The sequence below is a fragment of the Anolis sagrei genome, chromosome X, assembly GCF_037176765.1.
Source record: "Anolis sagrei isolate rAnoSag1 chromosome X, rAnoSag1.mat, whole genome shotgun sequence".
Lineage (NCBI taxonomy): Eukaryota > Metazoa > Chordata > Lepidosauria > Squamata > Dactyloidae > Anolis > Anolis sagrei.
In genome coordinates this window covers 31,387,053-31,645,875 of record NC_090034.1, presented here as the reverse complement: position 1 = coordinate 31,645,875, position 258,823 = coordinate 31,387,053, and the positions used below count along the sequence as shown (strand labels likewise).

Genomic DNA, 258,823 nt, shown 5'->3' with positions numbered 1-258,823 from the left:
CCACCCTGTTAAAACAGTGGATGTGGTTCTTAATGAGACATGCCTCATTATCACAGGATGTCTACGCCCAACACCACTGGTGAAATTATACTGTTCAGCTAACATATATCAGATATCAGCCAACGCCTTAAATCAAGAAATAGCTTTCTAAGATCCACAGAAATACTCGCAGGAACACCTTAGCAAGCGAGAGTCCAAAAGTGGCAGGCTAAAACCCGAAACCTCAATCAGTGGCTGAGACTGGATGAGAAACTCCCCCCTAGGCGCACAGAAGACAGGGTGACTTGGTGCTGAACAGGCTGTGTTCTGGCACCATGAGATGCAGAGCCAGTCTTAAGAAATAAGGCTTCAAAGTGGAGTCCATGACATGCAAATGCAGAGAAGAGCAAACCACAGACCACTTACTACAATGTGATCTGAGCCCTGCCACATGCACAATGGAGGACCTTCTCACAGCGACACCAGAGGCACTCCAAATGGCCAGCTTCTGGTCAAAGGACCTTTAATATAATGCCAAGCTTTTAACTTTGTGGTTTTTATATACATTATATCTGTATTCTCAACTCGTTTGTGACACAATAAAAACTTGTGATTTTTAACATGCATTTTATCAGTGGATTATAATAATTTTATTCTTATATACTGCCACCAGCTCCCTGAAGTGACTCGGGTTGGCTTACAGACGGCACAAAGTGCCTAAAAACAAACATAAAAGTGAACAGAATATAAAATACAGTAAAATAAAACATGCACATATAAAAACATCTTTTTGTAATCTTTTTACCTGTATAATCTTCTTTTGAAAGAATTTTAACAAATCTCTCTTCCAGTAGGCCTACCCAGTCAGTCCATTTTTAACTACGAATTTTAAACTCATCTCCTGTGTTTAACCTTTCTACTATGTATTTTCAATATATATGTATTTTATATATTGTCTTTTATATGTTTTATAATATGTTTTTAACTGTATTGTGTCCTGCCTCAAGCCTAAAGGAGAGTCAGGTAAGAAAAATGATTATTTAATAGTGATTTATCTCACTGTTTTAACTGTGTTGTGCCCCGCCTTGAGCCTCATGGAGAGGCAAGTAAGAAATACCTTATTATTCAACATCAAGCTACAACTCCCAGGACCCCATCGCATTGAGTCAGGGCAGCTAAAGTGGTGCTCAACTGCACTGGTTTGACAGTGTAGATGCTCCCTATGTTGTGAGGCATGATCTTCTTAAAACAAGAAGATAAGGAATTAAATTAAAAATGACATTTTGTACATTTTTGATCGGGACCAACAATTGACTGCTTCATCTTTGTCAAAGCTATAAAGACATTCGCTTTGAAGGCGTTTTGCTCTCAATGTGTGTATGGTGCCGGGGTTTGAGTGCTGGACTTGTGGAGACCCGGGTTCAAATTCCCTTTGTCACAGAAAGCCCAAAGCCCCTCAACCAAAGAGGGAGAAGAGAGGCAAGAAATCACAAAGAGGCTAATGTTGGTACATCAAGGTAGGAACAATTATCAACTTCTTCTACATCATGTGGCTGCAGGGCTCATTGGCACCTGGCAAGTACTGCTTTCCACGGCCATACTTCGTACTAACCATCATGACCACCCAATTCTGGCAATGCCTATGTGTCTCCAGTGTATGAGGCTCTCCTTTTTGGCATTGTGGTGCAAAATAAAATGACCTAAAATGCACAAAGCGCAAGGACCATTGTTAGCCACAGCTGATTGCAGCCAAGACACTAGGTAGCTCTGCTTTTTTCTGACTTATGGCGGATTCTAGTTGTTGGGATGGGACTCATACAGCAGGGCTTAAACCGTGGGCAAACTGGGCAGGATGTGTAGCCACTGCTTTAAATAAAAGGCCCCACTGTGGTTCAATGTATTTGTGACCGCAGCTGGAGCCATGTCAGTGGATACTATAAGAATATACTACTTATGAGTAAATTCCACTGAAGTCCCTGGGCTTTAGTTCTTCATTTTGTACTTTTTCCATACTCTGCCTGCCTTTCCACAACCCCGTTCGCTGATTGTACATGAAAGCTGAAAACATAAACCTGACCTTCAGGTCTGCTGCTTTTCACTGTGTGAAAATTTTCACATTACTACATTGTGTTTTGAAAAGCATATTTTATGGACTGTTTCAAGAATGTAACTTGGGGAAGAAACAGTCCCAAAATGAAATCACAACAGGTTCAGGCTCTAAATACTGTTTAAAATAATGTATTATTATTGCTGCTGTTCTTGTTAACTGGCCTTTCCTAACGGCTCAGCATTCACAATTGCAGTGTTGCTTACAGAGAAGACACCACTCACTTCTACAAAACCCAAATACTCTCAAAAGACAGGTATCCCAAAAGAATCTTTGAACTTGAGGAAAAGACTGTACAAAGTTGGTGGGAGATTTAATATAAATTTCAGAACAACTGCACTAAAACTCACCAACACAGAGATGGGACTGATTTCATTCTTTGCTGCAGTTTATGTCGTAGTGAGTTGCTTGCTAATGTTAACATGAAATCCAAGTATGTCCTACAAAAGTAAGCTCTCAAGCACTGAGCATAAAACAATACTATGAGAAAAGAAAACATTTTTATTAACCAGGTTTGCTCTGCATTATGTACTCACTTGGCCCAGTCTGCTGGAGTTAACACTTACACATTATGTTTTTATGTTTCAAAAAGTTGAAAAGAACTGTACAGGATTAAAGTACAAAAGTACACAAGACGGTGGACACAAAATATCCATGGATGAGTTGACCTCTTACCTGTTCTGTCTCAAAAGCAGAGAATGACACGTGTCCTAGAGTTCTGTCAAGTATAATGGATGTGAGTATAACCCGATTACAACACAGAACAGCAGTTATCACTTATCTGATATTTACAATAAAATGTAATGTCAATAAATTAAAGTCGATGCAACACCCATGCAAGCTAGGAGGCTAGCTTTCGGTGACAAAGGTGACTCCAACAGCTGAGTCGAGGGTTTGATAAAGTCCCAGGATTTAAGCTCGTAATCGCTCAAACAGCATCCATCCCTCTCATTGAAGATGTAAAGCCCAATCCCATGCCTCTTTGGGTGTGCGTTTGTGACCTTGCCATTTCATACTGTGCATCTAGGTTTCTGAAAACTTCTTCCTGCTGCTTCAAAGTCTTATAGCTTTCTTCATCAACTGAACTACTGCCACTAGCTTCCTCTTCGCTCTAGAATAAAAACATTTCATACAAAAGGATAATTAATAGAGAACCCCCCTTATACTCCATTAGGGTGCAAATGCTAACATCATTAGGTTCAGGGATATGCATGAAGTGTAACATTTAAGTTTCAGGAAGAACCTTCATAACATTTCTCATTTAAAAATGAATATAATAATCACTACCCTGTCCCCCCCACCCCACCTGAAAATAAGACCTAATAATCAGACAATAACCCCTAGGACAGTGGTTCTCAACCTGGGGTCCCCAGATGTTTTTGGCCTACAACTCCCAGAAATCCCAGCCAGTTTATCAGCTGTTAGGATTTCTGGGAGTTGTAGGCCAAAAACATCTGGAGACCCCAGGTTGAGAACCACTGCCCTAGTATGACTTTTTAGGATATCAAATCCTGAAATATAAGCCCTACCCCCAAAGTAAGCCCCAGTTAAGATCGTTACATATTATAGCGTTCCAGAAGAAAATGACATGACTGTATTTGAAAAAATTCATATTGTTGTACATGAAAAAATAAATAAAGACATCCTCTGAAAATAAGCCCTAATGCCTCTTTTGGAGCAAAAATTAATATAAGACCTGGTCTTATTTTGGGAAAAATATAGTATTTGTATCCCGTTTCCTCTTTTAAAAAAAAGAGACTCAAAGCAGCTCACATAAAACCAATTCAATATAAGTTAAAACTTTATAAATACAAAACATGAAAACAGAATTAAACATTCAGTATTAAAAATAAACAATTAAAACAGATCTACAAATACAAGTTGCACCCAATGCAACAAAATCTGTTAGTGGGACTAACTAATTCCAGCCTGCCATTTCTCAGATCCACTCTGAGGCAATGGAAGAAGATTGGTACAGAGGAAAAAGAAGCAGAAGTTCCACCATATGAATTGGATTCTGGACTCCGATTTTTAGTAGGCGTATGTTAATCAATTGCTTTAACCATTGTTTTAATATTTTTAATGTACTGCTGATTGTTTTATGATGATGACACCGTATGGTGCTTTTGTGAGGCCGTCCTGAGTCCCCCCTCGGGGGTGAGAAGGGTGGGGTATAAATATAGGAAATAAATAATAACGCAAGCTGGATTACATGATTTTGGGTGTGTCCTGCCATTTTAAAGTAACAGTTCTGCTTTTCCCATTCAGTCAACCTGTAGTCTCCTTACTTCAATGCTATGACTTTGAAATCAGGTTGAACTATTGTTCATCATAGTGGACACCTATCTAATATGTAAAACTGGGATAAGCAACTCTCCAGATATGGGGTTGCAGTCCCCGCCAGCTAATAGTGAAGGCTGGTGGGGGTCACCATCCAACACTATCTGGAAGCCAACATTCTATATTCTTGCAGTAAACTGTTCTGAGCGCAGAGCCCAAGGTTACATACCAGTTTAAAGAAATCTCAGTGAACAATGTCTTGTCCATCATGCTGAACTACTTCTACAAACTTGCTTAACCAGAATTCACCAATTCAGCACGACTTTATATATATGCTTCAAACTCACATACCTTTATCCCCATTAGTTTTCTAAATTTGACATTTTGGTCCTTATTTCCAAAGTTCAGCTTCTCCCAGATCTCTGCAGATTGGGACTTATCCTAGGAAAATGAAAAACAAGTATAAATACAAACACATAAATAACTAAATTCAGGCTACAGGTTTGCTAAAGGCAGAGAGAACATACCAGCATGCACCAAGAGTGGAACCATGTCGAATCATGCACTCTATGAAGTCAACATCTTGCTCTTTTAACTCCAGCTCTCCTAAAACTTTATTTTATTTTACTTATTATGTTTATGTATACCCTACTTTTTCTCTCTAAAAAGAGACTTAATGTGTCTTTCAGTAAAACCAATACTACACCATTTAAAACCTAAGAATATACTAATGCTAAAATATAATTAAATATTAGCAACTCAGGGGCAGTTGTGGTTTTTAGTTTTTTAATGTTTTTATGGATTTTAACTGATTTTTTATTTTTAATGTTTGCATATTTTACATTGTATTGAAATGCTTTTAATGTAAGCTGCTTTGAGTCTTCTTGGAGTGGAGAGAAAAAGCAGAGTATAAATAAGCATAATAATAACAGTATTAAAAATAAACAGTTAAAACCCTTCACCCAGCCCCACCTCATCTTCTTATAGCAACACAATTTAGTGCTGATATTCAAAATTATTTACTTGCACGTCATCTTAGGAGCAAAAGTATGAGACAAATATGGTGAAATACCCCTTCTTTTTTGCCTTGCCACAGCATCTTCCGCTTCTTTTCCTGTTCAGCAAACTTCATGGGATTCACAGCTGCCGGATTGTAATAACTGGGTACTGCTATTCCTGTCTCGGCCAAGGTCTTTGCTTGCAGAGCTGCCATTTGAGCTGCCATCGCAATCTGAGGAGTGACTTGGGTCCCAGAAGCCAAAAGAGCTGCCACATTGATGACAGAGCCTCCAGTGGCAGCTGCCGCTGAAAAGAACAGTCCAGTGTTATGTATGTTTTCAGACCTTTTATGTTCTAAATAAACATAACAAGTACAATCTTTAATATATTCTTCATGAATAGTAGTAAAATCTAGTCAGAAGGAATAACTATTTCATCAGGCAACTTCTACATTCGTCTCTATTGACCTGTCTCTGGTGGAGGAACTATTTTTAGGTACCCAGTACAAAATTTTTTGAAACCAGAATAGAAAAAAAGTTGTACTGCTTTCCTGTTTAAAAGTTTGTCGCAGCTAAAATAAAACACATGACGCCGTTTTTACATTTTCTTTTTTAAGTCACACACTCAAAGCAATGAAAGCTTCTGGCTACTATTTATTCTGACACAGCAGTTTACGAAAATAGAATTACCCGCAGCCATTTCTTGTTGTTTCTGTTTTTCAACCAGCTCTTTCTCTCTCTGTTCTTGCAGTTTTTTAGCTCTTTCCAGCCTAGAAGTGATACAAGAGTGAGTTAAAAGTGATTTTCACTTTTCCTCACATAGCAGAGATTCTCTTTTCTTTTAAACAGCCAGAACATAATCTCTGAAGGATTTAAAATGCATCACTCCCAAGGGTTTTGTTTTCTGGAGTCTCCAGTGTTCATTATTACATTTGACTTCCTGGGTGCAAATGTAAATGGATTTGCTAGAAGAATGATTCCAGTAAGATATTATATTCAAGAATTTTTCTACACAAGTTTTACAGATATTCAAGTTGGTTGGGGGAATAAATTTATTATGACCCCCCTCCTTAAAGGCTGAACACAGTATTTCAAAGTTCCTAGCTTCTCTATACTTGAAAAAGAAGTCTAGCACCTTCTGGCCAACGCTTCCTGTGCATCCATTGCTGTATTTCGGCCCCTAAAAGGTGGGGGGCTCGGGGTTCTGCTATGACTTCTGCTGAATCTTCGGGGTTTCTCGGGTCTCTTCTTCCTCTCCCTGCAAGTGACCAAAGAATTCTCACATAATTATATTACGGATTATAAACTGACCTTAAATGCACATATTACTTAATTACTTAAATTGACATATTACTTTACCTGATTTTACTCGCCCTATCGTTAATACTTTATATAAAGAGAACGGGCTTGAACATACCTGCTTCTACTCCGTGTTCTGCTCCTGCTGCGGCTTCTATGCCTGTGTCTAGATCTTGATCTAGAACGCGATCTCACACGTCGCTTTTTCTCTCTGCTCCGGGATCGAGACTTTTTTCTCTCACGGCTTCTGCTGCGATGACGCCTGAAATCACATCCCAAATTCCTGGTAATATTCCCTAGCTTTTCTATATAATATCAAGCAACATACGAGGATAGCTATGCATTTTTACTATTTAAGAAAGCACAAGTATCCACAAGATCGGCTTTCAACTTGTATACAACCAATCTTCATCGAAAACACATTAGCAGCCTGAATGCTGCTCAAGAGGTTGAGTTCAGGGGATTCATGTTCAACCTAATTGAGAAATCATTCCTACCTTTATTTTCTAAATCTGTATTATTTAAGAACTGTCGATGGTGAAGGAGTCGCATCCACAGAAGGTTCCAGGGGGTGAGCTTTCACCTAGTCTCACCGAAGTTGCCTACTTTTGCTCAGCGAACAGCTAAGGCTAAGACTTGGGGGGGGGGGGGGGATCTGCAGAACCTGTGAGCCATATGAGATGTCACTGACTGTTGGAAATAGTGCCAGGGTTGAATGGCTCAACTGAAAAAGAATCTTGTATCTTGTCATTCCGATTGGAATGTAGGGTGTTAAACCCAATAATAGTGGATTGCTCCTTCAGCCATTCCAGAATTAACCTACATGCTACTCAATTTAAGAATCTAATAGGAGGGTTATAGTACAGGAAGTCTAAACTTGGGGGGTGGGAGAGAAGGGCCATGGTAATGCAGGCACTCTGCTCATCTGTAACAAAAAATACAATATTCCATTGCATAATAGTTGCCACTGTATAATAGTCACACCCTATTTTCGGGTGGCAAAACTGGCATCTTTCTGTTCCTTGCTTAATAGTCGCTATTTGGGGTTGGTTTCCCCTTCCTTCTTTCTCTGAAGGCAAAGCAGTCTAAAAACTATGAAATTGTGGTCTCTAAAACTCTGTTCTTCCCCCCTTCCTCCAAAGAGCTCCAGTTCAGATTTTGTAGACTGCTTTGCCTTCAGAGAAAGAAGGGAGGAATGAAGGGGGAATCTTTCCTCCTCCTTTCTTGGAGACAAGGCAGTCTACAAAAACAAACAGAAAGGGGGCTGTTTGTTGGAGGTTGAATCATTACTCCCTCCTGTCTCAGAGATAAGGCAGTTCACTTAAAAAAACAAACCAGAAACTGGAGATTCAAAGGCAGATGTGTTTTCACTGCGTAATAGTCGCCCCCCAAAAAAGGATCAAAAGTGTGACTATTATGCAACAAAATACAGAAGTTAAAGCATTTACCACAAGTATGGATAGCTACATCAAACCATTCAGAAGAGCATGCTGGTATTTCCCTGCTACTGCAGCAATGCTACAAGCAGATATACTAGAGCAAATATTTAGAATAAGTGTATATGTACACTGTCATATACACTCAAGACTGCTGATTTATGGCAACTCCATGAACTATATGCAGGTTTTTTTTTCCAGGAGCACGGCATTAAACACTCAAGAAGCACATTTTCTGAGTACCAAACAAAACCAGTTCCAACATTTTGCAAATGTGCAGCGCATATACTTTATGAGCAGCATAAATAGCTATGAGTATCCTGGGGTGTTTTTTTGTGGGTTTTTTTTTTTTTGAAGTGGCACTGATTTTTTAAAAACTGCAATACTCTACCTCTCACGAGACCGAGACCTTGAATGACTCCGTCCCCTTGAGGATTTCTTCTCCTTACGCTTATGGCGATCCTCTCCATTTTCAGAAGTGCTCAGGCTCTCTCTCCCTTTGTCAGAAGAGTGCTCTTTGTCATTATGGTCTTCTGATTTGTGCTTCTTGGACTTCTCTTTGGACCCATGTCTTCTTGCCTGTTTTAAGAAGAAGTTGGTTCTTTCAGGAAAATAGTGCAACAAAGAGAGTTAGTATGGGCATCAGCAGATAAAGAATGATATGTTGTGATGCAACATTAGTAACCTTAGAAAAGCGTGGCCCAGTCGGCTGTGATGGTTTTAACACCACCATCTACCCAATGTTGCAGAGACACACAATCATTCCTCCTCCCACCATTCCCTCCCCATTCAATGGACATTTCTTGGTACAAGGTAATAACATTTCATGCCACAAGCAATTTTACAGCACTAAAGAGAAGAATGGCCTTTCTAATATTTGGTTAACTCAAGCATAGTGACAAAAGCTTTGCACTGCAGATATCCATTATGAGATCTTGTTGGATCCTGTAGCAGTTTGATTTTTTCTTTTGGTCATTACAATTTTTACCAAAATGTTATTGGAAATTCTCTGTAGTTTCACTAAGCACTTGTATTTCTACATTAAAAACCTTAAAGAGCTTTACTCACTTGGGAGCAAAATCCCAAAGTAGTGCCCAGTTATATAAATAAGAAATAAAGTAAATCCAGGGAGTTTCATATAATAATCCATTTCTTCCAGGAATAGCTAATTGCATTAAAAGTCAATACTACATGTATTTACAACCTGTTAACTCACTGCTGAAGACAGCTGGGCTTGTAATGGTTGTGTCCCTTTCCTACTCTAAGATGAGCAAGTGTTGAGCTACTAGACAGACTAGTTGGATGAGTTTCGTATTCAAGTAGATTCTATCATCAAATAGATCCATTCTGACTTTTTCAAGCACTTCAATAACCACTGGAGAAAGATTATTAGAATGTCACTGTAAAATAAAGAGTGCAAAGTGTCTGCTCATTAGATATACAAAATGGGACAAATCCACAAACATGGAATGAACCCCCCTGCAAAGCAGAGATGATGAATGAAATAGCTGTGGTGGGTCCATCTCCACATTTGGGCAATGCCCAAATTCTCCTGCCCTTCTTCTTTTCAAGCACTATAAAATTAGGAGAATGGTCAAGAGCCAATACATCATTTAAACACAAAAACTGTTTATAAACACTACAGATTAAGAATCATAAAGACCCGTACTAAAGATTTTGCATCAAACATCCACCATAATTTATACTTAATACCATCAGTTACTCCCAATGAATTAAAACTCTAAAATAGGCAGACCTTGTTTCTATATTTCAGATGGAAAATACCCTTATGTAAACATAATGCAGTAGTCTTCTAAACATACACTTTGTATTAAAAACCACCATTACATCCCATAACTGATTTGCTTTTAAGGGAAATATGAGTTTGAAGGACTAATAGTTACCTTATCGTGAAGTAGGCTTATAATTTTGCTATCTGAGTCTGGAGCGTCTTCAGTTCAGTCTCTTCGCGCATTAGCACGCTGAGTATGATTTATTATAGAAATGTTATCATGTGATCTAAACAATATAGTCAATTTCACAAATACTCTCCTACGTTTTTAACAGAGCTTCCATCAGGAAAAGGGAAGAAAAGACCCTGGCCACAAGTTAAGAAATTTCTCTCTCATCTAAGGCTTTCTTTCCAACAGAACTTGGCTGACCTTCTGGCTTCTGCTGACGCTTGTCCGCTGGCATAACCATTATACTGGAGGCAACTGACTTACCTAGCAATGTTACCACTACTGCTGCCTCGTCTCCTTCCCCTTTCTTTGCTTTAAGACTACTTTCGCTCTTACGAAGTCTGCACTATCCCCCACAGGAAAACTTTTAAAAACTGAAAAAACACCTAAATAAGCTGAAGTAAGATAGGAAAAGAAAGTATGTAAACTCTTGAGAAGTTAACGGAAGCTCTGTGAAAATAAAATCTCTCAATCCTATTTTTCCAAAGAAATGTTTCCTGTGACTGTTTCCATATTTAATCTCTGAATGAAATAGTCATATTACCTTTTGGTCATATTGATGGCTTCAATCATGCTTCACACTCCAAGCACATTTTTTCTGAATTTACAATTTTGGTACTTACCCTTTAGATAATTACACATTAAGATTTATACATGCTATGACACATTTAAAAGTAAGTCTTGCACAATTACCCAAGCACTACAAAGTATTAATTACCTCTTTGCTTCTGCTCCGGCTTCTGTATTTTTTCCCATCGTTATCTAAGGAGAGAAACAGTCAAACATCAAAAAAGAGCTACACGAAAACTATTGTTTCTTCACATACGTTCCTGATTTAACTACTTAATTTTATATTTAAATTAAAAGCATGACTTGTAAGACCCTGATTGAGATCTTTCCCCATAACCTATTCCTTTTCCATTCACCTCTCAAATCTTTGACGTTGAAATATAATTTCCTGAGAGGTTCTGCATTTGAAAAAGCTGAGTTATCTGGAACATACAAATCTGAAGGTATCTGAGTTAATTCAAAGGCTCTTGTTTATTTGGATCTATACTGATTTACAGTGAGACTGACTACCAAGTAAACTGGCTACAGCATGAATTACTGAACTTCACAAAACTAAACATCAATCTAGTAAATACAGTATTCTTTAAAGGAAACTATTCACTATCAGAGACAGCCATACCTGACTTCCGCTTTCTTTCTCTTGATCGTGAACGTGACCTCGAATAATGTTTTGAAGGTCTAGGAGAACTGGATGCATCTGAGCGTTCTTTTTTCTTCTCTCTATCAGGGGATGATTTCTCAGGAGCTACTGTCTCTCGCTCTGAATCACTAGCCTATGTTAAACAAATCTGTTTTAATATTATGCAACAGAGCGGCTACTGATTTACTGAGTGCTGCCATGTAAGACATACCTGTTTCGACAGGCTTTTAATGTTTGATATTGTTGTTTTTAAATTGTTTTAAATTGCTTTTAAATTTTGTTAGATTTTAGCTATTCTTGTAAGCCGCTCCGAGCCCCAGGAGAGTAACAGCATATAAGTTTAAATAATAAATAAATAAAATGTTCTAATTATTCCCAGAGTATTTTGTTATTATAGCCCATAAAATTATTTCAAACAAAATGTGTTCATATATGGAGCGTTAAAACTATATATTCCAATAACACAGATATTTAAACAGTTATTCCACTAGCAGTGAGCCCTGCCCACAACCACAGAAAAACAGCATGCTATAATAACCTTGTTTCAACACTGTGACACTGTTTTCTATTGCAAAATAGTTGGACTAGCAATTGTTTCAGTCTCTGGATGTAGTGCCTTTACTTACAAGATCCTGAAAAAAGTACTTGTTACATTGCATTCATGAATTCCTAATTGGTTCAACAAGACATTAAAGAAATCCTTCTTTTTCTTCTAGAAATTTAGAGTCACTTCACTACAAAAACTTAAAACAGATAGACCTACCCTTGATCTGTTTTCCATCTGATCCCCCAAAAGTACTTCACACACAAATATCTGTACTGTTAAAGGCAGGTATCAATGTAACCTTCCCCAACTTGGTACCCGATGTGGTGTGGACCCAACTAGGCTGGGAATTAGACAAATGTTTGCTGGAGATGGTGAGAATTGTAGCAAAACATCTGGAGGACACCAGATTGGTAAGGCTGCTAATACATCACACATACATATTTTACAGCAGCCAAGATGAGAAGTTCAAACTGGAGAATTAAGGATTTTATTACATTCATAGTAACCGTTTAGCCTTCATTCATACCCATCCACCTTATCTTAACCATGTTTTCAGAAACTAGATTTCCTTCATCAATCGAACATATGAGGCTGTGTATACCACAACAATATAACTTTATGATAGTGATATGGTATATGCACCACCATAAGAAGTTTATGAACTATAAAGTATCATCAAGTTATGAAGTATAAGGTAACCTCTTAAAATTCCATGTGATCTCACATGACATCCTGCTGTTCCCACCTATGAAGTAGTTTAAGAAGCACTGCTCTAAAACACTGTAGGATTTGTGTCAGGTGCAATGGAGAGATGGAAAAATTGGTGACACTGACTTCTCCGTTATTCTTGGAAGCTGTGTTCCACACTTATCACTTTCAAGGTTACATGAAGAAAATTTTGTAATCCTGTATAAAAGTAGTTGTAATTTACACTTCAATGCAAAGAACTGAGCTGCAATTGTAAGAACTTTAAAAAAATCATTGGATTAGGACAAGCAAAGGGCCATGGGGAGGGTAACCAAATGGCCTTCAGATGTTTGACATCCTGTGCCACACCTACCCTTCTAACACTGGTTGTGTGTGGTTTATGTAAATTCATTTCAGAAATTTAAAATCAAAGCTGGTTATATTGCTGGGTAAAGCCTTTAGTATCATCTGAGTAAGAAAAACTTTGGGTGACTCTTGATCATGCTCACATCCACATCTTTTCAAAATGTTGCAGGCTGCACCTTAATATTTGTGAGACACAAAAACAAAAGTTTCATACAGAGTCACAGACAAAAATAAGGGATTGGATTAGATGGCTCTTGTGGTCTTTTCCAACTGTATAATTCTAATATAAGAAATGTGCACGATATTAAAGACTCATACTAAACTATTGCCATGAATGGTCAAAGGCTTCAGAAGCACCCCAAGACCCACCTCTGAAGCTGAATGCAAACAAGCTAACTTCAGAAATAGTTACTCAAAAGAAAGTCCCAAAGTGTTTACAGGATATGGAGTAATGGCATTTAAATGCTTAGCTTAGCAATATACTTCACTGAATGCAGTGGAATCCTGCTACTTACTAAACATGACAGCATCAAGATGTCAGTGCCGAACTACGCCATCAGACCTGTACAGATCTGAAGTGCGTACTTTTCATATTTTGAAACTGCTGTCTTCATTCCACTCCTCTAAAGTTAAAAGAAGACTTCCTGAAAAGTAGCAATAGAGCTACCTAGAAATGCAATTTTGGACTAGAATAGTCATTTGTAATATACTAACTCTTGAAACTGGAAATATTCATGGGAGGGGAGGAAGATTCTTTTCTTTCAGAGGATCTGTTTTGCAACTCTTATGAGAATGTTGAAAAAGAAGTCCTGTCAAGTATTTTCCCTTGTGCAGAACAAGGGAAACATGCAGCCTTCAGATGTTTATATAAGACAACATTTGGAAATAACTCCTGTAAATGCCGTCGCCATTTATAAATAAAAAAAATCCAAGATGCCTGCACTGTGATCCTAAGAGAAGCATAAAAGAGTTTAATTTTCATATTAATTTCTGCTGGCCTTCTAGTAAACTGTAATCTAACAGTTTTGAGTTTCCTTGTGTAGAAAAAAGTAGGGTATGAATAAACATAATAATAATTACAAGAATACTCCCTTGCTTGTAAAAGCCTAAGTTAACATCCACTGACCAACTGAAATTAATAGTTTACTACTAATAATCACACAGGGTCGCTTTTAAAGGTATTTATGCTTTTGTGCAAAAATGTTGTTGAGCTTCACCTCCCAGCTTTCCTCAACATTGCCTTAGGTGGCTTAGGCGGCTGCAAGTTGCAATTCAACAATACTCATAGGCTACCCAGCCCTGGTTTGAGTCAACATGAGAACGTTCGCTCTACAGTAAGATATCAAATAAAGGCATTGACTATACAAACTAAACTAGAAAATGAAGCTGCGCATTTTATGTTGGGACAAAAGTTCAGAACTCAGAAGCAAATGCTGAATCTATTCCCATTACCACTTCCGTAGGGTCTTCTCTCCCCACTTTCTCTCCAATTTTTCCAAAATATACATTTTATATCCATCCCTCAACATGTTATCTGCTTTCTTTATATTTTTAAATTATTTATTTAATTAACAAAGTTATGGTGTGCATGTCCAGGTAAAAATTCACGATTTGAAGTCACGATTCCCGGTTAAATTACACACAAAGAAATCCCACTGAATAAAAGAACATTATTCTTTGCACAAAGAACTGAATTATACTGGTGTCAAATTGAATTAAATGGCATCACAAGATTCTAGATTGATCTCTAAAGGTACTCTCCTCTTTCCATATTTATAGACTATTTAATAAAGTTATGGAGTGCAGGTATATGGAAGATTCCATAATTTTAAGTCATGATGCCTGGTTAAATTCCCCACAAACAAACCCCAACAAATAAAAGGACCTTATTCTTAGCAAGAAGAAATGAATTAAATGGATATAGTACTGAATTCAATAGCACCACAATGTTCTATATCCCATCTCACAAGGGATTCTCCCTTTCCCTTACTTAAAAAGTATTTAAATAAAGTCATAGCTTTCACATCAGTGGAAGATTCCACTATTTTAAATCACGTTTCCCTGTTGAATTTCCCACAAACAAATCCTGGCAAATAAAAGGGGACTTATTCTTAGCAAGAATCACAAATATTAGGGGGGGGGGGGAGAATACACAAAGAGCTTTTTAAAAGCCATTTCAAAACCACGGCTCAGGAGCTTCCTATCTAGGAAAAAAGTGTCAAAGAGGAAACACCTTCCAGGATCCTTCCAAACAGCCATATAACCCAGAATGTCAAGGCAGATAATCCACAACATTTGCTTTGAACAGGGACCCCTTTCACATAGCTGAATACAATCCCACACTGCCTGCTTTGAACTGGAATATATGGCTGCATGGACTAAGTTCAAAGCAGATATTGTGATGTTCTCTGACTTTATATTCTGGGTTATATGGCTGTGTGAAAGGACCCTGGGTTATCTGAGTCCACACTGCCATATAACCCAGTTCAAAACAGATGTGGGATTTTATACAGCTGTGTGGAAGGGGCCCAAGTTTACACTGTGGTATTTTAATTATTATTTCTTATCCGCCTCTTCTGGGGGCGGGGCAGGTCAACATAATGAAAAACACATCATAATAAGAAGCTTGCGGTAAAAAAGGGATGAGGACATTTCTGCAAAATGTTGCTGAACTTCACCTCTGAGGGCCCTTCCACACAGCCCTATATTCCAGAATATCAAGACAGAAAACCCCACGTTATCTGAGTGTGGATTTAGATAACCCAGTTCAAAGGCAGATATTGTGGGATTTTCTGCCTTGATATTCTGGAAAATAGGGCTGTGTGGAAGGGCCCTGAATCTTTGTTGGGTATCTGAACACATCATGCGTTTCAAGTGGGTGATGTGTTTTAACCGCGAGAGGTGGGGAACCAATAAAATGTATCATTATGGCTATGATATTCTATGATCAGCCCCCTCAAAAGGCAGCCTGAAGGGGGAAGATAGGGGGCCCTTTCACACAGCCATTTAACCCAGAATATCAAGGCTGAAATCCCATATGATCTGCTTTGAACTGGAGCCCCTTCCACACAGCTGATCAAAATCCCACATTATCTGCTTTGAACTGGAATATATGGCAGTGTAGATTCAGATAACCCTGTTCAAAGCAAATATTGTGGAATTTTCTGCCTTGATATTCTGGGTTATATGGCTGTGTGGAAGGGCCCTGGGTTATCCCAGTCCACACTGCCATATATTCCAGTTCAAAGCAGATAATATGCGTCTTTCTTCAGTTGTGTGGAAGGGGCCAGGGAGGGCATCAAAGGGCTACGAAGGAACCTGCCTTCCTTCCTCCCTCCGTTGAAACCTCTTTCCTCCCTGAGGGAGCCGACTAGGCCCAGAAGCCTTCCCTCAACGTTCCCTTTGGAGAAAATCAAAAGGCAAATTGACGGAAGAGGGGCTGCGAAACTTCCAGAAGGCGCCGCTTCTCTTCGCCGGGACCAACATGGCGCCTGAGGGGCGAAGGGAGGCGGGCGCCATCTTGCCTCGCGCCTTCACCCGAACCCCGTTCTTTTCAAAAATCCCCCAAAAAGCGCCCCCTTCCCGTTTGAAAAGGCTTAGGAGACGCTCACCGCCATGTCGAAGTGAATGGGAAAGGAGGCGGGGGGGCCGTGGTCCCTCCTCCGCCAACAGCACAGGCTTCGGAGGCTGGCGCGTCACCTCAGCGTCCTCACGGCTCCGGCTCTTGTCAGCGAGTGAGCAGCAACGCTGCCGCTCTCCCTCGCCAACTGAGGCGAGCGGCCAGCTGGGCCCCGCCCACCAAGTACCCGGATTACGATGGGGGGGGGGAGCGCACTGAACGCCGCCCTTGGGCTACAGTTGGGCTCGGAAGGGACTGCGGAACACAGAGCGGTGAAAAATAGAGTGATGCCAACTAATTGGGAGACGGAGAATGCGAGTTCATTCTAATGAGACTGGGCAACTTGGAAGGCGCTGAACAGACTGCGCTCTGACACCATGAGATGCAGAGCCAACCTTAAGAAATGGGGCTACAAAGTAGAGTCCACAACATACGAGTGTGGAGAAGAGCAAACCACAGACCACCTATTACAGTGCAGCTTGAGCCCTGCCACATGCACAATGGAGGACCTTCTTATAGCAACACTGGAGGCACTCCAAATGGCCAGCTACTGGTCAAAGGACATTTAATAGAATGCCAAGTTTTTAAACGTTGTGTTTTCTCAAATACATTGGTTCACTCCAGATACAAATAATAAATAAATATTCTAGTAAATTACTACTTGCGTATCTGAAATGCATTCTATTTATTTAATTATTTATTTAGGCTAATTTTTTAATCCTGTCTTTCCCCACTCAAGGACCCAAGGCAGCTAACAGCATTTATAACATCTAGGAGTGAGCATATGACACCTATCCTAAAGTCACTCCACTAGCTGCCAATAAGTTTCCAATCAAAATACAAGATATTGGTTTTGACCTTTAAAGCCCTACATGGTTTGGGTCCAGATTTCTCGTGTACTATCTGCCCAGCACACTTCAGTCTTCTGGGGGGCATCTGCTCCAACCAGCCAGAACCCGACTGGCAACCGCCATCCAGAGTGAAGACGAACTCACAGACCTCCGCCTTCAAGCTAATCTGAAATGCAGCAGGGAGTTTTGCAGTTCCTGAAAAGTATGGACTGGATGAAGACACAGGGACTGTAGCTCCAGCAGCAACCTTAACACAGGGACTTTCCTTTTTTCCTACTAAGCTCACAGTGTAACAACCCCCTCCCCCCATAAAAACTATCCTTCTTTCAACTTTCTCTCTCTCTGGAGTGATACTTTGTGTCCTTTACTGACTCTAACTTTTCTAGCCATATGAACCTTTCCTCTCCGGAACTGCAGAACTCTGCTGGCTCACCCAGGATGCTCCCGCAGTGTCCCGGGGAGGCCGAAACCGTGCCTTTGAACCACGGTTACGGAAACCCACCGGGTCCCCATATCCGCAGATCAACCGATCGACTCCAAACCAGTGCCATATTTTTCCTGGGCTAATTCTAAGACTAACTGCTATCTTACTTTCTGCTGAACAGACCCCTGCGCCCTGGGAACCCACCTTTTGTGTTAAAACCTCATGTGGGGACCAGCAGGCTTCTCTCCATGGCTCCACACAGCAATGATGTTCGCACCTCCATTTAATGCGCATTGCCTCCAACCTAGAAGCCTGTCAACCCCAGAGGAGTCCCTTGTGGTCACCCCCTGGGACCTCCGACCCCTGGCAGGCCAGTCTGACCCTTAATTAATCAGATCTCTAGTATTCCCCGTCTTTTGTGAATGGACCCCGGCCACTCAGTGCTCCCATAGATTCCCATAGAGGTGACGCGCCAGCCTCTGGTGGCGCAGTGGGTTATACCCCTGTGCCGGCAGGACTGGACTGAAGACCGACAGGTCGCAGGTTTGAATCCGGGGAGAGGTGGATGAGCTCCCTCTATCAGCTCCAGCTCCTCATGCGAGGACATGAGAGAAGCCTCCCACAAGGATGATAAAAATATCAAAAATCATCCAGGCGTCCCCTGGGCAACGTCCTTGCAGACGGCCAATTCTCTCAGACCAGGAGTCACTCCTGGCATGACCAAAAAAAAATAGATTCCCATAAGCCACTATGGACTCTTGGGAGTTCTTATGGACTTTTGTGAACTCAGGAACTTTTATAAACTTTTGCCAGATTTTATGAACTTTTTGAGGACTTTCACAAACATTTATGAACTTTGATGGACTTTGGAAAAGGCTGATATAGGACCCCTCTGACCCTGCATGATTCCCCAATTTCCTTCCTATTAACTCTGTGTATGCTCTCTTGCCCCATCCTTCATTCCCTATGTGTATATATGTCTATATAGGAAACATATGAAGGAAAGCAACCTTTTTCATGAACCAGCAACTCATGGCTCTTGGAGTTTCCAAACTTCCTGAGTCAATAATCGCTTAACAAAGGACTCAACCAGATCCATTTGCATGGACAATAAATAAATTATCTATCTGGACCTCAGAAGGCTGATAGCCAGGTCACCCAGGATAATGGGACCACCTAACACAAAGGACATTTCTTCATCTGTGAGGAACCGGGGATTTGTCACTACCTCCCTGCTGTGCCACACCTGGATCTCTGAAACTCATCTATGTTTCATCAATGAACTCCATATCGCAGGATAGTAAAAACAAGAGCCTGGCCTCTTGGGGGCAGACAAAGATGTTAATTCAAAGGACAGAACAATAACTTAGACCGGGCTTGAGAGCCTGAAGCTATCGCCAGGTCGTTTTAAAAACACCGGTCATCTTAATCCTATTATTTACTCATTCCATTAGTTGTTTCCTGCCTGGCCCACCTCCTGCCTCCTCATTGGCTGAGTGGCCAAAGCGGGACTAGTGCTCTGATTGGACAGAACACAGCCTCTCTGGACTGCTCCTCCCAGCCAGCTGATGCTCCAACCAATCAGCTTGAAGCTGGCTCAGGGGGCAGGCGTGGGAAATTTGAATTTGACAGTTCGGTATTTCTATAAATATTGTATTTCTCAGCCCAACGGGTCATGTCGGCTCCTGGGCAAATGTTTGCGGTCGTCATCCATTCCAGCTAGAATTTAATAAACATCTCGGTGGCTTTCCTTGAACTTGGTGAGACTTTATTTGGGAAAAAAAGGAAAAATCTTTTTGGGTTTTTGTGGTCTCACAAGGTTGTTCCAGATCCTCTTTTTGGGTCTGTTCAACCTCTGCCTCGGTAGGGCCTCCCAAATTCGTGTTCGACTTCAAGAGGACCTTTCATCAGCCACCCCAAGGCTGTGGAATTACCTGCCAAAACAGCTAGATCAGCTGTCAGTATTTAAGACACAAGCAAAGACCTGTCTCTTCCAGCAGGCCTACCCAGACAGTCTTTAAATATAAACATGAATTTCAATGTGTGTCCTTTGTTTAATCTGTGTTTTGTCTGTTTTAATATGTATTTCTTAGAGATACGTTTTGGTATGTAGCTTTTATGGAGGTACATTTTAGTGTGTGTATTTGTAGTGTTTCTGCTGTGTTTATATATTTTAGTTGTTTTGAAAATCTGCCTCGAGCCATGAGGAGGGGCAGGTAATAAATAAAATTATTATTTTACTGACACAAAAGCACAGTATGTCACAGCAAATGGGATATATATGCTGGATTTCGTATCACAAAATCACAAGTCGAACAGTTCCCAAGTGTCTAGGACTGTGTGATGTATTGTCAAATGATGCGTGCAGATCCAAGTAAGGTGGCCTTTTGCAGTTGACAGATCGTGATTTTGTCAATGTTATTATTATTATTATTATTATTATTATTATTATAAATTAGTCACAATACAAACATTAAAACAATACATTATTAATTATAAATCCAAATATTTAACTCTGCTGAAAAACATTCAAATCTGTGTATTAACAGAAAATTACAAATCCTAAAGCAAGAGTTTCTGAAAGCCACCTGAGTGCCATCATCTATTTATATCAGTAAATCCAATTAGCTGAAAGCTTTATTTAAAAATAATGTTTTTAGACTTTTTATGAACCCGAGCAGGATATGGGCAGATCTAATTCCACATTAGAGGTGCAGCCCCAGAGAAGGAGCCTTCACTTGAAAGCTTGAGGTGTTGTTAACTGTTGTTAAGAGGCTGTTGTTAACACCAGGATCTCTTCACTGGATCTAAGAGATCTCCCAGGGATGTAAGCGGGGGACACGCTGTCTCAGGTAGCCTGGACTGAGGCCGAGTAGGGCTTTAAAGGTCAAAACCAGCACAGTTAATTGGGCCCAGAAAGTAATGGGTAGCCAGTGAAGCTGTTTCAGCACCCGAGTAGTGTGGTTACTTACCTCCACTCCTGTTAACAGCCTGGTTGCCGTTCTCTGAACAAATTGGAGTTTCCAAACCATCTTCAAGGGCAGCCCCACTTAGAGCGCATTACAGTAATCCAATCAGGGTGTCTCTGACACATATACCACAGTGGCCAGGTCTAATTTCTCTAGAAATGGGCCCAGTTGGCACAAAAGTCAATTATGTCAAATTATGTGTCAATTGTGTGACACATACAAAGGCACTTACAAGCCTTAAGCAAAGATTCCCAGTGACCATGCTAACAAGCAGTGCTACACCTCTAAAAAAAGCTATATTTATTTATTTATTTATTTGCCATATTTGTATACCGCCTTTCTCAGCCCGAAGGTGACTCAAGGCAATTTACAGTTTGCAACAATACAATGCCCCAATATCATCAAATACAATTTAAAACATTTAGCATATAATATAAAAACCATACAGAACCAATAGAAACATATATCATCAGCATCTCCTTATTAAAATCATCATAATGTTTTTGATTGTTTGTTGTTGTGTTGCTTATATACATTGGTTTTGTATTTTAGGTTATTTTATTTTTGGATTTTCTGTTGTGTTTTTGTGTTATATTGTATTGATGGGCGTGGCCTCATGTAAGCCACCCTGAGTCCTCTTGGGGAGATGGTGGCGGGGTATAAATAAAGTTTTATTATTATTACTATTATTTTTATTATTATATATTGTCCAGTCACATCGTCCAGTCATTCCATTGTTATATATTTACCTATTACACTGTATTTGCAAATACCCGCTCAAAAAGCCAGGTTGTGACTTTTTAACGAAATGTTAAAAGGGAGGGGGGCAATCTGATGTTCCCTAGGGAAGAGGTACCACAGCCGAGGGGCCACCACAGAGAAGGCCCTGCCTCTCATCCCTGCCAGGCGCATCTGCGAAGAAGGCAGGATCGAGAGCAGGGCCTCCCCAGATGATCTTAAAGTCGTAGATGGTTCATAAGGAGAGATAACAGGTAAGTTGGGCCAGAACCGTTTAGGGCAGTGGTTCTCAACCTGGGGTCCCCAGATGTTTATGGCCTACAACACCCAGAAATCCCAGCCAGTTTACATGCTATTAGGATTTCTGGGAGTGGAAGGCCAAAAACATCTGAAGACCCCAGGTTGAGAACCACTGATTTAGGGCTTTATATGTTAAAGCCAGTACTTTGAATTCTGCCCAGTAGCAAACTGGCAGCCAGTGAAGCTGGCGCAACAGAGAAGTTGTGCGCTCCTTGAGCGCCTCTCCCACTAGCAACCTGGCTGCCGTCCATTGGACCATTTGAAGCTTCTGAACAGTCTTCAAAGGCAACCCCACATTGAGTGCATTGCAGTAGTCTATATGGGATGTAACCAGAGTGTGGACTACTGTGGCCAAGTCAGACCTCCCAAGGAACGGGTGCAGCTGGCGCAAAAGTTTTAACTGTGCCAATGCTCCCCTGGTCACTGCCGAAACCTAGGGATTCAGGCTCAGCTATGAGTCCAGGATCACATCCAAGCTGCGAACCTGCAACCCAAACCCTAACCCTCACCCTAATCCTAACCTTAACCCCATCCAACACAGGCTGTAACCCTATGCCCTGTTCGGCCTTACGACTGACCAGGAGTACCTTTGTCTTGTCTGGATTCAGTTTCAATTTCAGACCGTCACAGCGGCCAAGCACCAGTTTAAGAGCTGAACAGCCTCCTTATCAGCAAGTGGAAAGGAGTGACAGAGTTGGACGTCATCTGCGTACAGGTGACACCACACCCCGAAACTCCAGATGATCTCCCACAACGGCTTCATGTAGATGTTAAACAATGTGAGAGACAGTACTGAACCCTGAGGAACCCCACAAGACAATGGTTGTGGGGTTGAGCAGGTGTCTCCCAATAATACCTTCTGGGAGCAACCCTCTGGAAAGGACTGGAGCCACTGCAAGACAGTACCTCCAAGGCCCATTCCCACGAGGCGTCCCAGAAGAATACTGTGGTCAATGGTATCGAAGGCTGCTGAGAGGTCCAGCAGAACCAACAGGGACATACTCCTCCCGTCTAGATCCTGGCGTAGATCATCCACTAAGGCAGCCAAGGCTGTCTAGGTTCCATGTCCCAGCTTAAAGCCAGACTGTGCCGGATCCAGATAATCTGTGTCTTCAAAGAACACCTGGAGTTGTGAAGCCACCACATGTTCCAGGACTTTGACCAAAAAAGGGGAGATTGGAAACAGGCCGATAGTTGACTAATTTAGTGGGGTCCAGTGATGGTTTCTTCAACAGAGGTTTTATTACAGCTTGTTTTAAGCTTGCTGGAAGATTGTCTTCCCAAAGGGAGGCATTAACCACCACCTTCACCCACTCGGCCAATCCCCCTCTGGCTTCCTTTAAAAGCCAGGATGAGCAGGGGTCTAGCATGCATGTGGTCACCCTCACCTCTCCAAGTATCTTGTCCACATCCTTGCGTTTCACCAATTTAAATTAATCCATCAAAATCAGACAAGCAGGTGCTCGTGTTACATCCTCAAAGACTGCCGTTAACATGTGTCCAGGCCAGAATAGATCAAAGCGACTTTGTCTGCAAAGAACTGAGCAAATGCTTAACAGCGAGCTGTCGAGTTGTCAGGGCTCCTATCCTGAGAGCGGGATTTAAAAGGATTCTGACAACTCGGAACAGCTCAGCTGGACGGTTCCTTGTGAACACAATATAGCTGCCAGAAAAGATTTGTGTGCAGTTTTTATTGCTGTGGCATATGCCCATCTAGTCGTGTTTGATTTTACTCACTCAGATCCGAAAGCCACACACCCTCCAGTCTCCTCTTCCTTCGCTTCATCGCTGCCAGCTCCTCATTAAACAAAGGAGCTGGTTCAGCTCAGCTACTTGAGAGGGGACGTTCTAGAGCAATCATGTCTATTGCCCTAGTCATCTCCCCATTCCAGAGAGTGACCAGAGCATTAACAGGAGAACCTACCAAGGTGGCGGGAAACTCCCCAAGAGCCATCAGGAATCCATCTGGATCCATAAACCTCCTGGGGATCCATAAACCATCTTAATGGGTCCTCCACCCCTGTGAGGGTCAGGGGGTGTAGTAAGTCTAAACCTGATCAGGTGATGGTCGGTCCATGGCAATGGAGTGATGGTCAGTTCCTCCACACCACCACCTTCCTCCCATCACTGGCAGAAAACCAAATCTAGTGTGTGTCCTACACTGTGAGTAGGGACAGATACACGTTGAGACAGCCCCATGGTTGCCATGGAAGACATGAAGTCCTGAGTCGCTCCTGATAGGGCAGTCTCAGCATGGATGTTGAAGTCCCCCAGCACAATAAGCCATTGGGACTCCAATATGAGGCTCGAGAGCATCCCAGCTAGCTCAGGTAGGGAGAGTGTAGTGAAGCGGGATGGACAGTACACTAACAGAATCCCTATTCTGTTCTGGTCACCTACCCTCAGGTGGACATATTCAAAATTGGTTGACTGCAGCATGGGGCACCTGGTCAGGAAGATGGAATCCCTATAGACCACCTCAATCACACCTCCCCACCCTCCATCTTGGTTGGTGCTGCATGGAGAAACCTGGTGGACAAAGCTGGGTCAGATTTACACCTCCAGCCTCATCCAACAAGGTCTCCGTTATGCACGCCAGATCTGCCCGCTCATCCAGATTGAAGTCCTGGATGAAAGCTATTTTCCCGTTGACAGATCTGGCGTTCAACAGCACTACCCTTAATCTAGAGCAGGGGTCCTCAAACTAAGGCCCTAGCTCAGGGTCAACTTAAGTCTGAAACGACTTGAAAACACACAACAACAACAATCCTATCTCATTAGCCAAAAGCAGGCCCACACTTCTGACTGAAATACTAATAAGATTATATTTGTTGAAATTGTTCTTCATTTTAATTATTGTATTGTTTTTAAGTGTTTTTTTGCACTACAAATGAGATATGTGAGTGTGCATAGGAATTCATTCATGTTTTCTTCAAATTATAATCCGGCCCTCCAACAGTTTGAGTGACTGTGACCTAGCCCTCTGTTTAAAAAGTTTGAGGACCCCTGATCTAGAGGGACTGGCATCCTGGGCACTCCAAATTACCATGTCAGGAAACCATTTTAGAATTACTAGTATTCTTTTACGATCCCTAGGCCAAATTAATGGCCTCCCTTTCCTGTATCTCCCCCTCCCCGTTATTACTCCTATGGGACCCCCTCAACCAATTGAACTCCCCCCTCCCATATCATGCTTAACTCTCCTACCTTCAACCCATGGCTCGATGACAGATTTTTTACTTTATGGTATTTTATCTAGCACTAGCCCTCCCCACCATTAATTTTCCACTCCCGCCCTACCATTTCCGGACTTCTCCAGTCCACACAAGCCCTCTCCCCCCACCCCCCACAAAGTACAAGCACAGTTACTATGTACAAGGGATTAGGGAGCAGCATGGGAGATGGTTTTTGAGACAGATTTTGGCTTAGAGTCCATAAAGTGCAGGCAGGCAATCAGAGTCTATACAGTGTCTATAACAGTGGTTCTCAACCTTCGTAATGCCGCGACCCCTTAATACAGTGCCTCACGTTGTGGTGACCCCCAACCATAAAATTATTATTATTGCTACTTCCTAATTATAATTGTGTTACTGTTATGAATCATAATGTAAAAATCTGAAATGCAGGATGTATTTTCACTCACTGGACCAAATTTGGCACAAATACCCAAAAACAGCACTCCATGCCGTCATGTCAGCCACATGACCTTGGAGGTGTCTATGAACAACACTGGCTCTTTGGCCTAGAAATTGAGCACCAACTCCCAGAGTTGGACACGACTGGACTTAATGTCAGGGGAAAACTTTTACCTTATGTTATCCAATATGGTGGGGTTGGAGGGGTTGATTATGTCATTTGGGAGTTGTAGTTGCTGGGATTTATAGTTCACCTACAATTAAAGAGCATTTTGAACTCCACCAATGATGGAATTGGACCAAACTTGGCACACAGAACTCCCACAACCAACGAAAAATACTGGAAGGGTCTGGTGAGCACTGACCTTGAGTTTGGGAGATGTAGTTCACCTGCATCCAGAGAGCATTGCAGAATCACACAATGATGGATCTGGACCACACTTGGCACAGATACTCAATATGCCCCAATGTGAACACTGGTGGAGTTTGGGGAAAATAGACCTTGACATTTGGGATATGCAGTTGCTGGGATTTATAGTTCACCTGCAACGAAGAGCCCTCGCTTGCTCCGCACCCTTGCTCCAAAGGCCCTCGGCTGCTCCGCCCCCCGCCGGCCGGCGGGAGGGCGGAGCAGGCAAGGGCGCCTGGCACAAGGCCCTGCTCCAAAGGCCCCTGCCTGCTCCGCACCCCCGCCGGCCGGCGGGAGAGCAGAGCAGGCGAGGGGCGCCAAAGGAGCCACTCGCCCATCCCTCACCTCCTTCTGCCATCAGAAGAAAGCGAGGGAGGGGTGGATGGCTTCGCGCGTGGCCTAGCCGCCCGCGGAGCCGCTCGCCTGTCCCTCGCCTCCTTCTGCCATCAGAAGGAGATGAGGGACAGGCAGATGGCTTCGCGCGTGGGAATGCCAGTGGCGCAGGGGGTCGGCCGCCATTTTGGAGGGGGCGTGGCCAGCCAATTGGCTTCACGACCCCCAGAAAATGGCCAAACAACCCCCCGAGGGGTCGCGACCCCCAGGTTGAGAACCGCTGGTCTATAAAGTGCTGACAAAATATATAGGGTCTGTAAAATGCTGGTGGGAACTGCAGTTATCTAAAGTGGTCTTTATGGTCTTTTAATATACACATGTTAGTTAAAGTCCCGAATACATGCATTGTCCTGTTACTCATGGAAAAACATGGAAAGAAGAAACCACTGCACTTTGCATTCCCTGATTTTGAACAAGCATTTGATCGGGTTCCCCATGACCTGATCCAGCGAACACTACGGTCACATGGAAGACTAGAAGACAATGTAACATGGATTTATTTATTGTGTCAGAAATGAATTGATAATACAGTTATAATGTATTTTAAAAACACAGATAAAGTTAAAAACTTGGCATTGTACATTTCCTTTGATCAGAAGCTGGCGACTTGGAGTGCCTCTGGTGTCACTGTGAGAAGGTCCTTCATTATGCATGTGGCAGGGCTCAGATCGCATTGTAGTCAGTGGTCTGTGGTTTGCTCTCCTCCACACTCACACGTCGTGTACTCCACTTTGCAGCCCAATTTCTTAATATTGGCTCTGTGACCCCGAGAGCGGCGGAGGCCCCCGCCTTCAAGCTGGTTTGAACTGCAGCGGAGAGCAGCGGAAGCAAAGATTGGGACCAATTGATGAAATGTGCCCCAACAGACAGCTCAAAACTAGGACTGCATTCAGCCCTTTTCACTTTCCCCCAAGCCCTGACTTTGTAACTAATCCCTAATAAAAGTACTTGAAATTTGCAACTTTTTGACTTTTCTGCTTGATACTCTGCGTCCTTCACTGCCTAAGCCAGGGGTTCCCAAACTACGGCCCGCGGGCCACTTCCGGCCCGCCAAGGGCCCTGATCCGGCCCGCGGAAAAGGAGCGCCCCCCCCCACAGTGCCCCTGCATTGGCTGGCTCACGCTGTCCATGGGGCCCGATGGACAGCGTGAGCCAGCCAAGGGAGGCTGCTCCGCATGGTCTACTCGCGAGTAAAGCACCTCGCGAGGTGCTTTACTCACAAGTAGACCGCGCGGGCCTGCTCCTCCCTTGGCAGGCTCACACTATCTGTCAGGCCCAATGTACAGTGTGAGCCAGCCAAGGGAGGCTGCTCCGCATGGTCTACTTGTGAGTAAAGCACCTCGCGAGTTGCTTTACTCACAAGTAGGCCGCGCGAGCCAGCCAAAGGAGGCTGCTCCGCGTGGTCTACTCGCAAGTAGGCCGCGCGGGCCTGCTCCCCCTTTGGCAGGCTCATGCTATCCGTCAGGCCCGATGGACAGCGTGAGCCAGCCAAGGGAGGCTGCTCCGCGTGGTCTACTCACAAGTAGGCCGCGCAGGCCTGCTCCCCCCTTGGCAGGCTCACGCTATCCGTCAGGCCCGATGGACAGCGTGAGCCAGCCAAGGGAGGCTGCCCCGGCGCTACATGCAGTCATGCTGGCCACGTGACCTTGGAGGTGTCTATGGACAACGCCGGCTCTTCGACTTGGAAATGTAGATGAGCACCACAGTCAGACACAACCGGACTTCATGTCAGAGGAAAACCTTTAACCAGGAAAATTGTGGAAGATCCAGGGTGGGAGAAAGAACGCTTGTCTGTTGGAGGTAGGTATGAATGTTTCAATTGGCCACCTTGATTGCCATTTCATAGCCTGACAGTTTTTAGGGACAATCCTTTGTTGAGAGATGATTAGCTGGCCCTGATTGTTTCTTGTCTGGAGTTCCCCTGTGTTTGAGAGTTGTTCTTTATTTACAGTGTGAGCCAGCTATAATTTTAGAGTTTTTTAAATACTGGTAGCCAGATTTTTGGTCAGACTAGAAATAGGAAGATTTCCCATTCTCTGCTCCTGGAATTACTGCCTAAAGAGGGCTAGAAAGAACCCCCTCTAAGGGCCCTCCCACACAGCAAAATAAGATATGGAGAGGAATTTTTTAATTCAGAGGAATTTTTAATTGATTTTTTTTTTTAAAACTATAGTCCGGCCCTCCATCGGTCTGAGGGACAGTAAATCGGCCCCCGGTGTAAAAAGTTTGAGGACCCCTGGCCTAAGCTAACCAATGCATGAAAAAAACCTCTTTCCAGGCTCCGGGGAACCGTGAGCTTGCCTGGGATGCCTTTCTGGCATCCCGGGGAGGCCGGACCTACGTCAATTGGAACCGCAGATACGGAGATCTCCCTTTCGGATCCCCGTATCCGCTAAAATTTCAAAATGTCGGATCGGCTCCATTTTAATGCCATATTTTTCTATGCTTAATTCTTAACTAAACTGCTATCTTGCTTTTCTTATTTTGGATCCCTACGCCCAGGAAATAATCTTTTTGTTTTAAAGAATATAATTTGACAGAAAACAGCTGATTGTCAAAGTTCGCCAGTTCCAAGCAAACAGTCAATTTCCCCTCGTTGCTGCTCGCTCCTGCCTAGCTCCGCACCCGGGGACTTGCTGCGGTTGCCCCCAGGAGACCTCGGAGAGGGGTCCGGGCAGGAGGCCCAGTCCTTGGGAGGGAGTTATAGTTCCCCAAGGACCAAGCCGTGGATTTTGTCACCAATCGACTCAGAGACCATCCTGCTAATTCTTGCCAAGAAAAATAACTTTCTGTTGCTTGTTTTGGACTGCAAGCCATGTCCACTTCCACGAATTCTTTCAAAGAAGCTCCGAACTTTCAAATTAAAAAAGGATGATTTTTATTATTAAATATTTGGGAATTTTATATTGATTGAACATGTATGAAATATTTCTTGCCCCTTTGCCTTTCTCTTTGCCTTTTGCCTTGAAAAAAATACATTGCGACCAGAGATTGCTCACTGCCTGAGGGAGGACCACAGCCTCCCTCAAAACTTGCCTGATTATTCAACATCTGCATGGACAATAACAAATTGGGATTTCCTCTGCCCACTCTCTGAGTTTGTCTGGCGGGAAAGGAAGTTTCTTTGGACACTTTGATTGAATTACAAAGGGACAAGGATGACCCCCGGGGTCCCCTCATCCTGGCCCTGTTTGTTCCTTTTGCCAAAACCCATCAAGGACACTCCTTATCTGATCCGGGACAGGAAAACCTTTCTTAAAGAAATCACACTTTGCCGGCCAAAACAATGCCTCAAATTCCAGCTGGCCGGCTAGTGATAATCCCATCATTTCCCCCATTGTCAGCAATCGTCCTGCCTCCTCTCTCCTTATTCGTCCATCCTCGGAGGCGAGAGAAGAGCGCTGATTAGTTCCCCAGAGGCGGGAAGCCTGCTGATTGGCCCAGAGCAAGGCGGGCCGCCAAGCCTTCTCCCAGCTGTTCGGGCCGACAGCCAATCAGCGTGAAGCCGGGCAGAGAGGGGCGGGCGGGAAATTTGAAATGTTTTTCTGTATTTTACCTATTAAAATGCCTGTAAATCCTGTATTGGTATGCTTGTAGTGCAGTGGTTCTCAACCTGGGGTCCCCAGATGTTTTTGGCCTATAACTCCCAGAAATCCTAGCCAGTTTACCAGCTGTTTGGATTTCTGGGAGTTGAAGGCCAAAAACATCTGGGGACCCCAGGTTGAGAACCATTGTTGTAGTGGAAATATCCCTACAATTGCATCCGATCTCAGCTGAATCGCTAATAAAGAGCCTCGGTCGCCATCTTCTTCCACTTTGGTGAGGATTTATTTTTTAAAATATTTTCTGCTGCTGGAATTGGCTTTGCTGCCCTCACCAAGGTCCAAGGACCCTCTTTGGTGCGGTCCTCGGGATCTCCTCGGCTGGGGAGATCCTTCCAAAAAGCGGTCTCGATATCATTTGGATCTCATAGTGCAGTGTTTCTCAACCTGGGGGTCGGGACCCCTGGGGGGATCGCAAGGTGGTTTCAGAGGGGTCACCAAATTCAGTCAGAAAACTCAGTATTTTCTGTTGGTCATGGAGTTCTGTGTCCACAGTGCTCTCTGGATGTAGGTGAACTACAACTCCCAAACTCAAGGTCAATGCTCAGCAAACCCTTCCAGTATTTTCTGTTAGTCATGGGAGTTTGGTGTGCCAAGTTTGGTTCCATTCCATCGTTGGTGGAGTTCAGAAAGCTCTTTGATTGGAGGTGAACTACAAATCCCAGCAACTACAACTCCCAAATGTCAAGGTCTATTTTATCCAAACTCCACCAGTGTTCGCATTTGGGCATATTGGGTATTCACGCCAAGTTTAGCCCAGATCCATCATTGTTTGAGTCCATAGTGCTGTCTGGATGTAGGTGAACTACAACTCCCAAACTCAAGGTCAATGCTCAGCAAACCCTTCAAGTATTTTCTGTTGGTCATGGGAGTTCTGTGTGCTAAGTTTGGTTCAATTCCATCATTGGTGGAGTTCAGAAAGCTCTTTGATTGGAGGTGAACTATAAATCCCAGCACTTACAACTCCCAAATGTCAAGGTCTATTTTATCCGAACTCCACCAGTGTTCGCATTTGGGCATATTGGGTATTCATGCCAAGTTTAGCACAGATCCATCATTGTTTGAGTCCATAGTGCTGTCTGGATGTAGGTGAACTACAACTCCCAAACTCAAGGTCAATGCTCAGCAAAACCCTTCCAATATTTTCTGTTGGTCATGGGAGTTTTGTGTGCTAAGTTTGGTTCAATTCCATTGTTAGTGGAGTTGAGAAAGCCCTTTGATTGTAGATGAACTATAAATCCCAGCAACTACAACTCCCAAATGACAAAATCAATCCCCCCCCCCCCCAACCCCACCAGTATTTAAATGTGGGTGTCTTGGGTATTTGTGCCAAATTTGGTCCAGTGAATGAAAATCCACCCTCCATATCAGATACTGACATGATGATTCATAACAATAGCAAAATGACAGTTCAGAGTGCTCAGCAACTACAACTCCCAAGTGGCGAAATCAATGCCCATCTAACCCACCAGTATTCAAATTAGAGCTTAATACGTATTTGGTCCAGTGAATGAAAATACATCCTGCATATCAGATATTTACATTACGATTCATAACTGTAGCAAAATGACAGTTATGAAGTAATAACAAAAATAATGTTATGGTTGGGGGTCACCACAACAGGGGGAACTGTAATAAGGGGTCACGTCATTATGAAGGTTGAGAAACACTGTCATAGTGTTAGAGCGCAGTCTGTTCAGTGCCTTCCAAGTTGCCCAGTCTTCTGTGTGCCCAGGAGGGAGTCTCTCATTGGGTCTCAGCCACTGATTGAGGTTCCAGATTTCAACCTGCCATTTTTGGACTCTCACTTGCTAAGGTATTTCTGCGAGTATCTCTGTAGATCGTAGGATGCTGTTCCTTGATTTAAGGCATTGGCATGCAGATAATCAAAGCAGTTCAAAGCAGATAATCTCGATTCAGAAACCAGATTATATGGCAGTGTAGATGGGGGCTTGGTGCATTGTTGCAGTTTGAGGAGGCCCTGGCCCTGTTTGGCAGAGAAAACCTTGGGAAACTACAACTCCCAGGGTAACATTAGTTCAAGTAGTGTCAAATTGCGTTAATTAGACAGTGCGGATGCACTCCAAAATACCTAGAGGAGCCAAGGCTATAAACCCTTGTTGCTATATCAATCTTAGGGCTCTTCCACACAGCCATATAACCCATAATATCTAGGGAGAAAGTCCCACAATATCTGTTTTGAACTGGGATATCCGAGGGTCCTTCCACACAGCCCTATATTTCAGAATATCAAGGCAGAAAATCCCACAATATCTGCTTTGAACTGGGTTATCTGGTCCACATTCAGATGATGTGGGATTTTCTGCCTTGATATTCTGGGCTATAGGGCTGTGTGGAAGTGCCCTTAGTCCGCACTAACATATATTCCAGTTCAAAGCAAATAATATGGGGTTTCATTCAGCTGTGTGGAAGGGGGCTAAAAGGCTCTAAGTTTTTCTATCTCTAGGGGCGTGTCCTTGTACAATGGTTTTGCGTTTTGCTTTTCTGCGGACATTTGAACCTTATCGCGACTTGTAGCTGGCGTTTTGAAAAGAGACGCTCATTCCCGCCCATTCAAATGGTCTTCTGAGGCGGTGAGTTGTTTATATGTGGGAAAGTGGGTCTTTTGAGAGGGGGGTGGGGGGCTTTTCCTTCTTCTACATCTTCGCCCCATTTCTTTCCCTGTGGCATCCCAGGCCCCTTTTACACAGTTGAATAAAATCCCATATTATCTGCTTTGAACTGGGATATGTGGCAGTGTAGACTCAGATAACGCAGCTCAAAGCAGATTTTGTGGGATTTCCTGCCTAGATATTTTGGGTTATTTGGCTGTCTGGAAGGGCCCCGAGGCCCCTTCTACACTGCCATATGATTCAGATTATCTGATTTGAACCGGATTATCGTAGAGCCTTCCACACAGCCATATAACCCATAATATCAAGGCAGAATAGCCCACAATGTATTGTCGAATGCTTTCATGGCCGGAATCACTGGGTTGTTGTAGGTTTTTTCGGGCTGTATGGCCATGGTCTAGAGGCATTAATATCTGTTTTGAACTGGGTTATAAAAATCCACACTGCCATATATCCCAATTGAAAGCAGATAATGTGGGATTTTATTTAGCTGCGTGGAAGGGGCCTGAGTCTATACTGCCATATAATCCAGTTCAAAGCAGATAATCTGGATTTTATATGGCAGTGTAGAAGGGGGCCCAGTTTATGGCAACCACAAAAATAAAGTTTCTGGAGTAAAAGCACTGTTTTCAATGTAAGGACTGCACAATTAAACAGGAAATTACACTTTCAAACCAGGAACATTTTTATTTGTCAAATTGTGTTACATAGTGTTATTATTCTCTTTTGTTGCAAACACTTAAAAGATTCATTTGCAGCACCTTGGTTGATTTGACACATTCTCTCTCTCCCCCCCCCCCCCCCAGGGCATCAAGATGTGGGATCTAGCCAATTTTTTGCTAAGTGAGGACACAAGAAGTGGGCCAGTCAATCTTCATTCCAGAGAAGAAAATCTGTATCAGCTACATGCACTCCTTAAAGTTGCCTCATCTGAAAAGGTAGATTGTCCTTGTGTTGTCGAAGGGTTTATGACTGGAATCACTGGGTTGTTGTGAGTTTTATGGGCTATCTGGCTATGTTCCAGAAGCATTATCTCCTGACATTTCGCCCATATCTATGGCAAGCATCCTCAGAGGTTGTGAGGTCTGCTGGAAACTAAGCAAGTGGGATTTATAAATCTGGAATACCCAGGGTAGCAGAAATAATTACTGTTTGTCTGAGACAAGTATGAATGTTGCCATTGCCCAGCTTGATTAGTATTGAATGGCCTTGCAGCTTCAAAGCATAGCATATTATTTGAGAACACAAATGCTGGACCACTCTAACAACCACCATGTCAGACTATACAGAGAAGCCATTGAAATCCATAAATATGTGGACAATTTCAACAAAAAGGAGAAAACCATGAACATGAGCAAAATCTGGTTACCAGTATTAAAAAAAACCTCTAGAATAACAACAGTGAATAAAGAACAACACTCAGAAAACTGGGCACATCTGTCAGGAAACAAACAGGACTAGCTAACACCTCCCAACAAAAGATTACCCCAGACAGGAAACAGCCAGGCTTTGAAGCTGCAAGGCCATTCAATGCTAATCAGGCCAAGTACAACATTCCCACTTGCCTCAAACAGACAAGAGTTTTTTCTCCCACCCTGGACATCATTCCATGGATATATAACCCTCACTTGCCTAGTTTCCAACAGACCTCACAACCTCTGAGGATGCCTGCCATAGATGTGGGCGAAACGTCAGAAGAGAATGCTTCTGGAATATGGCCAGACAGCCTGGAAAACTCACAACAACCCAGACTGTCCTTGACTTGTGTTTTGAGAGCGTAACAAGTGGATAATGTTCAGTTCCATATAACAACTATTCCGCTAACTTTGAATAATTCTTACCAAATAATACTTAATTCTTTGAATGGTTCAGTTGCCTGCTCTTGAAAGTAAACTGTATTGTCTTGTCAGGTGTAATGGGGAGACTAATTTCAACATGAGATTAGCTGTGGATTTGTGTTTGACTGTAGCAAAGGGTTGGTGAAGATAGCTATTCAGAAGCTGTCTAAAACCCAGGATGTAAGCACCTGTGTTTTGTTTGCAGATCATGGGTGCATCTACACTGTAGACTTAATGCAGTTTGGCACCACTATGATTGCCATGTCTCAATGCTGTGGAATTTTGGAAATTGCCATTTGATGAGGCCGCAGCACTCTTGAGCAAAGAAGTGAAAAAGATTGTAAAACTACAACTATGATTCCATAACACTGAGCCATGGCAGGCTGGATCTACACTGCCATATAATCCACTTTCAGAATGTAAATTAACTGCATTTAACTGGATCATATGGCAATGTAAACCCATGTAATCCAGTTCAATGCAGTTAATCAGCATTCTGAAATTGAATTATATGGCAGTGTAGATCCAGCCATACGTAAAGAGGTGTCAAACTGCATTAAATATACAGTGTAGTTCAGTGGTTCTCAACCTTAATGCCATGACCCTTAATAAAGTTCCTCATGTTGTGGTGATCACCAACCATAAAATTATTTTTGTGCTTAGTTGCTACTTCATAACTAATTTTGTTACTGTTATGAATCGTCGTGTAAATATCTTATATGCAGGATGTATTTTCATTCACTGGACCAAATTTGGTGCAAATACCCGATACATCCAAATTTGAATGCTGGTGTGGTTGGGGTGCGATTGATTTTGTCATTTGGGAGCTGTAGTTACTGGGATGTATAGTTAACATACAATCAAAGAGCATCCTGAACTCCACCAACAATGGAATTGAACCAAGCTTGGCACACAGAACTCCCATCACCAAGAGAAAATAATGGATGGGTTTGGTGGGCATTGACCTTGAGTTTTGGAGTTGTAGTTCACCTACATCCAGAGAGCACTGTGGATTCATCAATGATGGATCTGAACCAAACTTGGCACGAATCCTCAGTATGCCCGAATCTGAACACTAGTGGAGTTTGAAGAAAATAGACCTTGACATTTGGGAGTTGTAGTTACTTAGATTTATAGTTCACCTACAATCAAAGAGCATTCTGAATCCCACCAATGATAGAATTGGCCAAACTTCCCACACAGAACCCCCATGACCAACAGAAAACACTGTGTTTTCTGATGGTCTTTGGAAACCTCTCTGACACCCACCTTTGTGACCGCTCAGGGGGTGCCGATCCCCAGGTTGAGAAACGCTGGTGTAAATGCTTCACTGTTTTGAGTCCCATCCATGGGAGAAAAGCGGGATAAAAGTAAATAAATAATAATAATCCCAAGAAGGTGTTACTTGGAAGTGGAACCTGACCATCTGCTAGAAATTGCACTGAGGCCCCTTCTACACTGCCATATGAAATCCAGATTTTCTGCTTTAAACTGGATTATATCACAGTGTAGACTCATAATCTAATTCAAAACCGATCATGTGGATTATCTGCTTTGATAATCTGGATTATATGACAGTGTAGAAGGGGCCTAAAAAGGCTATGCTTTGGTTCAGTGTTATACAACCAACAATGATTTGCTGCTTGACTCCACTGAATAAATTACAAGACAAATTTAATCTTTAGTGATTGTGTTTTGAAAAAAATGTTGCTTAGTCTTTGTCCTGTCGCTTGTCAGGTTTCATCTAACCCAGAGTTGTATTCCTGCAAATTGAGGGATGGCTGCCTGTTTGTTGCTGACAGAGCAGTGCTTCTGCTTGACGATATTTGTCAGTCGCTTCGGCTGTTTCTTCAGTTTGGTGAGTTTACAGATGGGATAAGGAACTTGGGGTCTTTGAGATGTCAATATAATATCTATCACTCTGAACCACTGACCATGCTGGCCGGGACTGGTGTGAGTCCGAATCCAAATCCGGCTGGAGAATTATGGTGCCTCTGTCCCTGGTTTACATGTTTGTTTGTTTGTTTTTTTTCATGTTATTTGAATGAAAATGAAACAATTACTGTTGGAACTCAGATACCTTTAAAGAGCCAGACACAGTATTGTTAACAATCAACAGTTTATTAAATCAAAGAAAACAGAGCTCAGAGACACTTCCTTCAGTGCCTCTGGCTAAAACTCAAAGTTTGCAGCAATTTGCAGCTTAAAAACCAAAACAAACAAATAAATGGATTATACTGGCAAAAAAATCCAGGTTAAACAAGAGTTCAAGCAAAATGCACCAAAATAACACAGTTCAAAGATAAGGCCAAAACAAAACACTGTGAAGAGAAGCCGTGGTCCAAAATCAGTCCAAGGTCGAAGAAGTCCCAGTAGAAGATAACAGAGTCCAAAAGCAGCGTCAGCGTCAGTAAACAGTCCGTGGTCAAGGAGAGGGGACACTTACGAGAGTCCAAGCCGGTCAGCACACAAAGAATACAGCAACCTGCAGTTCCAGGACCCAAGCCCAACAAGAGAAGCGACAGCAGCAAAACCCAAGGCACGTAACCAACACTTTGCCTACTGCAAAGTTCTAAACTTTCAGTGCCTTCATTTATCCTACAACTCATCATCCGTTGATGAACTGTCCTCTGCTCTTTCTTCATCGCTATCAGCCGTCTTACCCATTACAGCTGAGCGCCAACACCCATCTCTCCAACTCTTCCAGCTCCTGTCAAGACTTAAGTCTCCCCATGAATCCCTGGTATCTCCACTGCCAATCCCCAGAAAAACCATCAAACGTATCACTGGATGTGGGTTGCATGCACACATTCCTGACTTCTTGTACTTGAGTCCAATCTAATGGCTCTTCTTCATCCTCACTGCTTCCAGACCCATTACTTCTAGTAAAGCCCATGAAATCCTCATTTTCAGTGGGAGCACTAAGTATGTCCCAGATCCTTTTCCTCTGACGTTCTTCGTCAGACTCCTGCTCACGAGTAATCCATTTGACACCTCTACTCCCATCTCCCTCGTCCTCCTCACACATTTCACTCTCTGAAAAGCCTTCAAAAGAGTCTTAATCTGTAGGAAACATAAGTATCTCCCGGATACGCTTCCTTTGTTGCTCTTCCTCAAGCACCTGAGCACCTCTTTTGCCTCCTCTACTACTCCCACTAGTAGTAGTATCGTTGCCAGCAGACTCTACTACAACAATTACTTTATTAAACACAAATTCAGAACTGTCAATGTAATGTGCTTCACGTTGCGTTGAGACAGTCTGGGGTATTTAACGACTTACGTGATCTTTTCTTGACATTTCAGAGACCGAGGTGGATGTTGTTGGCTTGTGTCAAGAAGGGCAGTTCCTTGTGATTGGGGAGAGAAGCGGCAAACTGCATCTTATTCACATATCATCAGAGCAAACCTTATTAACGAACGTATGTCCAATTTCTAATTTTTCTCATTTGTGAGATCTAACCTTTCAGAAATGTGGCTGCATTTGGATGTAAGAGTAAAGCACGTTTTAGCACAATGGGAGCAACCTTTGGGCTCACTCAGTTTATTTCCCCATCATTCCTCTCCCAACGCAGCTGGAAGGCTGGAAACTCTCATTTTCAACTAACCAAAGTTATTTAATCTGAATCAAGAAATGTAGTATTAAAGCAGAGCTTTCCAAACTCTGTTGTGACCCGTCACCTGCAGTGTGTAGGTGTGTCATGCAAAGGTGCCAATTTTTATTTGTCGTGTCAGGATAACCAGTCAAATTATTTTACATTTCTAACAGAACAAAGTAAACAAACAGACAAAATACAACATGTGTGAGTTTGGTAGTTGGTTAAATGTCCTTTGACCAGTATCTGGCCACTTGGTGTGCTTCTGGTGTTGCTGCAAGAAGGTCCTCCATTGTGCATGTGGCAGGGCTCAGGTTGCATTGCAGCAGGTGGTCAGTGGTTTGCTCTTCTCCACACTCGCATGTCGAGGATTCCACTTTGTAGCCCCATTTCTGAAGGTTGGCTCTGCATCTCGTGGTGCCAGAGCGCAGTCTGTTCAGCGCCTTCCAAGTCGCCCAGTCTTCTGTGTGCCCGGGGGGAGTTTCTCATTTGGTATCAGCCATTGGTTGAGGTTCTGGGTTTGAGCCTGCCACTTTTGGATTCTCGCTTGCTGAGGTGTTCCAGCGAGTGTCTCTGTAGATCTTAGAAAACTATTTCTAGATTTAAGTCGTTGACGTGCTGGCTGATACCCAAACAGGGGATGAGCTGGAGATGTCTCTGCCTTGGTCCTTTCACTATTGGCTGCTACTTCCCTGCGGATGTCAGGTGGCGCAATACCGGCTAAACAGTGTAATTTCTCCAGTGATGTAGGGCGCAGAAACCCCGTGATAATGCGGCATGTCTCATTAAGAGCCACATCCACTGTTTTAGTGTGGTGAGATGTGTTCCACACTGGGCACACCAATGAGTACCCTAATGAATACACTGCAACAACCACACTTCACACGGGCGTAAGGGAGAGCCAGTTGAATTTATCCTCAAAGGGGAAATCAGTCTATATTATTTAGAGTCATATGTATGTTCTTTAACAGTTTCTTTCCCCCTTCCCTTTGTTTCTTGCTTTTGTGGTTTCCCTTGTTTGCTCTGGTAGTCATGTGCCTGGAATAGCTCAATGGAACAGAGTTTCAATACTACCTTTTGGTCCAAATGCTTTTCTTTCTAATTGTAATTCATTTTGTATTCAATCCTGCTTATATTTTTGTCTTCTAATCCATTTTCTAGTCTTTTAAAAATGCTTCCTTGGCCTTGTTTTCTTTCTTTGGGTCCTGTTTACCATGTGCCCTGCAGTAGCTTTGCAGGAGAGAGTACTTTTGAAGATCTGATGGTTTGACACTAGCCTTCTATACACAGTTTACTTTTAATTTGTTTATTAACTAGCTTGGGGACCCGGCGCTGCCCGGGTTATTTGAAAAAGGAATTGTCTATCAAGGTTGGTCTTTATCAGTTATTTATATGGCTCACAGTGGTCTCAGAAGTGCCAAGTTTGGTCTTTATTGGTCATTGCATGAAGTTTGCAGTGGTCTCAGCAAGTGAGTGAAGGTACTGCAAATCCCATCATCCATGGCTCCCCCCTCCCCCTTAGAACTGCACCAGGATGTAGAGTGGGCCATGAGTGCTCTGTGTGCCAAGTTTGTTCCTAATCTGTGATTTGTAGGGACCACAGTGGTCTGTGGGAAGTGAATTGGGTGAAGGTACTGCAAATCCCATCGTCCGTGGACCATCCTGTCCTAAACTGCACTAGGTTGTAAAGTGGGCCATTGGGCCTTGGTTTGTCAAGTTTGGTCCTGATCCGTCATTGGTGTGGGTCACAGTGCTGGTAGGAAGTGAGTGAAAGTACTGCAAGTCCCATCATCCATGGTGAATCCTTATTCAAACCACAACAGGATGTGGAGTGGGTCATTGTGGTTCTGTGTGTCAAATTTGGATTTTATCGGTCATTGGATGAGGTTTGAAGTGGTCTCGGGAAGTGAGTGAAGGTACTTCACGTCCCATAATCCATGGTCCATCCTCCTCCAAACTGCACCAGAATGTCTAGTGAACCATGGGGGCTCTGTGTGCCAAGTTTGATCCTGATCCATCAGTGGTGTATGTCACAGTGGTCTCAGGAAGTGAGTGAATGTACTGCAAGTCCCATCGTCCATGGTGCATCCTCCCCAAACCACAACAGGATGTAGAGTGGGTCATGGGGGCTCTATGTGCCAAGTTTGGTTTTTATCAGTCTTTGTTGGGGGCCACAGTGTTCTGTGGAAACTGAAGGGTTGGAAAGTACTACACATCCCATAATCCATTGTCTGTCCTCCCCCAAACCTCACCAGGAACTAAAGGGGGTCATGGGGGTTATGTGTGCCAAGTTTGGTCTTGATCAGTCATCGGATGTGGGTCGCAGCGGTCTCGGGAAGTGGGTGGAGGTACTTGAAATGGTCCGGCCTCCTCCAATCCGCAGCAGGAAGTAGATTGGGTCATGGTGGCTCTGTGTGCCAAGTTTGGTCTTTATCGGTCTTTGTTGGGGGCCACAGTGATCTGTGGGAGCCAAAGGGGTTGAAAATACTACAAATCCATCATCCTTTGTCCGTCCTTCCTCATACCTCACCAGGACGTACAGGGCATCATAGGGGTTATGTGTGCAAAGTTTGGTCCAGGTCCGTCGCTCGTGCAAGTCTCTGTGGCCTGTGAAAGTGAGAGCCAATCAGAAAGCTGCCACATACACTTCCGCCCTCCTCATACATACATACATACATACAAACACTCTCTTTTATTATATACTAGCTTGGGGATCCGGCGTTGCCCGGGATATTTGAGAAAGGACTATTGTATCCAGTTTGGCCTTTATCAGTTATTTATGTGGCTAGCAGTGGTCTCAGGAAGTTAGTGAAGGTACTGCGAGTCCCAGCATCTGTGGTCCATCCTCCTCCAAACTGCACCAGGATGTAGAGTAGGTCATGGGAGCTCTGTGTGCCAAGTTTGGTCTTGATCAGTTATTGCATGAGTGTCGCTGTGGTCTCAGGAAGTGAGTGAAAGTACTGCAAGTCCCATACTTCCCTTTTCCCGTACCCCTACGCATTCCCCTCTCCATTTCAAAGCTGTTTTTATTGTCAATGAAAAATTATGAATAAAAATGATTTAAAATAAAAATAAGGTACTGCAAGTCCCATTATCCATCGTCCGTCCTCCTCCAAACAGCATCGGGATGTAGAGTGGCTCATGGGGGCTCTGTGTGCCAAGTTTGGTCTTGATCAGTCATTAGATGAGGGTTATAGTACTCTTGGGAAGTGAGTGGAGGTACTTGAAGTCCCATCATGCATGGCCTGTCCTCCTCAAAAGTGCACCAGGACGTAGAGTGTGTCATGGGGGCTCCGTGTGCCAAGTTTGGTCTTGATCAGTCATTGGCGAGGGTCTCAGTAGTCTCGGGAAGTGAGTGAAGTGACTGCAAGTCCCATCATCCATTTCCAAATTCTTCCAAACCGCACCAGGATGTAGAGTGGGTCATGTGGGCTCTCTGTGTGAATTGTGGTCTTGATCCATCATTGTTGGCAGTTGTAATGGTCTCAGGAATTGAGTGCAGGTATTGCAAGTCCCATTGTCCATGGTGCATCCTTCTCCAAACCGCAGCAGGATGTTGAGTGCGTCATGGAGTCTCAGTGTGCCAAGTTTGGTCTTTATTGGTAATTGGATGAGGGTTGCAGAGGTCTCAAAAATTGAGCAAGGGTACTGCAAGTCCCATAATCCATGGTCCATCCCCGGTCAAACCACACCAGGGCGTAAAGTGGGTCATGAGAGGTCTACATTGGAAGAAGAGGAAAGGTGGCTACCTCTTTTGGGGCCTAGTTGGGAGAAGGCAACCTAGAAGGCCTGCAAGGATTTGGCAGAAGGGTCAAAGGAGGCCGGGGTGAGGGGGCTTTGGTGGCCAGAAATGTTCAGAAGCATAAAAAGGCATCATTAAAAATATAATAATTGTTTTTCTCTGCTTTCATTGGAATAATGTAGTGCCTTGCCTTGTAGAAGGACAATGCTTTTTCAGAGAAACTGAGTAATGGCGGTTCTCTATGCCAAGTTTGGTCTTTATTGGTCATTGGATGACGGTTGCGTTGTTTTCAGGAAGTGAGTGAAGGTACTTGAAGTCCCATCATCCATGGTCCACCCTCCTCCAAACAGCAGCAGGATATAGAGTGGGTTATGGGGGCTCTGTGTGCCAAGTTTGGTCTTTATCAGTCATTGGATGTGGGTGGCAGTGGTTTCAGTAAGTGAGTGAAGGTACTGCAAGTCCCATCCTCCTAAGCCCATCCTCCTTCAAACTGCAGCAGGATGCAGAGTGGGTCATGGGGGCTCTGTGTGCTAAGTTTGGTCTTGATCAGTCATTGGATTAGGGTCTCAGTGGTTTCAGTAAGTGAGTAAAGATACGGCAAGTCCCATCATCCATGGTCAACCCTCCTCCAAACTGCTGCAAGATGTAGAGTGGGTCATGGGGGCTCTGTGTGCCAATTTGGTCTTGATTGGTCATTGGATGAGTGTTGCAGAAGTCTTGGGAAGTGAGTGGAGGTACTTGAAGTCCCATCATACATAGTCTGTTCTCCCCCAAACCTCCCCAGAGAGTTGAGTTGGCCAAGGGGGCTCTCTGTGCCAAGTTTGGTCTTTCTTGCTATTTGGATAAGTGTTGCTGTGGTTTCAGGAAGTGAGTGAAGCTCCTGGAAGTCCCATCATCCATCGTCTGTCCTCCTCCAAACAGCATTGGGATGTAGAGTGGGTCATAGGGGCTCTGTGTGCCAAGTTTGGTCTTGATCGGACATTAAATGAGGGTTGCAGCAGTCTTGGGAAGGGAGTGGAGGTACTTGAAGTCCCATCATCCATGGTCTGTCCTCCTCGAAAGTGCACCAGGATGTAGAGTGGGTCATGGGGACTCTGTGTGCCAAGTTTGGTCTTGATCAGTCATTGGCGAGGGTCTCGGTGGTCTCAGGAAGTGAGTGAAGTGACTGCAAGTCCCATCATCCATTTCTAAATTTTTCCAAACTGCACCAGGATGTAGAGTGGGTCATGTGGGCTCTCTGTGCGAATTGTGATCCTGATCCATCACTGTTGGCAGTTGTAATGGTCTTAGGAAGGGAGTGCAGGTATTGCAAGTCCCATCGTCCATGGTGCATCCTCCCCCAAACCGCACCAGGATGTAGAGTGCGTCATGGAGACTCAGTGTGCCAAGTTTGGTCTTTATCGGTAATTGGATGTGGGTTGCAGTGGTCTCCAGAACTGAGCAAAGGTACTGCAAGTACCATAATCCATGGTCCATCCCCGGCCAAACCACACCAGGACGTAAAGTGGGTCATGAGAGGTCTATGTGCCAAGTTTGGTCCTGATCGGTCATTGAATGAGGTTAACAGCAATCTCAGAATGTGAGTGGTGGTACTGCAAGTCCCATCATCCATGGTTCATCCTCCTCCAAACTGCAGTAGGCTGTAGAGTGGGTGTTGTGGGCTCTGTGTGCCAACTTTGGTCTGTATTGGTAATTTTCTGACACAGGTAAGACCTTTTTCTCTGCTCTCTTATCACCTCAGAATCTTGGAACTTTCAGGCTGGCCAATCAGAGACCATATGCAAATTTCCTTCCCTGCTGTCCCTGTTTCTCTCATGAGCCCTCTTCACCACCAGGGGGTCCCGTTGAGGTTGGCCAATCAGAGACCATATTCGAATAGCACCACAGTGGCAGCCAATCAGAAAGCTGGCACATACACTTCTGCCCTTCCGCCCTCTGCACTTCCGTCCTCCGCACACAAACGAACACTCTCTTTTATTATATACTAGCTTGGGGACCCGGCGTTGCCCGGGTTATTAGAAAAGGAATTGTGTATCAAGATTGGTCTTTATCAGTTTTTTATATGGCTCGCAGTGGTCTCAGGAAGTTAGTGAAGGTACTGCGAATTCCGTCATCTGTGGTCCATCCTCCTCCAAATTGCATCAGAATGGAGAGTGGGTCATGGGGGCTCTGTGTGCCAAGTTTTGTTCTTGATCAATCATTGTATGAGGGTCACAGTGGTCTCAGAAAGTGAGTTTAGGTACTGCAAGTCCCATCATCCATAGTCTGTTCTCCTCCAAACCAGAATGTTGAGTTGGCCAAGGGGGCTCTCTGTGCCAAGTTTGGTCTTTCTTGGTATTTGGATAAGTGTCGCTGTGGTTTCAGGAAGTAAGTGAAGGTACTGGAAGTCCCATCATCCATGGCCCATCCTCCTCCAAACAGCATCGGGATGTAGAGTGGGTCATGGGGGCTCTGTGTGCCAAGTTTGGTCTTGATCAGACATTAGATGAGAGTTGCAGCCATCTTGGGAAGTGAGTGGAGGTACTTGAAGTCCCATCATCCATGGTCTGTCCTCCTCAAAAGTGCATGGGGTCTTAGGAACGGAGTGCAGGTATTGCAAGTCCCATCATCCATGGTTCATCCTCCTCCAATCTGTAGTAGGATGTAGAGTGGGTTATGGGGGTTCTGTGTGCCAAGTTTCGTCTGAATTGGTAATATTCTGACCCAGCCCCCCCTGGCCTTTTCCTTTCCTCTCTTTGTCATCTCGGAATCTTGGAATTGAGGTTGGCCAATCAGACCCTATGCAAATTTCCTTCAGTCATGTCCCCGTTTCTGTCATGAACCCTTTTGTCCACCAGGGGCTCCTGTTGAAGCAGGCCAATCAGAGACCATATGCAAATAGCACCACAGTGGAAGCCAATCAGAAAGCTGCCACTAACTCCTCTTCCCTACGTCCTCCCTCTGCCCTACGTCCTCCCTCTGTCCTCCCACACATACAAACTTTGACTTTTATTATATACTAGCTTGGGGACCCGGCGTTGCCCGGGTTATTAGAGAAAGTGGGTATTGGTGGTTCTGTATGCCAAGTTTGCTCTTTATTGGTCTTTGGATAACGGCTGCATTATTTTCAGGAAGTGAGTGAAGGAGTGGGTCATGGGGGCTCTGTGTGCCAAATTTGGTCTTTATCAGTCATTGGATGAGGGTCGCAGTGGTTTCAGTAAGTGAGTGAAGGTACTGCAAGTCCCATCATCCAAAGTCCATCCTCTTTCAAACAGCAGCAGAATGTAGAGTTTGGTCATTAGAAGAGGGTTGTTTGGTCATTAGAAGAGGGTTGCAGCAATCTTTGGAAGGGAGTGGAGGTACTTGAAGTCCCATAATCCATGGTCTGTCCTCCTCCAAACTGCACCAGGATGTAGAGTGGGTCATTGGAGCTCCATGTGCCAAGTTTAGTCTTGATTAGTCATTGGCGAGGGTCTCAGTGGTCTCAAGAAGTGAGTGAAGTGACTGCAAGTCCCATCATCAATTGTCAAATTCTTCCAAACCGCACCAGGATGTAGAGTGGGTCATGCTGGGTCTCTGTGTATGGTCTTAGGAAGGGAGTGCAGGTATTGCAAGTCCCATCATCCATGGTGCACCCTCCTCCAATCTGTAGTAGGATGTAGAGTGGGTTATGGGGGTTCTGTGTGCCAAATGTGGTTTTGATTGGTCATTAGAAGAGGGTTGCAGCAATCTTTGGAAGGGAGTGGAGGTACTTGAAGTCCCATCATCCATGGCCTGTCCTCCTCCAAACTGTACAAGGATGTAGAGTGGGTCATTGGAGCTCCATGTGCCAAGTTTAGTCTTGATTAGTCATTGGCGAGGGTCTCAGTGGTCTCAGGAAGTGAGCAAAGGTACTGCAAGTCCCATCATCCATCTCCAAATTTTTCCAAACAACACCAGGACGTAACGTGGGTCATGAGAGGTCTATGTGCCAAGTTTGGTCTTGATCCGTCATTGGATGAGGTTTGCAGAGGTCTCAGAAAGTGAGTGAAGGTACTGGAAGTTCCATCATCCATGGTCCACCCTTCTCCAAAACTGCAGCAGGATGTAGAGTGGGTCATGGGGGCTCTGTGTGCCAAGTTTGGTCTTGATTGGTCATTAGATGAGTTTTGCAGCAGTCTTGGGGAGTGGAGGTACTTGAAATCCCATCATCCATGGTCTGTCGTCCTTCAAACTGCTCCAGGATGTAGAGTGGATCATTGAAGCTCCATGTGCCAAGTGTAGTCTTGATTAGTCATTGGCGGGGGTCTCAGTGGTCTCAGGAAGTGAGTGAATTGACTGCAAGTCCCATCATCCATTGTTAAAATCTTCCAAACCACACCAGGATGTAGAGTGGGTTATGCGGGCTCTCTGTGTAAATTGTGGTCCTGATCCATCATTGCTGGCAGTTATAATGGTCTTAGGAAGGGTCATGGGGGTTCTGTGTGCCAAGTTTCGTCTGTATTGGTAGTGTTCTGACCCAGCCCCCTCTGGCCTTTTCCTTTCCTCTCTTTGTCATCTCGGAATGTTGGATTTGAGGCTGGCCAATCAGAGAGCATATGCAAATTTCCTTCTGTCATGCCCCGTTTCTGCCATGAACCCTCTTCTGCACCAGGGGCTCCTATTGAAGCTGGCCAATCAGAGACCATATGCAAATAGCACCACAGCGGCAGCCAATCAGAACACCTTCTGCCCTTCTTCCGCCCTTCCTCTGTCCTATACAAATACTCTCTTTTATTATATACTAGCTTGGGGACCCGGCGCTGCCCGAGTTATTTGAGAAAGAAATCGTGTATCAAAGTTGTTCTTTATCAGTTATTTATATGGCTCGCAGTGGTCTCAGGAAGTTAGTGAAGGTACTGCGAGTCCCATCATCTATGGTCCAACGTCCTTCAAACTACACCAGGATGTAGAGTGGGTAATGGGGGCTCTGTGTGCCAAGTTTGGTCTTGATCGGTCATTGGCTGAGGGTCACAGTGGTCTCAGAAAGTGAGTTAAGGTACTTAAAGTCCCATCATGCATAGTCTGTTCTCCCCCAAACCTCACCAGAATGTTGAGTTGGCCATGGGGGCTCTCTGTGTCAAGTTTGGTCTTTATTGGTATTTGGATGAGGGTGGCTGTGGTTTCAAGAAGTGAGTGAAGGTACTGCAAGTCCCATCATCCATCATCCATCCTCCTCCAAACAGGACCGGGATGTAGTGTGGCTCATGGGGGCTCTGTGTGCCAAGTTTGGTCTTTATCGGTCATTAGATGAGGGTTACAGTACTCTTGGGAAGTGAGTGGAGGTACTTGAAGTCCCATCATCCATGGCCTGTCCTCCTCAAAAGTGCACCAGGATGGGACTTCCGGTCGGCGGTGATGGCGGCAGGACGCAGGTAGCTCGAGCTCCAGGTCGGCTATCTGCAACTCATAGTGTGTTACTGGGTTGAGCTTGCTCCCCTCCCTCTGTGGATGGATACAGAGGGGTACGCTAGAGCCCGGTGGGTCCCAGGGACTGTGGGTGTGCGAGTGACCACATGAGAAACGGACCATTAGGTCCGTACTAACTGCCAACTGCCAAACACCGCAATATCTTCAAAAGAAATTGAAAGGAGGGAAAGAAATCGGAGCGAAGGCTCCAAAGGAGGACGTTTGTTTCCTTATCAGACAGGAAAAGGGGCACCCCCGGGGGCCTGAGGGCCTGAAAGAACAGAACCGGGACGCAAGCAAGCAACAAAGTCACAAGCAACAAAGAAACAACCGAAACGCTGGGGTTACCACAGCATAGCGACGTAAAAGAGATGGCTTGCGAAGAGCAGCGCTCGAGATCCTAAAGGGTTGAGTGAATGAATAAGAAGGAGAAAACGCTCAGAAAATCTGAGCCATTCTCACCCGCCAGTTGCTTTTTGCTTTTTTGATCTTTCTGACCTTAGTATTTTTGTATGGTAACAGCAGCAGCAGCAGCAACAGAAACAGAAGGATAATAATCTAGCCTGCGTTTTGGATACCAAAGACTTAAAACTTACGAATCAAGACCCAAGAGATGGACCTGACAGGGGACAGCTGAGCAATATCTGGGTAACATTTGTATTATTTGCTCAAATATTTGGGTAACAATTGTAATATTTGCTCAAATATTTGACTAACCAGCTGAACAATTAAGGAAAACATTGAAAGACAAGACCTTGAAGGACGCGGAGAGACGCGGATCCGCATCGCGGAGGAGGCGGCCACGCGAGGAGACCCCCCCGAGCCCTCCTCGACCCGCGAGGAGACCAGCAAGGACCCCTGCGGGGGAGGGAGGAGCAACGCGGAGGAAGCAGCCAAACGAGGAGACCCCCCCGAGCCCTCCTCGACCCGCGAGGAGACCAGCAAGGATCCCTGCAGGGGGAGGGAGGAGCCAAGGAGGAGCCAAACTCCAACGTCATCGGAGCCAAGGGTGGAAGAAGGAAGAAGGATAGAGGCGGCGGAAGCCGAGCAGAGACACGTGTCACGGGCCACGCAGCTACGCAGGGACGCAGAAACGTAAGGCGTAGTTGACGCGACCTAATTGGCGCAGCGCGATGTAATCGACGCATGCGCAGGTCGCAAGGAGAGAAACAGGAAGAAGGGCACGACGAAGGAGAGGAGAGAAGAGGAGCAAAGAACAGAAAAGCAGGGAAACTAAGGACTGAATCAGGACCAAACCAAAGACAAGGGCAGAGAGCCAACGGCTGAAGAAGAAGGAAGAAGAAGGAAGTACACGGAAGACACCATAGACTCTGCCAAGACTCTGCCGAGGACGTTAGAAGGGAGACAAGTGGACCAGCGGAACGGGAGGAGACAGCGCGGAAGAGCGGCAATTGGTAACCAAACTGACTGACTTTTATTTTAATAATATTATAAGGGGACCAGAAGGGACAAATTCCGGAAGGAGCAGAAAAGGAAGGGCTTGGAGGTTTGGGTCTGGAGGTATGAGAGGACAGACAAAGTAGAGGAAAAGAAACGAAAATATAGAGCCCAAAGAGGACAAGAAGATAAGAACTAGACGTCTGGGAACAGGAAAGAGGAGGTAAAGGGGGGTCAAAGAGATACCAGGATTTTCCTCCAGGGCCCAATGATCTAAGGGGGGAAGGAAAATCCTATAAGGGAACAGGAGAAACGACTACAAAGAGCAGGGGATATCCATCCCGACACTCAACAGAGCAGGGAAAGAACAAGAGTGTCCTGAAAAAAGGAAGATAGAGGGGAAACAACAAACAGCTAAGAGGGAAAGTAACAAACAGCTAAGAGCTTAAAAGCTAAAAAGGGACAAATAGAAGGCTGTAAACCAAAATAATGACCTCACAAAAAGCAAAGATGGAGAAAGAAATAAAAGAATTGAAGGATTTAAAAAGCACAGGAAGAAGGGGTTCAGGACAGGAAGAAGTAAACATGAAAGATATATGGAAAGAGCTACAGAAAATCACAGAGAAAATTACAGAGAATCAAGAAGCGAACCAAAAAGAACTAAAGACAATAACAGAGAGACAAATAAAACATCAAACACAATTGGATATGATAAGGAAAGAACTTAAAGAAGATATAGGCCAAATGAAAAAAGACCTAGTGGAAGCTTGCAGTGAAATCAAAGCTTTAAAAATAGAAAATAATACACTAGGGAAAACACAAAAAAAAAAAATCCAAAGTAGCATAAAAGCCATATCCTGCCAGAATGAAAAATTGGAAAAGGAACTTGAGAGAATACAGCAAAATGAGTTAGAAAACTATCTCAGATTCAGAAATCTACAAGAAGAAACAGAAGAGGACTTAAGATCAAAAATGACCAGTATCCTGGCGAAACTATTAAACACACAAGAAGAGACGATGGGGAAAGAAGTGGACCGAATCCATAGGGTTCAATCCACCTACGCTAAACAAAATAAATTATCTAGGGATATAATAGTGTGTTTCACGCGAAAATGCACAAGAGACGAGGTCCTTAGACAGGCAAACAAGACACCAATAATACTAGAAGGGAAGAAGATCATTGTACTAAAGGAAATCCCGCAATCAATATTAAATCGTAGAAAGAAATATCTATTCCTGACCCAAGAATTAACAAAACTAAAAATAAGATTCAGATGGGAGAAGATAGAAGGCCTGATGGCCACCTACAAAGAGAGAAAACACTGGATTAAAAGTGAGGATCAAGCTAAAGAATTTTATGACAGGATCAGAAAGGAACAAGGGAGGGAACACCAAGAAATCTTAGGAAAAAAAGGTAAAGCAAACAAAAGAGCGAGACCACCATCCACAGATGACGAGGAACATAGACCGACTCAGACTACAATACAAGGGGAAGGTAGAGGGATAGGAGAACTTGAGGAGGAGGATAGAGATATAGAAAACAACAATGATGATGTATAACCAAGACTTAAAAATATATTCTTTAAATGTAAATGGCCTCAACTGTCCTAATAAAAGAAGGAAACTTTTTTACCAAATAAATAAAGAAAATTGCAAAATAGTAGCCTTACAAGAGACTCATATCTCGCACAAACACGTAGCGCTTCTAGTCCAGAAAAAAATGGGTAAAGAATATTACTCATCATATGAGACAAGAAAAAGGGGGGTAGTAATATACGTTAAGGGGGATATCGCAGCAGAACTCACATTTAAAGATAAGGAAGGAAGAGTCGTCGCAATAACGATAGACATAGAGGGGAAAAAAACACTGCTCTGCAATATCTATGCCCCTAATGGGCCTAAAACCAAATTCATAGAATACCTAAAAGAAAATATCCAAAAAACCGAACACGATAACTTAATAATTGTGGGGGACTACAATGGTATATTGGACAAAGAATTAGATAAAACCAAGAGTAAAAGAACACACAACCCTCTTCTCCCTAAAACCTTCCTAAACATTAAAACAGAATTTGACCTACAAGATGCCTGGAGACACTGCTACCCAAAAGACAAGGAATACACATTTTACTCTGCGCGCCACAAAACTTGGAGCAGAATTGACATGATCTGACTCTCGAACACATTAATCACAAAAATACAAAAGATTAAAATTATAGCAAGAGACGTTTCGGATCATTGCCCAATAACACTACTATTATCTCAGAAATCAGGCCACAGAAGGCGGCGGCTAAATGATAACTTGCTAAAAACTGAGGAAGATATCAACATGAACAAAGAGCTGATTAAAGACTTTCTCGCGATCAACGACACGGAAGACGTTACCCCACAAACAATATGGGACACAATGAAGGCGGTTATGAGAGGCAATCTAATAAAACAAAATGCTTTCAGAAATAAACAAAGAAATAGAGAATTAAAGGAAATTGAACACATGAAAGAAGAAAACGAAAAGGACCTCAAGAAAAACCCGAAGGACCAAACTCCCCCCCAAAAATTGAAAATACTGAAAAGTAGAAAACACCAATTGGAACTGGAACAAATAGCCAAAAAATACAAATACATCAGACAAAAAGAATTCGAAGAAGCAAACAAGCCGGGAAAATGGATGGCCAGGTTGATAAGGAAAAAGAAACAGAATCAATGCATAACAAAAATCAAAAAAGGAGAAACCTACCTTACTACAGACAAGGAAATTCAAGAAGAATTCAAAAAATACTATGAAAAAATATACACGAAGGAAGATATACCGGAAGAAAAAATCACCCAGTACATAACCAGACTAAAACTGGAAAAAATAACTGAAACCCAAAGAGAACATCTTAACAGAGAGATAACATCACAGGAAATATGGGACGCAATTGCAAGCCTAAACTCGAGTAAAGCACCAGGCCCGGATGGGTACTCCGCTGCCTTTTACAAAACAATGAAAGAAGAACTCACCCCCTTCCTAAGAAAAATAATGAATCAAGCATTACAGGATGGTAAAATACCAGATACATGGAAAGAGGCGGATATAGTATTAATCGGCAAAGAAAACTCGGACTTAAGAGAAATGAACAACTACAGACCAATTTCTTTACTGAACACTGATTATAAAATCTACACAAACATCTTAGCCAAAAGATTTAAAAGTTTCTTAAAGGACTGGATCGGGGACGACCAAGCAGGTTTTTTACCGCAGAGAGGAGTAAAGGACAATATAAGATCAGTCATAAACTCCATAGAGTATTATGACATACACACCCAGAGAGAAGTTGCCTGGCTATCTTTAGACGCGGAGAAAGCCTTCGATAGGCTGCACTGGGACTTCTTCAAAATACTACTACAAGAACTAGATATAGGTTTTCTTTTCAAAAATGCAATCCATGCAATATATACGGAACAAACAGCAAGACTACAAATCAATAACCAAAGGACCGAAAGATTCTCCATCACTAAGGGCTCCAGACAGGGATGCCCACTCTCCCCACTCCTGTTCATTCTATCGTTAGAAACTCTACTGAGATCGATAAGGGGGGACAAGGACCTGATAGGGCTGAAGGTGGCAAACCAAGAATACAAGACAAAAGCGTTTGCGGACGATGTCATTTGCATAATAGAGGATCCCATCAAGAATGTGCAAAAATGGCTAAACAAAATAGAAGAGTTCGGAGCAGTGGCGGGCTTTAAACTAAATAAGAATAAAACAACGTTACTAACGAAGAACATGTCCAGGCGTAAACAAGAAGAGTTAAGCAAAATCACCGGATTCAAAATCTGTAATAAAATTAAATACCTCGGCATCTGGTTAACAGCAAAAAATGCACAGTTATATAAAAACAACTATGACGCAGCATGGTCCAAAATAAAGAAAGATCTACTAAATTGGAAATACTTAAAGCTCTCCCTGCTAGGGAGAATATCTTTAATAAAAATGAGCGTCCTACCTAGGCTTTTATATTTATTTCAAAATCTCCCCATTATCAGGAACGCAAGAGTCTTCGTACAGTGGAACAAGGAAATTGGGAAATTCCTGTGGAACGGAAAGAAACCAAGATTGAAACATAAGATCATGGTAGACAAAATAGATAGAGGGGGATTTGGACTCCCAGACCTTAAATCCTACTTTGAGGCATGCGCACTGGTCTGGATTAGGGAATGGGCTCTACTGAAAAACGAAAGAACATTAACACTAGAGGGCTTCAACCTGAGAGTAGGTTGGCACTATTATATGTGGTATGGGAAGTCCGATGTGGAAAAAAACTTTAGAAACCACTTTGTAAGATCAGCGTTGATAAAGGTCTGGGACAAATACAAAAAATATTTCCACACGAAAACACCATTATGGCTCTCGCCAATCGAAGCCAAACAAAGAAGACTTTTGGGGTGGAACAAATGGCCGAGATATAAAGACCTCCTCGAGAAAAATAACATCAACAACACCTGGTCTCTGAAACCACAGGAAAGCCTATCAAGAGAATTCAGTAACCTCACATGGCTTCAATACTATCAGATAGGTGAGAGTTACAAACAAGATCAAAGAAACGGTTTCGAAGAAAAGGAAACAACATGGGACAAGATCCTAAAATTAGACAAGAAAATCATAGCCAAAACCTATAACCAACTGTTGGAATGGGGCACTGAGACGGAGGAAGTTAAACACTGTATGATCCTATGGGCTTGAAATCTAGGCAGACAGATAAAAATACAAGAGTGGCAACGTATTTGGAAGAAGAAACTAAAGTACACCTACTCGATTACACTCAAGGAAAATTGGCTCAAAACTTTCCATAGATGGTACCTGACGCCATCCAAGCTGAGCCTAATGTACAAAAATTACCAGAATACTTGCTGGAAATGTAAAAAGTCAACGGGCACCTATTTCCATCAATGGTGGTCCTGCCCAGTTACACAGAAATTTTGGAAAAACATACAAGAAGAGTCCCAGAAAATTATAAAAAAGAACATCCCGTGCAAGCCCGACTACTTCCTACTAGGACTCACTGACGAAGACCTAAAGTTGGATGACAACGAAGACATAATTTTTACGTATATAATTACAGCGGCTCGCATGGTCTTCGCGAAAAAATGGAAAGAGGAAGATACCCCAACAGTGGAACAATGGCTAGACAAACTAATGGATATCAGAGATATGGACAGACTAACCTACCACTTAAAATGTAACTCTGGCAAATCAATGAAACAAACGGAATGGTCAGAAGTAGACGAATACGAGAGCTGAAGGGAGCTCTGCTCAGGGAAAAGAAAGAAAAAAATAATTGATCAAAGAGACATTCAGTACACAAATAACTAGGCCAATGAATCTATACCTCGACACGAGGAATAATAGGACAGGCAACACTATAGGTAACTATTCTGTAAGGAAACAAATTGGAAGTCGTTTTAACTGTGTACGTTTTCTACGTTTGTACGTTTCTACTTTCTGTGCATTGTCTGTCAATTGTATGTATGAAGGGGGGGCATAGATGTTAGGAGGGGGGTACGTTCGTTGGGGGGGGGGGAGGGGGATGTATGTTGTGGGGGGGAAGGAGGGGGGAAGGGATACCCGGCCACCATCATCTGATGACTGTATCAATCACCCAGATCACTGAAGATTAAGGAATTTGTAATTTATACCTACTGACATCGGGGGTTTATATGTTTATATGTATATGTATATGTATATGTCTATAAATTTGTAAAACCAAATAAAGATTAGATATAAAAAAAAAAGTGCACCAGGATGTAGAGTGTGTCATGGGGGCTCAGTGTGCCAAGTTTGGTCTTGATCAGTCATTGGCGAGGGTCTCAGTAGTCTCGGGAAGTGAGTGAAGTGACTGCAAGTCCCATCATCCATTTCCAAATTCTTCCAAACCGCACCAGGATGTAGAGTGGGTCATGCGGGCTCTCTGTGTGAATTGTGGTCTTGATCCATCATTGTTGGCAGTTGTAATGGTCTCAGGAAGGGAGTGCAGGTATTGTAAGTCCCATCGTCCATGGTGCATCCTCCTCCAAACCACAGCAGGATGTTGAGTGCGTCATGGAGACTCAGTGTGCCAAGTTTGGTCTTTATTGGTAATTGGATGAGGGTTGCAGAGGTCTCAGGAGTGGAGCGAAGGTACTGCAAGTCCCATAATCCATAGTCCATCCCCGGTCAAACCACACCAGGGCGTAAAGTGGGTCATGAGAGGTGTACATTGGAAGAAGAGGGAAGGCGGCTACCTGTTTTGGGGCCTAGCTGGGAGAAGGCAACCTAGAAGGGCCTGCAAGGATTTGGCAGAAGGGTCAAAGGAGGCCGGGGTGAGGGGGCTTTGGTGGCCAGAAATGTTCAGAAGCATAAAAAGGCATCATTAAAAATATAATAATTGTTTTTCTCTGCTTTCATTGGAATAATGTAGTGCCTTACCTTGTAGAAGGACAGTGCTTTTTCAAATCACCCAGTCAGAAGCTGCCTTCTTTGGCACAATGTAGAAGAGGGAAGATGGCTGCCTCTTTTGGGGCCTAGCTGGGAGAAGGCAACCTAGAAGGCCTGCAAGGACTTAGCAGAAGGCCAATCAGAAACCATATGCAAATTTCCCTCTCTCGTGTCCCTGCTTCTGTCATTAACCCTCTTTGCCACCAGGGGGCCCTGTTGAGGTTGGCCAATCAGAAACCATATGCAAATTTCCTTTCCCCTCTCAGCCACTTGAGAATCTTGGAACTTTCAGGCTGGCCAATCAGAGACTATATGCAAATTGCACCACAGTGGCAGCCAATCAGAAAGCTGCCACAAATTCCTCCACCCTACATCCTACGTCCGTCCTACGGCACATACAAACTTTGACTTTTATTATATACTAGCTTGGGGACCCGGCGTTGCCCGGGTTATTAGAGAAAGTGGGTAATGACGGTTCTGTATGCCAAGTTTGGTCTTTATTGGTCTTTGGATAACGGCTGCATTATTTTCAGGAGGTGAGTGAAGGTACTTGAAGTCCCATCATCCATGGGCCATCCTCCTACAAACAGCAGCAGGATATAGAGTGGGTCATGGGGGCTCTGTGTGCCAAGTTTGGTCTTTATCAGTCATTAGATGAGGGTGGCAGTGGTGTCAGTAAGTGAGTGAAGGTATTGCAAGTCCCATCATCCAAAGTCCATCCCCTTTCAAATTGCAGCAGGATGTAGAGTGGATCATGGGGGCTCTGTGTGCCAAGTGTGGTCTTGATTGGTCATTAGAAGAGGGTTGCAGCAATCTTTGGAAGGGAGTGGAGGTACTTGAAGTCCCATCATCCATGGTCTGTCCTCCTCCAAACTGCACCAGGATGTAGAGTGGGTCATTGGAGATCCATGTGGCAAGTTTAGTCTTGATTAGTCATTGGCGAGGGTCTCAGTGGTCTCAGGAAGTGAGCAAAGGTACTGCAAGTCCCATCATCCATCTCCAAAGTTTTCCAAATAACACCAGGACGTAAAGTGGGTCATGAGAGGTCTATGTGCCAAGTTTGGTGTTGATCCGTCATTGGATGAGGTTTGCAGAGGTCTCAGAATGTGAGTGAAGGTACTGGAAGTTCCATCATCCATGGTCCACCCTTCTCCAAAACTGCAGCAGGATGTAGAGTGGGTCATGGGGGCTCTGTGTGCCAACTTTGGTCTTGATTGGTCATTAGATGAGTTTTGCAGCAGTCTTGGGTAGTGTAGGTACTTGAAGTCCCATCATCCATGGTCTGTCGTCCTCCAAACTGCTCCAGGATGTAGAGTGGGTCATTGAAGCTCCATGTGCCAAGTTTAGTCTTGATGAGTCATTGGTGTGGGTCTCAGTGGTCTCAGGAAGTGAGTGAAGTGACTGCAAGTCCCATCATCCATTGTCAAATTCTTCCAAACCGCACCAGGATGTAGAGTGAGTTATGCGGACTCTCTGTGTAAATTGTGGTCCTGATCCATCATTGTTGGCAGTTATAATGGTCTTAGGAAGGGAGTGCAGGTTTTGCAAGTCCCATCGTCCATGGTGCATCCTCCTTCAAACTGCACCTGGATGTAGAATGCGTCATGGAGACTCAGTGTGCCAAGTTTGGTATTTTTTGGTAATTGGATGAGGGTTGCAGTGGTCTGAAGAATGAGCAATGGTACTGCAAGTCCCATAATCCACTGTCCATCCCCAGCCAAACCACACCAGGACGTAAAGTGGGTCATGAGAGGTCTCTGTGCGAAGTTTGGTCCTGATCAGTCATTGGATAAGGTTAACAGCGGTCTCAGAATGTAAGTGGTGTTACTGCAAGTCCCATCATCCATAGTTCATAGTCCTCCAAACTGCAGTAGGATGTAGAGTGGGTATGGGGGCTCTGTGTGCCAAGTCTGTTCTGTATTGGTAGTGTTCTGACCCAGCCCCCGGCCTTTCCTTTCCTCTCTTTCTCATCTCGGAATGTTGGATTTGAGGCTGGCCAATCAGAGACCATATGCAAATTTCCTTCTGTCATGCCCCGTTTCTGTCATGAACCCTCTTCTCCACCAGGGGCTCCTATTGAAGCTGCCCAATCAGAGACCATATGCAAATAGCACCACAGCAGCAGCCAATCAGAACGCTGCCACATACACCGCCCTCCACAATTCCGATACAAACACTCTTCTTTATTATATATATAGATATAGATATAGATATAGATATAGATATAGATATAGATAGATAGAGATAGAGATAGAGATAGAGATAGAGATAGAGATAGAGATAGAGATATAAATATAAATATAAATATAAATATAAATATAAATATAAATATAAATATAAATATAAATATAAATATAGATTAGAATAGATATAGATATAGAAATATAGATATAGATATAGATATAGATATAGATATAGATATAGATATAGATATAGATTGGATGAGGGTTGCAGTGGTCTCATGAACTGAGCAAAGGTACTGCAAGTCCCATAATCCATGGTCCATCCCTGGCCAAACCACACCAGGACGTAAAGTGGGTCATGAGAGGTCTATGTGCCACGTTTGGTCCTGATCAGTCATTGGATGAGGTTAACAGCGGTTTCAGAATGTGAGTGATGGTACTGCAAGTCCCATCATCCATGGTTACAGTAGGATGTCGAGTTGGTCTTGCAGGCTCTGTGTGCCAAGTGTAGTCTGTATTGGTAATTGTCTGACTCAGCCCCCTCTGGCCTTTTCCTTTCCTCTCTTTGTCATCTCGGAATCTTGGAATTGAGACTGGCCAATCAGAGACCATATGCAAATTTCCTTCTCATGTCCCCGTTTCTGCCATGAACTCTTTTCTCCACCAGGGGCTCCTATTGAAGCTGGCCAATCAGAGACCATATGCAAATAGCACCACTGCGGCAGCCAATCCGAATGTTGGAACTTTCAGGCTGGCCAATCAGAATGCTGGCTCATACTCCTCCCGTCGCACCGCCACACTTTTGCCCTCCGCATACAAACTTTCACCTTTATTATATGTATAGATAGACATAGATATAGATATAGATATAGATAGATAGATATAGATATAGATAGATATAGAGATAGAGATGTAGATGAATCCTACTGCCATTTTCATTTCAAGTCACCTGTTGTAGTCTGTTATTTTAACCCTTGTTAGTTAATTTAAGGACCCTTCCACAGAGCCCTATAACCCCACTCAAAGCAGATATGTGGGATTTTCTGCCTTAACATTCTGGGATATAGGGTTGTGTGGAAGTCATTTGATTTCCCTTGACTAAGGGCCCTTCCACACAGTCATATAACACAGAATATCAAGGCAGAAAATCCTACAAAATCTGCTTTGAACTGAGTTATCTGCGTCCACACTGCCATATATTGCAGTTCAAAGCAGAAAATGTTGGATTTTGTTCAGCTGTGTGGAAGGGGCTTAACTTGAGTGCATTCGGGTTTGTTGTGTCCTCAATACATTTCATCTTTATAATTTCAGTATCTGTCCGTATCTCTAATAAGGGGCTAGTTTCATCATCATTGGTAAGCAATCTATATCTATCTTCTATCTATCTATCTATCTATCTATCTATCTATCTATACACATAATAAAAGTGAAAGTGTATGTGGCAGGGGTGTTCACTTACACAGACAGAGTCCCATCTCCACAAACACGCTATAGTTCCCACTACGCAGGAGACACCCGTAGTCCTCCCTCCACTGATATTGCAGGTTATGGCGAGTGCCACATCCCAGGGTTTCTTTCTCTCTCAATTGCTATGGAATTTGCATGACCCCACCCACTGCCTCTACCTTAACCCTTTCCTACCCTTTCCTATGGCACACAGCAAAGAGAGGAATTGATCAGCAACTGAACAGACTGGAGGGGGTTGGGGGACTGACTCAACAAGATGGAAGTTGTAGTTCACCTTGCATCAAGACACAACAGTGACAATGGACCTGGACCGCATTTGGCACACACAACCCCCATGGCCAGGTTTGGGGGGAATTGACCTTGATGTATAGGAGTTGTAGTTCACCCTCATCCAAAGAGCATCGTGAACCCAACCAACGATGAATCTGGACCAAACTTGCCACGGATGATGAGATTTGCAATACCTTCACTCTGAGAGTCCACTGCAAACCACACAATAATAATAATAATAATAATAATAATAATAATAACAACAACACTTTATTTGTACCCCGCTACCATCTCCCCAAGGGACTCGGTGCGGCTTACATGAGGCCAAGCCCGCAATACATCAATAAACAAAACATCAATAAAAGAAAACATCAATAAACAATCAATACAATATAAATCAGACAATAAGCAATCAACAGTAACATATAAGCATCTAAAAACCAATGGCCGGGCCAAATCTGATAGATTAAAATTAAAAAAATAATGCTGATGTGAACAAGGTAGGATATAATTGGGATAGGATTTTCAGAGAGAATGAGGGAACGCAGTCAATCCTAAAGCAGTAGTAAAGTGCATTTTGAGGACATAATGCTGAGAGTTTTCCTTATGACAGACCTGGTCCAAACTTGGCACACAGAACCCCCATGACCCACCTCACGTCCTGGTGAAGTTTGGGGGAGGATGGACCTTGGGTGATGGGATTTGCAGTACTTTCAATTGCTTCGACTCCCACAGATCATTGAGAACCCCACCAATGACAGATCAAGACCAAACTTCGCACACAGAGCCCCCATGACCCACTTTATGTCCTGGTACAGTTTGGAGGAGGATGAATAATGGATGATGGGTCTTGCAGTACCTTCACTCACTTCCTGAGACCACTGCAACCCCCGCAAATGACGGACCTGGACCAAATTTGGCACACAAACCCCCCATGGCCCACCTCACACCCTGGTGAAGTTTGGAGGAGGATGGACCATGGATGATGGAATTTGCAGGACCTTCAGCCGATTAGGCTCCCACAGATCATTGCAACCCCTACAAATGACGGACCTGTACCAAACTTGGCACACATACTCCCTATGACCAACAGAACATACTGGAGAAGGTAGGGGAAAATTGACCTTGATTTATGGAAGTTATAGTTCACCTCCATCCAGAGAAACTGTGACCCCCACTGACAATGGACCAGTACAAAACTTAGCACAGAGAAGCGCCATGGCCACTTGAACATTCTGCAGGGGTTTGTGGGAATGGATCTTGGGTTTTGGAGTTGTTGTTCGCCTGCCCAGCCAACAATGGATCTCAACCAAACGCAGACCCAACATGGCTAACTGTGCATACAGGCGGGGTTTAGGGGTTAGTGACCTTGGCATGTGGAAGTTGTAGTTCACCCTTATCCAGAGAGCACTGAATCCAGTCGACAAATCCAGTCATCAAATGCCCTTTCCATTTACCCCGGGCATTGCTGGGTCCCCAAGCTAGTATAATAAAGTGGAGATAAACGTTGAAGAAATGTACCTTTTGCATGATTAGTTGGTTTGAACTGCCATCATATATTCAGATCAACATTATATTATATGGAGCCAAGAGAAAAATCTCCTTCATAGCATAAAATAAAGTGTGTATTTGGGAACTATATAATTATATAAACAAGTTTTTACATGGAACAGAACTAAGCAGAGAGCTAGCTGAGAGAGTCCTGCACTGTTTTGACTACATTCAATCTCAACACTACACCCGAATCAACAAAGAGGCGTGGAAGGGGGAAATAATATAATGGGGAACAATTATTGTAGGCATTGTTCAGAAGTGTTTGTATTTATATATATGTGTGTGTGTTGATATGACTGATGGGCTAATCAATAAAACATACTCTACTGCAGGGGTCCTCAAACTAAGGCCCAAGGATGCGGCCCTCCAAGGTCATTTATTCAGCCTCGGCCCTCACTCAGAGTCAACCTAAGTCTGAAACAACTTGAATGCACACAACAACAACAACAACAACAACATCCCTATCTCATCAGCCAAGAGGAGGCCCACACTTCCCATTGAAATATGATTAAGTTTATATTTGTTTAAATGTTCTTAATTTCAATTATTGTATTGTTTTAAAGTGTTTTCTGCACTACAAATAAGATATATGCAGTGCGCATAGGAATTCATTCATGTTTTTTTTTTCAAATTATAATCCGGCCCTCCAACAGTTTGAAGGACTGTGACCTGGCCCTCTGTTTAAAAAGTTTGAGGACCCCTGCTTTACTGTATATGTATATGTGTAGATTTGTGGGGCAGGAGGAAGCAATCATACTATTTGCTCTTGATTGTATTTTCTCTTGATTGAAAATGTAATTTCTGCAAAATGACTGTAAAAATAATTGGGGAAGAAACTTTGAAATTTCAAACAGTCAAAAGACATATGGACCGGTTTGGCAATATAGAATTTTAAAACCATGTTTTGGAGAAGCTGATTCGGGCCCAAAGGTTTTTTTAGAGTTGGTGGCCAAATGGAACCAGTGTTGGCATCAATTGGACTTCCATAAGGGAAACGTCCCATACACAGGGATGCCACTGCAGATATGACTCTCACTTATGGCCTCACACAATGGATTGCTCCCATCTGTCAGACACAGATCATGGAGCACATGCATAACTGCCACGTGCTCACCCTTTTACCTGTGTATTTTATAACTCCTGTTTCTTCTTCAAGGGTTCTGGAGGTGGCCTACCAATAGAGAATACTCATTCTTGCTCAGATTTTACAATATCTTTGATTAGATGACCAGCTGTTAATGCAGTAACCAGCAGAGTCCTAATCCAGGGAGCAAAACAACAGCAGCCATATGGGATTAGAGGCCAAACACAATTCTCGTTTTGGGCACCTTTCATGTTGCACAATTAGAGCGCAACATGCCACTTGAACTGCCATGGCAACTTCTTTTGTCCTCATCCCCCCATTGCTTTTAATTTTATTAAAACTGCCAGCAACAATAACAGGAAAAGGGGGATTACAGGTAGGCGAAAAGACTGATAACATCAACCACTGATTCTCCAAAATTGGATGATAATAAGCAATTGCAATTAATGTACAGTTTGCTATCTCCTTATGGCAATGTTCTTTGTCGTTTCCTGTTACATGTCAACTAGATCCGTTATGTAACCAACGGAGAACTAATCAAGCTAATTGAACTTCCCTGGTAGAGTTTCATGCTGTTTTTCTTCTTGATGCTCAGGACTGAATTTAGGTACTTGGGGATTTTATGTCTTTATTCCAAAATTGGAAAAAGTTGTTTTTGGACTACAATTTCTGGGTGTTCTGGTTGCTCAACTCTGAAAGTAACTTTTCTCAAGATGTGAACTGAACTTTAGCTATGGCATGTGAATGCACTTCTATTGTCACTTTTATAATTACATAAATGTAATATAATGTGGAGAATACATATCCTAAAGGCATTTGATCTCATTGGGTCTTGGAATCTAAGCAGGGTCGGCTCTGGTTAGTACTTGGATGGGAGACTGTCAGTGAATACCAGGGTGGAGGTTCTATTTCAGTGGAAGTGACAGACAGAACCACCTCTGAGTATGTTTTGCTTGAAAAAAACCTTTGACTTGCCTATGTGACTTGAGGACACATGAACACAACAAATATACAATGTGTAATATAATTTATACACGGAATTTATAAAACCTAGGGTTAAAATAATGTACAATATCTTCAAATTAAATTTCTCTTTTTGTAAACAGATTTTTGTCTCCTGTGAACTTCTGTTTAGGTATTAGTTCAAGGATCATCAAATAGCAGGACATATTTCAATCTTATTCTGGAGGAAGATGTTTCTGATGGAGGTGAGATATTTTACAAGTAACTAAAAAACCTGTATTTTTGTCTTGCAAGCTAGACATTGCTGGCTGTTTCAGTGCCCTGAAACTTTGCCTTAGGGAGGTGTTCCACATTTTTGCTGTTTTGATAATGTGTGTGTGTGTTTTTTAAAAAAAACAAAGTTTAAAAACTTGGCATTATACTAGAGTTGTTTTTTTTTTTTTACCAGAAGCTAGCCACTTGGAGTGCCTCTAGAGTCACTGTAGGGAGGTCCTCCATTGTGCATGTGGCAGGGCTCAGGTTGCAGTAATTGGTCTGTGGTTTGCACTTTGCCACACTTGCATGTTGCAGACTCCACTTTGTGACCCCATTTGTTAAGATTGGTTCTGTATCTCATGGTGCCAGAACGCAGTCTGTTTAGTGCCTTCCAAGTTGCCCAGTTTTCTGTGTCTCCAGGAGAGAGTCCCTCATCTTGTCTCAACCACTGATTGAGGTTCTGGGTTTTTGTCTGCCACTTTGGGACTCTCACTTGCTGAGGTGTTCCTGCGAGTATCTCTGCAGATTTTAGGAATCTGTTCCTCAATTTAAGGTACTGGCATGCTGGCTGATATGTGAACAGAGGATGGCCCAGATATGTCACTGTCTTGGTCCTTTCATATTTTTTTTGTGTGTCAGGAGCTACTTGAGAAACTGCAAGTTGCTTCTGGTGTGGGAGAATTGGTCGTCTGCAAGGATGTTGCCTAGGGGACGCCTGGATGTTTTAGCATCCTGTGGGAAGCTTCTCTCATGACTCTGTATGAGAAGCTGGAACTGACAGATGGGAGCTCATCCCCCTCCCTAGAGTCGAACCGCTGACCTTTCAATCAACGGTTCTGCTAGCACAAGGGTTTAACCCATTGTGCCACCGTAGGCTCCTGGTCCTTTCATTACAGGCTGCTACTTCCCGATGGATGTCAGGTCGTGCAATATTGGGTAAACAGTATAATTTCTCCAGTGTTGTTGGGTGTAGACATCCTGTGATAGTGCAGCATGTCTCATTAAGAGCCACATCCACTGTTTTAATGTGGAAGGATGTATTCCATACTGGGCATGTGTACTCAGCAATCCAACGTAACCAAAACAGGGAATGCCAGAAACATTCAGGGCCAGCTAACACCTCCCAACAAAGATTCCCCCAGGCAGGAAGCACCCAGGCTTTGAATTTGCAAGGCCATTCAGTGCTAAACAAGCTGACCAAGGGCAACATTCACACTTGCCTCCAAAAGAGAGGAGTTCTTTCTTCCACCCTGGACATCATTTCACAGGTATATAAATCCCACTTGCCTAGTTTCCAACGGACCTCCCAACCTCTGAGGATGCCTGCCGTAGATGTGGGCGAAATGTCAGGAGAGAATGCTTCTGGAACATGGCCAGACAGCCCGGAAAACTCACAGCAACTCAGTGATTCCGGCCATGAAAGCCTTTGACAACACAATAAAATTCTTCTTCTTATCAAATATCATAGATAGTGGACTTTATAACAATTTTCCCGTAAAACTCACCATGTCTTTCCAAGCTCTTTCCCATTAGTCAGTGTTAATTTTTAGACTGGCCCAATACTCTATCATGCAGGCATGGCCTCTTTGACATCAATTGAGGACCTCTTTGAGCCCTCATTGTCAGAGAAAAGGCAGAGTATAATAATAATAATTACAGCAACAACAAGAAGTCACCTCTTTTGGGAAGACTGCTGACATCTGAGGCCTTATTTTTTATAGGTACTTACCATGCGTTTATTCTCACAAACAGTGGATTCTTCTGTGTTATGCACCTCCCACTTGCCAAAACCCAGGAAGGTAAGAGAACATGGTTTTGAGCTAAAACATAGTCTCTGGTTATTCTGTGGGTTGTGGGAAGGCATTTTCTGTTATCTTTTCTGAGTGTTTTTCCTCAACTTTTTAATAGTGCCATTGTTTTTCAGTATCACATTGGTGACAATTATGTGAATTATTCCGGATTTATATAGTTTGAATACTATTCATATGATAGAGTTATTTCTCTCACTTTGTTGTACTGAGGTCTATGTGGCTATAGAGTCTTTCTGTTTTAATTATATGCAATGCCAGAAAGGTGTCATTTTTGAAAACAAGCATTAAAAGAAATCCTGTGAGCTCTTTAAAGGCAAATTGGGACAACTTTTGTCCCTTCAGATCTTTTAGGCTTCAAATTTCCCAGAGATCCAATCTAACATAAACAAACTGTTTAGTGAATGTATGGCCACTAGAGAACATACAGAGTATATATTTAAAATCAGTGTCTAGAAGTGTAAAATAGAAAAAAATACCCGAATGCTTTGTTGAAAAAATACAAAACTCTCATGACTCTTTTTGACTTTGCACAGCAATTGGCAAGATGGACATCAATGCTGCAAAAAAGGTAAGCACGAGTTCTTTCCATGTCTTATAGTTTGCGCTTTGATTTTAATGCAGTTTGCTATGGAGTCTCTGTATCCTTTTGGTGCAATTTTTTGTTGCTACTGTGTTGGTTTTCATTTCCCGGATCTATATCATATTATTCTGCCTCTTAGGAAGATATTAGCCACAGTGGTAGCTCTTCCCACTTGCTCTTGAGGCAGGCCTAAGCAAATCATCTGGTCTTCACTCCTTTTCCTAAAATTCTGCAAAGAAAATTCAATGTTGCGAATGAATGAATGTCTTCTTTTGCAGCTCCAAGGCCAGGTGAAAACGTGTTTTATCCCAACAGAAACATATCATACCATGGGCTGCCTTACTGCTCTGATGATACGTTCAGCGGACAAATTCATGCTGATAATTGGGGTAAATACGAGCATCATTTGAATGGTTTTGACCAGGGGTTAATTCCAGTTGGTTTTAAGCTGTTGCGAAAGGGTTTTGTTATGTGCCTTTGAGTCCTTTCTGACTTATGGCAGCCCTTAGACAAACCTATAGGGTTCTCTGCTGTAGGGTGAGCTTTGAATGACATTTTAGGGTAAACCTGTAACTTTCACCAGAGACGGTAGGCCTATACCCCTCTGTATAAGTCTCGTTCGTGCATTACAACTATAAAACATTGGCACCGTCTCAGTTGCCATGGGACTGTGAGATTTGTAGTTTCATGCTATATTTAGAACTAGCATGGGTAACCGGTGTTGCTTGGGTTATTTGATAAACTCTAATTTTTAATTGTACAAAGTGCATAAGATTGTGGGTGAACTACAACAAACAAAGCCAGCGGACCTGATGGGATCCCTGCTGAATTTTTTAAAGAGGGGAGGACCTGAGCTGACACAACAACTCTACCAGCTCATAGAAAAAGTGTGGGTGACCGAGAAAATCCCAGCAGATTTCAAGGATGCCACCATCATTGCCCTCTTCAAAAAAGGGGAAAGAACAGACTGCGGAAATTATTGAGTTATCTCCCTTCTAACCTCTGCTGGGAAAAGCATCACAAGAATCCTTGCAAACTGCCTTCTACCCCTCTCAGAAGACACCCTCCCAGAATCCCAGAATGGCTTCCGCCCCTCCAGAGGAACAGTGGACATGATCTTCACTGCACGACAGCTCCAAGAAAAATGCAGGGAACAAAATCAACCTCTGTACATGGCATTCATTGACCTTGCAAAGGCATTCGACACAGTGAATCGCAGCGCTCTCTGGACCATCCTCCAAAAAATCGGGTGCCCTAATAAATTTGTGAACATCCTGCGGCTCCTCCGTGATGACATGATGGCAACAGTCTTGGAGAAAACCAAAGTGGTCTTCCAGTAGTCACCAGCCGATCCCTCTCCAATGCCAAAAATACAGCTTAATGGTGTAACATTAGAAAATGTTGACCATTTCCTCTATCTTAGCAGCCACCTCTCCACAAAAATCAACACTGACACTGAAATACAACACCACCTGAGCTCTGCGAGTTCACCATTTTTACGAATGAAGCACAGAGTGTTTGAGGACTGGGACATCTGCAGGGATACCAAGGTGATTGTTTATAAAGCTATTGTCCTCCCAACCCTGCTATATGCCTGCGAAATGTGGACTGTCTACAGATGTCACATGCAACTCCTAGAACGATTCCATCAGTGTTGCCTCTGAAAAATCCTGCAAATCTCTTGGGAAGACAGGTGGACAAATGTCAGTGTGCTAGAAGAAGCAAAGACCACCAGCATTGAAGCAATGGTCCTCCGCCATCAACTCCGCTCGAATGCCCAACCACCATCTCCCAGGAAAAGAGATTTAAAGATGGACTCAAAGCCAACCTTAAAAACCCTGAAATAGACACCGAGAACTGGGAAACCCTGGCCCTTGAGCACTCCAGCTGGAGGTCAGCTGTGACCAGCAGTGCTGTAGAATTTGAAGAGGCATGAATGGAGGGCAAAAGAGAAACGTGCCAAGAGGAAGGCATGTCAAACCAACCCGACCGGGACTGCCTTCCACCTGGAAATCAATACCCTCACTGCAGGAGAACATGCAGGTCAAGAATAGGGCTCCACAGTCACCTATGTACTCACCGCCAGTACACCAATCCTGGAAGGCAATCCTACTCGGACAACAAGGGATTGCCTAAGTAAGTAAGGGTGAACTACAACTCACTACAACTCACATCATGCCAGGTTAACCCTGAGAAACTCCATCAGTACTTAGAAGTTTGTCATGTTAGGCAAATTTGTTCTAGATGCATCTTCGGTGGGGTTCAGTGTGCTCTCTGGCTTCAGGGTAATCTACAATTACCACTATTGTGTCCTAAGTTTGGTCCAGATCTCCCAGAAAAAAAAGGTCAGTTCTCCCCAAACTCCTCCAGTAATCAAATTTCAATATATCAGGTATGTGAGCCTAGTTTGGTCCAGATCCATCAGTATTTGAGTGTACAGTGCTCTCTGGATGTAGGTGAACCCCCCCAATCAAGGTGAATTTTCCCTAAAGACCTCCAGTATCTTTTGCTGGTCATGAGGGCTCAGTGTTCCAAGTTTGGTCCAATTCCATTTTTGGTGGAGTTCAGAGTGCTCATAGATTGCAGGTGAACTATAAATCCCAGGACGTTTACCTCCAAAATGCCCAGGCCAATTCCCTTCAAAACCCACCAGTATTCAAATTTGGGCATATTGGGTATGCATTCCAATTTTGGTCTGGATCCATCTTTGTTTGTGTTCATAGTGCACCCTTGATGTAGGTGAACTACAACTCCTATAAATCCCTCCAAAGACCTCCAGTATGTTTGTTGGTCATGGGGGTTCTGTGTGCCAAGTTGGTTCCAGGTCCATCGTTGATGGAGTTCAGAGTGCAGTTCTTAGATTGTAGGTGAACTATACATCCCAGGACCTACAACTCCTATAAATCAAGGTGAATTCTCCCCAAACCTATTTAGTATGTTCAGTTGCTGATCAATTCCTCTGTTTGCTGTGTGCTACAGAAAATAATCAGAAAGTGTTAAGGGAGAGGAAGTGGGTGGGGTCATGCAAGTTTCACACTAATGCAGAGAGTAAGAAGCACTGGGATGCCAGTGGTGGAGGAAAAACAGAAAATCTAGGATGAAATTGTTCCTGTATGAAAGCCTTCACTTGCGTGGTGGACAGTGTGGTGTTTGTGGAGGGCATTGGAACGGCTCTGGTTGCATTTTAACTATGTTTTAATATGTGACTTTATAGATGTATTTAGCTAAGTTGTGCCCTACATAGAGTCATAAGGAGAGGGGGTTAATAAATCAAATAATGTATTGTCGAAGGCTTTCATGGCTGGAATCACTAGGTTCTTGTGGGTTTTTTCGGGCTATAGGGCCATGTTCTAGAGGCATTTCCCCTGACGTTTCGCCTGCATCTATGGCAAGCATCCTCAGAGGTAGTGAGGTCTGTTGGAAATAGGACAATGGGTTTATATATCTGTGGAATGGCTGGGGTGAGGCAAAGAGCTCTTCTCTGCTGGAGCTAGGTGTGAATGTTTCAGCTGACCACCTTCATTAGCATTTGAAGGCCTGCCTGAGCCTGGGAAAACCTTTTGTTGAGAGGTGTTAAGATGTGCCTGGTTGTTTCCTCTCTGCTGTTTTGCTGTTGTAATTTTAGAGTTTTTTAATACTGGTAGCCAGATTTTGTTCATTTTCATGGTCTCTTCCTTTCTGTTGAAATTGTCCACATGCTTGTGGATTTCAATGGCTTCTCTGTGTAGTCTGACATGGTGGTTGTTGGTGTGGTCCAGCATTTCTGTGTTCTCAAATAATATGCTGTGTCCAGGCTGGTTCATCAGGTGCTCTGCTATGGCTGACTTCTCTGGTTGAAGTAGTCTGCAGTGCCTTTCATGTTCCTTGATTCGTGTTTGGGCAATGCTGCGTTTGGTGGTCCCTATGTAGACTTGTCCACAGCTGCATGGTAATACGGTAGACTCCTGCAGAGGTGAGAGGATCCCTCTTGTCCTTTGCTGAACGTAGCATTTGTTGGATTTTCTTGGTGGGTTTTGTAGATTGTTTGTATGTTGTGTTTCCTCATCAGCTTCCCTATGCGGTCAGTGGTTCCCTTGATGTATGGCAGGAACACTTTTCCTTTGGGTGGATCTTCATCTTTACTCTCGTGGCTTGTTCTTGGTCTTGCAGCTCTTCTGATGTCTGAGGTGGAGTATCCATTGGCCTGGAGAGCCCAGTTGAGGTGGTTCAGTTCATCTTGGAGGAGGTGGGGTTCGCAGATTCTTTTTGCACGGTCTGCCAAGGCTTTAATGGTGCTTCTTTTTTGACTTGGGTGATGGTTGGAGTTTTTATGTAGATATCTATCTGTGTGTGTGGGTTTTCTGTAGATGGTGTGACCCAATTGTTGATCTGGTTTGCGGATGACTAGGACATCTAGAAAAGGCAGTCTTCCTTCATTTTCTTTTTCCACAGTGAACTGGATGTTTGGGTGGATGCTGTTAAGATGGTCCAGGAACCTGTTGAGTTCTTCTTCTCCATGGCTCCAAATGGTGAAGGTGTCATCCACATATCTGAACCACATCGTGGGCTTTTTTGTTGCTGTTTCCAGGGCTTGTTTTTCAAAGTGTTCCATGTAGAAGTTAGCTATGACCGGGCTGAGAGGGCTCCCCATAGCTACTCCATCTTTCTGTTCGTAGAATTCATTGTCCCATTGAAAGTAGCTGTTGGTGAGGCAATGGTAAAACAGAGCCGTGATGTCTTCTGGGAACCTCTGGTTGATGAGTGCCATGGTGTCTGCTACCGGGACCATGGTGAATAGAGATACCACATCGAAGCTGATCAGTTTGACCAACAACAGCCTTCAAATGCTAATGAAGGTGGTCAGCTGAAACATTCACACCTAGCTCCAGCAGAGAAGAGCTCTTTGCCTCACCCCAGCCATTCCACAGATATATAAACCCATTGTCCTATTTCCAACAGACCTCACTACCTCTGAGGATGCTTGCCATAGATGCAGGCGAAACGTCAGGAGAAATGCCTCTAGAACATGGCCCTATAGCCCGAAAAAACCCACAAGAACCTAAATCAAATAATGTTATTATTAGTGTTGTTATTCTTCTCATCAAAGTGTATAATTGTCTAATTTGAAAGAAGCAATCGGCCATGATTTGAAGTGTGTTTGCACCACTAGAGGGCAGTCGTGTTCATTTTAATCAGGATGAAATGCCTTGTTATTCAACCACCTTCCTTTTTAATACTGCTTTGTGTTTTATCTTACTAGGAAGATATACAAAGTGACATGTAAGAACTGTAATAAATCTATCAAAATAAGCATCTTGGAGATCATAACTTCAAGAAGTAACTTACTATACTTGGGACTAAGGGCCCTCCCAGACAGGCCCTATATCCCAGGATGTGATCTCAGGCTTTTTGCTTTAAAATAGATTATATGAGTCCGCACTTCCAGATAATCTGGGATAAACAGAAAACCTGGGATCAGATCCTGGGATATAGGGCCTGTCTGGAAGGACCCTAAGTCTCAGTGAACTGTAAAGATTGTCTGAATTAGGATTTCTTTGAAACCTTTGTGTGTTTCTGATGCACTTTGTTTCTTAAAGGGCACGGGTGACTGTGTGATGTCTGTCTGGGAAGTGAATCCTAAAAGCAATCAGATGTCCCTTGAAAACGTCGTTGATTCAGCCATAATTAAAGGTATGTTCTCCTAGGCCAATGGTTCTCAACCTGTGGGTCCCCAGATGTTTTGGGCTTCAACTCCCAGAAATCCTAACAGCTGGTAAACTGGCTGGGATTTCTGGGAGTTGTAGGCCAAAACACCTGGGGACCCACAGGTTGAGAACCACTGTCCTAGGCACACACATCAGGAATGACTCCCAGGAATTGAGTTTTTCTTCGATAAAGGGACAGAATAAACAGGGTGTCTTAAGGAAGTGAGGGGGACCTATTTTGAAGAAGGAAAACCAATTAATTCCAATCATTATGTCTTCATCTATCCATTTATGAAGATCCCTTGAACTTCATGGACGTTTCTGTTGTAGATCAGCCAGAGGCTGATGGTTTCACTGATGATTTAGAGAGGATTGTGGGCTTTCCTGTAGCACAAAGTGACGAGGGCTCAAGTCTGGGAAATTTAAGTCTGGGAAATAATGTTTCTCTTTGTGAGAAAACCGGCTCAGAAAGTACAAGGCCTCAAGGTCAGTTTGAAGAGCCAGAAATAGTAACAGCAGATAAGGAATCAAGTGAAGAGTTGAGTGATAAGGAGGGTTCCCAGGAGAAACCACAGGTAGCTACAGAGATTAACAAAAGTCTTCATTTACAAATCAGAGCTGAAAATAGATCACACCAGACTGAGAGATTACGTGGGAAAGTTGTGGAGAAAGTTCACATGAGACCTAATGCTTTCATGGGTGGCTATTAAACAAAAAGTTGTTTACCTTGAGGTCAGTTCAGGCAATACTGCGTTTAGAGTGAGAAGCTAAGTTCTCTTGTTCTTGGTTCAGGTAAAGCCTTGGTTTTGGATTTTAATCCTAGAAGATTTCCATGTTCCTTTTCATGTACTCTTGATCAAGTTTTACTAGTTATAACTTTTTGCTTATGGACTTTGCTGTACCTATAATTTCTGGCTGTTCCTGAACCTTGTCACCTCTGGAAATTTATGAGACATTTGGATTATTGTTTAGTTATCAACTGTTGCAAAATCTTTTTGGATTATATATCTTCCTTTCTTATTTCTGCTTTTTGATATGCTTTTTATGTGATTTACAATAAACTGTTTGCTTATATTCCTGGACTCTTGTGTGGTGCAGTGGTCATACAGTAAGTGTTTCCAGGCCTGGAGTTTCCTAAGCAAGGAAGGCTCTGGGGTGACGTTTCCAGTACCTTCCTCTGAGCTATAGTTTTTCTTTGAGAGATTCATATTGTTTTCTTCCAGAAAAAAATGGTTTTGAAACTTGGAACGACTCCTGCTTAATGGGAGATTCCTGGCACCTTAATCCTTCGTTCCTAACTACTATTTTCTAGTCAGGAAATAAAATAATATGAGACCATGACTCAGCATTTTGTATGTGGTTTATAATCTGTTTAATAGATTGGTATGCATTTTAATTGCTTATATGCTTAAATTGTTTAGATTGCTATTCTGAGTCCCTCTTCGGAGGTTGAGATAGGACGGGATATAAAAGCCCGAAATAAATAAATAATAAAAAATAAATATTCCTGCCCAGCTTACCTGTCCGAACATATCTCCTCCTGTGAACCATCTAGGAGCTTAAGATAGTCAGAGGAGGCCCTGCTCTCCATCCTGCCTGCCTCGCAAGTGCGATTGGCAGAGACGAAGGACAGGGCCTTCTCAGAGGTGCCCCCCCCCCCCCGGCTATGGAACTCCCTCCCCAGGGATATTAGATCGGCCCCCTCCCTCCTGACTTTTTGAAAAAAAGTAAAGACATGGCTCTTTGAGCAAGTTTTTGAGAATGCAGCAGAATAGATAACACAGAACTATGAATGATGAACATGGAATGGCCAGACAATGTTACTGGATAATGTTTTTAACAGGATGAAACCGATGATTATATGCTTTAACAGTTTTTATATATGTTTTATATTGTAATGTTGATTGTTTTTAATGGCACTTTTATGAATGCCTGACATTGAACTGTGCCAATCTGTAAACTTTCTTGAGTCGCCGTATGGCTGAGAAAGGCAGGCTATAAATACCATAAATAAATAAATAAATATTTTTATGAGATGTGTTTTATTGTTATCTGCGCAGCATTGAATTTTTGCTGGATTTGTAAGCCTCCTTGAGTCCCCTCTCGTGTCGAGAAAGGCAGGGTAGAAATGAAGTAAATAAGAAATAAATAAATAAATGTTTGTGTTTTATCATGCTTTTATTTTAATCTGTCTATATGATTTTCTTCTTGGCAATTGAATGTTTTGCCTTATATGTTGCAAACCTGCCTGAGTCCCTTTGGGGAGATAAGGTGGTATACAAATAAAGTTTTATTATTATATTATTATTTAATTTGAACCAATTTTTGTTTTGCAGCTGTCAAAAGGCTACAAGTTGTCGGCAGCTTTTTGTTTGTCTTGGACAATGAGGCAAGTCTGTTTTGACCATATTAATTTTGTTATCTCAATAGTATAAATAGCTTTTGCTTAAAGTTAACATCACATTGGTTCAATAGAACTTTTTGTACACATTGCACAGAGCCCCTTGTGTCAAGCCATCATCAATCCACAGTGTTTGTAACCATGGTTCCCCATTTTGTGTGGAACTGGAATCCATGATTAACAGTTGGAGAACAAGCTGGGATTTTAAAGCTACGTGAATTAATGATTTCCTACTATCTTGGCTAGCTGCATAATCCTAGTTTCCTAGTTCAGGCAATAAAAGAACCAGGTTGCTCAAAGGCTTCCTGGTTTGGATTTTATACTTATTTACAGAAACATTTATATCTTAGTCATGTGTACCTCTTCTGCAGAGACAGTGAAGCCATGTCCATTGGCATGGATGTCTCGGTTGTAGGAATGGTTGTTTCAAAATGTGTCATTCTCCTTTAAAGTTGGACAGATATTTCCCCTTATTCACCCTAATCAGTTTGCCATGTATTTGCAACTGATCGATGATTACTTGATTCGCCGATAGAAAAATTTCAGTAATGCAGATGTATCTTCTTCACTATCCTAAGGTGAAGAGCAGACTGATATTTGTCTTTTTTCTCCTGGTAGAACGTTCTGTCGTTGTGGGACATTCGCTTGACGATGATTTGGGATGGCCTTTTAGTGGACACCGAAGAATTCCTGCTGACTTCAGAATCTGATTTCTCAGCAGTTGCTAGGTAAAGTGGATGACTGAAATGATAACTTCTGAGAATTATTCAAGTGTGTGCCACAGCTTCCCAGGGGCAGTATTATCTTGCAATCTTGCCTGTCGTGACTATTTAATGGTCTAGGCTATTTGGTTGATCACATCTTCTTGTATAAACTTGCCCAGGCCCTGAGATTCTCAGGAGAAACCCTTCTCTTGGGTCTACCTCCATCGCAAACTGGTTAAGAGAGAGCTGGGTTGCAGAGGAGAAACAGGTGATGTCCTGCTATATCTCAGAGGGTGATGTGGTCCCTGGGTAGCAGGAGACAGGCGAGTTTTCAAGCCCTTGGTGCCAAAAAACACAAATCTAGCATCTGGAGGAGGGCCACATCAAATGACATGGTGGGCTGAATTTGGCTCGTTGACACATGCAACCTGGAGTGTAGGTGCTGGGTTGCTGTGAGTTTTCCGGGCTGTCTGGCCATGTTCCAGAAGCATTATCTCCTGACGTTTCGCCCACATCTGTGGCAGACATCCTCAGAGGTTGTGAGGTCTGTTGGAAACTAGGCAAGTGGGGTTTATCTGTGGAATAATGTCTAGGGTGGGAGAAAAAAACTCTTGTCTGTTGGAGGCAAATGTGAATGTTGCCATTGGCCAGCTTGATTAGCATTGAATGGCCTTGCAGCTTCAAAGCCTGGCTGCTTCCTGCCTGGGGAAACCTTTGTTGGGTGGTGTTCGCTGGCCCTGATTGTTTCCTGTCTGGATTTCCCCTGTTTCTTTAGTATTGTTCTTTATTTATTTTTAAATACTGGTTACCAGATTTTGCTCATTTCCATAGTTTCCTCCTTTCTCTTGAAATTGTCCACATGCTTGGAACGCACTCCCGAATGAGATAAGATCGATCCCATCCTTCCTGGCCTTTAGGAAGAAATTAAAATTGTGGTTTTGGGACCAGGCTTTTGGACAACAGACATAAGGAGCACTTTAGCTGGATATCGACTGGAATGATGTCACGGCTGATGATATTGCGATACTGTTTTATGGTTTTAATTAATGCTGTAGTCGCTGTTTTTAATTATTGCTGTATGTATTTTAATTGTGATTTACTATTGTAATTTTATGTAGCGGCATTGTGTTGTTACTAAATGTAAGCCGTCCTGAATCCCCCTTCGGGGGTTGAGAAGAGACAGGATAAAAATACCAGAAATAAATAAATAAATACATTTCAGTGGCATCTCTGTGTAGTCTGACATGGTGGTTGTTAGAGTGGTCCAGCATTTCTGTGTTTCCAGATAATATGCTGTGTCTAGGTTGGTTCATAAAGTGCTCTGCTATGACTGACTTCTCTGGTTGACTTAGTCTGCAGTGCCTTTCATGTTCCTTGATTTGTGTTTGGGCAGTGCTGCTGTGTTTGGGGGCTGCTATGTCGACTTGTCCACAGCTGCATGGTATATGGCAAACTTCTGCAGAGGTGAGGGTTCCCTCTTGTCCTTTGCTGAACGTAGCATTTGTTGATTAGGTATTCAACGCTAATCAAGGTGGCCAATGGTAACATTCACACTTGCCTCCACCAGACAAGAGTTCTTTCTCTCTCCCTGGACATTCCACAGATATATAAACCCCACTTGCCTAGTTTCCAACAGACCTCATAATGTCTGAGGACACCTGCCATAGATGTGGGCGAAACGTCAGGAGAGAATGCCTCTGGAACATGGCCAGACAGCCCGGAAAACTCACAGCAACCCAGTGATTCCTGCCATGAAAGCCTGTGACAACACATTGCTATCAGAGGTGACCTATGCACACCATCCAACTAGAACTTGAATCTGGAGTTGGATCACAACTCCAGAGACCCTTTAGCCATTCTAGATGGGGCTTTGTGATTCCGTTACTCCCAAAGTAACTCATTCAAGCTCTGCCTTCCAGGGGTCTTTGGGAAATACAGGCCCTTTCTCTGCATACCTTTCAAAGTGAGGGTCATTTCGCTGCTACTAGAATCATTTTAAATTCTGGCAGCTCACTTACTACTTCAGTTGACACCTTTTTTTTTGTTCAGACAAGGGATTGCCGAGCTCAAGCTGGTTGTTTTGACAAAACCTGATGATGACAAACAGGTATTGCCTTTTTGCTTTTATTGGACTCCCCTCCAATCTCTTTATTTGATTATATTATCATATATATATATATACACACACACACATATATATATTTATACACACATATATTCATTTAAATAAGATAATATATTTATTTCATAATAACAAAAAAGTGACTTGAAATTTATGAATCTGCCTGACATAACTTAATGGTATTTCACTGCATGATTTTAGGAATTGTTCTGTTTTTTGCAGATGAGAGAGAAACAAAAATCTAGTTATCTTTGTTGAAATTCCTGATAGACTTATTTAAAACCATTTTGAAATTTAATTTAATCCGATTTTTCCAAACATATTATTTAAGTTTTAAGTGCTTAAATATATATTTAGCTAACTATTAACAGGATAGGGATTTGCCTTTATTGTGTCTTTGTATACTTGTCTTTTGTCTTTTACTCTTGATGCTTACTCCATTCATGTTTAATAAGTTTCATCTATGCTGACGATCGTGCCATCACCGCTCAAGCAAGGAGCTTTGAAATGGTTGAACATAAGCTCTTTGAAGCTTTAGATGCTCTTACTGCCTATTACAGGGAAAATCAGCTGGTTCCTAATCCATCTAAAATGCAGACGTGTGCTTTTCATCTTAAGAACAGACACGCATCTCGAGCTCTGAGGATTACCTGGCAAGGAACCCCACTGAAACATTGCAGCACACCAAAATACCTGGTAGTTACTGTGGACCGTGCTCTAACTTACAGGAAACACTGCTTGAATACCAAGCAAAGAGTGGGTGCTAGAATTAATATCATATGAAAGCCTTTGCACTTTGCTACTCTGCTGCTGGATATGCATGCCCAGTGTGGAATACATCTCACCACGTTAAAACAGTGGATGTGGCTCTTAATGAGACATGCCGCATTATCACAGGATGTCTATGTTCCACACTGCTGGAGAAATTATATTGTTTCGCAGGTATTGCACCACCTGACATCCGTAGGGAAGTAGCAGCCAGCAATGAAAGGACCAAGGCATGGACATCTCCGGCCCATTCTCTGTACAGATATCAGCCAGCACGCCAACACCTTAAATCAAGAAATAGCTTCCTAAGCTCTACAGAGATACTTGCAGGAGCACCTCAGCAAGTGAGAGTCCATGACGAACTCCAACTTTTAGCACAACACCACAAATATGATATCATAGGCATCACTGAAACCTGGTGGGATGACTGCTATCGCTGGAATGTAGACATCGAGGGCTATAACCTCTTTCAGAGAAACCGAACAAAGGGGAGAGGAGGCGGAGTAGCCTTATATGTCAAAAACTCTTATGCTGTAGAAGAAATGCATGACAGCAATCCGGGAAACCAGCTTGAAAGCATCTGGATAAGAATCAAGGGAACTGGGACTCAAAACGATCATGTTGTAGGAGTCTACTACAGACCTCCAAGCCAGGAGGAAGAACTTGATGAAGTCTTCTGCCAACAGTTGACCAAACAGGCACAGAGAAGAGATGTAGTAGTCATGGGCAATTTCAACTATCCCGATATTTGCTGGAAAACAAACTCGGCCAAGAGTACAAAGTCCAACAAATTCCTCGCTTGCCTTGCAGACAATTTAATGGTCCAGAAGGTAGAAGAGGCAACAAGGGGATAGGCTACTCTTGATCTCATCCTAACAAATGCGGAGGACCTGATCGATGCGGTTGAAGTGGTAGGATCCTTAGGGGCAAGTGACCATGTGCTCCTGCAATTTGAGGTACAAAGGAAGGCCGAAACTAAGACAAGTCAAACCCGCATTTTGGACTTTAGGAGAGCTGATTTCCAAAAAATGAAGGAAACACTGAGCAGCATTCCGTGGACACAGATACTAAAAGACAAGGGAGTTACGGATGGATGGGAGTTTCTCAAGAGTGAAATACACAAGGCGCAGTTGCAAACCGTGCCAACAAAAAGAAAAAATAGGACAAGTGCAAAGAAGCCAGAATGGATGTCCAAAGAACTTCTGACTGTGCTAAGACACAAAAGAGACATGCACAAGAACTGGAAAAAGGGAGAAATCACCAAAGAAGAATTCAAACAAATAGCCAACACCTGTAGGGAAAAGGTCCGCAAGGCTAAAGCACAAAACGAGCTCAGGCTTGCCAGGGACATTAAAAACAATAAAAAGGGATTCTTTTCTTATGTCAGTAGAAAAAGGAAAAACAAGGAGGCGATAGAGCCTCTTCGAGGAGAAGATGGGGCAATGCTGACAGGGGATAGGGAAAAGGCAGAACTACTTAATACCTTCTTTGCCTCGGTCTTCTCACAAAAAGAAAGTCATCTTCAACCTCAGCAAAATTGAGTGGATGAGGGATTTGAGGACATCCAACTCCAAATTGGGAAACAAGTCATACAGGAATACCTGGCCGCTCTAAATGAGTTCAAGTCCCCAGGGCCAGATCAATTACACCCAAGAGTATTGAAGAAACTAGTGGAAGTCATTTCGGAACCATTGGCAACCATCTTTGAGAGTTCTTGGAGAACAGGAAAAGTTCCAGCAGATTGGAGGAGGGCCAATGTGGTCCCAATCTTCAAGAAGGGAAAAAAGGATGACTCAAACAACTACCGTCCGGTTAGCCTCACGTCAATACCAGGCAAGATTCTGGAAAAGATTGTTTAGGAAGTGGTCTGCAAACACTTAGAAACAAATGCGGTCATTGCTACTAGTCAACATGGATTTATCAAAAACAAGTCATGCCAGACTAATCTGATCTCTTTTTTCGATAGAGTTACAAGCTGGGTAGATGCGGGAAATGCCGTGGATGTAGCGTACCTGGATTTCAGTAAGGCCTTCGACAAGGTCCCCCAAGACCTTCTGGCAAGGAAACTAGTCCAATGTGGGCTAGGCAAAACTACGGTGAGGTGGATCTGTAATTGGTTAAATGGACGAACCCAGGGGGTGCTCACCAATGCTTCCTCTTCATCCTGGAAAGAAGTGACGAGCGGAGTGCCGCAGGGTTCCGTCCTGGGCCCGGTCCTGTTCAACATCTTTATTAATAACTTAGATGAAGGGTTAGAAGGCAGGATCATCAGGTTTGCAGATGACACCAAATTGGGAGGGATAGCCAATACTCCAGAGGACAGGAGCAGGATTCAAAACGATCTTGACAGATTAGAGAGATGGGCCAAAACTAACAAAATGAAGTTCAACAGTGACAAATGCAAGATACTCCACTTTGGCATGAAAAACAAAATGCAAAGATACAGAATGGGGGATGCCTGGCTCGAGAGCAGTACGTGTGAAAAAGATCTTGGAGTCCTCGTGGACAACAAGTTAAACATGAGCCAACAATGTGATGTGGCGGCAAAAAAAGCCAATGGGATTTTGGCCTGCATCAATAGGAGCATAGTGTCTAGATCTAGGGAAGTAATGCTACCCCTCTATTCTGTTTTGGTTAGACCACATCTGGAATATTGTGTCCAATTCTGGGCACCACAATTCAAGAGAGATATTGACAAGCTGGAATGTGTCCAGAGGAGAGCGACTAAAATGATAAAAGGTCTGGAGAACAAGCCCTATGAGGAGTGGCTTAAGGAGCTGGGCATGTTTAGCCTGAAGAAGAGAAGGCTGGGAGGGGATATGATAGCCATGTATAAATATGTGAGACGAAGCCACAGGGAGGAGGGAGCAAGTTTGTTTTCTGCTTCCCTGGAGACTTGGACGCGGAACAATGGCTTCAAACTACAAGAGAGGAGATTCCATCTGAACATGAGGAAGAACTTCCTGACTGTGAGAGCCGTTCAGCAGTGGAACTCTCTGCCCCGGAGTGTGGTGGAGGCTCCTTCTTTGGAAGCTTTTAAACAGAGGCTGGATGGCCATCTGTCAGGGGTGATTTGAATGCAATATTCCTGCTTCTTGGCAGGGGGTTGGACTGGATGGCCCATGAGGTCTCTTCCAACTCTTTGATTCTATGATTCTATGATTCTATGAAAAGTGGCATGCTAAAACCTGGAACCTCAATCAGTGGCTGAGACTGGATGAGAAACTCCCTCCCGAGCACACAGAAGACTGGGCGACTTGGAAGGCACTGAATAGGCTGCTCTCTGGCAGCATGAGATGCAGAGCTAGCCTTAAGGAATGGGGCTACTAAGTGGAGTCCACGATATGTGAGTGTGGAGAAGATCAAACTACAGACCATTGACTGCAATGCAGTCTGAGCCCCAACAAATGCACAATGGAGGACCTTCTTACCGCGACACCAGAGGCCCTCCAAGTGGCCAGCTTCTGGTCAAAGGAAATTTAGTACAATGCCAGGCTTTTAACTTTGTTTGTGGTTGTGGTTTCTGTATGCATTATAACTGTGTTCTCAATTTGCTTCTGACACAATAAATAAATGAATACTGTTGATATGGTCAGATGAGTAATCAATAAACAAATCTGTTTTGCAGACGAGGCGGATTGTCATTTTTTCGTTGCCGACTCTGCGTCAACTCTACTCTTTGAAAGTGGCTCATGTGTCTTCACTGGTTCAAAGTGGAATAAATACTGTAAGTAAATGGGGGAAATCACAGGAAAGGTGGAAGGAAAAAAAGACAGCATGAAAAGCAAACTCTCAGCTGAGTTTTCAAGGGACACATCCATAATTCCTTGCCATTCACTATGCAGATGGGGCTGCAAGTCAAAACATCTGAAGAGCCAGAGGCTTCTCTTTTTGGAAAGGGAGCTTGAAACATTGCTGTCACAAAGGACAATATTTGGGGGAGTCAGTCATGTTAGTGATGCTGACCAGGACCATAATACTTTCACAATTTCTATCTAAATATTATGCAATTATTTGGGATTTCTTCCCCCTCACCCTAAATATTGCCTCTCTTACAGGATACAATATACTTTTTGGAAGGAGTGTGTGAAGATGAACAAGAGTAAGCTTGGACTCACATTGACAGTTCACGTATCGCTTTCTGTCCAGTGGCTTCATTCGCTTTTTTAACCAAGAATTGCTTTTTAGGTCTCCTGACGTTTCATTTCTGGTAATGAGATGCTTAACAGAAGCCTTACCTGAGAACAGGTAAGGGTGTTTGTGTGTGTGTGTGTGTAGACATAGATATACAAATGTTTGCTGTTCTAGTTAGGTGCAAGCATTATTTATTTATTTATTTAAACCCTGCCTTTCTCCCCGAGGGGACTCAAGGCGACTAACAACCACACATTTTGATCACTTTAAAACAAAGCAAATACGAAAATTAAAAAGCATTTAAATAGGAATGTTTGTCTATAAAATGAAGAGTTAAAACCAATTCAGAAAAGACTTTCAATTGGAGATCATTAGGTAACTCTGCTCTCTATTGTCTCTTTCCTTAGACTGAGCCGTTTACTTCACAAGCGCAGGTTTGCCGAAGCGGAGAGTTTTGCCATTCAGTTTGGACTGGACCCAGAGGTATTCAATCTGCAGATCAGAACTTTCTTGCCGCTGCAGTGTTTGCGATGGTGGTTTTCTTGCATTTCTTCTTATTCTAACACATTTATGAATAAATCAGAGATTCTAGAGCAGGGGTCCTCAAACTAAGGCCCAGGGGCCAGATATGGCCCTCCAAGGTCATTTACCTGGCCCTCACTCAGGGTCAACCTAAGTCTGAAACAACTTGAAAGCACACAATAACAACAACAACAACAATCCTATCTCATCAGCCAAAAGCATGCCCACACTTCCCATTGAAATACTAATAAGTTTATATTTGTTAAAATTGTTCTTCATTTTAATTATTGTATTGTTTTAAAGTGTTTTTTTTTTTTTGCACTACAAATAAGATATGTGCAGTGTGCATAGGAATTTATTTGTGTTTTTTCAAATTATAGTCCGGCCCTCCAACAGTTTGAGAGACTGTGACCTGGCCCTCTGTTTAAAAAGTTTGAGAACCCCTGTTCTAGAGAGTCCTTTTTATGTCCTGAATGAGCTGCAGGATAGGAATGCAGCCCTTTTATCCCTACTTTGCTCTCCCTGCTGTTGCAACTGCTAGATAAATCAGAAGCGACTTGTTTCTCATTTCTCAAACACCGTCCCGGATGGTTGTTACCTTTACATGCCAGGATGGTAAACCAAGGTTTATTATATTACAGATCCTGGCTTTTGGGGTAAGGAAAAAGTAGGCATCTCCTTTCAGATGACAGGAGAGGATGGGTAACAACAACAACAACAATACATTTTATTTATTATAAATAAACCATTCTTTATTAGATCAGTTGACATAGTAGCAGGAAGGCGCAAATGGAAACAGACTGTATATACTAGTACTCATGAATAATAACCCTATTTCTCTGAACATAAGACCTAACTAGAAAATAAGCACTAGTCTGATTTTTCTTCAGGATGCTTGTAATATAAGCCCTACCCCAAAAAGGAGCCCCAAGTACTATTTATTTATTTATTTACTACATTTATACCTCACTCTATTTCATCCCGAAGGGGACTCAGAGTGGCTTCCAAATTAGCAACAATTAAATGCTATTCAAGCAAATATACAAATACAATAAACACATACCTTAAAATCCATAATAATTTAAAAATCAACATCAGTATATTCAAATCAAGTATTAAAACCACACATAATCAAAATCATAGTCCAAGAGTCATTCCAGTCGTGTTGCACTTATTACATATCTGCCTATTGCACTGATTAATCTCCAAGAGCTTGATCCCATGGCCAGATTTTTAATTTCTTTCTAAGGGTCAGGAGGGAGGCAGCTGATCTGATTTTGCTGGGGAAGGAGTTCCATTGCCGAGGTGCCACCACTGAGAAGGCCCTGTTTCATCCCCGCCAAATGCACCTGCAAAGAAGGTGGGACCGAGAACAGGGCCTCCCCAGAAGATTTTAACTTTTGAGGTGGTTCATAGGGGGAGATACGTTCTGGCAGGTAAGCTGGGCCGGAACCGTTTAGGGCTTTATAGGCTAAACCCAGCATTTTGAATTGTGCTTGATAGCAGACTGGCAGCCAGTGGAGCTGACATAACAGGGAAGTTGTGTGCTCCCTGTACCCCGCTTCGGTGAGGAACCTGGCTGCCACCCATTGGATCACTTGAAGCTTTTGAACAGTCTTCAAAAGTAACCCCATGTAGACTGTGTTGCAGTGGTCTATTTGAGCTGTAACAAGAGCCTGGACCACCATGGCCAAGTCTGGATTCCCAAACAATGGATGCAACTAATGCACAAGTTTTAATTGTGCAAAAGCTCCCCTGGCCACTGCCGAGACCTGGGGTTCCAGGCTCAATGATGAGTCCAGAACTCCTAAGCTTCAAATATGTGTCTTTCAGGGGGAATGTGGCCCCATCCAACACTGGCTGTAACCCTATATCCTGTTCGATCTTGTGACTGTCCAAGAGTACCTCTGTTTTGTCTGGATTCAATTTCAATTTGTTCACCCTCATCCAGACCGTCATAGTTTCCAAGCACCAGTTCAGGATCTGAACATCCTCCTTAACAACAGATGGAAAGGAATGATAGAGTTGAATGTCATCTACATAAAGATGGCATCAAACTCCAAAACTCCGGATGATCTCCCCCAGCAGCTTCATTTAGCTGTTAATTAAAATGAGGGAGAGTACTGAACCCTGTGGGACCCCACAGAACACAGGCTGTGGGGCCAAGCAGGTGTCCCCCAACAACACCTCCTGAGAGCGACCCTCCAGGAAGGACTGGATCCACTGCAAAATAGTGCCTCTGAGCCCCATTTCCATGAGGTCTCAGAAGGATACTGTGGTCTTTGGTATCGAAGGCCACTGAGCGGTCCAAGAGAACGAACAGCGACAAACTCTCCCATCCAGTTCCCTACGTAGATAATCCACTAAGGCAGCGTTTCTCAACCTCGGGCCGGATTGAAGGCCCAAGAAACGCAAAGCCACCCTTCCCGACGGTCTCAAGTGCGGGTCCCCCTCAAGGGGATCAGCCAGAAGACCCAGACTAGGGGAGGCACAGGAGCAGCAGATCGAGATAGAGGTATCCACTCCAGGGACCTGGGGATTGGAACAACAGCCGACCGAATGCCACTTTTAAAGAGCGGTGGAGTGAGTGAACTTACGGGTGAGTAGACAAACCACCCCCAAAACGCCCCATAGCGAACGACAGAGGGGAAGAAGTAAGAATAAATAAGAATACTAGAATATTTGAGATAAAGAAGAGAAAGAGGAGAAATAACTCAATAGAAGGATCTGTAATTGGTTAAGTGGACGAACACAGAGAGTGCTCACCAATGCTTCCTCTTCATCTTGGAAAGAAGTGACAAGTGGAGTGCCGCAGGGTTCCATCCTGGGCCCGGTCCTGTTCAACATCTTTATTAACGACTTAGATGAAGGGCTAGAAGGCATGATCATCAAGTTTGCAGATGACACCAAATTGGGAGGGATAGCCAATAGTCCAGAGGACAGGAGCAGAATTCAAAACGATCTTGACAGATTAGAGAGATGGGCCAAAACTAACAAAATGAAGTTCAACAGTAACAAATGCAAGATACTCCACTTTGGCAGAAAAAATGAAATGCAAAGATACAGAATGGGGGACGCCTGGCTCAAGAGCAGTACGTGTGAAAAAGATCTTGGAATCCTCGTGGACAGCAAGTTAAACATGAGCCAACAATGTGATGTGGCGGCAAAAAAAGCCAATGGGATTTTGGCCTGCATCAATAGGAGCATAGTGTCTAGATCTAGGGAAGTAATGCTACCCCTCTATTCTGCTTTGGTTAGACCACAACTGGAATATTGTGTCCAATTCTGGGCACCACAATTCAAGAGAGATATTGACAAGCTGGAATGTGTCCGGAGGAGGGCGACTAAAATGATCAAGGGTCTGGAGAACAAGCCCTATGAGGAGCGGCTTAGGGAACTGGGCATGTTTAGCCTGAAGAAGAGAAGGCTGAGAGGAGATATGATAGCCATGTATAAATATGTGAGAGGAAGCCACAGAGAGGAGGGAGCAAGCTTGTTTTCTGCTTCCTTGGAGACTAGGACGCGGAACAATGGCTTCAAACTACAAGAGAGGAGATTCCATCTGAACATGAGGAAGAACTTCCTGACTGTGAGAGCCGTTCAGCAGTGGAACTCTCTGCCCCGGAGTGTGGTGGAGGCTCCTTCTTTGGAAGCTTTTAAGCAGAGGCTGGATGGCCATTTGTCAGGGGTGATTTGAATGCAATATTCCTGCTTCTTGGCAGGGGGTTGGACTGGATGGCCCATGAGGTCTCTTCCAACTCTTTGATTCTATGATTCTATGATTCTATGAAGAGGAAAGGAGGACGGGAGGACGGGAACACTAAGCAAACACAAAGCAAAGAGTAATACAGAGCACAATAGAACAGAGGGAACCGGATTGGACCGGAGGAAAAACAGTCATCGGGAAAGAATAAAAGGATAAAAAAATAAAGGAAGAAAGGGAAAAGTGAAGTGCCTTGGAAAACAAGCGCCAAAGGCAAAAAAAAAATAAGCCAAAACGTGAGCGAAAGCAAATTAAATTAAAATAGAATAGAATAAAACCAAGGAAGAAAGACAAGACAAGGAATTTTTATACGATAGAAAACATCAAGAAATAATAACAAAAAGAAAGAAAGGAAATTGGATATAAAAAGAAACGAACCTGAGAGATAAGATAAGACCGTCTCTTGCCATATTGGCCTTGAAAACGCTAGGGACTCCCTAGGCAAATCACTAGCCAGGCAGAACTTATTTATTATTTATTTATTTATTTACTGCATTTGTAGACCGCCGTTCTCAGCCCTAGGGCGACTCACGGCGGTGTACAACATATAAAACAATTTACAATAAAGGCAATATCACAAACAACAATAACAACATGACTATCAATAATACAATTACACTAAATCATCCGCAACGTCTCATCGTAGAATCACAATCCAGTCTCGTTATCCATATTCTGTTCCAATCATCATTGCCAATTGTTGTAGCACTTAGTCAAACGCCTTCTCAAACAACCACGTCTTTAGTCTCTTGCGGAATGTCATAAGGGAGGGCGCCTGTCTGATGTCTACAGGGAGGATGTTCCACTGGCTACAGTCCATGAGGCGCCCTCCCACCCGGAAACAATGCAAGCTAACCAACCGGTAGAGAAGATAGTCTTGCAAAGCATTCTGGAGCAGGGGAGAAGGCGGAAGTGGAAAGAAGAGCAACAAGAGGGAGTAAAGAAATCCTAGAGAGGAAGGAAGCAAGGGACGCAGCCAAAAAAGAAATAAAGACAATAACAAAAATAAGGAAATAAGCAATAAAAATAGAGACTCAAACCAATAATAATCGGAAAATAATTGAAAGGAAACTTAAGAAGGAGGCAAGAAATAAGAAGTTAGAAGCAAGAAGGACTCTCATAAGGAACAATTGGCAAAATTACAAGAGGACTAAGGAACACAGAAGATATAAAATAGAAGAAAGAATATACACGGAGACATCGAGAAGGTAATTAATGTAATCAATGTATTCAGTGTAATGAATGTAAAAACTTAATTTTTACCAATTCATTAAGATCAACTTCTATCAATTTATCAAGATTAAGTATTCCTAGATTAAATGTAAACTGATCCAGATTAAATGAAAGACTGAATTTTAATAACTGATTAACTAGAAATAAGAATACGAAAGTGTAAGCAATATAGAATAATTGCACTAACTATTTGGAACTATTATAAGCCCAGACAACTACCATAAAGACAATCTAGACAATTCAGAAGGAAACGGTGTATTGGGGAGTCAACTCAAGGAGGAAATTAGAAGACAGAAGAGGCCAGAGAAGAAGAGCAGAAAGAAGAGAAGTAGAACAGACACCACAACGGCTATAAAAGTCAACATAGGAAAAATCTTTAAGAACTGGACAAAAAAAATCTAAAAATAATACAGAACAAAGGAGGGGTTCACTGTCAGAAAACCCAACTGCATAGGAAATCTTGAAAGATGTACAAAAAATGCTAGAAAACCAAGAAGCGTATCAAGAAAAACAGGATGCTTACCAAAAAATAGCGGAGGACCAAAGGATGAGCATAAGGAATGACTTAACCGAGGAAATGATAAAGATGAAGAAAGAGATCACAAACGAACTAGGAGAAATGAAAAAAGAGATACTCTATGAAACAAGAAATGAAGAAGAATCAGATGGATATATCAAAATTCGAAAAGGTGCAGGAAAAAATAAATGAGAAGCTAGAGGACATGGAACTGAAGGAAGCTAAAATTGAAGCAAGACTAGATCAACAAGAACAGAAAGAACTATAATATTATTTAAGATTTCGTAACATACAGGAAGAACCACAAGAAAACCTGAGGCAGATAATTAAACTAATGGTATCAGAAATACTAGAAATCCCATAAGATGACGCTGAAACAAATATTGATCAAGCATACAGAATCTCGACAAATTATGCCCAAAAGCATAAAGTAGACAGGGATGTTATTGTACAATTCAGTAGAAAACACGTTCGAGATGAAATTCTCAAGAGAAGCTACAAAAACCCACCCTACTACAAAAAAAAAAAATCATCTTAAAGGAGTATCCACAATCGACAATACAAAAAAGAAGGAAATACAAGACATTAGCAGACGAACTCAAGAAACAACAGATTAAATTCCGATGGGCAAAAGGAGGATTAATGGCCACGTACAACAACGAGAAGATATGGATCACATCCGAAGAGAAAGCAAATGATTTCGTGAAAACAATAACAAGAGATAAAGAAGAACAGGACTTCCAATACATACCAGGAAAAAAGATGCAAGTCAAAAGATTTAGAACAGAATCACTGGAAAAAACTGAAGAGACCCCTGGCACATCAGTATCAAAACTCGACATAATTACAGAGAAAAAGGAAGAACATGGAAAGAACAATTAAATGCTACTCTCAAAATGTAAACGGATTGAATTCACCAGAAAAAATGAAGAAGGATACTAAATAGAATTGGACAAAGTAAATATGACTTGGTAGCATTTCAAGAAACCCATATAGCCCAGAGACATTCTGCACATCTAACTAAAAAAAAATTAGGTAGAGAATTTTATTCATCGGCAGTGGAAAAGAAGAGAGTAGTGCTATATGTAAACCCCCAACTAGAACCACAGTTAGCATTCAGAGATGAAGAAGGGAGAATAGTAGGGGTGACATTAACAATAGACAATCAGAAGACCTTGGTCTGCAACATTTATGCGCGCAATGGACCGAAATCAAAATTCACACAAAAATTGAAAAGAATGATCCAACAAGAAGAATACGACCACTTAATAGTAATGGGTGACTTTAACGGTATAATCAATAGTCAATGGGACAGGAAAGCAGAAACAAAGGGGAAAAATAACACACAGAAACCTGCTGCCCAAAACCTTAACGAACCTCCTTGAAGAGCTGAATCTACAAGATATTTGGAGAACCCATCATGCCCGCGAAAGAGACTACACACACTTCTCATCAAGACACAGGAGCTGGTCCAGAATAGATATGGTCTGGGCGACGCACTCTCTCTCATCTAAAATTGACAAGATTTAGATATTCATGACTCTGATCATAGCCCCATCGAGGTCATTTACAACCAAAAAAGAAGACATGGCGTCTTAATGATAATTTATTAAGAGATCCAACAATACAACAAACGATCAAAACACAATTACAGAACTACTTTGAATATAATGAAACAGAAGACGTGGACATCCAAACAATTTGGGATGCTGGGAAAGCAGTACTTTGAGGAATTTGTATCCAGCAATCTGCGATAAGAAATAAGAAGAAAAGGGAACAGAAACAAATAATAATGACTAAATTAGATGAAATAGAAAGGAAATTGAAGCATGAGCCAAAAAATACCAACTTAATACAAGAGGTAGAGACATTGCACAGACAAAGGATAAAATTAGAAACTGAACAAATGGCAAGAAAGTTAAAATATGCAAAACAGACACATTTCCATAATGCAAACAAGGTGGGAACATGGTTAGTGAGAAGAATAGGGAAAATGAGACAGAATCAATTTATCACTAAAATAATCACAGATAACACAGAATATACTAAAGAAAAAAGATATAATCAATCAGTTTAACATATACTATAAGGCACTTTATGCAAAAGAACAAATTCAGACAGAAAAAGTATGCAATTCCTGGGACAACAGAAACTGGAAAAGATCTCAGAGGAACAAAGAGCAAGTTTAAACAAAGAAATAACGGAACAAGGGATTCATAATGCCATTCTTAAACTAGATGCAAGCAAAACACCAAGACCTGACGGATTCACAGCCACTTTCTACAAAGTCTACGAACAGGAATTAATACCAAAACTGAAAATGCTGATGAAACAAGCACGGGAAATGCAAAGAATACCAAACACTTGGAAGAATAACGATGATTCATAAAGAAGGCACAGATAAAATGGACGTTAAGAATTATCGACCTATTTCTTTATTAAATATTGATTACAAAATATATGCAAGTATTCTAGCTGAAAGATTAAAGGGGTTCTTAAAAATATGGATTAAAGAAGAGCAAGCAGGATTCCTCCCACAGCGTCATATCAAGGACGACGTAAGAATAATTGTGAATATTATAGAATATTACGAGAAGAACTGTGATAAAGAATGTGCCTTGTTGTTGCTGGATGCCGAAAAGGCATTTGATAAAATAAACTGGGAATATTTCTTAGCCTTAATGCAGGAAATGGACATGGGGTACTACTTCATAAACTCGATAAAAGCAATTTACAATACACAGGAAGCGGGAATATGTATCAACGGACAAACAACGGAGAGCATAAATATACAGAAGGGAACACGGCAAGGCTGCCCGTTGTCCCCACTCTTATTTATAATGTCATTAAAAACACTACTAAATAATATAAGGAAAGATGTTACACTCAAAGGAACAAAGATTAGAAAACATTCATACAAATTCAGGGCCTATGCAGATGATGTGATCTGTATGGTCGAAGATCCGATAGACAACCTGGAAAAGTGGATCAGCAAAATCGAAGACTTTGGCTTTGTAGCAGGTTTCAACTTAAACAAGAACAAAACAAAAATACTGGCTAAAAACATATCAAAAGAAAGGCAAAAATTACTAGAGGAAAAGAATGGGATACAAGTAGTGGAGAAAATCAAATACCTAGGCATAACCCTAACAGCAAAAAACTCTCATCTTCTTAAAAATAATTACGAAACTAAATGGAAGGAGATCAGCAAGGAAATGACCAAATGGAATTTTTTAAATCTATCATTATTAGGCAGGATATCAGCCATTAAAATGATGGTCCTGCCAAAGCTTCTCTTCTTATTTCAAGCAATTCCAATAATTAGGAACAGACAGACATTCAAAAACTGGAACAAAGAAATCACAAAATTTATATGGGCAGGAAGAAACCCCGAATAAAATATACGAATTTGATTGACCTTAAGGAAAGAGGCGGCCTAGGACTACCCGATTTTCAAACATACCACGACGCATGCGGATTAATCTGGATAAAGGATTGGGCAAACATCAGCAGAATAAAAGATCTCGCGTTGGAAGGACATGACTTACGAAGTGGCTGGCACGCGTATATATGGTACGCGAAAAGAAAAATAGAAAAGAATTTTGGCAATCATTTTGTCCGGTCTTCACTGATTAGAATCTGGGAAAAATACATATCAAAATTCCATCAAAAAGTGCCTCTATGGGTCTCCCCCTTAGAGGCTACACAAAGGAGAGAACTGGGATGGGAAAATTGGCCTAGATACAAAGATATCTTGAAAAAAGAAAGAGAGGGTTACAGAATTAAGACCCTGGAAGAAATTAGGACATCGTATGGAGAAATTACGTGGTTTCAATATAGACAGATGAATGAGGCTTTCAACAAAGACAAAAGAGTTGGTTTTGAATCAGGAGAAAAGCAATGGGAGAAGATAATGACATCTGAGAAAAAAGGAATCACCAAATTATACAGGATTTTACTAGACTGGCAGACGGGAAAAAATGAAACAAAGAGCTGTATCTCAAAATGGACGGCAAACCTAGGACGCACAATCGGTACTACGGATGGGAAAAAATCTGGAAGACCAAACTAAAATGTATCAATTCTTACGACCTACGAGATAATTGGACTAAAATGATGTACCAGTGGTACATGACGCCCAGTAAATTAGCTAAATGTTACAAAAATGTTTCTGAAACATGTTGGAAGTGTGAAAGGAGGAAAGGTACTTTCTTCCACCTTTGGTGGACTTGTGAGAAAGTCCAGAAATTCTGGAGAGAGATTCATAGGCTTGTGAATAAAATACTGTACTTAAAGTACGAGATGAAAGCGGAATACTATTTACTGGGAATACTTGATTTTGATATTGAAAGGAACAAAGACAAACTTCTGTTCCACATGGCAACAGCGGCAAGACTGGTGATTGCAAGAAAGTTTGAAAATAAAGAACCACCCACGAAAGAAGAGTGGAAATTAAAACTAATGGATATAATGAATATGGATGCATTAACACAATGCATGGCAACCAAACAGAGGACGGGTGTAAGCAAGACTGACTGGACTCCAGTGGAGAGATACCTCAAAGATAACCAATAATCGACTATAATCGATAATAATCGACACATAAAAAAGAAGTCAAGAAGATAACCCCAATTGAAGATAATACTAACAATGCTATTCGGGACTAATCAGTAATTAAGTGAATTAACACTCCCCGTCACACTTTTCAATCTCTTACACACCCTGCCCCACCCCCCTCGGTTTTTTTTCTTTCTTTTTTCTTTCCCCCTATCCTCTTCCATCTCTCTCTTCCTTTTTATTTTAAGATAAATAGTTGATATTTGATATGTCGATGATTACCACTCTCTCGATGTACACTTGAACAAAACTGTCAATAAAAATTATTTTTAAAAAAAATCTGGTTTTGTTTTCGGGGACATACAGAATCTGAAAGAATGTTGAGTTTACTGAATGTACAAATACACCAATGCCCTATAGTGGTAGGTACTCTCTATCGTACAGTTTGGTTTTCTAAACTATATTTCAGGGATAAAAACACAAATGTTGCAGAGTGCATTCTGAAGATAACAAATACCTCCTACTCTATTCTAGAGTAAAATTTCTGTTTTAGATGAGAAATAATTACTTTCTTATGGGTATTGTGTCTTTAAAAAAAACCAAACAGCTTGTCTACAAAGTGAAATGGAGCTCCGTTGTGGAGGGCTTGGCTATTGAATCTGCTGGGGATGTCAAACCATTGACCTATTTGACGCTTTTGGCTCAAGCTAAAGAAACCCTCAATAAGATAAAGGTAGGCATCTATTATGGATTTGCTTGGCTTATGAGTTTGACCAACTTATTTTGAAGATTAAACTCCTCCCCCCCCCCCATTTTACCTTTCCTCTGAATAGGATAGCCGCTTTGTGGTGGAGAGTTGCATCCATACCCCGTGGTCGACCTATGAGATTGCTCAGGAAATGTTGGATTATGCGCAAAGCAGGGTAGGTTTCAATGTACGCTTTAGTCTGATTCAGAGCTTAAACTAGTTCGACTCCATCTATGTGTCTAGTTTTCACGCAACCTGCTAGTAAAGATGCTTGTGTTGTATTCTTTGAGACCATAGACATTACAATGCCCGCTGGACTGAAAATTAAAGTAGTATTTTTTAAATTAAATTAAATTAAATATTTTAAAATTCCAAAATATTTAAAAATTATACAATTGTCTTATCCCATCATTTATACCCCCCAACCCTTCCATTACTTACATAGCTTTATAAAAATACAGCACTGCCAATTCTATTCCTTTTTTATTATATTTTCCTGTAATATGCTTATCTGTACCAATCGCTACCAAGGCCATTAATTGGCCTTGATTTTTATTTTTAATTTGTACCATTTGAATAGCTTTTTCTGATGACAATAAGTTGTTCCTTGTATCAATCTTTCCCCTTTCACCCTTTAAATTGACTCAATTTTTCTTTGTTTTAAAAGAAGTGCTCTAAAATGGACAAAGGGCTGTCTAGTTCTTTTATTATATACTAGCTTGGGTACCCAGTGTTGCCCTGGTTATTTGAAAAAGTCATTTTTTAAATTGTACAACTCACATCATGGCAGGTTAACCCCGAAAAACCCCATGAGTACTCAAAGTTTGTTATGTTGGGCAATTTTGCTGTAGATGCATCATCAGTTGGGTTCAATGTGTGCTCTGGCTGTAGGGTAAACTACAACTCCCACTATGGTGAGTCAGTCCCCTGAAACTCCTCCAGTAGGTTGAGTTAGTAATGGGGGTACTGTGCCAATTTTGGTCCAGTTCTATCATTGTTGGAAGTCATAGTTCCTCTGGTGAACTACAACACCCAGAAAAGAAGGTCGGTTCCCCCCAAACCCCTCCAGTAATCAAATTTTGGCACATCAGGTATATGTGCCAAATTTGGTCGAGATCCATCGGTGTTTGGGCTCACAGTGCTTTCTGGATGTAGGTGAAGTACAACTCCCTCAAATCAAGGTGAATTTTCTCCAAAAACCTCCAGCATTTTTTGCTGGTCATGGACGCTCTGTGTGCCAAGTTTGGTCCAATTCCATCTTCGATGAAGTTCAGAGTGCTCATGGTTTGCAGGTGAACTATAATTCCCAGTACCAACAACTCCAAAATTTTCAGGCCAACTCAAAACCCACCAGTATTCACATTTGTGCATATTGGGTATGCACACCAAGTTTAGTCCAGATCCATCATTGTTTGGGTTCATAGTGCACTCTGGATGTAGGTGAACTACAACTCCTATAAATCCCGCCAAAGACTTACAGTATGTTTTGTTGGTCATGGGAGTTCTGTGTGCCAAGTTGGTTCCAGGGCCATCATTAGTGGAGTTCAGAGTGCTCTTAGATTGCAGGTCAACTATACATCGCAGGACTATACACCTATAAATCATGGTGAATTCTCCCCAAACCTCTCTAGTATGTTCAGTTGCTGATCAATTCCTTTGTTTGCTGTGTGCCATAGAAAAGAATAGGAAAAGGTGACGGGAGAGGTAGTGGGCAGGTTCATGCAAATTCCACACCAGTGGGGAGAATGAGAAACACTGGGTTCTAATGGGTTCTAATTCAAGTGGCATTTCATGTCCTCGTTTCAGACCTTGAAGAGAGATGATGCAAGTCCTGCCCTGCTTTTGATGGAGGATTCGCAGCTTGACACAGGGGTAACAACACTAAACTGATGCTGACCTTCATATTATGGGATCTGGCTAAGAAAGGAGAAGTCAGGTCTTGCCTTTCCCTGGTCTCTGGCTATGTACAGAGTGAAGTACATGTTTTATTTATTTGTCTCACACGTAATGGATAACATCAGGGAGACATCTGAAGATTAAGCTTCTGCAGAGATAGCAAGGGGAAATGCATAGTAATTTTTTTAAAAAATCAAGGCCCCAGTCAAGGTTGTAAGAGAAGGGGAAGAATTCTCTAGGGAGAGATGCCCAGAAATTTGGTGCTGCCAGAGTTCGGAAAACTATTTTCCTTAAGACCTGGCACCAACCCTCCTGATGATATGCAACAAGGACAGGTAGTGATTCAGAAAAAAAAGCTAGCTTCTTGGTTTACTTTTCATCTGGATTTAACATTTGCAGATTTGTCTTGTAAAATAGGTCTTTATGTCCTTCTGTAGGTACTACGGGCACAAACAAAGCTGGTGACATTTTGTGGTGCGTTTGGGTCTGAGAAATTCAGGTTGGCCTTGTTCTTTTTTTAATATGCGTGTGCATACATGCATAAATGACAACTTTCTCAAACAATTGCTTCTTCTTCTTCTTCTTCGTCTTCTTCTTGTTATTGTTACTACCTTGGGTACCCGGCGTTGCCTGGGCTATTTGAAAAAGTCATTTTTAAAATTCTACAAAATGCATAAGGTTGTGGATTAGGTACAACTGACGTAATGCCAAGTTAACCTCGAGAAACTTCATCAGTACTTAAATTTTTTTCATGTTGAGCAAGTTTGTTGTAGTTGTGTCATCGGTCAGGTTCAGTGTGCTCTCTGGCTGTAAGGTAAACTACAACTCCCACTATGGTGAGTCAGTCATGAGGGTTCTGTTTGCCGAGTTTGGTCCAGGTCCATCATCGGTGGGAGTCACAGTTTCTCTGGTTGTGGCTCAACTACAACTCCCAGAAAAAAGATCAGCTCCCTCCCAAATCCCTCCAGTAATCAAACTTCAACATATCAGGTATGTGTGCCTAGTTTGGTCCAGGTCAGGTATGTGTGCCTAGTTTGGGTTTACAGTTCTCTCTGGATGCAGGTGAACTACAACATCCCCAAATCAAGGAGAATTTTCCCCAAAGACCTCCAGTATCTTTTGCTGGTCATGGGGGCTAAATGTGCCAACTTTGGTCCAATTCCATCTTTGGTGGAGTTCAGAGTGCTCATGGATTGCAGGTGAACTGTAAATCCCAGTACCTACAACTCCAAAATGTCCAGGCCAATTCCCCTCAAAATCCAACAGTATTCAGATTTGGGCATTTTGGATATGCGTGCCAAGTTTGGTCCAGATCCATCCGTGGTTGGGTTCATAGTGTGCTCTGGATGTAGGTGACTACAACTCCTCTAAATCTCTCCAAAGACCTCCAGTATTTTTTCTTGGTCATTGTGGTTTTGCGTTCCAAGTAAGTTCCAAGGCCATTGTTGGTAGAGTTCAGAGTGCAGTTCTTAGGTTGCAAGTGAACTATGTATCCCAATGCCTACAACTCTTACAAATCATGGTGAATTCTCCTCAAACTTCTCTAGTATGTTCAGTTGCTGATCAAATCCTCTGTTTGCCGTGTGCCATAGAAAAGAATAGGAAAGGGTTAAGGGAGAGGCACTGGGCAGGGTTATGCAAATTCCACACTAATGGAGAGAGTCAGAAATACTGGGATGTCTGTTGTGGAGAAAACACATAAAATCTAGGATGAAATGGTCCTTATATGATTGCCTTCACTTGGGTGGTGGGCAGTATGGTGTTCAGGAGGATAGTGGCAAGGCTCTTGTACATGTTCATGGCACTCATGATAACCTGCAGAGTGTCATTGGAGGCAGGGCAATTGGTGTCTCCTGAATGATGGGAGCTATAGCTGTTTGTGGAGGCAGGAGCCAGCCACACAAATATATACAGATTTTAACTTTTATTATGTGTATAGATTATTATTAATAGTAATAAGAATAGGAATAGAATTCAGATTCTGCCGACAACACTTTACAAGGCAGTGCTTCTGTAAAGGTACAAATAAGGATTTGACATGCGGACTGGGAGGCGGGGGGGGGGGGGGTGGCTGTGCTCGCCCTAGAAAGTTTTTCTCTTAGGGCAGTTCCTGTGCTGAGCATCTCTGGCATTGAAAGTGTTGGCCTGGTGTGGGATTCCTGTGAGAGCATAGCCTTTCTGCTTGTGTACCGTGCGCCTAGCGCACCAGCAGACAGCCTATCCCAACTGCTTGAGACTGTGTCTTAGTGGTCCTTGAGGTTCCCCAGACTTATCGTCTTGGGGGATTTCAATGTCCACGCTGATGCAGACTCTTGTTCATTAGCGGCTGTGGACCTAGTGTCTACCATGGAGATACTAGGACTCTCGTTTTGTAGTACTGGGCCCACGCATCGGGCGGGACACACGTTAGATTTGATTCTCAGCGCAGGAATTCAAGTGACCCAAGCCTCCACAATAGAGGTTCCATGGTCGGATCACTGCGCCCTGAGAGTCCGGTTGGAGCATGCCTACCCACGCTGCAAGGGCGCCGAGCCAATTTGGGCTCGCCCAAGGAGACTTATGGAACCCAGTAGGTTCCGGAATGCTCTGAGGGATCTGGAGCCTGCCAGCGACTCGATCGATGTGCAGGTGGACACATGGAACATCAGGCTATCCAATGCACTCGACGAGATCGCCCCTAGATGCCCTCTCAGACCCCGCCGAAATCGGTCTCCTTGGTTCACCGAGGGACTTCTACTGATGAAGCAAGAAAAGAGACGGCTGGAGGGCGTGTGGCGAGAACTCTGTGACAGAGCATCGAGATCAGCTTATGAGGCATTTAGGGAGTCCTATGAGCATGCTATCACCGAGGCAAAGCTAGTATTTTATGCTTCTTTGATAACGTCTGCTAGCTCATGCCCGGCAAAATTGTTCAAAATAATTTGATCTCTAACGACGGTTCCTACTGTCCCAAACAGTGGTGATCAGGCCCCTTCAGCCGAGGTTTTTCAGAGCTACTTTGCAGACAAGATCTCGCTACTTCGCCGGGACCTCCCTGCCACAATTGATACAGTGAGAGAACTTGAGACTCCGTGGCCACTTGCTGGGCCCATCCTTGACCGGTTCATCCCGCTAGACGCAGGGGCTGTCGATAGGCTCATAGCTGCAGCTAGACCGACCACTTGCTCCTCTTGGTTGGTGAAATCCTGCTTGGAGGGATTACGCGACCCTCTGTTGAAGATTTTAAACAGCTCCCTTGAGCAAGGAGTTTTTCCAGAGGGTTTAAAAGAGGTGGTGGTCTCTCCCCTGCTGAAGAAACCAGACTTAGATTGTTCGGTTCCCTCCAGTTACCGCCCAGTTTCGAATCTCTCATTCCTGGGCAAGGTGATTGAGAGGGCAGCAGCAGAGCAGTTGCAGCAATTCCTAGACGACACAGCTGGACTACATCCCTTCCAGTCCGGCTTCCGTGCGGGGCATGGGACAGAGACTGTGCTGGTCTCCATCACGGATCACCTTCGATGCCAGCTTGACCAGGGCGGGTCAGCACTGCTTGTGTTATTGGATCTCACAGCAGCATTTGACACAGTCGATTACAATCTTTTGACCCACCGCCTTGCTGTTGCTGGAGTCAGGGGGACAGCTTTAAACTGGCTGTCCTCCTTTCTTCACAACCGTGGACAGCGAGTGGAGAGGGGAGGCCTGGTCTCTGAGAGGTCCCCTCTATCTTGTGGGGTTCCTCAGGGGGCCATTCTCTCCCCTCTGTTATTTAACATCTATATGTGACCACTTGCTCAGCTGGTTCGAGGTTTTGGGCTTGAGTGTTATCAGTACACCGATGACACTCAGCTGGTGCTGAAGATGGAAGGCTGACCGGACTCTGTACCCGATTGTTTCCATCAGTGCCTCGAGGCCGTTACAGGATGGCTGCGTGCCAGCAGGTTGAGGGTGAATCCAGCAAAGACGGAGATCCTATGGCTGGGTCAACTGGGCAGTGGGGACATCCAGCTGCTTACGCTGGATGGCGAGGCGCTACGCCCGTCATCATTGGTAAAGAGTCTGGGAATCCTTTTGGACCATCTGCTGACGATGGATGCCCAGGTCTCCGCTGTTAGCAGAACCGCCTTCTTTCATCTGCGGCAGGCTAGACGGCTGGCCCCCTACCTGTCCAGGGACGACCTAGCTACGGTGATCCAGGCCACGGTCATCTCTAGACTGGACTACTGTAACGCCCTCTACATTGGCCTTCCTCTGTCGGTGATCCGGAAGCTCAAGTTGGTACAAAATGCAGCTGCTCGGCTTCTTGCAGGAATTCCGATGAGATGCCACATAACCCCAATCTTACTACAGCTGCATTGGTTACCAATTGAGCACCGGATCACTTTCAAAGTGATGGTACTCACCTTTAAGGCCTTGCATGGTCTGGGGCCGATGTATCTGAGGGACTGCCTCACCCCCTACCAACCCCAGAGATCCCTCCGTTCTGAGGACCAAGATCTATTGGAAGTCCCCAGTGTCAAGACTTTGTGTCTAACAGCAACCAGACGCAGAGCCTTCACAGCAGTGGCACCATCACTCTGGAATACTCTGCCACCTGAAGTCCATGCCTTGCGGGACTTACCAGCTTTCCGCAGGGCATGTAAGACATACCTGTTTCAACAGGCTTTTAATGTTTGATATTGTTGTTTTTAAATTGTTTTAAATTGCTTTTAAATTTTGTTAGATTTTGGCTATTCTTGTAAGCCGCTCTGAGCCCCAGGGGAGTGGCGGCATATAAGTTTAAATAATAAATAAATAAATAAATTTTCGCCCTTCCTATGAAAATGAAAGGTGCTATGCAGCAATGTCTAGACGGTGAGGTTTATTGAAATAACAATTTGGATAAGTGGCTTTTGTATTCATTGAAATCTATTTGATTCATACACGACCCTCTTTCATATGTCTTCATTAGCAGTGAAGCCTCACCTAAAGATTGCAATGCCAGGAATTGCATTACCAATATCAGCCTTGTTTCCAGTGCTTTTCAAAGACACCCCCTACTATTCAGTGCCTTGTTTTCATGTCTGGAATGTCTGTCTCCCAATCCCAAACCCTTGTGCTTCTAGTGGAATGTCTTGGCTGGAGTTTCTGCACAATGAGGACATATTCAAGGATGTCCTTCTGCAGCTAAAAGAAGGCAACCTCTACTCTGCACAGTACATCTGGCTACGACACCAGGTAACGCACTTGAGATATCTTCTCTTTGAACAGCTCCTCTTGTTGTACCTTGCAACGCTGCCCCTGATGCTTCTTTCTTCTGAAATATCTAGAATATGATACACTTCTAACAGAAGGTCCATGCATCCAGGGACCTATTATGATACTTCTCCCAGTACTGATTGTGACCTGCATCTCTCTCCCAAAACCTGTGGATTTCTCTCCTTTTCCTAAACCTTTAGAGAAGAAAGTTCCTTTCTTTTTTATAATTTAAACATATTTTTCTGATTTATTTATTTAAAATGTAATACAATTGTTGTATCCCACTTCAGTTCCTTCTACGTTGTTCTCCTTCTATCTGCTACGTATCATCATTTATTTATTTATTTATTTATTTTCTGTATTTGTATACCGCCTTTCTCAACCAATTGGCGACTCAAGGTGGTTTCCAACAAATCAGTATACATAAAACATAATAGATAAAAAACATTAAACAATATAGGACATCACAAAGGCAATAAAAGCAACATCATCAGCATCTCGTTATTCTCAAGCATTGTCCAATTCCATTGTCAGGTCATTCGATTTCCTATATTAGCTACTCTGTATTTGTAAACGCTTGCTCGAATAGCCACGTTTTAACTTGCCTCTGAAACATCAAGAGGGAGGGAGCAGATCTGATCTCCCTAGAGAAGGCATTCCATAGCCGAGGGGCCATCACTAAGAAGGCCCTGTCTCTTGTCCCCGCCAAACATGCTTGTGACGAAGGCGGGACCGAGAGCAGGGCCTCCCCAGATGATCTTAAAGTGCTCAGTGGTTCGTAAAGGGAGATACGTTCGGACGGGTAAGTTGGGCCGGTACTGTTTAGGGCTTTATAAGCCATTGTAATGTGCTCATTGATTTCTCAACCACAATCTTTCTTGGACAACAAAACTCTTATTTTACAGATCAGAGTAGAAAATAGGCATTGTAGGTCAGAGCACTTGTGTGGGAAAGTTGGGGAGAGAATTTGTGGGGAAACGGCATGACTCCATGTGTGCCTGTTAATGAGCGAGTTGTTTACATAAGAGTTAGTTTAGGCAATGTAGCGTTCAAGTGAGAAACTAGGCCTGAGTTCTCTGGTTCTTGTTTCAAGTTAAGCCTTGGTTTGGGATTCAAGTATTCTGGGAGTTTCTGTGTTCTTGGGTTTTCTGTTCAAGTTTTACTAAGTATACCTTTTGCTTGTGGACTTAAGCTGTTCTTGTGACTTTGGGATATTCCTGAACTGTATTACCTTTGAATCTTTAAAAAACATTTGGATTCCTGTTGGATTATCACTTATTGCTAAACCTTTTTGGGTTATACATCTACTTTCGTTATTCCTGATTTTTTCCTATACTCTGCATGTTTCTACAATAAGCTGTTTTCTTATATTGGACTAGTGTGGTGCTGTGGTCATAGGTGTTCTCAGATCTGGAGTGCAATACTTTATAAGTTAACTTTTCCAATAGCACTATCACCCTTAACCTGTTTAATCCCATCTTTATTTTCAGAGTCTCAAACTTTTTCCAGGTTTTCATTGTTTTGAGTCTTGCAGCACATAACACGAGTAATACAAGATTTTGATTTACCAGATCCTTATTCTCACTTTTGAATACAGAAATCATTAATGGAGCTCCCATGAAGTTAATTGATTCCCCCACTATTTGGCTTATACATGATATTCCTTTTTCAAACCCATTTTTTTTCTATTCGCTTGGAAGAGAAAGGAAGGGCACAAAAAACTGTGGGATGGCATGTTGGCCCATTGTTACTCATCCCTTGATTATACAAATATCTCCTTCCTCCTTTCCAGGCTGACTTTGAGAAAAGTTTGGATGAGAAAATGCTAGATCAACTACTAAGCACCATCTCCGCTATGGCTTCCCACAAAGAGCTGTGGTTGTGGCTTGGGAATGTTGTCATTCCTTTCGTGAGGCGGTTTTTGCCTCAAGGAGAGGTAAAATCTCGTGGGTGATTAATGTGTGTGTGAGAATCTCTTTTTCATGTTGTGGTGTATTCAGAAATAATCTACTGCACATGTGTCAAAATCATTTCAATTGATTTTCACATTTGAGGGGCCACAGTAGCACAGTGGTTGAAACCGCTAGCTGCAGGAAAAGCTTCTGAATGGAGGGTTAGCAGTTCGAAGCTGCAAGTCGGGGCGAGCTCCCAACAGTCAGGCCTAGCTTCTGCCTGCCTAACAGTTTGAGTAGATCGGTGTAGACCTTCCCGCCTCCGTGGAAAGGTAAAAGGGCTCCTTATGCAGACATGCCGGCAAAAAGATCTCAGAAGTCTACAGAAAGCAGGTTCCTTGGCATGGAAAATGGAACAAGAGCACCTCCCCATGGCTGGAGCTGAGCATCGCCTCCAGATACCGGAGATGAAAAGGGGAAGGCCTTTACCTTATCTGTGTATTCTATGTCGTTTGTTGTGTAAAAGGCATTGAAAGTTTGCCTTATATACTACAATCTGCTCTGAGTCCCTCCGGGGAGATAAAGCAAAATATAAATAAAGTGGATGATGATGATGATTATTATTATTATCTCTCTTATGGGTGCCTTTAAAGGGCCGTTGAATTCATGGACGGAGAATCCGTGGATATAGAGAGAGGGCCAACTATAATTTCTTTCACATAGTGGTCAGTACTCTTAAGTTTTTACCCAGTTTGGGTCCCCAGATGTTTTTGAAGGATGACTCCCATCACTTTGGATGATCCACCATGTGGACTGGGGATTGTGGGAATTGCAACTCAACGGCACTTGTGGCTCTTGAGTTGTTGAAAGATTAAATAACATTTTGAAGTCAGACATGATACCCTAAGCCTTGTATCTACATTTAAAGCCCACTCTCCTTACTCAACAGAAAAAACAGCAGCCTCCCAAGGTGTTACTGTATTCCAACTTCCATCAGCTCCAGTCATATCTGTTGAGGAATACAGGAACTATAGCCCAGCATCTGGAGGGCCAATCAAAGGACATGGCAGGTCGCATTTCGCCCATGGGCCTTGAGGTTGACACAGATTATCTCGAGAGGCCACTCTGAGTGCTACAGTAATGTTCACACCAGCGTAGATTTTGACTGGGAATGATTTTCTTTATATCCTGCTCTTTCCCCCAGAATTGGGACTCAGGCTGATTGGGTTTGGGAATGAGCACCATGCTTGTTTAAAATATAAACTAGTTTGTATTGTCGAAGGCTTTCATGGCTGGAATCACTAGGTTCTTGTAGGTTTTTTCGGGCTATAGGGCCATGTTCTAGAGGCATTTCTCCTGACGTTTCGCCTGCATCTATGGCAAGCATCCTCAGATATATATAAACTAGTTTGATATTTCCCTTTTCAAACTATATAAACTAGTTTGATATTTCCCTTCTAGAGAAGAATCGCAAAGTGGCTGGAGCAAGGCGCACGGAACCTTGAGTTAACTGATAAGGTAAAGCAGAGTCATTCTCTTGAAAAAAAAAAAAGAATATCATTTAGGTTGATATCTCTAGAAATATCATACATGTGTCCTTTTTTCCCAAACAGGCCAATTGGCCAGAAAATGGGCTTGAAATGGCACAAGTGTTTTTTACCAGTCAATGGCAAGGGGAAGTTGGATTGGCATCCTCCTGGCACTCAGTTCCTTTGGTAAGGATTCTGCTACACTTGGGGGCATAGAAAAGTAGAAGAGAACAGAGCACCTATTTAGACTCCTGTGAAAACATGCACATTTTTCATTTGTATCTCATTTTTTACAGTACGTATTTTAATGTTTCTTAACAGAAGAAAGATAGAAATAAACAAACAACAATATGTTTGCATACATGAAATCACAGACATACCTAACAATTACATATCAAACTACACAACATGGCTCTCTACACTAATTACATAGAATTCTAAACTGCAACACACACATATATACATTAATTGTAAACGTGGATTTCTTGCTTCCCTGTTTTTCAATTTCTCTATAATTTAGTATTTTTCTTTCACTTTATGTCCCACAAACACTTTACTTATGTTTATCTCAATCTAAAATAAATGTCCTAACAGTTTATATTTCCAGCCGCAAGGAAATATAATGACTGTTTGTGATATTACTGTTGGAAACCGGCCTGATTCCCTCGATGGAGGTGAGAAGAGTAATGAATTTATTATTATTATTATTATTATTATTATTATTATTATTTTACTGACACAAAAACACAGTATGTCACAGCAAGCAAGATATATATGCTGGCTTTCGTATCTCAAAATCATAAGTCGAACACTTCCCAAGTGTATTATTATTATTATTATTATTATTATTATTATTCCAAACCTATATATAAAGTCTTCCCCTTTCTCTCAGATGTATAGTGATAAAAGGGTTTCCATTCTGAAAATGTGTCCAGTGATTTATCCCTCAACAAGATTATTAATTTGTCATTTCATTTCATGAGTGTAAAATGTTACAAGTCTACAGTATCACTAAACCTGGAAGTTCACATTCCTCTCCTGTCCCCCTCTTTGCTTTCCTTGATCCACAAAGTGCTGCATGAGACTGTTGACTCAAGAAACATCATCCCTGGTTTGTATTTCAGGATGAAATCAAGAGCCTGTCAGACTTGGTTGCTGCTCTTCAGGGCTTACTGGACCTCTACCGGAAGTACAACTGTCGGCTAGCCCTCTGCGACTTTGAAAAGGTGAGGGAAATTGCAGTGCTAAAGCATGACATGTGCCAATATTCTCAGAGAAGCAGAGAGGTGGACTCAGATTGAAGATCTCAGGTCTAAATGCTTTCTGAGAGTTTGTTGTTATGCGTCTGCAAGTTGATGTCAACTAACAGTGACCCTGTTTTAGTTTTTCTTGGCAAGACCCTCTCCGAGGACATCATCTGCAGTGTTTTCCTCGTTGAGCCAAAATTTGAACCTTGGTCTCCTAGTCCTAATCTGACACTCAGAAACACTGCATCATGCTGATCAAGTTTGCAGATGGCACCAAATTGGGAGGGAGAGTTAATACTCCAGAGGACAGGATCAGGATTAGGAGCTCTTTGTGTTGGCCATCGGGGCCTCCCAGTGTGTGGCGGCTGCTGCGGGCCTGCAACGCGCGGTTCTGACCGCCATTCCATTCAGTCTGTGGGTTTGTTAGTTTGTGAAGCTGCTCTTTTACTATCTGTATCTGTATCCAGTTGTCAGTCGCCAGCTGACACCATAGACGTCCTCGGCTTGCCAAGGGTCAGTCATCCTTCCATCCATTCAACAGGAAGTCTGTTTTGACTAAGGAGTTTAGACCTACCCAACTCATTGGACTTGCTTTTTTCCTTCTTTGTGTGGAGTGATTAACTGAGTGTGGAGTGATTAACTTGCAGTACTATTGTGTTCCATCCTGGGCAGTGGATTTAACAGGGCTTATTGTGTGTTGTGGTGCTACTGATCCATCTATGCTCAGAGAAGATTGCCAACAGCTGCAGATTGACTGAAGGTCATCAGCAGAGGAATTATACGGTTCCCTCCTGGAACCCAAGGTCAAGCTGCGAGTACCTCTCAAGCTATTGTGACTTGCACTTTACACTTTCCCTTTGTCCCTACCCAGTGTTAATTTAGTACTGCCAATTGCCAATTTCTTGCCAACAATAATTGCACTGTGAATAAATGCCATTGTAATTTAATTCCTCATTATATTGCTGTGATAGATGACTTGCTAGCATTTTAATTAACGGATAGGTATCTGTTGGTTATTAATTCCAATGCTGCTATTGAACTGTCACTTTAAGTCTGCATTTGCACTTTACATTGTGCACTTTATAATCATCTTCAATAATGGTCGAATGGCAGGGGAGAATTGGAGATGGTTATATGAAGCGGAGGAACTGAACTATAAGAATGGTGGAAATGATGGTTTTCAACTGGCTGGGTTACTGATGTATATGGCTGGGTTACTGATGATCATATAACAACTGGCTGGGTTACTGATGATCATATAACAGTGCAATATTGAACTATCAAGATGTGGAGAACGAAAGGGGATGGAGGGAGGGGGGGAATTCCAGTCCTCAGGGGGTGGGGCCCATAGAGGTGATGATGGGGAGGGGGAGATATGGGAAAAGGAGAGTTAAAAAACCAATTCGTGAGCAAACCTTGAAGAAAATTCCAAAATGTTCTCCCGACATGGTAAATTTGGGTACCAAGGTAGACGGCCCTCCCGGATTAAAGGTGGTGCTGTTGAACGCCAGGTCTGTCAATGGTAAAACATCAACCATTCAGGATCTAATCCTTGATGAAAAAGCAGATCTGGCGTGCATCACGGAGACCTGATGGACACAGCTGGAGAGGTTAATCTCACCCAGCTTTGCCCACCAGGTTATGCTGTGCAGCACCAACCAAGATCTGAGGGGCGGGGAGGCTGGTGCAATAGCCTATAAAGATTCCATCTCCTTGATCAGGTGCCCTGCCCTACAGCCGACCTTGTTTGAATGTGTCCACCTGAGGTTAGGAGACCGGGACAGAATAGGGATGCTGTTGGTGTACCGACCACCCCGCTGCACCACAGCCACCCTACCTGAGCTTGCAGAGTTGGTCTCGGGCCTGGCATTGGAGTCCCAGCGGCTTATAGTGCTGGGGGACTTCAATGTCCACGCAGAGACCACTCTTTCGGGGGCAGCTCAAGACTTCATGGCCACCATGGCAACTATGGGGCTGTTCCAGCTACTATCTGACCCTACCCACTGTGCTGGACACACACTTGACTTGGTCTTCTGTCAGGGTTGGGAAGAAGGTGGCGGTGTGGAGGAGTTGTCAATCACGCCTTTGCCATGGACCGACCACCACCTGATCAGGTTTAGACTCTCTGCAACTTCTAACCTTCTCAGGGGTGGTGGACCCATTAAGATGGTCCGCCCCAGGAGGCTTATGGATCCAGAGGGATTCCTGACAGCTCTTGGGGATTTTTCCGTCGCCTCGGTTGGTGATGCTGTTGATGCCCTGGTCTCCCACTGGAACAGTGAGTTGACTAGGGCAATAGACACGATTGCTCCGGAGCGCCCCCTCTTAAGTAGCCGAACTAAACCATCTCCTTGGTTCAACGAGGAGTTGGTGGAGATGAAGCGAACTAAGAGGTGACTAGAGAGCGTGTGGTGGAAAGAACCTAGCGAGTCAAACCGAACACGCCTGCGCCTTTACCTAAGGGCGTACGGCGTGGCAATAGAGGCCGCACAAAATTCCTTCTATTCGGCTAATATTGCGTCCGCAAGGAACCGTCCGGCAGAGCTGTTTCGAGTAGTCAGAGGGTTGTTGAACCCCACCTCTCAGGATGGGTCCCCTGACGACTTGGCAGCTTGCTGTGAAGCTTTTGCTCAGTCCTTTGCAGACAAAGTCGCTTTGATCCGTTCGGGCTTTGACACCACCTTAACGGCAGTCTCTGAGGATGTAACACAAGCATCTGCTTGTCCAGTTTTGATGGATTCGTTTCGATCTGTTCAACTCGAAGATGTCATCAGGGTTCTTGGAGAGGCGAGGCCTACCACATGCATCCTAGACCCCTGCCCATCCTGACTGGTAAAGGAAGCCAGAGGGGGGTTGGCAGAGCGGGTAAAGGTGGTGGTCAATGCCTCCCTTCGGGAAGGCAACATTCCAGCCAGCTTAAAACAAGCTGTTATAAAACCGCTGTTGAAAAAACCATCACTGGACCCCACTCAATTTGTCAACTTTCGGCCAGTTTCCAATCTACCCTACTTGGGCAAAGTCCTGGAACGTGTGGTGGCCTCGCAGCTCCAGGAGTTCCTGGTAGACACGGATTATCTAGATCCGGCGCAGTCTGGCTTTAGGCCGGGACATGGTACCGAGACAGCCTTGGTCGCCTTAGTGGATGATCTTCGCCGGGAACTAGACAGGGGGAGTGTGTCCCTGTTGGTTCTGCTGGACCTCTCATTGGCCTTCGATACCATCGACCACGGTATCCTTCTGGGACGCCTCGCGGGAATGGGCCTTGGGGGTACTGCTTTGCAGTGGCTCTAGTCCTTCCTTGAGGGTTGATCCCAGAAGGTGTCGTTAGGGGACTCCTGCTCGACCCCACGGCCATTGTACTGTGGAGTCCCACAGGGTTCAGTATTGTCCCCTATGTTGTTTAACATATACATGAAGCCGTTGGGAGAGATCATCCAGAGTTTCGGGGTGTGGTGTCATCTGTACGCAGATGATGTCCAACTCTGTTACTCCTTTCCACCTGCTACTAAGGAGGCTATTCAAGTCCTGAACCGGTGCTTGGCTGCTGTAACAGACTGTATGAGGGACAACAGATTGAAACTAAATCCAGACAAGACAGAGGTACTCCTGGTCAGTCGAAAGGCCGAACAGCGCATAGGGATACAGCCTGTGCTTGATGGGGTTACACTCCCCCTGAAGGCGCAGGTTCGCAGCTTGGGAGTGATCCTGGACTCATCACTGAGCCTGGAGCCCCAGGTTTCAGCGGTGGTCAGGGGAGCTTTTGCACAATTAAAACTTGTGCGCCAGCTGCGCCCGTACCTTGGGAAGTCTGACTTGGCCACGGTGGTCCACGCTTTGGTTACATCCTGTTTAGATTACTGCAAAGCTCTCTACATGGGGTTGCCTCTGAAGACTGCCCGGAAGCTCCAACTAGTCCAACGAGCGGCAGCCAGAATACTAACACGAGTGGGGTACAGGGAGCATACTACTCCTCTGTTGCACCAGCTCCACTGGCTGCCAATTAGCTTCCAAGCACAATTCAACCTATAAAGCCCTAAACGACTCCCCTATGAACCATCAAGATTGTTAAGATCGTCCGGAGGGGCCCTGCTCTCGGTCCCACCAGCCTCACAAGCGCGTCTGGTGGGGACGAGGGACAGGGCCTTCTCGGTGGTGGCTCCTTGGCTCTGGAACTCTCTCCCACTGGAGATCAGAACTGCCCCTTCTATCTTGACGTTCAGAAAACAGGTGAAAACTTGGCTCTGGAAATTGGCATTCAACGAGTGAGTCAATATTCTGTTATATGGATGGATGATGACGAACAACGATTTTATTGTGACGACTGACCATTGTAATCATATGACTGCATTTTGCTATTTTAATGTTTTTAGTCTAATATATAATATGATGTTTTTAATGACTGTTTGTGATATTACTGTTGGAAACCGGCCTGATTCCCTCGATGGAGGTGAGAAGACAAACTGCTAAATAAATAAATAAATAAATAAATAAATAAATAAATACAAAACTGATTAATAAATAAATAAATAAATCCAAAAGGACTATAACACATTAGAGAGCTGATTGGCAAAACTAACAAAATGAATGTCAACATAGAGAAATATAAGATACTTCACTTAGCCAGAAAAAAAATGAAATGCACAGATACAGGATGAGGGACCCCTGGTTTGACAACAGAACATAGGAAAAAGATCTTGGTGCCAGGCTTTAGCACAGCAGGTTAACCACCAACTGCAATAAATCTTGCCCATCAAAAGGTTGGCATTTTGAAGGCTGAGTCGGGGGGTGAGCACCCAACCTTCAGCCCTGCTCACTGATCAGCTAACAAATCAAAAACAGCTGTGAGTAGATAAATCGGTATCGCTTAAAAGCAGGGAGATATTTTAATTGCACCATAAGGAAATCCCAGAAAAATACCTACGATTCAATCAAAAGCAGGAAGTCTGTGAACAGGGCTCTTCGGCATGGTGGATGGAGCGACAGCACCCCCATGAATCAAGTACAACCTCCAAGACACAAAAGATGAGGAAATCCTATATATCCCTCTTTATGTACTGTGTCTGTCCTGCCAGTGTATAATGGCATTGAATGTTTGCCGTATATGTGTTCTGTGATCCTCCCTGAGTCCCCTTTGGGGTGAGAAGGGTGGAATATAAATACTGTAAATAAAATAAATAATAAATTAGTAGACCACATGTTGAGCATGAGTCAAAAGTGTGATACAGCAGCTAAAAAGCCAGTGTGATTTTAGGTTGCATCAAAAGGAGTGTCGTGTCTAGATCAACAAAGTTGTGGTGCCCTTCTCTTCTACTTTGGTCAGACCGCACCTGGAATAATAATCCAGTTCTGGGCAAAGCAATTCAAGTTGAAAGGTGTCTAGAGGAGGGCAACCAAAATGATCAAAGGTATGTAGATATGAATCAAGAGCTGGGTCTGCTTAGTTGCAGAAGAGAAGGTTGAGAGGAGACATGATAGCAATGTATAAATATCCAAAAGGCTGTCCTAAGGAATAGGGAGAGGCTTCCTTTCTGCTGCCCTGGAGACTAGGACTCAATAGATCCATGGGTTCAATGGAAAGGAGGTTCCACCTGAATATTAGGGAGAACTAGAGCTGTTCAACCCTGGTGCTCTCTGCCTCAGAGTCCAGTGGAATCTCCTTATATGGAGGCTTTTAAACAGGCTGGATTATCATTTGTCAGGGGTGCTTGATTGTACTTTTGTTTCCTGGCAGAAAGGGGTTGGACTGAATAGCCCCTGGGCCCCTTCCAATTCTATGATTATGTGCTAGCTCTCATGAATGGGACTTGTTTGTCACCGATTCCCAAATCTCATTGAATTCAACGTGTCTGCTCTACTTGGGACTACAATTGGATTTGACCTTGGCTTGAAACCCTTGCTTGTCAAGAAATCCAGTGGTTTGCTTTAACACAGCCATACTTTTTCAGCCAAAACTACGTTGTAGGATGTTGGGAGGCTCAAGTGGTGTAAACCCTCTTCCATGTGCCATTCTGACATCCTCCAGATATTGCAAAATCCAAGAATATGTAGAGAGCCACCTACCCTTAGGAAGAAAGTCGGGGTATATATGTAATAAATTGGTTTCTGTATGTGTTTGTGTGTGTGAGAGAAAGATGGGCAAAACAAATCTTTGGTACAGAAGAATGAAGGTTTTTCACCAAATCCAAATTGGTGTTGGTGGATACAGTGACTTTTGTGCGAACATAATACTGGAAATCAATGACCTAAACACCTTGGCTGCGTGGACTTACCTTTTGCAACAACTGTTTTTCCATTGTTGTTTGTTTGTTTTCTGCCTCCTAGGGAGATGCAAATACAATAGTATTTCGTATGTTTGATAAAGTTCCAGCAGCAGAACTTATCCCAGTCACGTTGGAGAAATACATTGGACCGTACATCTGTCATCGTCACCTACAAAAGGACGAAATCCTCTTGCAGTACATAAAGGTACCTTTCCCCCTTCTCAACTGAAAGGAAAACTTTACTGTGTCTTGAAATAACTTATCTGACTAAATCAGCTGTCATCATGTAAGACACAGCTGAAGACCTATCTCTTCCAACAAGCCTACCCAGTCAATTTTCACTTGTGAATATTAACTTGCATTTTGGTGAATTTTAAACTGCATTCTAACTCTGTGTATATTGTTATATGTACTTTAATAGTCTTGTGTTTTAGCCGTTGCACATTGCCTCAAGCCTCTTTTTTTCTGCTTCTCCCTCTTCTGCTGTTGCTTCCTCTTCTTCTTCCTCATTTTACATGCCCAGAGTCAGTGTAATAGAGAACTAAGTCTCCCAAATGGGTGCTTGAGTGGGACATTAATAGAACCTGGCACAATTTGAAGTCCCATCATCCATGGTGCATCCTCCTACAAACAGCAGCAGGATATAGAGTGGGTCATGGGGGCTCTGTGTGCCAAGTTTGGTCTTTATCGGTAATTGGATGAGGGTTGCAGTGGTCTCAAGAATTGAGCAAAGGTACTGCAAGTCCCATAATCCATGGTCCATCCCCGGCCAAACCACACCAGGACGTAAAGTGGGTCATGAGAGGTCTATGTGTCAAGTTTGGTACTGATTAGTCATTGGATGAGGTTAACAGCGGTCTCAGAATGTGAGTGATGGTACTGCAAGTCCCATCATCCATGGTTCATCCTCCTCCAAACTGCAGTAGGAAGTCGAGTGTGGTCTGTATTGGTAATTGTCTGACTCAGCCCCCTCTGGCCTTTTCCATTCCTCTCTTTGTCATCTTGGAATCTTGGAATTGAGGCTGGCCAATCAGAGACCATATGCAAATTTCCTTCTCATGTCTCCGTTTCTGCCATGAACTCTTTTCTCCACCAGGGGCTCCTATTGAAGCTGGCCAATCGGAGACCATATGCAAATAGCATCACTGCGGCAGCCAATCAGAATGTTGGAACTTTCAGGCTGGCCAATCAAAACGCTGGCACATACTCCTCCTGTCGCACCGCCACACTTTTGTCCGCCGCATACAAACTTTAACCTTTATTATATACTAGCTTGGGGACTCGGCGTTGCCCGGGTTATTAGAGAAAGTGGGTAATGGCGGTTCTGTATGCCAAGTTTGGTCTTTATTGGCCTTTGGATAACGGCAGCATTATTTTCAGGAAGTGAGTGAAGGTACTTGAAGTCCCATCATCCATGGCCCATCCTCCTACAAACAGCAGCAGGATATAGAGTGGGTCATGGGGGCTCTGTGTGCCAAGTTTGGTCTTTATCAGTCATTAGATGAGGGTGGCAGTGGTGGCAGTAAGTGAGTGAAGGTACTGCAAGTCCCATCATCCAAAGTCCATCCCCTTTCAAACTGCAGCAGGATGTAGAGTGGATCATGGGGGCTCTGTGTGCCAAGTGTGGTCTTGATTGGTCATTAGAAGAGGGTTGCAGCAATCTTCGGAAGGGAGTGGAGGTACTTGTAGTCCCATCATCCATGGTCTGTCCTCCTCCAAACTGTAGCAGGATGTAGAGTGGGTAATTGGAGCTCCATGTGCCAAGTTTAGTCTTGATTAGTCATTGGCGAGGGTCTCAGTGGTCTCAGGAAGTGAGCAAAGGTACTGCAAGTCCCATCATCCATCTCCAAAGTTTTCCAAACAACACCAGGACGTAATGTGGGTCATGAGAGGTCTATGTGGCAAGTTTGGTCTTGATCCGTCATTGGATGAGGTTTGCAATGGTCTCAGAATGTGAGTGAAGGTACTGGAAGTTCCATCATCCATGGTCCACCCTTCTCCAAAGCTGCAGCAGGATGTAGAGTGGGTCTTGGGGGCTCTGTGTGCTAACTTTGGTCTTGATTGGTCATTAGATGAGTTTTGCAGCAGTCTTGGGGAGTGGAGGTACTTGAAGTCCCATCATCCATGGTCTGTCGTCCTCCAAACTGCACCAGGATGTAGTGTGGGTCATTGGAGCTCCATGTGCCAAGTTTAGTCTTGATTAGTCATTGGCGAGGGTCTCAGTGGTCTCAGGAAGTGAGTGAAGTGACTGCAAGTCCCATCATCCATTGTTAAATTCTTCCAAACTGCATCAGGATGTAGATTGGGTCATGCTGGGTCTCTGTGTGAATTGTGGTCCTGATCCATCATCGTTGGCATTTGTAATGGTCTTAGGAAGGGAGTGCAGGTATTGCAAGTCCCATCGTCCATGGTGCATCCTCCTTCAAACTGCACCTGGATGTAGAGTACGTCATGGAGACTCAGTGTGCCAAGTTTGGTATTTATTGGTAATTGGATGAGGGTTGCAGTGGTCTGAAGAATTGAGCAATGGTACTGCAAGTCCCATAATCCACGGTCCATCCCCGGCCAAACCACACCAGGACGTAAAGTGGGTCATGAGAGGTCTATGTGCGAAGTTTGGTCCTGTTCAGTCATTGGATAAGGTTAACAGCGGTCTCAGAATGTGAGTGGTGGTACTGCAAGTCCCATCATCCATGGTTCACACTCCTCCAACCTGCAGTAGGATGTAGAGTGGGTGATGGGGGCTCTGTGTGCCAAGTGTGGTCTGTATTGGTAATTGTCTGACTCAGCCCCCTCTGGCCTTTTCTTTTCCTCTCTTTGTCATCTCGGAATGTTGGAAATGAGGCTGGCCAATCAGAGACCATATGCAAATTTCCTTCTGTCATGCCCCGTTTCTGCCATGAACCCTCTTCTCCACCAGGGGCTCCTATTGAAGCTGGCCAATCAGAGACCATATGCAAATAGCACCACAGCGGCAGCCAATCAGAACGCTGGCACATACACCTTCCGCCCTCCACCCTTCCGCCCTCCGCCCTTCCTCTGTCCGATACAAACACTCTTCTTTATTATATACTAGCTTGGGGACCCGGCGTTGCCCGGGTTATTAGAGAAAGTGGGTAATGTTGGTTCTGTATGCCAAGTTTGGTCTTTATTGGTCTTTGGATAACGGCTGCATTATTTTCAGGAAGTGAGTGAAGGTATTTGAAGTCCCATCATCCATGGGCCATCCTCCTACAAACAGCAGCAGGATATAGAGTGAGTCATGGGGGCTCTGTGTACCAAGTTTGGTCTTTATCAGTCATTAGATGAGAGTGGCAGTGGTGTCAGTAAGTGAGTGAAGGTACTGCAAGTCCCATCATCCAAAGTCCATCCTCTTTCAAACTGCAGCAGAATGTAGAGTGGATCATGGGGGCTCTATGTGCCAAGTTTGGTCTTCATTGGTCATTAGAGGAGGGTTGTAGCCATCTTTGGAAGGGAGTGGAAGTACTTGAAGTCCCATCATCCATGGTCTGTCCTCCTCCAAACTGTAGCAGGATGTAGAGTGGGTAATTGGAGCTCCATGTGCCAAGTTTAGTCTTGATTAGTCATTGGCGAGGGTCTCAGTGGTCTCAGGAAGTGAGCAAAGGTACTGCAAGTCCCATCATCCATCTCCAAATTTTTCCAAACAACACCAGGACGTAAAGTGGGTCATGAGAGGTCTATGTGGCAAGTTTGGTCTTGATCCGTCATTGGATGAGGTTTGCAGAAGTCTCAGAATGTGAGTGAAGGTACTGGAAGTTCCATCATCCATGGTCCACACTTCTCCAAAACTGCAGCAGGATGTAGAGTGGGTCATGGGGGCTCTGTGTGCCAACTTTGGTCTTGATTGGTCATTAGATGAGTTTTGCAGCAGTCTTGGGGAGTGGAGGTACTTGAAGTCCCATCATCCATGGTCTGTCGTCCTCCAAACTGCACCAGGATGTAGTGTGGGTCATTGGAGCTCCATGTGCCAAGTTTAGTCTTGATTAGTCATTGGCGAGGGTCTCAGTGGTCTCAGGAAGTGAGTGAAGTGACTGCAAGTCCCATCATCCATTGTCAAATTCTTCCAAACCGCACCAGGATGTAGAGTGGGTCATGCTGGGTCTCTGTGTATGGTCTTAGGAAGGGAGTGCAGGTATTGCAAGTCCCATCATCCATGGTGCACCCTCCTTCAAACTGCACCTGGATGTAGAGTGCGTCATGGAGACTCAGTGTGCCAAGTTTGGTCTTTATCGGTAATTGGATGAGCGTTGCAGTGGTCTCAGGAATTGCGCAAAAGTACTGCAAGTCCCATAATCCATGGTCTATCCCCAGCCAAACACACACCAGGACGTAAAGTAGGTCATGAGAGTTCTATGTGGCAAGTTTGGTCCTGATCAGACATTGGATGAGGTTAACAGTGGTCTCAGAATGTGAGTGATGGACTGTAAGTCCCATCATCCAAAGTCGATTCTCCTTCAAACTGCAGCAGGATGCAGAGTGGGTCATGGGGGCTCTGTGTGCCAAGTTTGGTCTTTATCGGTAATTGGATGAGCGTTGCAGTGGTCTCAGGAATTGCGCAAAAGTACTGCAAGTCCCATAATCCATGGTCTATCCCCAGCCAAACACACACCAGGACGTAAAGTAGGTCATGAGAGTTCTATGTGGCAAGTTTGGTCCTGTTCAGTCATTGGATAAGGTTAACAGCGGTCTCAGAATGTGAGTGGTGGTACTGCAAGTCCCATCATCCATGGTTCACACTCCTCCAACCTGCAGTAGGATGTAGAGTGGGTGATGGGGGCTCTGTGTGCCAAGTGTGGTCTGTATTGGTAATTGTCTGACTCAGCCCCCTCTGGCCTTTTCTTTTCCTCTCTTTGTCATCTCGGAATGTTGGAAATGAGGCTGGCCAATCAGAGACCATATGCAAATTTCCTTCTGTCATGCCCCGTTTCTGCCATGAACCCTCTTCTCCACCAGGGGCTCCTATTGAAGCTGGCCAATCAGAGACCATATGCAAATAGCACCACAGCGGCAGCCAATCAGAACGCTGGCACATACACCTTCCGCCCTCCACGCTTCCGCCCTCCGCCCTTCCTCTGTCCGATACAAACACTCTTCTTTATTATATACTAGCTTGGGGACCCGGCGTTGCCCGGGTTATTAGAGAAAGTGGGTAATGTTGGTTCTGTATGCCAAGTTTGGTCTTTATTGGCCTTTGGATAACGGCAGCATTATTTTCAGGAAGTGAGTGAAGGTACTTGAAGTCCCATCATCCATGGCCCATCCTCCTACAAACAGCAGCAGGATATAGAGTGGGTCATGGACGCTCTGTGTGCCAGTTTGGTCTTTATCAGTCATTAGATGAGGGTGGCAGTGGTGTCAGTAAGTGAGTGAAGGTACTGCAAGTCCCATCATCCAAAGTCCATCCTCTTTCAAACTGCAGCAGAATGTAGAGTGGATCATGGGGGCTCTATGTGCCAAGTTTGGTCTTCATTGGTCATTAGAGGAGGGTTGTAGCCATCTTTGGAAGGGAGTGGAAGTACTTGAAGTCCCATCATCCATGGTCTGTCCTCCTCCAAACTGTAGCAGGATGTAGAGTGGGTAATTGGAGCTCCATGTGCCAAGTTTAGTCTTGATTAGTCATTGGCGAGGGTCTCAGTGGTCTCAGGAAGTGAGCAAAGGTACTGCAAGTCCCATCATCCATCTCCAAATTTTTCCAAACAACACCAGGACGTAAAGTGGGTCATGAGAGGTCTATGTGGCAAGTTTGGTCTTGATCCGTCATTGGATGAGGTTTGCAGAAGTCTCAGAATGTGAGTGAAGGTACTGGAAGTTCCATCATCCATGGTCCACACTTCTCCAAAACTGCAGCAGGATGTAGAGTGGGTCATGGGGGCTCTGTGTGCCAACTTTGGTCTTGATTGGTCATTAGATGAGTTTTGCAGCAGTCTTGGGGAGTGGAGGTACTTGAAGTCCCATCATCCATGGTCTGTCGTCCTCCAAACTGCACCAGGATGTAGTGTGGGTCATTGGAGCTCCATGTGCCAAGTTTAGTCTTGATTAGTCATTGGCGAGGGTCTCAGTGGTCTCAGGAAGTGAGTGAAGTGACTGCAAGTCCCATCATCCATTGTCAAATTCTTCCAAACCGCACCAGGATGTAGAGTGGGTCATGCTGGGTCTCTGTGTATGGTCTTAGGAAGGGAGTGCAGGTATTGCAAGTCCCATCATCCATGGTGCACCCTCCTTCAAACTGCACCTGGATGTAGAGTGCGTCAGGAGACTCAGTGTGCCAAGTTTGGTCTTTATCGGTAATTGGATGAGCGTTGCAGTGGTCTCAGGAATTGCGCAAAAGTACTGCAAGTCCCATAATCCATGGTCTATCCCCAGCCAAACACACACCAGGACGTAAAGTAGGTCATGAGAGGTCTATGTGGCAAGTTTGGTCCTGATCAGACATTGAATGAGGTTAACAGTGGTCTCAGAATGTGAGTGATGGTACTGTAAGTCCCATCATCCAAAGTCGATTCTCCTTCAAACTGCAGCAGGATGCAGAGTGGGTCATGGGGGCTCTGTGTGCCAAGTTTGGTCTTTATCGGTAATTGGATGAGGGTTGCAGTGGTCTGAAGAATTGAGCAATGGTACTGCAAGTACCATAATCCATGGTCCATCCCCGACCAAACCGCACCAGAAGGTAAAGTGGGTCATGAGAGGTCTATGTGCCAAGTTTGGTCCTGATCAGTCATGGGATGAGGTTAACAGCGGTCTCAGAATGTGAGTGATGGTACTGCAAGTCCCATCATCCATGGTTCATACTCCTCCAAACTGCAGTAGGATGTAGAGTGGGTGATGGGGGCTCTGTGTACCAAGTCTGTTCTGTATTGGTAGTGTTCTGACCCAGCCCCCGGCCTTTCCTATCCTCTCTTTCTTCTCGGAATGTTGGATTTGAGGCTGGCCAATCAGAGCCCATATGCAAATTTCCTTCTGTCATGCCCCGTTTCTGCCATGAACCCTCTTCTCCACCAGGGGTTCCTATTGAAGCTGGCCAATCAGAGACCATATGGAAATAGCACCACAGCGGCAGCCAATCAGAATGTTGGAACTTTCAGGCTGGCCAATCAGAATGCTGGCACATACACTTCCGCCCTCCGCACTTCCCTCCTCTGTCCGTCGCATAAAAACTTTGACTTTTATTATATACTAGCTTGTGGACCCGGCGCTGCCCGGGTTATTAGAGAAAGTGGGTAATGGCGGTTCTGTATGCCAAGTTTGGTCTTTATTGGTCATTGGATAATGGCTGCATTGTTTTCAGGAAGTGAGTGAAGGTCCATGGTCCACCCTTCTCCAAACAGCAGCAGGATATAGAGTGGGTCATGGGGGCTCTGTGTGCCAAGTTTGGTCTTGATCAGTCATTGGTGAGGGTCTCACTGGTCTCAGGAAGTGAGTGCAGTGACTGCAAGTCCCATCATCCGTTGACAAATTCTTCCAAACCGCACCAGGATGTAGAATGGGTCATGCAGGCTCTCTGTGTAAATTGTGGTTCTGACCCATCATTGTTGGCAGTTGTAATGGTCGTAGGAAGGGAGTGCAGGTATTGCAAGCCTCATAGTCCATGGTGCATCCTCCTCCAAACTGCACCAGGATGTAGAGTGGGTCATGGAGACTCAGTGTGCCAAGTTTGGTCTTTATCGGTAATTGGATGAGGGTTGCAGTGGTCTCAAGAATTGAGCACAGGTACTGCAAGTCCCATAATCCATGGTCCATCCTCAGCCAAACCACACCAGGACGTAAAGTGGGTCATGAGAGGTCTATGTGCCAAGTTTGGTCCTGATCAGTCATTGGATGAGGTTAACAGCAGTCTCAGAATGTGAGTGATGGTACTGCAAGTCCCATCATCCATGGTTCATCCTCCTCCAAACTGCAGTAGGATGTCGAGTGGGTCTTGTGTGCTCTGTTTGCCAAGTGTGGTCTGTATTGGTAATTTTCTGACAGAGCCCCTGGCCTTTCCTTTCCTCTCTTTGTCATCTCGGAATCTTGGAATTGAGGCTGGCCAATCAGAGACCATATGCAAATTTCCTTCTGTCATGTCCCTGTTTCTGTCATGAACCCTTTTCTCCACCAGGGGCTCCCGTTGAAGCAGGCCAATCAGGGATCATATGCAAATAGCACCACAGCAGCAGCCAGTCAGAATCTTGGAACTTTCAGGCTGGCCAATCAGAAAGCCGGCACATACACCGCCACACATCCGCCGCATACAAGTTTTGACTTTTATTATATACTAGCTTGGGGACCCGGCGCTGCCCGGGTTATTAGAGAAAGTGGGTAATGGTGGTTCTCTATGCCAAGTTTGGTCTTTATTGGTCATTGGATGATGGTTGCATTGTTTTGAGGAAGTGAGTGAAGGTACTTGAAGTGCTATCATCCATGGTCCACCCTTCTCCAAACAGCAGCAGGATATAGAGTGGGTCATGGGGGCTCTGTATGCCAAGTTTGGTCTTTATCAGCCATTGGATGAGGGTGGTAGTGGTGTCAGTAAGTGAGTGAAGGTAATGCAAGTCCCATCATCCAAAGTCCATCCTCCTTCAAACTGCAGCAGGATGTAGAGTGGGTCATGGGTGCTCCGTGTGCTAAGTTTGGTCTAGATTGGTCTATGGATGAGGGTTGCAGCGATCTTGGGAAGGAAGTGGAGGTACTTGAAGTCCCATCATCCATGGTCTGTCCTCCTCCAAACTGCACCAAGATGTAGAGTGGGTCATGGAGACTCTGTGTGCCAAGTTTGGTCTTGATCAGTGATTGGCGAGGGTCTCAGTGGTCCCAGGAAGTGAGTGCAGTGACTGCAAGTCCCATCATGCATTGACAAATTATTCCAAACTGCACCAGGATGTAGAATGGGTCATGCAGGCTCTCTGTGTAAATTGTGGTCCTGACCCATCATTGTTGGCAGTTGTAATGGTCGTAGGAAGGGAGTGCAGGTATTGCAAGCCCCATAGTCCATTGTGCCTCCTCCTCCAACCTGCACCAGGATGTAGAGTGCGTCATGGAGACTCAGTGTGCCAAGTTTGGTCTTTATCGCTAATTGGATGAGGGTTGCAGTGGTCTCAAGAATTGAGCAAAGGTACTGCAAGTCCCATAATCCATGGTCCATCCCCAGCCAAACCACACCAGGACGTAAAGTGGGTCATGAGAGGTCTATGTGCCAAGTTTGGTCCTGATCAGTCATTGGATGAGGTTAATAGCGGTCTCAGAATGTGAGTGATGGTACTGCAAGTCCCATCATCCATGGTTCATCCTCCTCCAAACTGCAGTAGGATGTAGAGTGGGTCTTGTGTGCTCTGTTTGCAAAGTGTGGTCTGTATTGGTAATTTTCTGACAGAGCCCCTGGCCTTTCCTTTCCTCTCTTTGTCATCTCGGAATCTTGGAATTGAGGCTGGCCAATCAGAGACCATATGCAAATTTCCTTCTGTCATGTCCCTGTTTCTGTCATGAACCCTTTTCTCCACCAGGGGCTCCTGTTGAAGCAGGCCAATCAGGGATCTTATGCAAATAGCACCACAGCAGCAGCCAGTCAGAATCTTGGAACTTTCAGGCTGGCCAATCAGAAAGCCGGCACATACACCGCCACACATCCGCCGCATACAAGTTTTGACTTTTATTATATACTAGCTTGGGGACCCGGCGCTGCCCGGGTTATTAGAGAAAGTGGGTAATGGTGGTTCTCTATGCCAAGTTTGGTCTTTATTGGTCATTGGATGATGGTTGCATTGTTTTCAGGAAGTGAGTGAAGGTACTTGAAGTGCCATCATCCATGGTCCACCCTTCTCCAAACAGCAGCAGGATATAGAGTGGGTCATGGGGGCTCTGTGTGCCAAGTTTGGTCTTTATCAGCCATTGGATGAGGGTGGTAGTGGTTTCAGTAAGTGAGTGAAGGTAATGCAAGTCCCATCATCCAAAGTCCATCCTCCTTCAAACTGCAGGAGGATGTAGAGTGGGTCATGGGGGCTCTGTGTGCCAAGTTTGGTCTTTATCAGCCATTGGATGAGGGTGGTAGTGGTTTCAGTAAGTGAGTGAAGGTAATGCAAGTCCCATCATCCAAAGTCCATCCTCCTTCAAACTGCAGGAGGATGTAGAGTGGGTCATGGGGGCTCTGTGTGCTAAGTTTGGTCTAGATTGGTCTATGGATGAGGGTTGCAGCAATCTTGGGAAGGAAGTGGAGGTACTTGAAGTCCCATCATCCATGGTCTGTCCTCCTCCAAACTGCACCAAGATGTAGAGTGGGACATGGAGACTCTGTGTGCCAAGTTTGGTCTTGATCAGTGATTGGCGAGGGTCTCAGTGGTCCCAGGAAGTGAGTGCAGTGACTGCAAGTCCCATCATGCATTGACAAATTATTCCAAACCGCACCAGGATGTAGAATGGGTCATGCAGGCTCTCTGTGTAAATTGTGGTCCTGACCCATCATTGTTGGCAGTTGTAATGGTCGTAGGAAGGGAGTGCAGGTATTGCAAGCCCCATCGTCCATGGTGCATCCTCCTCCAAACTGCACCAGGATGTAGAGTGCATCATGGAGACTCAGTGTGCCAAGTTTGGTCTTTATCGCTAATTGGATGAGGGTTGCAGTGGTCTCAAGAATTGAGCAAAGGTACTGCAAGTCCCATAATCCATGGTCCATCCCCAGCCAAAACACACCAGGACGTAAAGTGGGTCATGAGAGGTCTATGTGCCAAGTTTGGTCCTGATCAGTCATTGGATGAGGTTAACAGCGGTCTCAGAATGTGAGTGATGGTACTGCAAGTCCCATCATCCATGGTTCATCCTCCTCCAAACTGCAGTAGGATGTCGAATGGGTCTTGTGTGCTCTGTTTGCAAAGTGTGGTCTGTATTGGTAATTTTCTGACAGAGCCCCTGGCCTTTCCTTTCCTCTCTTTGTCATCTCGGAATCTTGGAATTGAGGCTGGCCAATCAGAGACCATATGCAAATTTCCTTCTGTCATGTCCCTGTTTCTGTCATGAACCCTTTTCTCCACCAGGGGCTCCTGTTGAAGCAGGCCAATCAGGGATCATATGCAAATAGCACCACAGCAGAAGCCAGTCAGAATCTTGGAACTTTCAGGCTGGCCAATCAGAAAGCCGGCACATACACCGCCACACATCCGCCGCATACAAGTTTTGACTTTTATTATATACTAGCTTGGGGACCCGGCGCTGCCCGGGTTATTAGAGAAAGTGGGTAATGGCGGTTCTGTATGCCAAATTTGGTCTTTATTGGTCATTGTTTTCAGGAAGTGAGTGAAGGAACTTGAAGTCCCATCATCCATGGTCCGTCCTCCAAACAGCATCGGGATGTAGAGTGGGTCAACGTGGCTCTGTGTGCCAAGTTTGGTCTTGATCGGACATTAGTAAGGGTTGCAGCAGTCTTGGGAAGGGAGTGGAGGTACTTGAAGTCCCATCATCCATGGTCTGTCCTCCTCGAAAGTGCACCAGGATGTAGAGTGGGTCATGGGGACTCTGTGTGCCAAGTTTGGTCTTGATCAGTCATTGGCGAGGGTCTCAGTGGTCTCAGTAAGTGAGTGAAGTGACTGCAAGTCCCATCATCCATTGTCAAATTCTTCCAATCCGTACCAGGATATAGAGTGGGTCATGTGGGCTCTCTGTGTAAATTGTGGTCCTGATCCATCATTGTTGGCAGTTGTGATGGTCTTAGGAAGGGAGTGCAGGTATTGCAAGTCCCATCGTCCATGGTGCATCCTCCTCCAAACTGCACCAGGATGTAGAGTGTGTCATGGAGACTCAGTATGCCAAGTTTGGGTTTTTTTGGTAATTGGATGAGGGTTGCAGTGGTCTCAAGAATTGAGCAAAGGTACTGCAAGTTCCATAATCCATGGTCCATCCCCGGCCAAACCACACCAGACGTAAAATGGGTCATGAGAGGTCTATGTTCCAAGTTTGGTCCTGATCAGTCATTGGATGAGGTTAACAGCGGTCTCAGAATGTGAGTGATGGTACTGCAAGTCCCATCATCCATGGTTGCAGTAGGATGTCGAGTCGGTCTTGCAGGCTCTGTGTGCCAAGTGTGGTCTGTATTGGTAATTCTCTGACTCAGCCCCCTCTGTCCCTTTCCTTTCCTCTCTTTGTCATCTCGGAATCTTGGAATTGAGGCTGGCCAATCCGAGACCATATGCAAATTTCCTTCTCATGTCCCCGTTTCTTCCATGAACTCTTTTCTCCACCAGGGGCACCTATTGAAGCTGGCCAATCAGAGACCATATGCAAATAGCACCACTGCGGCAGCCAATCAGAATGTTGGAACTTTCAGGCTGGCCAATCAAAACGCTGCCACAAACTCCTCTGCCCTACGTCCTCCCTTTGCCCTACGTCCGTCGCATACAAACTTTGACTTTTATTATATACTAGCTTGGGGACCCGGCGTTGCCCGGGTTATTAGAGAAAGTGGGTAATGGTGGTTCTGTATGCCAAGTTTGGTCTTTATTGGTCTTTGGATAATGGCAGCATTATTTTCAGGAAGTGAGTGAAGGTACTTGAAGTCCCATCATCCATGGCCCATCCTCCTACAAACAGCAGCAGGATGTAGAGTGGGTCATGGGGGCTCTGTGTGCCAACTTTGGTCTTGATTGGTCATTAGATGAGTTTTGCAGCATTCTTGGGGAGTGGAGGTACTTGAAGTCCCATCATCCATGGTCTGTCGTCCTCCAAACTGCTCCAGGATGTAGAGTGGGTCATTGAAGATCCATGTGCCAAGTTTAGTCTTGATGAGTCATTGGCGAGGGTCTCAGTGGTCTCAGGAAGTGAGTGAAGTGACTGCAAGTCCCATCATCCATTGTTAAATTCTTCCAAACTGCACCAGAATGTTGAGTGGGTCATGCTGGGTCTCTGTGTAAATTGTGTTCCTGATCCATCATCGTTGGCAGTTGTAATGGTCTGAGGAAGGGAGTGCAGGTATTGCAAGTCCCATCGTCCATGGTGCATCCTCCTTCAAACTGCACCTGGATGTAGAGTGCATCATGGAGACTCAGTGTGCCAAGTTTGGTATTTATTGGTAATTGGATGAGGGTTGCAGTGGTTGTGAAGAATTGAGCAATGGTACTGCAAGTCCCATAATCCACGGTCCATCCCCGGCCAAACCACACCAGGACGTAAAGTGGGTCATGAGAGGTCTATGTGCGAAGTTTGGTCCTGATCAGTCATTGGATAAGGTTAACAGCGGTCTCAGAATGTGAGTGGTGGTACTGCAAGTCCCATCATCCATGGTTCATCGTCCTCCAAACTGCAGTAGGATGTAGAGTGGTTGATGGGGGTTCTGTGTGCCTATTTCGGTATGTATTGGGAGTGTTCTGACCCCTCCCCCGGCCTTTCCTTTCCTCTCTTTCTCATCTCGGAATCTTGCATTTGAGGCTGGCCAATCAGAGACCATATGCAAATTTCCTTCTGTCATGCCCCGTTTCTGCCATGAACCCTTTTCTCCACCAGGGGCTCCTATTGAAGCTGGCCAATCAGAGACCATATGCAAATAGCACCACAGCGGCAGCCAATCAGAAAGCTGTCAAACACGTCCGCCCTACATCCTACCTACCTCTGCCCTACGTCGCATACAAACACTCTTCTTTATTATATATATAGATATAGACTAGCTTGGGGACCCGGCGTTGCCCGGGTTATTAGAGAAAGTGGGTAATGGTGGTTCTGTATGCCAAGTTTGGTCTTTATTGGTCTTTGGATAACGGCTGCATTATTTTCAGGAAGTGAGTGAAGGTACTTGAAGTCCCATCATCCATGGCCCATCCTCCTACAAACAGCAGCAGGATATAGAGTGGGTCATGGGGGCTCTGTGTGCCAAGTTTGGTCTTTATCAGTCATTAGATGAGGGTGGCAGTGGTGTCAGTGAGTGAAGGTAGTGCAAGTCCCATCATCCAAAGTCCATCCCCTTTCAAACTGCAGCAGGATGTAGAGTGGATCATGGGGGCTCTGTGTGCCAAGTTTGGTCTTGGTCGGTCATTAGAAGAGGGTTGCAGCAATGTTTTGAAGGGATTGGAGGTACTTGAAGTCCCATCATCCATCGTCTGTCCTCCTCCAAACTGTAGCAGGATGTAGAGTGGGTCATTGGAGCTCCATGTGCCAAGTTTAGTCTTGATTAGTCATTGGCGAGGGTCTCAGTGGTCTCAGGAACTGAGCAAAGGTACTGCAAGTCCCATCATCCATCTCCAAATTTTTCCAAACAACACCAGGATGTAAAGTGGGTCATGAGAGGTCTATGTGCCAAGTTTGGTCTTGATCCGTCATTGGATGAGGTTTGCAGAGGTCTCAGAATGTGAGTGAAAGTACTGGAAGTTCCATCATCCATGGTCCACCCTTCTCCAAAACTGCAGCAGGATGTAGAGTGAGTCATGGGAGCTCCGTGTGCCAACTTTGGTCTTGATTGGTCATTAGATGAGTTTTGCAGCAGTCTTGGGGAGTGGAGGTACTTGAAGTCCCATCATCCATGGTCTGTCATCCTCCAAACTGCTCCAGGATGTAGAGTGGGTCATTGAAGCTCCATGTGCCAAGTGCAGTCTTGATTAGTCATTGGCGAGGGTCTCAGTGGTCTCAGGAAGTGAGTGAAGTGACTGCAAGTCCCATCATCCATTGTCAAATTCTTCCAAACTGCACCAGGATGTAGAGTGGGTCATGCTGGGTCTCTGTGTAAATTGTGGTCCTGATCCATCATCGTTGGCAGTTGTAATGGTCTTAGGAAGGGAGTGCAGGTATTGCAGGTCCCATCGTCCATGGTGCATCCTCCTTCAAACTGCACCTGGATGTAGAGTGCGTCATGGAGACTCAGTGTGCCAAGTTTGATATTTATTGGTAATTGGATGAGGGTTGAAGTGGTCTGAAGAATTGAGCAATGGTAGTGCAAGTCCCATAATCCACGGTCCATCCCCGGCCAAACCACACCAGGACGTAAAGTGGGTCATGAGAGGTCTATGTGCGAAGTTTGGTCCTGATCAGTCATTGGATAAGGTTAACAGCGGTCTCAGAATGTGAGTGGTGGTACTGCAAGTCCCATCATCCATGGTTCATCCTCCTCCAAACTGCAGTAGGATGTAGAGTGGGTGATGGGGGCTCTGAGTGCCTATTTCGGTCTGTATTGGGAGTGTTCTGACCCAGCCCCCGGCCTTTCTTTTCCTCTCTTTGTCATCTCGGAATGTTGGATTTGAGGCTGGCCAATCAGAGAACATATGCAAATTTCCTTCTGTCATGCCCTGTTTCTGCCATGAACCCTCTTCTCCACCAGGGGCTCCTATTGAAGCTGGCCAATCAGAGACCATATGCAAATAGCACCACAGCGGCAGCCAATCAGAACGCTGCCACATATCCCTCCGCCCTACGTCCGCCGCACTTCTGTCCGTCGCATACAAACTTTGACTTTTATTATACTGTATATATAGATATAGATATATAGATAGATATAGATATAGATATAGATAGATAGATTGGATGAGGGTTGCAGTGGTCTGAAGAATTGAGCAATGGTACTGCAAGTCCCATAATCCACGGTCCATCCCTGGCCAAACCACACCAGGACGTAAAGTGGGTCATGAGAGGTCTATGTGCGAAGTTTGGTCCTGTTCAGTCATTGGATAAGGTTAACAGCGGTCTCAGAATGTGAGTGGTGGTACTGCAAGTCCCATCATCCATGGTTCATAGTCCTCCAAACTGCAGTAGGATGTAGAGTGGGTGATGGGGGCTCTGTGTGCCTATTTGGGTCTGTATTGGGAGTGTTCTGACCCAGCCCCCGGCCTTTCCTTTCCTCTCTTTGTCATCTCGGAATGTTGGATTTGAGGCTGGCCAATCAGAGACCATATGCAAATTTCCTTCTGTCATGCCCCGTTTCTGCTATGAACCCTCTTCTCCACCAGGGGCTCCTATTGAAGCTGGCCAATCAGAGACCATATGCAAATAGCACCACAGCGGCAGCCAATCAGAATGCTGGCACATACCCCTTCCGCCCTCCGCCCTTCCGCCCTCCGCCCTTCCTCTGTCCGATACAAACAAACACTCTTCTTTATTATATATATAGATATAGATATAGATATAGACTAGCTTGAGGACCCGGCGCTGCCCAGGTTATTAGAGAAAGTGGGTAATGGCGCTTCTGTATGCCAAGTTTGGTCTTTATTGGTCATTGGATGACAGTGGCATTGTTTTCAGGAAGTGAGTGAAGGTACTTGAAGTCCCATCATCCATGGGGGCTCTGTGTGCTAAGTTTGGTCTTTATCAGTCATTGGAATAGGGTCGCAAATAGCACCACAGCAGCAGCCAGTCAGAATCTTGGAACTTTCAGGCTGGCCAATCAGAAAGCCGGCACATACACCGCCACACATCCGCCGCATACAAGTTTTGACTTTTATTATATATATAGATATAGATATAGATAGATATAGATATCTCCAGCAAAGGATCACCGCCTTGTCGGGGCGCTGGAGCTTGAGCACCTCAATGATGTCATGAGCGAAACCGTGAAGGGACACCCAAGACGGGACGGTTGTGGCAGAGAGGTCAGACCAAGCGTGATCCCTGGGGAAGGCAATGGCAAACCACTCCAGTATCCTTGCCAAGAAAACTAAATGGACCAGTACAACCAGAGATATGTCGGTATGCCATTGGAAGATGGGACTCCCCGGTCGGAAGATGGCCAAAATGCTACTGGGGAGGAGCAGAGGATAAGTTCAACTAGCCCCAGATGTGATGACGCAGCTAGCTCAAAGCCGAAAGGAAGGCTAGCGGCCGACGGTACTGGAGGTGAACGACGAATCCGATGCTCTAAAGATCAACACACCATAGGAACCTGGAATGTAAGATCTATGAGCCAGGGCAAATTGGATGTTGTTATTGGTGAGATGTCAAGACTAAAGATAGACATTCTGGGGGTCAGCGAACTGAAATGGACTGGAATGGGCCACTTCACATCAGATGACCACCAGATCTACTACTGCGGACAAGAGGAACATCGAAGAAATGGAGTAGCCTTCATAATTAATAAGAAATTCGCTAAAGCGGTGCTTGGATACAACCCAAAAAATGACAGAATGATCTCAATTCGAGTGCAAGGAAAGCCTTTCAACATTACAGTGATCCAAATATACGCCCCAACCACAGCTGCTGAAGAAGCAGAAGTAGATCAGTTCTATGAGGATCTGCAGGACCTACTGGATAATACACCAAAAAGAGACATTATTTTCATTACAGGAGACTGGAATGCCAAGGTGGGAAGTCAAATGACAACTGGGATCACAGGCAAGCATGGTCTGGGAGAACAAAATGAAGCGGGACGCAGGCTGATAGAATTTTGCCAGGAAAACTCGCTGTGTATAACGAATACTCTCTTCCAACAACCTAAAAGACGGCTTTATACATGGACCTCGCCAGATGGTCAACACCGAAATCAGATTGACTACATCCTTTGCAGCCAAAGGTGGCGGACATCCATCCAGTCGGTGAAAACAAGACCTGGGGCTGACTGTAGCTCAGATCACGAACTTCTTATTGCCCAATTTAGAATAAAACTAAAGAGATCAGGGAAAATACACAGACCAGTTAGATATGATCTCACTAACATTCCTAGCGAATATACAGTGGAAGTGAAGAACAGATTTGAAGGACTAGATTTAGTAAACAGAGTCCCAGAAGAACTATGGACAGAAGTCCGAGACATTGTTCAGGAGGCGGCAACAAAGTACGTTCCAAAGAAAAAGAAAACCAAGAAGGCAAAATGGTTGTCTGCTGAGACACTGGAAGTAGCCCAAGAAAGGAGGAAAGCAAAAGGAAACAGGGATAAGGGGAGATATGCCCAGTTAAATACGCAATTCCAGAGGTTAGCCAGAAGAGATAAGGAACTATTTTTAAATAAGCAATGCATGGAAGTGGAAGAAGACAACAGAATAGGAAGGACAAGAGACCTCTTCCAGAAAATTAGAAACATTGGAGGTAAATTTCAGACAAAAATTGGTATGATAAGAAACAAAGATGGCAGGGACCTAACAGAAGCTGAAGAGATCAAGAGAAGGTGGCGAGACTATACAGAAGATCTGTATAGGAAGGATAATAATATTGAGGATAGTTTTGACGGTGTGGTGAATGAATTAGAACCAGACATCCTGAGGAGTGAGGTGGAATGGGCCTTAAGAAGCATTGCTAACAACAAGGCAGCAGGAGACGACGGGATCCCAGCTGAACTGTTTAAAATCTTAAAAGATGATGCTGTCAAGGTGATGCATGCCATTTGCCAGCAAATATGGAAAACACAAGAATGGCCATCAGACTGGAAAAAATCAACTTATATCCCCATACCAAAAAAGGGAAATGCAAAAGACTGCTCCAACTTCCGTACAGTGGCCCTTATTTCTCATGCCAGTAAGGTAATGCTCAAGATCCTGCAAGGAAGACTCCAGCAATACATGGAGCGAGAGTTGCCAGATGTTCAGGCTGGGTTTAGAAAAGGTAGAGGAACGAGAGACCAAATTGCCAATATCCGCTGGATAATGGAGAAAAGCAGGGAGTTTCAGAAAAACATCTACTTCTGCTTCATTGACTATTCTAAAGCCTTTGACTGTGTGGATCATAATAAATTGTGGCAAGTTCTTAGTGGGATGGGCATCCCAAGCCACCTTGTCTCTCTCCTGAGGAATCTGTACAAGGACCAAGTAGCAACAGTCAGAACTGACCACGGAACAACAGACTGGTTCAAGATTGGGAAAGGCGTACGGCAAGGCTGCATCCTCTCACCCAACCTTTTTAACTTGTATGCAGAACACATCATGCGATGTGCGGGGCTGGATGAATGCAAAGCTGGGGTGAAAATTGCTGGAAGAAACATTAACAACCTCAGATATGCAGATGACACCACTCTGATGGCCAAAAGTGAGGAGGAGCTGAGGAACCTTCTAATCAAGGTGAAAGAAGAAAGCGCAAAAGCCGGGTTGCAGCTAAACGTCAAAAAAACCAAGATTATGGCAACAAGAATGATTGACAACTGGGAAATAGAGGGAGAAACCGTGGAGGCCGTGACAGACTTTGTATTTCTAGGTGCAAAGATTACTGCAGATGCAGACTGTGGCCAGGAAATCAGAAGACGCTTACTTCTTGGGAGGAGAGCAATGTCCAATCTCGATAAAATAGTAAAGAGTAGAGACATCAGACTGGCAACAAAGATCCGCCTAGTCAAAGCCATGGTATTCCCTGTAGTCACCTACGGATGTGAGAGCTGGACCTTAGGGAAGGCTGAGCGAAGGAAGATCGATGCTTTTGAACTGTGGTGCTGGAGGAAAGTTCTGAGAGTGCCTTGGACTGCGAGAAGATCCAACCAGTCCATCCTCCAGGAAATAAAGCCCGACTGCTCACTGGAGGGAAAGATACTAGAGACAAAGTTGAAGTACTTTGGCCACATCATGAGGAGACAGGAAAGCCTAGAGAACACAATTATGCTGGGGAAAGTGGAAGGCAAAAGGAAGAGGGGCCGCCCAAGGGCAAGATGGATGGATGGCATCCTTGAAGTGACTGGACTGACCTTGAGAGAGCTGAGGGTGGTAACGGCCGACAGGGAGCTCTGGCGTGGGCTGGTCCATGAGGTCACGAAGAGTCGGAGACGACTGAACGAATGAACAACAACAGATATAGATATAGATATAGATATAGATATAGATATAGATATAGATTATTGTTGTTGTTTTTTTGGAATTCAGCAACATTTATCCTAAAAAGTGCAAGATGATGACAATTTTATTACCTGTCTCCCTTGCTGCTTGAGGCGGGGTAGTAAAGCAATAATATATTATTAATTAATTAATTTACCATACTTGTACCCCGTCCTTCTCACTCCGAAGGAGACCCAGAGTGGCCTTGCGTAGGCAACAATTCGATGCCACCCATATACATATTGATAAATAAACAACAGATTAAAATCCAAAACAAGTAAAATCATCATCATGAAAACATCAGTTAAAATCACACAATCCAAGTCATACTCTAGGGGTGTTCCATTTGTTATTGTATTATTTCGTAATCTCTTATTGCACTGCTCAAAGGCTTGGTCCCAAAGCCACGTTTTTCGTTTTTTCCGGAAGGTCAGGAGGGAGGGGGCTGATCTTGCTGGAGAGGGAGTTTCATAGACAAGGGGTCAGCACTTAGAAGGCCCTGTCTCTCGTCTCCACCAACCTCACCTGAGAAGGAGGTGGGACCGAGAGCAAGGCCTCCCCTGACGATCTTAGCCTCTGAGGTGAATCATAGGGGGAGATACGTTCGGACAGGTAAGATGGATCAGAATTCTTTAGGGCTTTATAGGCTAAAGCCAGTATTTTTAATTGTGCTCGGTGGCAGACTGGCAGCTAGTGGAGCTGGCATAACAGGGAGTTGTATGCTCCCTGTACGCTGCTCTGGTGAGCAACCTGGCTGCTGCCCATTGGAACATTTGAAGTTTCCAAACAGTCTTCAAAGGCAACTTCACATAGCGTGTGCTGCAGTAGTTTATCCGAGATATAACAAGAGCATGGATTAACATGGCCAAGTCTGACTCTGACTTTACTTTAATATATGCAATATTTCTATTCATTTCTTTGTAATAATCTTTTTGAAAACACTGCTTAGGACCTGCTACAGCGGTACTCTAAACGGTCAGCCTCTCTCTTTCACACGATGTGGGAAGCAAAGGCCATTGTTGTCTTGGGCTGCATGTCAGACATCGATGTGAGTATGATGGACTCTAACCGTCAAATATCCCCTTCACAGTCAGGAGGGCAAATGTCTGGGACAATGGTGGAAGCCGTTCTAGCACTGCGTCCTTTCCTTCTCCTTTGTAGCTGATCTTTGAAGGAGTGCTTGCCATCATGCATGGTGCTGTGATTCCTTGGAGCCCCAGGATGAAGCTGCTGGTGGAGAAATACCTTCACATGGATCATGCCAAGTAAGCGGACAGATACATGTTCCTAAGTTGTACCAGGTGACTCAAGGGATTTTTTTTCTTGATACTTCGAGTTAAATGTATTAAAATTTGAAGTTGGAAGACCAGAAATTGAGAAACACTACTCCTTGGACTCAAGTGTCCCAAATCTCCCAACCAGCATGACTCCAAAAGTATCGCTTGAACTACTGATCTGTATTGCAGAGTGAAACTGGTGCAGGAAGGCTACCAGCTGATGGAAATGAAGACACTTTTGCGGAGCTATGGCATCCGAGACACCAATCTCTTAAATGACAAGCAGATGATATGGGTGAGTGACCAGATTGCCCTTTCAGTGACAAAAAAAAATCCCATGCATTGCTGATGATTGTAACTACCTTATATGTTGATTGTGTATCAATAGTGATGTTTTATTATAACATCTGATAAAAGTGTACATCTAAGACACAGTTCTGTTTTCCAGATGTTAGTAAGGTACATTCTGAAGCAAGATAGTCCGTCTTGTTTGGAGGATGCTTTGAAAATCACAAATACTTACATGCTGACTACCTCAAAAGTCTATCTTTGGAGGATTATTAACCTCATCGACAAAGAAAAGGTGCGCATTAACAAATAAATATTGAAAGGCTGTGGCTTCAATTGTATTGGCCACTCTGCATGTTCGACTGTGTTCAGTTGTGTTGAAAATGGCAATACCGACAGTTTTCTAGGGCTGAAATCCAATTGAGTTGAGAGGGGTGAAATTACACAGAAGTGGAAATTAGCGAATTTGGAAACAGATCTAGTGTAGTTCCATTCCTGCAGGACTCTTCTATCAATTGTGTCCTTGATCCTGAAGTTTTTCTGTAAAATATGCTTTCTTTTTTTTTGTAACAGTTCTTACAATGATTCATACCCTGGGACAGACATGGAGAACTGGCCATACCTTTTCTAAGGAGAGGAAAACCAAGAGCTTTGAAAAAGGAGGAAGGAAGCAAAGCTTGTGGCCAGTTTCCTATCAGTTCCTCAGGATAGGGCTTCTCAAACTTTTTCAGCTTGTGATCCCCTTTTGCCCAAGACATTTTTATGTGACCCCATGTATACAAATCAAAACCTTGGGTTGCTGTGAATTTTCTGGGCTGCCTGGCCATCTTCCAGAAGCATTCTCTCCTGATGTTTCACCCACATCTATGGCAGTCATCCTCCAAGGATGTGAGGGCTGTTGGAAACTAGGCAAGACTGATTTATTAATATACCTGTGGAATAATGTCCAGGGTGGGAGAAAGAACTCTTGTCGGTTTGAGGCAAGTGTGAATGTTGCAATTTGCCACCTTTATTAGCATTGAATAGCCTTGCAGCTTCGAATTTTGGCTGCTTTCTTCCTGGGGGGATCCTTTGTTGGGAGGTGTTAGCTGGCCCCGATTGTTTCCTGTCTGGAATTCCCCTGTTTTCTGAGTGTTGTTCTTTGTTTACTGTCCTGATTTTAGAGTTTTTAAATACTGGTAGCCAGATTTTGTTCAACCCGGGCACAGAATGTTATTTGAGAACTCAGAAATGCTGGACCACTCTAACAACCACCGTGTTAGACTACACAGAGAAGCCACTGAAATCCACAAGCATGTGGACCATTTCAACAGAAAGGAAGAAACAATGAAAATGAACAAAATCAGGCTAACAGTATTTAAAAACTCTAAAACTCTAGTTCAAAAGCATCAGGAGGGCTGCGTAATTCCTACCTTGATCTATCTGGCAGTCTTTTTGTCTCTCTCGTTCTCTCTCACACGATTGGAACACACTTGTAGTCAGGTGACTCTTTAAGATCAAGTCAGGGGGTGCTGTCGTTTTGGCTATGAATAGGTTTTTAATTAGTTTTAAGGGTTTTTAAGTGTTTATTTTTAATTCCATTAATATTTAATTCTATTTTATTGTCTGTATATTTTTAGGTTTTAAATGATATTGTATTGGTTTTATTGTAAGCTGCTTTGAAAGAGAAAAAGGAGGGCAGTAATAATAATACACTGGTGTTTCAATCTTAAACTGGGATAAGTGGGTGACAGTGAGGTTGGACTCTCTCAGTTCCTCTCTGGTATCTGTATTTCCTTTCTCGATCTCTGCCGCATTCGTTTTTTATTATTTGTCAATAATATTATTTGTTGCCTGAAGCAAAGCCAGACGTCTCTCCAACACCCATTTTAGCATTGGATGAAGGGAGCTTTATTCCAAAGGTTATGGGCTCTATCCAGAGTGACACTACTTTCCATGCTCTTGCAGAGAGATGATGTTATCAACTTATTAAGGTCTCTTCCTGCTGCCGAAGCTATGGAGATTGCAGATAGGACAGTGACGTGGGGAAGACTGGAACTGGAGGCAGAAATGTTTGACAGTGAAGAAGAGGTAACAACTATAAAACCAATTTACTTTACTAAGGCAATCCCTCATTGTCCAAGTATGATGGCCCTCCAAGTGTAGTGTATTGGCGTTGGGTCCGTAGGTGGCTGTGGAGTCCTGTTCTTGACCTGCATGTTCTTCCACAGTGAGGATATCAGTTTCTAGGTGAAAGGCTGTCTTGATCAAGATTGGCTTGGCACATTTCTCCCTTTCTTCCTCCATTCATGCCTCTTCATATACCACAGCACTGCTGGTCATAGCTAACCTCAGTTAGAGTGCTCAAGGGCCAGGGCTTCACCGTTTTCTATGTCTATGTCACCGTTTTGAAGGTTGGCTTTGAGCCCATCTTTAAATCTCTTTTCCTGTCCAGCAACATTCCATTTTCCATTCTTGAGTTGAGAGTACTTCTTTGGAAGACAGTGATCTTTGGGCATTCGGGCAATGTGGCCGGTCCAGCAGAGTTGATGACGGAGGACCATAGCTTCAATGCTGGTAGTCTTTGCTTCTTCCAGCTCGCTGACATTTGCTCACCTGTCTTCCTAAGAGATTTGCAGGATTTTTCAGAGGCAACGCTGATGGAATCGTTCCAGGAGTGTGATATCTGTAGACGGGCCATGTTTCGCAGGCATATAGCAGGATTGGGAGGACAATAGCTTTATAAACAAGCACCTTGATATCCCTACAGATGTCCCGATCCTCAAACATGCTCTGATTCATTCGGAAAAATGCTGCTCTCGCAGAGCTCAGGCGGTGTTGTATTTCAGTGACAATGTTGACTTTTGTGGAGAAGTGGCTGCCACGGTAGCAGAAATGGACAACATTTCCTAATGTTACACCATCAAGCTGTATTTCTGGCATTGGAGAGGGATTGGCTGGTGGAAGACCACTTTGGTTTTCTCGATGTTCAATGAGAGGCTGAGCTTCTCTTATGCTTTTGCAAAGGTGTTTAGAATGGCTTGTAGGGTGCACAGACTACGTTATCATCACCATATTGGAGTTCTGTAGCAGATGTTGTGACTTGGTTTTGGCTTTTGTCTGCTGAGGTTAAATAACTTGCCATCTGTCCGACAGTAGATTGCCAATACTCAATCTGAAACAAGATGCAACAGTGTAATATCCCTCCCTCTCATTTTTGGTCTCAGTTTTGAAAGTAAAACATTGCTCTTGGTACAGCTAGAGTTGTTAACAGAGTTTTTGTCATTCTTTCTCTTCCCATCTCTTCTACTTTTCTAGCGGAATAGGCAGCTATATTTAAAAAATATCCTGGTGGAGGTCCTCAAGTTCCTGCTTAGTCACCAGAAAGGTAAACCTTGCATTGTTTCTGCTACTCTTTTACTTCATTGCCATAAGCCGTGCAATAACCACTCTTCTTTCCCTCCACTTCTTTTGGACGATAGGAAATCTTGGGAAGACAGAAGAGTATGAAGCTGACTTAAAATGCTTTAAAATGCTTAAAGCCTTGCAGGTAAGTTTTGTGTCGCATTCAAAAACATATAAAGGGATTTATTTGTGCAGTGGAGGGAATGTAAATATATTTTGTTTGGAAGGTAATTGCTGTGTCTAAGAATGCTAATTCTCATTTGGGACAGTTTTTCCCCCTTTCCGGGGGTTCAGGAATCCAGAAGTGGCCTCTGGAAGATGTCTGTGGTTCATGCCCTGGCTGTGCCTATTTTAAAGGATCTCTGGCTGCAGAGAATGCTGAAATTTTATATTTTTATTTTCTACAGTATTTAGATTCCTTTCTTGTTTGGAAGGTAATTGCTGTGTCTAAGAATGCTAATTCTCATTTGGGACAGTTTCCCCCCCTTTCTGGGACTTCAGGAATCCAAAAGTGGCCTCTGGAAGATGCCTGTGGTTCGTGCCCTGGCTGTGCCTATTTTAAAGGATCTCTGGCTGCAGAGAATGCTGACATTTTATATATTTATTTTTATTTTCTACAGTATTTATATTCCTCCCTTCTCGCCCCAAAGGGGACTCAGAGCAGATCACAGAACACATATACAGCAAACATTCAATGCCATTATACACTGACAGGACAGACAACTGTACATAGAAAGAAGTATATATAGCCTTTCTCATCTTCGGCATCTTGGAGGCTGTGCTTGGTTCCGGCCATTGAGAATCATTGCCAGAAGTTGTAGGGACCCTTCCAATTCTCAACAGAGAATGTATTTCATTGCATAATAATTACACCTTCTTTTTGCGGTGGCAGAATTGGCATTTCTGTGTTCTTCGCATAATAGTCATAGAGCCTTTTGGGCTGATTCCCTCCTTCCTTCTCCAAAGGACAGTTTAAAAACTATGAAATGGAGGTTTCTGGAGCTCCACTCTCCCCTCCTTCCTACAATGAGATCAATTTCAGATTTTGTAAACTGCGTTGCCTTCAGAGAAAGAGTCATCCTTCCTCCTTTCTCTGAAGCAAGGCGGTTTAAACAAACAAACATAACATAACATAAATCGAGCTGTCTGTCGGAGGCTGGATCCTTCCTTTTCCTCCTCCTGTCTGGGAGGTAAGGCGGGGTAGTTTTTTTAAAAACAAGCCAAAGAATCATTGGCATACACAGTATTTTTTGATCATGTAATAGTTGCACCTCCTTTTTTCTATCGAAATAGGAAAAAATGTGATTGTTTTGTGATGAAATACAGTAGCTTCCATGTTCCAATTAAGCCTTGCTCAGGTCCACTATTCCTCACCCTCATGTTTTTTCTTCCATCTACTTTTTGTTCAGGGTAATTTTGACATCTACGTATCTCCCAAAGATTATGAGAATCTGCCACTGATGACTCGCCTCCTCCAAGAGAAGATAGAGACCTATAATGCCAAGAGGTTTAAAAAAACAGAAGAAAAGACCAGCTTGGAGAACAGTGGGGTGAAGAGGCAAGAGCTGGCTCGATGTGGGCTTTACAGACTGGCGGGTCTTCTGCAAAGGACGGAGCATGAGATGGGAACAGAGCTGGCCCTGAGAGTGCTGGATGCAGGAAACGTCGAAGAAGCACTCAACATTTGCAGGTTAGGAAACAAAGTCATGACTGGCCTTAATGTCTTTTTTTCTGCTTTGCCATTATCTTTCAAGATACAGACTGGCAATGTGTTGGCGTTTGTTTTGATAAAACCTCTTTTCTCATTAGGGATCTTACTGAACATCACCACAACGAACAAACAGGGAAGTTGTTGTTCTTGGCATGCCGAAAGCTCTGTCACATATTGGCTTCTGGTGGTCCACTCGTTGTGCCCAAAGGATTGAATCTTTCTGCAGCAATCCATGAAATGGCCATTCAGGCGGTGATGGTCTGCAGTCCCGGTAATTCATTCTAATTATTAACTGATCATTTATAATAGTCTGATTGGGGAAATGGCCTCTAAAAGAGCAGGTTGGAGAAAACTTCTCAGAGAATGAGAGACCGAGGCTCTGTGCTTGAAATGAGTGAAGGTTTTGGGATGCAGAATTGAAAAAGGGATAAAATCAACATGAGGAAGGGGAACCGAAAAAATGGCTATTTTCAGTGAGTGTTGTGGTTCAACCAGAGGCTGAAGACTAGGGGATTGTTCAGTTAGAGGTTGTGAGGAATAATGGGCTTTCCAGTGTGGGAAATGAGGGGATTTTGGATCATTATTCTGTCTGGGAGGATGGGTCTGTGTCTGGTCAGAAAGAAACGGCTTCAGAGCAGGGAGGAGATGGAGATATCTGGGCACTGGCAGATAGGGAAGACATTTCCCCTGGTTGTTCCTTGGTAACAGAAGATAAGGAGCTGGAAGAGAAAGATCTTTCCCCTGGGAAAACACCTGAGGTCAGTAGGAGTTTGAGACTCAACCTCTGGGAGGAGGGAGTCAGATTACGGAGGTCACAGAGACTCCATGAGAAACAGACCAGATGTCAAAGGCACGACTTCAAGGCTTGTCAACCTTAAATTAAATTGTTGTTTACTGAACAGGTTAGAACAGGCAACACTGTGTTACCGTGTACACCTCGGATCTTGTTTTTGCTCTACGTTCAAGTCTATGTCTAAGATTTTTATCCTTCCCAAAGATGCTCATGTTCATGGATTCATGTTTTATGCTTATGTTCATGGATTCATGCTTTGGAAGAAGTTCCTGGTTATGGATTTATGTCTGTGTTTTTATTCCTGGTTTTTTTCCATGTACCTTGTCACTTTTGGACTGAACTTTGGTGTTTTGACTATTGCATTTTGAAAGCCTTTTTCCTATTGCTTTTTGGACATTGCTTTTTACATTGCTTTTTGCCTTTTACATTTGTTTTCTTCAATAAACTGTTTAGTTAGTAATACTGGACTCTTGTGTGGTGCTGAGTGCAAAGGTGACTTCAGGCCAGAGTGCATCAGTGACATAACTACATGGATAGGTTTTGAATTGGTTTCAGGGGTTTAACTTTATTTTTAATATTGTTCATGTTTAATTCTATGTTAATGTTAGTATATTTTTAGGTGATACATTATATTGCATTGGTTTTAATGCGAGCCACTTGGAGTTCTTTTTTAGAGAGATAAAGTAGGAGACAAATAATAATAATAATAATAATAATAATAATAATAATAATAACTAATGAACTTGAACCAAGTCTCATAGAATTTAGACTGGTCCAGTTTAGCCTTTTCACTTTATTCTCCTTCGGCCTAATATAGTTTTTTAATTGTATGGTATTGGTTGCTTTGAATTTCTTTTTTAGAGAGATAAAACAGGAGACAATGATAACAATAACAACAACTAATTAACTTGAATTTAGACAAGTCTAGTTTTACTTTTTCACTTCATTCTCCTTCTGTGCAATATGTTCCAAACTCTTATATATCCATTGAACAACAACAATTATTATTATCATCCTAACAAATGTGGAGGACCTGATCGATGCAGTTGAGGTGGTAGGATCCTTAGGGGCAAGTGACCATGTGCTCCTGCAATTTGAGGTACAAAGGAAGACCGAAACTAAGACAAGTCAAACCCGCATTTTGGACTTTAGGAGAGCTGATTTCCAAAAAATGAAGGAAACACTGAGCAGCATTCCATGGACACAGATACTAAAACACAAGGGAGTTACGGATGGATGGGAGTTTCTCAAGAGTGAAATACTCAAGGCGCAGTTGCAAACCGTGCCAACAAAAAGAAAAAATAGGACAAGTACAAAGAAACCAGAATGGATGTCCAAAGAACTTCTAACTGTGCTGAGACACAAAAGAGACATGCACAAGAACTGGAAAAAGGGAGAAATCACCAAAGAAGAATTCAAACAAATAGCCAACACCTGTAGGGAAAAGGTCCGCAAGGCTAAAGCACAAAACGAGCTCAGACTTGCCAGGGACATTAAAAACAATAAAAAGGGATTCTTTTCTTATATCAGTAGAAAAAGGAAAAACAAAGAGGCGATAGGGCCTCTTCGAGGAGAAGATGGGGCAATGCTGACAGGGGATAGGGAAAAGGCAGAACTACTCAATACCTTCTTTGCCTCAGTCTTCTCATAAAAAGAAAGTCATCTTCAACCTCAGCAAGACGGAGTGGATGAGGGATTTGAGGACATCCAACTCCAAATTGGGAAACAAGTCATACAGGAATACCTGGCCGCTCTAAATGAGTTCAAGTCCCCAGGGCCAGATCAACTACACCCAAGAGTATTGAAGGAACTAGCGGAAGTCATTTCGGAACCATTGTTCACCATCTTTGACAGTTCTTGGAGAACAGGAGAAGTTTCAGCAGATTGGAGGAGGGCCAATGTGGTCCCAATCTTCAAGAAGGGAAAAAAGGATGACCCAAACAACTACCGTCCGGTCAGCCTCACGTCAATACCAGGCGAGATTCTGGAAAAGATTGTTAAGGAAGTGGTCTGCAAACACTTAGAAACAAATGCGGTCATTGCTAATAGTCAACATGGATTTATCAAAAACAAGTCATGCCAGACTAATCTGATCTCTTTTTTCGATAGAGTTACAAGCTGGGTAGATGCGGGGAATGCCGTGGATGTAGCGTATCTGGATTTCAGTAAGGCCTTTGACAAGGTCCCCCATGACCTTCTGGCAAGGAAACTAGTCCAATGTGGGCTAGGCAAAACTACGGTGAGGTGGATCTGTAATTGGTTAAATGGACGAACCCAGAGGGTGCTCACCAATGCTTCCTCTTCATCCTGGAAAGAAGTGACGAGCGGAGTGCCACAGGGTTCCGTCCTGGGCCTGGTCCTGTTCAACATCTTTATTGATGACTTAGATGAAGGGTTAGAAGGCATGATCATCAAGTTTGCAGACGACACCAAATTGGGAGGGATAGCCAATACTCCAGAAGACAGGAGCAGGATTCAAAACGATCTTGACAGATTAGAGAGATGGGCCAAAACTAACAAAATGAAGTTTAACAGTGACAAATGCAAGATACTCCACTTCGGCAGGAAAAACGAAATGCAAAGATACAGAATGGGGGATGCCTGGCTCGAGAGCAGTACGTGTGAAAAAGATCTTGGAGTCCTCATGGACAACAAGTTAAACATGAGCCAACAATGTGATGTGGCAGCAAAAAAAGCCAATGGGATTTTGGCCTGCATCGACAGGAGCATAGTGTCTAGATCTAGGGAAGTAATGCTACCCCTCTATTCTGTTTTGGTTAGACCACATCTGGAATGTTGTGTCCAATTCTGGGCACCACAATTCAAGAGAGATATTGACAAGCTGAAATGTGTCCAGAGGAGAGCGACTAAAATGATAAAAGGTCTGGAGAACAAGCCCTATGAGGAGCGGCTTAAGGAGCTGGGCATGTTTAGCCTGAAGAAGAGAAGGCTGCGAGGGGACATGATAGCCATGTACAAATATGTGAGAGCAAGTCACAGGGAGGAGGGAGCAAGCTTGTTTTCTGCTTCCCTGGAGACTAGGACGCGGAACAATGGCTTCAAATTACAAGAGAGGAGATTCCATCTGAACATGAGGAAGAACTTCCTGACTGTGAGAGCCGTTCAGCAGTGGAACTCTCTGCCCCGGAGTGTGGTGGAGGCTCCTTCTTTGGAAGCTTTTAAACAGAGGCTGGATGGCCGTCTGTCAGGGGTGATTTGAATGCAATATTCCTGCTTCTTGGCAGGGGGTTGGACTGGATGGCCCATGAGGTCTCTTCCAACTCTTTGATTCTATGATTCTATTTATATTCCACCATTATTTACCAGAAGGACTCTGGGTGGCTTACAGAAGTACATGTGCCATAACATATAAGAGAAGAGGTAAAACTACATCACATATTAAACAATGACAACAACAGTTTAAATAAAGACAACACAATGCAAAAGTCCAATTTAAAAATCAATAAAACACAGTACTAATTACCATTAAATCAAATAATATAGCACCCCAGCTGTAGCCCAATTAAACCATTAAAGTGCTAGTGACAATATTAGATTGTTTGGTGCTTAGAGTAGCAGATGTCTTAATCATTTCTAAAGGCCTGTCTGAAGTGCCATGTTTTTAGCTCCTTGCAAAAACATTGTAATGTGAGGGCTTGCCTGATTTCCCTGGAGAGGGCATTCCAAAGACAGAGGATCACCACCAAAAAGGCCCTTTCTCTCATTCTCACCAGCCGCACTTGAGATGGAGGTAAGACCGTGAGAGGACCTCTCTAACAGATCTTAATGCCTGCATAGGTTAATTTGGGGGGGGGGGGGTGCTGTCAAAAAGATAGGCTGGACCCAAACAATGTAGGGCTTTGTAGGTGATAGCCTGCACTTTGAATTGGGATGGGAAACTTGTTGTCAGCCAGTGGAGCTGCTTCAGTAGCGGCATGGTATGCTCCTATAGCTAGCCCCCGTTAGTAGTCTGTTTGCTGACCTTTGCACTAATTGCAGTTTCTGAGCCATCTTGAAAGGCAGCCCCACATAGAGTTCATTGCAGTAGTCTATTCTTGATGTAACTAAGGTGTGGACCACCGTGGCCAAGTCTGGGTCTTCGAGGTACACAAACTTTAACTTTGCGAAGGTCCTCCCAGCCACTGCTGACACATGAGCTTCAAGCGTCAGCACTGAGTCTAGGAGGACCCCCAGATGGTGGACCTGTCAAGCACAGATTGCCACCCTAGACCTCGACTGGTCTTGTGACTGACCAGTTGAGGTCGGTCTTGTCTGGATTTAGCCTCAGCTTGTTAGCCCTCATCCAGTTCTTCACAGCAGCCAGGCATTGTTCCAGGATCCGGGGAGTTTCCTTGGATTGTGGTGGAAAAGAGTAGTAGCGTTGTGTGTCATCTGCATAGAGACAGCCTTTGCAGATGGCAGCCTTTCCAATTGCATGTAGTAAATATGCTGCCAAACATAAATATGCAACCAATTCTTTATCCGACGAAAGCATGATAAAATGTATATATAATATTTCCAGTTCTAGGAAGCATATCCAAGGATTGGTCATGCAGCAAAATAAAATCCAGAAAACAGCAATGCCTTTGTTGCGCCTACTCAACTGCACAAAATGCAAGCAAAAATGTTTAAACTCTTAAAGGAGAAGACAGTAAAAGTAACTGCAATGGGAAGCATACGCACAGTAGAATTTCTCCTCAGTATTTACAGTGTATGTTTCTTCTGTAGAAATTTTTGAAATGATTGCTTTTTCTTACAGATCTTCTCTTTGATGCCATGGAACTTTCCAAATATACCTTGTTGGCCCATGAACTTTTGGAAAAATGCCAGATTGAAGACACTGGATTTATACTGAAGGTAACACAGGGCTCATTTTTTACTCAGATATAAGCCTTGCTGGTTTTAGTTGTGCTTCTAGAGAAAGACATAGGACTGTAACCTTCCTCTTCCATTTTGAAGCTCAGAATGCTAGAGGACTCCCTGGTCTCCAGCCCATGGAGCAAAAGCAGGTTGCTGGATATTATCATTTTTTATAGTTCCCATTTTTAAAAAAATCTATACAGTGGATCTGTTCCAGATTATTTTCAGGCTATTTGGCATGATTTAATAACTGTTTTTAAATTGTGTTGTTTATCGGTGGGTTTTAGTATAAATGCTATTATATTATTGATGTTTAATTTTTTATGCTTTGCGTCTAAATGTTCTTTTAGGTTTATGTTTTAATTTGGTTAGGTTAATTTATAGTTATATGTTATTGTCTGGGTAATATCTTTTGGTTTTCACATGTATGTACAGCATTGAATTTTGCCTTTATAATGTTGGAAACAGTATATAAATGTAGTAAATAAATAATAAATAAATAATAAATAATTTTTGACGCCTGCTTTTGTAATAATGATGATGATGATGTATTTACTGCCTGATACTCCTTGTGGCTCGAGGCAGAGTACAATAGGGTCAAAACACAGCGCTGTTAAAGTACATATAAGAAAACATATATACGAGACCACATCAACAAAACGTAACATTTCATTCCTGCCCTTGAGTGAGTTTCTTTTTAATTCTGAGATCTATCAGAACTAAAAACAAGGGTAATACTAAAGTATACTAGTTCCCCCACCCAAAGCTTGGGGGCAAATTATTAATTATTATTATAATCAATAATAATAATAATAATAATAATAATAATAATAATAATGCAGCCTTCCTCCCCATTCTACAGGGGAAACACTCCTATAAAAATCCTCTGCCATTCAGTATAAACATTTGAAATCTAATTAAGGCATGCTAGTCCATCATTGTCCAAAGTTTCTTAAATGTGGGGTGGATAGGTATATATACAGAATGTATATATACAGAATCAACTACCTAGATCAGTCACAGTCTGATTTCAGGCCTGGGCACGGCACCGAGACAGCCTTGGTCGCCTTGGTGGATGACCTCCGTAGAGAGCTGGACAGGGGGAGTGTGACCTTGTTGGTTCTCTTGGACATCTTAGCAGCTTTCGATACCATCAATCATGGTATCTTTCTGGGACGACTCTCTGGGATGGGTCTCGGGGGCACGGTTTTGTCGTGGCTCCGATCCTTCCTGGAGGGTCGATCCCAGATGGTGAAGCTGGGAGACGCCTGCTCGGACCCCTGGCCTTTGACCTGTGGGGTCCCGCAAGGCTCCATTCTGTCTCCCATGCTTTTTAACATCTACATGAAACCGCTGGGAGAGGTCATCCGGAGTTTTGGAGTTAGGTGCCACCTCTATGCAGATGACACACAACTCTATTACTCATTTCCACCTAATTCCAAGGAGGCCTCTCGGGTGCTGGACGAGTGCCTGGCCGCCGTGTCTATCTGGATGAGGAGGAACAAGCTGAAGATAAATCCCGACAAGACAGAGGTCCTTCTGGTCGATCGTAAACCTGACCGGGGTATAGGGTGGCAACCTGTGCTGGACGGGGTTACACTCCCCCTGAAGCCACAGGTCCGCAGTTTGGGAGTCCTCTTGGATTCATCGCTTACGGTTGAGGCTCAGGCGTCAGTAGTGTCTGGGAGGGCTTTTGCACAATTGAGACTCGTGCGCCAACTGCGACCGTACCTTGCGAAGGCTGATTTGGCCGGGGTGGTCCATGCCTTGGTCACCTCCAGATTGGACTACTGCAATGCGCTCTACGTGGGGCTGCCCTTGAAAACGGCTCGGAAGTTCCAGCTGGTCCACCCTCCTGTTCAAGGAGCTCCACTGGCTGCCGTTTATTTTCCGAGCCCAGTTTAAGGTGCAGGTGCTTACCTACAAAGCCCTGAACGGTTTGGGACCATCCTATCTGCGTGACCGCATCTCCATCTACAAACCCATGCGTTCACTTCAGTCATCTGGAGAGGCCTTGCTCGTGATCCCGCCTGCGTCGCAAGCGCGCTTGGTGGGGACACGAGACAGGACCTTTTCTGTGGTGGCCCCCCGACTCTGGAACACCCTCCCCAAAGATCTTAGACAGGCCCCTACATTGGCAGTCTTCAGAAAGAACCTGAAGACCTGGCTGTTCCGATGTGCCTTCCCAGATTAGGAAATCTCCAATATCAAGTCCCATAAGCACTTTACTAGTATTAAGATTGCTGCACGCTGCACACTGCACTTGCCCTATAATGCCTTATATACCACCTGTCACATCAGCACTTTTAATCTTGTACCCATTACTCCGGCCCGGACCAGTTTTATTTTGTCTTAGTGTATTGTTATTGCCTGTTGTTTATATTGCTTTAATTGTTTTAATTTGCTTTAGGTTTTGTATTGTATATTGTGTGTTGAGGCCTTGGCCTTTGTAAGCCGCATCAAGTCCTTCGGGAGATGCTAGCGGGGTACAAATAAAGCTTAATAATAATAATAATAATAATAATAATGTATATATGGGCAGTATTCATATTTTTGGTCTTTTTTGTGTCCTCAAAGGTTTGCCCATAGTCAATGTATAGATAAGAGATACCATCTTCCATATTGTACAGGGAATGGCCAGGGAGCAGTCCAAACCAGTTGGGTTCCTTCTTGACTCTTCTGCCTTCCCTAGAAGAAGAAACAAGCAAGAAGCAGAGTTCCTTGGCTGCTGAGGACCTGGCAAGATGAGCCATTCCTTCTTTGACTCTTTCTCCCATTTTTACAAAAATGATTTTCTCCTGTCTTTAGGAAACCTCTTTGGGAGCTAACAAAGACCCTTTCACAGAGTGGACCTTCGATGAGTTTTTCACCGAAGATGGGGCTGTGCTGGACCCATTAACCGTGCTCCCGCCTTTATATGAAACTACTTCTACCATCTTGACAAGTAACTTTTTTCTTGTTTTCACACTCCTTCTCCATTTTTAATATGCCTGTTTTTTCTTACTAGTAAAATTGTAGAACAGAGTCTCTTTCATTGGCAGTTTACCCTTTTTGTCTTTCTTTGGCAGAATCGAAAATGCATCCTCTGGAATCTACCCGTTCGACAGTTAGCCCCTTTGAACAAGGTACAGCACGAGCAAACCATTATCTCTATGGCAAGAAAAATACACCTTTTCAGTCCAAAGCCACTAACTCAGGGAGAGTGTTTCTCAGTGCTTTAAATTCACAGGGGTAATAGTACGGAATGGTGAATTAATCAAAAATCCCCAAATTTAATTTGCATTGCAGTTTGTGAAGAAATTTTCGAAATTGCTAATTCCGTTGACAGGTTTATTATTTAGTTCTGAAAGAAATTCTAGGAGAATATTTATTTATTTATTTATTTATTTATCATGTCAGAAGTGAATTGAGGGTACAGTTATGATGTATTTAAAAAACACGAAGGTAAAAAATTGGCATTATACTAAATGTCCTTTGACCAGAAGCTGGCCACTTGGAGTGCTCCTGGTGTCACTGTGAGAAGGTCCTCCATTGTGCATGTGGCTGGGTTCAGACCACATGTAAGTGGTCTGTGGTTTGCTCTTCTCCATACTCCATACTTTGTAGCCCCATTTCTTAAGATTGGCTCTGCATCTCGTGGTGCCAGAGTGCAGCCTGTTCAGCTTCTTACAAGTTGCCCAGTCTTTTGTGTGCCCAGGAGGGAGTTTCTCATCCTGTCTCAGCCACTGATTGAGGTTCTGGGTTTTAAACTGTCACTTTTGGACTCTTGCTTGCTGAAGTGTTCTTACAAGTATCTCTGTGGAACTTTGGAAGCTATTTCTTAATTTAAGGCGTTGGCTTGCTGGCTGATATCCAAACAGAGGATGGGCTGGAGATGTACATACCTTGGTCCTTTCATTACTGGTTGCTACTTCCTGACTGATGTCAGGTGGTGCAATACCAGCTAAACAGTATAATTTCTCTAGTGGTGTTGAGCATAGACATCCTGTGATAATGCGGCATGTCTCATTAAGAGGCACATCCACTGTGTTAACATCCACAGTTTCAATGTTGTGAGATGTATTCTACACTGGGCATGCATACACAGCAGCAGAGTAGCAAAGCACAAGGGCAGATGTCTTCACTGTATCTGGTTGTGATCCCCAGGTTGTGCCGGTCAGCTATCGTATGATATTTCTAGCATCTACTTTTTGCTTGATATTAAAGCAGTGCTTCTTGTAAGTCAGAGAACGGTTCCCAGGTAATTCTCAGAGCTTGAGATGCTTGTCTGTTCTTAAGGTGAAAAGCACACGTCTGCATTTCAGATGGATTAAGAGTCAGCTGGTTTTCCCTATAATAGGCAGTAAGAGCACCTAAAGCAGCGTTTCTCAACCTGGGGGTCGGCGAGGCAATTTTCGAGGGGTCGCAATATGGCCTCCTTAGGCCCCGCCCCCTCCACCTCCCTGGAATGGCTGCCGGGGCCCCTCTGCCAGTTTGGATCTGAACCGAACTACCAAACTGAGCCCAAAAAGCAGCACGGGGGGAGGGGGGAGGAGGGAGCAAAGAGGTCCACCGCTGCACTCCCCCTGCCTTCCCTGCAGGCTGTGGGGCAGTCCAAGCTTCTGGCACGAAAACTCAGTGCGGGGTGGGGGGAGTGAAGGGCCCGCTGCTCCTCCCCACAGGCCGCGGGAACTGGAGCCACGTGCAGCAATGGAGGGTCTCCCTAGGAGGAGGAGGAGGGAGAGAATGAAGGTGTTGATGCTCAGTCTGTTTCCCAGATGGGTATGTTTTGGGGGGCGGGGGGTGTGTGTGCAGGGTTTGGGCAAAGTTTTCTTTGGAACATTGTCCTCACTTAGTTACCAATTCCCCCCCCCCCCTTCCGACAACAAATGCCCTTTTTTGTTTTCTCCCAGGGCGCAGGATTTACTTCCTCCCTCCCTCCCTGGCTGCCTGCCTTCCTTTTTTCCCTTCCCTCATTCAATTCCTTCCCTTTCTTCTTCCCCTCTCCTTTCTCCTTCATTCCTTTTTCTTCCTTGCTTCCTCCTTTCTTCCATCTTTTCGCCATTCCCTCCCCTCCCCAATCCAAACTGCCTAAACACGTCCCATTTCCCAGGTTTACAACCCCGGTGTTTGCAGCCAGCCAGCCGTCCGTGTGTTGGAGGAAGGGAGCAAAAGGAGGGAGGAAGGAAGGCTGCTGCTCAGCCTTTGGCTGACCCTCAGTGCTGCTGGGGAGCTGGACCCGGTGGCATTAGTGGAGTCAAGCAGCACCCGGCATGCACGGAGGATGCACTGGCTGCAGGGGATGCCAGCTGCTTCGCTGCCTCCTTTTCCTCCTCTGTGTTGTGTTGTGTTTTTTTTTTGGGAGGGAGGGAGGGAGGAGGAGGGGGTGCCTCTCCGGGTGACCTTAGCTCAGGCATGGGCAAACTTGGGCCCTCCAGGTGTTTTGAACTTCAACTCCCACAATTCCTGACAGCTGGTAGGCAGTTAGGAATTGTGGGAATTGAAGTCCAAAATACCTGGAGGGCCCAAGTTTGCCCATGCCTGCCTTTGTCACAAATATGCAGTGAGAACCTCTTTGATTGTAGGTGAACTATAAATCTAATCAACTCCAACTCCCAAATGTCACAGTCTTTTTTCCCCAAACCCCACCAGTGTTCAAATTTGGGCATATTGCATATTCGTGCCAAGTTTGGTCCAGATCCATAGCTGTTTGGGGTCACAGTACTCTCCAGATGTAGGCAAACTACATCTCCCCTAAATCACTGTCAATTCTTCCCAAACCACTCCAGTATATTCTGTTCGTCATGGCAGTTCTGTGTGCCAAGTTTGGTCCAGTTCTGTAATTCCTGGGGGTCTCGGTGGTCTGTGGAAGTCAGAGCAGAATTGGTTGAAGGTACTGCAAATCGCATCAACCATTGCCCATACTCCCCCAAACATATTGTTTTTGTGATTCATTGCTATGCTTTAATTATATTCAATTTGTAACAATGAAAATACATCCTACATATCAGATATTTATATTACTGGGTTGCTGTGAGTTTTCCGGGCTGTATGGACATGTTCCAGAAGCATTCTCTCCTGACGTTCAGCCCACATCTATGGCAGGCATCCTCAGAGATTGTTGGGATCTGTTGGAAACTAGGCAAGGGAGGTTTATATATCGGTGGAATGTCCAGGATGGGAGAAATAATGATTGTCTGTTGGAGGCAACTGTGAATGTTGGAACTAATCACCTTGATTAGCATTGCAAAGCTTTGCAGCTTCAAGGTGTGGAAGATTCCTGCCTGGAGTAATTCTTTGTTGGGAGATGCTAGCTGGCCCTGATTGTTTCATGCCTGGAATTCCCCAGTTCAGAGTGTTGTTCTTTATTTACTGTCCTGATTTTAGAGTTTTTAATACTGGTAGCCAGATATTGTTCATTTTCATGGTTTCCTCCTTTCTGTTGAAATTGTCCATGTACTTCATGTGGATTTCAGTGGCTTCTCTGTGTAGTCTGACATGGTGGCTGTTAGAGTAGCCGAGCATTTATGTGTTTTCAAATAATATGCTGTGTCCAGGTTGGTTCATCAAGTGCTCTGCTATGCCTGACTTCTCTGGTTGAAGTAATCTGCAGTGCCTTTCATGTTCCTTGATTCAGGTTTGGGTGCAGCGTTTTGGGGGTCCCTATTGAGACTTGTCCACAGCTATAGGGTATCCGGTAGACTCCTGCAGAAGTGAGAGGACCTGCAGGACTTCTGCAGGAGTCTACCATATAGCATGTACAGGGACCGCCAAACGCAGCATTTCCCAAAACACGAATTAAGGAACACTGCAGACTGATTCAACCAGAGAAGTCAACCATAGCAGGGCACTTGATGAATAATTGAATTTAATATTAAATAATTAAATAATAAGTAGTAAAATAAGTAGGAACGAAAATCATTTTATGGTTAGGGGTCACCACAACACGAGGAACTGTATTTAGGGGTCACGGCATTAGAAAGGTTGAGAACCACTGACCTAAAGCTTGGGATAGCTTCTGTTCAACCATTTCAAAGCTCCCTGCTTGAGTGGTGGTGGCACTATTTTCAGCATAAATGAAACTCTCTGCCCCTTCTGGCAGTGGCTGATCATTTGTATAAAATGTAAATTCTAGGAGAAGATCTCCCACGTGCATATGTTTGGATCCCATGCTTTTTGTTTGATTTTACATTGCTTTCCTCAGACTGGTAGTTTCCAGATGCCTTTGGCTGCAATCCTCAGAATTCAACCTCTACCTGTAAATGGCAGGAAATATCTTGTAAATGCCACATTGGGACATGTTTCTCTAAAGCATGGTGGACTACAATCACAAACGTGTTTTATCACTGATTTTGTATTTCCTTTCCCATCTACCAGCCTGGCAACATGTATCTCAGGCTAAATCTCCATTGTCATATAATACAGTCTCAGAATTCATCTGAACTTTATTGAACCGGATTATAATCCGGTTCAATATAATCCAGTTCATTGCAGTCAAGTTGTATTCTGAAACTGCATGATTTGACAGTGTAGATGCAGGCTTAGTATCTCACCCATCAAACATGGATTGTCAGCTTGCATTAGAGAACATTAGTAAGGAATCAGAGTTTTAATAGCTGGGTGCATAATTCACTGAATCCTTGATGTTTCTTAGTCTTAGTTACTAAGCCAATGCTATCTTGCTTTGCATCATCTTCCTGGGCATTTTTGGTGTCTGAGTCATATTCCTAAGGCAAAGGTGAATTTGTAGTCTTCATTCTCCCACAGAGGCTTGTTAGCAGATATTTTCTTCTTAATTTTCAAGGTTAAAAAAAACATCTTCAGCATCACAACATCCTGTCACCTTTATCTCCTTCTGTAGGAAGGAACCTTTGTGTTTCCTGTATGCACCCCATCTCTGTTTTGCTCAGTAAGCTCCAGGAAGGCAGTCAATGTGAGTTTGCTTTGAAACTAGCCATCATCTCTTCGGGGTCCTTGTTCCAGAACATAACTGCAAGCGACATGGATACAAGCCTGGGTGCAAAGGTATGGGATAAAACATGAGACTCACTACTGTATTTTAATATATGTGGATTGAGATGGTGTCTTTTAATGTCTGTATTTTATAGTATGTATGTTATGGTGATGTATTTTAATTCTGTTGTTCCCTGCTTTGAGCCATGAGAAGAGTCAGGTAACATTAACTTATTATTATTATTATTATTATTATTACTACTACTACTACCCGACAGGTCGCAGGTTCGAATCCAGGGAGAGGCGAATCCCTCTATCAGTTCCAGCTACTCATGCAGGGACATGAGAGAAGCCTCCCACAAGGATGATAAAAACATCAAATCATCCGGGCGTCCCCTGGGCAACGCCCTTGCAGACGGCCAATTCTCTCACACCAGAAGCGACTTGCAGTTTCTCAAGTCGCTCCTGACACGACAAAAAAAACCCCAAAACCTACTACAGTATTTCATCGCATAACAGTCACACTTTTAATCCTTTTTAATTGAAAAAGGGGATGTGACTATTACATGATAAAAAAAATCTGCCTTTGATTCTCTGATTTCTGAGAATCAGCTCCAAATAGCTTTCCGACTATTATGTGAGGAACACAGAAATACCAATATTGCCAGCCTGAAAAAGGAACTGCAGCCATTATTGGCGGTAACTATTATGTGATGAAATATGGGTATTATTACTGCAACAAGGTGTGCTTTAGGTTTGTCTTGGGACCAAAGTAACAAAGAGAAAAGGCCTTTCAGCTCCCCAGCAAATACTTTAGATGCCCTACTTCTAAGAGGCCAGTTTACTTTGGGCCCGGGGGGGGGGGGGGGGGTGAATCCTTATAATGTCCTGTAAGCCAATTTCAGAACCATAGGATCAGATGGTGGGAGCAGCACTGGGCATTTGAAATAAATACATGAAAGCATTTATGCTAGTGGAAGGATTGTCTTTGCATTGCCAAACTTTTCTCAAGGGAGTGGATGACATGAACATGCAGAAGGCTTTTTTTGCACAGGCGCCAATGCATTTTTCTATGTCCCTCAGGTGTGTGAACAAGAGGCACAAGATGCTGAGCACAAAGCCTTTCTCTACCAAATGTTGCAGAGATCGACATCAGTGACCAAAGGCATTGTGATAGACCTGTTGCACAAGGTGACTCCAGACTATACTGTGCTGTAGAGGAGAGAAAGGAGTATTGCAATGGCTGTAGAGGACCTCCAATCTCGCCCTTTTTCCTAATGGCATGGTCTTGGGTTGGCTGGGTTTATTATTTTGGACCTCTTTCATAATTCTAGTAGTTTTCGCCTCTGCTTCTCTTATAGCTTGGGTTCTGTTGCTGGCTCTCTGTCCTTGGCTAAATAAGAAGCCAAGTATTAAGTCTGTTTTTAATTCATGCGGTCCATGCTTCACTGAGGTAGCACCAATCGTTAGCCTGTGCTTGGATGTCTCTTCATACGAGAATGAACATAGTGCTTCTCTCTTGTTTTCTTTGTCTATAGGTTTTCAATAGTCATCCCATAGATCACAAACTTGCTCTTGGTTATTGCACTGTGTTGCCAAAAGAAATGAGATTTCAAATGCTTTGGGATATTGTGAATAAGACGTCACAAAATTACAGCAAAATCCAGGTAGGTCTTGGATCCTCTTTTTCATTATGTGAATTTGTCAAACAACGTTTGGTATTTCGTGGCCTTCTGGATTCTGATTCCCATCACCAGTCATGATGATGGTCCACCAATGACCTTAGCTTCATTGTAGTCCCCAAAATAATAGATTTGTGGGTTAAATGGAATTTAACTAAGTGTTGGCAAGTTTCTAATGACTCTACTCTATTTACAAATGACAATTGGATGTAAATATACTCTTGGCTCCTTCTGGTATTGCATTTGGGGCAATCTGTAGAAGCCTTGAAGGATCCCAAGGGCAGAAATGGACTCCTGACCTGCCACCACAGTGGTCCATTCTAAGTTTCATCCGACATAAGATCTGGACTAGTCTTAGGTAGTTTCCCTTTATGACAAGCGGGGAAAGAGTTTTCCTCTCAGGGACCTCTCCAGTAGATATGGGGTACATTTCACAGGTCTGGATCTCGTCTTGCTTTCCTTTGCTATATTTTGGGTGTCCCACGGTGGGCGCTTTAAATGGGGGTATCTCCTTTGCAACCAATATTTCCCACTGACCTCAATTTACCAAGAAAATTCCCTGCTTTAGAGGCATAGTGCTAAAGAAACATTGCATTGCATCTGTACAAAAACCACAAAATATTAATAGAAAATTAGAAATGAAAGGTAGAAATGATGTGCGAGGCAGAGAAAGTGGATACCGGAGTGGAGGATAGGGGATAGGTGTTGAGTTTGGGAAGCCACAGCTGCTGAGATAAGAGAGTAACATGCTGATTGGGGAGGTGCTAAAATCTGCTACAACCAGCAACAAAGGTCAAAACTCCAGTAATTCTGCTCCAGCTGGTTGGAGCAGCTGCAACCACCATAGTGTGTGAAATCTCCAAACAACATGCCCCCATATTTTCAGGACTTTTTGAGCAGCCAGAGGGTCCTTAAAGTGGAGTAGGCCTTGAAATAGGTAGCGAGAAGTGTGAATGCACTTCAAAAGGGCTCTCCACACTGAAGGGATCCTTGAGTATTTGAAGTGAGAGAAAAAGAACAAAAGAGCCGAAGGGTGGGGTTCTTCAAGAGAACCTAGCACTTGTGTCTTTTAACAGTTGTTTCTCTCTTCCTTGAATAGGCTGTCGGTGTTGTTGGAGTGCAGCTCAGCCTTCTCAGCAACATGACGAAGGAGCAGAAAGAGTTTGAAGACTTGATCACAGATGCCGAATGGGGCCTAGAGCTTGGGAAACTTGGTGTGAGTGCTGCTTCTTCTTCCGATGTCGGAATAATAATAATAATAATAATAATAATAATAATAATAATATTACTTGAGTCTCACTGTGGCTTGCAGCAGGATGCAACATTATTGAAACAAGAGATTTATTTATTTATCGTGTCAGAAGCAAATTGAGGGTACAGATATAATGTATAAAAAACACAAAGTTAAACACTTGGCATTATACTAAATGTCCTTTGACCAGAAGCTGTTCACTTGGAGTGCCGTTATGTCGTTGTAAGAAGATCCTCCATTGTGCATTTGGCAGGCTTAGACCACATTGTAGTATATGGTCTGTGGTTTGCTCTTCTCCACACTTGCATGTTGTGGAGAAGAGCCCCATTGTAGCCCATTGTAGCCCCTTTTTTGAAGATTGGCTCTGCACCTCGTTGTGCCAGAGTGCAGTCTGTTCAGCACCTGCCAAGTCACCATATCTTCTGTGTGCCCAGGAGGGAGTCTATCATCCGGTTTGACAGTCAAGCAGTGCTTCTTCTAAGTCAGAGCATGGTCCAGAATAACTCCAAGGTATTTGGGTGTGCTGCAATGCTCCAGTGGGATTCCCTCCCAGGTCATCCTCAGAGCTCGAGATGCTTAAGGTGAAAAGCACACGTCTGCATTTTAGATGGATTAGGAATCAGCTGGTTTCCCCTTTTTTTGTCGTGTCAGGAGCAACCGCTCCTGTTGTGAGAGAATTGGCCGTCTGCAAGGACATTGCCCAGGGGACGCCTGGATGATTTTTGATGTTTTATCATTCTTGTGGGAGGCTTCTCTCATGTCCCCGCATGAGGAGCTGGAGCTAATAGAGGGAGCTCATCCGCCTCTCCCTGGATTCGAACCTGCGACCTGTTGGTCTTCAGTCCTGCCGGCACAGTGCTTTAACCCACTGCGCCACCAGGGGCTCCTCTGTAATAGGCAGTAAGATCACCTGAAGCTTCGGAGAGCTTCTGTTCAACCATTTCAAAGCTCCCTGCTTGAGCAGTGATGGCACAATCATCAGCATAGATGAAGCTCTCTGTCCCTCCTGGCAATGGCTGATCTCTTGAAACAAGAGATAAAGCACTATTAAAAGACACACAGAGTTAAAATACAAGTTAAAATCCATGGATTAGATGCAGATTAAAACTCACAACTTAAATTGACTGGGAACCTGGCAAGCATGGCTGGTTGGGAGGTTTCTGGGTAGCTGAGTTCCAGAGTCCCCCCTTTGATGATAAACCTTTTAAAATTTGCACTGGGCAGAGAGAAGACTTGACTATGATATCTGAAATTGTCTGGGCTCAGTGTTATTCAACATAGGAACATGTGCCGTGTTTAATTTGATGCTGTGTTTGTCTGTAGATTTCTTTCCAGAGTGTCTTCAGAATGCCATCAGTGAGGAAGGAGAAATTTCTGACGACGTTGGTCAAGCATCCAAATGTGGAGACAGAACTCATCAGGAAATATTGCAGGTGAGAAAGCGAAATTATTTTCGAAAGGCAATTTTCTCACATAAATAGAAACTGTTCGATTAAAATCCTGAGGACGGCCCTTGGTCCAAAGGTAAAGTCAAATGTTCCACTCTCTTTTCCTCCCTTTAGTGCTTACCAAGTGGATACGGATGTGGTTCTGCAGCTTTACATCAAAACGCACATCCAAAACATCAGCACGACTGGTGTTGAAGGAGATGCTTTGGGGGACGCTGGGAAATCCCCAAAAGATGCCTTAGTATTAAGTAAGGCTTTGGAAACCATGCCTCTTCTGAACAGCACCACCAGCTTGGTTGCCAATCTCAGTGCAACACTGCACAAGGTAAAAGAAATGGCAAAGCATGGATTCTGTGTTTAATAGGCTTGTGCATAACTTTGTTTTTAAATTGTATTTAGTTAAAAATTGTAAAATTCGTTCATGCATATTTATTTATTTATTTTATTTACAGTTCTTATATTCCGCCCTTCTCACCCCGCAGGGGACTCAGGGCGGATTACAGTAAACACATATATGGCAAACATTCAATGCCAGTTTGACAAACAACATTTAACAGACAAAGGCTATTTAACTTTTTTTCTGGCCGCCAGGGGAGCTGCTGCTTTTCATCGTCCATCAACGACACTGATGAAGTTCTTCCGCATTCCACATTCCCTGGAGTCTTCTTTCTTTATGGCCTCATAAATTAGTTAAATTTAGCCTCCCACACAAGGTGGTACCTTATTTTCCTACTTGACAGCTGCAACTGTCTTTCGGGTTGCAAAGGTCGACAACGGGCTACACAATGGCTGGAGACCCACTCCAGCCCGGGCTGGCTTCGAACTCATGACCTTTTGGTCAGAGTGATCTTAATGCAGCTGACACTCAGCCAGCTGCGCCACAATCCCGGTGAAGGGATATTCAAAAGATGCAGGAATAGTGGGGAGGGGATTTAGAAATTGAAACACTCACAACAATTTTTGTTAAGATTCTGTAACATTCGGATGTCTCCCAAGGTCAGTTTAATTTCCAGTATAACCACTGAGCAACTTTGGTAAAACCAAGAGAACATAAAGTGCTTAAAAACCAGTTCTTTTACTTTGGAGTTTCGCCCCAATGTCACTATAAGGAAGCTGCTGTGGGCGGGACTAAACTTAATGGAGATTGAGAACACAGCTATCTTACATGTAGTTTTGGAAAGCTTGGCCCCTGGTGGCAGAGAATGCAAAAGGCCCCACTGTAAACTACATTTCTCAGAATGCAATGCTGCTCAGGACCCAAATGAGGGCTGAAGGACCCAAATGATAGCTGGCGGCAGCAGTCGCCATTTAGAGTTAGTCTAATAATTATTTTTTTAAAAAATGAATCTGCAAAGAGGACTAAAGTAAGCCACCATTAAGCAACTTTGGTAAAGCCATGAGAACATAAAGTGCTTTAATAAAAATAATTCCTTTTACTTTGGACTATTGCCATAAGGAAGGTCAGTGTAATGCTAAATAAAATTATTGAATCTGCAAAGAGGACTAGAGTAAGTAAGTAATAGCATAAATCTGTACTAAGTTGAAGTTATGTGGTCGTGTGTCATAAAGACAGACAGACATTCAAGGGGATTGCTGTTGTCGCTTTTTGGGGGATAAATTGTTTTCGTCTAAACTTTTAAAAATTCCCAAAAATCTGTAGATTGGTGCCCTGGTTATCTTGTGCATTGTAGATAAAATTCAAGTCTTGTGCATTGTAGATAAAATTCCAGCTCTTGTAGTTGTTTTAAAAAAATGTTGTTTATAAAATCTTTGAAAATTCACCGAAAATCAGTGGATAAGTGAAACGTTATGAAACTTGATGGGCAAAGATTGGTAAATGTGTGCTACTATTGTAGCAAATTTCACCCCAATAGCTTTTAAAATGAGGGAGATAAGAGCCCCTGAAGTTTTCCCAATAGTAGTAATTATTGCATTAATGTGCATGTACAATTGCTGTATTGAAATAGTAATGAAATTTTGTTAGTCTCATTATAGTGACTAGTTTTTTAACTAAGTATACTTTAGAAATGAAGCTCCAGGAGCTCCGGTTTTATAAGTACTTTTGAACCATTTTTAATTGATTGCATATGCCTAGTGTTTAAGGGCAAACCACTTCCACTTTCCCAGGTAGAATGCTGCAAATTAGATGGATATGACTGTCAATACTATCAAGCCAAATTTGTCAGTTGCAAGACCTCTTCAGAACAATTTATTCTTTCAAGAATATTGCCCACCAAGCCCCTCAAAAGCTCTTTCTGAATTCCCATTCACTGCCTTACAACTGAATCGTGACTTCCTTCTGTCCTCATTAGCAAAAAAGGAGCCATTCATTGCCTTTAAGTGCCTTCCTGGCAGCTCCTGCTTCCAACCATCTACCATCCAATTTGAATCTTTCATCACAATTAACATATACTAATATTAATTAATTGTAATATACGAGCCTGGATGTAAATAGAATTAGAATGGTTAGTGCTTCTCTTAGTTCCATTTAAATGGGTTGAATCTGATTAGCAAACCCTGGTTCTAGATAATCTGTTTTGCTGTCACCATGGAGAAGAGCAATGGTGGTTTGTGCTTTCAACATGGAGAGCAAACGCTGCCGTCTTTCTCATTCTTTGTCAATCCTGAAGAGTGCCTGGTCATTAATGTTGCAATTGGGAGTGATCCATTAACGTTGTTTGTGGTTTTTCCTCTTTTGTTTTCCACCTGCAAAACAGCTGGATCCATATGACTATGAGACTATTGAAGCCCTTCTCTTGCTTATAGAAAGGGCTGGTGTTGAAGCCGCAAGTGTCCCATTGAATTTGGTAAGACAATGGAAGGCTTCTTTATTTAAAGAATTGCAGGTTGGCACATAAAGGGTTTCCATTCGCTGGAGTATCAATTCTTCTTCTTCTTTGTGTGTGTGTGTGTGTGTTTTGTGTTTTTGCCTTTTTCCCATTTTGCTTTTTGTGTGAGTATTTTTGTAGAATGTGTTTTATCTTTATCTCTTCTTTTTCCCCCTCACTTTTCTATACTTTTATTGTTCTCACTCTTTCGTTGTATTCTTTATAAAATCTAATAAAATTCTTTAAAAAATAATAATCATGATGATTATTATTTATTTATCACCTACCTCTCCTTGTGGCCCAAGGTGGGGGTATAACATGATTTATTTATTTACAGTATTTATATTCCACCCTTCTCACCCCGAAGGGGACTCAGGGTGGGTCACAGAACACACATACGCCAAATATTCAATGCTGTTTATACATTGACAACAGACAATTGTACATAGATAGAAGTATATATAAGCTTTTCTTGTCTTTGGCATCTTGGATGCTAGAGCTCCCGCCATCTTCCCTGCCGAAGAGCTTTGTTTCCTGTCGTAGTCACTGTGAATCGTACATTTGATATCTCTGCGCCTGCGCAGTACAACTTACGGAACCTTCTAGAAAGCAAAAGAAGGGACTTCCGGTCGGCGTCCAAAGAGGTAGGACGTGGTTAGCGGAGCTCTTGAGGCTCGGCTACCAACTCGCTTGGTGTGCCGTTGGGTAGAGCCTCCTGCTCCCCTCCCCTGGCAGACAGGACCCAGGGGGTACGCTAGAGCCCAGCTGGCTCTCCAGACGGAGATGCCCGGGCACGCGAACGGCCCCACGAGAAACAGCCTTTTGGGCTGTACCTACTACCTCTCGACACCGGCACAAACTTAAACACTTAAAGACCAACAAAGTTTTTTTTTAGAGGGCCAACAACAACCCTCTACGGGAAAATTTGGTTACCAGCGATGGACGGTTGAAAGCGTCCGCAAGAGGCACTCCAACCAGAAGCAAAGGCTCGGCAGCCAAAAGAACAAGAAGCACCAAATTCCTTTTCTGGAAAGACGTCTCTTCGGAAGAGCAAGAGAGCAGAAAGAATATGTAAAATACTAATTGCATTTCAAGCATGAGCACGAGCACAGGTGTATCCATGTAAGCCCCATTGGATCTATCTGGCAAACGAACTGTACATAAGCCGTGAGTAAACGCTGAGTAAGCGATTTCCTCTTAACTCTCCTTCCGCGTTCCCGCTCCCCAACGTCCCTCCGCCATCCGAGCTTACCCAATCTGTCGGGTGGGCTGAACGCTCAGCCGCCGCCTGGGAGGCATCTGGAGGCTCGGCGGTAGTCCTTGGGTCCGCTGAGGAGGCTGAGGCCCCGGATAATCCAGAGACCTCGCAGCCTAGTGGTTCCGGCGACGAGAAGAGACCCGGGAGGGGTCGGACCAAAAGGAAGGTTGCGCACGGCCACACGGAAGCGGAAGAGACAGACGGAGGCCGGCAGGAGACCTCTCGGAAACTTTCGGGGAACCGAGCAGTCTTGCACTGCATTTTTACGCCCCCGCTTGACGGAAAGACCCAAGAGGACACTAAAGATCCCAACACTTCAGGGCTGTTCAGGGGGTTCACAAGAACACGGCGTCCCACTCCTCTGGCGAGTCCCTGCAACGGCCTGGAGCCCCGGAGAGCTAGAGGTCGACAGGTCAGAGGCTGGAGACGATAGCCAGGAGCCTGAAGCCTAACGTGAGTAACGGGTGAAAAAGAGACAGTAAACTAATAAACTCAAGAGAAGTAAGCTCCATAGAAACTGATGAGACTTTACTCCCTTCTCTACCTCCCAGTCCGGGTCTCTCAACCTTCTTTGTTAACTTATCTCAACTCATTATTTTGCCTCCCCCCACCCCCTTTCGATAAACCCAGTCCAGTGTGAGAAACAAGACGGAGAGAAGGGTGGGGAGAGGCCTTATTAATTCCAACTTAAAGACAGGGAAAGCTGGAGGTCACAATGAACACTCCAAAAGTTAAGCTAGACAAGGAGCTTAAAGACATAAAAGAGATAAAGGACTTAAAGGACCCCAAAAACCCTGGGAGAAAAGGTTCAGGTCAAGAGGAGGTGAACATGAAAGATATTTGGAAAGAGCTGCAAAAGATTACAGAAAAAATTACTGAAAACCAGGAAGAGAACAATAAGAAGTTAGAGAATATAAAAGAGAACCAAATCAAACAGCAGGCCCAATTAGAATTAATCAGAAAGGAATTTAAAGAGGACATTAACACCATTAAAAAGGACATAACGAAGGCATTCACTGAAATAAATGATATCAAGATGGAAAACAGCAAAATAGGGAAAGTACAAGGGAAAATACAAAAAGAACTGGATGAAGTATCATCCAGAAATGATAGGCTGGCAAAAGAATTGGAACGAAGCCAACAGGGGGAACTTGAGCACCTACTGAGACTTAGAAATCTGCAAGAAGAAGCCCAAGAGAACTTAAGGCTGAAAATTGCACATTTGCTAGCAAACCATATGGGCTGGACAGCAGAAAACCTAGAGAAAGAGATAGACCGTGTATATCGTGTCCAATCCGATTTTGCAAAGCAGAATAAGTTAACAAGAGACGTGATGGTGCGCTTTACGCGCAAGTATACCAGAGATGAAGTGCTCAGACATGCTAATAAAAACCCTTTAATAAACGAAGGACACAAAATTATAGTACTCAAAGAAATTCCAAAACCAATTCTTGATCGTCGTAAGAAGTATTCCTTCTTAACACAAGAATTAAAGAGGCTAAACATAAAGTTCAGGTGGGACAAATCTGAAGGCCTGATGGCCACATTTAAAGACCGCAGACACTGGATAAAAAGCGTAGAAAAAGCTAAAGATTTTTTGCATCTGATCAAAAGAGACAGCGGTGCATCAGTGCCAGAGTACTCACCGTCCCAAAGGAATACAAGAAAACGACCACGACCAGACACTCCCGTAAAAGAAGAGGACAAATTGGGCCAGGCTAGGGCCCTAACCACGGACAGAGAAGAGGACAGCACCGAAACAGGGATTTTAGAGGACATTAATAAACACAATCATGTATAATCAACAAATAAAATGTTATTCTTTAAACGTCAATGGGCTCAATTCTCCCTGTAAAAGGAGCGGGTTATTTAAGCGAATCATCAAAGGTAACTACCATATAGTAACACTTCAAGAGACACATATCATCCACAGACATGTGGCCCACCTGACCCAGAAAAAACTAGGTAAGGGGTTTTACTCAGCATATGAATCTAAAAGAAGGGGAGTGGTAACTTATGTAAGAGAGGACATTCCAGCAGAGCTAATGTTCAAGGACCAGGAAGGCAGAGTAGTTGCAGTTAAAATTAAACTGGGAAATGAGAGCATCTTAATCTGCAACATATACGCCCCCAACGGCCCTAAAACCAAATTCCTTCAATATCTGGAAACAAACATTCGTATGGTAGAATTTGACAGCCTGATGATCCTAGGCGATTTTAACGGGATATTAGACAAAAAACTAGATAAATGGCCTAGCAACACAAAGGATAACTGTAAATCCATTCTCCCCAAACAATTCACCTCGTTTATGGAGGAATTTGATCTCCATGATATTTGGAGACACTGCCATCCAGACGAAAAGGACTTTACGTTCTATTCGTCGCGCCACAAATCGTGGAGCAGAATAGACATGATTTGGGCAACAAAATCTCTTTTGACTAAGATTCATAGCACCCAAATAGAACCCAGAGATCGATCGGACCACTGCGCCTTAGTACTAACCCTCCACAAGAAAGAGGCCAATAGGAGATGGAGACTAAATGATAATCTCCTTAAAACGGAATCCGACATCCGGAAAAACAAAGAATTAATTAGGGAATACTTTAAGATAAATGACTCTGGCGAAGTGTCTTCCCAGATCGTATGGGACGCCCTCAAGGCGGTGGCGAGGGGTTATCTTATTCAGCAGAATGCGGCCAAAAACAGAAAGAAGAATGCAGAGATAAAAATATTGGACAAGGAAATAGCCGAAAAAGAACTAGAACTAAAGAGGAATCCGGATAAACGAGCATTAGAACATAAACTCCGCAGATTAAAGAGCAGAAAACATCACTTGGAGGTGGAATCCCTAGAGAAGATGTACAAATATATAAAACAACAGGAATTCGAAAACGCCAATAAGCCTGGCAAATGGATGCTGAGGAAAATAAGAAAGAAAAAACAGTCACAACAAATAATAAGAATTAAAAAAGGAGATAAATATCTAATAAAGGATAACGAAATTATGGAAGAATTTAAGGAATTCTACACAGCACTGTACAACAGAGATGAGACTCAAGAATCGGACATAACACACTACCTAGCTAAACTTAAATTAGATAAAATCTCAGATAAACAGCGAGAGGCGCTGAATAGGGAAATTACGGAACAGGAAATTGCGGAGGCTATTACCAACTTGCCCGCCAATAAAGCACCAGGCCCTGACGGCTTCACCGCCTGTTTTTACAAAACCATGAAGGAAGAACTCTTATTGCCCCTCCTCAATCTGATGAACTTAGCTTTATCCACAGGTAAGATTCCGGACTCGTGGAAAGAGGCGGAGATTGTACTCATTAAAAAAGCAAATGCAACAGGAGAAGAAAAACAGAACTATAGGCCGATATCGCTGCTGAACACCGATTACAAAATCTTCACCACCATCTTAGCAAAAAGACTAAAAGGTTTTCTATCAGAGTGGATAGGTGAGGAACAAGCAGGCTTCCTCCCTGGCAGAAGCACCAAAGACAACTTGAGAGCAGTTATAGATACTATTGAGTACTATGACATTAATATACAGAAAGAATTAGCTCTGTTATCCCTAGATGCCGAGAAGGCCTTTGACTGCCTGAGTTGGAAGTTTATGAAGTTACTCTTAGCAGAGATAGATATAGGCTACTCATTTCGAAATGCTATATCAGCTATCTATTCGAACCAATCGGCGAAAATATCAATAAATTCACATCTATCGGGAGAAATCAAGATCACGAATGGAACCAGACAAGGCTGCCCTATTTCACCTCTTCTTTTTATTATGGCCCTGGAAACCCTCCTCAAGACAATCAGGGAAGATGACAACATCAAAGGAATGAAGATTGCAAAGTTGGATTATAAACTAAGAGCGTACGCTGATGATATCATTTGTACTATCGAAGACCCCATAAGCAATATTCAGAACTGGACAGATGCCCTTGAAGAATATGGTAAGGTCTCAGGTTTCAGAATCAACAAAAGCAAGACGATGATACTAACTAAAAACATGAATTCGAGTAAGCAAAAAACATTGGAAGATCTAACGGGATTCACGATTAAGAAGAAAATAAAATATCTAGGGATTTGGCTTACGGCCAAAAATACGCAGTTATTTAAAAATAATTATGAAAACACCTGGAAGAAGGTGAAATCGGATCTAGCAAGTTGGAAATTTCTGAATCTATCTCTTCTCGGAAGAATCAGCCTGATAAAAATGAGTGTCTTACCAAGACTACTTTACCTTTTTCAAAACCTCCCTATTATAAGGAACAACAGAATTTACCAACACTGGAACAAAGATATAGAGAGATTTATTTGGAAAGGGAAGAAGCCCAGAATGAAACACCAAACTATGATCGATAAGACAGAAAGAGGAGGCTTCGGACTCCCGAGCTTGAAAATCTATGCCGAAGCCTGTGCCCTTTGTTGGGTAAAGGAATGGGCTACCCTCAGGAATGAAAAAACTCTAACACTAGAGGGATTCAATTTAAGAGTAGGCTGGCACGCGTACCTTTGGTACGATAGATCTAAATTGGAGAGAGGTTTCAACAACCACTTTGTCAGATCTACCTTACTTAAAGTCTGGATTAAATACAGAAGACACTTCTATTCTAAAACCCCTCTCTGGCTCTCCCCGACAGAGGCAACACACAGACGCCTCCTAGGTTGGCAACAGTGGCCTATTTATAAAAACATACTGGTGAAAAATAAAGAAAATAACTCATGGATGCTGAAACCCCAAGAAGAACTGACCCGGATATACAAAAAACTAACATGGTTGCAATATTTTCAGCTACGGGAATCACTAAAACAGGATGGCAGGGAGGGGTTTGAAGAAAAAGATTCCATGTGGGACATAGTTTTAAAAACGGAAAAAAAAATTATCACCAGGCTTTACAACCAACTGTTGAGTTGGGAGACAGAGACGGAGGAAATTAAAACCTGCATGATCCGCTGGGCCCAGAACATCGGGCGCCCAATAAAGATCCAAGAATGGCAGACCCTATGGCGGAAAAAATTAAAATACACGTACTCGACGGCATTAAAAGAGAACTGGTTGAAGACATTCCATCGATGGTACCTAACACCGTACAAATTGAGCCAGATGTATAAAAACCTTAATAACTCCTGTTGGAAATGCAAAGCACACCCAGGCACTTATTTCCACATGTGGTGGACATGTGCAGTGGTGAAAAAGTTCTGGCAAGAGGTACAAGAACAAGCCCAATTAATTTTCAGGGCAAAATTTCCTAGAAAGCCAGAATACTTCCTGCTAGGGCTGACTGATGACGATTTCAAACTTAATAGCAATGAGGATATATTATGGATGTATATATCAACAGCAGCACGCATAACCCTAGCAAGGCATTGGAAGAAGGATAGTGTTCCGGAAACCACAGAATGGCTTGGTAAACTGGCGGAAATACGAGACATGGATAAACTGACTTACCTGTTAAGACGCAGCTCTGGGAGAGCTGTTAGACAGACGGACTGGGCTTGTTTTGATGATTATGAAAAAATGAAATTGGAATTACACAAAGACTAAGACCGAAATAGAAGAGACTCAGATAGCAAGACGTTTCTATACAGTTAGACGCAGAGGTTCGAAAGGGGACCCTTCAAGAAATCCCCAAAGATTAGTCGAGGATTCTTCGTCTGGAAACCAAATGGAAGTCACTTTTGCCCATCCCCACTTGCAAGGCGGGATCTGGGTACATAGTTTTGTCTGTTTTTGTCTCCCCTTCCCCGATCAGACCTCTCCCTTGCCCTTCGGCTTCGTCGCTCCCCCCCTCCCCCCCCCCCACTTCCTTCCCTATCCCCCCCTTTCCTCATGTACCGTAGTCCAGCCATATTCACGATGTTGTTTTTACTATTTCGCATTCTGTATTTTGTATTGTGTATTCGTATGTATACTTAAAATCAATAAATATTTAATAAAAAAAAATAGAAAGCAAAAGAACACTTTAGCCCTCAGCTAGGCCCGCCCATTTTCCCCCCGAGTATAAATAGCCCATGGGTGGGACTAGCCGACAGTTCTCTTTTTCCGCTCGCATGTGAGACAACTGGAGAATCTTCTGTGCTTTGTGTTTCTATCATCCATTTGATTGCTTGGTTTTCGACTTTTGGACTGTGTACCTGACAATTCTCTGCTAAGCCCTCTTGCTTCGATCTGGTTTGGACTGACTTTGAGGTATTTTGACTTTGGACTGAATTCGACCACTCTTCTCCCACGCCCTCGATTATGGCTACCACTTCATTCAAGAAGTGCTCCAAGTGCCCAAACATCCTCCCGGATACAGACGGGCACTCTCTTTGCCTCACCTGCCTGGGGAGGCCCATCTGACCCAAGCCTGCGCTATATGCCTGTCATTTACACCGCAGACGAGAAAAAATAGGGTCTCCAGGCTCCGGGCGGCGCTTTATGAGAGGGCCCTCCTGCCGCCTCCCGCCCCGGGGCAAGCCGCCGAACGCCCAAACTTACCTCTTTCGGCCTCCTCCATCGACCCAGCCAAAAAGAAGGCCAAAAAGTCTAAAAATTGTGGGGCACAAGATGGCCGCCAAGCCTCTGTTCAAAAGAAAACTCCTGAGGAAAGAGCGGGAAGAGCTCTTGAGGTCCATCGCGCCGATGCGCCTATGGCGGCCCCAAGCATCCAGGCCGAGGCGATGCTGCCCCTGCAGGCAGCTGATATATCGCTGGCAGCGCCCTCGACTTCGACTCCTCTGCCCGCGAGCTCGCTTTGGGGCCGGCCTGCCTGATGTCGCCCACTGCGGCGCTGCCTCTCTTCTCTCCCTCACCCCTGCAAAGGGTTCGGGAATCTCCAAGGCTTCCAGTCGCGGCGAGCTCGGCCGCCATGCCAATGCACCCCCGATGCTGATCCTCTCATCTGAGGAAGCCTCCGCCGCCCCGCCCCCATCGGGGGGGAGGAATGCGAAAGTTGGCGCTGCCGGCCGCGCGCCGCAAGAAGATGGGGACTGCCGCGAGGGAGGAGTGCCCGCTACCGATAGAGCTCCTCCTGTCTTGGTACTGGCCTCGCCGGCCCAGCCCTGGCCGCAGCGCCCTCAGAGCCGGCGCAGCAGGAGACCGAAGCGCTCGAGATCCCCCTCCCGAAGGAGTGGAAGATTGCATTGCCGCCGACGCTGGGCGGCGTTGGGACGCACCCGATCCTCCTCCTCTTCTTCCTCGTCTTCCTCCTCCTCCTCTTCGACCTCCGGACGGAGCAGACGCTCCAGGACAGCAAGATCTTCCCGGCGACACCGTAGGCTTATGGCTCCCCCTCCTTGCCCAGGCTTCTGGCAGATGGGCCCCTCGGGCCAGATGCTGTTTGTGCAGGACCCGCTTCCAACCATGCCTGTGCCTGCCTTCCCAGCGATAGCAACGACAGGGACCCTGACTACTCCTGCGACCTGCCCCCAAACCTTGAGTGACAGGCCTTCCACATCTTCTCAGAATACCTCAGAAAGGGCATCTGTGTGTGGCCCTCCTTTTGTGCTGACCTTTACCGTTATGAACCCAGGTAACTCTACTTCTGTGCTGACCTCGGCTCAGCCTTCGATGAATCAGACTGCCTGCATTCAAAACAACCTACCAGGGGACAACCCCCCCACTCTGGCTACTTCTCAAATACAATTACAAGGTGACTCTACCCCCACGGGACAGTCGAGGGGTCTTTTGCCTGGGGTTTCTGTACAGGACGCTGCTGGGGTAGAGAGTTCTGACTCTGATCAGGAACTCCCTGATGCTACCCAACAGGGAGAGGGCGAGAACACCACATTCATGCACCCTGCTGATGTAAATAAATTCGCAGCTTTAATTGACAGAATTATTAAGGCATTAGATATTCCCGCCCCAAAACCCCCCGAGCACGTGGAGGACCCCATGTTCCCTTCAGAGGAACAGGTCATAACCCACGCCTCTCCTTTACCTGTGCTGCCGTACCTTTTAAAGCTAGCAAAGGTGTCCGATATGTCCCCCTCCTTGGTCCCTGCGATCCCGCGTCGCCTGGATCTGCTATATAAGATTGATGTGTCAACGGTAAAGTGGGTTGCGGCGCCACCCAAGCCAAACACTGTGGTGGCAGAGGTGGCGAAGACCAAACGCCCCAAAAATTCACTAACTGCCCCCCCAATAGAGAGGGAAAGAAAATTGACACCTTTGGGAAAAAGGCCCATTTTGCTGCAGGCATATTCACTAGGATGGCCCATTATGCCACCTATGCTAGTGGACACCAGACCTTCCTCTGGGGAAAGATCCTGCCATACATCGATATGTTACCACCTGACCAACAACTGTTCCCTAGGGCACTGCAGGCAGAGGCATTGGCCCTATCTAAAATGCAGAAAGATTTTGCCAAACATTTGGCCAAGACCTCTGGCAATTTATTCTCCACCGCAACCTCCATTAGGAGGCACGCGTTTCTGCGTGCCTCCAACTTGTCTGAGGAAGGAAAAGCCCTTGCAGAGGACCTTCCCTTTCATGAGGAGGGTCTCTTTAACCCACAGACAGATGAAAGGCTAAAGCAAAAGCAGGACGTGAGGCAGGCAGCGGGTAAATTTGGCTACGCGTGGCAGCCGTACCCTCAACAACGCCAAAGATGGAACCTCCCCTCCTCTGGCTTCCGTAGAAATTACGGCAATTCTTATGGAGGCTCCTTTAGAAATAGAAACAATAACTCCTCCAGATTCCAAGGGGGGTGAAGGAGCCCTTACTAACCAGGCTTTTGGGAACAAGTCCAAAACCCGGGGGGGGGGGGGAGGCAAAGAAGCGTCTTTGACGCACTTACCACTGGTTTGACTCACAAAACGTGTGAAGTGTCGCTGCCTGTTGCAGCTGTTTCAATTCCTGTTGTTCAAAATTGTGCTCCTGTGATTTCTCCTCAATTCGGAGACAGGCTTTCCTGGTTCTACCTGGCTTGGTCCAGTATTACCACCGATAGATGGGTACTTTCAATTGTTGCCCAGGAATATGTGATTGAGTTCTGTGATCTGCCAAGGGTGGGCCATGTCCGACGCATGTTACCGTCGGGGCCCTTGCTGGATGAAGTTGAGATGTTATTGAATAAAGGGGCAATATCCCCGTTGGATCCTTCCATGTTTCCTTATTGTTTCTTTTCTCGTTACTTTCTGGTTACTAAACGCGGGGGGCGGTCTACGCCCCTTCCTCGATCTCCGACACCTTAATAAATATATCCGGCCAAAGAAATTTAGGATGGTCACCCTCTCTTCCATTCTACCATTGTTGTCTAAGGGCGTGTGGTTTGCCACTATTGACCTAAAAGATGCATATTTCCATTTATCAATTGCCCATCACCACCGTAGGTTCCTTGCCTTCATGGTGGGTAGCAAGGCATACTGTTTCAACGTCCTTCCTTTTGGGTTGTCCACAGCCCCCCGGGTGTTCACCAAGTGTATGTCCGTAGTGGCAGCCCATCTACGCACAAGAGGGGTGACGGTATACCCTTACATTGACGATTGGTTGATCGTTTCGATGTCGCGGGACCATCTTCAAACCCAAATATCTTTTGTTCTGTCCCTTCTCCAGTCTCTCGGGCTCGTGGTGAACCTCGACAAGTCGTCCCTGTCCCCTTCTCAGAGGATCCCCTTCATCGGTACGCTGCTGGATTCTGTCGCTCAGAGAGCCTTCCTCCCAGCAGACCGACTTGCCAACCTGAGAGAGCTGGTACTGCAGACCATGGCCTCCCCCTTTGTGACAGCCAAGCAGGTGCAGGTTCTACTGGGACACATGGCGTCCACGATGGCCGTAACACCATATGCCAGACTACGCATGCGGCCCCTCCAGTCGTGGTTTGTTTCAACATTCAGCCCTATTATGGACAACCCTTCTGTCCGGCTCATACTACCTGCAGATGTTCGCCGATCCCTCCAGTGCTGGCAGGATGCACGATGGGTGGGGGCGGGACTGCCTTTTCACCTGCCCCTTCCTACTCGAATGATTACTACAGATTCTTCTCTTCTGGGCTGGGGGGCTCACACACAGGGTCTCATCACCCAAGGCGTTTGGGTAGGAGAAGAAAACACCTTTCACATAAATCTGTTGGAGTTACTCGCAGTGCAAAGGGCTCTCATGTCATTCGAAAGGGTCGTAAGAGGACAAATAGTACACGTACTCACCGACAACACCACGGTGATGTACTATCTCAACAAGCAGGGAGGCACTCATTCCCTCCCCCTGCTGAACCTGACCATTCAAATTTGGGACTGGTGCTTGGACCGGGGCATACATCTGGTGACGCATCTCCCGGGGGAACAGAACCTGCTGGCAGACTTCCTCAGCAGGAGTCCGTTGACACACCACGAATGGTCGCTCAACCAGTGGGAGACTCTACGACTTTTTCGGGCATGGGGCACTCCGGAGGTGGATCTGTTCGCGACCCGGGCCAATACGAAGTGCGCCCTGTTTTGTGCTCGGGCTCGAGCCTCGGCCGAGATAGGCTGCCTGGAGGACGCCTTCTTACAAGACTGGTCGATCCACCCCTCGTACGCCTTTCCACCCTTCCCTCTACTCCTGAGGGTGGTGGCCAAAATCCAAAGAGAGGGCGCACGGTGCATTTTGATAACACCTTGGTGGCCGCGACAGCCATGCTTTTCCCCACTACAATTGATGGCGAAGGGGGTGTTCGTTTGACTTCCGGACAGAGTAGATCTTCTAACGTCACAGGGGGATTGGGTTCTGTATCCGGAAGTGCACAAGCTGAGACTGACGGTGTGGAGAATCAACCCACTTCGCTAGTCCCATTTGACACTCTGTCCTCTCCTGTGTTAGAGATTATTGAAGCTGCACACAGACCTTCGACGAGACGCTCTTACCTTTACAAATGGTCGAAGTTCAGCTCATTCGCTCGTCTTAAGGGATTGGATCCAGTTACTGTTCCTACTCCTGTTGTTTTGGACTTTTTAGTATCTTTATCGGAGAAGGGGTTATCATATTCTTCACTTAAGTGCTATTTAGCCGCCATTTCATGGTTTAGAAGGAAGTCTGGGTTGCCGTCTTGTTTTACCGATCCATTAGTTAAAATGTCTTTAAGGGGTTTTGCTAATACTAGACCTTCAGTGGCCCCTATCGCCCCGGCGTGGAGTTTAGAATTGGTGTTATCCTGTCTCTCTAAACCTCCCTTTGAACCTTTAGCCAGGATTGATCTTTCCTTTTTGTCATGGAAAACTGCCTTTTTGGTGGCGATAACGGCAGCCAGGCTCTCCAGCGAGCTCTGCGCCCTACGAGTGGATCCTCCCTATCTTAAGTTTCATAGGGATAGGGCAGTTTTACGAACCGATTTAGCCTTCTTGCCTAAAGCCTCTTCTCAGTTCCATATGTCACAGGAACTAGTGTTACCTGGTTTCTTTCAGAACCCTTCCACATCTGCTGAACGTTCCTTACACTTATTGGATGTGCGCAGGGCTCTCGCCTTCTATGTAGAGAGGACGGCATCGGTCAGGAAAACCCCCAGATTGTTCATTAAGTATCGAAGAGATACTTTGGGCCTTCCTGTTTCGTCTCAGAGGTTTTCTTGGATAGTTTCTGTTATTTGTTTATGTTATCGCCTGGTAGGCAAGGAATTACCATCACAGATTAGAGGCCATTCTACTAGGTCAATGGCTACGTCGACGGCCTTCCTAAAGGGAGTGTCGCTCGATGCCATCTGCCGGGCGGCTATTTGGACATCCCCGTTGACATTTGTGTCACATTATAAAGTGGATGCAGTTTCTGATAGGGATATGGAGTTTGGAAGAGCGGTGCTTTCTTCGGCGGTGGCATGATCCCGCCAGCCGATCCTTATAGCTCGCTAATCTATCAAATGTACGATTCACAGTGACTATGACAGGAAATTATAAGTTGCTTACCTGTAGTTAGTCACCTGTGAATTCGTACATGCCCGCCTGTCCTCCCCTCGAGTATCATGCCACGCCTTCCAGCTGCTTTGCAGCGGAAGAGAACTGTCGGCTAGTCCCACCCATGGGCTATATATACTCGGGGGGGGGGGGAAATGGGCGTGCCTAGCTGAGGGCTAAAGTGTTCTTTTACTTTCTAGAAGGTTCCGTAAGTTGTACTGCGCAGGCACAGAGATATCAAATGTACGAATTCACAGGTGACTACTCAGGAAACTACAGTTACAGGTAAGCAACTTATAATTCGTAAACTTCCTCCTTGATTGAATCGTCTATTTATCTACTCACATTTTCCTTTCGAACTGCTAGGTAGGCAAAAGCTGGGCTAAAGGCCAGAAGCTCACGCCAACCTGGGCTTTGAACTGTCAGCCTTTCGATTGGCAAGATTTACTGCACCTGGTGGTTAACCTGCTGTGCTAAAGCCCGGCCCATGCAACATACATGCTCTAGAGAAATGCTAGAAACACCCAGATGGCTCATGTACTATTTTGGGAGAGTATTTCCAAATCATACATACTTCCCAAACTGCTTGTCCATATCTTTCTTTTCAAAAATATGCATTTGACAGACATTACTGCATGTAACTTCATCCAGCAACTTTGACGACACTATTTATATCCATGCTTCATGAAAGTGTTCAGCTACAAGTTGACTTCCTTTTTAAAACCGGCTTGGAGGTTGAGTGGAGGAAATGAGTGTTGGTTTTTTTTCCTTGTCGGTTCCTCTAGGCCCAAGCGCTGATGCTCCTAAAACACCTGAAATCATACAAAAGAACGTCCGTTCCTGGAGCTCTGGAACACGAGTATCTCTTAGGACAGGGTATCTCTCTCTCGCCAACTGCTCAGACCCGGCTTCCCTTCCATCTGATCTTCTTTGGAGCATCAAACAATTTCTTCAAAATCATTAGTGAGTGTGCAAAGGCAACTTTTTAAATCTTTGTCTTGAAGCTGGCAAGTGAATAGGATGGGTAACACCTGTCTTGGTCAAGATGACCCTTGACTTTGAAGATTCCACCAGCATTATTATTATTATTATTATTATTATTATTATTATTATTATTTACTAGCTTGGATACCCGGTGTTCCCTAGGTTATTTGAAAAAGTCATTTTTTTTAAAAAATGTACAAAATGAATAAGATTGTGGGTGAACTACAACTCACGACATGCCAGGTTAACCCTGAAAAACTCCATCAGTATTTGAAGTTTGGTATATTGGGCAAGTTCGCTCTGCATCATTGGTGGGGTTCAGTGTGCTCTCTGGCTGTAGGGTAATCTACAGCTCCCACTATGGTGAGTCACTCCCCTGAAACCCCTCCAGTAGGTTGAGTTAGTCATGGGAGTTCTGTGTGCCAAGTTTGGTCCAGGTCCATCATCAGTGGAGGTCACAGTTTCTCTGGTGGTGGGTGAACTACAACTCCCAGAAAGGAAAGTCAGTGTGTCCCGTCCCCCCCAACCCCTCCAGTAATGAAATTTCAGCATATCAGGTATGCTTGCATAGTTTGATCTAGATCCATGAGTGTTTGGGTTCACAGTGCTCTCTGGATGTAGGTGAACTACAACTCTACCAAATCGAGGTGAATTTTCCCCAAAGGCCTTCAGATTTTTTTGCTGATCATGTGACTAGTTTGGACATCTTTGTGCCAAGTTTGGTCCAATTCTGTCTTTGGTGGAGTTCAGAGTGCTCATGGATTGCAGGTGAACTATAAATCCCAGTACCTACAACTCCAAAATGCCCAGGCCAATTCCCCTCAAAACCTACTAGTATTCAAATTTGGGTATATCGGGTATGCACACTAAGTTTGGTCCATACGAATCCTTGTTTGGGTTCATAGTGCACCCTGATGTAGGTGAACTACAACTCCTCTAAATCTCTCCAAAGACCTCCAGTATTTTTTGTTGATCATGGGCGTTCTGTGTGCCAAGTTAGTTCCAGGTCCATCGTTGGTGGAGTTCAGAGTTCTCTTAGTTTGCAGGTGAACTATGCATCCCAGGACCTACAAGTCCTATAAATAAAGGTGAATTCTCCCCAAACCTCTTTAGTAAGTTCAGTTGCTTATCAATTCCTCTGTTTGCTGTGTGGCACAGAAAAGAATAGGAGAGGGTTAAGGGAGAGGCAGTGGGTGAGGTCATGCAAATTCCACACCAATGGGGAGAGTCAGAAACACTGGAATGTCTGTGGTGGAGGAAACACATAAAACGTAGAATGGAATTGTCCCTGTATGGAAACCTTCATGTGGGTGGTGAGCAGTGTCGTATTTGTGGAGAACATTGGCAGGGCTCTTGGACATGTTCATGGCGCTCACTATAACCCGCAATGTCATTAGAGGGAGCGCCATTGGTGTCTTCTGAGTAGTGGAAGCCAGGCCCGTAGCGAGGGGGGGGGGTTAGGGGTTCAACCCCCCCCCCAAATGTTTCAGATTTTTTTTAAAAAACCTGGTTTACTCATGAATTTTAACTGGTTAACCAAATCCCCATGCTAAGTCTATGAGATGCAAAAAATCAAGAGTTCCTCCAGAACTGCAAGCACGATCTCAAGCAAATATTAGCAATTTATTCACACTGTCATTACTTGCAGCAATAGCCGATGTAGTTGTTCTGGTACAGCTGTACCAGGAGCTCCAACTTTATTTGTTTTGTATTAAATGTTTGCTTGCAGTCCTAGGTTTCAGGGACTCTGCAGATAGGTGGCTTCTTTGGTTGCAGTCATAGGCAAGTCACCTGTCCATCATTGTTAAGTTTTGGTCCCGCCCCTTGCTCAGGGCAATTGGGAAGGGAGGTGAACCATTTTTAGTTAGTCTCAACAAGGTAAGCTTATGTATAGAATGTGTGCAAGTTTCTCCTGTACAAAAGCGTCAACCCGGGGGAGAAAGGTCTTAAGAGTTTCCAAAGAATTTCCAGGAAAACAGCCCTAAAGACCAAAGAACTCCAGCTGGAGAACATCTACTGCCTTGCTGGTAGGTCCACTCGGCGTTCGAGATGCAGTTCGACCCGGTAGCGGAGCCCACATCAGTAAGGGTTAGATTACAGTCAGCCTGGGAGAAGTTAAAACGGGGATTTTCCTTTAAAGAAGAAGTTATTGAAGACAGTTGCCTGTCCTTCGTGGGCAAGATTAGGAATTCACCAGTTGCCTAAAAGCTTGGAATCATTTGTTTAACTTTACTGAAGACAAGAGAAGTTTGTGTTTGATTGTTCATTAATAAAAGACTTTGTTGTACTTCTCAAGCCATCTAAAGACTGTTTGTGGTGGAAACCTGTGAGAACTTCTCTTTAGGCCCCCTGGCTTCCCGCTGGGCAAAGGTTGCACATCCTGTTCTAAAGACAATTATTTACAGGCCCAGCGCGTGACAGAACAGTATTGAAGCAACCAAGTTGGGGGGGGGGGGGTGTTGAATGCTCTCATTAAGGAGGCCAGACTTGTTGGAGGTGGTTGACAAGGGCGGAGCTGCAGGCTATTCAAGGCTGCTCTGCCCCCTGCTGTGCTCTTTCCTTCAGCGTGAGCTAGGAGGCAGGTTTCAACCCCCCCTGCGAAATATTCAAGCCCCCCCCCCCCCCGAAAATTTCAACCCCTCCCGAATTTTTTTTCTGGCTACGGCCCTGGTGGAAGCTATAGCTGTTTGTGAAGGCAGGAGCTTGTCTGTGTAAGTGGACACCCCAGCCACACACACACACATTCATTTTATTATGTGTATATATTACTTGCACGGCCAGTTATTACAAACTCTGGGAGTCAAAATCCAACGGCATCTAGGAATTCGCAAGTAGCCCGTTTTCATACTCTTTCAATAATTCATTCTGGGCTTCTCTTTGATTATAGCTGCAGAGCTAAGTGAGGACTCATTCCCCAAACTACTTCTGATGTCCAAACTCATGAAGGTAAGGATGCACCAGCTTTTGATTCTGACTTAACTTTATCAGAACTTGATCTTTTGCTTGTCTTGAAATCTTATCAGAGTCCTAGTATTCTCCCACTCGGATGAAACCCTTGTTGGCATGGAGAGTCCTGAAAGAGGGAAGGGCTGAACAAAGAGCAGTTTGATCTCAGTCGTGCACAGAAGTTGAAGCAGCAGAAAGTCTTCATTGAGTCTGTTGCCTTTTTCTTTCTCCCAAGGTCTCTTTGAATACCCTCTACATGTTAGCAGCCAATCATTTGTTCCAACAAAAGCTGAAGCCCAAGATCTTGGACGCAACAAGGAGTGACTGTTGGATAGTGGTTGACAAGGAAACTGCTAAAATGATGCAGACCATTACGTCGTATTTGCACTTTATAACAAACCCCAAATGGGCCACAGGGATTGCCTACAAAATGGCCGAAGAACTTCCTCCAGGTATGAAGTTCATCAGAGATTATTCTCTCCTTTAAATCTGTTTTAATCTGGGTCTAAGAAATTGGTTGTCTGTGTCATGCTGTTGGCCATGCCTTTTCTTCTCTGTTTCCAGGGCCTATGAAAGTCCAGGCCTGGGAGTACTGCATCAGTTTGTCTGGACAATGGCTGACATCCACGACGCTAACGGTATGGACTCTTGCATCACTGTTCTCTGCAAAGGTTATGATAAAGTTTTAAATGACATGGGATTTTCCATTCCAGTGGATCCAAAAAACAGAATCTGGGTGTGGGGTTATGAAGATGAAGGGGTATTTATTTATTTATTTCAAACAATTGTACCCCGTCCTTCTCAACCCCCAAGGGGGGACTCAGGGCGGCTTACAATGGCAACAATTCAGTGCCAACACATACAAAAAAACACAATACAACATGACATAACAGAGTAGGTAACAGCGTTAGGTTAGGGTAGAACGACAAATAAGCAGGTTGAATGATAAAGAATTATTCAGAAATTCATTAGGGACAGAGAATAGATATACTTCCTTCTTGCTTATTTGTATGGGAGAGGTCAAGCATGACAGTGAGGCTGTCATTGCTATAGAAATAAAATAGCTTAGGTATCCGGAGATTCTCGGGTCCGATCTTCTGCAATGATAAATATTAAAAGTATCCTTTAAATATTGGGTTGTTTGGAGACCCAAATAACCAATTTGGCCTAGGGATCGAGAGAGAGCAAATGGTCTCCTGACATGGTAAAACTGAGTACCCAGCAAGATGGAGTGGATGAGGGATTAGAGGACATCCAACCCCAAATTGGGAAACAAGTCGTCCAGGAATACCTGGCCGCTCTAAATGAGTTCAAGTCCCCAGGGCCAGATCAACTACACCCAAGAGTACTGAAGGAACTAGCGGAAGTCATTTCGGAACCATTGACAATCATCTTTGAGAGTTCTTGGAGAACGGGAGAAGTTCCAGCAGATTGGAGGAGGGCCAATGTGGTCCCAATCTTCAAGAAGGGAAAAAAGGATGACCCAAACAATTACTGTCCGGTCAGCCTCACGTCGAAACCAGGCAAGATTCTGGAAAAGATTGTTAAGGAAGTGGTCTGCAAACACTTAGAAACAAATGCGGTCATCGCTAGTAGTCAACATGGATTTATCAAAAACAAGTCATGCCAGAATAATCTGATCTCTTTTTTCGATAGAGTTACAAGCTGGGTAGATGTGGGGAATGCCGTGGATGTAGCGTACCTGGATTTTAGTAAGGCCTTCGACAAGGTCCCCCATGACATTCTGGCAAACAAACTAGTCCAATGTGGGCTAGGCAAAACTACAGTGAGGTGGATCTGTAATTGGTTAAATGGACGAACCCAGAGGGTGCTCACCAATGCTTCCTCTTCATCCTGGAAAGAAGTGACAAGTGGAGTGCCACAGGGTTCTGTCCTGGGCCTGGTCCTGTTCAACATCATCATCATCATTTAATTACTTATTAATCGCCCTCCATCCGAGAATGCTGTAGGCGATTTACAGCTAAATTGTAAAAGATAAAATACACACATACAAAAATTAAAAATTAACAAGGATCGAATGCTCTAGTAAAAAGCCAGGTCTTAAGTGTTTGAGTAAAAGGTCCTAAGTCACGCATGGCTCTCATGTAGGGCAGCAAGAAATTCCACAAGGCAGGGGCAGAAATAGAAAAAGCCCTGCGTCTGGTCCTTTCCAAGTGCACTTCTCTAGGACCCGGTATATAGAGTAAGTTTGGTTGGGCTGGTCGTTGCAACCTCTGACGACGGGAGAAGGAGAGGCGGTCCCTAAGGTACGACGGACCCTGGCCGTAAAGAATTTTAAAGGTCAGAACTAGCATCTTATACAGGCCATGGTACTCAGTTGGAAGCCAATGTAAATGTTGCAGCACTGGTGTTATATGGCATTTCATGGGTGTTCTTGTGAGTAACCTGGCTGCCACGTTCTGAACGATACGAAGCTTTCGGGTCGTAGACATCGGAAGGCCAACATACAGGGCGTTGCAATAGTCCAGCCTAGACGTGACCGTGGCATGGATGACAGTTGCCAGAGCCTCGTCAGATAGATAGGGTGCCAGTTGCCTCGCTTGTCGTAGATGGAAAAAGATCTGTTTGCTGGCAGCAGCGACCTGAGCTTCCATTGTCAGCTGCGAATCCAGGACGACACCTAAACTCTTAACAGTGGTCGATGGAGATAGGGCGGCACCATCGAAGGTGGGGACTGATGAGTCAGACCTGCCGGGCAGCCATGCCAGAGAATCTCAGTCTTCGCTGGGTTCACCTTCAGTCTGCTAGCACGTAGCCGGTTCGACAGAGCTTCCAGACATAGGGTGAAATTGTCTGGTATTGACGTTGCTCCAGGCTCCAGGCGCAGAAGGAGGTTCCATGAGTCTTCTAGAGCGGGCAAGGATTGGTTTGACGGTTTGGGAAGGAGGGGATGGAGTCTCAATCCTGGCCTTCAGGGCAGCGTGGTCAGACCAGGGGACATCAATTACCGCCGATTAAGATGTCCGTACTCCAATATAGAAAATCAGGTCTAAAGTATGACCCGCCCGATGAGTGGGGCGAGTCTTGATTAATGAGAGCCCCAAAGTTTCCAAGGTTAGTACTAGGTCCTTAGTTACTGATGAGGATGATGGAGCCTGGGCATGTACATTGAAGTCACCCAGGACAATAAGTCTGGGGAACCTCAGGGCCCAGTCCGCAACAAGATCTAATAGCTTAAGCAGACTCTCACCCGGCAACCCCGGGGCACGGTAAACTACAAGAATGGCTAAGGATTCCCTACTGGCCAAGACCGCACCGAGACATTCGATGCCAGCTATCTTCGGAGTTGGAACAATTTTGATGGTAAAATAATCACGGAGGAGTAATGCAACCCCTCCACCCCGTTCCGCACTCCAAGGCTGTTGAAATATCTGGAAACCTGGAGGTGTCAGTTCATGTGAGGGGATGTTATCTCCCTCACGGATCCAGGTCTCTGTAATGCAAACCAGGTCCACTGCTTGGTCAAGAATGAAGTCGTAGAGGGTAGCAGTTTTGTTAACAACAGACCTAGCATTGATTAGTAGCAGGGACGGGGGAGGACAAAGATAGCACCTTCTCGGCCGTATGTCTGGGGATGGAACGCAGGTTGGCAGGGGAGCGAGTTTACAAATGACTCAACCTTGCTCTGGCGCTTGACCTAGGACCGCTGCCATTTGACCCTTTACTAATGATGACTGGAATCCCCCACCCAGATTTACATTCCACATTACAGCCTGCTAAGTGTCCAGTGTTCGTCCCGCTAACTGAAAAAGGGACGGAATACGGTTGAACAAAGGAAGTTCTTGAGTGGGATTTCCTGAACAGGCTGGGGCAGGCGTAAAGACCAAGTCATATTTATTAATGACTTAGATGAAGGGTTAGAAGGCATGATCATCAAGTTTGCAGACGACACCAAATTGGGAGGGATTGCCAATACTCCAGAGGACAGGAGCAGGATTCAAAACGAACTTGACAGATTAGAGATGGTCCAAAACTAACAAAATGAAGTTCAACAGTGACAAATGCAAGATACTCCACTTTGGCAGGAAAAACGAAATGCAAAGGTACAGAATGGGGGACAATGCCTGGCTCGAGAGCAGTATGTGTGAAAAAGATCTTGGAGTCCTCGTGGACAACAAGTTAAACATGAGCCAACAATGTGATGTGGTGGCAAAAAAAGCCAATGGGATTTTGGCCTGCATCAATAGGAGCATAGTGTCTAGATGTAGGGAAGTAATGCTACCCATCTATTCCGCTTTGGTTAGACCACACCTGGAATATTGTGTCCAATTCTGGGCACAACAATTCAAGAGAGATATTGACAAGCTGAAATGTGTCCAGAGGAGGGCGACTAAAATGATCAAGGGTCTGGAGAACAAGCCGTATGAGGAGCGGCTTAAGGAGCTGGGCATGTTTAGCCTGAAGAAGAGAAGGCTGAGAGGAGATATGATAGCCATGTATAAATATGTGAGAGGAAGCCACAGGGAGGAGGGAGCAAGCTTGTTTTCTGCTTCCCTGGAGACTAGGACGTGAAACAATGGCTTCAAACTACAAGAAAGGAGATTCCATATGAACATGAGGAAGAACTTCCTGACTGTGAGAGCCGTTCAGCAGTGGAACTCTCTGCCCCGGAGTGTGGTGGAGGCTCCTTTTTTGGAAGCTTTTAAACAGATGCTGGATGGCCATCTGTCAGGGGTGATTTGAATGCAATATTCCTGCTTCTTGGCAGGGGGTTGGACTGGATGGCCCATGAGGTCTCTTCCAACTCTTTGATTCTATGATTCTATGGTCTCTCTGAAAATCAGCTATCATTCAGGATCTAATTCTGGATGAGCTTGCAGATCTGGCGTGCATAATGGAGACCTGGTTGGATGGGGCTTAATCTCTCCCAGCTCTGCCCACCAGGATACTCCATGCAGCACCAGCCAAGATCCAGAGGGCGCGGAGGCGAGGTAGCAGTGGTCTATAGGGATTCCATCTCCCTGACCAGGTGCCTCATCCAGCAGTCTATCACATTTGAGTGTGTCCACCTGAGAGTCGGTGACCGGGACAGAATAGGGATTCTGCTAGTCTACCGACCACTCTGCTGCACTAAAGTCTTCCTGCCAGAGCTAGCTGGGGTGGAGTCCCAACAGTTCATAGTGCCTGGGGGACTTCCACCCTGCTGGGAGCGGCTCAGGACTTCATGGCAACCATGGGGCTGTCCCAACTAGTATCTGGTCCTACCCACAGAGCTGGGCACACACTACACTTGATTTTCTGCCAGGGATGGGAGGAGGGTGGCAGTGTGGAGGAGCTGACCGTTGCTCTCTTGCCATGGACCGACCATCACCTGATCTGGTTTAGGCTTACTGCCCCTCAACCTCTGCAGGGGCGGAGGACCAACTAGAACGGTCTGCCCCAGGAGACATATGGATCTGGATGGATTCCTGATGGCTCTTGGTGAATTTTCCGCCACCTCGGTAGGTCATCCTGTTGATGCTCTGGTCACTCTGAAACAGGGAGATGACTAGGGCAATAGACATGGTTGCACTGGAATGTCCCTTCTTGAACAGCAGAGCTAAACCAGCTCCTTGCTTCAGCAAGGAGCTGGCAGCAATTAAGTGTGTGAAGAGGAAACTAGAGCACATGTGGTGTTCAGGGTGCAACGAGTCAGACGAAACACGGCTGTGTGCCTATCTAAGGGGGTAAGCTGCAGCAATAGAAGCCGCAAAAAATGTCTCTTTGTAGGCAAGATTGTGTCTGCAAGGAATTGTCCAGCGAAGCTGTTTCGAGTGGTCAGTTTGTGAAGCTGGAGGATGTGGACAAGATACTTGGAAAAGCGAGGCCAATCACATGCATCCTGGACCCCTGCCCATCCTGACTGGTAAAGGAAGCCAGAGGGGGTTTAGCAGAGTGGCTGAAGGTGGTGGTTAATGCCTCCTTACAGGAAGGCAAGATTCCAGCCAGCTGAAAAGAAACTGTTATAAAACTGCTGTTGAAAAAGCCATCACTGAACCCCACCCAATTGAACAACTTTTGGCCAGTTTCCAATCTTCCCTTGTTGGGCAAAGTCATGGAACATGTGGTGGCCGCGCAACTCCAAGTGTTCTTGCAGTAAACTGATTATCTGGAACTGGTGCAGTCTGGCTTTAGGCTGGACCATGAAACTGAAACAGCCTTGGCTGCCTTAGTGAATGATCTACACAGGCAACTGGACAGGGGGAGTGTGTCCCTGTTGCTTCTCTTGAACCTCTCAGCGGCCTTTGATACCATAGACCACAGTATCCTTCTGCGATGCCTCTCAGGCATGGGACTCGGAGGTACTATTATGCAGCAGCTCTGGTCCTTCCTGGAGGGTCGTTCCCAGAAGGTGTTGTTGGAGGACATCTGCTTGGCCCCGCAGCCTTTGTTCAATACTATCCCCCATGCTGTTCAAAATCTACATGAAGCCGCTGAGAGAGATCATCCGGAGTTTTGGAGTTCTATGTCATCTCTATGCAGATGATGTCCACCTCTACCACTCCTTTCCACCTGCTGCTAAGGAGGCGGTTCAGGTCCTGAAGCGGTGGTTGGCAGCTGTGATGGTCTGGATGAGGGCGAACAAATTGAAATTGAATCCAAACAAGACAGAGGTTACTCCTGGTCAGTCGGAAGGCAAAACAGGATATAGGGTTACAGCCAATGTTGGGTGGGGAGCATTCGCATGGTGGTCCATGCTCTTGTTAGATTTTGAATAGACTACTGCAACGTGCTCTACGTGGGGTTGCCTTTGAAGACTGTTTGGAAGTTTCAAGTGGTCCAATGGGCGGCAGCCAGATTGCTCACCAGAGCAGGCTACAGGGAGCATGCAACCTTTCTGTTACGCCAGCTCCACTGGCTGCCAGTCTGCTACCAAGCATAACTCAAAGTGTTGGCTTTAGCCTATAAAACCCTAAACGGTTCTGGCTCAGCTTACGTATCTCCCCATGAAACATCCTGGGCGCTAATATCTACCGGGGGGGGGGGGCTGCTCTCGGTCCCACCTCCTTTGCAGGTACAGTTGGTGGGGACAACAGACAGGGCCTTCTCAGTGGTGGCCCCTCGGCTGTGGAACTCCCACCCAAGTGACATCAGATTAGCCCCCTCCTTCCTGACCTTTAGGAAAAAACTGAAAACTTGGATGTAGGACTAAGCGTTTTGATAAAAGATTAGTGCAGTGTTTCTCAACCTGGGTATCGGGACCCCTGGGGAGGGTTGTGAGGGGGTGTCAGAGGGGTTGCCAAAGAACATCAGAAAACACAGAATTTTCTATTGGTCATGGGGGTTCTGTGTGGGAAGTTTGGCCCAATTCTATCATTGGTGGGACTTAGAATGTTCTTTGATTGTAGGTGAACTATAAATCCCAGCAACTACAACTCCCAAATGTGAAGTCTGTTTCCCCCAAACTCCACAAGTGTTCACATGTGGGCATATTGAGTATTTGTGCCAAATTTGGTCCAGTGGCTGAAAACGCATCCTGCATATCAGATATTTACATCACAATTCATAAAAGTAGCAAAATTACAGTTATGAAGTAGCAACAACAGTAATTTTATGGTTGGGGGTCACCACAACATGAGGAACTGTATTAAGGGGATGCAGCATTAGGAAGGTTGAAAAACACTGGAATAGTGCAATATGTGAACATGGAATGGTTCAATGATAACTGGAACGGCCTGAACTACAATATGGGATTATGTCATTTAAATAATTTTAATGTTGATATGTTTTTAGCAGCTGTTTTAATGTATATATTTTTTATTTGCTGCATATGTATTGTATGAAATGTATGGCATCTAATTGTGCCTCTATGTCCATTGCTCTACGTGATTGAGAAGGACGGGATATAAATATGGCAATCAAATAAATAAATCTAATGCTTACCTTTGTTGGATATATTAGGGTGGGCATTAGATTTGTTTCATACGCTCATCTTTGTGCATAGCCAAAGTCAAAGGGGAAGCTACTTCAGGAGCTCCTAGAGCACTTATTTGAGAGATGTCACCTCTAATTTCATGGCCATGGCTCCGTGTTATACAAGCTTGGGATTTGTAGTTTGGTGAGGCATCAACATTCTTTGGCAAGGAAGGTTCAAAACCTTGAATATTCTCTGGAATCCTATGAGCATTAAGTGCGAGTGAGAAACTCGCTTTTGCATATAGCTTTTACTGGCAAACCAGTCCTGTTGGTTGGTTGTTCTCATTTCCATTTGCTTCTGGACCACAGCCTTTTTGGTGCTACTGTGTATTTGTGGTATTTTTACAATGTTTATGTGTTTTCATCATTCTACAACTGGCCATGAGGAGAGGAGGGCAAGAAATAACATTATTATTATTATTATTATTATTATTATTATTATTATTATTAAATATCTCCTCTCTGTTTTCTGATCCAGGATGAATTGCGTGAGAAGGTTGAAGAATCTCTGAAGAAGCTGCAAGCGCACCACCAGCAGTCGGCCACAGAGGCTGTACTTATGATCCACAAGCTGAACTCGGAAGAGCACCGGAAACTCCTGGGGACACCGGGCAAGCTCATTGTGTTGCTGTATCAGCACAGCAGCATTCTTGAAAGCTTTCAGGATCCAATGGGCAGGGACTACCCAGGTTAGCTCACCGGTCTCCTTAGCACTGGGCTTGCCTGGTGTGCAAGGGCCCCTGGTGTTGGAACTCAACCCCATCCTGCATGTTTATAGTCCTCATCAAGGAAATAAGGTAGATGAGTGAGTTGGATGGGGAAAGTCCTTCCCTCATTGCCCTCTGAGTCTGCCTCCCTCTTCCTGTTTGTTAGACTGATACTTCTCAGGGACATACCTCTTTTTATTCAAAATACCTGAGCACATGGCAAGCCCCTGAGTCCTCCATTTTGTTCTTTTCGTGTGAGCATGGAGAGAGACAAGATGTCTCCAACTAGATAGTTACATAGCTAGGCCCTTACTTTCCTGTATAGAAATCCAGTTCTTTCAACAAAACTGTTTGTAACTTTTAAGGCTTGACTTTGCTTCTGTAATTGCTGGTGCTCATTCGCTCTACTGCTGCACTCAAGATTCTTCCAATCTGTTTAAACTGCTGCTGGCTATTGTTGCTGAGTTACATTTTGATATGCCTTTTTCCTTTCTGAAATTACTCAACACCTGGGAGGGCCCAAGGACTCATTTTCAAACCAAATCATGGAGGGTGGTGGTGGGGCGGCGGAGGCAAGTCCTTCTTCCAGAAACACAATTCCCCATGTTTTGGCAAGAGTTCAGAGGCAGGGAGGTATCTCCGGGGCCTGCAAATCTACAGGGGGGAGATGGAAAGATGTTCTCCGATTTCTTAAAGGTCCCATCTCTGTTTCTGTATAGATATCCATGCTGCAGCTACAGAAATAGCCAAAATCAATGACCTGGATATAACAAAAATATGGAATGTGCTGCTAGAGAAGTGGCTGTGTCCAAGTGAGCTCCCAACAGATGTAAGTATGCCCTTCCAAGAGGGATATTGTTTTGTCTAGTGGTAACAACTGGTAGCTACTGATAAATTTGTCCGACCGCATTGCTGTCTGGCCCTCCCGAGGTAATTGGACTACATCTCCTAGCATTCCTCACTATGGTCTGTGCTGTCTAGGGGTGATGGGAATTGCACTCCAACACTTTATACCGGGCCACATTTTGCCAACCCTGAAGTACTTGAATAGGTCATCCTTCTCTTTAGCTCTGTGATCCTTTGATTTTTAAACTAGCTTAGATACCCGGCGATGCCTGGGTTAGACAATGTGTATGGCTATTATTATAAGTAGTCATTGTTTGGTTTTGGATTTAATGAATGGTTCCATTAGAAATACACATGGCTCCCCAGATGCAGGATACACATAGGTCTTTGGATGTGGGTGGACTGTAACCCCCATCATCCTAGGTTACCGCTCCCCCCCAAGCCTGTCAGCATTTAAAGTTGGGTCATGATGGGTATGTGTGCCATGTCTGGTCCAGATCCACCATTGGTGGGAGTCACAGTGCTCTCTGGATGCCAAGTGAACTACATCTCCCATTGTTCTGGGTCGACCCCCCCCCCCCCCAAGCCCCACTGGTATTTAAAGTTGGTTGTGGTGGGTCTGTCTACCAAGATTGATCCAAATCAATTGTCAATTGGTTTCAGAGTACTTTTCAATTGTGAGCACCATCTTGGAATATACATACAAACATAGACAGATCGTTAGATAGATAGATGCATACATACAAAATATTTTCTCTTTTATTATATCTATCTATCTAATATCTGAATATATATATATACTGGTAATATAATATACATAATATAATGTAATAATATGTAATATGTAGATATAGTAGATGGACAGATATAATATAGATAGATACAGAAAAATAGATAAAAGTGCGTTTGTCTGGCCTGTCCCTCTGTGGCCTCATCCCAGCACCCTCCTTTAAAACTTCCCATTTCCTTTTTTTTCTTTTTTCTTTAATAAAGAAAACGTCAGGGGCCTTTGAAAATGTCCAAGAAGATGAAGATTTGAAGAGGTAAGGTTTGCAGTTTCAGCACATGGCTATTCTTGTTTGTTTGCACAGCATTGTCTCCATTGTTGCCAAATCTGGTTACAGATCATGGGCCCACAAGGAAGGGCCAGCACTTGCATCAAAGCTTGTGTTTTCACAGGGTCATATATCTCCTTCAAGCGCACCCAGAAGACAGCCGCTTAAGGATCCTTTACAGTTGGGCCGTGTCGGAAATATCAGTAAGTGTCTGTATCCATTCACAGTGGCTTCGCCTTGTTTACAGAATGCAGACAGAACAGGATGCCAATGAGTTTCTGCCTTCTTCACTCAAGGCATAATACTAATAGCTTCAAGGAGGCAGTAGCAAGACCTTTATCCAAGAAACCAGCACTGGATCCCACTTAATTGAGCGACTTTAGGCCAATATAAAATCTCTCCTTCCTGGTTCTAGAGAAGATAGTGATCTCTCAGCTCCAAAATTTCTTGGATGAAATCAATTATCTGGATCCATTTCAATCTGGTTTCAGGCCTGGCTAAGGAACTGAGATGGCATTGGTCACCTTGGTGGTTGATCTACGAAGAGAGCTAGACGGGGGGAGTGTGTCTTTGCTGGTTCTTCTGGAGCTCTCAGCGGCTTTCAATACCCTCAACCATGGTATCCTTCGGGGCTGTTTCTCTGGGATGGGGCTTCGGGGCACTGTTCTGCAGTGACTGTAGTCCTTCCTGGAGAACCAGTCCCAGATGGTTGTGCTGGGGGACTTCTGTTCGGCTCCCTGGCCGGTGGCCTGTGGGGTCCCTCAGGGTTTGGTTTTGTCCCCCATGCTTTTAAATATCTATATAAAACCGGGAGAGATCACCCGGAGCTTTGGAGTTTGGTGTCAGATTTATGCATATTACACCCAACTTTATTACTTCTTTCCACCAAAAGCCAAGGATGCTGTCCTGCCCCTGAACTGGTGCCTGTCATCAGTAATGGACTGGATGAGGGCTAACAAGTTGAAATTAAATCCAGACAAGACAGAGGTACTCCTGGTCAGTTGGAATGCGGATCAGGGTGTGGGATTACAGCATGTGCTGGACGGGGTCGCACTCCCCCTAAAGACACAGGTTTGTAATCTTGGGGTGATCCTGGATTCATCGCTGACCCTGGAACCTCATGTGTCAGTGGTGGCCAGGAGTGCCTTTGCACTATTTAAACTTGTACACCAGCTGTGCATGTGCCTTGAGATGCCAGACCTAGCCATGGTTGTCCACATTTCAGTTACATCCCGCTTGGACTACTTCAACTATCTCTACGTAGGGCTGCCCTTGAGGATAGTTCGGAAGCTTCAACTAGTGTAGAGATCGGCAGCCAGATTGCTAACTGGAGCACCGTACAGGGAGTGGACAACTCCCATGTTATGGCAGCTCCACTGGCTGCCGGTCTGTTTCTGGGCTAAATACAAAGTAGTGGTCATTACCTATAAAGCCCTAAAAGGTTCGGGCCCAGACTATTTGACAAATCACATTCCCTTGTATAGACCTGCTCGAACACTGTGATCAACGGAGGGGGCCCTGTTCTCAGTCCCACCCCATCTCAAGCATGGTTGGTGGGAATGAGAGAGAGGGCCTTCTACGTGGTCACCCCATCCCTCTGGAACTCCCTTTCTAAAGAAATTAGAATGGCCCCATCACTACTTTCTTTTTAAAAAAACAACTGAAAACGCATTTGTGTGAACTAGCTTACAGAGAGGAAGGAAAGTAGACTACCACCAATTCTATTTTAATAATTTTAAACAAATTTTATTATTTAAATAATTTAAACAAATAATTTTAAGTTATGGTGACCTATATTTTGATATGTAAACTATGTAATTTTATCTTTTATGATATATTTTATATTATATGTTTTATATGGTATTTTAGATTGATCTACGTTTAATGGTCTGTAAATTGTCTATTATGTTTTGTACTAATATTGAATGTTTGCCATTTTTTTACGTTGGAAGCCACCCTGTGTCCCCTTGGGGAGAGAGAGCGGGTTAAAAATGAATTATTGTTGTTGTTGTTGTTATTATTATTATTATTATTATTATTTCTCTCTGAAGAGTGTGCCAGACAATCTGGGGCTAGGATCAGCAATCTGAAGCAAGGTTTCATTGGCTGACACAAAATATTGGGAAGATTGCTGTGAACAGAAGTTTAGATAATCCCAACCAAAGCAGATGATAGAACCAGAAACCAGGTTTTAGAGGCATTGTGGTTTGAATCAATCAGAAATTGGAGAGTGACTTTCTCAAACCTGCTGGTGGTTCTGAACCCTCTTCAAGAGCCACAACATTGCCTTTTTGGTCCTAGTGGGCACATCTGTCTAATGCAGAATGCTAACTGGCACTGTAGGATCACTCAGAAATAACCAAACAAGGGATTCTGGGACTTGCAGTCTAAAGAAGGGGTTTTCTCTAGGTTGGTTGGCCCTTGTTTCAATGAGCAACTGCCTTTGAAAGAGCAGCGCCTCTAAGAAGATGCCAAGGGCTGCCCCTGTTAAATGTTACCAGGAACAGTGGGGGGAAATGAAGCCATCTTGAATTTGTTTCTTTTGAAATAATACAAGTTTCTCTCTCTTCCTCTTCTTTCAGCCTATTGGGTTAAATCAGCTGAGCTTTGCTCACCGGAGCCAGGCCCTCAAGTGCCTGCTCTGCATTGCTGACCCTCCTGCAGTGGAATCGCTCTTCAAACAACCCATTGAGAACGTGAAGTAAGCAGGCCCCTAAGACATAAGTCTTTCCCAGATGGCCCAAATGTATTGGGAGGTCGCACTCCCAATACATTTGGACGTATCCAAATGGAGTATTTTCCAACAATTACCCGCAGTAGCTGCCATGTTTTCTTCCCACCTTCAAGTCCTTTTCAATTTGGAGACCTCTCGGAGGAGCAGGTTCCCTTTTCTTTTCTTTCTTGAACAAGTCAGATGGTGCTGTAGTTTTCACTATGAATTGGTTTTTAATCAGTTTGAAGGATTTCAACTAGTGGTTCCCAAACTTTAAGAGACCATGGACCACTGAGGCAAAAGCAGATACATCGTGGCATATTGAGATTAACCAACCCCTCTCCCTACCACCTGCACACAAAGGGCACTCTCTCCCGTTGGGCCAGCCAAAGGGCGAGATTGCCCATGTGCTTCCTTCCTTTCCCTTCCCTCCTCACAAGGAGCCAATGGTGAAGCTTCTCCTGTCCCTTTGCTTTCAGTGACCTGTGAATTCGGCTGTCTCCTCCTCCTTGCAGTCCAGCCTGCGAACAGGGCTTCCTACCTTGCGTCAAAAGCAGGAAAGGAATGAAGAGTCTGACACCACCATTCCTGCTTTCTTCCTTTGCCCAGCGTTGGACCCTTCCTTCCTTACCTGCTGATCAGGAGGTTGCTGCCAGAGCCCTGTTTGCAATCTCCTCCTTGCAGCCCATCTCCCTGCTGCCTAGGCCTGAAACTGAGGCTCTGGCAGCAGCAGCTTCAAGTCCAGACAAGGAAGGAAGGATCCAATATAGCCATTCTTGCCTCTTCCCTTTGGCCAATGTTGGAGCCTTTTTTCCTTGCAGGCTCAGGTGGCAGGGGGTGGAGTTGCAACGAGGAGACTGCAAATGGGACTCTGGCAGCAGCCTCCTCAAGAGCAGGTAAGGGAGGAAGGGTCCAGCACTGGGCAAAGGGAGGGGGTGAGAAGGGAGGCATTGGATCCTTCCTTCTTTGCCCGGGCTTGAGGAAGCTGCTGCTACCCGATCCTCATTTGAAAACCCAGGCGACAGGAGGGGGTGGCTAGGTTGAAAGAAGGGGACTGTGAGTGGGCTAACAGGAGTCATTTCTTTATTTTGGACGAAGGAGAAGAGGAAGGCCAACAGGAGTAGAAGGGTCTGTGTGGGGGTGGGGGGTGGGGTTATGCCTGCAGGGCCCCTTCCTCAACAGCCATGCTGTGTCTACTCACGTTTTCTGTGCAAGATGCCCACAGACCACTTTTCTGTTTCTTACGGACCACCTGTGGTCCATGGACCACTGGTTGGGAACCACTGATTTAAACTTTTTTTTTAAAAAAAAAAAGACTGTTAGGTTTCAAATTGTATTGTATTGTTTTGGTTTGGCTGTAAGCTGCTTTGAGTCTCTTTCTTAGAGAAAGAAAGTGGTGTACAAACAATAAAAATCATAACATCGATGCATTTCTACCATGACAACATAAAAAAAGATTGTGATATAAAGGATTGGGCCAGCTTTAGCACAGCAGGTTAATCACCAGCTGCAGCTGCAGTAAATCTTGCCAGCTGAAAGGTTGACAGTTCAAAGCTGGGTCCAGTGAGTTCCTGACCTTTAGCCCAGCTCTCCTGCTCACCTAGCAGAAAACAGCAGTGTGAGTAGATGAATAGGAACTGCATTAAGTGGGAAGGTATTTTAGGAAAGTTTATGAGCAAAGAAAGCTCTTCAGCAAGGAGATGGAGCGACAGCACCCCCCTGTGGCTGAAACCAAGCACAGCCTCCAAAAGATGCCAAATGATGAGAAAAAGCCTAAATCTACCTCTGTCTGTTGTCTGTCTTGTCAGTGTAGAATGGCATTGAATGTTTGCCGTATATGCGTTCGGTAATCCGCCTTGAGTCCCCTTCGGGGTGAGAAGGGCTGAATGTAAATACTGTAAATAAAGGTTTAAAATAACTCTAGTCACTCAGAAATAAGAGGAGAGGAATCTTTGAGACAGTAGCAGGCAACATTTACAAAAGATAAGGAACACTCTCAACTTTTAGTGGTATAAAAGAGGCCCCAGTTTGTGTAGTCCTAGGCTTTGAATTCAAAAGGGGAAATGACACATGTTTACACACTTCGTTCCTTCTCTTATTTCAACCACCAGGGTTATATATCTGTGGCTCCTCTAAGATTAAAAAACACCCTGACATTTACTCCTGGCTGTTTTTTGCAGGCAACTCCTGAAGTGTTTGACTTACCTTTCGCAGTTTAAGGTGCTGAGTATCCCGTACACCTATGAATCGTTTCACAGCACTCCCAAGGAGGGACTGGTCAAAGGATTGTGGAAAAACCATAGCCATAAACCCATGGTAACCTTGCTGGGGGCTGGATGTCGGGAAGATGGGCCACGAATGAAGCACTTGGTTCAAACAGTGCCTTTTTCCTACTTTAAGAAAGCAAGGGGGTGACTGAGAGACGTCTTTTTTGTAAGATCCTTATATATGTGAAGCAGTCTACTTCTGTTAAGACTAAAACTGGGTTAGCCCCAAATATTGAGGAATAGGAAAAGCTTTCTCTGCCAGTTAGCATTGTGTGGGAGCAATTTCTGAATGTGTTCATACAATCATTTTCAGGCCGTGAAACTGATGACCGAGCTCAGTTTAGACTACCAAGTCCACGACGCTCAGCTTTGGAACGGTTTGCTGCAGAAGCTGATGAGTTTCCAAATGGTACAGGTTTTTTTTTCCTTGGGTTGAGGACATGATCTAGTTTTATGTAGAAAGATGGAAACATTGAGACATCTCTTATGCATTTCAGATCTCTTACCTGAGGAAGGTTTTAAGGGAGATTTCTGGTATCTATTCATTATGGAAGGTAGGTGGATGTTTTCCCTTCGGCAGGGCATTTGCGCCATAGTCAAAACTCAACCCAAGGCCAGAATGCCTTGTTGTTAATCATTTTATTTAGCACATCCTTGGAGATATCAGTTGCCTCTTTGAGCCAAACTACTTTGTCTTGTTGTTTGCTGTTGTTATGTATCTTCAAGTCAGCTCTGACTTATTGTAGAGTTTCTTGGCAAGACTTCTTCAGAGGAGGTAGATGTTCCTCTTTGGATAGGAGAACTTGCTGTAGGTTCATCCAGGGGAATTTCAGCCCTGGAGCCTCAGTATTCAATCCACTCTTTCCCTAGCCTAAACTAATAGAAGGCTACCTGCCATTGTGCCTGGACAAACATGATCCATATTCTAGTAGCCTCTAAAGCAGAGGTGTCAAGCTAATTATCATGGAGGGCCACATTCACCTTATGGTTGCCTTCAATTTATTTATTTACAGTATTTATATTCCACCTTTTCACTCCAAAGGGGACTCAAGGCGGATCACAGAACACATATATGGCAAACATTCAATGTTGTTTATACACTGACAAGACAGACAATTGTACATAGATAGAGCTATACATAGCCTTTTCCCATCTTCGGCATCTTGGAGGCTTGTGCTGGGTTCCGGCCACAAGGGGGTGCTGTCGCTCCATCTCCCTGCCAAAGAGCATTGTTCATAAACTTCCTCCTTGATGGAATCACCAGCATTTTTCTGGCATTTCCTTACGGGTGCCTTAAATGCCTCCCTGCTTTTTAAAAGTGGTACCTATCTATTTTGCTTTCAAACTGCAAAGTAGGCAAAAGTTGGGCTAAAGGCCAGAAGCTCACCAGACATGGGCTTCGAACTGTCAACTTTTCGATTGGCAAGATTTACTGCAGCTGATAGTTAACCTGCTGTGCTAAAGCCTGGCCCTTGAATCCATGGAAGGAAAATCCACAGAGACAGAGGGAGGACCAACTATAATTGTTTATATAGTGGTCAGTGAGCTTTAGTTTTTACCAAGTTTGTGTCCCCAGATGTTACTGAATGACAGCTCCTATCACTTTGGATTATTCTCCATGCAGACTGGGGATGATGGGAATTGCAACCCAACCATCCTTGTGGCTGTGAGGTTGGAAAAAGCTTAAAGGACATTTCAAAGTCAGATATCATCTCCACAAGTGTTGTATCTCAATCCAAATCCCACTCTCCTGACTCAACAGAACAAGCTGCAGCTTTCCAGATGTGACTATATCCCAATTCCCATCAGCCCTAGTCATAATAATTTCTAATGCTGAGGAATGTAGGAGTTGGAGTCCAGCAATTGGAGTAAGGCCACATGGCAATCCGGATTTGGCCCATGGGCCTTGAGTTTTACCCATGTGTCCTCGATCCCATAATTGGAATGCATGATATGTAGACTTGGCCTTTAGGAACATCTGTGAAAGGGTAGAAGCAAAACAAATCATTAGCGGTCATAATGAATCATTAGAAAACATAATAATGAGTGATATTGCTCTAACAGGAGACATTATTACCAGGAGTAATGTACATTATGTTCTTTGTAATTGGAGAGGCAGGCTACTAATGTAACTAGGTAGATATACCTTGGGCTAAAAACTGATGGGCTGCCAATTATCTTTTCCGAGAAATCTTCCCTGCCCTTCCTCTGCCCTTTGGAGGACTGGTGGTTTTTGGAACCAGAAGGCCCAACGTGCGTCACGTTAAAAGGGTCAGCTTTACCTCTGAATCTCAAAATAGTTTTTAAGAGCCTGCAATTTCAGGTCCTTTTCGCCCCTTACGGTTTTGCTCGGTTGCTGGCTCTTAATTGTATGAACAGAGAGCTTCATGGGGCTGGGTACGGCTTGTTATGTTCAGGAGAAAAACATCTCCATTAGCTGGCAGGTGGCTAAGTGCCATTAGGCCCCGCTTCTCCCAGAAGTGGCTCTTGTGATCATCCTTTCCATCTGGCAGCCTCCCAAGGACAGCAAAGGTAACTAGGCCAAGTTAGCTATCAACTCGGTTTCTGGCCATTTCCTGAAGTTGCCTTCTACCTGGTTGAGAAACAACAAAGCAACTTTGCAAGGAGTTCGTTTCTGAATGTGCTTGTTTTCCTGCTTCCCCTCCTCAACTTTTCCCCCCAAAATGTCTCATGTACTATGTCTATTAATTTGTAACCCTCTGGAGAGATGCCACAGCCTTCGTTTTTACACCTATTTAGACAGACATAGCATGGTGAGGATGAAGACAGTGGTTTCACTGGATTTAAAGCCTCTGCAGGTTTCATATTCCATTGGCCAACACATTTGTGCTTCTCACATATTTGAACTTTCCGCAGATCCCGAATTTCAGCCGAGCCTGGCAAACGATCATTTGCGCACCTCTTCTTTCAGGTTAGCTTCCCTCTATTTTTCCTGCCCCATTTTGTGAAGTTAATGCATGAAAGTGCTTTGCTTTTGGCATACCTCACATGCCAATTAAGCAGCAATTGAAATCGGAGACTGGCTGGGTGCCCAATTCAGCCTCATGGGGATGTTGGGATTTTGTTCAAACCAAATCTGATCACAATAGCATTGTAATGGGCACACTTTGCAAAGGTTAGCCGTGTATCTCCTTTGCATGGGGAGAGAGACTACAACCTCCTCTGTCCAGCTGTGACGCTAAACAAAAGACATTTTGAAGAAAATCTTTTCCTTTTGTGTGTCTTGTTTTCAAAGTTGTTCCTCCACCAAGTCCTGGCCAACTGGAAGCATGCTGTGACTCTTTCAGATTGCTCTTAAAGTAAGTGAAGGCACGTCTTGTGCCGAATTAATAGGGATAAAGTGGCGTTAGTCATTAAAATGTGCATCAGGAAGGGAAAATGTGCTTCAAACCCCCTGATGTGAACAATCCAGACTTTGGCCCACTGCATGGGCTTTTTATTTGCCAGGAGCATTTTTAAATTCCAAGTCCATTAAGTGGAATTTGCACAAGATAATGCTTTAAGAAAAACATGTGTTCTGATCGACGTGTACATCTCGATGTTAGGCTAAGTCCTCCAATTTTTTAAATTGAAGCTTGGTTCAGGGTCCCCAGACTGTTGTGGGGGTTAGACTATATAGATTGTCTGGGAGGTTGTTGGCCTCAGATTAGAATAGTGGGGAGCAGGGATGACTCAGATTATAATAGTGGGGAACAGGCATAACAGACCTTTATTCAGGAAGGTTAGAATATTGGGCTCTTGGTTATGTTAAAATTTGCCTCCGTCGTCTCCTTTTTATCCAGTGACAAAACCTCCAATTCTGCACCGTTCGTTTGTGAGGGAGAAACTTGTCTTAACAAAGTTTCTCCCTGACACATGAGGGACATGAGGGAGTTGGCAGTTTTTCCCTCCATAGGCAAAGGATACAAGAGGCAACCCAGAGGCAAAGAGAAAGGGAGAGAAGCCAACGCAAGTGCTCTGGGGCGTTTCTTCTTTCCCTCGGAAAAGGACTGCAACTCGCCACCAGGATGAGGGGAAGCTGGAAATGGAGACTCACCTGCTTTGCTTCTTGTTCTGAGGGGAAGGCACTCTCTCACAAACCTGGATTGTGTTGGGGCTCAGCAGCAGGATGCTGGGGAGTCCTCAGAGGATGTGGGGGATGATGGGTTTTTCACTGAGTCTGTGTGTGACCAGGCTGAATTGCAGGCTTTAGATCAGAGAGATCAGAGAGAAAGGCCAGCAGTTACAGAAGATATTTGGGATTCCATTTCTCATGAGAATTGGCCTTCAACAGATGAGGAGTTTACCCGTGATTGAGCCTCCACGCAGAGGGAGTGAAGAAGAGATTAGCCTCTGTGAGAAGTCTTTCAGACCCAGGTGTCAAAGAGATGACCTCACAGCTTCTTCGTAGGGCCTGAGCTTAAATTAAGTGATGTTTTCTTAGAGTCTACAGAGCAGACAATGTTGCCATAGAATCAAGTTCCTGGATCAGATATCATGCTCATGAATCTTGTCTCCTGTGTTTGCCTATGTTCCTGTAAGAGTTTTGCCTTGAAAAAGCTACTGCTTTGATGTTTATGGATTTATGCCTATAATCCTGATTTCCTGGATTCCATTTACCTTGCCTTTATGGACTATTGAACTTTGTATATATGGACTACTGCTATTTTATAGCACTGTTTCTACTGCTTTTGGGGAATTGCCTTTTCCCCCTTTTATATATGCTTTTCTAAATAAACTGCTGTAGTTAGATACTACTGTACTCTGGTGTGGTTCTGGGTGAAAAAGGGTGACCTCAAGGCTAGAATGCAACAGATTGAGACACTAAAAATCTATGAGAGGTTTCATCTATTCAATTTTGGCCCCTCACTACTGCCAAGTTATGCAGGCCTGCTCTAAAGTTTAGTGTGGTGGCTGGGTAAATAATCTTGGAATGCTCCACCTGCCCCATGGACCTTGCGTTAGACCATTTGGGTGGCTATTCTGTTACTCTGTTAAAATAATGGTAGTGTTTTATTCTCTCTGCTCCCAAAGGTGTCCACTCCCAACTCATCTGGACCTTCTCAGGATTGCTAAGCAGTATGTTCAGTTGCAGCTGCCGGCGTTTGCTTTAGGCTGCCTCTTGCTGATTCCGCAGCTGGAGAAAAGAGCCCAAGTGATCCAGGCGAGTGAATAAACACTGTACCACCTTACAACACTGGCAGGTGTTATAAGGTGGTACATTTCCTGGCTAACGTCTAAGCTTTTTGTGGTGTCTGGCCCCACCTGGAGTCGTAGACCACTCTCTTTTCAAGCTACCTATGTTGTATTTTTGTATGTCTTCATGAAATGTGTTTATCAGCTTGATGCAAACTGAAGGATAACACGGCGAATGATTGGCTTTTTGTGTTTTTCCCCAGGGCCTCCTGGCCAAATGGCCATTTGAAGCTGTGATGCAGCAGGTGGATAAATACATGAGCTGGGGAGAGGTGGCCAGCCTGGCTTCGCAGGTAGGGGCAATGTACAATGCGACAAAGCTGACTCACAATCTGCTGATCCAATCTAAGTAACTCTCCCGCTGTTTTCTAGATTAGACATTTGATTTTGAACTATAGATCAAATGTGAAGCATGAAGAGAGCCCTATCAGTGAAAGCCATGGGGGAAATGCACTTTAATAAGGACAAGTAAGTGAATAGAAACATTATTTTTCTTTGAGATGGGAGAAAAAAAAGAAATGGCTAATCCTGCTTTGCTCATCTATATGGCTTATGTTCTGAACACAGTGAGTTTGAATAGTTATCACATTGTCTTTATTATGCAGCTTACCTTTCACAACAGGTGAATGCAAGGTTGAAAAACCAGACATGACAAGAAATGCTCCAATGCTTTAACCCTTATTTTTCATTAACTTGATGTATTTTCCCACCAGAATGTATCATTCTGCAATTTCATCACTGATTGGTATTGGCACACATTCAGTATCCAAATTTTAATACATCTTTTCTTTATCATCTTCCAATTCTGTCAGTTCAATTTTTTCACGTAAAGTTAGTTCCACGCTCTTACCGGTTTCTGATAGATGAATTATTCAGATATTTCCTACACATCTTAATTTATAGCCTCAAGCCCCCTCAATAGGATAGAAACTAATGTTTTTTTGTCTCAGGTCTTCATTAACTTCTCTGAATAGGGATAATAACAACAAATGACAGGTTTCTTCCCTGTAACTGTGTTTCTTCTTTGTGGTCTCTGTGAATCACACAACTGGGTGACTAGCAAGAATTCATAATAGGTGAAGGGAGTCATGACACCAGAATAATAAGAACAATCCATTTCTTGAATGCCAAATTGCAATTCTGAAGTTCAGAAATAAAAGACGGGCATACATTGAGGGATGTTAATGCCAAGCCTTAGACCAGGGGTCCACAAACTTTTTAAACAGAGGGCCAGGTCACAGTCCCTCAAACTGTTGGAGGGCCAGATTATAATTTGGAAAAAAAAATGACTTCCTATGCATGCTACACATATCTTATTTGTAGTGTAAAAAACTTAAAAACAATAAATAATTAAAATGAGGATCAATGTTTACAAATATAAACTTATTAGTATTTCAATAGGAAATGTGGGCCTGCTTTTGGCTTTTTTTTTTTTTTTTGTCGTGTCAGGAGCAACCGCTCCTCTTGTGAGAGAATTGACCGTCTGCAAGGACGTTGCCCAGGGGATGCCTGGATGATTTTTTTGATGTTTTATCATCCTTGTGGGAGGCTTCTCTCATGTCCCCGCATGAGGAGCTGGAGCTAATAGAGGGAGCTCATCCGCCTCTCCCTGGATTCGAACCTGCGACCTGTCAGTCTTCAGTCCTGCTTTAACCCACTGCGCCACAGGGGCTTTTGGCTGATGAGATAGGATTGTTGTTGTTGTTGTTATGTGCTTTCAAGTCATTTCAGACTTAGCGAGAGCCAGGTAAATGACATTGGAGGGCCGCATCCGGCCCCCGGGCCTTAGTTTGAGAACCCCTGCCTTAGACTGAATGCACGTATAATTGAACTGCCATACAATAACATTTACCATCTTCTCTTCCTTGTAGGAAGCACACAATATAAACAGGAATGTTACAGAAAGCATGAACATTCGACAAGAGGCTGACAACTCAAAGACCATTACAACCATCTGCAGAAAACAAACAAGTTCTGCCCAGTGATTTATTCATGCTGTTCAGTGTTAAGAATTTTTTCTTTATTGATAATTCGCATTGTAAAAAAAAAAGTTGAGAGTTGAATAAAATCATGGAGTAATACTATCATTTTATATCCCAATTTTAAGATAGACATATGAATTACAAATTTTAGCAAAGCTCTCCTGACATCCAGACAGTGTAGCAACCTTTCTATTGCGGCTGACGGATACCCAAAATAGGGCCAGGAGAATTGTCCCCTGGTTAATATGGAAAGCAGAAACTACCTTTGGTTAAAAAAAGTTATATCAGGTTATATTGTGGTGGAATGACAGATAAGGAGAATTCCTTCTGAGCGCAGAGAACAGCTATTTTCTTTTTTTTTTTTTTAATGATCTTTATTAGAGTTTGCACATATATAAATCCAGGAAAAGGGGTCGGGAAGGGTGGGGGGAGGAAGAGGGAGGGGGTTGAGTGGACGGGGGAAGTAAAGGATCGGGGGGGGGGGGAGAAGAGGGAAGAAGAAAAAAGAAAAAATAGATAAATAATTAAACAAAAACCGTGCACATCAAAACATGTCGCTTCCCAATAGTCTTCTGGGAGTCTTCGTCTCTTGTTATCTCTCGTTGTTTCTGCCAACTCAGATTTCCGTAATTTCCTTATTCAGATGCTAGACAGATCTATTTGTAATGGAACCTCCTTAGATTTAATAAAGTCTTTGAAACCTGACCAGTTTGTGTACTTGTGTGTTCCTTTTAATCTTTGCGAATGGCAATCCATTTGAATGATGTCAAACACTTTTATGGTCCATTCTTCCAAGCTTGGGATTTCTTTTTGCTTCCATACTCTAGCGAGAAGTATTCTTGCAGCTGTACTAAGCAGGAAGAGCACTTTTTCTTGGTTTCTATCTAGCTTTGCATTTGTAATTCCTAATAAATATGTGTCTGGTGTTTGAGGGAATCTAGTCTTTAGAATTTTTTGAGTTGCTTTATGTATCTCCTTCCAGTACTTTTTTACTAGCCTGCAGGACCACCATTGATGGTAGAAGGTTCCTTTTTCTTTCCCACATTTCCAGCAGCTACTTGACGTGTTTTTATTAAATTTGGATAGCTTTTCGGGGGTGTAGTGCCAACGGAAGAACATCTTATACCAGTTTTCACGCAAATCACTGGCTTCTGTATATTTTATCTTGGTGTTCCAAATTTCTTCCCATTGTTTTGTTAATATGCTATGCCCAATATCTTTTGCCCATTTCACCTGACAATTTTTAACCTGCTCCCCTTCAGTAGCCCATGTGAGTAGTTGTTGATAAAGGATTTTGATCAATTTTTTCCTCTTCTTCATTACCAAATCTCATAACCCTTGGTCTTGGCAAAAGCCAAGTTTTTCGTCTTCTTTAAATTCTTGATGGATTTGATAGTAGTTTAGCCATGAGATTTTTTTATTTTCCTGTCGTAGTTAACTGTGAATCGCACATTGTGGTATTCCTGCGCCCACGCAGGCCAGCATCGGAACCTTCTAGAAAATCTTAAAAGAATTGTATCCCCCTCAGGGCTCCACCCCCCCTCCTCGAGTATATAAGGCCCCTAAGTGGAGCCCGCCCTCAATCCTCTTTTTTCCGCCGTTTGGCAGAGCAGCAAAGTGAACCTTATCTGTTATCATTGTCTTCTGGTTTTGACAACGGACTGGCTATCGATTACTCAAGGTACTCTATCCCCCTCGACTCGGATCGTTCTACGGACTACGTCTAAGGGCATCCCCGGCTTGGGACTGAGCCTTAAGATGGCCACCACCTCTTTCAAGAGATGCACGGCCTGCCCGAACGTGCTCCCGGACACGGACGGGCACAGCCTCTGCTTGGCCTGCCTGGGGGAAGGACATCTCTCCCAGGCTTGCTCTGTGTGCGCTGCATTCACGCCGCAGACACGCAAAAACAGAGAACTCCGTTTAAAAGCGGCCTTGTATGAGAGGGCCCTCATGCCGCCTGTGCCCAGCCCCCAAGCGTCTGGGGAAAGGCCTAATCTCCTGGCGCCCGCCAGGCCTGAGCAGGCGAGCTCCAAGAAGAAGGCCAAAAATCAGAACGACAAGTCCCATTAAGATGGCCGCCCGCAAACCGCTCCTCCCAAGAGCGCCGGGAAAGGAGCGGGAAAACCGTCAGCTGTTTCCCCGGCGGCCGGCCGCACAGGGGAGCCCTTCTCCGAGAGTCGCCCCGAGGCCTTCGGGAGCCCTGCCTTCGCCCGGGCAAACTCTGCCCTCGACAACGCCGAGCCGCTCTCCGGCCCCGACCCAGTCCCCACCTACCTTGGTCCCGATGGTGGGGCAAATCGAGGCAGCCGAAAGGCCCCTAGAGTCGACCCTTTCCGCGGCCGGCATCGATCTTCCGAGCTCGGCGGAGCTCCATCTGCTCGACCTCGAGCTGCCTCCCTCCCCAGGGGGCGTGACTTCCGGCTGGGAGCCTCTCACCCCTCCCCTCGAAGAGGCGGAGCAAGCAGCAATGTCCCAGAAGGAAGGCTCCATGGCTCCACCGACGGCCCCGGAGTTTGCGATCCTGGCGGCGCCGATACCGAGGAGGAGCAGGGACAAGAGAGGCGGCAGCAAGAAGAGGAGGCCCCGATCACCCTCCCAGCGCAGCAAGAAACGCGGTGGATCTCGGCGCCGAAGGTCATCGAGAGGGAGATCTCGAGCGGCCTCATCCTCCTCCTCCTCCTGCTCTTCCTCGAGCGACTCCTCCTCCTCCTCCTCCTCCTCCTCCGCATCCGCGAGATCGGCCCGTTGTGCCGCCACCTCCAGGAGCTCGAGGAGGGCTCGACAGCCCGAGAGACCGCAAGCGCCAGCTCCCCAGTGGGGACCTTATGGGCCGGGACCTTACCCCTTTGCGGGCCCATGGAACTTGGGACCTGCGGGACATTTCATGTATGCGCAACACGCAACTCCGCCCTTTGCCCCCTTCACAAGCATGGGCGCAATCCAGGGCATACAACAGAGAGGGTATGGGAATGCAACTACCATCTTCCCTCCAACCCCATCTGCCTCAACATCCATGACTGTACCTCTATCGAGAGGACATGGACAGTTGATATCTACACCAATTACTAATATTGAACAAAATGTGTCTTGTGTTGACCAAACTGTTTGTGTCGAACGCTCAGTTAACCAGAATGTATGTGTAGATCGCCCAATCGACCAGGGCGTGTGTGCGGATCGCGCTATTGTCCGTAGTGTATGTGCAGAGCGCTCAACCGCTGGGGACCAGCCTATTGGTGGCATTACCAATGCCGTGACCTCTAGCCCTCCTGTGCCACCAGGCACCCCCCAGGTGACACAGGAAACGGCTGTACCAACTGATGATCAAACACCCTTGGAGCTGGAGGACTCTGATTCCTCAGCGGAACCGGCTGACCCCGCTCAACCTAGGGAGGTATCAGACCCTTCGCCGCTTCCGCCAGATTTTAATAAATTCACATCCTTAATAGATAGGATGATCAAGGCCCTGGATATCCCGGCCCCAAAAGCACAGGAACATGTGGAGGATCCAATGTTTCCTTCAGAGGAGCAGGCGGTTCCTACTTCCACATCATTACCAGTGCTCCCTTACCTTCTAAAACTGGCCAAGATCCTGGATGCCTCCCCTGCGAGCATACCAGCGACACCTAGGAAGGTTGACTCCCTATATAGAATTGACCTTAGGGCTGCCAAATGGGTTGCTAACCCACCCAGACCTAACACAGTGGTCGCAGAAGTGGTGAAGTCAAAAAAACCAAAAAGCACCCTGTCTGCCCCCCCCCCTGACAAAGAGGGAAAAAAAGGTGGATCTATTAGGAAAGAAAGCACATTTAGCGGCAGGATTAGTCACAAGGATGGCCCACTATGCCACTTACATGAGTGGGTATCAAACATTCCTATGGAATAAAATAATGCCCTATCTGGATAAACTTCCTCCCGAAGAACAACGCTTTCCTAAGGCTGTGCAGGCGGAGGCCCTAGTGTTATCAAAGGTCCAGAAGGACTTCGCGAAACACCTAGCGGAGTCTGCAGGTCACCTCTTCGCTACGGCGACCTCTATCCGTAGGCATGCGTGGCTACGCTCGGCCAACTTGTCCGAGGAGGGCAAGGCCTTGGCGGAGGACCTTCCTCTCCATGAGGAAGGCCTCTTTAATCCTGAGACGGACACAACACTTAAGGAGAAACAGGAGGTCAGACAGGCCGCTGGTAAGTTCGGTTACGCCTGGCAACCGTACAACCAGAATCGTACTAGATGGCAGCCGCCCCCTAATCAGTACCGTAGAAACTTTAACAACTCATTCTCAGGTTCAAATAAAGGAAGGGACCCCTCATCTCCTAGGTTCCAAGGCAACAAAAGGAATTCTTACTCATCTAAAGCAAGGTACCAGCCTTACCAGGCTAGGTCCAAAGCCCAGGGTGCCTCCAGGAAGCGCCTTTGACGCCTCCGCTCCAACGGCCTCGCCAGACCAGGAGGAGGCGCCTTGTTTCCTGGGTTCCTCTCCAAGGCCGCACGCCCCTCTCAGTCCTGTTGACTTACCTGAATGTTCTTCCCCCACCACGCATCCTAGTTTTGTTGACAGATTACAAGGTTTTTACACCACTTGGGCTAGCATCACCACCGACAAGTGGGTGCTAGCAATCATCCAGGGGGGCTACTCCATTGAATTTTAGTACATCCCTCAAGTGGGAAATGTTAAGAGCACTGCTCCTTCGGAAGTTCTATTATGTGAAATAAATACCCTTTTGCAGAAAGGTGCTATTTCCCCAGTTCCAAGTTCTATGCTTCCCCTCTGTTTTTTCTCAAGATATTTTGTCGTTACAAAGCGTGGTGGCGGATTTAGAGCTATTATGGATCTGAGAGATCTCAATAAAGCAATTTCACCAAAGAAATTTCGTATGGTGACACTTTCTTCAATCATGCCTCTCATACCAGAGAGTGCATGGTTTGCTACCATAGACTTACGAGACGCATACTTCCATATATCTATAGCGCCTCACCACCGTAGATTTTTAACTTTCCTGGTGGGTAGCAGAGCTTTCCACTATAATGTCCTCCCGTTTGGACTCAGTACTGCTCCCAGAGTATTCACAAAGTGCATGGCTGTAGTGGTGGCTCATTTACGAACTCAGGGAATAGTCGTGCATCCATACATTGATGACTGGATTATTATTGGGAACTCATACTCTCAGGTGCAAAAACATGTACATATTACCTTGTGTCTCCTCCAGTCCCTGGGCCTGATCGTCAACATGGAGAAATCTTCGCTGATTCCATCCCGGGGCATCCTGTTCATCGAAGCATTCCTCGATGCAGTGACGCGCAGGGCCTACCTCCCAGCGGATCGTTTTTCCACTCTGCAGATGCAGGTGAAATCAACCCTAGACTTGCCCAGGGTGTCAGCCAAGCAGATCCAAACTCTATTGGGTTATATGGCCTCCACTACTTCTGTAACCCCTTTTGCGCGGTTACGTATGCGCCCTCTCCAATCCTGGTTCGGCCTTGTTTTCAATCCCCTTACGGACTGCCCACGGCTCAAATTCACGTTGCCGGAGGAGGTCCGCAGGTCCCTAGCATGGTGGTTACACCCCCAGTTTGTCTGCTCGGGCCTACCGTTTCAAATGCCTTACCCCACCAGTATAATTACGACGGATTCCTCTCTAACAGGATGGGGTGCCCATGTGCAGGGCTTGACCGCACAGGGAAAATGGTCCCCAGAGGAAGTGCTCCTTCACATAAACGCTCTCGAGCTCATGGCCGTGGAAAGGGCACTAAAGTCATTCGAAAAACTCATCCTAGGCCAAACTGTTCAGATTCTGACAGACAACACAACTGTCATGTTCTATCTGAACAAGCAAGGGGGCACTCATTCTGCCCTGTTACTTCAAATAGCGTTGCGTGTTTGGGAATGGTGCATCCAGAGGCAGATATACCTACATGCCACCCACCTCCCAGGTCAGGAGAACTGCCTGGCGGATGCACTCAGCAGGAACCCGCTGGGTCATCACGAATGGTCTCTTCATCCTCGGGAGGTCACCAAACTCTTCCAACTGTGGGGTCATCCACTGGTAGATCTCTTTGCCACCAGGGAAAACAGAAAGTGCGAGATGTTTTGCTCGAGACTCCCAGCCCCCAGGGAACGGGGGTGTCTGGGGGACGCATTCCTCAGGGAATGGGGGGGGAGCCCTAGCGTACGCATTCCCTCCCTTTCCTCTTCTTCTACGGGTGGTGGCGAAATTACAAAGGGACAACGCTTGGTGCATATTGATCACCCCGTGGTGGCCTCGCCAACAGTGGTTCGCCCCTCTGCTACAACTGTCGAGAGGGAACCACTTGAGGTTAGGGAAGAAGGTCGACCTCTTAACGTCCCAACAGGGACAGGTACTGTACCCGGACGTCCACCTTCTAAAACTAACGGCTTGGTTGGTCCTGCCCCAGGGACAGACTTAACAACGGGTCTTCCTCAAAATGTAAAGTGCATTATTGAAGCGGCCCATAGACCCTCCACCAAAAGGTCATATTTGTTCAAGTGGGCCCGATTTAGAGATTTCTCCAGACAAAAGGACCATGAACCGGAGACCGCCCCTATTGCTATAGTGTTAGAATTTTTGTCATCGCTTTTCGAAGCAGGTCTTTCCAACTCTTCCCTTAAGTGTTACCTGGCGGCCATTTCCTGGTTCAGGAGGAAAGTGGGCCAGCCATCCTGCTTCGCGGACCCATTAGTGAAATGGTTTTTAAAGGGGCTAGGGAATGTTAGACCGTCGGTGACTCCGATTGCCCCCTCCTGGAGTCTGGAATTGGTCCTCTCAGCTCTAATGAAACCTCCCTTCGAGCCCATGGCTACAGCAGAGTTAGGTCCACTCACCTGGAAGGTCGTCTTTTTAGTAGCTGTTACGTCTGCTAGACGAGCCAGTGAACTTTGTGCGCTTAGGGTAGACCCCCCTTACCTTAAGTTTCACAAGGATAAGGTGGTTCTCCGTACGGACATAGCCTTTCTGCCCAAGGTAGCCACGAAATTCCATATGTCCCAAGAAGTGATTCTGCCAGCCTTCTTTCAAAACCCAGAAACTCCTATGGAGAAGGGTTTGCATTCTCTGGATGTAAGACGGGCCTTAGCCTTCTATGTACAGAGAACTGCCGATTTTAGGCAGTCCCCTAGATTGTTTGTCAAATATAGAAAGGATACTAGGGGTCTTCCAGTTTCTTCCCAGAGACTTTCTGCATGGATTGTTTTGGCTATTCGTACCTCCTATAGGTTGTCGGGCAAGGACCTGCCTGGACAGGTGAAGGGTCACTCGACGAGAGCTGTGGCAGCCTCTACGGCGTTTATGAAGGGTATCCCGTTGGAAATGATTTGTAGGGCTGCTATATGGGCCTCTCCCTCCACCTTTGTGTCACATTATAAATTGGACTCGGTGTCGAGAGGAGAGGCCAGCTTTGGTAGAGCGGTGCTGTTTTCGGCAGTGGCATGATCCCACCGTCCGTTACATAGCTTGCTAGTCTACCACAATGTGCGATTCACAGTTAACTACGACAGGAAATGGAAGGTTGCTTACCTGTAACCGTGGTTTCCTGAGTAGTTACCTGTGAATTCGCACATACCCGCCCTTCCTCCCCTCGAGTATCATGCCACTTCCTCCACTTGCTTTACGGCGAAAGAGGATTGAGGGCGGGCTCCACTTAGGGGCCTTATATACTCGAGGGGGGGGGGCGGAGCCCTGAGGGGGATACAATTCTTTTAAGATTTTCTAGAAGGTTCCGATGCTGGCCTGCGTGGGCGCAGGAATACCACAATGTGCGAATTCACAGGTAACTACTCAGGAAACCACGGTTACAGGTAAGCAACCTTCCGTTATCTGTTTTAATTCATCTAGAGATTTTAACATTAGGTTCCCATCCTCATCATTTTTTTAAATAATTGTTGATATGTTAACCAATTCTTTTCTTCTAACCCCCTTTTGTGTTTGGCTTCTACCGGGGAGACCCAGAGAGGCGTCCTATTGAATAGTCTGGGCCTATATTTTTCCCATGTTCTCATTAGTGCCGCCCTTATGTAATGGTCACTAAAGCCTTTTTCCACCCTTCTCTTGTTGTATCACAAATATCCGTGCCAGCCGGCTCTGAGATCGTGTCCCTCCAGCACTAGTAATGGAGTATTCTCTAATGTGGCCCATTCTTTTATAGCTACCAGATTACATGCTTCGTAATAGGCTTTAAAATCTGGTAAACCTAGGCCGCCCCTTTTTTTTGTCTGTTAAAATCTTTAGGCTTATTCTTGGTTTACGGTCTTTCCAAATAAATTTGGTCAGATCCGAGTGCCATTTTTTAAATAAGAAATCGTTTCTGAGCACTGGTAATGTTTGGAATACAAATAAGATTTGAGGGAGTATCGTCATCTTGACTAGTGCAATCCGTCCTAATAGTGATATATTTTGGTGCTTCCATCTGTTCATGTCCTTTTGTATTTTCTTCCATAATGGTTCGTAGTTGTTTTTTATTAAGTATATATTGCTTTTTGTAATGGTAATCCCCAAGTACTTTACTTTGTTTTCAATTTTTATCCCTGAAATTTCTTGTAGTGAGATTTTTGCCTTTTGATCCATATTCTTAACCAATAGTTTGGTTTTTTGTTTATTCAATTTGAAGCCCGCCAGGTTCCCGTAATTTTCAATTTTCTTTAGCCAATCCTTAATGTTGCTTATTGGGTCCTCCACAATGCATACCACGTCATCGGCGTAAACTCTTGTCCGTAAGAACAAAAATATGGCCAGTGACCTCACAATTACATTGTTGCCTCAAAACCACGTAGCAACAAAAGTGACTGGTCTTGCAAAACCCTCTTACAGTACCGAGGTAACTGGGATGCCAGGAGGAGAGAGGCTGACTACCAATTAAATATTACATCAGCTCTAAATTATTAAATGTTGTTTTCTGTGGGCAAGCAGATGGTGACTACTAGATGGCATATGTTCTGTATCAGAAACTAGAGCTGATGTGGTGTATCCAATGCAACTTTCTGAATCAGCATCCCAAATTGTTGGGGTTCAGCCTGATCCTGATCTGTGTGAACAGGATTCTCCGATAGTTTTTCAAACTGAGCAAGCTTTCCCTGACCCTGACAGTGGGGAATCTGTTGTTGATACAGAGCTCAGTGGGAATGAAAACGAAACTCAACAGTTAGAAGAGAATGTTTTGGAAGTTAGTCGTGATATCTCCCCACCTGGGCTAGATAATGAGCTCCGGAAAGAACAAATAGTGAGAGATAGATTTGTCTCCCAGTCTGTACGAAGGTCACAGCGGCTTCAGCAAAAAGAGACAGAAAAGTCAAGGGGCGTTTCTAAGAATAGCTTCTTTGGTTTAAGAGCATCCCTGCCAGGTGCTTCTTTAGGTCAAGCAACGTTTGGGACTGTGGCTGGTCTTGGCAGAATTCCTGTGTTCCATGGCCAGTAATCCCAGAGGCTTCTGTTTCCAAGTTCATGGTTAGTAAAAGGCTAACAGAATCTTGGTTATTGTTTTGTGGCTTTTGAAGTTTTACTCAAGTTCAGAGATTCTATTGACTCCTGTGTTTTTCTGTGTTCATTTTACTCTGCATTTACCTTTCTTTTGTAACCAATTTTTCATCAATAAACAAGGATTGCTTTTCCTACAGTTCAGAGTGGTGGATTTAATCTTATGGTCTTGTTTCTTGAACTGGGATGCAACACAAATAAACAAACAGAAACTAAAGTTGACCAAAAACTGATTCGTAACCCTTTTGGTACTAATGTTGGAGAGTGATCCTTGCCTGGTCAAAGTGGTCCCTGGTCAAAAAAAGGTTGGGAACCATTTCTGTAGCCCTTAACTAAGACTTTGACAAAATACCAAGAAAAACAAGAGGGTCTACCCATGCGCTACAAATAAAAAGACTGCTGCAAAAAGACTTTCATCAGCATAAGTGATAGTCTCTTGTTGGACAGATAGGCCATAAAAGTCAGACAGAGCTAACAAGGATTCGACCCACCTGGTCGAGAGAAAGTCATGGTATGCATGCCCCTTTCAGAAACCATTACTTAGGGCAATGGTTTCTGTGCAGCTTGAATTACATGGTATAGACTCTAGTATTGCAGCTAGAAACCTATCCACCAGGCTGTCAATTTTAGTGCATGTATATCTGGATGATGAATTCAGCCTGCTGCCATAGTCAGAGATCTTCTGCCATTGGGAGGTGTACAAATCTGCGTCAACATTTCCATCTCGAATGTGATACTCCCTCTGTCTAAGAGGGGTTTGGTGGCAAAAGCCTCCTTTATAACCTCAGGGGAGAGGGTGGGGTTACCATCAAAATATTTCTGCCTAGTCATTTGAGAAGGTTCCGAAGAGACTCTTCTCAGGCAGAGATACAAAGTTTTGTGATTCAAAGAAACCATGAAGAAGCCCCTTTGTAGTGTCCTGTTCATTTGTAATTTTTCTGAATAAATCTGACCCAAAACGGTGGCACCTTTGGACATTTGAGGAAAATTCTTGTTTAATGCTGTGCATTTTTAAAAGGATACAGGTGCCAATTTTTGACTTTGCTGAACTTTGAAATACTTGTAAATTTATGTTGGTTAAAACTCCTTTTCAAATAATGTATTGCTCTTTCATGTTTCTTTGCACTATAAATAATATATGTGCAGTGCATAGGAATTGATTCGGTCCCGCCTCCCCAAACTATACTCCAGTCCCTCACACAAACAGTCTCGGGGACTGTAAACTGTGCCTCGGCTTTAAAAGTTTGAGGACCCCTGATGTAAACTGTACGATTTCTCTACAAAATAACACAAATTCTGTTTCCTTGGCAGATTTGTTGTCAAAATGATCATGTTTCCATTTTTGATATATTTGACTCAACCAGCATAAGGTTAGAGAAGTGTTTATTATAAGATACAGAATGATCCATGTGAATACATCGCTTTTCTGTGCACCCTGAATACTATTTACAAGCAGGACTTAGGCAAAGAAAAGAATCAAGCAAAGGCAGGTTTTTGTTAGCGTTCAAGAAATCAATACTTGCATGTCTATAACAAAGTAAGACAAATAGTTTCATATGTAAATATCGCAAACACTGGAACTTCAGGTGCATACTGGGGTAAAAAGGAAAAAGAGGCCAAGGAACAGGCAGGTTGAGGGACGTCCTTTAAGATTTCTTGTACTCGATTCTTTCGACTTTGACGTCGTCACCAATTAGCTGATAAACATAGGTTACGACGGTGGAAGCTTGGATATCCATCAGAACAAAAGAAGGTATGATGTTGCTGTGGGGAGAAAGATTTTGAATTGTTTTATTAACAGCTCTTAAGATGTCCTTTGGGCTCAGTTCAGTGGAAGTCCCTTTCGTTCTACGAGAACTTCAGAAAGTCCAGGGAACAATGTTTGGCCCCAGGACTCCCTGCACTAGAACAAAGAATTCCAAAACACGAAGTCTAGAAATGTCTCTTTGCATTGTTTTAAAACATGTTTTAGGATTCTTTCCCCTAGAACTAGAATTTTAAGAAGCACCATCTGCCCTGCTCTTACTGAAAGTAGAAAAATGTAATAACATGTATTTTTTTTATTGATTAGCTGCATCTTCTTTTGGCTTGTGGCATAGCAAAATATACCGTATTTCCTCGCATAAAAGTTGCCCTCATTTTTGAGATCTCAAAATGTTTTCTTTTCCTTGCATAATTGTCGCAGTGGTATTAAACTGAGAAACTCCCTTCCCTCCCAAAGACAGTTCAAATGAACTCGGAGCTCTTCTCTGCTTCCTTCCCTTCTCAAAGTGTTTGAACACTGATTTCTCTCCCTCTTTTGTCTCGCGGGTAAGATGTCTATTTTTTTTAATAGAATTTGACAAACAAGACACCGATTTTTTTCACTGCATAATAGTTACACCACCTTTTTTCCAAGAAAAATGTAACTATTAAGCAATGAAATACGGTATCTTTGAATTTGATGTGAATTCACCATATTGTAAGACTGAACAGTATTTAGCCCTACTAGAAGCTGTTTTGAGTGCATAAAGATATTCCCCACTGCAAAATACTATATCTTAAGTATTCAACAATATTGTTAAGCCCAAGTCAACATTTCAATTCATAAATAAAACCTCATGGCCAAAGGTAGGCAGCTACATGTCAATTCAGCTGTTAGAATGTAAACAAGATAGCCAAACTGCCACCTAAAAAGTATTATGCCACTTGTGACTCACTTTTCCAAAGCACTGTATGCTCCCGTTGCTGATCCAGGGTTGATATAGAACTTGTTTTCATGCTCAAAGGCCTCAAATTTGTGTGTGTGCCCAGAAATCAGGATGTCCACATCAAACTGTCTCTGCAGCAACGCCAGACTGGCCACATCTCCCCATGGGATCACTTGATGGCCGTGGATCAGACCAATCTTAAACTGCCCAACAGTGACAACTTTCTGTTCAGGGTAGTTCAAATTCTGGAATGTAAAGACACTGTGTAAGGTCCATAAACAGAGGACTCTTCTGTTATTTTATACTTTTATTTTGCATCCAAACAGCAGCACTATACTAAAACTGCTACTAAAACTATCTGATCCAAGAGAGTAGTCCTAGATTTTGATCTGGCCAACAAAAATACACCCCCACCCCCTCCCCACCCCCCAGCCAAAGGAGCTAGCTCTGACAATAGTTCCATAACAAATTATGGCCAATATCTTGTTTCTATGGATGTCCAACATACAGAGGGCTGTCTTTTTTGGTTGTCATGGAGAGGAGCCATTAACAAATTAATGGTTACTATTAGCACTGTTTAACTGCAATGGCGCCCGCTTCCACCACCATTCAAAGGCTGGGAGAAATCAAAGGTGCATTCAGCAATGTCCTCACAGACAAGATGCGGAATGGCTTCCTCATCTGCCAGAACCTCTGGATGAACGCTGGATCAGTCTTCCTATGGCACTTTTACACAACACTGAGTAACAGGGGATTTTGGTCTAATTCGACAGCACAAGCCATAAAACACAGATAATTTCTCCCCCTCTCCACCCCCTGCCCAAGCCCTCATTACCTCATCAAAGTCCCCTCTAACCACATGAACATCACCAGCCAACGTCTTGAGATAGTCATAGCTCTCCTTTGTGCAGAGGTTTCCAGTGCAGAGAATGTGCTGGATCTTCCCCGGAACCAGCAGCTTTTTGAACTTTGCTGGCAAACTGTTGCAGCGGTGAGGGATATGAAGGTCTCCCAACACTAACACCAACTTACGAAAGGAGGGAAAAGCAGACACTCAGGTCAAGGGTTTATCAAGGCACTCCCATTTATTAACAGATTCAACAAAGTGCTGGGAGTTAGGAAGTGCTTTTGTCTAGTCCCAAGGCAGCCCCATAACGCTTCAGAGGAGTGGTATCTTAGTTGTGAGTCACTGAGTCCAAACGGAAGAAGGAAATCCAGAGCTAGAGTATTTCCTACCAATAGCTGCTCTGACTCTTGCTTGAAGATCTCTCTTCTTTGAGAGTGAGAGCTTAGTACACCTCTAGCTCAGTGGTTCTATGGCTGAACTGAACTTCGTACATTGACCCTTCTTTACTTAACCTTATCAAAACTTTAGGCCCCAGATTCTTCCAGTAACAATATACAAAGTCTCAAATGAGTTAGAATGAAAGAAATGTGGGTTGCTGTAGGCAAATTTGACAGGGATCACACCAGGGGCGAGAAACCATTGGCCCTCCGGGTATTTTGGACTACCAGCTCTTACCACTAGCTTTGGAAACCAAAGTCATAAACACCTGGAGGGACAAAGGTGCCACAACCATGCATTACCCTACCTTCAGCAGAAGAAAGTGAGGATATGCACCTACCTTTGCAGGCCAGAGATAAAGCAGCCACCCAATCCTGCTCACTGACTATAAGAATGTCAAAGTACTCATGTGAGAAGACATTTGCAGGCAACCAGACAACATTAATGCAAGCCTTGGTCTCCATTATCACGGTCTTCCTTCCGGGACTCTTTCACACTTTGATTGCCTTGCCTAGGAGGCCTGAGAGTCACACAGGATTCTGGGACATGCTCAAGGGCAGAGTCAGAGTTCGTATGGCACTCTGGCCAAACCTGCAAGGCAGAGATAGAGAACATGCTGTCCTCCTGATGTGACTGGGTGGCAACTCCCAGCAGCTATAGCCAGCTAGGCCAATGTTGATGTATATTGGGAACCAGAGTCCAACGACCTCCGGAGGGTCACATGAGTCCCACCACCAATGCATTGCATGAACTGACACATGGACCCTAAATCTCTTGGCCCTCCAGATCTTTTGAACTCCAATTCCCAGAATTCCTGACTACCGGCTACACTGGCTGGGAATTCAAGTCCAAAACACTTCAGACTCCCAATGTTGTCGGTGGCAAGGATTAATTGGTAACAGTGGACAGGGCCTTATTCATTTATTCTTGCCTCCAATTGCTGCCCCTTTCATTCCTTTCATTATGAGGAACACCAGAGACTTGTTTCAGTTTAGATCAAAACATCTCAATGAAGCATTTCAAATGTGAGAGCTCAACCAGACACCCAAAAGTTTACAGGCAGCATCACTTGCGGTTGACACGCATCATCCTTTCAATATAATGGCGTATTTTAGCAGCCACGAAGAGAGTAGTCACCCACATTAGCAAGAGGGCAAGATGAACCAACTTACTCTGTGCCCAGCCTTATTGGATGAAGAAGTTGATTGCAGACAGAAGGGGTGGGGAGGTGAAAAAAAACAGGGTGAGACATGAACAATGTTAAATCAAAAAGGAAGCAACAGAAAAGGAAACATCACAAGCCAAATTAATAGGCAAATCATCAATGAAATTTGAATGTTAGGAAAGGAAATGTTAAATAAATCTGATTTATGCAACGGGTGCCAAAAGGACTAATGGAAAAGCTGTTCCAGCATTACCTGAACGCCATGGTCATGATCTCTCTGGGTTTCCAAGTTGCCACTAAGCCTTATACCCCTTCCTTCCCCAAGGCCATGCAGGTGCGGGAGCTTCAGTGAGGAAATCAGAACTCCCTGGACACCATAGCTTCCCTACAGTGTCTTCAGTGGACAAAAGAGCTGTGTGCATGGAGATGCCAATGGCACTGATCAATTCCCAATAATATGAATAATATTCACACCAGACTTTCTCATAGACATCACAGCACAAACAGGATCTTCATTCATGAACAACTCTTCCCAGATGTACTTCAATTTAATCACAACCAAAAGTACGTTTTCATAGGAAGTAGATTTTAATTCACAATATTATCTTTCTTATCCTACTATTATCAAATCTGGTCTGAGTGGTGGCAGGTTAAAATTGGGGAAAATTGACATCCATGGGATTTTGACCATACATCCTAAGGACAGCAGACGCAGACTATCTTCCCCATCTTGAGTAAGATATTACTCATAACTGATGTAGTGTGACACTACTTGTATGGAACTGCTAAGCTGGGGGCAAGAACAAGATTCAAGCTGCCTCTGAGAAAAAACTGTTCCTACTCAGGACAAAATACTCCTTTCACTGCCCCTTTCTTTCCTTCCCTCCATTACTCCTAGAATTTTGCAGCTAGAAGACACCCAGGTCATGGTGGCTGATTGCATGGATTCATCATAATGCTTCCAAATGGTTAGCCAAGCATCATTATGAGAGAAAAGTTATGCCATAAAAATACCATAAATGCAAGTGGGTTATGTACGACAAGAAGGTCACTGTGCAGCAGGGCAGAGTCAGAAGAAGCAAAGTCAAACCTCAGGACTTCCAAGCGGATGCCAACTGCGCTGGGATTTGGCAAGCAAATGACTCATGAAGATAATTGCAACGCATGGCAATTTTTCTTTCAACCCTTGCATATTTGTCACTCAGGTCTGCAAATATATTTCATGTGTAGAAAAACCAGTCCTTTGCAGTGGCCAGTTTCAGTGGAGCGGCTAGTAAGCTCCAAAAAACAAAAACAAAACAAAAACAAAAAACACCAAAGGAACTTCTCCCTAAATCAATAGGTTCATGAATGAGCATGTATTTCAGACTGAAAACTCATGGAGGAAAAATAACTTCTCCTATCTTTCTACACTGTTCTTTTTCTCCTCTTTTTCAAAAGTATTAGTACATTGGTGATGGGCTACACATAACCTAAGGAAGTAGTTGCATCATAGAGGTATGTTCAGATTCTTTGGAGATGAGGAACAGAGGGCCAATACAGCAGCTAAGAGGCTATTTGTGAACTGCTTTGAGTCTCAATATTAATAATAACATCCAAATACCATAGCTCAATATTTACCATTCTGGCTAGCAACACAACAAGAGATCAGATAGAGGTGAGGTTGTTCCTCTTTTGGCCCTGAAGATTTTTCACTGAAAACATGGACTTAATGTAGGGCATGCAGGATTGGAGAACTAGCACTGAGCTATAGCTCCCGTGGAGTAAATTTGCTGAACTAAAGAGAAGCTATTAATCCAGCTTAATAGCAATGATGAGATTCAAGCAAGGGACTTCCACACCCAAGTTCCTATTCCTTACTCTTCACCTGAAGTTCATGCTTTGACCAAGGAAACAGGTTGCAGATTAGTGTAAAGTAACAGAGGTGGGCCGCACAGTCTCTAATTATTCTTGGACCACACCACCCGGAATCCCTCACCCTTGCCTATGCTGTCTAAAGGGGCTGGGAAGCAGTCCAACAACTTCTAGAGGGCAACATGATCCCCAGCCTTGCAGTCAGTAGCCATGAAGGATGAAAACCCAGCTTCTACAATCCTCCATCCTGGAAGCTAATCTGGCTCTGCTTACGGTGCATCTACACTGTCCATCACTTGTATCAAGCTAAAGGCTTGCCAGCTGAATGCAGCCCGCCATGTCATTTGATGTGGCCCTCCAGATGCTGGACCCCAACTCCTGTGTTCCTCCTCATTCGACATTATAATGACTAGAGCTCATGGGAGTTGGGATTCAGTCACATCTTGAAGGCTGCAGTTAGGTTTTTTAGTCAAGGGAGTGGGGTTTGGATTTAGATATACAGGCAATACCCAAGTTACAAACAAGATTGGTTTTGTAGGTCTGTTCTTAAGTTGAATTTGTATGTAAGTCAGAACAGGTATATTTTTAACTGTAACTCCAGCTAAATATAAGTATTTGTTAGTTTTGGATAGCATAGGGAAGGGTTAACACTTTGTGACATTTGTTTGCTATCTGTGCCCTTTTGGAAGATTTCACCTCACTTTCTGTCCCTATTCAGGTGGAATCTCCTTTCTTGTCATTTGAACCCACTAGTCCGAGTCCTAGTTCCAGCCTGCTCCCTCGTCCTTAGAGCATCCTTTAAAATATTTATACTAGTCTCTCATGTCTCCTCTCAACCTTCTCTTCTGCAGGCTAAACAGCCCAGCTCTTTAAGATACTCCTCAGAGGAATTATTCGTGGTCTCCAGACATTTGATCCTTTTACTTACCCTCCTCTGGACATCTTCCAGCTTAGAGTCATTGTTATTATTATATTTATTATATTATTATATTAATAATAATAATAATAATAATAATAATAATAATAATTTTGTATTTATACCCCGCTTTTCTCTGTAACAGGACCCAAAGTGACTCACAATATAATACAATGCAAATTAAAGCACAATTAACATAAAACACAAGACAAAAATCACAAAGCATAAAAATGTTCAGAAATAAGATATAAATAAATATAAAGCATTTAAAACATTGAAAACCAATTACGATTATTGTGGAGATTCACCAATAAAATAGTATATTTTGGGAAATGGTGTCGGGATATAAAGAAAGGTTATTATTATTAGCAACTGAATTCATTTGTCTAAAGCTTGCTTGAACAGGTAGGTCTTCAACTGATTCTTGAAAGACAACAGGGAGAGGGCAGTTTTAATCTCAACGGGAAGGGAGTTCCAAAGAGTCAGGGCAGCTACCAAGAAGGCCCTCTCTAGTCATCACCAACCATATTTGTGGCGGCGGAAACAAGAGAAGGGTCTCTCTGGAAGATCTTAATGATTGGGCAGGTTGGTAAGAGACAATGCAGCCAGATAGGTAAATTGGGCCTGAACCGTTTAGGGTTATATTATATTATAGGCATTATTATTATTATTATTATTATAGTTATTACTATATTTATTTTATATCACCTTTATTATTATATTATCTTTATCATTATTGTCTTTATTATTATTGTCACCCCTTTTGAACTGTGGTGCCCAGAATTGGACACAGGGTTATTCCAGGTAAAGAGGTCTGACTAAAGCTGAATAGAGAGGCACCATGACTTTCCTCAATCTGTACATTCTACCCCTTTTGATGCAACCCAAAATCCCATCAGCTTTTTGAGCTGCTTCATTACACTCTTGGCTCATGTTCAGCTCGTTGCCCACGAAGACTCCAAGATCATTCTCATATGTTCTGTTGCGGAGTCAGGCATCACCCATCCTGTATCTTTGCATTTCATTTTGTCTGCTTAAGTGTCGTATCTTACATTGGTCCTTGTTGAAATGCATTTGGTTTTCCCCTGCTTTCTTCCCCTTGTCTCCCACCTCGCTCCAGCAAGGGCCTCAAAAGCCTCACTGGTAGTTCTGACATTTCTTCTAGTCGTTATAATATTTGTGACATTTCTTCAGGCCTGTATAGTATGTGTGTGTGTGTGTATATGTATATATATATACCGAGCTCCCTATTCTACCCTTGAGGTGCCTGACTGGCAGCACCAATGTTTGAAGATGATGGGGGCTGCAGTCCAGCCCATGCAGAGGGCGTCCAATGGGCAGGAGGCGCTTCCCTCCTCCGCCTTGTCCTCTCCCTCCCCCCGAAGCACTCACCATCTTGGCCCCCGACGCAGCGCCGCGCCCTTAGGCTCTTCTTTTCGCCGCTTCCGGTCTGGCAAACCCAAGGTCCGGAAGCGGAGCGCACAAGGAAGAGCCAGAATGCACCACTCTCAGACGGCTGGAGAGGAGGGGCCAACGAGGCCTTGTGTGAGGAAAAAGCGAACATCCGTGTATCGGAGCTCTCCAAAGAGGCGACAAACCAACTGACTGGCATACACTTCCGGCCCGGTTGCGTGGCGGAACCTCTTCGGAGGGAAGTCTCTTCGGCAGTTTCCCATTATGAGCCTCGCACGCGAATGAGAACCGGAAGTATATAGTCTCCGCGCTTGGAGAGTTCCCGAACCTCTTGGGCCTCTTGTGTTCTTTTCTTCTTCTCAGGCTGCGTTTCCCGCCTTTTTTGCGCCAGTCCTTTCTGAAGGGAGGCTGCCATCTAAAGGGCCTTTGGCGCCCTTTTCTCACCATGAAATGCGTTTTGGTGGGCGCCCATATAAAAGGTAGCGCCCGAAGTTGAAGGGGCCCCCGCTTTTTGACTGGGAAAGGCTGCCTTTGCCCTCCATAGGGTCCTGGACATGGGAAACGCGACGACCAGGAGCCCCAGTGTTGGTTGAGTTCATTGCATTGCCTTTCACATAGAAGGATGTGTGTCTATACACACACACACATATATATATGGTACTCGCCAATGCCTGGGTTATTTGAAGAAGGCCTTGTTTGTTTTTGGATGAGAGGTAATATCAGTTTGATGATTTATTAGGTCTGTCTGCCAAGTTTGATCCAGGTCCGTCGTTGGTTGGGTTCAGTGCCCTCTGGATACAGGGTGAACTACAACTCCCAAAAATCCAAGTCAACTCCCCCTAAACCCCTGCAGTATGTTCAGTTGGTCATGAGGCTTCTCTGTCAAGTTTGGTCCCAGTTGGTTATTCGTGGGGGTCGCAGTGGTATGTTGAAGTTGGATCCAAAGCAGGTGAAAGTATTCCAGATCCCATCATCCATGGTCCATCCTCCCCAAAACCCCTCCAGTATGCTCTGTTGGTCATGGGGAGGCTGTGTGCCAAGTCCAGGTCTGTCATTCATGGGAGTCACAGTGCTTTGTCCAAGTTGGAACCTAATCGGGTGACAGTACTACAAATCCCATCATCCGTGGTCCATCCTTCCCAAACCACACCAGGATGTAAAGAGGGTCATGATGGGGTCTGTGCCAAGTTTGGTCCAGATCTGTCATTTGTGGGGGTCACAGTGTGTGGAAGTCAGAGGCCCAGCCAGAAAAATACATTGCTGCACCACCCTCCACTACATACATACAAATATACATTATAGAATATAGATGATGATGATAGATATAGATAAATATAGTTAGGTTTTCCTTCCTTTGAGACACATTTCCTGAAGGTTCCTTATGTAATTTAAGGTACACGCATCAGGAAGGCAAGGAAACTGTTCTGAATAGGAATGTCTAGGACATTTTCCAAAAATATCAGTATCATTGTATAATTCAGTACTTACCACCCCACTGTCATCTAAGAAGAAAGAATCAAATGAGAATCAAAGGCTAAAATGGGGGGGGGGGGGAGCTTTAAAGACATACAAAGAAAATGGTATGTTGGATGAGAATGTAATTCCAGTTTCCAACCCTTTTCTGTACAGTCTTTGGCAGAGCCATCCATGCCGTGGCGCGCATCAGTGAGGAATTTTGGTTTGATCCCGTGGAACAAGGAGTAAGTCTCTTTTCTGAGTCTAAGGAAGGCAACCTGGGATTCAAGGAGGATTGGAACAGGGGGAAAATAACAGTTGTCCCTTTTTGGTAGGGAACAACTCCCAGGAATCCTCTGCCCTCCCAGTTTTCTAGCTCCTTTTCAAAAGTCCCAGTTTCTCTATCCTCCCAATTTCCCCCCGTTGTCCTTAGTTTACTTCAGTGGCTGTGATGGATAAATATATGATGTATGGTTTGAATGAAATGGGATGAAAGAAGTATGGTTGGGGTCTAATTGGGTTGAAGACACAATTCTAAAATATTGAGGCCTGGAAAACAGCTATACTCAGGAACTGTAATTAAAAGTTGCTAATGAAAACTGACAATGATTAACTGTTGACATTGCTGACTTTAACTTTTGGTGGGAAAACAACGTCTTTACATTATCAGTTACAATTACTCTTTAAATTAAGGAAATGTTTACAAGATTCCTTATGTTAAGAAATTAGTCAACACAAGGCACCTTACATTTACCAACACCAATTAAGAAGAATCAACATCTAGGAACTGATGGAGTTTAGCTGGAAAAAACATCCATCATTCATTTACAACTTTGGAGCAACATCAGCAAGAAAAATTGCTATATAAGAGACCTTATTACAATCCAAAAAGTGTGGCAGACCAGAGGAGTGTGGTCACCCACCACACTTTGCTCCATGGGATGGAGAAAGATGGTGTATGTACGAAGGTTATCTGGAAAGTTACAAGGCATGTAGCTCTTGTGGGGAATTTTCGAGGGGGAAGTTGGTATCACTGCTGTGTAATGGGAAGCCAGCAGAAGCGAACAAGCAGTGCCAGTCAGTAGCTTATCAACTGGCGTTGTGGCAAAGGTTACAGATGAGCATCTTCATTCAATTTCCCTCCAAGTGTGAAGTTCGCACTGTAATACGCTACCTAAATGCTAAGGGCATGAACGCTGCTGTGATTCATTGCGAAACTTCCCAGAGCCATCCAAAATAAATGTGGGATACTGATGACAGGAGTCTGTCTCCTTCATGACAATGCGTGTCCGCACACCACTCATGCAACAGAAGAGTTGTTGACTTCATTTGGCTGGGATGTTTTAAGCCACCCCTATCACAGCCCCGAGCTCGCACCCAGTAACTTATCATCTGTTCACTAAATTGAAGGAACACCTTGGTGGAAAACACTTTTCTGATGACGATGAGGTGAAAATCGAAGTGATGGACTGGCTGTAAAAGACAGAGGGAAACTTCTATGACACATCATTATTATTTGTTATGCTTCTCATGTAGATATTATATTATTATTTTTTATTATGTGTAGAAGTAGTTAGCAGTCCATTCAGGCTCTTTCTACACTGCCAAATAATCCAGATTATCAAAGCAGATAATCTAGATCATCTGCTTTGAACTGGATTATATGAGTCTACACTGCCAACTCCAACTGCCGCTTTGAGGCCACAGAGTGAAGAGAGGGCAGCCAGGAAGACAGCTCTATCGTGTCTTCTGCAACATCACTTGGGATATCATTTAACTTTTGATAATGTGTCATTTTTTATTTGTTTGTTTTTTGGGATCTAGGTGGGGTGCTTATTTTGTCCTTGTTCAGTTTCTTTACAGCATTGAATGTTTGCAGATATTTGTTGTAAATCGCCCTGAGTCCCCTTGGGGAGATAGGGTGGGATATAAATACAGTTTTTATTATTATTATTACTATTATTATATAATCCAGTTCAACATAGATAATCTGGATTTTATGTGGCAGTGTAGAAGGGGCCTCAGTCACCAGGGAAGAAGAAAGGAAAAAATCTTGCTTTTCCCAGTTGTTTCAGACAAAAGGAAATTGCTGCAACTTCTCCCAGCTTTTCAGTTCTTCCTCATGAATCCTATCTATCTATCTCCAGTCAATGACTAGCATTAAAATGAACAATAAAAGATAAGTAAAATGTAAGTTTAGGCATTAAAATGCAATTTTTAAAAACAGAGTTAAAACAATATGGAGTACGAGAGAATAGAGATGGGGAGGAATACATTGATGATTATTATTATTATTATTAAAAGCAAGATTAGAATTTAGTTTATATGAATAATACTGAATAACTTTTGCCATCTTGACCACACTCCATTGGCTTGTCCATTCGGACATGAACAATGTATAATTGTAATGATACTAATATATTTCCAGAGCCCTTCTCACCCAAGAGACCTGTGTCTGACCACGATTCTTGCCCCAAATGTTAAATTTGTCAGTATTTTTGTTTCTGCAATTCTGAGAGCAAGCAAACCTGCATTGCTACATATTTTTGTTCATCGGTGACTCAATGCTGAGATTATTTCCTGATGGAAAAAGTGGGGCAATAATAATAATAATAATAATAATAATAATAATAATATTTAATGGTATCCACAGCTTTCCTTGCGGTCTGTGAATTCCTCCAGATCAGCCTATGCCTGCATCTTCTTTTCCTCTATGTTCTTTCAACACTATTCCTGGAGAAATACATCTGAAACAGATCTGTATAAAAAGCACATACCGCTTAGATGCAAATTAGTAATAAAGGTAAGACAGTATATCCTATTGCTTGCTACAAGAACAGTTTCATTTAAAAGTATGAACAAAAGACGACTTCAAACAAATGAGTGCCAAATGGCAGATCAATTAAAACTAACTGTATATTATGTAAAAGTATCATCTAGCAAAATGTACATTTATTGAAGCAATTAAACTGTTGAAAATAAATATTATTTCCCCATTCTTTCTGAACACATTAAAGGAAATGTTATCAAAAGAAGTATTTGTTGGTGGGCTTTTTGACCTGCCTATTAATCCTGGAAACATTCTTACTGGAACCTTTTGTTACCCTTAATGTTATCTGTTTAATGAATGTAGCTTATATCAGTAAGTATTCTCAATGAGAATTTTTAAATACACATTTTATTACCGTTGCCCTCTCAACACTGTAATGAGTCTATTGCAATGCTAGCTTTCATCTTAAGGAGATGTCTGTATTAATAATGCTCTCCTTATTTCAGGCAGTTCTGCCTCTGTTTCGTTCCTTGAACACACTGGAAAGGAATGTAGAGAAATGCACCATTTATACCAACTTTAGGGCCTGCCATATTGTTTTTCAGCTTTTCTGCAGACATGGTCAGTCAATTATTTGGGTCTGAAGGTGGCCGATATAATTAAATGTATTTAAATGCCTGACCTATTATTTTAATATATTTATTTCATAGAAATATGTTTCAATATATGTATTTTACATTTTTAATGATGAAGTGTTTTAACTATGTTGCACCCTGTCTTGTGCTTCAAGGAGGGGGGACAAGATATAAAATTATTATTATTATTATTATCATTAATATATTTATTTTATAGAAATACATTTCAATGTATGTATTTTAAGTTCTGTAATGCTTATGAGGATGTGTTTTAACTGCTGTGCCCCAGCTCACGCCTCGAAGAGAGACGGATAAGAAGTTATTGTTTTAATATATGTAATTCATATAAATAGATTTAATATATGCATTTAAATTAATAATTTATGAAGAAGCATTTTATCTATGTTGTGCCTTGCATCAAGGAGAGGTGTGTAAGAAATAAAATTATTATTATTATTATTATTAGTAGTAGTAGTAGTAGTAGTCATAAAAGCTGGACCTGTTGTAGTCACTGATCGGGGTATAGCGTGGCTACCTGTGCTTGACTGGGTCACACTCCCCCTGAGAACACAGGTCCACAGCCTGGGGGTCCTCCTGGACTCAGCGCTGACACTTGAAGCTCAGGTGTCGGTAGAGGCTGGGAGAGCCTTCGCACAGTTAAAGCTTATGCGCCAGCTGCGATTATACCTTGAAAAGTCTGACTTGGCCACAGTGGTCCATGCCTTAGTTACATCTAGACTGGACTACTGCAATGCACTCTATGTGGGGCTGCCTTTGAAGACAGCTCGGAAATTGCAATTGGTGCAAAGATCGGCAGCTAACTCCAGGCTATTAACTGGAGTTAGCTATAGGGAGCACATGATACCCTTACTAACGCTGCTCTATTGGCTGCCAATAAGTTTCCAGTCCCAATTCGAAGTCCAGGTTATTACCTATAAAGCTCTAAATGGTTTGGGTCCTGCCTATCTTCATGACCACATCCCCCATACATCAGTGCGGGCTTTAAGATCTGCCAAGGAAACCCTCCTCTTGGTCCTCCCACTGTTATAAGCTCGGTTGGTGGGGACGAGGGAGATGGCCTTCTCGATAGTGGCCCCCCGGCTTTGGAACGCCCTCCCCAGGAAGATTAGGCAGGCTCCCACACTGTCCTCTTTCTATAGGGACCTGAAGACCTGGCTGTTCAAACAAGCTTTTGAGAATGCCTAGTCCCTAGTTGATCTACACAATAGTTATGCAGCCTTGCACTTCATCCCATGCCCTCCTTCCATGGATACAGCTTTGCACTTATCCCAGCCCCTTGTCCTAGTGTTTACAGCCTAGCCATGTTTACAGTAGCTTACTGCCATTGGTTGATGAGCACTGTTTTTAATTGAGTCTTAAGTTGTTTTATATGCCTATATTTTATTCAACTGTATTATATATGATATTTTGTTTTATGTTCTGTTTTTGGGCACCTTGTGTAAACCGTGTGTAAACCTTGTGTGCCGTGTGTAAACCTCCCTGAGTCCCTTTGGGGAGATGGTGGCAGGATACAAGAATAAAGTTGTTGTTGTTGTTATTAGCCTTGATCAAATTTCTATAAATAATACTAAAAAAATAAATATCAAAGAGACCAATTCAATTAATGGCACATCATGCAGAAGTTATTTGACATTTATACAATACTGTACACCGAATCCTGTGCCCTCTGCTCTCTGCTCAGGTGTCGTAAAAACACATCACCTCACTTTTCAAGAATGCGAACCTTTGCAAGCCATCTTTGCGAAGCATCTGTGCCCCAACGTCCTGAAGATCCAGTCGAGGTAACAAACAACCCACTTGATATTTTGAAGCCGCTCCAAAAATACCCCCTTGTACATATGTTGAGATTGCTCTAATAGCAATGGCTGGATAAGAAACAGAATAATAAGGCCACAAGAGAAAGTGTCATCTGTTTTTATTAATATATTTATTGTATAATAAAAAAATTTAACACAATACAATTGCCTTGTTAGACTGACTATTCCCAGTTTGATACTCCCCTGCCTATCACTCACAGTATTTTATACAAATACAGCTGTCAGGACGCGGAACAATGGCTTCAAACTACAAGAAAGGAGATTCCATCTGAACATGAGGAAGAACTTCCTGACTGTGAGAGCCGTTCAGCAGTGGAACTCTCTGTCCCGGAGTGTGGTGGAGGCTCCTTCCTTGGAAGCTTTTAAACAGATGCTGGATCGCCATCTGTCAGGGGTGCTTTGAATGCAATATTCCTGCTTCTTGGGTTGGACTGGATGGCCCATGAGGTCTCTTCCAACTCTTTGATTCTATTATTCTTGCTTCTTCTAATTATATCCATTACATATTCTTGTGGCACATTTTTCTGATTGTTCATCCATCATGTTTCTTGGTCCTTTGGTGGTTTCAATTTGCCATTCCTTTTGCACATTTAGCTTTCGGTCTCCAAGCCACTTTAAGTCTCCTTTGTGGAGAGAAAAAGTGGGGTGTAAATAAATTAAATAAATAATGATAATCGTCAATCATAGAATAATAGAGTCAGAAGAGACTCGACAGGGACAAATGCAAGATACTCCACAGGCAGAAAAAATAAAATGCAAAGATACTCAATGGGGGACACCTGGCTCGACAGCAGTGCTTGTGAAAAAGATCTTGGAGTCCTTGTGGACAGGAAGGTGAACATGAGGCAACAATATGACGCGGCAGCTCAAAAAACCAATGGGATTTTAGCCTGCATCAATAGGAGTCTAATGCCTAGATCAGTGGTTCCCAGCCTGTGGTCCATGGATCACCACTGATCCGTAAGAATGAAAATATGGTCCACAGCCTCACCATTACTACACCATTGCCTCAAAACCACGCAGCAACGAGACTGACTGGTCTTTCTAAACCCTTTTATAGTGCCAAGGCAACAGGGATGTCAGGAGGGGAGAGGTGGACTACCCACAAAAGATTACTACTACCACATCAGCTCTATATTAAACCATATTAAATATGGTTTTCTGTGGGCAAGCAGATGGTGACTACTGGATGGCACATGTTCTGTATCAGAAACGAGCTGATGTGGTCTATCCAATGCAATTTTCTGAATCAGCACCCCAAATAAACCGAATTTAAAGTTGACCAAAAACTGATTTGTAAACCTTTTGGTACTAATGTTGGAGAGGTTCCTGGTCATAAAAGGTTGGGAATCACTGGTCTAGATCCAGGGAAGTCATGCTACTCTTCTCCCCCTCGATGGACTGTCACCTTGTCGTGGTGAGGGGGCTTGCGCGTTCCGATGAACCTGTAGGCACAACAACTGGAGTCGTGCACTCCCAGGAGTGGCCGCGGGGGAGGTTCCAGACCAAGCACAGTCCGAAGACCCAAAGACCTCAACGGCGGAGCAGGCGGAGGATAACATGGCACATGTTACAACGGCTGCGAAGGCGGAAAAGGCTGCAACAGACTGAGAAGCCACGGTCATTGTGTTAAACTACATCACCAGTGGAACCTCACTCTGTGAAGTTTGTGTGTCGATCAGTTGTGCACTGACCTCCACACATTAAAAAAACCCACGCACAGGCGTCTTCCAAAGAAAATAAAAACCAACCAACCAAAGTCCCATGGCGATCAGCAAGTGGCGACGGGGGCAGGACTGTGAAATCTGGAAGCCCCTAGTCACAGACTGGCACATGGGCGGTGGGTACGGACTCAGTCGTTCTACCTCAAGGTCCGAGGCAGTTGAGTAGTTCGGCAGCTGTATCCGCGACTGAGCAGCCCTTTTTAGGACCCACTCTGCTCACCCCACACGGGGAGGGGGCTAGAAAAGGTGCCCTAAACATAGTCTGCCTCACTTATCCCTGACTGGACTGCCGCGTCCAGTGGGGTCACCACCCTGCGGCCAAAAAAGAAAAATGAACTTCGGTACGTGGAACGTACGGACTCTGATGGACAACAGCGGCAGTGAACGCCCCGAACGCAGAACTGCCATCATTGCAAGGGAGCTGGGACGCTTCAACATCGACATAGCAGCCCTTCAGGAGACCCGGAGAGCAGGAGAGGGACAGCTGAAGGAAGAAAAAGGAGGCTACACCTTCTTCTGGAAGGGACTGCCCGAAAAAGACCAAAGAATGCACGGAGTTGGCTTCGCCATCAGAAATGATCTGATGAAATATCTGCCCGAAGCACCCACTGGCATCAACGAACGACTCTCAACCCTCCGAATCGATCTTGCCAAAAACCAACGGGCAACCATCATAAGTGCCTATGCACCAACACTAGATGCTGACGAAGACATCAAGGAGAAATTCTACTGTCAGCTGGACACCGTCCTATCGGGGATACCCAAGGAGGACAAAATCATCCTCCTGGGGGACTTCAATGCAAGAGTCGGGCGAGACTTCGACCTGTGGCCAGGGACCATAGGAAAAGACGGGGTTGGAAACAGCAACTCAAATGGCATCCTGCTTCTCACCAAATGTGCGGAGCACAACCTTGTCATCACCAACACGCTCTTCCGCCAGAAAAACAAGTTCAAGACATCATGGAAGCACCCCCGGTCAAAGCATTGGCACCTCTTAGACTATGTAATCACACGCGCCAGAGACCGCCATGACGTGCTCCTCACAAGAGCCATGACAGGTGCTGACGACTGCTGGACTGACCACAGGCTAATTCGATCCTCGATGGCTATCAAGATCACTCCCAAGTGCAGACTCCAAGGAAGGAAGACAAGGCGCAAAATGAACACCCAAGCCCTTCAGGAGCCCTCCAGACGAGCCCATCTCCAAACAGCACTCAAGAACCAGCTACCCACAGTACACCCCGAAAATGTTGAGGAACATTGGAACAAACTGAAGACCTCCATCATCCAAGCCTGCGAAGAAACTTGGATACCAAGCCAAGAAACATCAAGACTGGTTTGATGAAAATGACATCGAGATCCAACAGCTAATTGACAAGAAAAGGAAAGCCTTCCAAGCATGGCAGAGAGACATCAACTGTGCTGCTAAGAAAAAGATCTATGCCAGTGCAAAAGCTGAGGTCCAAAGAAGGACAAGAGAGCTCAAGAACATCTGGTGGACAAAGAAGGCCTAAGAAATCCAACACCTGGCAGATACCCATAATGCTCAGGGATTTTTCAAAGCCACAAAGGTCATCTACGGACCAAGAAACCATGGCATACAGCCTCTACGCTCATCAGATGGAACCAAACTCCTGAAGGACCAAAACTCAATTGCACTACGTTGGAAAGAACACTACCAAAGCCTCCTGAACCGCAGCTCCAATGTGGCCGAAGAGGTCCTGTCACAAATCCCGCAACAACAAACCAGGGATGAGCTTGCAGCACTGCCCAGTTTGGAAGAAGTCAGCAATGCCATCAGCCAACAGAAGAATAACAAAGCCAGTGGACCAGACGGGATCCCTACTGAAATCTTTAAAGAGGGAGGACCTGAGCTGACACACCAACTCCACCAGCTCATAGAAAAAGCGTGGGTGACTGAGAAAATCCCAGCAGACTTCAAGGATGCCACCATCATCACCCTCTTCAAAAAAGGGGAAAGAACAGACTGCGGAAACTATCGAGGTATCTCCCTTTTAACCTCTGCTGGGAAAATCCTCGCAAGAATCCTTGCAAACCGCCTTCTGCCCCTCTCAGAAGACACCCTCCCAGAATCCCAGAACGGCTTCCGTCCCTCCAGAGGAACCGTGGACATGATCTTCACTGCACGACAGCTCCAAGAAAAATGCAGGGAACAAAACCAACCTCTACATGGCATTCATCGACCTTGCAAAGGCATTCGACACAGTGAATCACAGCGCTCTCTGGACCGTCCTCCAAAAAATCGGGTGCCCAAGCAAATTTGTGAACATCCTGCGGCTCTTCCATGATGACATGATGGCAACAGTCTTGGACAGCAGTGGCTCCCAAAGTGACCCATTTAAAGTGGAATCCGGTGTCAAACAGGGATGTGTTATTGCCCCAACTCTTTTCTCCATCTTCATCGCTATGGTACTTCACCTTGTTGATGGGAAGCTTCCCACCAGAGTGGAAATAATCTATCGGACAGATGGCAAGCTATTCAACCTCAGCAGACTGAAAGCCAAAACCAAGGTTACAACAACATCTGTTATAGAACTCCAGTATGCTGATGACAATGTCGTCTGTGCGCATTCAGAAGATCTACAAGCCACTCTAAACACCTTCGCAGAAGCGTACGAGAAGCTCGGCCTGTCATTGAACATTGAAAAAACCAAGGTGCTTTTCCAGCAGGCACCAGCCAACCCCTCTCCAATGCCAGTGATACAGCTTAATGGTGTAACATTAGAAAATGTTGATCATTTCCGCTACCTTGGCAGCCACCTCTCCACCAAAGTCAACATTGATGCCGAAATACAACACCGCCTGAGCTCTGCAAGTGCAGCATTTTCCAGAATGAAGCAGAGAGTGTTTGAGGACCGGGACATCCATAGGGATACCAAGGTGCTTGTTTATAAAGCTATTGTCCTCCCAACCCTGCTCTATGCCTGTGAGACGTGGACTGTCTACAGACGTCACATGCAGCTCCTGGAACGTTTCCATCAGCGCTGCCTCCGGAAAATCCTGCAAATCTCCTGGGAAGACAAGCGGACAAACGTCAGTGTGCTGGAAGAAGCAAAGACCACCAGCATTGAAGCAATGATCCTCCAACATCAACTCCGCTGGGCCGGCCATGTTGTCCGGATGCCTGACCACCGTCTCCCAAAGCAGTTGCTCTACTCCGAACTTAAGAACGGAAAACGGAACGTTGGTGGACAGGAAAAGAGATTTAAAGATGGCTCAAAGCCAACCTTAAAAACTCTGGCATAGACACTGAGAACTGGGAAGCCCTGGCCCTTGGGCGCTCCAGCTGGAGGACAGCTGTGACCAGCAGTGCTGCAGAATTTGAGGAGGCACGAGTGGAGGGTGAAAGAGAGAAACGTGCCAGGAGGAAGGCGCGTCAAGCCAACCCCGACCGGGACCATCTTCCACCTGGAAACCAATGCCCTCACTGCGGAAGAAGATACAGAGCAAGAATAGGGCTCCACAGCCACATACGGACCCACAAGGAAATCCATAATGGAAGACCATCTTACTCGTCCAACGAGGGATCGCCTAAGTAAGTAAGCTACTCTTCTATTCGTCCTTGGTCTGATCACACCTGCAATAACATTATGTTCAATTCTGGGCATCACAGTCGAAGGGAGATGTTGACTCTAAGCTGAAATGTGTCCAGAGGAGGGTGACTCAAAGGATCAAGGGTTTGGAGAACAAGCCCTATGAGGAGTGGTTTAAAGAGCTGGGCATGTTTGCCTGCAGAAGAGAAGGCTTGTTTTCTGCTGCTCTGGAGACTAGGACACAATGACTTCAAACTACAGGAAAGGAGATTCCACCTGAACATTAGGAAGAACTTCCTAACTGTGTGAGAGAGCTATTCAGTAGTAGAACTCTCTGCCTATGAGTGTGGTGGAAGCTCTTTCTTTCGAGGCTTTTAAACAGGCTGGATGGCGATCTGTCGGGAGTGATTTGAATGCAATTCTCCTGCTTGGCAGGGGGTTGAACTGGATGGTCGACGAGGTCTCTTCCAACTCTAAAATTCTATGATTCTTGTCTATGATTTCAGGACTATGTGCTATGTTTTTAACTGCTTATTTAAATATATTTATATGTTACTATTCTGTAATTTTAAGGCACATGTATTTTGTATGTTTTATGTCTTAACGCAGCATTGAATTATAGCCAATTTGGAAGCTGATAGAGCGGGGTAAAATACAACAAATAAATAAGACCACATGGGCCATCTAGTCCAACCCCCTTCTACCAGGTGGGAACACACAATCAAAACACCCCTGAAGGGTAGCCATCCAGCCTCTGTGTAAAAGCTTCTAAGGAAGGAGCTTTCACCACACTCTGAGGCAGAGAGTTCCACTGTTGAACAGCTCTTACAGTCAGGAAGTTAATGATAACCTTTAATTAATAATAATTATAATAAATCGCTTCCATGTATTTTCACATAGGTCTCATTTTATTTTATTTTTCCTTTTGCTAATCTCAATTTATAGGTTAACTTTTCCTATAGCATTATAGCCCATATCCTATGTAGCCAATTCTTTAGTGGTAAATGCTCTCGTATTTTTCCATGTTATGACCATTTCAAGTCTTGCAGCACACCACATGAGATTTTTATTTACCAAATCCTGATTCTGAATTCTGAATACAGAAATCAGAGGTAAAGCTCCCCTGAAGTGTATTGTTTCCCACACTGTTTGGCTTATTATTCGGGATAGAACTTCATCCCAGGTGCCAAAAAAATAAATACGACCAGATCTTCAGCCTTTTCCTAGATCTCTACTGCCATCTAATGGAGAAACTCGAAATAGGCAATAAAACGGAAATGCAAGAACATTAATCTAGATTGGAAGGGGAAAAATGGGGGGGGGGGGGGGAGTGCATTTCAATTATAAGTGAATAAAAGTGGGCGAAATCTTAAAAGATATTATGGAGTCCTAATATGGTTAAATTAATTTCCAATGATTAAGAATTTGAATCCTAGTTGAAATGGAGAAATGGATGATACAATTAGGACTTGATTTCAAATATTATCTTTTTGATTTCACAGAATCTGAAATGCAGTTATGTTAAACATGAAGTAGATGTCATAGTCTGACCATTGCTATTGCTTGAAGAAGGGAAACATCAGTTGTGTCTTTAAAGTGTGTTTGTGTGTGTGTTTCAATATTTTGTTGTTTTAGTTGAATTTACTATAATTTAAATGGGATGGTGGCTCATGTTGGCGGAGAGGGATTGTGGAGTGGGATATTGTGGGAATTTTGTTTTGGAGTTTGTATTTGTCTTTTGTTGTGTTTCTTTTGGGATGAGGAGGCCTGGAGAGTTTGAAAGCTTTTGTGCCTTTGGTTTAGTTTGCCTATATTCCTTTTTACTTTTCCACGAGCTTGGGTACCCAGCATTGCCCGGGTTATTTGAAAAAGTCATTTTTCCATCGCCCCAACCCCACCAGTATTCAAATTTGGGTATGTGTGCCAAGTTTGGTCCAGATCCATTGTTGTTTGGGTTCATAGTGCTCTCTGGATGTGGGTGAACTACAACTCCCCCAAATCAAGATGAATTCCCCCCAAAGCCCTCCAGTATTTTATGTTGGTCATGGTGGTTCTGTGTGCCAGGTTAGGTCCAGGTCCATTGTTGGTGGGGTTCAGAGTTCTCTTTGATTGTAGGTGAACAATAAATCCCAGTACCTACAAGTCCTATAAGTCAAGGTAAATCCCCCCTCCCCCCCAAAAAAACCTCTTCAGTATTTTTCGTTGATTATGGGGGCTCTATGTGCCAAATGTGGTCGAGGTCCATTGTTGGCGGGGGTCACAGTGCTCTGCCTTGATTCAGGGTGAACTACAATATCCATCCTGTGAAGTCAGTCCCCCAACACCCTCCAATATGTTTAGTTGCTGATCAATTCTGCTCTGTTTGCTGTGCCCCGCAGAAAAGAGTAGGAAAGGATTATGGGAGAGGCAGTTGGCGGGGTCATGGAAATTGCACACCAATGGAGAGAGTCAGAAACACTGGGATGTCTTTGGTAGAGGGAACACAGAAAATCTAGGATGAACGTGTCTCCGTATGAAAGCCTTCAGTTCGATGGTGGGCAGTATGGTGTTTGTGGAAGACATTGACAGGCTGTTGTACATGTTTGTGGCGCTTACTATAACCTGCAATGTGATTGGAGGGAGGGCCTTTGGCGTCTTCTCAGTAGTGGGGGTCATAGCTGTTTGTGGAAGTGAGAGTCTGTCTGTGAAAGTGGGCACCCCAGCCACACACATATAAATATTTCACTTTTGTTATGGATATAGATTTCTGGCTCTCAGCATCAGGTTGGACCTCTTTGTATTTGGACAATGCTATGATACTGTAACCTGAAGAAAAGCCAGAAAGTAGTTGAGTTTGCAGCCTTTTATGCAGTTTCCTTTTATGTCTGGCGAAACACAAGGATCAGTTCATCACCTGAGCTAATGGTCTTGGTTTTTGTGCTTTGCAGGCAGCTTTCGGATATATTAATCCATTTCCCAAACTGTCAAGAGGAAGTGACTTTAGCTGTGACGCCTGTGAAAGTATGTTTCAAGACGTACACAGAGGACGAAATGGGTAAGAATTGAACAGCTGTCTTTGGCCAATGATTTGGGATAGCAGCCTGTGTAAAGTAGTCTCAATAAACGCCTTGATTATTCACTTCTGCCTTTATCCCAATTCTTTCCAGATTTCCCAGTGCCAATGCATACAGAAATACATCTCAGTCCAGAAGAGTTTGAATACTTCCAAGTCGGAGTCGACTCCGAAGTCACATTTTGCCTTAAAGAGCTTCGGGTAAAGTTTTCAGGTGTATATATTGAATTGTGAGACATTTTGAAAGCTGGCATAGCTTACTTATGTAGTGGACTTGGCATTAATGGATTGTAACCTGCAGGGTGAATTTTAATCTTGTGTTTCATCTGTGTATATTTGATATATGTATTTTAAAAGTGCTTTCTTTTACCTTGCTGCTTTAACCATGTTGTACCCCACCTTGAACCATAAGGAGAGATGGATGATAAATTTATTATTCTTATCCTTATTATCATCATCTAATGCTCTGTAGTCTTTCATTAGAGTTAATGCATGCCTTTCACTTATAACCAGGGACTTCTGGCTTTTGCGGAAGCTCTCAACACTTCAGTTTCTGTCCATTTTGATCTTCCTGGAAGGTAGGTTAACAAGATAATTTCTGACAAAGTAAGTAGTCCTTTTAGCTTTAGAATCCCAAAGTTACCTTTGCTAAAAGAGTAATTAAAATGGTTTTAAACCATCAGTGAGCATGTATCTTACGTGCAGATGCATGAAAATGGATTTATGTAGATAATGTGCTATGTAGCTGAATCTATTTAAATCCAGGGGCTGCCTTTTGTATAATAATTGTCATCAATAGCCCTTTCATGTCAGAAAACACCCTGGCCTCGACCCAGCAGTTAAGTGCACTAAAACCCCTTCATTTCGAAATACTTATCAACTACAACTATACAACACTGCAATTAACAAGAAGCCACATTGTAATTTATTAACTCTCCCAAATTAGAGAGTGGTTTCTAGAGTCACTTCACTCTTCTTTCTTGATGAGGACCTGCCCTCTATTCCTGTCAATCAAGGGTAATGAGGATGCTGGCAGCTCAACTGTACATTTATTTTTACAGGCCAGTTGTTTTCAGCCTTGAGGATACACTAGTCGAAGCCATTTTTGTCTTGGCCACCTTAGCAGACGTTGAGAACAGACTCTCTTGTGAATCTCTGCAACTTTCTCAGGGCCAGCGAAGGTAAGAGAGTTGAAAGCCACCACCTTCTTGCTGAGTTCAGATGATGCCACTGTATTTCCCATCATCCTGGACCATTGTCCCCCAAACCCCTCCAGTATTTGAAGTTGGTCATGATGGGTTTGTGTGCCAAGTTTTGTCAAGATCCATCGCTGGTGGGAGTCAAAGGGTTCTCTAGATGTGGGTGAACTATAACTCCCATCATCTTGGATCCATTCCCCCACCCTCCACATCAGTATTTGAAGTTGGTTGTGATGGGTCTGTGTTCCAAGTTGGGTCAAGATCCATCACTGGTGGGAATCACAGGGTTCTCTGGAAGTGGGAGTGATCTTGGAAAATACATACAAACATAGTTCCCTGACGTAGTCAACTGTGAATCGCACATATGGTTATTTCTGTGCCTGCGCAGACCAGCTTCGAAACCTTCTGGAAAGATAAAACAGACATTTTTACCCCCTGCCTCGCCCCGCCCACTCCCTCGAGTATATATAGCCCGTGGCCAGGGCTAGCCTCCAGTTCTCTTGATCCGCCGCATGAAGCAGCAGCTTGAGAACCTTCAGCTCGCGAGCTTTCTGTCTTGGACTGCTCTTGTATCGGATTGTTGAGGTATTCTGTTGTCTTGACCTGGACTGCCTTTCAACTCTCTCCTGCCTGATGCTTTGGACTTGTCTGCATTCGAGTTACCCTTTTGATCCTCTGGATCTTACTGTGTTTTACTTTTTCTCTGCTTGTTTTTCAACTTACGTTTTGGCATGGCGACTACCTCTTTTAAAAAATGTTCCAGTTGCCCCAATGTTTTGCCTGATACTGACGGCCATGCCCTTTGCCTAACTTGCCTGGGAGAGGTTCATCTCTCTAAGACCTGCTCAGTCTGTCAGGCGTTTATGTCACAGACTAGGAAGAATAGAGAATCGAGGCTTAAAGCAGCCCTATATGAAAGGGCCCTTCTCCCGCCAGCTGCCCCGAGTAGGGCTGTATCTACTGAATTGCTGAACTTACCTTTGGGGCAGGCAAAGCAATCTGTCGGTTCCCTTAAGAAGAAGGTGAAAAAGGCTAAGGACAAGGGCCACCAAGATGGCCGCCAGTCCTCCTCACTGCCTCTGAGCTCTGTGAAAAGAGCGGGAAGCTCCTCTGCCGCCATCTCTTCAGCTGCCCAGCCTCCTCCTAAGCGTCAGGGAGAAAACGCACTCCCCCTGCTGGCTGATCACTCTCTACAAAAAGTTGATATGCCCCCTTCCCATTCTGCGTATACGCGCGCAGAGGGAGCGACGTTGGAGGGCCGGCAATGCCGGTCCTCTCCCCTCCAGCCCAGAGTGCGCAGGGCCAGGGAGCCGGGACCTTGAATTGCTCCTTTGATGCCTCCCGATATCCAGGAGCTGCGACTGCCAAGCTCCATGTAGGGGGCCCGCCCTCCAAGACCGGAAGTGCCTGTCCTGCGTCCGCTGTGAGTGAAGCTCCCCCATCGGACAAAAATGCTGCACCTCCGAGCATCAGAGACGATGCATGTTGCAATCCAGAGCAGGGAACGAGGCCCTAAGATAACTATCCACCACACTTGACTGTGAAAAACAATCCTTTTTTATTGAAGAAAAATGGTTACAAAATAAAGGAAAAATGCAAGTCAAAAGCCACAGCAAAATCAGCAAACATGAATTTAAATGGACAAAGCAAAACCAAAAGCCTCACTGTGAAATACTGGAACCTGTTAGCAATCCACTAACCGTACTTGATATCCTAGAAATCTTCCCAAACTATGGCCAGGGAACCAGGAGAACTGCCAAGGTCTTCATCAATTCTGAAACGATGCCTGAACTGAGACAGTCAGCCCGGCGTAAGGCAATTAAAGCTCAAGAATTGGTTCCGTGAACCGCCCTTCTTCTTTGAAGCCAATGTTTTTAATTCTTGAATTCGGGAGGATCGACGCAAACTGAGTGATTTACTTCTGTCTTCCCAAATTTGGCCCCTTCTGTTGTCATTACAGTTAACAGGTGCAGAAGGGAGGGAAAGGTCAAGGCTTCCCTTTGAAACATTCTCATGAACACTGGTACTTTCATTTTCCAAATCTACAGAAGTTCCTTCCTCACTAATTTCAGGAACATTGGCATTTTCCAAACCTACAGCAGTTTCTTCCTCACTAATTTCAGGAGCATTGGCATCAAAAGGTACATTTCCATTAGCATCAGTAAATATATTTTCATTAGCATCAGGAGGAACAAACAGAGAATCAGGTTCAAGTTCAAACTCAGGCTGAACCCCAACAATGCACGCCAAAGCGCAGGAGGACCTCCAGCTGATGGAAGGGGTGGACCATGCTCTGCTGTCGAGGTGGCGCTCCCTGGGACAGGGGAGAGTCCCTTCCCGGTACCAGAGGCCCATCATCGAGGATGGCGCTGGGCTAGCAAGAGGCCCGGGCGCTCTAGATCACCATCAAGAAGTTCCCGCAGATGCTGATACTGATCAGTATCGAGGAGCTCTAGGAGGAGGAGGCATTCTCGCTTCTCACATTCCTCCTCCGTCCGCTGGGGACCTTATGGGGTGGGCCCTATGACTTGCCCAGGTTACTGGCAAATGGAGCCTTCGGGACAATTAATGTTTGTGCAGCCCCCTCCTTTGTCGATACCTAATCAGCATGCTTATTTACCTGCAATCCCCCCTCCTCCTCTGGGGGGCTTAGGAACTGTGGCTGGGGGTTTTTCCTCTGGGGCATCTTTGCCTGCCTTTATGACTATGCCACCTACTGCCGCCCCCATGATTGTGCCTTCTAATGCTGCCCCAGCGGCTTTGCCTTGTGTTGTGCCATCTACTGCTAACCCAGCAGCTCTACCGTGTGTTGTGCCATCTGTTGTTGCCCCAGCAACTTTACTTTGTGTTATCCAGCATTCGGGTTTGCTGGATACTGTGCCAGCTTCTATGCAACCAGAGCATGAGGCTGCTGTGCCTCCTATGTTGACCGATGTGACTGACTTATCTGAACAAAAGACTATAGAACTTGGTGATACTGACTCTTCTTCGGAATCTATTGATTCTGTTCAGGTTACGGGGGTTGGTGACAAGGGGGCGATTCAGCCTGCTCATTACAACAAGTTTGCTGCTCTGGTAGAAATAATGACTAGAGCGCTTGATATCCCTGCCCCCAAGCCCCCAGAGCATGTCGAGGATCCTATGTTCCTTTCAGAGAAACAAAATACCACACTTTCTACATCCCTATCGATGTTGCCGTACCTCCTTAAACTAGCCAAAATCTCTGACATGCCCCCGTCAGATGCACCTGCAGTGCCCAGGAGGGTGGATTCCATGTATAGAATAGACCTGTCTTCTGTCAAGTGGGCCACTAACCCACCTAGGCCTAACACCGTGGTGGCAGAGGTGACAAAAACCAAATGTCCGAAGGGCTCTCTCACCTCCCCACCTGATGGAGAGGGAAAGAAGGTGGGCTCCTTGGGTAAAAAGGCACACCTCTCTGCGGGCCTTTTTACCCGTATGGCGCATTACACCACTTACATGAGTGGTTACCAAAACATTTTATGGTCAAAAATGCTTCCTTACATCGAAATGCTGCCTCCAGGCGAACAGCGCCTCCCTAGGGCAAGCCTATCCTCAACAGAGGCAGAAATGGCAGCCTCTATCCAGCACTTACTGTAAGACCTTTGGCAATACTTATGCGGGCCCTTTCAGAAATCGCTACACTAGCTCCTCCAGATACCAGGGCGGCCGTAGGACTTCCTTGTCTAAGTTCCAACCTTTTCAGAATAAGAACAAGCCCCAGTCTGCCTCTAAAAAGCGTCTTTTATGAGGCTTTTCCTCTTACATCCCATCCAGTTATTCAGGCCACACCATTGTTTTGGGATAGGTTATCCCCCTTTTATGATGTATGGTCCAGTATCACTTCAGATAGATGGGTTCTCTCCATTGTTTCAGTGGGTTATGCAATTGAGTTTGAGGAGCTACCCCTAGTGGGCCATGTTAGGGTTACCCCTGTTTCTGTACTTTTACCCCAAGAAGTTTCTCTCGCTACTTTCTGGTTGTTAAGCGTGGTGGAGGCCTCCGCCCTATTTTGGATCTCAGGGCCCTGAATAAATACATTTTGTCCAAGAAGTTCCGCATGGTTACTCTCTCCTCCATTATGCCCCTATTATATAGGGATGTGTGGTTTGCAACAATTGATTTAAAATATGCTTACTTTCACCTTTCAATAGGCCCTTATCATCGTAGTTTCCTCTCCTTCATGGTGGGCCATCAAGCTTACTGTTACAATGTGTTGCCTTTTGTCTTATCCACCGCCCCACGTGTGTTCACAAAATGTATGTCCGTGGTGGCAGCCCATTTGCACACTAGGGGAATAACAGCGTATCCTTATATTGACAACTGGTTGATTGTCTCTAAGTCATGTGACCAGCTGCAATGACATGTCTCTGTCATTTTGTCTCTCCTCCAGTCCCTGGACCTCATGGTCAATTTGGAAAAGTCTTCCCTGTCACCCACTCGTCGGATCCATTTCATTGGTGCACTCCTAGATTCAGTCACCGAGAGAGCCTATCTCCCTGTGGACCGTTTCTCCAACTTGCAGGAGCATGTCAGGCTAGCATTGGAGTCTCCCCACTTGTCGGCCAGACAGATCCAAGTCCTGTTAGGCCACATGGCTTCCACTACCTTTGTTACCCCTTATTCTCGGTTGAGACCACGGCCCCTCCAATCCTGGTTTATTTCAGTGTTCAACCCCTTCACGGACTGTCCGTCCACCAGACTCTCCCTCCCTTCTTGCTTTCGCCATTCTCTTCTATGGTGGACGGATGGTCACCGAGTACGTTCAGGACTCCCATTCCACCTCCCACACCCTACCAGGACTATAAGTGCATATTCCTCCCTCACAGTGTGGGGAGCACATTCCCACGGCCTCATCGCCCATGGCGCAGAAGAGGCCTCACTGCACATAAACATGCTAGACCTTCTCGTGGTAGGCAGAGCCCTGAAATCCTTCGAAAAGGTAGTTCGAGGAAGGGTAGTTCAAATACTCAACAACATCACGGCCATGTATTACTTGAACAAACAGGGTGGCACCCACTCCTGTCAGCTCCTGACTCTATCCATTCAGATATGGGACTGGTGCATAGAGAGAGGAATTCACCTGTTAGCCGTCCATGTCCCTGGGGGGGAAACTTGCTGGCGGACACTCTCAGCAGGAATCCGCTAGCTCATCACGAATGGTCACTCAACCAGGAATTTCCAGCCATCATTTCCAGCTGTCATTTCCAGACCAGATGGATGGCTCAAGAAATATGCTGCCTACCGGGGGCAAAAATACACCATATCACTCAGAGGCTCACCAGGCTCCTCAAACCCCATCACCGTCCTCCCCTCATGTTGATTCATGTAGGAACCAATGATACTGCTAGGCATACTTTTGAAAAGATCATAAATGATTTTCGAGCTCTCGGAACAAAGCTAAAACAATCTAATGTACAGGTGGTCTTTTCATCCCTCCTCCCAGTTGTAAGACACGGTCCTACAAGGGCAAGAAAAATAGTACAGGTCAAAGACTGGCTTAGAAAATGGTGTCAGGAGGAACGCTTTGGCTTCCTCGACCATGGACTGCTTTTCCAGGAGGATGGCCTACTGGCAAGGGATGGGGTACATCTCACACAAGTAGGAAAACACCTTTTTGCTCACAGACTCGCAAATCTCATTGGGCGCACTTTAAACTAGGTCCACCGGTCGAGGGGGACAACAGCCTTGTGAACACTACTTTACCCACAATGTCAGGGAACCGCCAGAAGGCTAAATGGAGGGCTGCACAAACACGAGGACCAAGTACCAAAAGCACTATAATCCCAATTAAACAGCTCAGGGGAAAATCTCAGGGGTTCACATGTCTTTACACTAATGCACAGAGCATGGGAAATAAACAAGACGAACTCCAACTTTTAGCACAACACCATAAATATGATATCGTAGGCATCACTGAAACCTGGTGGGATGACTCCTATTGCTGGAATGTAGACATGGAGGGCTATAACCTCTTTTACAGAAACCGAACAAAGGGGAGAGGAGGCGGAGTAGCCTTATATGTCAAAAACTCTTATGCTGCAGAAGAGATGCAAGACAGCAATCCGGGAAACCAGCTTGAAAGCATCTGGATAAGAATCAAGGGAACTGGGACTCAAAAAGATCTTGTTGTAGGCGTCTACTACAGACCTCCAGCCAGGAGGAAGAACTAGATGAAGTCTTCTGCCAACAGTTGACCAAACAGGCATAGAGAAGAGATGTAGTAGTCATGGGCGATTTCAACTATCCCGATATTTGCTGGAAAACAAACTCGGCCAAGAGTACAAGGTCCAACAAATTCCTCGCTTGCCTTGCAGACAATTTCATGGTCCAGAAGATAGAAGAGGTAACAAGGGGGTTGGCTACTCTTGATCTCATCCTAACAAATGCGGAGGGCCTGATCGATGCGGTCAAAGTGGTAGGATCCTTAGGGGCAAGTGACCATGTGCTCCTGCAATTTGAGGTACAAAGGAAGACCGAAACTAAGACAAGTCAAACCCGCATTTTGGACTTTAGTAGAGCCGATTTCCAAAATATGAAGGAAACACCGAGCAGCATTCCGTGGACACAGATACTAAAAGATAAGGGAGTTACAGATGGATGGGAATTTCTCAAGAGTGAAATACTCAAGGCACAATTGCAAACTATGCCAACAAAGGGAAAAAAATAGGACAAGTGCAAAGAAGCCAGAATGGATGTCCAAAGAACTTCTAACTGTGCTAAAACACAAAAGAGACATGCACAAGAAGTGGAAAAAGGGAGAAATCACCAAAGAAGGTGTAGAGAAAAGGTCCTCAAGGCTAAATCACAGAACGAGCTCAGGCTTGCCAGGGACATTAAAAACAATAAAAAGGGATTCTTTTCTTATGTCAGTAGAAAAAGGAAAAACAAGGAGGCGATAGGGCCTCTTCAAGGAGAAGATAGGGCAATGCTGACGGGGTAGGGAAAAGGCAGAACTACTTAATGCCTTCTTTGCCTCGGTCTTCTCACAAAAAAAAGGTCACCTTCAACCTCAGCAAGATGGAGTGGATGAGGGATTAGAGGACATCCAACCCCAAATTGGGAAACAAGTCGTCCAGGAATACCTGGCCGCTCTAAATGAGTTCAAGTTCCCAGGGCCAGATCAACTCCACCCAAGAGTACTGAAGGAACTAGCGGAAGTCATTTCGGAACCATTGGCAATCATCTTTGAGAGTTCTTGGAGAACGGGAGAAGTTCCAGCAGATTGGAGGAGGGCCAATGTGGTCTCAATCTTCAAGAAGGGAAAAAAGGATGACCCAAACAATTACCGTCCGGTCAGCCTCACGTCGATACCAGGCAAGATTCTGGAAAAGATTTTTAAGGAAAGGGTCTGCAAACACTTAGAAACAAATGCAGTCATCGCTAATAGTCAACATGGATTTATCAAAAACAAGTCATGCCAGACTAATCTGATCTCTTTTTTCGATAGAGTTACAAGCTGGATAGATGCAGGGAATGCCGTGGATGTGGCGTACCTGGATTTCAGTAAGGCCTTCGACAAGGTCCCCCATGCCCTTCTGGCAAGGAAAACTAGTCCAATGTGGGCTAGGCAAAACTATGGTGAGGTGGATCTGTAGTTGGTTAAATGGACGAACCCAAAGGGTGATCACCAATGCTTCCTCTTCATCTTGGAAAGAAGTGACAAGTGGAGTGCCGCAGGGTTCCATCCTGGGCTCGGTCCTGTTCAACATCTTTATTAATGACTTAGATGAAGGGCTAGAAGGCATGATCATGAAGTTTGCAAATGACACCAAATTGGGAGGGATAGCCAATACTCCAGAGGACAGGAGCAGGATTCAAAATGATCTTGACAGATTAGAGAGATGGGCCAAAACTAACAAAATGAAGTTCAGCGGTGACAAATGCAAGATACTCCACTTTGGCACGAAAAACGAAATGCAAAGATACAAAATGGGGGATGCCTGGCTCGAGAGCAGTACGTGTGAAAAAGATCTTGGAGTCCTCGTGGACAACAAGTTAAACATGAGCCAACAATGTGATGTGGCGGCAAAAAAAGCCAATGGGATTTTGGCCTGCATCAATAGGAGCATAGTGTCTAGATCTAGGGAAGTAATGCTACCCCTCTATTCCGCTTTGGTTAGACCACACCTGGAATATTGTGTCCAATTCTGGGCACCACAATTCAAGAGAGATATTGACAAGCTGGAATGTGTCCAGAGGAAGGCGACAAAAATGATCAAGGGTCTGGAGAACAAGCCGTATGAGGAGCGGCTTAAGAAGCTGGGCATGTTTAGCCTGAAGAAGAGAAGGCTGAGAGGAGATATGATAGCCATGTACAAATATGTGAAAGGAAGCCACAGGGAGGAGGGAGCAAGCTTGTTTTCTGCTTCCTTGGAGACTAGGACGTGGAAGAATGGCTTCAAACTACAAGAGAGGAGATTCCATCTGAACACGAGGAAGAACTTCCTGACTGTGAGAGCCGTTCAGCAGTGGAACTCTGCCCCGGAGTGTGGTGGAGGCTCCTTCTTTGGAAGCTTTTAAGCAGAGGCTGGATGGCCATCTGTCAGGGGTGATTTGAATGCAATATTCCTGCTTCTTGGCAGGGGGTTGGACTGGATGGCCCATGAAGTCTCTTCCAACTCTTTGATTCTATGATTCTATGAAGAGACCCACAAATTATTTCTAGCTTGGGGCATCCCGGATGTCAATCTGTTTGCGACCCGTTCCAACACCAAGTGCAACCTGTTCTGTGCCCGTTGACAAACCTCCCGGTAGGAGGGCTGTCTAGGGGATGCGTTTCCGCAGGATTGGAATGCTCGTCCCATGTATGCCTTCCCACCATTTCCCCTTCTTCTAAGGGTGGTGGCGAAGATTCAGAGAGACAACACCTGCTGCATTGTGGTCGCCCCTTGGTGGCCGCGACAGCCTTGGTTTTCCCCTCTTCTTCAGTTGTCGAAGGGCGTTTTTATTCGCCTTTGAAACAGGGTGGACCTTCTGACGTCCCAGCAGGGCAGGGTCCTATACCTAGAAGTACACAAGTTGAAACTGACCGCGTGGCGAGTCTTACCTGCTTGCTGACGCCGTTCTCTGGGTTGTCTCAGTCCGTCTTGTCTATTAGTGAGGCCACCCATAGAACTTCTACAAAACACTCCTATATCTACAAATGGTCTCGTTTCTGTAAATATGTTAGGTCAAGGGGTCAGGAACCTGATAATGCCCCTATTCCATTAATTCTGGACTTCTTAGTATCCCTTTCTGATTCTGGCCTTTCACACTCTTCTCTCAAGTGTTACCTCGCCGCTATCTCCTGGTTTAGAAGGAAATATGGTTTCCCTTCATGTTTCTTGGATCCACTGGTGAAAACCTTTCTCAGGGGACTTGCCAATATAAAACCCCCTGTCGCTCCGATCGCCCCATCATGGAGCTTGGAGGTTGTGCTGTCCTCCTTGATGAAGCCCCCCTTTGAGCCTTTGACTACAGTGGATCTCCCTTACCTTACTTGGAAGGTGGCCTTTTTAATAGCCATAACATCCGCTAGACGGGCCAGAAAACTTTGCGCACTCAGGGTGGACCCCCCCTTACCTTTAGGTTCCATAAGGACAAGGCCGTGTTACGCACAGATATTGCCTTTTTACCCAAAGTGTCCACTCGTTTTCATATGTTGCAGGATCTAGTGCTACTTGCTACTTGAGGCTGCATCTCCTCAACGTCTGTAGGGTGTTCGCTTTTTATGTGGAAAGAACGGCAAGTTTTAGAAAGACTCCCAGATTGTTTGTGAAATACCGCAAGGATACAAGGGGTTTGCCAGTATCTTCACAGCGTTTTTCATCATGGATTGTGTCCACTATTCGCCTCTGTTACCAGTTGGCTGGAAGAGACTTACCTCAGCAAATAAGGGGCCATTCGACAAGGGTGATGGCTACTTCGACAGCCTTCATGAAAGCTGTTCTTCTAGACGCCGTGTGTCGAGCAGCCATCTGGGCGACTCCACTCACCTTTGTGTCCCATTACAAGTTGGATGTCGCTTCCAGAAGGGATGCAGAATTCAGAAGAGCAGTCCTGTTTTCAGCAGTGGCATGACGCCCACCATCCAAGGTTAGTAGCTCACCAATATACCATATGTGCAATTCACAGTTGACTACGACAGGGAATTATAGGTTGCTTACCTGTAATGTAGTGCCCTGAGTAGTCACCTGTGACTTCGCACATCCCCGCCCATCCTCCCCTCATGCCCTGCCTTCTGGCTGCTTTGTGGCGGAAGAGAACTGGAGGCTAGCCCTGCCCATGGGCTATATATACTCGAGGGAGTGGGCGGGGCGAGGCGAGGGGTAAAAATGTCTGTTTTATCTTTCCGGAAGGTTCCAAAGCTGGTTTGCGCAGGTGCAGAAATAACCATATGTGCGAATTCACAGGTGACTATTCAGGGAACTACGGTTACAGGTAAGCAACCTATAAATACATAGGTACATACAAGCCTGGGTAAGGGGTGAGCACCCAACCTTTACCCCAGCTCACTGCCCACCAAGCAGATCGAAAACAGCTGTGAGTAGATAAATAGGTACTTCTTAAGCAGAGAGGTATTTTAATGGCACCATAAAGAACTACCAGAGAAATGCTGGCGATTCAGTCAAAGTAGGAAGTCTATGAATAGGGCTGTTTGGCATGGATGGAGCAACAGTACCCCCCCCCCAAATGGCCGGAATCGAGCACAACCTCCAAGATGCCAAAGATGGGAAAAGCCTATATACCTCTATGTACTGTGTCTGTCCTGTCAGTGTATAATGGCATTTAATGTTTGCCATATATGTGTTCTGTCATCCACCCTGAGTCCCCTTTGGAATGAAAAGGGCGGAATATAAATGTTGTAAATAAATAAATAAATAAATAATGCAGTTTCACTTTTATTAGATAAAGATATAGATTGGGTAAGCATGTGGTTCTTATCTTCTCTAGTTTTGTTTAGATGATAAAGAGAAACTCAGAATCGCAGATTCAAGGAGAAATTCTCTATGCAGCCCCACTCCTGTGCACAAGACTCATTCTTGTTAATGTATGTAGTACCAGTACTTGTCTATTAAGGAAGATATGAAGATTATAGCAAATCAGACATAATGTAGATTATGTACCTTTTGTGACAAAAATGCCAGGGTATAGATTACATTAAATCGATCCAAAAAGGATCTGTACAAAAGACTGGCAGGGATAGAAAAGTTTACAAGTCAGATCTAGTTCTGTGCCATTTTAGGAGCTCTGTGTTGGAGAGACACATTCAAGGCACCGTCGCCCAGAGAACCCTTCAAGGCCCAGGAACAGCCATGGATCCAGCAGACAGTTTTACCGTTAGGGCTGAAGGGCCTCCACCGAATCCCGAGCACAGTAAGGTACAAGGGAAAGCCAGAGGGGGGCCAGACTTGTTTGTGAATGGAAAGTTCACTTCATTTCTCAAAACAGAGCACATTTGTGTCAGTATGAAATAATAATAATAATAATAATTATTATTATTATTATTATTATTATTATTATTGCAACACATTTGCTTCAGGGCCCCAACTAGAAATGCAAAAGAAAATTTTTTCTTCTTGCTTTATGTAGTCTCTTAACTGGAAAACAGCAGATCAACCCATGAACATATTGCTTATCATTTTGAAGTAGCATTTCTTTCTTGCAAAATCAATGTTTTAATTCTGCAACTGATTTGTGCTTGGCATTATATATATATCTCTGCTTTATTTTTAATAATTATATCAAGGCACCGTCACCCAGAGAACCCGTCAAGGCCCAGGAACAGCCATATATTTATTTCTACCCCGCTTTATCTCCCCCGAAGGGGACTCAGATAAAGCGGGGTAGCATCAACATAACAATTTTAAAATATACAAATATACAAACATTAAAACAGGATTAAATATGAGATAGGAAGGGTTATCAATACCCTGTTTCCCCGAAAATAAGACATCCCCTGAAAATAAGATCTAGTATTTATTTATTTTATTTATTTCGAGGTTTTATATACCGACCCTCTCACCTTCAAAGAGGGAGTCGGACCGGTTCACAACATGTGTTAACATACAAAAAATATACAATAACAACATAATGCCACTTCATTACACGATTAAAATATCAGCACCATACACATTAAAACATTATCATCCCAGTTAAAAGAGCCAAATCGTCTGACACCATCACAATCCCATTCATCATCCTCCTTTCATGTGGGCAAAGAATTAAATCAGTTGTCAAATGCCGCGTTCCACAACCAGGTCTTTGTTAGTTTTCTGAACGTCATGAGGGAGGGGGCAGTTCTGATCTCTAATGGCAGGGAGCTCCAAAGTCGAGGGGCCACCATTGAGAAGGCCCTGTCCCTCGTCCCCACCAGCCGTGCTTGTGCAGGCGGAGGGACCGAGAGCAGGGCCCCTCCAGACCATCTTAGTGGTCTTGATGGTTCGTAGGGGAGAATACGTTCGGAGAGGTAAACAGGGCCGGAGTCGTTTAGGGCTTTATAGGTTAACACCAGCACTTTGAATTGTGCTCGGAAGCTAATCGGCAGCCAGTGGAGTTCGAGTAACAGCGGAGTGGTGTGCTCCCTGTACCCCGCACCCGTTAGTAATCTGGCTGCCGCGCGTTGTACTTGCTGCAGCTTCTGGGCAGTCTTCAGAGGCAACCCCACGTAGAGAGCGTTGCAGTAATCTAAGCGGGATGTAACCAAAGCGTGTACTACCGTGGCCAAGTCAGCCCTCCCAAGGTACGGACGCAGCTGGCGCACAAGTTTTAATTGTGCGAATGCTCCCCTGACCACCGCTGAAACCTGGGGTTCCAGGCTCAGCGATGAATCCAGGAGAACTCCCAGACTGCGTACCTGTGCTTTTAGGGGGAGTGTGACCCCGTCCAGCACAGGCTGTAACCCCGTACCCTGTTCGGTCTTAAGACTGACCAGGAGTACCTCTGTCTTGTCTGGATTTAGTTTCAATCTGTTGTCCCTCATCCAATCCATGACAGCGGCCAAGCACCGGTTCATGACCTGAACAGCCTCCTTAGTGGCAGGTGGAAAAGAGTGATAGAGTTGGACATCATCTGCGTACAGATGACATCGCACCCCAAAACTCCGGATGATCTCTCCCAACGGCTTCATGTATATGTTAAACAACATAGGGGACAGTATTGAGCCCTGCGGGACTCCACAGTGCAATGGCCGAGGAGTCGAGCAGGAGTCCCCTAGTGACACCTTCTGGGAGCGACCCTCGAGAAAGGACCGGAGCCACTGCAAGGCAGTACCCCCAAGACCCATTCCCGCGAGGCGTCCCAGAAGAATACCGTGGTCGACGGTATCGAAGGCCGAAGAGAGGTCCAGCAGAACCAACAGGGACACACTCCCCCTGTCCAGTTCCCGGCGCAGATCATCAACTAAGGCGACCAAGGCTGTCTCAGTACCATGTCCCGGCCTAAAGCCAGACTGTGACGGATCTAGATAGTCCGTGTCCACCAGGAATGCCTGGAGTTGCGAGGCCACCACACGTTCCAGGACTTTGCCCAAGTAGGGGAGATTGGAGACTGGCCGAAAGTTGACGAATTGAGTGGGGTCCAGTGATGGTTTTTTCAACAGCGGTTTGATGACAGCTTGTTTTAAGCTGGCTGGAATCTTGCCTTCCCGAAGGGAGGCATTAACCACCACCTTTACCCACTCTGCCAAACCCCCTCTGGCTTCTTTTACCAGCCAGGAAGGGCAGGGGTCTAGGATGCATGTGGTGGGCCTCGCCTCTCCCAGAACCCTGATGACCTCGTCGAGTTGAACAGATCGAAACGAATCCAATAAAACTGGACAAGCAGATGCTTGAGTTACATCCTCAGAGACTGCAGTTAATGTGGTGTCAAAGCCCGCGCGGATCAAAGCGACTTTGTCCGCAAAGTACTGAGCAAATGCTTCACAGCGCGCTGCCGAGTCTTCAGGGGACCCACTCAAGGTGGGATTCAACAACCCTCTGACTACTCGAAACAGCTCTGCCGGACGGTTCCTTGCGGATGCAATATTGGCCGAGTAGAAAGCATTTTGCGCGGCCTTTATTGCCGCGCCATACGCCCTTAGATAGAGGTGTAGGCGTGTTCGGTTTGACTCGCTGGGCTCTTTCCTCCACACGCTCTCTAGCCACCTCTTTGTTCGCTTTAGCTCCACCAGCTCCTTGTTGAACCAAGGAGCCGGTTTCGCTCGGCGACTTAAGAGGGGGCGCTCCGGAGCAATCGTGTCTATTGCCCTAGTCAACTCCCTATTCCAGTGAGCGACCAGGGCATCGACAGAATCACCATCCAAGGCAGCGGAAACATCCCCAAGAGCCATCAGGAGTCCTTCTGGATCCATAAGCCTCCTGGGGCGGACCATCTTAATGGGTCCACCACCCCTGCGGAGGTTAGAAGTTGCAGCAAGTCTAAACTTGATCAGGTGGTGGTCAGTCCATGGCAAAGGGGAGATTGATAACTCCTCCACACCGCCACCTTCTTCCCAGCCCTGACAGAAGACCAAGTCAAGTGTGTGTCCAGCACAGTGGGTAGGGCCAGATATTAATTGGGACAGCCCCATAGTTACCATGGAAGCCATGAAGTCCTGAGCCGCTCCGGAAAGAGTGGTCTCTGCATGGACATTGAAGTCCCCCAGCACTACAAGCCGCCGGGACTCCAATGCCAGGCCCGAGACCAACTCTGCAAGCTCAGGGAGGGCGGCCGTGGTGCAGCGGGGTGGTCGGTACACCAACAACAGCCCTATTCTGTCCCGGTCTCCTAGCCTCAGGTGGACACATTCAAACAAGGTCGACTGTAAGGCCGGGCCCCTGACCAAGGAGATGGAATCTTTATAGACTATTGCAACTCCGCCTCCCCGCCCCCCGGATCTCGGTTGGTGTTGCACGGCATAACCTGGTGGGCAAAGCTGGGTGAGATTAACCCCTCCAGCCTCGTCCAACCAGGTCTCCGTGATGCACGCCAGGTCTGCCTTTTCATCCAGGATTAAATCCTGAATGGTTGATGTTTTACCATTGACAGACCTGGCGTTCAACAGCACCACCTTTAATCCGGGAGGACCGTCTACCTTGGAACCCAAGTTTACCATGTCGGGAGGACATTTTGGAATTTTTCTTAAGGTTTGGTCACGAATTGGCCGAATTGGTTTTTTAACTCTCCCTTTCCCGTATCTCCCCCTCCCCATCATCACCTCGATGGGGGGCCCCCAAGCACCGGAACTCCCTCCCTCCCTCCCCCCTCTATCATTCTCCACATCCTGGTAGTTCACTAGTGCGCTGTTATATGATATGTCAATAGCCCTGGCAGTTGTTAAACCATCATTTCCGCCATTATTGTAGCTCAATTCCTCTGCCTTATAAAACCATCTCCAATTTTCCCCGGCCATTCGACCATTGTTGGGAGTGATTATATAATACACGATGTAAAGTGCAAATGCAAAATTAAAGTAACCGCACAATAGCACCATTGACATTAGTAACTAACAGAGATCTCGCCGTTAATTAAAGTGCTGGAGTGCTAACAAGTCATCTTTCATAACAGTGCAATGGGGATTAGACTATTGGCAAGAAATCGGCAGATTGGCAGTGTAATTGACATTAAGTAGGGGCATAGGAAAAGGTGCCACGTGCAAATCACAGTAGCTAGAGAGATATTCGCAGCAGGAGGGAGCCGTATAGTTCCTCTACTGATGCCTTCAGTCAATCTGCAGCTGTTGACAGTCTTCTCTGCGCATAGGTGGAACAGTAGCACCAAACACACAATAACCCCCCTAGAGCCACTGCCCAGGATGGAGTACGGCTGTACTACTGGAGGTTGGAATATATTCCTGTTTGTTGGGTGGATAGAAGGGCAACTGACCCTTGGCAAGCCGAGGGTGTCTATAATGACAGTTGGCAACTGGCGACTGGTCTCAAACAAACAGTAAGCAGTAAAAAAGCAGCTTCACAATTACACCACAACCAAGCCAGGATGGATAGCAAGCCCGCAGCCGCCACCGCACATTGGGGGGCCTTGGAGGACTGCACAAGAAGTTCTTAACTGCAGATGGAGCACACTGTCACAGCCCCAATAGTACAGCACCACCAGTCGTCGTAGGTATTGCAGCTCACCCAGTTGGCCTCTAGCTGCTGCAGGCAACCCCGCCGGCTGAAGTAGGTGGTCACCGGTCTAAAGGAGCTCCTCAGCCAGTGCATGCTCCAAGGAGGAAAACTATCGCCAGTCTTAACTGGAAATGGAGATGGACAGTCGGATGGCAGCAAGTTCAGATGGTGGGATGGTCAGTGCTAGTCCTTCCAGGTTTTGCTGAATTGCAAAGTACAAGGCCTCCCCGAAAGTAAGAGCTAGTAAAGTTTTTGTTTGGAAGCATGCTTCCCCTGGTGGCCAGAAGCTGCAGTACCATCCCTACAGTACAAGAGGTCCAGGAACTCCTGTGGGAGATCGTTACAGTTGCCAGAAAGTGTGTGGGAGCCAGGTACTTTACAGTCCTTACTTTCTATGGCCCTGTTTGTGAGGGCCAGTATATTTATGATAAACTGACAACTACTGTAGAGAATATAATGTTGTTTAAATGTTGCTTTTATTGATGTTATGCATTTTAATGTGTTATGTTTAAACTCTGTTGATTGGGCTTGGCCCCATATAAGCCGCCCCAAGTCCCTCCGGGGAGATGGAGGTGGGGTATAAAAATAAAGTTATTATTATAATAATAAATGGGTTTTTTTGTTCAACAATAAATGTGAATTCTTCTTCATGGAAAAATAAGACATCCCCTGAAAATAAGTCACAGCGCATCTTTCGGAGCAAAATTTAATATAAGACACTGTCTTATTTTCGGGGAAACAGGGTAAAGCATTAATAATAATAATAATAATAATAATAATAATAATAATAATGGTTTGCTGTGAGTGTTCTGAGATGTATGGCCATGTTCTGAGGATGCCTGCCATAGATGTGGGGAAAACGTCAGGAGATAATGCTTCTGGAACATGCCATACATCCCAGAAAACTCACAGCAACCCAGTGATTCCGGCCATGAAAGCTTTCGGCAACACATTATTATTATTATCATTATTGTTATTCTTATAACAAATATTTTTTAATATCCCAGTTAAAAATAATTAAAACACATTCAAAACCATTAAAACACATTATTCCGTATTTAAATTTTGTTGAGAGCCAATTACCGTAAATACAAAGCCAGATGAAGCCAGCACATTTCATATTTGGACTGCCAAATGAAGGCAGTCCAAATAAGCAATGTGTTTGCTTTGAATAAATTAATTGAACCTCTTAGGAATTCACTAGATCTCCCTAGCACTTTTGCTAAGAGATGCCCAGATGGGATGGAAAAAACACCAGATGCCATGCGCTCCTTCAGAGGTGGGACCGAGGTTTTTGTCACTAACTTCTATTCCTGTGTTTTCTAGTTTCATTCTTTCTTCTTCGGAGCTATTTCACCGAGTGAGCAAGATGGAGCCCATGTGGTCCACAGTTTGGCCACGGCCAGCGACACTGATGATGACTTTGGCAATGGGCAACTCTCTCCAGCATTTTAGTGAGGCCAGATGCCCAAGCCCTTGTCTTTTAAATAAGTGTGTGCATAATATCCTGATTTGTTGGGTTGTAATGTATGTTTATACTGTCGAAGGCTTTCATGGCCGGAATCACTGGGTTGTTGTAGGTTTTTTCGGGCTATATGGCCATGGTCTAGAGGCATTCTCTCCTGACGTTTCGCCTGCATCTATGGCAAGCATCCTCAGAGGTAGTGAGGTCTGTTGGAACTAGGGAAAAGGGTTTATATATTTGTGGAATGACCATGGTGAGACAAAGGACTCTTGTCTGCTGGAGCTAGGTGTGAATGTTTCAACTGACCACCTTGATGAGCATACAATGGCCTGACAGTGCCTAGAGCAAACTTTTGTTGAGAGGTGATAAGATGTCCTTGTTTGTTTCCTCTCTGTTGTTGTGCTGTTGTAATTTTAGAGTTTTTTTTAGTACTGGTAGCCAGATTTTGTTCATTTTCATGGTTTCCTCCTTTCTGTTGAAATTGTCCACATGCTTGTGTATTTCAATGGCTTCTCTGTGTAGTCTGACAGGGTGGTTGTGAGAGTGGTCCAGCATTTCTGTGTCTCAAATAAAATGCTGCGTCCAGGTTGGTTCATCAGGTGCTCTGCTATGGCTGACTTCTCTGGTTGAAGTAGTCTGCAGTGCCTTTCATGTTCCTTGATTCATGTTTGGCCGCTGCGTTTGGTGGTCCCTATGTAGACTTGTCCACAGCTGCATGGTATACGGTAGACTCCTGCAGAGGTGAGAGGATCCCTCTTGTCCTTTGTTGAACATAGCATTTGTTGGATTTTCTTGGTGGGTCTGTAGATAGTTTGTATGTTGTGTTTCCTCATCAGCTTCCCTATGCGGCCAGTGGTTCCCTTGATGTATGGCAGGAACACTTTTCCTCTGGGTGGATCTTCGTCTTTATTCTCGTGGCTTGTTCTCGGTCTTGTAGCTCTTCTGATGTCTGAGGTGGCGTATCCATTGGCCTGTAGAGCCCAGTTTAGGTGGTTCAGTTCATCTTGGAGGAGGTGGGGTTCGCACTGTCAGGCCATTGTATGCTCATCAAGGTGGTCAGTTGAAACATTCACACCTAGCTCCAGCAGACAAGAGTCCTTTGTCTCACCCTAGTCATTCCACAGATATATAAACCCTTTTTCCTAGTTCCAACAGATCTCACTACCTCTGAGGATGCTTGCCATAGATGCAGGCAAAACGTCAGGAGATATTGCCTCTAGACCATGGCCATATAGCCCGAAAAAACCTACAACAAACCCTATGTTTATACTGTTGGGTGTCATTTTTATCTTAAGACAGTTAATTTTTGGGGGAAAAATCCATCTTCAAATTGTTCAAATTCAAAGGTACTTATTAAAATTTTAGGCATATCAGGTCATATCCACTTCAATTCATTTTTATCTTGCCGTATCTGCACTTACCTTAATATCTTGGGGGAATTCTTTTGGGGCTGGAGAAGTTGGAGGGTAAATGGTTACATGTTGAAAAGGCACAGATCCAGTTCTCCCCCCCCCCCCCCAAACTCTTCTTTAAAATGAAGTTTTGTACAATTAGATGAAATATGTCTACCTTTAATGTATTGAAAAACACCACAAGTTGTAGCATGCGAGATCTTGGGAGTCTTAGCAGACCACAAGACAAACATGAGCTAACAATGTGATGCTGCAGCTAAACAAATCAAAGAAATTTTGGACTTCATCAAAAATAGTATAGCTCAGGCCTGGGCCAACTTTGGTCCTCCGGGTGTTTTGAACTTCAACTCCCACTATTCCTAACAGCCTACCAGCTGTTAGGAATTGTGGGAGTTAAAGTCCAAAACACCTAGAGAAGGGACCGAAGTTTGCCCATGCCTGGTCTAGATCAAGGGAAGTCAGTGTGCCCCTCTCTTTTGCATTGGTCATGCTTCACCTGGAATAATAACCCTGTGTCCAATTCTGGGCAAAGCAATTTAAGAAGGAGATGGACTCTAAGCTGGAAGGGGTCCAGAGGAAGGCCACCGCAAGGCCTGTAACTATGAATCCCTCTGAGGAGTGGCTTAAAGAGTTGAGTGTGTTTAGCCTGCAAAAGAGAAGGTTGAGAGGAGACACGAGAGCCATGTATACATATGTGAAAGGAAGAGGGAGAGACTTGATTTCTGCTGCCCTGCAGACTAGGACTCAATTGAGCCATGGGTTTAAAGTACAAGAAAGGAGATTCCACCTGAACATTAGGAAGAACTTCCTGACTGTATGAAGAGCACTTCAGCAGTTGAACTCTGTTTCGGAGTGTGGTGGAAGCTCCTTCCCCGGATGCCATTAAACATAGGCTGGATGTCCATTTCTCGGCAGGGCTTGGATGGTGTCTTCCTACACGGCAGAAGGGGGTTAGACTGGATGGCTCTTGGTGGTCTCTTCCCACTTTGTGATTCTATAGTCATATTTCCCTCCATGAACCTTCTCTGAGGCTGGATATCTGCCTGTCGGAAGGACTTGGATTGTGACTTCTTTCCTGGCTGAAGGGGGTTGGACTGGATGGCTCCTAGGGTCTCTTCCACCTCTGTGATTCTATGGATCTTGGGATACTGCAATGAGTTAGAATGTTTTAGAAAGGGTACAGAGTCTGAGATAGCTTGAAGAGTGGAGCCAGGAAGCATGCGGTTATTTCAGTCCCGATAACAAGTAGTTCCCCTCAGCAACCTGACAAAGGACAGCGAGCACCATGCTGCTCCCAGGGCTGATTTTATTTAAAAGCAACTTTTCAACCCTACAGAGAAGAAGAATGGACACTGAATTGCCACTGAAATTTCAGTGCAGTGAAACAGACCAGCTAGTAGAAAGCAGGTCATTTATGTAGCAGGTTTCTGTTTACTGCATGCCAGAAGAATGACTCTTTCACAAACCTTTTGCAAGAAAAATAACAAGCACTTTCCCCTTTCTGCCAAATTCCTCATTACCGGTTGCAAATGTTGCTAGGCATGTTCCTGGCCTTGCTAGGCCTCATCGCAGGACCTTTCCACATGTGGATTCCCACAGGGACTTCTGGACACATTCCCTAGTGGGAAGAGGGTTTCTGCATGGGCAAAAACATGTTTTTATAAAACTTGCTTTTTATATACACACAGCATCTAGAAGAGATCACTAAGCTTCATGTTTCCATTCCATTTGGCATCTGAAAGGGAATGGCCGTTTATACCACTGTTTTGAAGAACTTGAGAGATACTAGAATCCAAACATTTTGTGTATAATTAGTGGGACATTCCTCTTATGCCTTTCCTACTTGGACCGCATGAAATGAATTCTCCTCCCTTAAGCAATGGCTTGCTGGAAACCGCTTGTTAGCAACACAAGAGCATAATATCCTTCGAAAAACCCCTCCTGGCTACACTCAACTTCATACATATGACTCAAAGCTTAGATATGTTCATAAAAATTTAACAGTAAAATGGAACCAGTAGTAGCTGCAGCCATGAGAAAAATATTTTATGAAAGAAGCCATGCACAAGTTGTATAAATACTATATTTATTAAATATCTTTAGTTCATTTAAATGTATTTACAGATACCATTCTCACAAAAAAATTATGCTTCAGACATCCAATTCACATAATTGGCTTTTCGATAAGCACAGGTACTGATAGTCTCATTTAACAAGAAAAATAGCATCCTCATTAGATCAGCTATCTTTGCCAGATAAATCATTCATATATGTGTGTGTGTGTGTGTGTGTATGTATGTAAAAAAAACCATATCTACCTTGAATCCAATTTTTCCTATGGAAAAAGCAGCCCACTATCCAAATCCCAATTCCAATCACTGACTTTGTTTTTATGGGACCGTGTTGTCTAGTCCTAGAGTGAGGCTACTTTTTCCTATTTGAGTCTTTGCCGTGGAAGCTGCAACTCTGCAAAGGAAAAGGGTGCTTGGGCCCAGAATTCCCCTCAAAACAGAAGAGTGCCTTCCCTAGGCAGCAGGGACTGGGATCCAGCAGAGGCAGTAGCCCTTGCTCATTGCTTGGAGCCCCAGAAGCCCCACCTTATTGCCAGATTTAGAGGGTTCCTGACCCTCAGAGGGGCAAAAAGGCAGGGGACACACAGGGCATTTGGTTTGTGGTGCTCTACTCAGTGCAAGTCTCCCAATGACAGTTAAAATCACAAGGAACCATGGACCTCAATCCCTGTCATTCATACTGGGATAATCACATTGATCTTCCTTGCTGTACTTGCAACCAACAGCAACCATCCCCAGCAGGGAAGTCCTGCAACTGCGGCAGAATTACTTTTAAGCAAACTCTATGGAAGCTCTTTTTTTCAGATTCGCTATAAAGCAATTCCAATGTTTGATTTCTCGCCAGCCTCCCCCCCCCCCCCCCCGCCTTTCCCAGTTTAAGAGAACACAACACGGAATGGCTTCTCTATACCACACCATTGGAGTTCCAAGGAAGCATGTTTCTGATTTTGAGCACTGGGGAAAGGGTTTTTAACAAATACAGAAGTCCTGACTTTCTCCTTTTGTAAAAAAAAAAAAAGATTTGTGCGCAGACAGCTTTTTAAAAAAGTTTTTAGGAAGAAATCTGGTTCTGTTCTGTTTGAGTGCACATCTTCATGTGGAAAAACAAAAAAGTCAAGCATGCAATAGAAAGATTAATCCTGTATCGTACAGTATTGCTTTAAAAATAGATGGTAAAAAGCTATCAGTTGTAACTGGTCTTTGGTGTCCAGTGATGGGAGAAAGGGGACTGAATTATCTGCAAGTTGAAAGACTCAATTTTGATCATTGTTAAAGAAAAATGTGGGAAGAGACAAATGGCCTGACTAGAAACCACTGGAAGGGAAGCAAGGCCACGGCGGAAACTCCACCAAGCATTGCAGTTCGGCTCCTTGGGGAGAGGGCCCAAGATCAGGGACTCTGCACAGGACAAAGGAGACCAGGCCATGGCCCCCAAAGCCTGCCAGGAAGCCCCTTCCTCTCTGTCCCTGAAAAGGCTGGAAGAGACCCCAAAGCAGAAGGAAAGTAGTCCTGCTCAATGGAGGCACCAAGTCCGAGGCCGTCTGAGGCCAAAGGGATCTGGTGCAACTGGAAGGTGCAGTCCGAACAATGGAAAGGGGCCTAGTCAAACAAGGAACTGCAACAGTGAACACTGGCTAATAAAAAAATATAATGGAAGTTCAAAGGAAGGGTAACTGCTCTTCTGGCAAAGCAGAAACTTCAATGTAGGTACTGCAGCATTAATACATTCCTTCTAAGTGGATATACACAGGGACAACTGGTTAGGTGGAAAATAACACAAAGGATTGAAATGCTTTGTGCAAAGTTCTTGTTTGCCACATTTTTGAATCCTAGCACTATGATTTTTTTCTTTATTTTGTCTGATTCCACCCTGTCTCCACACCAAAAAAAGGATCAATTTTGTGAAGCTCAATGGTTAAGGCATTCTGACAGTAACAACAACCCAAAGGTGATTTAAGAAAATTTGTTGTGCCAATTTTTACAAAGAAAGGTAGATTCATGAGCTCCCAACTTGATTATTTTTACCCATTTTCGTGGTCAATGAAATGACAATTAGAAGCAGGATGCATTGAAATAGTGACATGTACATGGTACATGTTACATAATTATAAATAAAAGCTTGACACAATTATGCAAATATACAGTACAACCACAAAAATATTTAAAACAGGCTGAGGTAACCTCAAACGTACAGTTTTAATACAATAAACTTGACAGTAATTCCCCCCTTTCATGGTTTAAAAAAAGGAAGGTTTCTATACTGGCCAAGCTCATCATCTAGGCATTGACATTAACCAACTGCTATATAAAACATGGCTTTTCAATTCTAAGTTCTTTTCTACCAGCAAAAAAGTTATGAAAAACTGACCAAAAATATATATATCTTTACAGCTGTTTTTACATGAAGATTTCTTTAAAAAGAAAAAAGAAAAGAAGGGGAGGGAAGGGAAGGGAAGGTTGTAGCTACTGAAGAAACTGGACTGAGTGTCAATGAAAAGAAAAGCTCTATTGCAAAATGGCTATTAGATATCTGTAAACATCATTGAAGTTCGTTCTGGAAATCCTATATGCCCCCTACTACAAAGTCAACGCAGCTCATTCCATTTTGCATGGGTACAATTATTCTTGTTGTGGGAGTACAAGCAGAGGCATCTTTTTCAAGACACTGAGGTTCCTGAAACTCAAATGAGACCATTCAAAACCTAGGACCCACCACCAAAACGCACCCCATCATCCCTAGGAACTACATCATGGAAAGCCAGCCCAACTTCTTAGCACCCTGGCTTCATCAGACTTCATGACGAGAGAAAAGACCCTTCGAATGTTCCTTTCTGGAAGGAAAGCATCTCGCTAGTGGAGAGCCCTGCAGGAAGAAATGATATGCTAAACGTCCATCTGCATGAGAACAGGAAGCACCATTGCACGCGCTCACATTCATTCGCTCACATGCACAACACATTTCACAAACTAATCCTGTGATTCACAATTCAGTAACAGACAACGTTCCTGGGCAAATCCCACATCGACTCAGAGGCTGAGTGCACTTGGAAGCTATTGATGAATCTGTATAAAAACAAGCCTCAAAGACGGTTTCATGAACTATGCTAGTGACATGATGCTTTGTGGCCCCTTGCAGATGCAAAAGGGGCCTTTGTCTAGCAAGGTGATGGTGTCCTCACAGAGGTTCCCTTTGTTGACGTTCAACAGCATTACCTAGCCCTGAATGACAAATGGCCAATTTCTATTTAATCTGCTCACTTACTTCGGAGCCATAATCATGATTATTAATCCCTTCCCCATCACTACGTAATAATGACTACTGAACTCTAAAAAGACAAGCTTCAAGTATTGAAATTTTTCATTTCTTGCTGGCAGATGTGTCCCGGTTTCTCTAAGGATGGAGGGTTTTGACTGCATCTTCAAACAGGCAACGGATGGAACATGGAAGAGCCACTGAGATCAGTTGCAGAGAAAAACATCCTGCCAGCAGGAAACAGTATGAATGAAGCTGGAACGGGAGGAAACACCCAAGTCACAAGTGGAGGCTGTCAGCCCATCAGTCTGTGTATTCGGCGACTATTGAAAGGAGGACGGTGATGTCGTCTGGCTTTCCACCTGCACAGTAAGATGGGAGAGGTTCTTTAGTTGAGCACAGAACTACCAAAACCACAATCCAAGAAAAGGAAGGGAGAAGAGAAATCAAAAAACTCTCCATAAAAATGCCATGGGAAACTTCAGAGTTCTCACTTGAATTCTGACAGGGACACTTCTGAAAATTCAGGACACCACAATAAGACCTCCACTTCCCTCTTTCTCTCATTTACTAAATGCATCCTGCTATCCTGCAATACAGGAGCCATTACAAACACCACATTTGCAGCACCTTTGAAATCAGATGGCACATGACTTTGCCACTCCAATTACTAGCCACCATTTCATTCTGGCCCATCAGATGACTTGCTGTTTCAAAACTGTGAAGCAAATGCTGCCCTAAGACCATGGGATCAACTGCCATGCTTCCAGCAGGACTAGTGGAATCCTTACCTCTTACATTCAATCCATTGTCACATGCAAACTGTGCAAAGGGAGACATGTAGTTGGGATCATATGCCAGTTCGTGAGCTTGCTCAGCAATGCTTCTTGCTGTCTGCTGTATGCTTTCGTAATTTGAATTCTGAATGGAAATATGCAAAACAAAGCATGTTAATTTGTAAAATGTTGCTCATGTCACACGTGCATGAAGAAAATGGAACAACTGATATTTTTCCTCAGAACAGGGACCAAAGTCAGCTGGAAATGCTTACTTTCTCCTTTTCTAGTTCAAATGTTAAGTATTGTAAATTCCAAAGAATCTTATTATTCATATATGTGAGAGGACTGTTGCAAAGAGAACACGGTAACACCCATAAGGTGCTGTAGCCATACTGTCTATGCAAATGGTTCCTACTGCTCTGTCTATCAAGCTACAAGCCTGAATAAGGTATTCCTGGTTACCTTGAGCTTCTTCAGCTCCTGGAGGATCATGTAGTCGGGCATGTTGTCAAAGAGTCCATCTGTGGCTGTCAGAATGATGTCTCCCAGCTGGACGTCAAAGGTAGTACTGTCTGCTGCATCTGGGCTGTGAAAACAACAACAACAGAGTGTTCCAATGGGCATTTGGTCAAAGTTCAACTTGGAAGATTGAAGAACATTGCAAGCTGCTCACTTCCTGCTGCAGAGACTGACCATGCCACCTGGTTCCTGTCATGTCAGGAATAAGCCCAATGGAACACAGGTTTCGGAAAGTTGCAACCCAGTGCTCTTTTTACCTAGGAGCACTGGGACTTGCTCTCAGAATAGAATAACTTTATTGTCACTGTACAATAAAATTAAATGTTTTCCCCAGCACACATCACAAAACAACACACTCCTCCTTCCACATTTCACCACAACACAGCCCCCAATGCCACATCAATGCGATACCATGGAGTTCAATATAGTTACAGTTCTAGAATAAAAGCTGTCTCACAGTCTGTTTTTCCTTGTCTTTGTTAGACTATAGCTTTAGCAAAACCCTGCTCAGTATGGTTTTCTTTTTTAAATATAATGCAATTATTTGTTGTGGGCTCCAGGGGCAATCATTGAATTGAGACTGTGAGTCACGCTTTCAGGGGCATCCAAGATACATGAATCTCTAACTTATTCCACTTAGAGTAGAATTTGGGGGACTTAAAATGGCCTTCTGGTAAGCTCTGGTTTCTTAAGAACAGCCATGGGTTTCAAGGATGGAAAAAGTATGATCAAGTCCCACACTCTACCTCACAGGGATGGATTTCAGCACAAAAGGAGACAGGCATGTCTCATTAGATGCAACAATCATGGGGATATTATTTTTATTTGCTTATTATCATGAAATAAATACAGATTGGCTTCAGAACACCTTGCCCCAAAGGAGTTGGGGCGGGGGGGAGAGGAAGGGTTGGAAGAGAAACCCTGCTCCAGGTCCCCAAGAAGCATACTCTTTTCAGGCTGTCACTCCCCATTGGACAGAATGTGCTTTTCCAACCCTCCACCGTGGGGCTTGGTGTTCCGCCAAAAGAGTTTTGATCATTTTGACAGGGCACGATGCACTGCTGGAAACTGTGCTGAAATACAA

At 44.3% G+C, this 258,823-nt stretch overlaps 5 protein-coding genes across 11 annotated transcripts in view; 2 read left to right on the top strand and 3 right to left on the bottom strand.

Annotated features, from left to right (window-relative positions):
• Positions 1-2,567: 2,567 nt before the first annotated feature.
• On the bottom strand, positions 2,568-16,663 carry RSRC2 (arginine and serine rich coiled-coil 2). 2 transcript variants are annotated; one of them, XM_067473105.1, is made up of 10 exons: positions 16,482-16,663; positions 11,250-11,403; positions 10,779-10,822; positions 8,491-8,700; positions 6,782-6,925; positions 6,500-6,622; positions 6,055-6,134; positions 5,439-5,671; positions 4,718-4,807; positions 2,568-3,197 (listed from the first exon to the last, which is right to left on the bottom strand). In XM_067473105.1, exons 2-10 carry the CDS (start codon positions 11,325-11,327, stop codon positions 3,015-3,017), a joined length of 1,185 nt encoding a protein of 394 aa, XP_067329206.1. In that variant the 5' UTR covers positions 11,328-11,403; positions 16,482-16,663; the 3' UTR covers positions 2,568-3,014. The 2 variants fall into 2 exon arrangements, with proteins under 2 accessions (XP_067329206.1, XP_060641996.1); XM_060786013.2 differs by having other exon boundaries at positions 8,491-8,678; positions 16,482-16,662.
• A 15,637-nt stretch (positions 16,664-32,300) lies between these two features.
• Positions 32,301-197,457, top strand: KNTC1 (kinetochore associated 1). 3 transcript variants are annotated; one of them, XM_060786016.2, is made up of 63 exons: positions 32,301-32,404; positions 33,250-33,381; positions 36,019-36,139; positions 37,585-37,700; positions 62,571-62,643; positions 64,375-64,452; positions 64,998-65,032; positions 65,323-65,433; positions 70,621-70,714; positions 73,065-73,117; positions 73,748-73,857; positions 75,883-75,940; positions 80,352-80,450; positions 80,782-80,825; positions 80,912-80,971; positions 81,265-81,340; positions 92,057-92,182; positions 92,283-92,372; positions 94,004-94,069; positions 94,531-94,592; positions 99,175-99,286; positions 101,100-101,243; positions 102,661-102,717; positions 102,813-102,914; positions 103,853-103,954; positions 110,297-110,440; positions 130,864-130,962; positions 131,076-131,179; positions 131,381-131,486; positions 131,640-131,774; positions 133,427-133,549; positions 134,777-134,846; positions 134,941-135,008; positions 136,273-136,553; positions 136,673-136,845; positions 142,127-142,224; positions 145,036-145,171; positions 145,296-145,352; positions 150,068-150,231; positions 151,243-151,350; positions 151,698-151,826; positions 152,941-153,057; positions 154,417-154,526; positions 154,656-154,866; positions 157,259-157,348; positions 171,267-171,444; positions 174,353-174,411; positions 174,647-174,863; positions 174,976-175,049; positions 182,807-183,017; positions 183,755-183,864; positions 184,875-184,924; positions 185,061-185,139; positions 187,519-187,637; positions 189,830-189,965; positions 190,230-190,325; positions 190,414-190,470; positions 192,794-192,848; positions 193,173-193,236; positions 194,951-195,080; positions 195,316-195,405; positions 195,485-195,580; positions 196,984-197,457. In XM_060786016.2, exons 2-62 carry the CDS (start codon positions 33,259-33,261, stop codon positions 195,569-195,571), a joined length of 6,447 nt encoding a protein of 2,148 aa, XP_060641999.2. In that variant the 5' UTR covers positions 32,301-32,404; positions 33,250-33,258; the 3' UTR covers positions 195,572-195,580; positions 196,984-197,457. The 3 variants fall into 3 exon arrangements, with proteins under 3 accessions (XP_060641999.2, XP_067329204.1, XP_067329205.1); XM_067473103.1 differs by lacking the exon at positions 157,259-157,348; XM_067473104.1 differs by lacking the exons at positions 32,301-32,404; positions 33,250-33,381; positions 36,019-36,139; positions 37,585-37,700 and adding an exon at positions 61,090-62,042.
• A 10,489-nt stretch (positions 197,458-207,946) lies between these two features.
• Positions 207,947-215,971, bottom strand: VPS29 (VPS29 retromer complex component). Of its 2 annotated transcripts, XM_067473098.1 has the most exons (5): positions 215,883-215,948; positions 211,728-211,739; positions 210,106-210,297; positions 209,280-209,515; positions 207,947-208,344 (listed from the first exon to the last, which is right to left on the bottom strand). In XM_067473098.1, exons 1-5 carry the CDS (start codon positions 215,883-215,885, stop codon positions 208,227-208,229), a joined length of 561 nt encoding a protein of 186 aa, XP_067329199.1. In that variant the 5' UTR covers positions 215,886-215,948; the 3' UTR covers positions 207,947-208,226. The 2 variants fall into 2 exon arrangements, with proteins under 2 accessions (XP_067329199.1, XP_060642000.1); XM_060786017.2 differs by lacking the exon at positions 211,728-211,739 and having other exon boundaries at positions 215,883-215,971.
• Positions 215,972-216,111: 140 nt separating this feature from the next.
• On the top strand, positions 216,112-249,785 carry RAD9B (RAD9 checkpoint clamp component B). Of its 3 annotated transcripts, none has more exons than XM_060786018.2 (11): positions 216,112-216,382; positions 217,533-217,603; positions 220,012-220,161; positions 220,635-220,749; positions 222,466-222,565; positions 230,807-230,913; positions 231,026-231,132; positions 231,445-231,509; positions 231,993-232,112; positions 243,379-243,514; positions 249,566-249,785. In XM_060786018.2, exons 1-11 carry the CDS (start codon positions 216,349-216,351, stop codon positions 249,692-249,694), a joined length of 1,134 nt encoding a protein of 377 aa, XP_060642001.2. In that variant the 5' UTR covers positions 216,112-216,348; the 3' UTR covers positions 249,695-249,785. The 3 variants fall into 3 exon arrangements, with proteins under 3 accessions (XP_060642001.2, XP_067329197.1, XP_067329198.1); XM_067473096.1 differs by having other exon boundaries at positions 216,302-216,616; XM_067473097.1 differs by having other exon boundaries at positions 216,302-216,616; positions 243,379-243,509; positions 249,566-249,698.
• A 3,400-nt stretch (positions 249,786-253,185) lies between these two features.
• Positions 253,186-258,823, bottom strand: part of PPTC7 (protein phosphatase targeting COQ7) — an 18,958-nt gene continuing 13,320 nt past the window's right edge. The window contains exons 5-7 of the mRNA XM_060786019.2: positions 257,683-257,806; positions 257,233-257,362; positions 253,186-256,803 (exon numbers count right to left, since the gene is read on the bottom strand). Coding sequence (XP_060642002.1) covers positions 256,745-256,803; positions 257,233-257,362; positions 257,683-257,806 — 313 coding nt within the window. The 3' untranslated portion in view covers positions 253,186-256,744. The remainder of the gene's footprint in view (positions 256,804-257,232; positions 257,363-257,682; positions 257,807-258,823) is intronic.

Bases quoted from the DNA above. Each gene is read 5' to 3' on its own strand.
- VPS29 (XM_067473098.1), bottom strand. The intron at 209,516-210,105 runs GTAATGAGGGCT...TTTACATTCCAG, and splicing joins TTAGAGGGGACTTTGATGAG to AATTTGAACTACCCTGAACA. The intron at 208,345-209,279 runs GTGAGTCACAAG...TTCTCCCCACAG, and splicing joins GCATACAGTGCTTTGGAAAA to CAACATCATACCTTCTTTTG.
- RAD9B (XM_067473096.1), top strand. From the start codon at position 216,526: ATGTGTGTCTATACACACACACACATATATATATGGTACTCGCCAATG. The intron at 220,162-220,634 runs GTAAGACAGTAT...TCCTTATTTCAG, and splicing joins GATGCAAATTAGTAATAAAG to GCAGTTCTGCCTCTGTTTCG. The intron at 232,113-243,378 runs GTAAGAGAGTTG...GTGCCATTTTAG, and splicing joins CTTTCTCAGGGCCAGCGAAG to GAGCTCTGTGTTGGAGAGAC.
- RSRC2 (XM_060786013.2), bottom strand. The intron at 8,679-10,778 runs GTAATTAATACT...TTCTTAAAACAG, and splicing joins GCCGGAGCAGAAGCAAAGAG to GCAAGAAGACATGGGTCCAA. The intron at 6,623-6,781 runs GTATGTTCAAGC...GGTCACTTGCAG, and splicing joins AGAACACGGAGTAGAAGCAG to GGAGAGGAAGAAGAGACCCG.
- KNTC1 (XM_060786016.2), top strand. From the start codon at position 33,259: ATGTGGGATCTAGCCAATTTTTTGCTAAGTGAGGACACAAGAAGTGGG. The intron at 102,915-103,852 runs GTAAGGATTCTG...TTTGTATTTCAG, and splicing joins CCTGGCACTCAGTTCCTTTG to GATGAAATCAAGAGCCTGTC. The intron at 171,445-174,352 runs GTGAGTGTGCAA...CTTTGATTATAG, and splicing joins CAATTTCTTCAAAATCATTA to CTGCAGAGCTAAGTGAGGAC.